We start from the raw sequence: 288,358 nt of genomic DNA, 5'->3' as shown, positions 1-288,358 counted from the left end.
AATGCAGTTTGGATTTATGCCAGGAAGAGGAACGACAGATGCGCTTTTCATTGTGAGGCAGTTGCAGGAGAAGTACATGGATAAGAGGAAGAAGTTGTTTTTTGGGTTTGTTGATCTGGAGAAAGCATTCGATAGGGTTCCACGCAAAGTATTGACATGGGCATTGAGGAAGTTAGGAGTGGAGGAATGGTTGATCAGAGTAGTGATGGCAATGTACAAAAGAGCACGCACAGCTGTAAGGACGAAGGACGGAAACAGTGGTGAGTTTGAGGTGAAGGTGGGAGTGCATCAGGGGTCGGTACTAAGTCCACTACTATTTGTAGCTGTGATGGAGGTGCTGGCTCAGAACGTAAAGGAGGGTTTACCGTGGGAGTTGTTGTATGCAGATGATCTGGTGTTGATTGCGGAAAGTATGGATGGACTGAAGGAAAAGATGAACAAGTGGAAGGAATGTATGGAGACAAAAGGTCTGAAGGTGAATATCGGAAAGACAAAGGTGATGGCAAGTGGTAAAGCATGTGGTGAGGTGGAAAGAACTGGGAAGTGGCCGTGTGCTGTGTGCAGGAAGGGTGTCGGAGTGAACTCCATTCAGTGTACAATGTGCGCTGAGTGGGTTCATCAAAAATGTAGTGGTCTGAGAGGGTCATTAACCAGTGTGGCAGCTACATTCAAATGTAAGGTGTGCGCAGAGGGAGCTGCAGATGGAGGAAATGTTGAGTTGGATCTTGGAGATGGCGTGAAGCTGGAAGGTGTGAAAACATTTTGCTACCTCGGAGACATGCTCAATGGAGAAGGTGGATCAGACTCGGCAACGGTTGCTCGAGTGAGATGTGCATGGAAGAAGTTTCGGGAACTGAGTGGCGTGCTGATGAGGAGGAGAGTGTCGCTGAAGCTGAAGGGAAAATGTGTATGCTACATGTGTGAGAAGTGTTATGATTTATGGGAGCGAGACATGGGTAATGAACGTAGAGCAGCAACGAAGGCTGGAAAGGGTGGAAATGCGAATGGTTCGATGGATGTGCGGAGTATCGTTGAGAGAGAGGAGGACAAATGATGAATTGCGAAAGATGATGGGAATATTGCCTGTGATTGATGCTGTGAAGAGGAACAGGTTGAGATGGTTTGGTCATGTGTTGAGGAAGGATGAAAGTGACTGGTTGAGAAGAGTGATGGAAGTTAATGTAGAAGGAAGTAGAGGACGTGGAAGACCGATAAAGACTTGGCTAAAGATGGTGGAAGAAGAAATGCGGGCAAGGGGGTTAACAAGGAGAGATGCAGAAAATAGGGCAAAATGGAGAAGATTGTCATGGGGACCGCAAGGCTAACCCCCGCTCTAGCAGGGAAAATTGCCTTAAAATGCATGTTGTTGTTGTTGTCTATGCACAGAACAAAAAGGGCTGGGACGGGTAAACTAGTCTTCTTTGAGACAACAGTGCCTCTACCCCCATTTTTGGAAGACTGCCAACCAAGGCTAACGAGCTCAACCCACCCGGGTTTGGGATCAGAGTTGTCCTTCTTCTAGGCAGATTGCCGGCCAAGGCTAACGAGTTCCACCTACCCGGAGCAAGCTTGGTTTTAAGATGCCAAACACCCGCCTTTCACACCTCCACATTTAGTTAAAACAGGGGTCGGCACGAGAAGCCATGCGGTAGGAGTTTGATCAGGAGAGGCTATTTGAGACGCAGACAATATGGGATATTTTATGGATGAGGAGTTGCTCAGTTCTCCACCACCATATTCAGTGAAATATCTTTCATTAATAATCAATTATTATTTTCTTAATAACTGAAATATCGTTCCGACCTGCTGTCTGAAGGTATGATCGCACACACATCACTCCACAAACACACACACTTTGATCGCAGAGGATATAAATGATACCAGGACAGACATGCACACCCACCTGAACATATGCATACTTCATAACAAGCCAGATCAACCACCTACACAACAACATAGCAATCCACAAAACCTCATATGTAACCACACTCCCACCAGAACAAATCTATGACTGTTGAGGAAACGCTGATCATTTGTGGCCACTTTGGTAAAATATCTTTCGTTAATTCTCAATTTTTGTTTTCCTGTGTCCATCACACAGAAGGTTGTGTCTGTGGAGCCCCAAGACATTCCCTGGTCTTTGTGTAAAACCATCCGTAACATCCTTCTACCCTCTTTTCTGAAGGTATGATCGCACACACATCACTCCAGAAACACACACATGATAATCCTGGAGGACGTAAATGATACCAAGGCAGACATGCACGAGCAACAAAGTGTGTCCACACTTTCAACAGACAAGAGCAACCACATATGTGACCACACTTCCACCTGCATAAATCTATGACTGTTGAGGAAATGAAACGCTTTCAGGCTCTCCAATTCAAAGGAATCGGAGGGGTCCGTTTGAACCATTACTTCTTGACTGCACCACCAATGGCCACTTGGGTTCATTGCACGCTTCCTAAAAGTTTTCAGTGTGCGCATTTGTGACCTGTGGACGTCACGGCGTTATGATGTAACGCACTCAAACTTGGCATTCTATAAATCTCATGGTGGTTCAACAGTCAATTCATCTCCTGCGCTTTGCGTGTTGTGAGGACTCAATCTCCATCCCAAGTTTGGGTGTTGTGAGGACGTTATTTAGGCTAAGAACATATTTATATATCTCACAGGATGAGTTGTTCATTGATGAAGTAAATTTACATCCTGCCAGTCCTCACATGTGGATTATTCCAAAAGAATACCACTCGTCCAATCCTACCCAGAACACCGGGAATCTCAAACCAAACGATTATTGACAAAATGCTCCTCTGAGTGCCTCCTTACCCTAAACATTTATCACCATTTCAGTGAAATATCTTTCATGAATCAATTCTTGTTCTCTTGTGTCCATCACACAGGAAACTGTTCCATCTGTTCCTCAGAAGAATAAAGGAGTTTTCAGCTATTTGTACAATGGCATTTATAACATCGTTCCGACCTCCTTTCTGAAGGTATGATCACACACACATCACTCCAGAAACGCACACACACTTTAATCCCAGAGGATAAAAATGATACCAAGGCAGACACCCACAGCCACCTGAACATGTACACACTTCATACCAGGCTAGGACAACCACATACGCATCAACATAGCAATCCAGAAAACCTCATATGCAACCACACTCCCACCAGAACAAATCTATGACTGTTGAGGAAACAAACACTTTCCAGGGTCTCCAGTTTAAAGGAATCGGAGGGGTCCGTTTGATCTGTCACTTCTTGACTGCACCAACAACGGCCACATTTGGCCTGTACAGTGGTCGTTGCACGCTTTCTGGAAGTTTTCATTGTGTGCTTTTGTGACCTGTGGATGTCATTGTGATATGACGTAATACACTCAAACTTGGCACCCTATGTCATGGTGGTTCAACAGTCAATTCATCTCCTGCGGTAGAACCTTCGAGCAGCTCAAGATCTGACATCCCGCGTTTGGTAGTTGTGAGGACGTTTTTAGGCTAAGAACAGGATTATTACCCTGCGCTCGTGAAGCAAAATGCGGGGTTAAGCATTCATACACGTACGTGTGTCGTGTGCCGTGTGCTGTACGTGTGTGTGTGCCGTTTTCCATACGTGTGTGTGCCGTGTGCCGTATGTGTGTGCCGTACGTGTCTGCATTAAAAAAAATTCATTTTCTCAGCAACTGTTCCGATTGACACGAAATTTTATCACAGAAGCTCCCCCGCCTGTATAATTTTTTTATTCATGATTATGACGTCATAGGTCACGTGGTACGGACGCCATCTTCGAAAAAGGTTACACTTCGAAATCTCCCAAACCGCTCAATGGAAAAAATTTAAACATGGCTCATTGTCAAGTACTCACCATGGGGAATAAGATATGTTGATGGTGATGTCATCGGTGCCTTAATTATGACGTCGTAATTCGACAAGTACAACGCTTGATCTGATCAAGATGAATAAAACAAAAATTCCTCTGCAACTGTTAGTCCGATGGACACGAAATTTTCAGAATATGTGCGGCGGCTCCTGTAGAATTTTTAAAATGATAATTGTAACGTCATAGGTCACGTGGTACAGACGCCATCTTGGGAAAAATCGAAAAAAGTTACACCTCTATCTCCGAAACCGCTCCATGGGAAAAATTGAAACATGGCTCATTGTCAAGCACTGCCCTTGGGGAATAAGATGTGTTAATGATGATGTCATCAGTGCCTTCGATATGATGTCATAATTCGACAAGTACAACACTTATCCAATCATTGTGAATTTTTTTTCTCAGCAACTGTTGGTCTGATGGGCACCAAATTTTCACCACAGCAGCACCTCCTCCTGTAGAATATTATAATGATAATCATGACATCATAGGTCATGTGGTACAGGCGCCATCTTGGAAAAACCGAAAAATGTTGCACCTCTATATCTCCAAAACCACTGCATGGAAAAAATGGAAACATGGCTCATTGTAAAGAACTCCATATGGGAAATAGGTGTTAACGATGACGTCATTGGTACCATAATTATGACATCATAATTCGACAGGGACAACGCTTAGTCTGATCAGTTTGAAATGTATTGAGCGTGATCTATGCAACAATTATATTGGAGAATATAAACTTATGATTTAATCGCTCACATGGTCTGGCAGCCCTATTGGATCTAACAAAAAAAATGTTCAAAAACAGAAGAGTTGGCTCGCAACAAGTTGACTGCGCAGGGTAAGTATTCTATGAATACCATCTAGTTTATTTCAGAGGATGAGTTGTTAATTTGTGAAGTAAATTTATAATAAAGTGTCCCACAAAAGGATAAATTTCGCGAACTGTTGTGCCAGAAAGTAAGAGTTCATCAATGGAGATCTTGGTGAAATTCTTTTGATCCAAGACCCTACTCCTCCCTGAACCGAATTGTGATCAGCACTTGTACTCTTTTGGGTCGGACCTGCATTCTCAACCTGACAAATGCATCACAGAAGGGATGATGAGTTTACCTTTCCTGGTGTTGTTGATACATCCTGCAGTGCTCGCGTGTGGGTTATTCCAAAAGAATACCACTCGTCCAATCCTACCCAGAACACCGGGAATCTCAAACCAAACGATTATTGACAAAATGCTCCTCTGAGTGCCTCCTTACCCTAAACATTTATCACCATTTCAGTGAAATATCTTTCATGAATCAATTCTTGTTCTCTTGTGTCCATCACACAGGAAACTGTTCCATCTGTTCCTCAGAAGAATAAAGGAGTTTTCAGCTATTTGTACAATGGCATTTATAACATCGTTCCGACCTCCTTTCTGAAGGTATGATCGCACACACATCACTCCAGAAACACACACACTTTAATCCCAGAGGATAAAAATGATACCAGGGCAGACACCCACAGCCACCTGAACATGTACACACTTCATACCAGGCTAGGACAACCACATACGCATCAACATAGCAATCCAGAAAACCTCATATGCAACCACACTCCCACCAGAACAAATATATGACTGTTGAGGAAACAAACACTTTCCAGGGTCTCCAGTTTAAAGGAATCGGAGGGGTCCGTTTGATCTGTTTCTTCTTGACTGCACCAACAACGGCCACATTTGGCCTGTACAGTGGTCGTTGCACGCTTTCTGGAAGTTTTCATTGTGCGCTTTTGTGACCTGTGGATGTCACGGTGATATGACGTAACACACTCAAACTTGGTGTGCTATGTCACGGTGTTTCAACAGACAATTCAACTCCTGCAGTAGAACCTTCGAGCAGCTCAAGGTCTGACTCAAGGTCCCCTTGACATTTGTACACAGTCTGACATCCCGTGTTTGGATGTTGTGAGGATGTTTTTCGGCAAAGAACAGATAGATTGTCATTTTCCCCAGATAGATTGTCAAATTTCAACTCGTTATTTTATCGTCCATGCGTTATTGTTTTGATTATAGTTACTTTTGGTTTGAATTTCCTGTAACTTGTAATTATTTAATCGTGTTCTGCTCCTCGTGTGTGGCCTTGTAGTTGTACCCCTGTCGGTGTTTGTTATCTTAATCGTGTTTTGCTTGGCTCTTAGTTTTTTTCCCTTCTACCCCGAACATAATACTCTGTCTAACGTTCTAAATCCCCACCTCCCCCCCAAAAAACCAAACAAACAAACAAACAAAAAAAAACATTTATTTTCCTTTCTCCACGTGTACTGTTGACTCATCCTGTATTTTCTGTCCAGGTGTGCTGTTCGCCCCGCCCCCATTAACTCCTTGCCATCCACCGTTTGCCCTTCACGTGACTCGTGGTGGTCCCTCTCGGCTCTCCCCCCGTTGGTATTTTTGTGCACATAAGGTTGTTCACGGTTCTGTTTAAATATTATTTAAATATGTATAACCTTTCCCCTTCAGTGTTTTACTCAGTGGTATTTTACAACACGCTGTTTTTCTTCCTATTTAAAAGGCTTTTCTCAATTTCCTCTCCAACTCATTCCACCTCAAAAAAAAGAAATTCAATATCTTATACGTCTCCCTCACTACATGGTCTAAATTCACATTAATTCCATCCCTCCTCCATCATTCTGAACCGGATTGCTAACTTGAAAATCACAACAAACCCAATTTGTTTTCAATGTTCGTCTTTCATTAATCATCCACTTTCTAAACTCCCCTCTTGCCCCTCCCATCCAAATCCCTCCCCTTGCTTGCACCTACACTCCTAAACTCCCCCCTTGCCCCGCCACTCTTAAACTCCCCCCCTACCCCTCCACTCCTGAACTCCCCCCTTGCCCTTCCACTCCTGAACTCCCCCCTTGCCCTTCCCCTCCTAAACTCCCCCCTCACTCCTCCCCTTCAAAACTCCCCCCCAACCCCTCCCATTCAAATCTCCCCCCATACCATTCCTCTCCAATTCTCCCTCCTCCTCAAAGCTGCCTCCTCCCCACTTCGTCTCCCTTCTATCTCATACCTCCACCCCCCCAACCTTCTTCTTTCCTCTGCCCCCCCTCAAACAACACCTCACTGTGCCTCATCCCTTCACCTTCAAACCTTTCATCCTCCTCATCCTTCCCTTTCTTGGAACTCTTCTGCAATCGCTGACACACTAACAACTGCTCTCCCTACCTCCCCCTCTCATCCTTCATCTTACCCTACTTCCTCCCCTCCCCTGTCCTGTACCCGATGCTCCCCCTCTCTCTTCATTAACGGTATGGACCTCAAACATCCGGGGCCTTCGCTCAAACCTGACTGATCTCTCCATACAGGTTGCTTCTGACAATCCAGACTTGATCTGCTTAACAGAGACTTTCCTCCTTCAAGATGTCTCTGATTCCTTAATATCTCTTCCTGGTTACTCCCTCCTCCGGTATGATAGACCTGAGCCTCGGCCTGGTGGTGGGGTGGCTATCTTTATCAAAAACTCTCTTCCTCACTCTCCTTGCACTGCCCTCTCTCCTCCTCACCCCCAGGAGTACCTCTGGCTACGGCTTCCTCTCCGCTCCCACCTTTTGTTCATATGTGTTCTGTACCGTCCCCCAAACAGTGATGACTCCATCTACATTTCACTGTCTGACAACATGGACCAACTTCTATCCACTCATCCCAACTCTCTCTTCCTCATATGTGGTGACTTCAATTGTCATCATGCCACCTGGTTGGGTGTGGGTTCCTCTCTCACCAGTCTAGGCCCCTCAGCAAAGGACTTCTGTGACTCACTGGGATTGACACAATCTGTCAATTTCCCGACCCGGATCTCAGCCAATGGAGTATCTTCTCTTCTAGACTTGGTTATGACTAACTTCCCTGCTAATGTCTGCTGCTCTTCTTCTGCTCCAATCGGTTCTTCTGATCATGTGCTTGTCAAAGTGGACATCTCTCTGGCCATTCTCAGAGAGCCTCCTCAGCGTCGACGAGTCTGGCATTTCACTCAGGCCAACTGGGACGGTCTTCAAGCAGCCATCAATCGTCTGGATTGGTCTCCCATCTCCACTGCCTCTGACATCAATTCTTCCTGGGAATTCTTCCAGGGCAAACTGATCTCTCTCATGCACAGATTCATCCCATCTCGCCTTCAGTTGTCTTACCCTTCCTCCCGTCCATGGTACACTGAATCTTGTGGTGAGGCAGTTGCCCTGAAACAACTTGCCTTTGCCTCTTGGAAGGCTAATCCAACTGAAGGAAATCTCAGTTCCTTCCACCAAGCTCGGAACAAGTGTGTGTCTACCCTCAGGAGTGCCAGGAAGCACTATCTCTCCTCACTCAAGAATGAACTCTCAAACCTGTCTCCTTCCTCCAAATCCTGGTGGCGTCTGGTCAAATCCGTTTCTGGTGTTTGTTCCCCCTCCATCCCCTCCCTTACCTCAAATGGCCACACAGTTGACATCGCACGTGACAAAGCCGAATGCCTCAACTCTGTGTTTGCCTCAAAATCCTTAGTCCCAAACCCAACTCTCTCTGTTCCCACCTTTCCCAGTCGAACCAAACTGCTCCTGGACTCTGTGACCTTCTCTCCTGACAAGGTGGAGGAGTTTTTGTCAAACCTCGACTCTGATTCTGCAACTGGACCAGATGGCATCAGCCCATGGGTCCTAAAATCCTGCTCTGCCACTCTATCTCACCCTCTCTCTGTTCTTTTCACCCTATCTTTTGCTCAAGGTCATCTGCCAGCATCCTGGAAATCAGCAAACATTACCGCTTTACACAAAAAAGGTGCAAAAACAGATCCTTGCAACTACAGACCAATCAGCCTGCTCCCAATTATCAGCAAAGTCATGGAATCCATCATTGCTTCGGATATGAAATCTTTCCTCTTCTCCAATGGCTTGATCTCTGATCATCAATTTGGTTTCAGACCAGGTCACTCTACTCTGGACATGCTGCTTCTGCTGTCTCAACAATGGATGGAGGTCCTCAATGCCAAACAGGAAATCAGAGCTGTCTCCCTTGACATATCACGTGCCTTCGATACGGTCTGGCACCCAGCTCTGCTCACCAAACTCTCCTCCTATGGTATCCATGGAAATCTCCATGCATGGCTTGCGGACTTCCTCTCTGGTCGTAGTCAACGTGTGGCCCTGAATGGATTTCTCTCATCTCCCCTTCCCGTTCAGGCTGGAGTTCCCCAAGGCAGTGTGCTGGGCCCTGTGCTTTTTCTGGTCTTTGTCAATGATCTCTCCGACTCTCTGGAAAATCCTCTGTATCTCTTTGCTGATGACTCCACTCTCTGCCGCTCCATTCCTCTTCCCTCAGATCGGCAGTCTGCAGCCTCCTCACTCTCTGAAGACCTGGACAAAATCACAGACTGGTCAAACATGTGGAACATGTCTTTCAATCCTGACAAATCTCACACTCTTACTATGTCTCTCCGAAAAGATCGACTGGACAACCCTCCCATCTACTTTCTCAACAATCCTCTCCAAGAAGTTCTGTCGCTCAAGCTTTTGGGTCTCACCATCTGCCATGATCTTTCTTGGGAAAACCACATTTCCAAGCTGGCCTCCAAAGCCAGTCGCCGACTGGGCATCCTCCGTCGTGCGAAGTCCTTCCTAGGCACACCTGAGCTCCTCACCACACACAAGGCTTTCATCCGCAGCTCAATGGAATACTGTTCTCCCCTATGGGCCGGTGCTCCTGCCTCACACCTGGCTCGGCTTCACGCTGTTGAATCCAAAGCTTTCAGAATCATTGGAATCTCCCGCGATGAAGCTATCTCTGAGGGCCTTTCACTCACTCACCGCAGGCAGGTAGGTGGTCTTTCTGTCTTCTACCGACTCCTCTCCGGCCTTGCTCCCCCAGCTCTCTCTGTGCTCTGTCCCCCAAATATTCCTACAGGTCGCACAAGATCTGCCAGCCACCCTCTGATGGTTAAACTGCCGAAATCTCGGCTCTCTGCTCACCTTCACTCTTTCATTCCTCTTTTCTCCCGCCTCTGGAACAAACTCCCACACTCACTTCAATCACACTCCTCCCTCCAGGTCTTCAAAACAGCTGTTCACCACCATCTCCTATCTTCCCCCATCCAAAACCTTGATCTTTTCTACCCCCACTAATTCACCCCAGATCCACCTTGTTTGAAATTCCAACTTCTTTCCTGGAAGTCTTGGCAGGGTCCATATGTTTTATACCTCTCCCACCCCCCCCCCCCCCCCCTTCCCATGCCTTCCCCCCAAAGCCCTCTCCCTCCCACAGTTCTCTCGGTCTCCATGTCTCTCAGTCCCTGCTCTCAAATGTTGTGTTTGTGTCCTTCCCCCTCTCTCCCCATCTTGTCTACCGCTCCCGATGTTACTTGTTTTGTGTGTCTGTTTGTCTTTCTGTGTGATTAATGTTCGCTCTTTCACGAGCCTCGATCTTGTATACAAAAAAAAAAAAAAAAAAAAAAAAAAAAAAAATAGTAATAATAATAATAATAACAGAATTATTTATTTCAAAGGATGAGTTGTTCATTTGTGAAGTAAATGTATCATGAAGTATTCCACGAAAGGATAAATTTCACGAACTGTTCTGCCAGAAAGTTGAAGTTCATCACTGGAGATCTTGGTGATAATCTTTCGATCCGAGACCCTACTCCTCCCTGAACCGGACTGTGATCAGCACTTGTACTCTTTTGGGTCGGACCTGCATTCTCAACCTGACAAATACATCACAGAAGGGATTATGAGTTTACCTTTCCTGGTGTTGTTGATACATCCTGCCAGTGCTCACGTGTGGACGATTCCAAAAGAATCCAACCACTCGTCCAATCCTACCAACAACACCAGGAATCTCATACCAAACGATTATCGATAAAATGTTCCTCTGAGTGACCCTTACCCTCAAATTTATCACCATTTCAGTGAAATATCTTTCACGAATCGTCACTTCTTCTTCTCTTGCATCCATCACACAGGAAGCTGTTCCATCTGTTCCGCAGAAGAATGAAGGAGTTTTCAGCTATTTGTACAAAGGAATTCAGAACATCGTTTCAACCTCCTTTCTGAAGGTATGATCGCACACGCACATCACTCCACAAACACACACACGATAATCCTGGAGGACATAAATGATACCACGACCAGTTGGTCATGCATGTCTGTCCATGATACCAGGGCAGACATGCACGACCAACAAAGGGGTCCACACTTTTCAACAGACGAGGGCAACCACATATGTAACCATGCTTCCACCCGCACAAATCTATGACTGTTGAGGAAACGAAACACTTTTCAGGCTCTCCAGTTTAAAGGAACCGGTGGGGTGCATTTGATCCGTTACTTCCTTGTTGCACCACCAATGGCCACTTAGATCCTGTGCGGTGGTCGTTGCATACTTGCTGAAAGTTTTCATTGTGCGCATTTGCGACCTGTGGATGTCACTGCGTTATGACGTAACACACCCAAACTTGGCGCCCGATCTCATGGTGGTGCAACAAACAATTAATCTCCTGCAGTAGAACCTTTGAGCAGCTCAATGTCTGACATTCCGCGTATGGGTGTTATGAGGACGTTTTTAGGCTAAGAACAGGATTATTTATTTCAGAGGATGAGTTGTTCATTTGTGAAGTAAATTTAAAATAAAGTGTTCCAGGAAAGGATAAATTTAGCGAACTGATCTGCCAGAAAGTTAAAGTTCATCAATGGACATCTTGGTGATATTCTTTCGATCCAACACCCTACTCCTCCCTGAATCAGACTGTGATCAGCACTTGCACCCTTTTGCGTCACACCTGCATTCTCAACCTGACAAATGCATCACAGAAGGGATTATGAGTTCACCTTTCCTGGTGTAGTTGATACATCCTGCCAGTCCTCATGTGTGGATGATTCCACTTGAATACCACTCGTCCGATCCTACCCAGAACACCAGGAATCTCATACCAAACGGTTATTGATAAAATGCTCCTCTGAGTGCCCCCTCACCCTCAACAACATTTATCACCATTTCAGTAAAATATCTTTCATTAATTCTCAATTCTTGTTCTCTTGTGTCCATCACACAGGAAACTGTTCCAGCTGTTCCTCAGAAGATTATATGGGATTTCAGGTATTTGTACAATGGAATTCATCACATCGTTCCAACCTCCTTTCTGAAGGTATGATCACACACACATCACACACACATCATTCCAGAAACATGCACACTTTAATGCCACAGGATATAATTTATACCAGGACAGACACGCACACCCACCTGAGCATGTAGACACTTCATAAAAGGCCAGGACAACCACATATGCAACAACATAGCAACTCGCAGAATCACATATGTACTGTTGTGGCCAAAAATATTGGCACCCGTGCACTTCTTTCAAACAATGCACCATTTCTTTCAGAAAATTGTTGAAATTCAAAAAAAAATGGTTTCTACAAATGTACGTCTTTGGTTTGCAATGGAACAAAACAAAAATAAACATATGTCACCCACAGGGTGAACCGTATCTTGCCAATTATATGTTTGGAAAGCACTCAACAAGGGCTTCAATTTGAGGTACTACTCGATATGGTAACTGAAACTTGAAAATTTTACCTTTTGGTCAAAATCGAATGACCTTCAAAATGACCTTGAAGGTCAAGGCCGATCGACACCAAAAACTAATCAACTGAGCGCCATACCACACCCTATATACCCACCAAGTTTGGAGATCATAAGATCAAAGTTACTCAAAAAATAAGGGTTTCGTAATTTGACCTTGGGGTCAATAATTTTCGACCTCCAGCGCTAACCATGAAGGTCAAGGCCGATCGCCACCAAAAACTAATCAGCTGAGCGCCGGACCATATACTAGATTCCCATGAAGTTTGGAGACGATCCGATCAAAGTTACTCAAAAAATAAGGGTTTCGTCGACCTCCATGATTGACCACAAAGTGACCTTGACCTTTGACCTTGACCTTCAAAATTTTGTGTGCTGAAGGGTATCTCTATAGGACTCTGATATGCGAAGTTACAGGAGTTTCCAATAATAACTGTGGTCTACAGAGTGATCTAAACGTGGAAAAAAAATGATTAACCACAAACAAAAAAACAAAAAAACAAAAAAATAAACATATGTCACCCACAGGGTGAACCGTATCTTGCCAATTATATGTTTGGAAAGCACTCAACAAGGGCTTCAATTTGAGGTACTACTCGATATGGTAACTGAAACTTGAAAATTTTACCTTTTGGTCAAAATTGAATGACCTTCAAAATGACCTTGAAGGTCAAGGCCGATCGACACCAAAAACTAATCAACTGAGCGCCATACCACACCCTATATACCCACCAAGTTTGGAGATCATAAGATCAAAGTTACTCAAAAAATAAGGGTTTCGTAATTTGACCTTGGGGTCAATAATTTTCGACCTCCAGCGCTAACCATGAAGGTCAAGGCCGATCGCCACCAAAAACTAATCAGCTGAGCGCCGGACCATATACTAGATTCCCATGAAGTTTGGAGACGATCCGATCAAAGTTACTCAAAAAATAAGGGTTTCGTCGACCTCCATGATTGACCACAAAGTGACCTTGACCTTTGACCTTGACCTTCAAAATTTTGTGTGCTGAAGGGTATCTCTATAGGACTCTGATATGCGAAGTTACAGGAGTTTCCAATAATAACTGTGGTCTACAGAGTGATCTAAACGTGGAAAAAAAATGATTAACCACAAACAAAAAAACAAAAAAACAAAAAAACAAACATACAAGCTGACTAATACATCTTGCAAAAACTTCGTTTTGGCAAGATAACAAACAAAAAAACAAACATACAAGCTGACTAATACATCTTGCAAAAACTTCGTTTTGGCAAGATAAAAAGCTTAAGATATTCCTAAATCTTAGCTTATTCCACACAAAAATCCTAAAATGGCCTGGACAATATTATTGGCACGTTTTAGAAGTTGTTAGAAATATTTGGATTTCGAGCAGGTGATTCTCCTTTACTTTGGAATTGAACTCACCTTTGGTGAGTTGCAGGTGCCTGCAATGTAAGAATCATGCATTCAACCAGTTTGAATGGAGAAAAGAAAGAAAACCAGAGAATTGTCTGAGGAGGTCAGACACAATATTGTAGCCAAGCATGGACAATCTCAAGGCTACAAGTCCATCTCCAGAGACCTTGATGTTCCTGTGTCCACCGTACGCAATGTTATCAGGAAGTTTGAGGCCCATGGCACTGCAGCCAACCTCTCTGGACGTGGCCACAAGAGAAAACTTGATCGAAGATTACAGCGAACGATTGATCGAATTATGGAGAAAGCATCTCAATCAACTGCCAAACAGATTCAAGCTGACCTTCAGACACAGAGGATATAAATTTCAACACAGTGAGTCAATTAAATCACAACACAGTATGACAATTTCAACTCGCACCATCCGTCGCCAACTTAATGAAATGGGGTTCTATGGTCGGAGACCCTTGAGGACTTCACTGCTGAGAGAGAGACAGAAGAAAGCATGACTGGAGTTTGGCAAAACACACCTGAACAAGCCAAAATCCTTCTGGGTGAATGTCCTATGGACAGATGAGACCAAATAAGAGCTTTTTGGTAAAGCACGTCATCTCTATGTTTACAGAAAACAAAATGAAGCATTCAAATAAAGGAACACCTTCCCTACAGTCAAACATGGAGGAGGTTCAGTGATGTTTTGGGGTTGCTGTGCTGCCTCTGGCACTGGGTGACTTGAATGTGTGCATGGCATCATGAAATCAAGAGATTACCAAGGCATTTTGGAGCGCAATGTTCAACCCAGTGTCAGAAATCTGGGTCTCCGTCGAAGGTCATTGGTCTTCCAGCCGGACAATGACCCCAAACACACTTCAAAAAGCACCCTGGAATGGTTCAAGACAAAATGCTGGACAGTCCTGAAGTGGCCAGCAATGAGTCCAGATCTAAATCCCATTGAACACCTGTGGGGAGATCTGAAAACAGCAGTTGGGAGAAGGCACCTTTCAAATCTGGCAAAACCGGAGCAGTTTGCACAAGAAGAGTGGGTCAAACTGCCAGTAGCGAGGTGTAGAAACTCATTAATGGCTATAGGAAGCGCTTGACTGCAGTTATTTTGTCCAAAGGCTGTGCTACCAAATATTAAGGATAGGGTGTCAATAATTTTATCAACAGCATTTCTTTTTATTTTATGACTTCAAAGGATATATTAAGTTCTGAATGAAAAACAATGGTTCTGTAAAATTAACAGTGAAATAGAGAATTGTGGAGGCCAAATACTTTTGTCCATTTGAACTTAGTTTTTGAGAAAATTGTGACTTATTTGAAAAAGGTGCGAGGGTGCCAAAATTTTTGGCTTTGGCTGTAACCTCACACCATCCAGAACATATCCCTGATTGTTGAGGGATCACTGATCATTTGTGGCCACTTTGGTGAAATATCTTTCGTTAATTCTCATTTCTTCTTCTCTTGTGTCCATCACACAGGAAACTGTTCCATCTGTTCCTCAGAAGATTATAGGGGTTTTCAGGTATTTGTACAATGGAATTCATCACATCGTTCCAACCTCCTTTCTGAAGGTATGATCACACACACATCACACACACATCATTCCAGAAACATGCACACTTTAATGCCACAGGATATAATTTATACCAGGACAGACACGCACACCCACCTGAGCATGTAGACACTTCATAAAACGCCAGGACAACCACATATGCAACAACATAGCAACTCGCAGAATCACATATGTACTGTTGTGGCCAAAAATATTGGCACCCGTGCACTTCTTTCAAACAATGCACCATTTCTTTCAGAAAATTGTTGAAATTCAAAAAAAATTGGTTTCTACAAATGTATGTCTTTGGTTTGCAGTGGAACAAAACAAAAAAAAGCTGAAGATATTCCTAAATCTTAGCTTATTCCACACAAAAATCCTAAAATGGCCTGGACAATATTATTGGCACGTTTTAGAAGTTGTTAGAAATATTTGGATTTCGAGCAGGTGATTCTCCTTTACTTTGGAATTGAACTCACCTTTGGTGAGTTGCAGGTGCCTGCAATGTAAGAATCATGCATTCAACCAGTTTGAATGGAGAAAAGAAAGAAAACCAGAGAATTGTCTGAGGAGGTCAGACACAATATTGTAGCCAAGCATGGACAATCTCAAGGCTACAAGTCCATCTCCAGAGACCTTGATGTTCCTGTGTCCACCGTACGCAATGTTATCAGGAAGTTTGAGGCCCATGGCACTGCAGCCAACCTCTCTGGACGTGGCCACAAGAGAAAACTTGATCGAAGATTACAGCGAACGATTGATCGAATTATGGAGAAAGCATCTCAATCAACTGCCAAACAGATTCAAGCTGACCTTCAGACACAGAGGATATAAATTTCAACACAGTGAGTCAATTAAATCACAACACAGTATGACAATTTCAACTCGCACCATCCGTCGCCAACTTAATGAAATGGGGTTCTATGGTCGGAGACCCTTGAGGACTTCACTGCTGAGAGAGAGACAGAAGAAAGCATGACTGGAGTTTGGCAAAACACACCTGAACAAGCCAAAATCCTTCTGGGTGAATGTCCTATGGACAGATGAGACCAAATAAGAGCTTTTTGGTAAAGCACGTCATCTCTATGTTTACAGAAAACAAAATGAAGCATTCAAATAAAGGAACACCTTCCCTACAGTCAAACATGGAGGAGGTTCAGTGATGTTTTGGGGTTGCTGTGCTGCCTCTGGCACTGGGTGACTTGAATGTGTGCATGGCATCATGAAATCAAGAGATTACCAAGGCATTTTGGAGCGCAATGTTCAACCCAGTGTCAGAAATCTGGGTCTCCGTCGAAGGTCATTGGTCTTCCAGCCGGACAATGACCCCAAACACACTTCAAAAAGCACCCTGGAATGGTTCAAGACAAAATGCTGGACAGTTCTGAAGTGGCCAGCAATGAGTCCAGATCTAAATCCCATTGAACACCTGTGGGGAGATCTGAAAACAGCAGTTGGGAGAAGGCACCTTTCAAATCTGGCAAAACCGGAGCAGTTTGCACAAGAAGAGTGGGTCAAACTGCCAGTAGCGAGGTGTAGAAACTCATTAATGGCTATAGGAAGCGCTTGACTGCAGTTATTTTGTCCAAAGGCTGTGCTACCAAATATTAAGGATAGGGTGTCAATAATTTTATCAACAGCATTTCTTTTTATTTTATGACTTCAAAGGATATATTAAGTTCTGAATGAAAAACAATGGTTCTGTAAAATTAACAGTGAAATAGAGAATTGTGGAGGCCAAATACTTTTGTCCATTTGAACTTAGTTTTTGAGAAAATTGTGAGTTATTTGAAAAAGGTGCGAGGGTGCCAAAATTTTTGGCTTCGGCTGTAACCTCACACCATCCAGAACATATCCCTGATTGTTGAGGGATCACTGATCATTTGTGGCCACTTTGGTGAAATATCTTTCGTTAATTCTCATTTCTTCTTCTCTTGTGTCCATCACACAGGAAACTGTTCCATCTGTTCCTCAGAAGATTATAGGGGTTTTCAGGTATTTGTACAATGGAATTCATAACATCGTTCCAACCTCCTTTCTGAAGGTATGATCACACACACATCATTCCAGAAACATGCACACTTTAATGCCACAGGATATAATTTATACCAGGACAGACATGCACACCCACCTGAGCATGTAGACACTTCATAAAAGGCCAGGACAACCACATACGCAACAACATAGCAACTCGCAGAATCACATATGTACTGTTGTGGCCAAAAATAATTGGCACCCTTGCACTGCTTTCAAACAATGCACCATTTCTTTCAGAAAATTGTTGAAATTAAAAAAAAAATTGGTTTCCACAAATGTATGTCTTTGGTTTGCAGTGGAACAAAACAAAAAAAAGCTGAAGATATTCGGAAATCTTAGCTTATTCCACACAAAAATCCTAAAATGGCCTGGACAATATTTTTGGCACGTTTTAGAAGTTGTTAGAAATAATTGGATTTCAAGCAGGTGATTCTCCTTTACTTTGGAATTGAACTCACCTTTGGTGAGTTGCAGGTGCCTGCAATGTAAGAATCACGCATTCAACCAGTTTGAATGGAGAAAAGAAAGAAAACCAGAGAATTGTCTGAGGAGGTCAGACACAATATTGTAGCCAAGCATGGACAATCTCAAGGCTACAAGTCCATCTCCAGAGACCTTGATGTTCCTGTGTCCACCGTACGCAATGTTATCAGGAAGTTTGAGGCCCATGGCACTGCAGCCAACCTCTCTGGATGTGGCCACAAGAGAAAACTTGATCGAAGATTACAGCGAACGATTGATCGAATTATGGAGAAAGCATCTCAATCAACTGCCAAACAGATTCAAGCTGACCTTCAGACACAGAGGATATAAATTTCAACACAGTGAGTCAATTAAATCACAACACAGTATGACAATTTCAACTCGCACCATCCGTCACCAACTTAATGAAATGGGGTTCTATGGTCGAAGACCCTTGAGGACTTCACTGCTGAGAGAGAGACAGAAGAAAGCATGACTGGAGTTTGGCAAAACACACCTGAACAAGCCAAAATCCTTCTGGGTGAATGTCCTATGGACAGATGAGACCAAATAAGAGCTTTTTGGTAAAGCACGTCATCTCTATGTTTACAGAAAACAAAATGAAGCATTCAAATAAAGGAACACCTTCCCTACAGTCAAACATGGAGGAGGTTCAGTGATGTTTTGGGGTTGCTGTGCTGCCTCTGGCACTGGGTGACTTGAATGTGTGCATGGCATCATGAAATCAAGAGATTACCAAGGCATTTTGGAGCGCAATGTTCAACCCAGTGTCAGAAATCTGGGTCTCCGTCGAAGGTCATTGGTCTTCCAGCAGGACAATGACCCCAAACACACTTCAAAAAGCACCCTGGAATGGTTCAAGACAAAATGCTGGACTGTTCTGAAGTGGCCAGCAATGAGTCCAGATCTAAATCCCATTGAACACTTGTGGGGAGATCTGAAAACAGCAGTTGGGAGAAGGCACCTTTCAAATCTGGCAAAACAGGAGCAGTTTGCACAAGAAGAGTGGGCCAAACTACCAGCAGAGAGGTGTAGGAAGCTCATTCATGGATATAGGAAGTGCTTGACTGCAGTTATTTTGTCCAAAGGCTGTGCTACCAAATATTAAGTAGAGGGTGTCAATAATTTTATCAACAGCATTTCTTTTTATTTTATGATTTCAAAGGATATATTAAGTTCTGAATGAAAAACAATGGTTTTGTAAAATTAACAGTGAAATAGAGAATTGTGGAGGCCAAATACTTTTGTCCATTTGAACTTAATTTTCGAGAAAATTGTGAGTTCTTTGAAAAAAAGTGCAAGGGTGCCAATATTTTTGGCTTCGGCTGTAACCTCACACCATCCAGAACCTATCCCTGACTGTTGAGGGATCACTGATCATTTGTGGCCACTTTGGTGAAATATCTTTCGTTAATTCTCAATTATTGTTTTCTTCTGTCCATCACACAGAAGGTTGTGTCTGTGGAGCCCCAAGACATTTCCAGGTCTTTGTGTGAAACAATCTGTAACATCGTTCCGTCCTCCTTTCTGAAGGTATGTTCGCATATATGTCACTCCAGAAACACACGTTTTAATGCCGGGGAATATAACTTATACCAGGGCAGACATGCTCGTCCAACAAAGTGTTTCCACGCTTTCCAAAAGACGAGGGCAGCCACATATGTAACCACGCTTCCACCCGCACAAATCTATGACTGTTGAGGAAATGAAACACTTTCAGGCTTTTCAGTTTAAAGGAATCGGAGGGGCCGTTTGATCCGTTACTTCTTGACTGCGCCACCAATGGCCACTTCGATCTTGTGCAGTGTTCATTGCACACTTCCTAAAAGTTTTCACTGTGCGCATTTGTTACCTGTGGACATCACGGCGTTTTGATGTAACACACTTAAATTTGGCATTCTATTTATCTCAAGGTGGTTCAATAGTCAATAATTAATCTCCTGCGATTTGGGTGTTGCGAGGACTCCATCTCCATCCCGAGTTTGGGTGTTGTGAAGACGTTACTCGGCTAAGAACATATTTATATATCTCAGAGGATGAGTTGTTCATTTATGAAGTAAATTTACAATAAAATGTTCAAATAAAGGTTACATTTAGTGATCCGATCTGCCAGGAACTTAATTTTCACGAATTGAGATTTTGGTGATGATTTTTCGATCCAAAACCCCACTCCCTGAACCAGACTTATCAGCACTTGTAGCCTTTTGGGTCGGACCTGCATTCTCAACCTGACAAATGCATCACAGAAGGGATTATGAATTTACCTTTCCTGGTGTTGTTGATACATCCTGTCAGTGCTCACGTGTGGATGATTCCAATAAGCATATCACTCGTCCAATCCGACCCAGAACACCACTAATCTCATACCAAACGAATATCGACAAAATGCTCCTCTGAGTGCCCCCTCACCCTCAACACTGATCACGATTTCAGTGAAATATCTGATTAATTCTCAATTCTTCTCTTGTGTCCATCACACAGGAAACTGTTCCATCTGTTCCTCGGAAGATTATAGGGGTTTTCAAGTATTTGTACAATGGAATTCATAACATCGTTCCGACCTCCTTTCTGAAGGTATGGTCACACACATCATTCCAGAAACACACACACTTTAATCCCAGAGGATATAAATACCACCATGACATACATGCAGAGCCAACTGAACATGTACACACTTCATAACAGGCCAGGACAACCACATACGCAGTGACATAGCCACTCGCAAAACCACATCTGTAACCACACACACCATGCAGAATATATCCCTGACTGTTGAGAGATAACTGATCATCTGTGGCCACTTTGTTGAAATATTTCATTAATTCTCAATTATTGTTTTCTTCTGTCCATCACACATTTTTTCATGTCCCTTTTCATGTCTCTCAGAAGTCCGAAGTTAACATCCTTCCGACCTCCTTTCTGAAGGTATGATCGCAAACACATCACTCAAACACACGCTTTAATCCCAGAGGGGACCTGACTTAACACACTCAAACATGGCGTCCTAGCTCAAGAGGGTTGAACGCACGGTTAGTTTCCTGCAGTAGAACCACCAAGCAACTCATGGGCCGAAATTACATGTGTGGGTTTTGCGAGATTGTGTGATGTCTAGAACAGGTTTACTTATTTCAGTGGATGAGTTGTTCATTTCTGAAGTAAATTAAAATTAAAATGTTCCCCCAGAGGTTAAATTTAGCGATCTGATCTGCCCGAAATTTATGGAGATCTTGGTGATGATTATTAGATCCAAGACCAGACTCGTCACCGGGGTGGTCCCTCATCATCACTTGTACCATTTAGAGTCAAACCTGCATTCTCAACCTCTTATAACGAAACAGAAGTAAAGCAGCAGAGGTTGTGAGTGCAGAGGACAATGTAAAAGATACAGGTGATGTGATGAAGATGGCTAATGGACATCAAAAGGCAAATTCGGAAAAGTATCACCGCTCAAAAAGAGCTTGAGCGAATGTAGAAAAATAAATGTTTTCCCGGTGTTACCAGTGTTGCTTCGTTTGGGTTGAAGTCGTGTGAACGGAAATGGACAGTTTGTGTCAATCACTTTGACGAGTATGGGTTAGTTTGGGTTGAAATGACGATTACGAGTATTGGTTAGTTTGGGTTAAAATCACTTTGACAGGTGTTATTAATTATAATAACTAGAACTGCCACTTTGTAACTGTTGGCAGTGATGGTCCGGTGCAAAGACGTCCCACTTTGATCAGACACGTGACCAATGAAATCCTCTTAAAAAAAAAAAAAACTCGATTCAGAATTTGATTTAAAAAATGAAATTTAAAGGAATTCAAACAATACTCAGATTCAAAATAATTTTTAATAATGGCTGCCAGAAATGCAACCGCCGATGTTTAAATTACCAAACTGTATTCCAAAATACTCGTTACTAATGTGTGTGAAGTTTCACATCATTCTTTTAAGCCGTACTGGAGTGTGAAAATAATTATTATTCTTCATCATAAAGGTTTCTTCTTCTTCACATATATATAATATTCTGGCTGCCAGACCATGTGATCTATCACATTTAAATTTTGTAAAGTTTGACTTCAACAGCATAAGCCGTTTCATGGAAAGTTATTTATTTATTTTACTTTGATCCAATATGGCTGCCCAACCACATGGCCTTTGAGATAAAAAAAAATGTCCGCCGCCTAGCATTGGGAAGGAGTTCATGTGTGTGATGTTTTGTGTTGATCGGATAAGGTTCGTTTTTTTTATCCAATATGGCTGACAAACAATGTGACCTATGACTTGATCGTTTTCAACATATATTTCCCAAGGCTGTTAGATCATATGTGTGGCGTTTCACATCGATCTAGTGAGCCGTTTTGGAGAAAGTTTGTATTTTCAAGCCAATATGGCTGCCGAATCATGCGACCAATGACATCATCAATACGAGAACGGCACTCAGTGGAGGGCATACCTCCGCCTGGTTGGCCATATCAATCAATGGTGAAGAATCCCTTAAAAAATTCTGCAAGCTGGATCGGATCTGGATCTTCACCAAAATTGAATCGATTCTTCTTTGTCTCACACAAACAACCTGTTCAACAAGTTTCGTCCAAATCCATCCATAAACTTTTGAGATATCCTGCTATGCATCGTTTTTGGCCCTATCTCCCAATGGTGAAGAATCACTTGAAAAAAATAAATAATTATCATATCCGAATCCATATTCAGATCTTCACCAAAATCCAATTGAATCGATCTTGTCAGACACCCAACCAATCCACAAAGTTTCGTCCAAATCCGTCCATAACTTTTTGAGATATCCAACTAAGGAATTGTTTAGGGCCCTATCTCCCAAAGGTGAAGAATCACTTAAAAATTCTAATAGCCGGATCCAAATCCGGATCTTCACCAAAATCTAATCATTTCGTCCTTGTCACATACGCTACATCTCTGACATATTTCGTCCGAATCCGTCCACAACTTTTCGAGATATTTTGTTCACAGACAAAAGGACAGACAAACAGACAGGGGTGAAAACATAACCTCCATCCACCTTTGGTGGCGGGGGTAATAATTCTCCCATACAATTTTTGCCTAGATTACGCTCAATACATTTCAAACTGATTGGATTAAGCATTGTACTTATGACCGGATTAAGTGTTGTATATGAAGGCACCGATGTCATGATCAACATATATTTTACTCCTCATGGGGAGTTCTTGACGATGTGTCAATTTTCAATTTTTTTCATGGAGCGTTTTCAGAGATACAGAGGTGCAAAGTTATTTTTTTATTTTTTTTTTCCAAAATGGCACCCGCACCTCGTGACCTATTATATCATTCTTATCATTTAAAAAAAATCTACTGCATTAGGTGCTCCTTTGGTGAAAATTCCGTGGCAATCGCTCAAGCGGGTTGCAGAGAAAATGAATTTAAAAGAAAATAAACGTGCAAAAACGGGAGAATAAAAAATATTAATAAACTTAACAAAAACAATTAGGTTCCAGTGTTCTGTCATTGTGTTAATTGAAACTGTCATTCTGGTGTTTCACAGGCAGGTTGTTTCATCAATGTATGTGTCGTCCTTCGGATGTCGGTAAACCTGGTCATCCCGTTTGTCGGCATTAGTTAATGGACATTAAATATCCCATGGTGTCATTCGCGAAGAGTTGGCAACCTATCACTGGCACCATGAACAAATTACAAATTTCTTATACAACTATTGCTGGGAAGGTAATGGCAAACCACCCAGTATAACCTTTACAAAAAAACTGCTTACATTTTTATTTTTATATATATATATATATATATATATATATATATATATATATATATATATATATATATATATATATATATATATATATACAGATATATATATAGATATATATATAGATATACACAGATATATATATAGATATATACAGATATATATATATAGATATATATAGATATATACAGATATATATAGATATATAGATATATAGATGTGTGTAAATGTGCATGTATTTGTATCATGTATAAGGGTAAGTGGGATCCATAGCTATAATGTATGAAGGATTTAATAATGCTTTGTCTAAATGCGTTGTGGGACTAAAACATTTTTCCTAAACTCAGTTTTCTGACTTTTTTTTTTAGATCGAACCTGACACCTGCCCATGGGAGCCCTCCATATGGAGCTCCCCAAAGTGCGCTCCAACACATTGGTTGACCCCAGCAACTGAGATCCCTGGAAATGAAACCACATGTCTGGATGATATGGATGTTCACCGTAAGTTGATTTTGATGCTGAATGTAAAATATGTTGAGAGAACAAGAAAATAGTAGTGATTCGTAAGTTGGGTGGACTGTTTCATTGCATTACCTTTTGTAATAATTTCTTCATTGCAGATATAACAACAGGTTGAGAATTACTTGTATAACTGTGATTTTTGTGATTTTAAATGATATTTGGCCTCGTTTTATTTTCACACTGAAATGTTGGAATCATAATTGATTATGATTTATTGATTAGGAACGGCTGATCTGCGTTTGTTTTGCTTAATTTGATTTCAAAGTCATCCAAGTAAAATTTTCTCTTTCTTTTGCTCATTGCAAACCCAAACCCTTCAGAATGTCTGGACTTCATTTCAAGGGAAGATCAGGAAGAAGAGATGGTGGAGATGAACATCTACGAAATCATCTTTCAAGTTGTGTACAATTCTTTGGCAATTCGCTGGATTCTTTTCTGTTTTACAAAGTGGATAAAGAGGCTGAAAAAGATGTACACCAATAAAATGCACCACAAAAAGAGGAAGAGGCGATGCACTTGCAAGCTTGAAAGCAAAGGACCAACCCTATGGCCAAGTTCCTGGGGTAAGGTGCTGCAGGATATGTGGGCAAGAAGCTGACCCAATCATGGAGCGTTACCATGATGCTCCCCTACAACGAGCAATCCTACAACGACAACGACACCCACACCCTACAACAATGACATGATGCTCCCCTACAACGAGCTGACCCAGTCATGGTGCTTTACCTCAATCTTGAGAGGGGTTGGATGACGTGATGCTTCCCTACAACGAGCTGCACAGAAACTTGCGGCAATGTTCCAGGCAGCCATGGTAGCCAATCCGCAAATGTAATAATACAAATGTAACTAATACATACAAATGTAACTAATACATACAAATGTGATGAATACATACAAATGTAACTAATACACACAAATGTAACAGTAATATATAAATATCATCGCAGTAATTTGTGTGGTTATTATGACATTAATACATACAAATGTAACAGTAATACATACAAATGTAACTGTAATACATACAAATGTCACAGTCATTAAATTTGGCCCACATACCAAGTATGACCCGGGGATTGTCCGAAGGGTATTTTAAGTGCTCCAATGGAACGGTTGATAAGGAACAGCTGGCTTCGCAAGTGACAAGTAATTCGGACTTGTGAAGATCAGGCATTCGAAGATGAGCACTTGGAGTTCACTCGTCCTGTCGTTGCTTTAATCATTGTAATCCTCCACAATCGTAATCCACAATCATTGAAATTGTAATCTATTGTAAATAACCCTGTATGTTTAAGGACTTTTAATAAACTGTAATCACTGTCCTTCAATAAACATTGTAAACAGTACCTGGTGTCATCGTTTTTTAATATTATTTAAGCATATTTTATGAAACTGTAACCATGTGCATTCATGGTCGCAGACATTTTTTTTAACTTTAAAAATTTTCCCCTATGCATCAGGAAATGCCGGGAACAAATCCCTCTCTTCCTCATTGAAACAATTCCCTGACATTTGCGGTGTCGACATTCGTGGGATTTTCCCCTATGAATCAGGAAATGCCGGGAACAAATCCCTCTCTTCCTCATTGAAACAATGCCCTGACATTTGCGGTGTCGACATTCGTGGGATTTTCCCCTATGAATCGGGAACCGCAGTTACCTATCCCTCGTTCCCCCCATTAAAACAACTAGGGCATTGCCCGTACGTGGGTGCCCGTTCCTTGCCAAAAAAAAAAAAAACGCTACCCGTACGCTCTACCCCGCCCGTACGCCCGTAAACAAAAAAAACAACGCTCTTCGCGTCCGCCCTTCGCTCTGACTGAATTGGGAGAAATAATGCGCATAAGAAATCGAATTACGTACCGTAATGGCGGTCAGCTCGTAATGCGCTCAGCTCCGCTCGTCTCACATCGGCCACGCCTACGCAACAAAGCGTTCTGTGATTGGCTGCCGGAAAGCGTGCTGCCGGACAGTCTTCACTGTCCGGAAGTTCGCAAATCGCAGTTACGATGAATCGTTTTAATTTAATCGCAGTTTGAATTCGTTTTAAAACATAGTTTAACGGCAACATAGTTTTCCAACGTGAAATAAATGAATACGCTGTCAAATGTGCCGTCCGAGGCAGAGTCTGATCGCCACGTTCGGCACACGTGATAGCTCGCTGCTCTCTGATTGGTTGAATCGTTTTTTGGACATAGCTCGGTAAGTAATTGTCCGATTAATATGAAACCTTGAAAAGGCACATCCTCGGGTCCCCAGCAATATACCTGGCAAGTTAAAAGTATATCGGACCCGTGGTTGTCGAGAAACAGCGGTCACAGACAAACGTACAAACGTACAGAGATTACTGGAATTATAGATAGATGCCCCGACATTTGCGGTGTCGACATTCATGGGATTTTCCGCGAATCAGGATCTGCAGAGAACCTGTGACCCACCCCCCTTTTCCCACTGAAACAATGCCCCCACATTTGTGAATTCGACATTTGCAGCATTTTCCAGGAACGTATCCACCACTAATGTCGGGGCCTGACTTTATATAAACTACAACGGCACTTGGAAGAGCACATACCTCTACCAGGCGGAACAGTTTATACTTTGTATGCCATTGACAGGCCGCATCTGGATCCCGATCTGAACCAAAATCCAATCACCTTTTTCTTGTCACCTAACCAACTCATCCAATAAGTTATCATAATCTGTCCATATATTTTTGAAAAATCATGCTGTATATCGTTTTTGGCCCCATCTCTCAATGGTGAATAATCAAATAAAAATGAAAAAGCTCTTGTGGCCGGATTCGGATCTTTATGGGAGATAGGGCCAAAAACGATACATAGCAGGATATCTCAAAAAGTTATGGACGGATTTGGACGAAACGTGGTTAACAGGTTGGGTGTGTGACAAAGACCGAAGGAGAAATCAAAAGGATCTGAATCAAATTCAAATTCAAATGGAGAATTCAAAGGATCTGAATTTAGATTCGGATACGAGAATTATTTAAAACTAGCCGAAACCCGTGGAACATCCACGGAAGGGAGGATGTGGTGTATGGATAGAGTGTACCACTATGGATGGCATAGGGGATTTGCTTGTCCGAGTAAGAGTTAGGAAGAAAGATGAGAATGAAGAGTGCGTATATGAACAACGTATTTATTGCAATCTACTTAAATGACAACGCTACGATATACTTTTGAAAAATGAATGGATTCATAATAGGAATCCGCATAGCACTGGCGCAGTGGTATGTGTCAATGGAAAGGAACAGCAGTAGAACCATAGACTTTAAAAAAATGAACGGATTAGTAAATCGACTGGAACAGATTTTTCGAGTATGGCTGTACGTGATAAACAAAGAGCGCGGTTGGAAGAAATTATGGTAAACCCACCTGATGAGGTTAGCGTACACCACGATCGATGACACCGGCACAAATGCATGCTCAGGATTGTCCACTCAGTGGACGGCTTGCTGTCGCCTTCGACTGTGCAATCAGCGGACGGCTTGCTTCGCCTTTACCCAGCAGACGCCAATAAGATGGCGTCGTATCGGCAGTTAATCGGATGCTTTTGGGCCCCAACGTCGGCTAATTCAGATTTTTCGAGTATGGCTGTACGTGATAAACAAAGAGCGCGGTTCGTAGATCGTAAATCCATTAGTGCCGTGGGCATCGGGTCACTGGGTGCGGCGTAAAAGGGATTACAAAGTCGAGTCCTTACGCTATTATTATATAGATTGTAAGTGATTCTTCACCATTGAGAGATCGGGTGAAAAGCGACAAACAACGTGATATTTGAAAAAGTTATGGACGAGTTATGACTAAACTTGGGATGAGTTGATTCGGTGACAAAAAAGCCGATTCGATTTTGGTTCAGGTCCGAATCCAAATCCGGCCTTTCAGTGGGATACAAAACGTACCTGGCGGAGGAATGCTCTCTACTGAGTGCCGTTCTAGTTATTACTTTTCTTGATGGTGCATCACAAACTTGGAAATGTCTTCTGAATTATCTTTGTGTCATGATCGTAGAATATCTAAGGAGAAATACTGCTCAACCACAAATGTCCAATTTGCCATTCCTGTGGATTCATTGGTTGTTTGTTTTTAATCTGCAGTTCATCTGATACAACCTGAAAGAAAACAATAATTACCTTGCATTATCATGGAATTATTCCACCCTGAAATCTGTCCCATATTTTTTTTACCACACCCTGTATAAGGAAAAGGTCATCAACTGCATCATGCACGTATTACTTGATTGGACCAATACCCTTGATGACCACAAGTACTAAAACGAAGAATAGACAAAAGAGTAGGGACACAAATCTAAAAAGACTACTACATGTCATGCCGCAAAGAGGTTTTAAAAAGGGAAACGTATGACCAGGTGTATATATGGATGAGGTGGCATTGGGATAAAAAGGACACATTTGTATCACCAGCAGCAGCTTCATAGACTGGATTATCTACACAGGATATATGGACCACTGTACAAAATGGGGGTTCAATACAATGATCACGTGATGCAAATGGCGTTCAGTGCTTGATGTGATCTTTAACACAACTGAATCCTTCCATCATTTGCTAACAGTCAGCATTTAAAAAAGGGCAGAGCCTGGACAAGCATAAAAAAACCATTGCGCAGCCTTGATGAAGGAATATTGTTTTGTATACAAAGTCAAGGCTCATAGAAAAGATAATGCACTGAACAGACCAGGACGTAACCGGACGAAAGTACAGTAGAGAGAGGGGGAAAGCGGGGGACGACACCAACTGCGGAGTTGAAGGACAAGATAGAGGGAGACTTGGACAAACAATCGGTGTGGGAAGGAATGGGGGACAGGAAAGGATGCATGGGGTGGACAAGATGAACACAGAAGGAAACTCTCAGGAAGGAATGGATCCATGGGTGGACAAAATGAATACAGAAACTGTAAGTTTGTAAGAAAGAAGGCTTGGGGGTGAGGGGAGAGGATAGAGGAGTTAATGAGGATAGAAAAGATCATGGTTTTGGATTGGGGATGATCAGACATTGGTGAACAGCTGTTTTGAAGACCTGGAGGGAGGAGTGGGATAGAAAAAAGTTTGGGAGTTTGTTCCAGAGACGGGAGAAAAGAGGAATGAAAGAGTGAAGGTGAGCAGAGTGCCTAGATTTTGGTCGTTTCAACAGAAGAGGGTTGCTGGTAGATCTTGTGTGTCCTGCAGGAATATTTGGGGGACAGAGCACAGAGAGAGCTGGGGGAGCAAAGCCAGAGAGGAGCAAGGTCGGTAGAAGACAGTGAGAACGCCAATTTAGGTGAGAAATGATCCTGGATTTAGGGAGTTTCACCAGAAAGGGGTTGATGGTGGACCGTGTGTGCCCTGCAGAAACCTGAGGGGGAAGGACAAAGCACAGAAAGAGCAGAGGGTGCAAGACCAGAAAGAAGATGGTAGAAGACAGAGAGACCACAGATCTGTCTGTGAAGGTGAAACGCTCATCTCTTCGACTCAGCTTCATCGTGTGAGATTCCATTGATCTTGAAGGTATTAGTTTCCACTGTGTCAAGCTGAACAAAGTGTGAGGCAAGGGACCAGCCCATAGCGAAGAGCAGTACTCCATCAAGCTGTGGATGAAGGCCTTGTTGGTGGATAGGAATTCAGGTGTACCAAAGAAGGACTTTGTACGACGGAGGATGCCCAGTCCGGCGACGAGCTTTAGAGGCCAACTTTTAAATGTGGTTTGCCTAAGAAAAATTGTGGCTGATAGTGAGAACAAAGGAGGTTGAATGACTGAACTTCCTCAAGAGGATTGTTAAGAAAGTAGATAGGAGGGTTTCACTCACGGTCCTTTTAGAGCGAGAGAATGAGAGTGGCATTTGTCTGGATTGAAAGACATATTCCATGTGTGATCAGCTTGTGAATTTGTCATGGCTGCTGCCTGCCTATTTGAAGGATGTGGAGTGGCAGATGGTGGAGTTATCGACAAATAGATAAAAGGGATTTTCCATAAAGTGAGAGAGATCATTAATGAAGATTTGTAATAAGACTGTGCCCAGAACACTCCCCTGGGGCACTCCAGCCTTGACAGGGAGAGAAGATGAAAGGATTCTGTTGAGAGCTACATATTGGTTATGAGTAGAGGAAGTCAGTGCACTGCCTGCACTGATGCACCATATGGACCACACGTTCTGTGGTCTGGCACCACTTATGGACCACACGTTCTGTGGCCTGGCACCTCTGCTGGGACCGACCATTGTTGCCAGCGGTGTCTGGCTTGTGGACCACGGTTTAAAGTGGCATCTATGCCCAGCAGTGGACCACCTGAGTTGGCCCTGCTGGCCACAAATAAAAAAGCGAACGCGGTTTGTGCCCTTTTATTAAATAACATCAAGCAAGAAGTTCAAGCCAAGATACATCGGCCCAGCAGATAAGCACAAGACAAGGCATCATTCATAACTTTGAAATGTTTTGGTGCATTTTCATGATGGTGCTTTTTGGTGCATTTTTTTATTATGGTGCATATTGGTGCATATGGGTATGGTGTATCGGTGCAGTGCATTGCAATGGCATTTTCCTCTTTTCAAAAACATCTTCCCTTTTCCCACAAAAGAAAGGTCCTGGGTTACAGTGTAAATAATTCGTAGTGTAATGTAAATAATGCTCCCCACCGGCTCGATGTGTAGTTTGAAGACCAATCCGTAATTCGGTTAATTGTGGGCATGAGTCAGTTAGGTAGGACGCAACGCAGCAGGTGGGACATATCTAGTGTTAAAACTGTCGCACTCAGGGTGAGGTTAAAAGTAGAGGGTGATCACACGTAAGTGTCACATTAATTTAAAAGATAGCCCTTTTGTTTCAGCTCGGTACGAGCCTGGAAAAAGGGGGGGTGCCATGTTGCGGTTTTAGAACCCACACTTTCTTGTAAATATCCCTTCATTAAAAGGTTAAAGGTTGCACCCCATATTTAGGCCACAAGCAACACGTAGGCCACCATAGGACTTCAATTATTTAATTAGTATGTGTTTAGATAAGGCCGTGTTTCCAATAGTTGAATCTGCGTTGTGCCAATTAAATAAGAGTAGGTCCCCAATCCATTCATTTTGCAACCCACCTCTCCAAGCGACGCCATTACGCGCCCTCCAGTCTGCCCTATGGCTCTCCCAATTTGATAGGCGCCTCTGCCAGCAGCGGCAGCCTTCGCTGCCCGTGCGCTCACTCAATGCTGCCATAAGACACGCGGTGAGGCCCGAGAAAGGGGGCACAACGCCAAGAAGAGGGTGTGGCCACATCATCCAGCCGTCAAAGGCGGAGCCGGTAAGCCCTCACCAGCCAACCAGGGCCGAAGGAACTTCGCCGACAGGCGTGGCTTTTGGGCTCGTTGAGCGTTTTGCTGGTCGAGATATATAAGCGAGCGCAAAGCCCTTTCAAGGACTGGTTGGAGGCGCGCACGTTGTAACAGGACTCTTTCTGGCGGAATGCGCTTGATTGCTTTGCGAAGCGACTTGACCGAGAGAGCGCACCTTTGGCTTACTTGATGAGATATACGGCGCGCTGAATAAGAGGACTTTGGAGAGGGGGCGTTTGGCACGAGAGTGCACATATTACGTACGCAGCGTGCCAGCTTCCCCCCGTTATATAAACTGTCCAGACGCGTTCCACTATACGCGGGCTGCCTGCCAGGTTTCGCCACTGGACCGAAGCCTGGACTGGAGCCGACCGGAGCCTGGACCGCATCGCCGGACCTTCCACCCAACCATCTACAATCCCCATGTGAGTGCGTATGTTTGTCCTGGGTACTAAGAATAAGACTGTTTTACGACTGCCCTGTGTAACTGCTTCTTCCTCTTCCTATCCTGTACATTCTTTCGTTTCCTCTTCTCCTTCTTGTCTTCTTCTTGTCTTCTTCTTGATCAACAAACCCAAGAAACAACTTCTTCCTCTTCTCCATGTGCAGGAGAAGTACATGGAGAAGAGGAAGAAGTTGTTTCTTGGGTTTGTTGATTTGGAGAAAGCATTTGACAGGGTTCCACGCAAAGTATTGACATGGGCATTGAGGAAGTTAGGAGTGGAGGAATGGTTGATCAGAGTAGTGATGGCAATGTATAAAAGAGCACGCACAGCTGTAAGGACGAAGGACAGGAACAGTGGTGAGTTTGAGGTGAAGATGGGAGTGTATCAGGGGTCGGTACTAGGTCCACTACTATTTGTAGCTGTGATGGAGGTGCTGGCTCAGAACGTAAAGGAGGGTTTACCGTGGGAGTTGTTGTATGCTGATGATCTGGTGTTGATTGCGGAAAGTATGGATGGACTGAAGGAAAAGATGAACAAGTGGAAGGAATGTATGGAGACAAAAGGTCTGAAGGTGAATATAGGAAAGACGAAGGTGATGGCAAGTGGTAAAGCATGTGGTGAGGTGGAAAGAACTGGGAAGTGGCAATGTGCTGTGTGCAGGAAGGGTGTCGGAGTGAACTCCATTCAATGTACAATGTGCGCTGAGTGGGGTCATCAAAAATGTAGTGGTCTGAGAGGGTCATTCACCAGTGTGGCAGCTACATTCAAATGTAAGGTGTGCACAGAGGGAGCTGCAGATGGAGGAAATGTTGAGTTGGATCTTGGAGACGGCGTGAAGCTGGAAGGTGTGAAAACATTTTACCACCTCGGAGATATGCTGAATGTAGAAGGTGGAACAGACTCGGCAACGGTTGCAAGAGTGAGATGTGCATGGAAGAAGTTTTGGGAACTGAGTGGCGTGCTGATGAGGAGGGGAGTGTCGTTGAAGCTGAACAGAAAGGTGTATGCTGCATGTGTGAGAAGTGTTATGATTTATGGGAGCGAGACATGGGTCATGAACGTAGAGCAGCAACGAAGGCTGGAAAGGGTGGAAATGCGAATGGTAGGGTGGAAATGCGAATGGTTCGGTGGATGTGCGGAGTATCTTTGAGAGAGAGGAAGACAAATGATGAATTGTGAAAGATGATGGGAATAGAGCCTGTGATTGATGCTGTGAAGAGGAACAGGTTGAGATGGTTTGGTCATGTGTTGAGGAAGGATGAAAATGACTGGTTGAGAAGAGTGATGGAAATGAATGTAGAAGGAAGTAGAGGACGGGGAAGTCCGAGAAAGACTTGGCTGAAGATGGTGGAAGAAGAAATGCGGGCAAGGGGGTTAACAAGGAGAGATGCAGAAAATAGGGCAAAATGGAGAAGATTGTCATGGGGACTGCAAGGCTAACCCCCGCTCTAGCAGGGAAAATGGCCTTAAAATGCATGTTGTTGTGTGTGTTGTTGTTCTCCTTCTTGTACATTGTGAATAAATTGCCCTGTTCTTTCTTGGTTTCCTCTTATCCGATCGCATCCGTCTTTTCTATCATTGGGTAAACGTGGCACGATAGGAACCGCTTATAATCGGGTTTAGTCCCATTGTTAACGGCTCGGATCACGGATTGCTATCCGCTCGGCATTTTCCATCATATCCATGGTTCGAGTGGGAGTTATTTCCCTGCTTCGCGGTCTGTGTTCGTAATTAGGTATTTGGGACTAAATTGACCAATAACCCTACCTAATACCGACCGGAAGGAGCGTATAACATCCAGGACTCGGGTCGGCCAGATAGAAAGACAAGGGGATTAACCCCCCCTTGTTAAGGGGAGAGCCGACGTCTGAGATCCGTAACAATACACTCGATTCGTGCTGGACTATTCAACGTGCCTGGGTCAACTTTACAGCCTGGCCTTGCCAGCACAGACATTGGGCAAGGTATGAACAGTCAGTGTTAGCGCTGGTGTCAGTCTTTCGACATTTTGGCGTGTTGATGTCGTTATTCAAAAAAGCTTCACGTCCGGTCGGCTTCAAGATGTCGGCCTCAAAGAAAAAGTGTCGTCAGTATTCCGGTGAATACATCAAGTATGGATTCATTCCATCTCCGACGTACAAACAGTTACCGATGTGTTTGTTGTGTGGTATCAAGCTGTCCAATGAAGCAATGAAACCATCTCGACTGAGCGAGCACCTGAGTAAAAAGCACAGTGATAAGGCTCGCGCAGAGGTCAGCTATTTCCAATCGCTGAAAGAGAAATTTGAGAAGCGATCCACGGTAAAGCCGATGTTCGAAGCCAGCCAAAAGCTCGTGGATAAAGGACTGGAAGATAAACCCGTTTCCATGCCCTCTTCTCAACAGTGGTCGAGTTTCTGTCGGAAATTGATACGGAGCTATCGGAGAAAGTGAATGCGATTGAGCATGATGTGGCTTACTGACATATTCAGGAGCCTGAATGATGTCAACAAACAACTCCAGGGTGACCATATGACGCTGATTAAAGCAAAGAAAGTGATTCGGCACGTTCTTAACCAATACTGTAGGCATATTTGTCATGAAAAAAAAATTCGTGTGTTTTTTTTGTTAAAAGCAAAAAGTCACTTGATTTTGTAAGAAGGTATCATAAGCTTTAAAAAAAATTTAGGGTGGCATTTTTTCTGAACATTCTAATGGCCTGAAATCCAAGATGGCCGCCACCGTAGCAAAACGCCCTAAATTTGACGCTAAAATTAACTTAATGTGGTTTAAATATTTTTGTTTTCAGCATTAGTCTAGTAGGAAGACTAGGTCCCCCTGCACCCCCCGGAGATATACTTCTAATCAGTGTTTCTAGATTGGAAAAAATGTGTAGAAAATGACTAGCTATGGCCCCAAGCTGAAAAAATGTCCCACATACCATTTTTATGCAAATTACTGCTGCCATTATCAAAAAAAGACTAGGTCCCCCTGCACCCCCTGGAGATATACTTCTAATCAGTGTTTCTAGATTGGAAAAAATGTGTAGAAAATGACTAGCTATGGCCCCAAGCTGAAAAAATGTCCCACATACCATTTTCATGCAAATTACTGCTGCCATTATCAAAAAAACGATTTTTGACATATCTCAGCCAATATTGCAGATAATTGAAAAATGAAGGTGTCTAGACCCATGTTTTGAAGGGCATAGATCATGATAGAACTATTCATAACATGATTACATGTGTCTATGGTATACTAGTATGCTAATTAGTGCTTTATTTACAAAATAATCACAGTTTTACGAAATAATAGACTCATATTAAGGTCCGTCTACACAGACGTTAACACAAAGTTTTATTTTTCTAAATACCCTGTGAAATTCACCGAATGCCCTGTGAAACCTGGGATTCTTCTCCAGCTTTTTCAAGGGCCCGACTTTTCCCTTCCCTTTGAAGGCACTGGTGCAGTCTTCTCCGCTGAACACATAGTACCCCAGGAGAGTGGCACAGTAGTCCTCTCCCAGGGATTCTGCCAGCTCAGAGACGTTGACAAGTTGGCGATGCTTCCCTGACCCTGTATCCAGGTACACCGTCAGCTTGATGTTGTGGGCATGGTGGAGCAGGATCAGGAGGATGTCTGTGTCCGGTGTTCTGACTACAGCGTTCTTGTATCCGATGGTAGCAGCATGATGGAGGTACAGAACCACCCTGGTATCAGTCTCTTCCTGGTTGCTGTAGATCGTGGGGAGTTCACGTACCTCGACCTGAAACACAAAAAGGCACCGCATTTCAATCACCAGTCACTGCCAGTTTCAGTATATCTCCGGGGGGTGCAGGGGGACCTAGTCTTTTTTTGATAATGGCAGCAGTAATTTGCATAAAAATGGTATGTGGGACATTTTTTCAGCTTGGGGCCATAGCTAGTCATTTTCTACACATTTTTTCCAATCTAGAAACACTGATTAGAAGTATATCTCCGGGGGGTGCAGGGGGACCTAGTCTTTTTTTGATAATGGCAGCAGTAATTTGCATAAAAATGGTATGTGGGACATTTTTTCAGCTTGGGGCCATAGCTAGTCATTTTCTACACATTTTTTCCAATCTAGAAACACTGATTAGAAGTATATCTCCGGGGGGTGCAGGGGGACCTAGTCTTTTTTTGATAATGGCAGCAGTAATTTGCATAAAAATGGTATGTGGGACATTTTTTCAGCTTGGGGCCATAGCTAGTCATTTTCTACACATTTTTTCCAATCTAGAAACACTGATTAGAAGTATATCTCCGGGGGGTGCAGGGGGACCTAGTCTTCCTACTAGACTACATGAACTGCTTGGAACTTGTATATAGAGGTGACTATAATAACAATAACTTCCACTTGACTACTAATCTTTTTATTTTGCACAATTTCAGACAGAGGCTGCCTTTTTTATTTCAACATGGCGGCCGGAAAATTGACGTTCGAATCCAGTCACCGGCAGCAGTTTGTTCGCTTTATAGTGTTAAGGTTCCACTTGTCCATTTTATGGTGTACTAACATATTCTTTTCTTCTTTTGCAGGTTGCAAGTACCCACAGCAACCATCACCCAGGATAACATAGCTTAGAGACCTTAGATTAACCAAAATGGCAGAGTCTTCATCTAACAAGAAGTCAAAAACGGTGGATTTTGAACTATGCTTTATTTGCCAGTTGAGCAGCAAGCAAACAGATTATACAAACTATGTGCTTCGTCCTTCTTTGCCTTCAGTAGAGAAAGTAATTACAACAACTGATGTTCGATGTTTATATGGGGAAACAGAATTCTCTACATTAAAGAATCGCATAAAAGGTTTGTCAAACTCAGTGCAGTATTTCACGAGCATGGAAACCCATTTGAATCCACTGATGAGGATGAGATCGACAACCTGCTCACCAAAGCAGTTATGAATGAAACTGCTACCAACGACATCCTTCGGCGTGATGAGATTGGGCAACAGATGTTTGAAGGTTTCGTCACTGAACGCCTAACGGAAGGAAAACTTTCTGTGTGGGACAAAATGACCAAAAAGAAACTGGGTACCTTCAAAAGTGCCAATGCAATGGCAGAAATCCGAATGGGAGACAAGGTGGTCAAAATCAAAGAAGAGCGAGGACTGTTGCAACGGTTCATTGTTATTTCAAGAAGTCGACCAGAGCTGAATCTCAAGGAATGCATCGGAACTTATGAGTTTGGTGTGGTGCCTCGATCACTATTTGCTTCAGATGGATCCCTCCTGCTGGCATACGATAAGGCATCAATACTTCATCATCTTGAGAAGCTGGACAGTAACACACAACATGTTCAAGCTGACAGAAATGAGGCAATCCAAGCAATCCAAGTACCCTTGCAGGTGGCAGACACAGCAGTGGAACATACAAATGTTGACCCAACAGATGAATCGTCAGCACACCGAGTGATCATTATTGATGGGATGGCTGTGGTAAATTCAGTTATCAAAACGTAACAAATGAAAACGTGCCAAGACTTTGCAGATGCCTTTCTCCAGATAATCTGTAACATGGCAGCACAATATGATGAGGTCAGATTGGTGTTCGACCGGTACATCAAAACATCGCTCAAGGAACAGATGAGGACAAAGAGGACCAAGGGAAAGTCAACATATTACCACGTGAAGGACAACACTTTAATCCAACATATTTCCCTGAAGGACTTCTTATCAGATATCCGCGCCAAAGGACAACTGACCGACTATTTGGCTGACAAAGTTGTATGTCACAGCAAGAGCTCCAACAACAGACTGAAACAACTTATGGTGACCTCAGGAACACAAACCAAGGGCAATGTTGATATCCCAGACTCGCTCCTCACTCACAGCCAAGAAGAGGCAGACACTTTGCTTGTACTGCATGCTCTAACTGTTCTCAATGAAGCAGAACTTGTTGTCAGTTCCCCAGACACAGACGTCTTTTTGTTGCTTGTCTACATGTATCCAAACTTACCAACGTCTACAACCTTCCTTACGGGAAAGGGCAGGCTGAAGAGGAACATTTCTGTGCGGAGCATATACAACAACTTAGGACCAAAGCGCGCTTCTGCACTGTTAGGTTTTCATGCTCTGACAGGTTCCGATATGTCTGGTATATTTGCTGGCAGAACCAAAGACTCGTGCTTCAAGGCATTTATGTCTTGTGATGATGAGATCCTGGATGCACTAGCAATGCTCGGGAATGATGACATTGATCTGCCCGCTGATGTATGCTCTCAGTTGGAACGCTTTGTCTGTATTTTGTATCGATCCAAAATCTACACAAAAGTGAATGAGCTCCGTTGGTTCCTCTACTCAAATCGTGCAGCCGAAGGAGAAAACCTACCACCAACTTCTGGTTCACTGGACTTACACATTCGTCGGGCACATTACATATCCATGATTTGGAGAAAAGCTTGTGAAACTCACCCGTGCCTCCCAGCACCACCTGCATTTGGTTGGACATTTGATGCAGTTTCAAGTCACTTCTCTCCAGTTCGCTGTTTGAATCCACCAGCTCCTGAAGCAGTATTGCACCTCATAAAGTGCGGGTGCAAACGTGGATGCGAAGGAAGGTGCAGCTGTCGCAAGAACAATATCCCATGTACGGAAGTTTGTGGATGCTGGGTTTTCAGCTGCAACAACAAAACTGTCAAACCAGCGATAAATGAAGATTGTGAAGATTGAGGTGTTACTTTCGATGACATTCACAAAATTATAATTCACTTGATATCCATTGTTAAAAATACTAAATGAAAGCCAGGCATTTAATCAGTATGACTTTTTGCATCTTCCTGTTTAAACGATTTAAGAGATTTTTTTTTTTTTTTTTTTTTTTTTTTTTGTATACAATATCGAGGCTCGTGAAAGAGCGAACATTAATCACACAGAAAGACAAACTGACACATAAAACATATAACATAGGGAGCGGTAGACAAGATGGGGAGAGAGGGAGAAGGACACAAACACAACATTTGAGAGCAGGGACCGAGAGACATGGAGACATCGAGAGATCTGAGAGAGGGCGAGGGCTTTGGGGGGGGGGGGGCGTGGGAAGGGGGCAGTGGGAGAGGTATAAAACATATGGACACTGCCAGGACTTCCAGGAAAGAAGTTGGAATTTCAAACAAGGTGGATCTGGGGTGAATTAGCGGGGGTAGAAAAGATCAAGGTTTTGGATGGGGGAAGATAAGAGATGGTGGTGAACAGCTGTTTTAAAGACCTGGAGGGAGGAGTGGGATTGAAGGGAGTGAGGGAGTTTGTTCCAGAGGCGGGAGAAAAGAGGAATGAAAGAGTGAAGGTGAGCGGAGAGCCGAGATTTCGGCAGTTTAACCATCAGAGGGTTGCTGGCAGATCTTGTGCGACCTGTAGGAATATTTGGGGGACAGAGCACAGAGAGAGCTGGGGGTGCAAGGCCGGAGAGGAGTCGGTAGAAGACAGAAAGACCACCTACCTGCCTGCGGTGAGTGAGTGAAAGGCCCTCAGAGATAGCTTCATCGCGGGAGATTCCAATAATTCTGAAAGCTTTGGTTTCAACAGCGTGAAGCCGAGCTAGGTGTGAGGCAGGAGCACCGGCCCATAGGGGAGAACAGTATTCCATTGAGCTGCGGATGAAAGCCTTGTATGTGGTGAGGAGCTCAGGTGTGCCGAGGAAGGACTTCGCACGACGGAGGATGCCCAGTCGGCGACTGGCTTTGGAGGCCAGCTTGGAAATGTGGTTTTCCCAAGATAGATCATGGCAGATAGTGAGACCCAAAATCTTGAGCGACAGAACTTCTTGGAGAGGATTGTTGAGAAAGTAGATGGGAGGGTTGTCCAGTCGATCTTTTCGGAGAGACATAGTAAGAGTGTGAGATTTGTCAGGATTGAAAGACATGTTCCACTTGTTTGACCAGTCTGTGATTTTGTCCAGGTCTTCAGAGAGTGAGGAGGCAGCAGACTGCCGATCTGAGGGAAGAGGAATGGAGCGGCAGAGAGTGGAGTCATCAGCAAAGAGATAGAGAGGGTTTTCGAGAGAGTCAGAGAGATCATTGATGAAGACCAGAAAAAGCATGGGGCCCAGAACACTGCCTTGGGGAACTCCAGCCTGAACAGGAAGAGGAGATGAGAGAAACCCATTCAGGGCCACACGTTGACGACGACTAGAGAGGAAGTCCGCCAGCCATGCGTGGAGATTTCCATGGATACCAAAGGAGGAGAGTTTGGTGAGCAGAGCGGGGTGCCAGACCGTGTCGAAGGCATGTGATATGTCGAGGGAGACAGCTCTAATTTCCTGTTTGGCATTGAGGACCTCCATCCATTGTTGAGACAGCAGAAGCAGCATGTCCAGAGTAGAGTGACCTGGTCTGAAACCAAATTGATGATCAGAGATCAAGCCATTGGAGAAGAGGAAAGATTTCATATCAGAAGCAATGATGGATTCCATGACTTTGCTGATAATTGGGAGAAGGCTGATTGGTCTGTAGTTGCTAGGATCTGTTTTTGCACCTTTTTTGTGCAAAGCGGTGATGTTGACTGATTTCCAAGCAGATGGCAGTTGACCTTGAGCAAAAGAGAGGGTGAAGAGAACAGAGAGAGGGTGAGATAGAGCAGCAGAGCAGGATTTTAGGACCCGTGGGCTGATGCCGTCGGGTCCAGTTGCAGAATCAGAGTCGAGGGTTGACAGAAACTTTTCCACCTTGTCAGGAGGAAAGGACACGGAGTCCAGGAGCAGCAGGGTACGACTGGGGATGGTGGGTACAGAGAGGGATGGGTTTGGGACACAAGATTTAGAGGCAAACACAGAGTTGAGGCATTCAGCTTTTTCACGTGCGGAGTCAGCTGTGTAGCCGTTTGAGGTAAGGGAGGGGATGGAGGGGGAACAAACACCAGAAACTGATTTGACCAGACGCCACCAGGATTTGGAAGAGGGAGACAGATAAGAGAGTTCGGTCTTGAGAACGGAGAGATATTGTTTCCTGGCTCTCCTGAGGGTGGACACACACTTGTTTCGGGCTTTGTGAAAGGAAATGAGATTTCCTTCCGTTGGATTTGCTTTCCAGGAGACGAAGGCAAGTTGTTTCTGGGCAACAGCCTCACCACAAGATTCCGTGTACCATGGACGGGAGGAAGGGTATGACAACTGAAGACGAGATGGGATAAATCTGTGCATGAGAGAGAGCAATTTACTTTGGAAGAATTCCCAGGATGAGTTGATGTCAGAGGTGGTAGAGATGGGAGACCAGTCCAGATGATTGATGGCTGCTTGAAGACCGTGCCAGTTGGCCTGAGTGAAATGCCAGACTCGTCGACGCTGAGCAGGCTCCCTGAGGATGGTCAGAGAGATGTCCACTTTAACAAGGACATGATCAGATGATCCGATCGGAGCAGAAGAAGAGCAGCAGACATTTTCAGGGAAGTTAGTCATAACCAAGTCCAGAAGAGAAGATGTTCCGTTGACTGAGATCCGGGTCGGGAAATTGACAGATTGTGTCAGTCCCAGTGAGTCGCAGAAGTCCTTTGCTGAGGAGCCATGGCTGGTGAGAGAGGTACCCACACCCAGCCAACTGGCATGATGACAGTTGAAATCACCACATATGAGGAAGAGAGAGTTGGGATGAATAGATAGAAGTTGGTCCATATCATCAGACAGCGAGATGTAGATGGAGTCATCACTGTTTGGTGGACGGTACAACACACATATGAACAAGAGGTGGGAGCGAAGGGGAAGCCGTAGCCAGAGGTATTCCTGGGGGTGAGGTGGAGAGAGTGCAGTGCAGGGCGAGTGAGGAAGAGAGTTTTTGATAAAGATAGCAACCCCGCCTCCAGGACGAGGCTCAGGTCTATCATACCGGAGGAGGGAGTAGCCCGGGAGAGATACTATGGAATCAGAGACATCATAAAGGAGGAAAGTTTCTGTTAAGCAGATCACGTCTGGTTTGACAGAAGCAACCTGTATGGAGAGATCAGTTAAGTTTGAACGAAGGCCCCGGATGTTTGAGGTCCATACCGTTAATGAAGAGGAAGGGGGAGCATCAGATACAGAACAGGGGGGAGGAGGGGTAGGGTAAGATGTGGAAGAGGTGGAAGAGGTAGGGAGAGCTGTTGAAGGTGTGTCAGAGATTTCAGAATAGCTCGGAGAAAGGGAAGGATGGGGCGGACAAAAGGTTTGATGGTGATTGGGTGAGCCACAATGAGGTGTTATTTGAGGAGGGGGAAGAGCGAGGCAGAAGGTTGGGGGAGATGGAGGTGAGAGTTTGAAGGGGGAAGAAGCGGGGAGGACGCTTTGAGGAGGGGGAGTGAGCGGGGGGAAATTGAGAAGCAATGAGGGTGGGGAGATTTGAAGGGGAGGGGTGAGGGGGGAGTTTGGGAGGGAAGGGACAAGGGGAGGGATTTGAAAGGGATGGGATATGGGGGAGATTTGGAGGGGAGGGGTGAGGCAGGAGTCTAGGAGGGGAGGGGCGAGGGGGCGTCTTGGCGGGGAGGGGTGAGGGAGTAGTTTAGGAGGGAGGGGGCAAGGGGGGAGATTTGAAAGGGATGGGTGATGGGGAAGATTTGGAGGGGAGGGGTGATGGGGAAGATTTGGAGGGGAGGGGTTATGGGGAAGATTTGGAGGGGAGGGGTGAGATTGGATTTTTGAAAGTGTACGATTTATGGGAAACGAACATTTATTGCAAAATGAGTTTCTTGTGACCTTCGAGTTAAAAATACGTTTAAGGACGCTGGATGGAGGATGGAGTGCAGGAGAGTTTAGGGAATGTAGAACAAAGGCACTATAGGAGATGGATATTTTTTTTGGGATGAATTGATTTGGTGAGCAAGTCGAAAGCAGCCTTTTAAAGAAGAAGAAGAAAAAGGTGTTATAAAATATGACGGAATACATAACTTGAGGGGAAAGTGTAAACATTGAAGGTTAATGAGTGAAAACTATCTGGGGAAATGGGGGAGAAACACGTGGTCGAAGAACGAACGAACGAATAAGAATGAATAAACGAATGAGAACAGAGAACGAATTTTTTTTTTTTTTTTTTTTGAGTTGAGATTTACACAAGGAAGTAGGCTATGGGTGAAAAGACTGGGAATACAGAGAACGAAAGTTATTGGATCACAAACGACGGACCACTGAGAGAAAAACAAAGCCTCAAGGTTGTACAGTGCACACTGTACAAGGCCTTGCTCGCGACACGGCAAACAGACGATCAATTTATGAAAGATAAACACCGAGAAACAACCAAAGTTGCACACAATAACTTCACACACCGAAAGATAAATACAGTTTCGACAAATTGAACAGTAAATGTTCAATTTTGAACAGTAAATCAAGTATTTCATTTTATTTAGATCTGTTTGTTGGCTTGTTAATTATGTATTCTTTGTGAAAAATACATGTCTTTAAAGAGATACTTTGTTTGTAATTACATGCGAAGGGAGAAGGTATAGTTTACATTGTGGGTGCGCGGTGGCCATTTTGGAATTTGGCATGTAGATCATACATATAACATAAATTTGATGATTCCATTCGATTCCTGGTCTCAGAAAACATATATTTAGACACTTTATTTGTAATTGTATCACATGTACTCGCGAAGATATCGCATTATTAGTGTTCGGCGGCCATTTTGGACGCCATCTTGGATTTCATAGTCTTAGAATGTTCAGAAAAAATGCCACCCTAATTTTTTATAAAGCTTATGATACCTTCTTACAAAATCAATTGAGTTTTTGCTTTTAACAAAAAAAATACACGAAATTCCAAATATGCCTATACTACAAGGCGACTCTGCACAGGGAAACCCTCGGCCGCAGAGATATGTCCCACTTTCCCCAGTTGGCAAAGGAACCTGCTGTTTCTGATGAAGAGCTGCTCGTTTATTGCAATCACCTTGAGAAGATTCGTGGAGATATGGAGCAGCATTTCGAGACATGCTAGAACTGTTGGTGCCAGCATGGGTGATCAACCCATTCAAATGCGACATTCAAGATGTGAAGCGCGAATTACAGGACAAAATTATCAACCTCCACAATGATGATGAGGCGAAGGCAAGATTCTCGCAGCATGAATACGGCAAATTCTGGATTCTCGAGCGGGGCGAATAACCTGCAATGTGGACAGAGGCAGAACTGCTGCTGATGGCGTTCCCCACATCATACCTCGTTGAAAGAGGGTTCAGCGCTGTGATGGTGCTGCTGACCAAGTATCGAAACCGCCTTGACATTACCAAGAGGGGCGATCTGCGTCTCTTCCTCACTGAGATGGAGCCAGACGTTCGTTATCTCGCAGCGAGTCAACAGGCCCACCCTTCACACTAACGGTATTTGGGCCTAAAGCGCGGCGTTACGCGCGCTGCTTGTGAGCAAGGAGGAAGCGGACAAGCGGTAACATATAAACGTCTTTATTGTAAGAGCACACTGTAACACTGAACTGCTCCGGGCTGGTCGCCCGGTGTATATCATGAGGCCACGCCTACCCCTCGGGCGTGGCCACCGCCCACTTGGTGCGTGGAATCATGTCACCACGCCAGTGGGCTTTTGTGTCCGCCACACGCGCCCCCCCAGAATTCCCGCGCACCTGGAGGGCCAGTTTGCGGGGCAGACGAATGACCCGGCCGAAGCGCCCCCTGGCGATCGGCGGCGTCCGGGGTGCAGGGATGCCAGGTGGGATGCCCCTGGCTGCCCCTGGGATGGGTGCAGGACCGGGGGGCGGCGTGGCTGGGCGGTGCCGGGGGTCGGCCCGCAGGAGGGCGGCCCCGACGTGGGGGTCGGGCCACTGGCGGTGGATGGTCCACATCGAGGTGGGCCGGCTTGAGGCGGTCTACCGAAACGCGGTCAGGAGTACCGCCGATGTCCAGGGTGAAGTGCTTCGCCCCGGTCTCCAGCACGCGGAAAGGCCCGTCGTACGGGGGCCGCAGTGGTGTCCGATGGGCATCGTGGCGGACGAAGACGTACTCCGCCGTGCGAAGCTCCGGGGCGACGTGCGTCGGTGGGTGCCCGTGGCATGCCGTTGGCACCGGGGCGAACCTCTGGGCGGTCTCTTGCAGAGCGGAGCGCTGCTGTGCCGCGGACCATGGTGCCGTGGAGTCGGGGAGGAACTCGCCCGGCACCCGCAGCGGTTGCCCGAAGACCAACTCCGCCGCGGATGCGCGCAGATCCTCCTTGGGCGCCGTCCGGAGGCCCAGCAGGACCCAGGGGAGCCTGTCAACCCAGCCGCCGTCGCGGAGGGTGGCCCGGAGCGCGGCCTTCAATGAGCGGTGAAATCGCTCACACAGGCCGTTAGCCTGGGGGTGGTAGGCCGTGGTTCGGTGCAGCCGGACCCCGAGCCCTTGCGCAACCGCCCCCCAGAGCTCCGAGGTGAACTGGGGGCCGCGGTCGGATGAGATGTCTGAGGGGGCGCCGAACCGGGCGACCCAGGTGGCGATGAAAGCCTGCGCGACATCGGCCGCCGTTGTCGACGCCAAGGGCACGGCCTCCGGCCACCGGGTGGTGCGGTCCACCATGGTGAGGACGTAGGTGAAACCCCGCGAGGGGGGCAGAGGTCCCACCAGGTCCACGTGGATGTGGTCAAACCGGCGTTCCGGCACCGTGAACGGGGCCAACGGGGCCTGGGTGTGCCGGTGCACCTTGGCGCGCTGGCACGCGAGGCACGTCCTGGCCCAGCCGCGGACGGCCTTCCGGAGGCCATGCCAGACGAACTTGTCGGCGATCAGCCTTTGGGAGGCCCTCGCGCCCAGGTGGGACAGGCCGTGGATGGCGTCAAACACCTGGCGCTGCCAGCCCGCGGGCACGATGGGGCGAGGACGCCCGAGGGAGACGTCGCACAAGAGGCCCGCGCCCGCGCCGTCAAACGGCACCTCGGTGACGCGGAGGCCCGTGATGGCGGTCCGCAAGGCCTGGATGTCGGGGTCAGCGGCCTGGTCCGCTGCCATCCGGGCATAGTCGATGCCGAGGTGGACTGCGTGGGCGACGGCCCGGGAAAGGCAATCCGCCACCGGGTTGTCCTTCCCCGCGACGTGCTCGATGTCCGTCGTGTACTCGGACACGGCCGAGAGGTGACGCTGCTGCCGGGCCGACCACGGCTCGGTGACCTTGCCCATCGCGAAGATCAGCGGCTTGTGGTCGACGAAGGCAGTGAACGCCCGGCCCTCGAGCAGATGGCGGAAGTGCCTGACCGCCAAGTGAAGTCCGAGCAACTCGCGGTCGAAGGTACTGTAACGGCGTTCGGGCGGGCGAAGCTGCCGGCTAAAGAACGCCAGCGGTTGCCAAGCTCCACGCACCCATTGCTCGTGCACCGCGCCCACCGCGTAGTCCGAGGCATCGGTGGTGAGGGCGATCAGTGCATCGGGCACCGGGTGCGCGAGCATGGTGGCGTTAGCCAAGGCGAGCTTCGCGCCCGTGAACGCCGTGTCCATCTGCTCGGTCCAGGTAACGTCGCCTTTGCCCGGCTTACCTCGGAGAGCTTCATGCAGGGGGCGCAGGAGCTGGGCGATACGGGGCAGGAACCGATGGTAAAAGTTCACCATGCCCAGGAACTCCTGCAGCCCTCTGATCGTGCGGGGGCGCGGAAACCCCTTCACCGCCTCCACCTTGGCCGGCAGGGGGACGGCTCCGTGCCTGGTGACACGGTGCCCCAGAAAATCGATTGTGGCGGCGCCGAACCGGCACTTTGCGGGGTTCACAATCAGACCATGCTGGCCAAGGCGTTCGAAGAGCGTGCGGAGGTGGCGTAGGTGCTCTTCGCGGGACGCGCTGGCGACGAGGATATCGTCCAGGTAGACGTAGACAAAATCCAAGTCGCGCAGGACGCTGTCCATCAGTCGCTGGAACGCCTGAGCCGCATTCTTCAGACCGAAGGGCATGCGCAGGAACACGAAGTCCGAATGGCGTGATGACCGCCGTCTTCGGGACGTCCTCCGGCCTGACGGGGACCTGATGGTAGCCGCGTATGAGGTCCACCTTCGAGAAGAAGGACCTGCCCGCCAAACGGGCGGAAAAGTCCTGAATGTGGGGGACGGGGTAGCGGTCGGGAGTCGTGGCGTCATTGAGACGGCGATAGTCCCCGCACGGTCGCCATCCCCCGCCGGGCTTCGGCACGATGTGCAGCGGCGACGCCCAAGCGCTCTCTGAGCGCCGAACGATGCCGAGTCGCTCCAGGGTAGCGAACTCCGCTTTTGTCACCGCCAGCTTCGTCGGCTCGAGGCGGCGTGCCCGGGCGTAGACCGGTGGCCCGACGGTGGGGATGTGATGGGCCACCCCGTGCTTGACGGCCCCCGCCGAGAAGGTGGGCCGCGTGAGGGCCGGGAAGCCGGCGAGGAGGCGGGTGAATGCGTCCGCTGCTGGAAGCGTACAGACCAACGTGGCCGGAACCGAATCGTTCGGCAAGCCGCTTGGCAAGCCGCTCGTTGAGCTGGGCAACGCACAAGCGAGCGAGCTGAACGTCTCGGCCTGGACAAGCCGTCTGCGCTTGACGTCGACCAGGAGCCCATTAGCGCACAGGAAGTCCGCACCAAGCAGTGCCATGGGCACGTCGGCGGTGACGAACGTCCATCGGAAAACCTGCCCTCCAAACCGCAGAGAGAGGCAGCGTTTTACGTACGTACGGATGGGCGTCCCGTTCGCGGCAAGCAGCGCGGGGCCCCCACCCGCGGCGTGCTTGTCTGACGTGCCGGCGGGAATGACACTCACCTGCGCTCCCGTGTCGCACAGGTAACGGCGCCCGGAGAAGGTGTCCGTTATGAACAGCAGGCTGCTCGAACGGCCGGCGCTCATCGCCACTATTGAGCGCCGGCCCGGGCGTTTCCCGACCCGTTGAAGGAGCACGGCGGATGACACCGCCGAGCTTCGTGGCCGAACTTGGCGTGGAACCAGCACCAGGTGGTGGAGCTGGAGGAGCGCGGCTGGCTCCGCCAAGCCGGTGGAGTTGGCGGGTTTCCCCGCGGTGGCGGTTTTCGCCGCGGCGGTGGGCGGGGCGTGGCGGCGTTCACGAGGTGCGTATCAGCATGCTGCTGAACATCAGCGTGCTGTAGAAGCTGATGCTGTGGAACATGCTGCTGAACATCAGCGTCGAGGGCCGTGACGGCCACGCCGACGCTCGCCCGCGTGTCCGAAGCGGCGAAGTACCTGTCCGCCTCGGCTGCCAATGCTCGGGGTTCCGTTAGCTCGGTCCCGGCCAACGCGAGGCGAACCTGCGCTGGAAGTTGGGGCCGGAAAAGCGCCCGGAATAGCGAACCGGGGGCTTCGTCGCCCAACAGTGACAGCATATGGTCCATTCGGACCGACGGGCGCGTCTCACCGAGCTCGGGGAGATCCAGGAGGCGGTCGGCCCATGCGTCGTCCGTGAGGCCGAACGTGGCTAGGAGTAGCCGCTTGAGTGCCTCGTACTTGTGGCCGTCCGGTGGGTGGCGAAGGACGGACACAACTCGAGCGGCCGTGCCGGGCCCGAGGGAGGCGACGACATGGCAGTAGCGCAGGTCGTCGTTGGTGAGGCGCCGAAGCTGAAATTGGGCTTCGGCTTGAACGAACCAGACTTCGGCCTGGGCCTCCCAAAATTCGGGAAGTTTAATCGCCATTGCCTTGTCGTTGGCCATTGCAATGGCGTCGTGTTCGGAAGGATCGCTACGGCAGATCCAACGTCGAGGGTCACCAGTAAAGCGCGGCGTTACGCGCGCTGCTTGTGAGCAAGGAGGAAGCGGACAAGCGGTAACATATAAACGTCTTTATTGTAAGAGCACACTGTAACACTGAACTGCTCCGGGCTGGTCGCCCGGTGTATATCATGAGGCCACGCCTACCCCTCGGGCGTGGCCACCGCCCACTTGGTGCGTGGAATGATGTCACCACGCCAGTGGGCTTTTGTGTCCGCCACAGGCCTGTGATAACAGATTCCCAGTTTGCCTCACCTGGACCTGTTCTGCTGAAACATTGTCGGTCGTGCGAAATAAAATAAAAAGTAAAGTAAAATAAAGTAAAATATTATTCAGAAAATATTTGGCTTCTGTTATTTTTGCTTCCTATCTGCATAAATTCTGGGTGTCCGACCATGAACGATAGGACAAGGGGGGCATTGGGCTGGTCCAAGAGGGCAGAAGGGGGCGGTCGTCCAAAAAAGTTTGAGAATGTCGGGACAGGCCCCGGGAAGGTTATTGGCTCGGTGGCTGGGCCTCGACCGGGCTGGGCCCATTTCGCAATGAAAAGCTGAGCTGAATTGTAGTAGTCAATCTTCTATGGTCACGAGTAAAAGCTGAATTATGGCAGTAAATTCATTCAAAAAGAACGAAAATGTCGGGACAGGCTCCGGGAAGGTTATTGGCTAGGTGGCGAGGCCGGTCAAGGCCGCATTGGCTGGGCTGGGCCCATTTTGTAATTAAAAGCTGAGCTGAATTATAGCGGTCAATCTTCTATGGCCGCGAGTAAAAGCTGAATTATAGTAGTAAATTCATTCAAAAATAACCCGGGCAACGCCGGGTGCTTTCAGCTAGTCTACGATATAAGAGAGTTGTCTGTCTGTCTGTCTGTCTGTCTGTCTGTGTCGCCATTTTTCTCAGAGATGGCTGAACGGATCTTGGTCAAACTTTCAGAGGTTCATCAGTGAGTGACTGGGAGTGTTTAGGCCAAAAAAAAAAACCAAAAAAAAAACATTGAGCAATAACAAGGTCGTTTTTTTTGGAGTCAGAAAAAAAATTTGTTCGATAGTGCCTAAGCTTTTTAAAATTAATGTCAGTTATATACAAGTACACATTCTAAAAAACAAAAAAAAACAATCACCAGGCATTTGAACACAAATAAATCAAACAATTCCGGAAGTGTACGAATTTGGTAGTATGGCTTCTTCGTCTTCCTGATCGGCATCACACTTAACTCAGAAACGTGATGAACGCCACATTCACCCACCAGCATATATATGACCCCCCTTCCTCTCCTGCCTCCCCCCCTCCCCTCCCCTCCCCATCCCCCCTCTCTCCCTTCTCCCCTCCTTCCCCCCCAGCCATCCTCATCCCCCCTCTCCCCCTTCCCCCTCCTCCTCCTCCCCTCCCTCCCCCTTCCCCCTCCCTTTCCCCTCCCCCCTACCCCCTCTCCCCGCCTCGTCCCCCCCTCCTCGTCCCCCCCTCCTCCTCCCCCTCTCCTACTCCCCCTCCCCTCCCTTTAATGACAGTTATATACAAGTACACATTCGCATAAATAAATACAAAACAATCACCAGACATATGAATACAAATAAATCAAAGAATTCCGGAAGTGTACGAAGTTGGGAGTACGGCTTCTTCTTCTTCCTGTCTGGCATTGTGGCGGGCACAAGGGACAAGAATTCCGCGCACCAGCAGGTGGCGCGAGCGTCCAGGCGGGGAACTGTAATGCATGCCCCGCCTATCGGCCGACCGGCCACGCCCGGGGGCAAGGCGTGGCCTCGGGACATATATGCGGGCTCTAAGCTCGAGCCCGCCCAGTGCTGAAGTGCGAGCTCTTAATAAAGACTCTTTGTTTGTACCAACGCGTTGTGGCCTACCTCGCTGGCAATCGAGTCGTGTGTGCACAGCACCACACTGGTGACCCCGATTGGTTCAGCCGTTGCTGACCCCCGAACGCGCCATGGCTACCAATGCCGTCGCATTCAAACTCCCGGAGTTTTGGGAAGCGCAAGCCGCGTTGGTTTTTGCAAGCCGAAGCTCAATTTGAACTCCGGGGCATCACGGCGGACGAGACCAGGTACTACCACGTGGTCGCTGCCCTCGGGCCCGGCACTGCCGCCCGAGTCGTGTCCATCCTTCGGCGACCACAAGTACGAGGCGCTCAAACGTCTCCTCCTCGCCACGTTCAGGCTCACAGAGATCGAACGTGCCGACCGCCTCCTGGACCTTCCCGCCCTCGGCGACACACGACCATCTGTCCGGATGGATTTCATGCTGTCCCTGCTTGGAGACCAGCCCCCGGATTTCTTATTCTGGGCGCTTTTCCTACGCCAGCTACCTGTACAGGTACGCCTCGCGCTGGCGGGTTCCAAAATAAAGGAACCCCGCGCCCTGGCTGGAGAGGCCAACAAGTATTTCGCGGCCTGCGGCACGCGGTCTGCGTACGGTGCTGCCGTAGTGGATCCCGGCGCGGAGGCTCCAGCGCCCCCGCTTCCCTCGTGGCCGCTGCTACGCCCCATCCACTACCGCCGTGGCCACCACCACCGCCGCCGGCACGGCCGCCGCGGGGGCCACCGCCGCAAACCTGGTGCTACTACCATGCCAGGTTCGGCCGCCAGGCTAAAACGTGCCGCCCGCCGTGTTCTTTTGATGGGTCGGGAAACGACCGGTGCTCACTTGCGGCCATGAGCATTGGCCATTCCGGCAGCCTCCTGTTCATCATGGACACCTTGTCCAGGCGCCGTTTCCTTTGCGACACAGGAGCGCAGGTAAGCGTCCTCCCCGCTTACGCGTCCGACAAGCAAGCCGCGGGCCGGGGCCCCGCTTTGCTTGCCGCCAACGGTACACCCATCCGTACATTCGGGAAGCGTTGCCTCTCACTGCGGTTCGGAGGGCAGCGCTTTCAATGGTCGTTCGTCACCGCCAGCGTGCCAATGGCCCTGCTCGGTGCGGACTTCCTATGTGCGCATGGCTTGTTGGTCGACGTTAAGCGCAGATGTCTCGCCAAGGCCGAAACCTTCAGCTCGCTCGCTTGTTCGCTGAGCGGCCCGTTGAGCGGCTCACTGAGCGGCTCACCGAGCGGCTTGCCAAGCGGCTTGCTGAAAGGTTCCGTCCCGGCGAGTTTAGTTTGCACGCTTCCGGCAGCGGACGTCTTTACCCACCTCCTAGCCAGTTTCCCGGCCCTCACGCGGCCCACCTTCTCAGCGGTGGCCGTTTGAACACGGGGTGGAGCACTACATACCCACGGTCGGGCCGCCGGTCTATGCCCGGGCACGCCGACTCGAACCCACGAAGCTCGCCGTGGCGAAGGTGGAGTTCGCCACGCTGGAACGGCTGGGTATCGTGCGGCGCTCAAACAGCGCTTGGGCCTCTCCGCTGCACATTGTGCCGAAGCCCGGCAGAGGATGGCGGCCGTGCGGTGACTACCGCCGGCTCAATGATGCCACCACCCCCGACCGCTACCCGGTCCCGCATATCCAGGACTTTTCCGCCCGGTTGGCAAACACGACCGTGTTTTCCAAGGTGGACCTCATCCGGGGCTACCACCACGTCCCCGTACAACCGGGCGATGTCCCGAAGACGGCCGTCATCACCCCTTTCGGCCTCTTCGAGTTCCTGCGAATGCCTTTCGGGTTGAAGAATGCGGCCCAGTCGTTCCAACGGCTTATGGGCAGCGTCTTGCGCGACTTACCTTTCATCTATGTCTACCTGGACGACATCCTAATCGCGAGCGCGTCCCGGGAGGAGCACCTGCTCCACCTCCGCACACTTTTCGAACGCCTGGGCCAGCATGGCCTAATCATCAACCCCGCAAAGTGCCGTTTCGGCGTCGCCACCATCGACTACTTGGGGCACCGCATCACCAGGCACGGGGCCGTCCCTTTACCGGCCAAGGTGGAGGGGGTCAGGGATTTCCCGCGACCCCGCACGATCAAGGGGCTCCAGGAGTTCCTGGGCATGGTAAATTTTTACCACCGATTCGTGCCCCATGTCGCCCAGCTCCTCCGCCCCCTGCACGAGGCCCTCCGGGGCAAGCCGGGCAAAGGTGACATCGCCTGATCGGAGCCGATGGCCGCGGCGTTTGCGGGTGCGAAGCTGGCCCTGGCCAACGCCACCATGCTGGCGCACCCAGCGCCCGATGCACCGATCGCCCTCACCACCGACGCGTCGGACTACGTGGTGGACGGGTGCACGAGCAGTGGGGGCGTGGTGCTTGGCATCCGCTGGCGTTTTTTAGCCGGCAGCTTTGCCCGCACGAACGCCGCTACAGCACCTTCGACCGTGAGCTGCTCGGGCTCCACCTGGTGGTCCGACACTTCCGCCATCTGCTGGAGGGCCGCCCGTTCACGGCTTTCGTCGACCACAAGCCCCTTGTGTTCGCGATGGCCAAGGTCGCCGAGCCATGGTCGGCACGGCAGCAGCGTCACCTCTCTGCCGTTTCGGAGTATACGACGGACATCCGTCACGTGGCGGGTAAAGACAACCCGGTGGCGGATTGCCTTTCCCGGTCCGTCGCACACGCGGTCCACCTCGCGATCGACTATGCCCGGATGGCGGAGGCTGTGCACACACGACTCGACTCGAGTCGTGTGTGCACAGCACCACAGCATCACACTTAACGCAGAAACGGGATGAACGCGACATTCACCAGCACATATTAAACGAAAAGGTGATGAACCCCCTTCCTCCCCTTCCTCTCCTGCCTCCACCCCCTCCCCCCTACCCCCCCCCCCTTCCATCACCCCTTTCCATCCCTGTCCCCCCAACACCCCCCTCCCCAGCCCAGCAACGCTGGGTACTTCTGCTAGTCATCTACCAAAAAAATCTCGTAGTTCTCTCTCTGCACCTAACATTTGTATCCCGTTATCACTCAGCAGGTATGCTGGTTGTCCTCCAATAAAAAAAATTGGCGTAATACTTGCACGAACTCCATGGTTGAACAGTCCACTGCTAGCTCGACATTAACTGCTCCCGTATTTACAGGTGAAGATGACCCCGTCGTGTTTGGTCATCTTATTATGTCCAACCTTCACAAGGTATGGACCAAAGTCATCACAGGATGTGTAGTGGGAAGGTGGAGTAAATGGTGCCGTGTGATGCCTTGGTAAGTTGGCCATCACCTGATATTCTTCTCGATGCTCCATTTCTCGGCAAAATACACATCTTAACCTGATAGACTTGGTGAGCTGTTCGTCTGGTCTTTGCTGCCATGGTTGCCACTCCATTGTACCCATACTGGTGCATCTGATGTGTAAACAAGAAAGATATCCGATTGCGATGTGGAAGTAGTGCTGGATGCTTTGACTCACAGGACATCATAGATTCATCTGCCCTACTGCCAACTCTGATGGCTCCCTCGTCATCCAAAAAGGGGCTCAGGGTCTTGAATTCACCTCTATCAAGGCTATGTCGAAGGGTCTTCTGGGCTTCTTTGATCCAGAAACTCCCAAGCTTTTGTAACTCAAGCGGTGTAAGAGGTCCCATTGTTTCAGTTGTGGCAATTTCTTCATTCAACTTCGTCCGACATTTAGCCTGTAGTTGGTCCCCACATCTCATTACCCTGCGCTCGCAAAGCGAAAAATGGGGTGAAGCATTCAGGTACGTACGTGTGCTGTGTGCTATATGTGTCTGCATTTTAAAAATTCATTTTCTCGGCAACCGTTGGTCCGATTGACATGAAATTTTCACCATGGGAGTGCTCTTCCTTTAGAATATTTTAATGATAATCATGACGTCATGTCATTTGGTACAGGCGCCATCTTGGAAAAAACCGAAAACCTTTGCACCTCTATCTCCAAAACCGATGAATGGAAAAAATTGAGACACAGCTCATTGTAAAGAACTCTCCATGGAGAATAACATATGTTAATGATGACGTCATTGGTGCCATAATTGTGACGTCATAATTCGACAGGTACAACACTTAGTCTGATCAGTTTAAAATGTATTGAGCGTGATGTCTGCAACAATTATATTAGAGAATTAGTGGGGCAGATATGTAACAAAAATTGCACGAGATGTTCACATCCGGCAGAAAGTTTGAAATTTTGCATACAGGGGTATTTTGACATGCTGAGTTCAAAAATTGGCGGATCCAAGAGGTCTGACCAATGGACAGGCCGCCATCTTGAATTCCAATATGGCTGCCAAGACGAAATGTTGATAATCCCTATCTTGGGTTCTAAATGACCTGTGGTGCTCAAATTTTGTACACAAGGGTATGTTGACATGCTGAGTTCAATAAGGCAATAATTTGAAATGTCTGACAAATGGTATGGCCGCCATTTTGAATTCCAATATGGCCGCCAAGACGAAATGTTGAAAATCCGGGGTTCTTTGCAAAAGCAATACCAATTCAATGGATCCTAGTTGACAAATCATATAACAAGTCAAAGAGCTCATTTCAAAGTATATTTCGTACCAGTTGGCAGCCGTAACATGCTGCAAGCTTTTTTCCATCCATTTTACTTCTCCTACTACTGCTCATCTCGGAAGCATTGTCCAGAGCAGAAACATAGTTCTGTGCATGGTAGATTAGCAGCAGGACATTTGCAATTTCCAGCACACCGTTTTTTACACTTGCACTTGATCAGCTCTCGGCACCCTTTTGACGCCTCTGGCATTACTGTCCAAAATGGATGCCAGACATCATCTGCATTTTTAGCCCATCCCCAATCTGCAGGTGAAGGCAGCTCTGGGTTAGCAATTTGGGACTGTCCCCAGATGTGACCGGCCTGAAAGACTGCCCTCTTCACATGTTGACGCAGTGCCTCTTTTGTCGGTGGAATATTTTCCGATTTCCCTGAGCAAACAGCTGCTTGTGTGCTTCGTTCACTTTCTTCAGAGGGGAAGTTCTACTGTACAGAACAACGAAGAACCTCTCTATGTTGTCCATGTCATCATCTGTTACTTCCGCTGGTGCATGTGAGAGATGATTGAAGACCTCCCCCAAGTTAGGCATGGAATTCCATATGCTCCACACAGTCTTTTTGCCAATCCCACATATGGCAGAAACAGTATCGCATCCGGAAACAGTATGCAGGAATAGAAGCCCCCATGAGCGTTCAGGGCCAATGTGAGTCGCAATAGTGTGAGCAGCAATGTGCCTGAAATAGTTTCCATGTCCAAATGCCAACCACATTGCACAACCGTCCATAATCCTTGCCATTGCGATAGCCAACACAACCACATCCGTGTCTGTTGCATGAATGACGATACTTCTGTACCCCTGCTGATATGCATGCCAAGCATGTAGCATCATTCGTGAATCAGCCTCTTCATGCGTACATGGTTGAATTTGAGAAACATCAGAAGGGGGCTTTGATTTAACCTCTTCTTCTAAGGTTGTAAGAAGTGTTTTTCCCTCTGGAATAGGCATCGTTTGCAGGGAATCAGCAAGGAAACTGAATAATGTCTTTTTGTTGGAATCTACACGAAGGAAGCTGCTCCAGTTTCGTGGCACGGATGTCTGTTCAGTCACATGGAGTGGTATGCCAGTGCCACGACCAAGCCTGGTGCCTTCTTTGAGACTGTACGTTCTGTAGGTGTCCCACACCACATCAACACGCATCACAGTCCCCTCATTTAACTTTCGGGCAATGTACGGAAGGACCTGTTTCTGTGCATAGTCACCAAATGTCCTGATCACACTGTTGCACTTCTTAGGCTCCAAATGATGGACTAAGGCAGCCCCATCGAAAATACGAACTTCTCCTTTGGGCGCATCACGAGGACGTTGTGCTAAAGCTTCCAAACAGGGCAAAAGATCAGCCTTGCCGGTTGGTGGCCGCATTGTATTGATACCTTCAGCCAATGCAGGTGGCCACCCATGACACTCATATTCATAAAATGTGTTAAGATCACCATCTCTAGTTTGGCAAGAAATGTACATTCGTGAGAAGAGCTCCACATTACTTTTCATACGTGTAATCTTCGCCTCAGACTTTCCAGGTGTTTTCTTGGGCTTCGATTTCAACAGTGGCAGATTGTTCTTTGAAATGCTATCATAGAAATTGTCAGAAGGATCCTTGATTCGCTGCCCCACAAATCCGTCAAATTGTGTTTTGCCAGTGTCCTCCATGGATCGCACTGCGGCTATCACTTCATCAGGCATGATGACCTTTGTGTCAAGCACATACAAGTCATTACTGTCTTCCGCAAACGGGTTTCCAAGTTTTTCAAAGGAACTGATTGCATTATTGAGATCTGATGCAAAGGATTTCTGGACACTAGGCAATTGTTCGTGGTGGCGGACATCAGTTTGCCTCTGTCTTTGAAACTGGTCCTCAAACTCATTCAGGATTCTGGCTATTTCTGCACCAGCTACCATCCACCGGCGAAGAGCCCCTTCATTCTCAGTAATTCCAATGACTCCACCATCACCTTTCACATAAGCGTTCTGCTGTTCGTGTATCTGATCGTGTGCCATAGCAGAGAACTTGTGTGATGACTTCTGAGTGACAAAGTTCCCCTTGACAAATTCACGATGGATATCCATGGAATCGTTTGAAAGTTCCTGAAGGTCTGTTACATGCACTGTCAACCATCTGGCGTAATGGTAATGGTCCATGGCAAACATCCACGGAATGATCGCCGTGAGAGTCTCCACATAGAGCGTGTAGTTGGCTTCCCGTTGTGATCTTATGAATGCCAAGAGAAGACACTCCAACTGCAGGACTTTATTCCAGTAGCAAAACTGGGGGTACTTTGTAGCCATCTTCTTGCTCCAAAGATCAAATGATTGTAAATCTTCAGTTTCACATGTTTTCCGGTAGTCATCGTATGCCTTTCGCTGCAGAGCGTACAACGCCGCTACTGTGACTTGGTGTGCCCATTGTGACCTCGATATTTGCAAACCTTTGTGAAGACTATCTGCTCTTCCCTCTGTTGTTACACCAGCACTGGTCATTACACTTGCCCAGCCACTCCCCTCCAGGAAGCTGCCGATCGCTTTCAACAAGGCCATCTCTACATGAAGTCCTCCCATCATCACAACAAACTTGTCTTCACCATATATACCTGGCCAAGTCCATTGAATCTTCTTTGCAATTGCATAGAGTGGTTGATCAACGGTCAGAACTGGAACTTGTCCGGGGTTTACTAGTTCTGTCGCCTGCTTGATTAAATTCATTCCATGCTTCACCATTGCCAATGTGTGAGCACTCTCGCGGAACAGAGGTAGCAGTCCTGTAATTGCAGGAGGCCGAGGAACTTCAACCTGCAGATTTGCCATGTATGCTGACCAGGAGATATTATCTTCACTCTCAAGACCTTCCTTCTCCTGCAGGCTTTGTACAAACGAAAGCCACTGACTTTCTTTGTCCTGTATTCCGGAGGACACACTTGGAGTGGATGGACCTTTTGGTTTTCTTGGAATGGGATTATTAGTTGGAAATGTTTCAGGAGGCACATCACTGTAAGATGCAGGAAGGGTGGCTATGGTTTTGGAGCGCTGTTTGTTCTCATTCTCAGTGACATTCTCATGATTTCGAATGCTGCCACTTTTGTCATGTGAAACATGTTGTGTCAGTGATAACGCGGTTCCATGAAATGAACTTTGTGCTGATGCTGATGATGGGTTGTGATCTATGTTGTCTAGGTTGCCTGTTGTGAATATTCCACTTCACAATTTTGTTGGACACACAACGCCGTCATGTTTGTATATTTCTATGACTCTGTTGGCCTCATCTGTGGATACCTCCAGTATGCGATCATTGGAAACACACAAACCATGTTGAAAAAGAACGTCAACGAGATCCCGTTTCCTTGTTTTGCTATGAATGAGAAGACCCAGGTAAAGTGGCAGTGATGTTTCACGTTTCAAATTGTGACGTACTGCTGTAGTTTCCAACCTTCCTCGTTTCATAGTGTTGAATGTTACAAGTTGAGTTAAGGATTGCACAGAGACGCCTCCCTTGTTGTTTGCGTTTTGTTTTTGTATGTTTGTACCAGCAAGAATCATTTCCATCAACGCTGCCAATGATGGTGGTGAGTTGTTATATGATTCGTTAACTAGGGATCCATTGAATTGGTATTGCTTTTGCAAAATATATTTGCGCACAATCTGGGCAGCTCTCATGAGAATGACCGCGTCGTTGTCAGAGCTTTGTCTACAAGCATGCAATAAAGCTTCACCAATGTCCTCTTTGAATGACAGTGCCACTTCATGGTTGCTCTTATGTGCCTCAAGTTGCGGAAGGTGTCTGAGCAGCTTGTCCTTAAGGTGAGTTGAATTAATCCTCTTTGAGATATCACCTCCCAGTTGTGCCAGACGTTCTGTATAAAGCTTTGTGAGATCGGCTAACTTGAAAGTGTAACTGTCATCTGTACACTTCATTTCTTCCAAATAGGCTATCAATTCGGCCAAAGCTACTGATTCTGGTGGCATATTTTCACTTGAACTGGCTTCCTCATTCTTTCTTACAAATGATCTGTATCGAGTGTGGAGAACAGTCATGCACTTCTTGTGATAAACAGCATCTGATGCTGTCATATCACCTACAGACAATCTAGCCAGGAGTTTTGTATCCCTCAATTCTGTTGCCATCAATCGAACATTGGAATCTACATTTTTTGTTGCCGCTCTGTGGACTATTTCTTCATCTATCTATAATTCCAGTAATCTCTGTGTGTATGTATGTCTGTATGTCTGTGTTTCTCGACAACCACGGGTCCGATATACTTTAAACTTGCCAGGTATATTGCTGGGGACCCGAGGATGTGCCTTTTCAAGGTTTCATATTAATCGGAGAAGTAGTTACCGAGCTATGTCCAAAAAACGATTCAACCAATCAGAGAGCAGCGAGCTATCACGTGTGCCGAACGTGGCGAACTGACTCTGCCTCGGACGGCACATTTGAGAGCGTATTCATTTATTTCACGTTGGCAAACTATGTTGCCGCTATGTTGGCGTTAAACTATGTTTTAAAACTAATTAAAACTAATTTGCGATTCTTTCGCTTTCCTGCGCATTTGTGCACGCTACGGCGATTTATTTACCAAACTCCGCAAGCCGTTCGCTTTGGACCAAACCATTTCATGTAAATAGAGGGGGGGGATTGTCACCGTACTCGCAAGCCGTTCGCTTTGGACCAAACCATTTCATGTATACACAAAGAATTAAGTTAAGCACCCCCTAATATATATTCTTTGTGTATATGTATACATTGGCATATATTCTAAGGTATGTGAGATCAAATAATGATTGGTATGACATTAGCAATTATCCATTGATGAAATGCAGATGAGTGCACTCATCTGTGACGCCCATCGCTCGTGCAGCACGTGTTATCATCCACGTGGTCGTGATTGACGCAAAGATCGCTAGAGGTCTTCTCAGAACAATGACTGTACGTTAGAAAACATAAACGTCATCCACACTGTCCGTGATGGACCTATAGCTCCATACTTAAATTGAGGTGAAAATATGCCTAAAATTCCCAAAAAATTTCACCTTAAATTATTCAGAATAAAATATTGAAAACGGCATGATTGTTATGTTTTTATGTGACCATAATATCACTTCTCCAGAAAATATAGCAATATCATGGGTATATTACACTGTTTTGACGACAACAAACTTGTAATGTGCGAGGTTGTAAAAAAACGGGGGGGGGGGGTGCTTAACTTAATTATTTGTGTATAAATAGAGGGGGGGGATTGTCACCGTACTTGCAAGCCGTTCGCTTTGGACCAAACCATTTCATGTAAATAGAGGGGGGGGGGGGATTGTCACCGTGCTCGCAAGCCGTTCGCTTTGGCTTTGCGAATGGACCAAACCATTTCATGTAAATAGAGGGGGGGGGGATATAATTTTAGATATATATATAGTACGGGCATGCCCTAGTTACTGATAATGCTATCACAAAAGAAACATGTGCTAGCAGTACTCTGTTCAACGGATGGAGATTTGAAACTTGTTCTGAGTCTTTTCTTAACAGGCGAGTAAGTTTCTTCACCAAGTTTAAGGTCTGAACTTTGCTTTCTTTCCCTTGATTCAGCCCTGGCCACACGAGAGCTGCTGCACTGCACATAACAGTTTTTGTGCCATTTGGCAGCATGCGCAGCTAGGGTTTCTGCAATACCGCAACCATCATCTAGTCGGGAAATGTTTATCCCGCAAGGCAAGGCACCTAAATCATTCAATGCCTTGAGATTTTGAGCAAGATTCTCGTAGACGTCTAGACACGACTGATTGCTGCCCTTACGTGCATCTCTTAGTGGTTCATTTTCAGAACGTTTCTGGCAAAGAGCGCAAATGTTCCAGTCTGTTGGCATTGGAATTGTTGACGATGTTTTCTTTGATTTCGACATTGGATCTGAAAGAGAAAAAACATTAACAAAATAAATTATTGGAATGTCATGTGAATGTTCAGTTCCGGCAGAAAGTGTTAAATTTCACATACAGGGGTATTTTGGGGCGCTGAATTTCCCAAATTTCTACTGCCTTCGACAAAATTACAAACCCATCAGTAGATTTGAGATGCAACAATTTTCCAGTTATCATAATAATGCTCAAATGATTTAACATTATGACATTACCGTACACTGTGCTATTAAAGCAATGAAAACATCGATGTTTGTCTTGGCGGCCATATTGGAATTTAAAATGGCGGCCATACCGTTTGTCAGACATTTCAAATTATTGCATTATTGAACTCAGCATGTCAACATACCCTTGTGTACCAAATTTCAGCGCCACAGGTCATTTAGAACCCAAGATAGGGAATTTCAACATTTCGTCTTGGCGGCCATATTGGAATTCAAGATGGCGGCCGGTCCATTGGTTAGATCTCTTGGATCCGCCAATTTTTGAAATCAGCGCCCCAAAATACCCCTGTATGCGAAATTTCACACTTTCTGCCGGAAATGAACATCTTTTTCACATATCTGCCCCACTAAATATAAATTTATGATGTCATCGCTCATGTGGTCTGGCAGCCATATTGGATCAAATAAAAAAATGTTCAAAAACAGAAGAGTTGCCTCGCAACAAGTTGACTGCGCAGGGTAAGTGTTCGATGAATACCATGTAGTTTTTCTCTGCAACTATTGATCTAATGGACACAAAATTTTCAACATGGGGGCATCTCCTCCCATTTGGAATGATTTTCGATTTTTTTGATTGCCAGAGAGACAGGCAGACTTAATTTTTTTTTTACCTTACTGCGCATGTGTGATTGGGACAAGATTCCATACACTTTGCCAAATTCAGAGCGAAATTACTGCTAAACTGCAGGTTCGTGTTCCGATTCATGTTCTATAGTGTTCAAAATTTAACATTCAATTGAAATTAAGGATCATAATAGATCATAGACTGACGTCTGTAGACAATATGAACCAATTGCTTAACCTCGCTATTCGCTTCGTGCGCAGAGTAAAAATAATGTCGAGAAAGATATTCTGGGGAAATGATGAGCGAGTGAACTGAACCAGCAACGTGGTAAAGTCTGGCCAAGACAGTCATGCACATCAAACTCTAGCCCAGTGAAGATAACATACACAGCACGATTAAATGCCACAGAACAAGTAAGGTACATTGTGAATAAAGGACAGTAATTAGCATTTACAGTAAACAAACCATTAAGCAGATTAGTAAGATCCTCAAATTGGAGAAACACTGTTTTGCTGTTCCAATGCAGGTTCGCATTCAAAGCTGTTTCGTTCATTTCACCTGCATTTGCAGCGCACTTGGGCAGTACGTGGGACGTTCTAAAATATAAAAGATCAACGAATGATATATCCACAGTCGAAAAACGAAATCCCACAGTCGTCCAAGACACACCAACAAGCATAATAGAATGAGTTGTAGCGGCTACCGCTGGGTTTACACAATCGCCTTGCACCTACCAAGGACGCGGAGCGATCACCATGCCGGGCTCGTCCAGGACGCCCGGGCAGGCCCGCGCTCAACTTGCCAGGCCTCGGCCGGGACGCCCGCTCGACTTGCCAGGCCGCGGCCAGGACCCCCGGCCACACCCCCTCTCGCCTTTCCCAGGCAAACGCTCCGGGATAATGTGTGTATATATATTGCTGCCCGATAAACGGGCTTTTCAGAGTACCCGAGTTGTTTTGTGACAATAAAGAAACTCGGACGAATTCCAGCTTTTTGTCGTGTCCATTCTTCCGACTACGTGGGAGCACAGCTCCTTCACCATCATATCTTTTCCTATGAGATGTGTTTCATATTTACACAGAAACACAATTTTAAAAAATAACAAAAAATAAATGAGCAGAGAGACTTGGTGAAGCATTAAATAGTCTGAAACCCCTCAGGTGGTTTAAGTCTGAGTTGAAGGAATTATATTCATAAAATACGTTTTTTATTTCCCTCATTTAATTGATTACCCACACACATATATACAGGGAACTCACGCCCCTCCCCTCCTCGTCCCCCCCCCCCCCACCCCCATGCTCCATGCCGCTCACTCACTCGGAACAACTCACGCCCCTCCCCTCCTCGCCCCCCCCCACCACTCCCCCCCCCCCCCCCCCATGGTCCATGCCGCTCACTCACTCGGAACAACTCACGGCCCTCCTTACACCGTTCACTCACTCGGAACATCTCACAGCCTTCTTTATCTATCTATAATTCCAGCAATCTCTGTGTGTGTGTGTGTCTGTGTGTTTGTCTGTGACCGCTGTTGCTCGACAACCACGGGTCCGATATACTTTAAACTTGCCAGGTATATTGCTGGGGACCCGAGGATGTGCCTTTTCAAGGTTTTAAATTAATCGGACAAGTACTTACCGAGCTATGTCCAAAAAACGCTTCAACCAATCAGAGAGCAGCGAGCTATCACGTGTGCCGAACGTGGCGATCAGACTCTACCTCGGACGGCACATTTGACAGCGTATTCATTTATTTCACGTTGGAAAACTATGTTGCCGTTAAACTATGTTTTAAAACGAATTCAAACTGCGATTAAATTAAAACGATTCATCGTAACTGCGACGATTTGCGAACTTCCGGACAGTGAAGACTTCACTTCCGGCAGCCAATCACAGAACGCTTTGTTGCGTAGGCGTGGCAATTTCTAGGCGTGGCGTGGCAAGGCGTAACAAGTAGTTACCGAGCTATGGCGATTTCTTTACCAAACACCGCAAGCCGTTCGCTTTGGACCAAACCATTTCATGTAAATAGAGGGGGGGGTTCTGTGGTCGTTGAGAATGGACCAAACCATTCATGTAAATAGAGGGGGGGGGGGGTTCTGTGGTCGTTACTGCCACGTGGTTTCAAAGTTTTTTTTTGTTGTTGTTGTTTGCACGCATGTTTTTTTGCACCCACGTACGGGCACGCCCTAGGATATTTACACACACACACCCCTACACAAATTTTTTTTTTTTTTTTTTTGGCAAGGAACGGGCACCCACGTACGGGCACGTCCTAGCTTATATATAGTACGGGCATGCCCTAGTCTATCTATAATTCCAGTAATCTCTGTGTGTGTGTGTGTGTGTGTGTGTGTATGCGACCGCTGTTTCTCGACAACTACCGGTCCGATATACTTGAAACTTGCCAGGTATATTGCTGGGGACCCGAGGATGTGCCTTTTCAAGGTTTTAAATTAATCGGACAAGTAGTTACCGAGCTATGGCGATTTCTTTACCAAACTCCGCAAGCCGTTCGCTTTGGACCAAACCATTTCATGTAAATAGAGGGGGGGGGGGGGATTGTCACCGTACTCGCAAGCCGTTCGCTTTGGACCAAACCATTTCATGTAAATAGAGGGGGGGGGGGATTGTCACCGGACTCGCAAGCCGTTCGCTTTGGACCAAACCATTTCATGTAAATAGAGGGGGGGGGGGGATTGTCACCGTACTCGCAAGCCGTCCGCTTTGGCTTTGCGAATGGACCAAACCATTTCATGTAAATAGAGGGGGGGGATATAATTTTAGATATATATATAGTACGGGCATGCCCTAGTACTGTTAATGCACACGGAAAATCACATTGTTCACACACCACTCACTCGCACAATTCACTCCACAGTTTTCCCTGCTCACTCCCTCATACCACGATATTTTGGTAAGAACAGAATAGATCACCAAATTTGGACCACGTCCAGACAGCTATTTTCATTTGTAAATGAGAAACTGCATAAAAACATTTTATTCACTCAATTTTTGGGCCGGTCAAGATCTGGGGTCGGAACAAATGCCCTATTTGCCCCCGTTATAATCCGCCATTGAGTCAGACAAGCCTGGTGTTGGCTTAGCGTTTAGGGTGCCGGCTTGGGATCCCAGGATCCTGAGTTTGAATCCCGGTCGATCGTTCAATTAATGCCAGGGGGGTTGACTCAGCCTGTCATCCTTCCGAGGTCGGCAAATTGAGTACCAGCTCTGGTAATTGGGGCACTGCATCAGTGGCACTGACGCGCTTCCAGAAAAATGATGCAATCAGCAGCCACAAGCTGCATACGAAATAACAACAACATTGACTCAGACCATAGCCTTTTCAAATAGATCAAACATGTTTGGAAATCAGCAGTTATTTGCATCGCTGATGCATGCCATTCATGCATGTGCAGACTGGGAAACTGCCATTATTTACAGTCTGTTGTGGATTGCAAGGTAACTGCAGTATGTGTAATTTACGAAGGAAAAGGGCTCAGAATAAACAGAAATATAACCCCACCCCACCCAAAAAAATTGGACCGCAGGTCCTGAAGCTCAGCTGGATCAGGAGCAACAGTCACTCAAACCCCCCACAGAGCTCCTTACACCCTGATGTTTTAATGCCGTGAACACACTTTGGTACATCATGGGCGATGAAGGTTGTGATCAAGTTTCATTGGAATTGTTTGTATAGTTTCGGAGAAGAGAGCAAATACCTATCTTGGGGTGGGCAAAAACACCCCTGTAGTTCCCCTTGATGAGCGCAGATTTTTATGCGGTCAATACACTTTCATGAGGCATCAGAAATGAAGCTTGTGGCCAAGTGAGGGGTGAAAAGGGGACTTGAGGGGGGGCACATCCCGATCTCCCGATGGACCGAGGACCGGCTGAGGATGTTGGACGAGTTACTGACGAAGAAGAAGAATGGCGTCGTGTGCTCTGAGAAAGCGTTGAGTTTAAATGAACAGTTTCGTGTCTATTTGCACTCCATGTTTAATGAAAGTTTATTGAAAATAAAGGATTCGTCACAGACTGACAGGTTCTGCTGCGACAAGTATTTTCACTGAATGGGATATTAAAAGCAGAGCAGAATCCGCAGGCGGGAATCCGCTCCTGTTTACCTCAATCCAAATCGATGTTCTGCGAACATTAATTATTATTATTACTACTAGCCGAAACCCGTGGAACATCCACGGAAGGGAGGATGTGGTGTATGGATAGAGTGTACCAATATGGATGGCATAGGGGATTTGCTTGTCCGAGTAAGAGTTAGGAAGAAAGATGAGAATGAAGAGTGCGTATATGAACAACGTATTTATTGCAATCTACTTAAATGACAACGCTACGATATACTTTTGAAAAATGAATGGATTCGTAATAGGAATCGGCATAGCACCACTCTGGCCATTTTTTATGAGACTATATGGTGTGGGTTGGATTTGTGTGAACAAACTCAAGAAAAAGGCGACACTTTGTAGAATCCTTTGTAGAAAACTTTGTAGAATCCAACTTACACTGTGTATAAAGTGTCACCTCCTGACTTTGTATTTTATATTGTTAGAGACAAAACAAACACTAAATAACATAGCCACATACCAAAAACGTGTATTTTCAATTTTCACTTGTGCAAAAATGCTACTCACAATTACATCGCCTGTGCGTCGGCCTGTGATTGAGCCAGAGAGTTGGCCTGTGAGTCAACTTCCTTTCCAATGTCTGCAAGAATTGAAATACTGATTGTGAATGTGTAAAATTATATGAAAGAAGAACATGCATATCAATAGACGATGCCATTGAAAAGGAGAGCAGCTGTCAATAGAAAAGGATGTCTGACTTATCAATTTGACATTATTGCACAGGAAATGACAAACAAAGAAAGTTCATTTCCATCGGGTAATATTACGATGAGAGATCAGCCGATACCTTTATTATGTCCATCAGCATCCATGGCACTTAGGAAAAAAAAAACGTGGCATCAGCCAGCCGCAGCCAACTATCACGTACCGTCTCGAAGTCAATGCCATCCTTTTATCTCTTCGTATACACCTCACTGATTTCTACCTTATCGTGAACAGGGTAAAGCCTACTTTGATAATCATGAACGGTGGCAGATGCAGGAGCGAAACGTAAGCGTAGGCCTCGGCCCTACCTATCCAGTTGTTGTTTCCGTTGTGTAAGGGGGGAAAAAAACAAACATTTTGGTCTCAGACCTTTGAGAGTACGTCGTTCCGTGAACTTTTTGAACGGGCCTCGTATGCCATGCTTCGTCAACGTTGGGTTGTTTTAAAATGATTTGAAGGATTAACTTAAGCACCGTGAATAGAGCAGCTACTGATGGGCTGCTGATCGGTTTCACTTCGTTGTTATATATGGAAGAAATTATGGTAAACCCACCTGATGAGGTTAGCGTGCACCGCCATCGATGACACCGGCACAAATGGCGGAACAGATGGATTCTTCTTCATCGCATTGCATCGCATTCTCTTCCTGTGAAACTGTTTCATAGAACTGTGTCGTTTATGTACATTTTTATTTTATTACATTCACGTCGTTTCACATTCTCGACTTCGTGGAGCTTCAATGTGGTTCAAAAAAATAAAATAAAGATGGATTCTTCTTCATCGCATCGCATTCTCTTCCTGTGAAACTGTTTCATAGAACTGTGTCGTTTATGTACATTTTTATTTTATTACATTCACGTAGTTTCACATTCTTGACTTCGTGGAGCTTCAATCTTTTGTGGTTCAAAAAAATAAAATAAATATGGATTCTTCTTCATCGCATCGCATTCTCTTCCTGTGAAACTGTTTCTCCATTTAACGTTTCCAAAATCAAAACTTCAAAAACTTCTTCACTTCGATTCGAAAAAACTTCAAACTTCAAAAAACGTTCCCAAAACGTCACTCCATTTAACTTTATTAAAATGACGATAAAGACCATTTGACCATCGCCTTCGCCCAGCAGACGCCAATACGATGGTGTCGTAAGATGGCGTCGTATCGGCCGATAATAATCGGATGCTTTTGGGTCCCAAAGTCGGCGAATTCAGATTTTTCGAGTATGGCTGTACGTGATAAACAAAGAGCGCGGTTCGTAGATGGAAAATGCATTAGTGCCGTGGGCATGGGGTCACTGGGTGCGGCGTAAAAGGGATAACAAAGTCGAGTCCTTACGGTATTATTATATAGATTACGCACGTTAAAATCACCTTATTTAAATTTCACGATGTGCAAGATAAACATTTCACAATTTACCTGGTAATTCTGATCACCCTGGGTCCTGGGACCAGTTTGTGCCCCAAGTCTTTCACGAACTAGGTGGTCATGACTGATGTTCGACTGAAGCTGGTAGAAACTTGGAAATTGATCTGGATCTCAGGGATAGGTCTCCTCACCTTCACAATGGACTCTTTAACATCCACCAACGAGGACGAGCAAACGGGATACCTAAGGGACGGCGGAACATTGGTGCAGGCCCTCCCCATTTATTTATGTTTTCGTGGAGCCCGCCATGTTATTTAAGCGGTGCCGAGCACTCCGTTCCGTTGCATGGGAGGTTTTAAATTTCAAATAAATGTTGTTTGAGCGGTTTTAAATTTCAAATAAATGTTGTTTGAGCGGTTTTAAATTTCAAATAAATGTTGTTTGAGCGGTTTTAAATTTCAAATAAATGTTGTTTGAGCGTTAGTTGCCGCTTGGTAACTGAACACACCTGCTCAGGTGTGCATGCTGTGGTGTTCTTGTGTGGATGTTTCCGAATTCCGACAACGTTCTTCAGGAAACATCATCTCAAGGAATGTCGAGTGAAGGAAATGAAACTGAAGATAATCTCCAGAGGTGAGCGCCTTGTATAAGTCCCGACTTCCCCGTTAAGTTTGACGTAAACGGCAAGAGTGACGTCATGCATTGCATTGGCAACAGGGTCGCAACAAAACTGTTACAGTTATCTGTTATTGTGACGTCACGTCGCTTAGGCAATCTGAGCAAACGGTGAGAAGACGTTTGATTTCGAGGAGAGTTAAGAAACATTCTTAATAGATCGAAATGTTTTTGACGGAGATCCTGAAAAGGCTCGAACGGGAGAGGATGGTGAGTTCCACATCGACATCAAATACTGTGCAGACCAAAGAGCTGCTGAATGTTCCATGTGCGGTTGTTTCTTCATTTAGTATGAATGGTCGATCACAGTATGTCAGCATCACGTGCCGTTATCCCGGTCAGAATCCGACACTTTTGTTGTGGGGACGTGTGACGCATTCGCAGCCCTGTGTGCGTGCCTTGCGCATGCGTGTCCGGGTCTCTTCACACAGAACACGTTCGGCATTCATTGCAAAGCACTCAGTGCATCTCTTCCGAAGTATGTTCCACAAGAACACCCTCAGCTTTATTTATTCGACCGAGCGAGGCTGTTTATTCCAGCTCCGTGAAACACCTGCGACCCATGCCAACAGAAAACAGACTTTGTGGAACACCGGTCGCATTTTACATCCAATCATGTAACTTCCTTCTTTTTTCTTTTCTTTTTTTTGCATACAAGATCGAGGCTCGTGTAAGAGCTAACATCAATCACAAAAAAAAACGGACACACAAAACAAAAAGGGAGCGGGAGACAAGATGGGTAGAGAGAGGGAAGCACACAAGTACAACAGCGGAGAGCAGGGACATTGGGAGATCTGTGGGAGGGAGAGTGCTTGCTCCCTGAAGCCTTCAATAATTCAAAAGAACCATGGGAACGTTCAATAATTCTCCCTGAGTAGGCGCTCCTACGTTGAAGCTTTCGTGTCGATTGCTCAAGCGGTTACGGAGACAACGAACGTACAAGACAAGAACCAGAAAATCATTTCGTCCTTGTCGCACAGCAAATCTCTCCGACAAATTTTGTTTGATTCTGTCCATAACTTTTTGAAATAACGTGATATATATCATTTTTGGCCCGATCTCTCAATGGTGAAGAATCGCTTAAAAATCTTGTCGGATCCGAATCCGGATTCAAATCTTCACCAAAATCTAATAATTTCGTACTTGTCACACACACAACCTGTCCAACAAATTTCATGTGAATCAGTCCATAACTTTTTGAGGTACACTATTCACAGACAGACATGGATGAAAACATAATCTCCCTCCCATAACATCCAGAGGAAAAAAGGTCAAAAAGTGAGGGCCAAAGCCGGCAATCCACAACATAGTCAAGGATGGTCGTGGACGCCTAATACTGGTTTATTACACTGCAATTGCTGCCACTATGGAGTGCTCTGTCGGAATCGGAATGAATCTTGAGCCTTTAACCTTGAATTATCCTGATTCCAGCCCTCAACGTTCTTGTTTCAGGGAACCCTGAGTCATCCATCCCTCCTGGGCAAGAAACCTGCAAATAACGGTAAATGTGTTCCTGCTCTGAATACAATTTTCTCTTTCACCTTGAGTCATGTCAAAGGCAAAGGTCATTCCTCTCTGGGGTACATCGATTACAGTAGATCAATGGTCAGGCCTCAAGAACATTGGGTGTGTGTTCATTTACCAAGTTTATTGTGGAGAGATCGCGAAGAGGTTTAAGCATTTGAGCATGCACTCCATTCAAAACCGTTAAGGAACGGCTGGCTAGGCAAGCGCTAGCGAGCTGCTTGGTAAAGGAGCACACCTCCAACTCTTGTGGGGTCTATAGATTACAGTAGATCTTCGCTCAGTTCTGGAAGTAAAACTTTACTTATGGATGTCTGGATTCCTCCAAATTTCTTTGTTTAATGTTGTAAACAGCATAAGCGACTGTTTAGAAAGCTAATCATGTGTGTTTGTGGTTTGTAATATTTTACAAGCCCGGCTTCGCCGCTGTTCGACTTGCAGACTGCGATGCAATTACAATCGTTGATGTTTAAAGTTTCTGTCACATCTGAGTTTAAAGACTGTTGGTTTTCATTGTTTTATCCTCTCCGATAATACGTGCAGATCCTGTTTATAGCTTCAGTCAGCTAAGACCATGCAGTTTTGGTATACCGTCCACCAATCCATGAACGAGCAATTTTTGCAGAGCAGCTGAGGCCATCTATTTTCCACATCCGTGTGGAGTGGGGCGAGAATTATAAGGTTACAATAAATAGGAGATGTACTGTTCATAAGGGAACATAAAGTAGGGGAGAGTGTGGAGGAGATGGGTATCTTCTCTGATATGCAGCACGTTGCTGCGGGTTACATCATTCCTGTAGGTTGGGACAGGCATTTGTAATTTGTTCAGGGTGCCGATGATAACGCAAACCTACTCTTCATTGTAGGACACCGTGGGATATTTGCTCAGCATGGCGTTTATATTTACAGCATGGCTCTTAGATGTTCTGATGTACATCAAAGATATTGCAAACAATGGGGTTCAAAAGTTAACTTCCTGATCTTTTCCTCCAACCTATCCCAAAGCGATGAAATGGTACCAGTGGCGGCGTCAGGAAAACGAGGTGAGATGTCCATCCGAACGACTCTGCCATAATTATCCCGTCCTCCAGGTAGCGGGAGATGGGTTTTGCGTGTGTGTGCAGGTTTGCTTGTGCCTCCTGGTTATGACTTTTTTGAAACCATAAGTTGAGCTTTTGTCATCAAATTTTCATAAAGCCTTTATTGTGAGATTATGGACAACACTCATTAAAAATAGGACCACGGGTCCTGAAACTCACATACATCAGCAGCAACTGTCAATGACGTCAAGTTTTGCTGCGGCTGCAATGCACTCTGCAGGTAAGGGCAGGTATTCTTTGCGTTTTAGGCCTGATTTCAACCAGTTAATGAGCGCAGAAGTTGATGCCGTCAATGCACCTTCGTTAAGCATCAGATATGAAGCATGTTGCCATGTATCTTCAAAATCATATGTTTGGTTCAACCGAAAATGACTGAAGTGTTTACAGACTCGCTGACTTTGGCTTTCACTCACTCTCTGGCTGACTGACATACCAATGGACACTGGTCAATCACATAAGCTCACCGGACTGAAGTCCAGGTGAGCTAATTTTGTTGCAGTTTTATTCCGTGGCATGAAGTGAAAGGTGGGGTTAAGCAATTTGGTCAGTTTGTCTGTCTGTCCACAACGTCAGTTTATGATCGAGGAACAAGTTAATCCCAATCGAACGTTATGTTTTGAACACGAGTTGCAACATGAATCAGAGACTGAACATGTAATTTAACAGTACTTTGGCCCCGAATTTGTCTTGATCGCTCATGTGCTGAGTGGAGTGAGATCATATTGTCACTCTGCCTGTCTGGCAGTCAAATAAAATTGAAAACAATTTAATCATCAAACTTACTGTTTTTGAGGATGTCAGAAAGGACACAAACAAGCACAAATAACTAATTAACGAAGAACATAACTAATATAATATAATAACTAATATATAATATAATAACTAATGATCATAATATTACTAATAATAACATATAATATAATAACTAATATAACTAATAACTAATAACAAATAACTAACGTGTGAACTAAGGTAGTGTGAAAGATGCTGCATCAACGGTGGTAAACTTTCAAAAAAATTCTACAACTTTTAAAATCGTTTTTATCTTTTTAAAAACTTTTACTTTGTTTCAATTAAAAATATATACTTGAACACTGGAGAACACAAAACGCCCTTTTGGCCACTTTCAAAAACCTTTCCTTTAGCATGAATTGGACAAAATATTACAGCATTTTACATCATCTTCACCAATCCAATTTACCGTTTGCAGCCCATGTCCATGTCCATTTTTCTCAAGAAAGCATGGCGAAAGTATTGTTGCGGTTTTGAGTTTTGGTAACAGTCAGTATAATAAAGGTTAAATTTCCCTCTCATAGTTAGTCACACAAACAACATGTAGCCTCGCGATAGTATAGTTATCTCTTAGTATTTGTGAGCTTAGTCCTTTTCCTATGTTAGTTCTGCGTTGAGTAGAGTAAGGAGAATAGGTCCTACTCCTACTTCCATTGCCTGATCCCGCCTCCCTGGCCTCACGCCTCTTTGTGCGGCCTTCAATCCTTTTGGCGCGAATTAACATGAGGCAGGCCTAGGGGGGTCGGGGCGGGACCGAATGAGGGCGGCAGAAGAGCTGACGGTAAGCGCGAGCCGCCAATCAGGGCTCAGAGGGTGTGGCGGCAGCACTGCGTCACAGGGCGTGGTTGGAAGGTTCGAGAAGGTTCGGGAAGGTTCGGGACGTATCAATATAAGCGGTTGCGCAAAGCTCCCAAGAGGACTGATGAGGAGGACTCGCGAGCACCTGCATTGAAGAGAGCAGTAAGAGGACTGGGTTGGCATTGAGTGGAGAAAGACGCACATGAACCAGGATACACGCTCACATGAAAGCAACGCTCTGTTGAGCTTGAAGCTGAGCCACGTACAGTGCATTGAGTTACGCGAGTGATAATGTGCTGTGTAACCGCCAGCCGCGCTGAGAGACGCGTATTTTCCTTCCTACCTCATCGGCTGCCTTTTGTTCGGGAGACGCTCTACGAGGATCCTTCCATCGCTTGCGTGCCTTCTTCGCGGGACGTGCTGGGACCGTGGAGAGCCGGACATGGCTGTTCCTGGACGACTAAGTCGGCGTGTTTGGCTGGAACATCAAACTGCCTGCAATTCCCTGTGTGGGTGTGATGGGCCCGAGTCTGGGGGTTCAGGATAAGACTGATTAAGTGCTTCTCTGTGTCTCTGCATACCGATCATTGTACATACGTGTGGGAATAATAATTAAACCTGTGTTCTTCCTTCCATTCGATCGTTCTTGTGATTTCCTCATTGGCTAAGCGTGGTACGAGTAGAACCGCTTTAATCGGGATCCAAAATGTAACGGTAAATGCACGGACCACGTGGTACTCAATCCGCTCATTGTACCAAAATCACACGTGGCACGTGCGAGGCTTGCTTCCCCGCTTCCGTGGCAGTGCAGGGATTTAGGTACGAGCGAGACTTGGTCCCAAAACCCTACCTTGCGTTCGCCCGGAAGAGGCATTTCAAGTCTCTCGGTTCCGCCAAGCCCAGAAAGAACAAGGGGCTTAATCCCCCCTCGGTAAGGGTAAGAAGGGCGGCGGAGAACCGTAACAGTATTCTATGAACTCTCCAGTTGTTTTTTAAGCTGTTACCAAGAAGGGTGTGCAATGTCGTAATTTGTGTGCGTGTCTCTGCAGTTGGTGCACAGCCCACCACCATTGGAAACAAATGCATCCTGTCTGCTGAGTACCCCAGCTCAACCAGGTATCGTATCGGGTTATTTGCATTCAGAAAAAAGGAAAAAAACAGCCATCAGGTTGTACTTTGAGTCATTTATTCCTTTAAAATAATCTCAAACACTTTTGAAGTTTTCTTTTGCAGGCCTAAAATTCTCTTTGTTTTCTCATTTCAACGCTTTCTCAAGATCGTATTGAAAATATGTTGATGAGGAAACATTGGCTCCAAAGACGAATGCATTTTTTAAGAGAACGTGTCTCTGGTCACTGTGCAATTTCCCGTCGATGAGATAGTTTTCTCCATTTTTGTTCAACCCCGTCCCAAAGACTGCAGCATCAGTGATAAGAACCACTCCACTCTGGCAAAACCCAACTTTGAACTTAAACCGGCAGCCCTGATTCACGACTGTTCATTTGAAGGTACCGTTCATTTCTTGCACCCACTCATACACTCTCTATTGGTTTTTATTCTTTGTTACGGGAATAACTTCTTCTTTTTTTTTTTTTTGTATACAAGATCGAGGCTTGGGTAAGAAACCAACAAAAATCACAAAAAAAACTGATACCGGTGTGTACCCTGGATAAGAATAGGTACACCGTATCCCTGCGTGTCGTAAGAGACGAATAAGAGGGTTGGCGTCAGGAAGGGCATCCGGCCATAAAAACATTGCCTCAAAAAGGGAACCATGACAATTACAACTACATATGGGCAGGGTACAGCCCGAAGTGGAGATCGGTTTCTGAGGTTTGGGACATGGAATGTAGGGACAATGACAGGGAGATCAGGAGAAGTGGTGGAAGTATTGGTCAGAAGAAGAGTGGACATATGTTGTGTGCAAGAGACGAGATGGAAGGGAAGTGGTGTGAGAATGGTGAAGGGTAGGCAGGGACAGAAATACAAGTTTGTGTGGCAAGGCTGCCCGGAGGGCGTGAATGGTGTTGGTGTCCTGTTTTCTGAGGAGTTTGTAGACAGTGTGGTGAGTGTGACTAGAGTGACGTCATCTCGGGATATGCTCCGCAGGTTGGTCGAAGCGATGAAGAAAAGGACAAGTTCTGGTGTGCGATAGAGAAGCTGATGGAAAACGTGAAAGATGAGGAAGTTGTTGTGGTAGGAGGAGACCTAAATGGACATGTGGGAAGGAGTATGGATGGTTTTGACGGAGTTCATGGGGGTTACGGATATGGTGTGAGAAATGGAGAAGGTGAAAGGATTTTGGAGTTTGCTGATGGAGCTGAATTGTTGATTTGTAATACTCAGTTCCAGAAAGAGGATAATAAGCTTGTTACATACACGTCAGGTGGGTCGACGACAACCGTTGACTACCTGATGGTGCGTAGGCGAGATAGGGGGCACCTCCGGGACACAAAGGTGATCCCGGGGGAGGAGGCTGTTTCACAGCACCACTTGGTTGTCTGCGACGTAAGGGTGAAAGGTGCGAGGAGAGCTCGGCGGGTGAAGTACCAACCGAGAATGAAGGTGTGGAGATTGAAAGAGGTGACAGTAAGGGAGGCATTAAAAGAGAGGCTGAGTAGGGTCGAGGATGATGTGGTTGAGCTTGAAAGTGGTTGGATGTCAATGAAAGCTTGTCTGTTGGGAGCCGTTGGTGAGGTATGTGGATGGACAAAAGGACCACCGAGGCACTCGGAAACATGGTGGTGGGATGATGAAGTTGGAAAGAGGATTGACGAGAAGAGGAAGAAGTTCAAGGAGTGGCAGAAGGCGAAGGGTACGGGAGCAGAAACAGCAGAGCATGAAAGTTATAAGGCAGCCAGGAAGGCTGCAAAGAAAGAGGTAGCAAAGGCGCAGGAGGCATGTAGGAAAATGTTCGGAGAACGCTTGGATTCGGAAGAGGGTCAGAAAGCAGTATTCAGGATTGCAAAGCACATAGCGAAAGAGAGGTGTGATGTGATGGGGGTGAGTTGCTTGAAGGATGAAGTGGGACAAATCGTTGTCGACCCAGATGTAATTAAAGGAAGATGGAAAAGATATATGGAAATGCTGTTGAATACAGAGAATGAATGGGATGGCAACATAGAGAGTAACCCTGTTTTAGGACCGGCAGAGAAGATAACTGAGAAGGAAGTTGAGGAAGCGATAAAAGCAATGAAGGGTAGAAAAGCGGGAGGGCCGACGGGAGTTGTGGGAGATATGTTGAAGGCAGCAGGAAGTTGGGGTGTGAAGAGAATAACAGAGATCTGTAATCTGGTGGTGAAAGAAGGCCGCATTCCAGTGGATTGGGAACTGAGTACCCTCATTCCTCTATACAAGGGGAAAGGTGACCCTCTGGAGTGTGGCTCGTACCGAGCGATAAAGTTATTGGAGCATGGAATGAAGGTATTGGAAAGGGTGTTGGAGAGGAGGATAAGGAAGAAAGTGAAGATCGACGAAATGCAGTTTGGATTCATGCCAGGAAGAGGAACGACAGACGCGCTTTTCATTGGGAGGCAGTTGCAGGAGAAGTACATGGAGAAGAGGAAGAAGTTGTTTCTTGGGTTTGTTGATCTGGAGAAAGCATTCGATAGGGTACCACGCAAAGTATTGACATGGGCATTGAGGAAGTTAGGAGTGGAGGAATGGTTGATCAGAGTAGTGATGGCAATGTACAAAAGAGCGCGCACAGCTGTAAGGACGAAGGACGGGAACAGTGGTGAGTTTGAGGTGAAGGTGGGAGTGCATCAGGGGTCGGTACTAAGTCCACTACTATTTGTAGCTGTGATGGAGGTGCTGGCTCAGAACGTAAAGGAAGGTTTACCTTGGGAGTTGTTGTATGCAGATGATCTGGTGTTGATTGCGGAAAGTATGGATGGACTGAAGGAAAAGATGAACACGTGTAAGGAATGTATGGAGACAAAAGGTCTGAAGGTGAATATCGGAAAGACGAAGGTGATGGCAAGTGGTAAAGCATGTGGTGATGTGGAAAGAACTGGGAAGTGGCCCTGTGCTGTGTGTAGGAAGGGTGTCGGATTGAACTCCATTCAATGTACAATGTGCGCTGAGTTGGTTCATCAAAAATGTAGTGGTCTGAGAGGGTCATTAACCAGTGTGGCAGCTACATTCAAATGTAAGGTGTGCACAGCGGGAGCTGCAGATGGCGGAAATGTTGAGTTGGATCTTGGAGACGGCGTGAAGCTGGAAGGTGTGAAAACATTTTGCTACCTCGGAGACATGCTGAATGGAGAAGGTGGATCAGACTCGGCAACGGTTGCTCGAGTGAGATGTGCATGGAAGAAGTTTCGGGAACTGGGTGGCGTGCTGATGATGAGGGGAGTGTCGTTGAAGCTGAAGGGAAAGGTGTATGCTGCATGTGTGAGAAGTGTTATGATTTATGGGAGCGAGACATGGGTAATGAACGTAGAGCAGCAACGAAGGTTGGAAAGGGTGGAAATGCGAATGGTTCGGTGGATGTGTGGAGTATCGTTGAGAGAGAGGAAGACAAATGATGAATTGCGAAAGATGATGGGAATAGAGCCTGTGATTGATGCTGTGAAGAGGAACAGGTTGAGATGGTTTGGTCATGTGTTGAGGAAGGATGAAAGTGACTGGTTGAGAAGAGTGATGGAAATGAATGTAGAAGGAAGCAGAGGACGGGGAAGACCGAAAAAGACTTGGCTAAAGATGGTGGAAGAAGAAATGCGGGCAAGGGGGTTAACAAGGAGAGATGCAGAAAATAGGGCAAAATGGAGAAGATTGTCATGGGGACCGCAAGGCTAACCCCCGCTCTAGCAGGGAAAATGGCCTTTAAAATGCATGTTGTTGTTGTTGTTGTTACGGGAATTACCTTTTTTTTTTTTTTTGTATACAAGATCGAGGCTCGGGTAAGAAACCAACAAAAATCACAAAAAAAACTGACACACAAAACATACAATAAAGGGAGCGGGAGACAAAATTGGCAGAAAGAGGGAAGCACAGAAGTACAACAGCAGAGAAAAGCGACAACGGAAGATCAACTCCGTCGGAGGGTGGGGGCTTGGGGGGGAGGAAGCATGGAAAGGTGGGGGTGGGGGGTGGGAAAGATATAAAACACATGGACACTGCTAGAACTTCCAGGAAAGAAAGAAGTCGGTATTTCAAAAAAAAGTGGATCTGGGGTGACTTGACGGGGGTAGAAGAGATCAAGGTTTTGGATGGGGGAAGATAAGAGAGGGTGGTGAACAGCTGTTTTAAAGACATGGAGGGAGGAGTGGAATTGAAGAGAGTGAGGGAGTTTGTTCCAGATGTGGGAGTAAAGAGGAATAAAGGAGTGAACGTGAGAAGAGAGTCTAGATTTTGGCAGTTTAACCATAAGAGGGTTGCTGGCAGATCTTGTGCGACCTGCAGGAATATTTGGGGGACAGAGCACAGAGAGAGCTGGGGGAGCAAGGCCAGATAGGAGTCGGCAGAAGACAGAAAGACCACCAACCTGCCTGCGGTGAGTGAATGAAAGGTCCTCGGAGTCAGCTTCATCGCGGGAGATTCCAATGATTCTGAAAGGTTTGGTTTCAACAGCGTGAAGCCGCGCTGAATGTGAGGCAGGAGCACCAGCCCAGAGGGGAGAACAGTATTCCATTGAGCTGCGGATGAAAGCGTTGTATGTGGTGAGGAGCTCAGGTGTGCCAAGGAAGGACTTCACACGATAAAAAGCTAATCATGTGTGTTTGTGGTTTTTAATATTTTACCAGCATGGCTCTGCCACTGTTAGACTTTGTCTCGTTTCACAGTAACTGCAGACTGCGATGCAATTACATACGTTGATGTTTAAAGTTTCTGTTACATCTTATGGTCAGATGTGTGAGCCACACATGGACAGATGGCAGATGTCAAATGTCAGATGTGTCAGATGATGTTAGATGTGTGATTAACGAGCTTTTTAAAAATACATCATTGATTCATATTTAGAGTGGAAAACATTTATTTCCCCATTTGCATCATCCTGAGTTTAAAGCCTGTTGGTTTTCATTGTTTTATCCTCTCCGATAATACGTGCATATCTTGTTTATAGCTTCAGTCAGCTAACACCATGCAGTTTTGGTATACCGTCCACCAATCCATTGACGAGCAATTTTTGCAGAGCAGCTGAGGCCATCTATTTTCCACATCCGTGTGGAGTGGGGCTAGAATTATGAGGTTGCAATAAATAGGAGATGTACTGTTCATAAGGGAACATAAGGTAGGGGAGAGTGTAGAGGAGATGGGTATCTTCTCTGATATGCAGCACGTTGCTGCGGGTTACATCATTCCTGTAGGTTGGGACAGGCATTTGTAATTTGTTCAGGGTGCCGATGATAACGCAAACCTACTCTTCATTGTAAGACACCGTGGGATATTTGCTCAGCATGGCTTTTATATTTACAGCGTGGCTCTTAGATGTTCTGATGTACATCAAAGATATTGCAAACAATGGGGTTCAAAAGTTAACTTCCTGATCTTTTCCTCCAACCTATCCCAAAGCGATGAAATGGTACCAGTGGCGGCGTCAGGAAAACGAGGTGAGATGTCCATCCGAACGACTCTGCCATAATTATCCCGTCCTCCAGGTAGCGGGAGATGGGTTTTGCGTGTGTGTGCAGGTTTGCTTGTGCCTCCTGGTTATAACTTTTTTGAAACCATAAATTGAGCTTTTGTCATCAAATTTTCAAAAAGCCTTTATTGTGAGATTATGGACAACACTCATTAAAAATAGGAGCACGGGTCCTGAAACTCACATCCATCAGCAGCAACTGTCAATGACGTCATCAAGTTTTGCTGCTGATGCAATGCCCTCTGAAGGTAAGGGCAGGTATTCTTTGCGTTTTAGGCCTGATTTCAACCAGTTAATGAGCGCAGAAGTTGATGCTGTCAATGCACCTTCGCTAAGCATCAGATATGAAGCATGTTGCCATGTTTCATCAAAATCATATCTTTGGTTCCCCGAAAATGACTGAAGTGTTTACAGACTCTCTGACTTTGGCTTTTGACTTTGGCTTTCACTCACTCTCTGGCTGACTGACTTACCAATGGACTCTGCTCAATCACATAAGCTCACCGGACTGAAGTCCAGGTGAGCTAATTATGTTGCAGTTTTCCTCCGTGGCATGAAGTGAAAAGTGGGGTTAAGCAATTTGTTCAGTTTGTCTGTCTGTCCACAACGTCAGTTTATGATCGAGGAACAAGTTAATCCCAATCGAACGTTATATTTTGAACACGAGTTGCAACATGAATAAGAAACTGAACATGTAATTTAACAGTACTTTGGCTCCGAATTTGTCTTGATCGCTCATGTGCTGAGTGGAGTGAGATCATATTGTCACTCTGCCTGTCTGGCAGTCAAATAGAATTGAAAACAATTTAATCATCAAACTTACTGTTTTTGAGGATGTCAGAAAGGACACAAACAAGCACAAATAACTTATTAACTCATGACATAACTAATATAATATAATAACTAATATATAATGTAATAACTAATGATCATAATATTACTCATAATAATATATAATATAATAACTAATATAACTAATAACAAATAACTAACGTGTTAACTAAGGTGGTGTGAAAGACGCTGCATCAACGGTGGTAAACTTCCAAAAAAATCTACAACTTTTAAAATCTTTTTTATCTTTTTAAAAACTTTTACTTTGTTTCAATTGAAAATATATATTTGAACACTGGAGAACACAAATCGCCCTTTTGGCCACTTTCAAAAACCTTTCCTTTAGCAGTAATTGGACAAAATATTACAGCATTTTACATCATCTTGACCAATCCAATTTGCCGCTTCCAGCCCATGTCCACGTCCTTTTTTCTCAAGAAAGCATGGCGAAAGTATTCTATGAACTCTCCAGTTGTTTTTTAAGCTGTTGTTTTCATATAGTTTCGTTCGAGTACAAATCAGATGCGGATGGGCTTTTCATTTTAAGATACATTTTTAGTTTTTTTCACTTTTATTGCTTGAGCTGTAACAAAATTAAGTTCGTCCTGTTAGCCAGTTCGTCTTGTTTGTTTCAGAATGTTTCATGTTCATTTCTATTGATCTTCACACCTTTTCACCGAAAGGACTATTGTAATCGATCTGGACGTCAGTGAGTGTGTCCACGCACAGATCTACCTTGATATAGATCGTTTACTCTCAGCCGTTCCTGAAGGGATGAGAGAGTCTATTGTCGTCTATCTGTCAGTCAGTGAGTGTAACTTCGTACAGAGATTTACTTTTGAAATAATAATTAATTATATCGTATAATTATCTAGTGGTTGGTGTTATCTATCGTATATTATGATATCGTATATTATCGATATCGTGTCGATAGAATTATCTATCGCATAATTATCTATAAGCCTGGTGTTGCCTTAGCGGTTCGGGTGCAGGCTTGGGATCATAGGATCCTGGATTCGAATCCCGATCTATCGCTGAATTAACGTCAGGGGGGTTGACTCAGCCTGTCATCCTTCCGAGGTCGGCAAATTGAGTACCAGCTTGCTGGGATGAATGATCACGGTGTGTACCCCGATTTAGAATAGGTACACCATATACCTGCGCATCATAAGAGGCGACTAAGGGTTGGCGTCAGGAAGGGCATCCTGCCATAAAAACATTGCCTCAAACAGGGAACCATGAGGTCATGGGGCCCGCAAGGCTAACCCCCGCTCTCGTGGGGAAAAATGGCGTCAAAACGATCATTCATTCATATTTCATTCAATTATCTATGATTATATGATATAACTAGCACAGCACCTGGTAGCGAGCATACCTCCGCCTGGTGAACAGTTTACGTTTTGTATCCCACTGATAGGCCGGATCTGGATTCGGACCTGAACCAAAATCTAGTCGGCTTGTTCTTGTCACTTAACCAACTCGTTCCTCCATGTTTATTCATAACTCGTCCATAACTTTTTTAAATATCAGGTTATATATCAGTTTTAACCCGATCTATCAATGGTGAAGCATCACTTAGAAAAATTAAATAATTCTCATATCCGAATCCATTTTCAGATATTCACCAAAATCGAATCCATTAGTCCTTGTCACACACACAACCTGTCTACCAAGGTTCATCCAAATCCGTCGATAACTTTTTGAGATATCCTGCTATGTATCATTTTTGGCCCAATCTCCCAATGGTGAAGAATCACATAAAAAATTGTAGTAGCCGGATCCGAATCTGGATCTTCACCAAAATCTAATCATTTCATCCTTGTCACATACGCTACCTCTCTGCCAGGTTTCGTCCGAATCCGGCCACAACGTTTTTTGAGATACTTGTTCACAAACAGACAGACAGACAGAGGTGAAAACATAACCTCCATCAACCTTTGGTCGCGGAGGTAATAATATTTCCCCGTCTCCCTCACCTCTTTTTGTCTGTTAGTTGCCGGTTAGTTTGTTCCTTTCCTGTTTCGTCCCCGCTTTTCCCCTTCCCATTCTAGCTGTGTTACATTCAGTTTGTTTACAAAATTGTACATACTTTTCTGCAAGTGCATGATGGTCTGTGGACCAATATACAATATAATCAATGTAGATTTTTTAAAAATAGGGGCAATACCCCCATGGCACTCACCTGGTAGAATAAGACAGTATTCTACACTGACTAAAGGTATTTTAAACAGTATCACAGTATTTTAAGCCAATTTCAATGGTTGCTTGGAGACAGGGCAGCATGTACAATCATATACTAAAGTAATCATAAGACTTTAAACAAGCAAACAAAAAAAATACCTATTTTAGGGGGTTAACCCTCCCTCCCCTCCTTCCCTCCATGACTACCTTAGGGCCTGATTTTTTTTTTAATTCCGTGAACAAGCTTTGATACATCACGGGTGATGAAGGTTGTGATCAAGTTTCATCGAAATAGTATGTGTAGTTTCAGAGGAAAAAGCAAATTCCTATTTTAGGGGATGGAGGGGTCAAACTTGGATCCACTTTGATCACGGTAGTCCCCCGAAGACCTCGACAAACTTGAGTTGCAGCATCCGAAATATCATTTGTGCCAAGTTTCGTCACAATCACAACAGCAGTTTTGGAGAAGAAGTTGCAAGTGTTTACGGACTGACGGATGGACGACGCGCCATCGCATAGGCTGACCGGAACTACGTTCCAGATGAGCTATAAAAAAAACATGCCAAGAAAGGTGTGCAGTGTCGTGATTTGTGTGCGTGTCTTTGCAGTTGGTGCACAGCCCACCACCTTTGGAAACGGATGCATCCTGTCTGCTGAGTACCGCAGCTCAACCAGGTATCGTATCGAGTTATTTGCATTCAGAAAAAAAGGAAAAAACAGCCATCAGGTTGCACTTTTTTATCATTTATTCCTTAAAAATAATCTCAAACCCTTTTGACGTTTTGTTTTGCAGGCATAAAATTTCTTTTTGTTTTATTATTTCAGTGCTTTCTCAAGATCGTGTTGAAAATATGTTGATGAGGAAACATTGGCTCCAAAGACGAATACATTTTTTAAGAGAATGTGTCTCCGGTCATTGTGCATTTTCCCGTCGATGAGATAGTTTTCTCCATTTTTGTTCAACCCCGTCCCAAAGACTGCAGCATCGGTGATAAGAACCACTCCACTCTGGCAAAACGCAACTTTGAACTAAAACCGGCAGCCCTGATTCACGACTGTTCATTTGAAGGTACCGTTCATTTCTTACACCCACTCGTACACTCTCTATTGGTTTTTATTCTTTGTTACGTGAATAACCTTCTTTGTTTTTTTTTTGGATACAAGATCGAGGCTCGGGTAAGAATCCAACAAAAATCACAAAAAAAAACTGACACAGAAAACATACAATAAAGGGAGCGGGAGACAAAATTGGCAGAAAGAGGGAAGCACAGAAGTACAACAGCAGAGAATAGGGACAACGGAAGATCAACTCCGTCGGACGGTGGGGGCTTGGGGGGGAGGAAGCATAGAAAGGTGGGGGGGGGGGGTGGTAAAGGTATAAAACACATGGACACTGCTAGAACTTCCAGGAAAGAAAGAAGTCGGTATTTCAAAAAAAAAGTGGATCTGGGGTGAATAGACGGGGGTAGAAGAGATCAAGGTTTTGGATGGGGCAAGATAAGAGAGGGTGGTGAACAGCTGTTTTAAAGACCTGGAGGGAGGAGTGGGATTGAAGAGAGTGAGGGAGTTTGTTCCAGGGATGGGAGTAACGAGGAATAAAGGAGTGAAGGTGAGAAGAGAGTCTAGATTTTGGCAGTTTAACCATAAGAGGGTTGCTGGCAGATCTTGTGCGACCTGCAGGAATATTTGGGGGACAGAGCACAGAGAGAGCTGGGGGAGCAAGGCCAGATAGGAGTCGGCAGAAGACAGAAAGACCACCAACCTGCCTGCGGTGAGTGACTGAAAGGTCCTCGGAGTCAGCTTCATCGCGGGAGATTCCAATGATTCTGAAAGCTTTGGTTTCAACAGCGTGAAGCCGAGCTAGGTGTGAGGCAGGAGCACCGGCCTAGAGGGGAGAACAGTTTTTCATTGAGCTGCGGATGAAAGCCTTGTATGTGGTGAGGAGCTCAGGTGTGACAAGGAAGAACTTCACACGATAAAAAGCTAATCATGTGTTTGTGGTTTATAATATTTTACAAGCCTGGCTACGCTGCTGTTAGAGTTTGTCTCGTTTTACAGTAACTGCAGACTGCGATGCAATTACATACGTTGATGTTTAAAGTTTCTGTTACATCTTATGGTCAGATGTGTGAGCCACACATGGACAGATGTCAGATGTGGTCAGATGTGTCAGATGTGTGATTATCGAGTTTTAAAAAAATACATCATTGATTCATATTTGGAGTGGAAAACATTTATTTCCCCATTTGCATCATCCTGAGTTTAAAGACTGTTGGTTTTCATTGTTTTATCCTCTCCGATAATACGTGCATATCTTGTTTATAGCTTCAGTCAGCTAACACCATGCAGTTTTGGTATACCGTCCACCAATCCATTGACGAGCAATTTTTGCAGAGCAACTGAGGCCATCTATTTTACACATACGTATGGATTGGGGCGAGAATGTATGGAGTGGGGCTAGAATTATAAGGTTGCAATAAATAGGAGATGTACTGTTCATAAGGGAACATAAGGTAGGGTAGAGGGTAGAGGAGAAGGGTATCTTCTCTGATATGCAGCACGTTGCTGCGGGTTACATCATTCCTGTAGGTTGGGACAGGGATTTGTATTTTGTTCAGGATGCCGATGATAACGCAAACCTACTCTTCATTGTAAGACACTGTGGGATATTTGCTCAGCATGGCTTTTATATTTACAGCGTGGCTCTTAGATGTTCTGATGTACATCAAAGATATTGCAAACAATGGGGTTCAAAAGTTAACTTCCTGATCTTCTCCTCCAACCTATCCCAAAGCGATGAAATGGTACCAGTGGCGTCGTCAGGAAAACGAGGTGAGATATCCATCCGAACGACTCTGCCATAATTATCCCGTCCTCCAGGTAGCGGGAGATGGGTTTTGCGTGTGTGTGCAGGTTTGCTTGTGCCTCCTGGTTATAACTTTTTTGAAACCATAAATTGAGCATTTGTCATCAAATTTTCAAAAAGCCTTTATTGTGAGATTATGGACAACACTCATTAAAAATAGGAGCACGGGTCCCGAAACTCACATACGTCAGCAGCAATCGCCAATGACGTCATCAAGTTTTGCTGCTGATGCAATGCCCTCTGACGGTAAGGGCAGGTATTTTTTTGCGTTTTCGGCCTGATTTCAACCAGTTAATGAGCGCAGATGTTGATGCTGTCAATGCACCTTCGTTAAGCATCAGATATGAAGGATGAGGTCAAGTTTCATCAAAATCATATGTTTGGTTCAACCGAAAATGACTGAAGTGTTTACAGACTCTGACTTTGGCTCTTGACTTTGGCTTTCACTCACTCTCTGGCTGACTGACTTACCAATGGACTCTGCTCAATCACATAAGCTCACTGGATTGAAGTCCAGGTGAGCTAATTATGTTACATTTTTATTCCGTGGCATGAAGTGAAAAGTGGGCTTAAGCAATTTGTTCAGTTTGTCTGTCTGTCCACAACGTCAGTTTATGATCGAGGAACAAGTTAATCCCAATCGAACGTTCTATTTTGAACACGAGTTGCAACATGAATCAGAAACTGAACATGTAATTTAACAGGACTTTGGCTCCGAATTTGTCTTGATCGCTCACGTGCTGAGTGGAGTGAGATCATATTGTCACTCTGCCTGTCTGGCAGTCAAATAGAATTGAAAAGAATTGAATCATCAAACTTACTGTTTTTGAGGATGTCAGAAAGGACACAAACAAGCACAAATAACTAATTAAGGAAGAACAGAACTAATATAATATAATAATTAATATATAATATAATAACTAATAACAATAATATTACTCATAATAATATATAATATAATAACTCATATAACTAATAACAAATAACTAACGTGTTAACTAATGTGGTGTGAAAGACGCTGCATCAACGGTGGTAAACTTCCCAAAAAATTCTTCAACTTTTAAAATATTTTTCATCATTTTTGAAAACTTTTACTTTGTTTCAATTGAAAATATATATTTGAACACTGGAGAATACAAATCGTCCTTTTTGCCACTTTCAAAAACCTTTCCTTTGGCAGTAATTGGACAAAATATTACAGCATTTTACATCATCTTGACCAATCCAATTTGCCGCTTACAGCCCATGTCCATGTCCTTTTTTCTCAAGAAAGCATGGCGAAAGTATTCTATGAACTCTCTAGTTGTTTTTAAAGCTGTTGCCAAGAAGGGTGTGCAATGTCGTAATTTGTGTGCGTGTCTCTGCAGTTGGTGCACAGCCCACCACCTTTGGAAACGGATGCATCCTGTCTGCTGAGTACCCCAGCTCAACCAGGTATGGTATCGAGTTATTTGCATTCAGAAAAAAAGGAAAAAACAGGCATCAGGTTGCACTTTGTGTCATTTATTCCTTAAAAATAATCTCAAACTCTTTTGAAGTTTTCTTTTGCAGGCCTAAAATTTCTCTGTTTTCTCATTTCAACGCTTTCTCAAGATCGTATTGAAAATATGTTGATGAGGAAACATTGGCTCCAAAGACGAATACATTTTTTAAGAGAATGTGTCTCTGGTCGCTGTGCAATTTCCCATCGATGACATAGTTTTCTCCATTTTTGTTCAACCCCGTCCCAAAGACTGCAACATCGGTGACATGAACCACTCCAATCTGGCAAAATCCAACTTGAAACTCAAAGCAGCAGCCCTGATTCACGACAGTGCAGCTGGAGGTACTGTTCATTTCTGACACCCACTCGTACACTCTCTATTGGTTTTTATTCTTTGTTACGTGCATGACTTTTTTTCTTCTTTTTTTTGTTTACAAGATTGTATTGAAAATATGTTGATGGATGAGGAAACATTGGCTCCAAAGACGAACACATTTTTTAAGAGAATGTGTCTCTGGTTGCTGTGCAATTTCCCATCGATGACATAGTTTTCTCCATTTTTGTTCAACCCCGTCCCAAAGACTGCAACATCGGTGTTATAAACCACTCCACTCCGGCAAAATCCAACTTTACACTCAAACCGGCAGCCCTGATCCACAACTGTTCCTCTGGAGGTACCGTTCATTTCTTACACCCACTTGTACACTCTCTATTGGTTTCTATTCTTTCTTTCGTGAATGACATTATCACAATTTTTATTGTTAATTTATCTAAGGCTTACATGGAGGAGTTCGTATGACACATATTTCACTGGTGTGCACACTCATTTTAAGCTGTCTAGCCTGGGTTTGAATTTTTTTCTTTCTTGGTATACAAGATTGAGGCTCGTGTAAGAGCTAACATTAATGACAAAAAAAACAAACGGACACATACAGTCACTTGAAAAATTAAGTACACCCCATGTACAGTTTTGGCTTTTTCAACATATTTCAACACACTGCTATTTGATCTTCATTTCAACAATATTGATAGATAAAGGTGATATAATATAACAAATATCATGAAACATTTCCATTTTGTCGTCCATTGTATAATTTAAATAAACATAAATGCAAATTTCGCATGTGGAAAAAGTAAGTACACCCTTGGCTCTAATAGGTGGTATTGCCCCCTTTGGCAGAAACAACCTCAAGTAGGCGTTTCTTATAACTGTCTACCAGTCTCTGACATCGACTCGGATAAATTTTTGCCCACTCCTCCATGCACAATTCTTTCAGCTGTGCGATGTTTGAGGGGTTTCTTGCATGCACAGCTCGTTTCAAATCCCCCCACAACATATCGATGGGATTTAGATCCGGGCTTTGACTTGGCCATTCCAGAACCCTCCATTTCTTTCTTTTCAGCCATTCCTTGGTGGATTTACTGGTATGCTTAGGGTCATTGTCATGTTGCAAGGTCCACCTTTGGTTGAGCTTCAACTCTCCAACAGATGGCCTCACATTATCCTCAGGCACCCTCTGGTACAATGAAGAATTCATAGTGGATTCTATTATGGTGAGCTGCCCAGGTCCTGATGCAGCAAAGCTGCTCCAAACCATAATATTTCCACCACCATGCTTTACAGTTGGTATCAGGTTCTTGTGGTCAAATGCTGTCTTTGGTTTTCGCCAAACATGTCTTCTGGTACTGTGGCCAAATAGCTCTACCTTTGACTCATCTGTCCAGAGCACATTGTTCCAGAAGTGCTGGTCTTTGCCTAGGTGTTCATTGGCAAACTTTAGTCTTGCCCTGATGTTCTTTCTGGACAGCAAAGGTTTCCTCCTGGCACACCTCCCATGTAGATCAAATTTGTGCAGCCTCTTTCTAATGGTAGACTCGTGCACTTTGACATCAACAGTGGCTAGAGCTACCTGTAGGTCCCGTGATGACATTCTGGGGGTTCTTAGAGACTTCTTTCAGCATCTTGCGGTCTGCTCTCGGGCTGAATTTGCTGGGGCGGCCTGGCCTGAACAAGTTGGCAGTTGTTTGGAATCTTCTCCACTTGTCGATGATCTTCCGGACAGTCGAACGATTGATTTCAAATTGTTTGGAGATCTTTTTAAATCCCTTCCCAGACTCGTAGGAATATATAACCTTCTTTCTGAAGGCCTCAGAGAGCTCTTTTGATCTAGGCATGGTGATGCCGCACACTTCAACAACAAAGAGCAAACCAAACTAAATGTCTGAGGTTTAAATAAGACAGGTTCCTCCAAGATCCTCTCTAACGATGTTCTAATCATTTGCACCTGAGCTGGTGCACCTGATTCTAATTTTAGGTATTTGAAGTCGTGATAAATGTAGGGGTGTACTTACTTTTTCCACATGCGAAATTTGCATTCATGTTTATTTAAATCATACAATGGACTACAAAATGTAAATGTTTCATGATATTTGTTATATTATATCACCTTTATCTATCAATATTGTAGAAATGAAGATCAAATAGCTGTATGTTGAAATGTGTTGAAAAAGTCAAAACTTTACATGGGGTCTACTTACTTTTTTATGTGACTGTAAGACGAAATAAAGGGAGTGGGAGACAAGATGGGGAAAGACGGGGAAGCACACAAGTACAACATTTGAGAGCAGGGACATCGGGAGATCTGTGGGAGGGAGAGGGCTTGGAGAGAGGAGGCATGGGAAGGGGGTGGAGTGTGAAACACACATGGACAGAGCTCGGACTTGCAGGAAAGAAGTTTGTATTTCATTAAAGTGGATCTGGGGTGAATTAACTGGGGTAGAAAAGATCAAGGTTTTGGATGGGGGAAGATAAGAGATGGTGGTGAACAGCTGTTTTGAAGACCTGGAGGGAGGAGTGGGATTGAAGAGAGTGAGAGAGTTTGTTCCAGAGGTGGGAGAAAAGAGCAATGAAAGAGTGAAGTTGAGCAGAGAGTCTTGATTTTGGCAGTTTCACCAGAAGAGGGTTGCTGGCAGATCTTGTGCGACCTGGAGGAGTATTTTGGGGGACAGAGCACAGACAGGGCTGGGGTGGGGGGGGGGGGGGGGCTCCGTGATTAGGTATTTGAAGTGATTGAAGTGGTAAAACTGTATATATTTGAAGTGGTAAAAACAACCCGTGATTGTCTTTAATAGTTAAAATAAATTAAAATCAAATCAAGTCGGAGAATGGAATTAAATTAAAGTAATAAACAAATATGCCCATAGACAGGATAACTATCCTGCGAACGCAAAGTGAAAAGTGGGGGTTAAGCAAATGCTTCAAGTCCGTCCGTCCGTCCGTCCGTCTTACCAGTTTATGATCATCAGTTTGTGATCGAGGAACAACTAACTCAAATCAAATGTTAAACTTTGAACACTAATCGGAAAATGAATAAGAAGACAAATAAGTCTGAACTGAACTTAAGAAGACAAAATGAATAAGTGCACACAAACACATGGTTATTTTTTTATGTATCTTCCCTTCGTCTGTGTTATCAGTCTGGTATGGGAGCGCTCCATGTGGGAACAATATTTTTTTATCATCGCGCTCTTCTTGTCCTGACCTCCATTGTAATAAATCTTCTCATTATTTTCTCTGTATATTTCTAAATCTGTGTTTGTGTGAGTTATTTTCTTTGCAGGCTTTGGAACTGCCGGCGATCGTGAAGGTAAACTCTTCAGCCTACTCCCCTCCTCTTTCTTTCTCCGTGCATATACATAAAATCTGCTATTTGAACTGAACGCCTTTGGAGTTAAAGCTGGCTTTCGCTGTGTGTGATTTCCCCGGGATTAACCGAGGGGAGTCACTCGACAATGTATATATATATTTAATTTTAATTTAGATTCAAAATAAAAGTTCATTTTTACTTCTGCTCCATGAACCAGCTTTGCTGATCGGTGCAAGACTTATACCATATTACATAGGGGAAAGAGTTAGACATTAATCATGTGCAGACTGAAGGAATCACGAGACTTAAAACTAAAGAATAGATTATATCATGAAATAATCACTGGCGGTTCCTGATCAAAAATGAATGATAAAATAATTATGTAAAAAATCAAGCAACCCCACTCCACACGTCATATCCCATCTATAATCTTTTTCCCTCTTCCTTTCCTCCCTGTGCGGAGAGTTTGCGATTGTCTCTGTGAACCAGTCTTTTTTCCTTAAACAGAAAATACTGTTATGTCGGGGGGAGAAAAGGAATATCTCGAGCCAGGTAGATCTGTATGGGTAACATGCTTTGACTGTCGCGATAGGGAATCTACCCCGTAATAAGTTATATGTTAGTCCGGTTTGTCGGGATAAGCTGTATTGGTGTCCCAGCTACGAGGGAGCAGGGCGTGCTAAATTGTGCAGGGATTATGGATGACCACTGGATGAGATTCCTTTGTTCGTCGTCGTCCCCTGTCACCAAACCTTTGTCCCTTATGGCAATGCATACTCATATAAACACTTATATAGGCCCTTAGTGCAACAGTAATTAAATTCCCTTCCCTTACAAAGACTGTGGAAGACAAGCAGGCAAGGGCCACGTACAACACCGGCGTGGGCGTCAGACATCGAGCAAGGCTGGGAGGCCACGCACAGGAGGACTGTTGATTGGCCAGGGGGAGGGGCGAGCAGCACCACAGTGCGGGAGGCACTCGGCCAATGACAGGGCACCAGCGAAAGAGAACATTGGAGAAGATTTGAGAGGTCGGGAAGCTACGAAGCTCCGGTTGGTGGCGCACCAAGGCTGACGTCACATGCGAGGCTACAAAAGAACAGGCAAAGTTATAAAAGGACGCGCTGGCTGACATTGGCTCACTTGGCGCTGCACGGTCTCTCTTTGCTCTTTGTCTTTTTGTCTCTCTTCGCGCTGGACCTCGTGTTGGAGATCGGCCCCTTCGGGTTGGAGATTGGCTTTGTGTGGGGATCGCTGGCCCTGCGTTGGACGCGTGGTGCTTTTGATTCCGCGTGGTGCTTTTGGTTCCTGGTGGTGCATTGATACTGGAGCGAGGGACCTCGTGGCGTGCCGCAGAGCGAGTCGCATCGAGGCCTGGCGTAGCGCATGAGCGAGGCGGACTGAGGGGGCCGCGTTGGACGACGGACGCACCACTACTGACAGATAGGGCCGCACCCCACATTTCACAAATACATAACGAACGTTTTATTTTCCTTAATTCATTTTCCCTTGTCTCGTATCCGAAATCAGTGTGTGGGGACGTCCCGATTTGGACATTTATTACCGGCGCGTATTTTCCTGTCCCGCTATCTTTGTAAATAAATCCTTGTATTATTTTCTGTATATACCTGAATGCAGTTTTCCGTGTGGTTTATTTAATTTGCAGCGGCATTGGAGACGCCCCGAGAACAGGTAAGACTGCAGGGGTCTTGCGCCGCCCCTCCACCCTGCGCAATTTTGTATAGCTTTCTGTCTTTGAGTCCGCCATTGAGTTTTTGCCTCGAGAGCTAAGGCCTTCGCAATCGGCTTCCGTGACCGCCTGATTTTCATCAGAGGCGGCCGCATGACAATACTAATGATATTAATTTGAGATCCCTTCCCACAGGTGAAATGGGGTAATTAACCAAATACCAAGTATGTCCGTGGGTGCATGTATATATATATATAATTATATATATTATATTCAAAGTCAAGCCTCATGGAAGGACAAATAATGGGTGTGGGGAGGAATGAGGGGTTGCATGGAATTTGACACGATATAGAAGCAAGCTCTCAGAAAGGAAAAACTGGAACTTTGTAAGGAGTTTGGCTTCGGCTATTGATTATATTTTGGGATGAAATGATGTATTTGATGTACAATAGACCCACTCCCTATAGTGGGGTGGCTAAAGTCCAAATTTAAGTGATATCGTGACACACTGGCCCAAAGGACCAAATTTGGCACAGTTCTACTTTAGGACCATACAAAACTTTTGAGAGGGGGCTGCCCGATTTTCGATCCCCAGGTCAAGGTCAGGTCAAGGTCAAATGTCAAATTATGTGTCTGTCATGTTTTTGCAATATCCAGCTTATAGATAACCTAAAAAACTTGGTCTTAGTCACATAACCAACATATTTAGTCAATGAATCCATTACTATTATGGGAAGTTCCACCAGGTGACGGCCATATAGGCTCAAAGCCACAACTCGAGAGAAACGAGGGAAAGGATTACGTAGAAAGGTATCCCGCAATACGAAGTTACCAAGTAACTTCGCTGGCTTTCTACAGGGTCCTACCAACAAGGAGGAGCTTTTCGCACTGCTGACGGAGGACGTAGTCAAACGCGACTATCCGCTTACCAAACAGGTTTACATTACATCTGGTCCACGAGTCCAATCGAATCAGGCTAACATCACAATGGGAGAGAGTGATCACGAAGAAACAGACAGTAGAATATGTCTTCATGTAAACGATGCCCTAAGGGAAGGGGCGACTACTGTTCTCATCAGAACCGTAGACACAGACGTGATTGTGATTCTGGTGGGAGTGTTTCATGATCTTGTGCAGCACCATCCAGGTATGCAACTATGGGTTGGCTTTGGTACTGGTCAACACTTCCGCTATTACCATGTCAACTCAATCTGCCAGGAACTTGGGGAAGACAAAGCTCGTGCTCTGACGTTTTTCCATGCATTCTCTGGCTCTGATGTAACATCCCAATTCAGTGGTAAAGGCAAAAAGTCAGCTTGGAAGGCATGGAAAGCTTACCCGACAGCCACAGAAGGATTCACCATTACGTCCCTGACTGCGTTTGTTCCACATGTGATTACATCTCCAGCATTCAATGTGATCGAGCGGTTTACCTGTATCATGTACGACAACACAACCCCACATGTCAATGTGAATGACCTTCGACAGGAGCTATTCCCAAGGAGAGTGAAGATGATGGAGAAGCTTCCTCCAACTCAGAACGCACTGCTCCAGCATGTAAATCGATGCCTGTACCAAGCCAGCATTTGGAGAGAGAGTCTGAAGCCCATCCTAGCTGCACCAAATCCAGATGGCTTTGGGTGGACCAAAGCAGATACCGGGTGGCGTCCAACCTGGACAACCCTGTCAGCTGCTGCTCTTAGTTGTAGAGAACTACTCAAGTGCGGATGTAAGGCGACACCCACTTGTTCAAAGAATTGCATGTGCAGGAACGCAGGACTGCCATGCACAGGACTGTGTCACTGTCGCGGAAATTGTGAAGCATAAGTCATGCAGGCCGCGACCTCCTCTGTATTGGCCAATCCAGTATCCTCCCTCAGCGTATCGATGTACGTCAAAAACACCGATGCAAAAATGACCAACACATAATTTGACCTTTGACCTTCACCTGACCTTGAAATACAATATGGCAGCACCTGAGGATATTTTCCATAATACAAATGGATTCCTTGTCCTTAAAAATGATTATTTAGAGTTTAGACACTGAGATAATGTTTCTATGACAGGTATAAGCTGGATATGGCAAAAACATGACAAACACATAATTTGACCTTTGACCTTGACCTGACCTTGACCTGGGCCTCGAAAATCGGGCAGCCCCCTCTCAAAAGTTTTGTATGGTCCTAAAGTATAACTGTGCCAAATTTAGTGCTTTGGGCCAGCGTGTCACGATCATTTCCATAAGCCACTCCACTACTATGGGAGCGACAGGCAAGGTCATGTTATTATCCTCTCTGGGGTATATAGATTACAGTAGATCTATAGGCTCTGGTCCATTGGTCTGTGGTGGACGTGATAAGCATAGAATTCCTCAAGGATGTCGGGATTCCTCCAAATTTTTCAGTTTTGTGTTAAACAGCAGCAGCGACGGTTTAAAAAGGTTATCATACATGTGTGTGGTTTATAATATTTTTTACTTCTGCTAGGCTTTACCTACGATAGGCCAAGATAATCTCTTTATACACGTTAACATAACAGTTGGCCAAAGAAGAAAAACTCCTTATGGAGAGGGGATATTATGAGTCCCCTACCAGTTTCACCAGAAGGGGTTATAGGTTTGCTCTCCATCTGTCTGTCTGTCCATCCCAGCTGTGGTTTTGCAGACCTGCCACCCTTCCATATTGAACTGAAACATATTGAACATATTCAACTTTAACATATTCAACTGAAACTTGGTGCATGGCTTTATTTTGACAAGTTACAGAACAAGTTTGGTTTTGGCACGTTTCCCCAATTTTCCACAGTTATGTACTTTATGGACATAGAGAACATCACATATTATACATGGGTCAGTTTTCGTTTTCAGCTGCCCTGACTCCACCCCACTGCTTTACACCCATTGGCTGGACAGCTGGTCTGACTCCACCCCAATTAAAATCATGTGCCACCATTCCATGAAGCAGCACAGATTGGCAGGCCTTAGGCTTTAGGCCTGGGTGACAGTCCATGGCCCAGTGTAATTGGAATGATTCCAGGTATTTAACCACGATGTATTTATATATTCTCATAAGCTGTATGCATGTTTGTGCTTCAGGTATGCGTATGTCCATCAGGTTATTTTTTATTATTGCCAGCACAGAAAGCGGCATTATACACTGGCCAAATTAAGGCATGATTACTCGGTAGGGGACATGTATTGCAAAGCATTTCTCCCTTTTGTTAGTATTAATATTGGTTTGCAACAACATTAATATTGTGTTCTTATAATGAGTTCTTATCATTATACACACAGAAATTACCTTTGTTATGAGAAGCGGCCTTGGAAAAATGCCAAAATTTGGCAACTTAACACGGATTTCGCCGAAGGTGGGAAATCCTCTTTGAGAGGAGGGAGGGGAAATGAAGTCACTACAACCTCCATCGTGCAACCTTTAGTTCTCCTGTCAAGTTTGGTTGCGATTGGATAAGTAACGATCGAATGTATCGCAGTCTTAGACACCAAATTGAGTATTTTGGTATGATTCGTTGGCAATGTTCCACATCCACAGGCAGAACATCCCCATCCAGGGCACCCTTATCATGGAACATTCCGCACAGCATTCCTACCAGACAACCCTGAGGGAGGCCATGTCCTGGGGTTGCTTCAGAGGGCTTTTAAACAGCGGCTCGTTTTCACCATTGGTACTTCCCGTACAACCGGCATGGACGACGTCGTCACTTGGAATGACATCTATCTATAATTCCAGCAATCTCTGTGTGTGTGTGTGTGTGTGTGTGTGTGTGTGTGTGTGTGTATGTGTGTATGTCTGTGTGTTTGTCTGTGACCGCTGTTTCTCGACAACTACCGGTCCGATATACTTGAAACTTGCCAGGTATATTGCTGGGGACCCGAGGATGTGCCTTTTCAAGGTTTCATATGTTACCGTTAAGTAGTTACCGAGCTATGTCCAAAAAACGATTCAACCAATCAGAGAGCAGCGAGCTATCACGTGTGCCGAACGTGGCGAACAGACTCTGCCTCGGACGGCACATTTGAGAGCGTATTCATTTATTTCACGTTGGAAAACTATGTTGCCGTTAAACTATGTTTTAAAACTAATTAAAACTAATTTGCGATTCATCGTAACTGCGATTTGCGACCTTCCGCACAGTGAAGACTTCACTTCCGGCAGCCAATCACAGAACGCTTTGTTGCGTAGGCGTGGCCGATGTGAGAGCGAGCGGAGCCGAGCGCGTGCGCCATTACGGTTCGTAATTCGATTTCTTCCGGAGAAAATAATAATTTCTCGATTTCTTATGCGCATTATTTCTCCCAATTCAGTCAGAGCGAAGGGCGGAAGCGAAGAGCGTTGTTTTTTTTGTTTACGGGCGTACGGGCGTACGGGCGGGGTAGAGCGTACGGGTAGCGTTTTTTTTTTTTTGGCAAGGAACGGGCACCCACGTACGGGCAATGCCCTAGTTCATCACAAAACCAGCATTCACGGTGGACCAATGCTGTAAGATTCCAAATCAGCATCTTTGGAATGCATTGTCGAGTTTTATTTTTTTAACGATGCCTAAATATATGACCTGTATTAGATAGATTATAGCTGGTAGTGAGGCACGGTAGCTCCAGAGATTATACACACAGAAATAAATTTGGAGATATGCATGCCAGTCCTTGTGGGGGAACAAAGTGAGAATTGAATATTTCCTGCAGAGCGACAGGGTGATGTTGTAGAATGATGTTACTTTAAGACTTGTACGCTTGAAGTTTCTTAATGAAGGCAGCGCATGGTGGAGAGTGTGGGCCACCAAGTTTGATTGGTTCTTACGATTATCAGACACTGAAGAAAGTTTAGTGTCACAGGATGATATCTCACTCCCGGAAAACAGCTCTTGACATTTTTCTTTGAAGGATGTGATAATAATCTGGGTGAGTTTACTTTCTATTGCTGGGCCTTTCTTTGGATTACATAAAATAGTTTGCATCTCGCCACAAGACTACCTGTACTCTTACAGCTGGTATAGATGTTGATTGTGGACACCCTCCCAACAAAGTACCAAAACTTACTGTTTCACTTGTTCAGAAATGATAAAAGGTGACATCTTATTACTGATGTCAGTGAAATAGATTGCAGATGTCATACTGGTATTTCAGACACCACTACCTGCACTTTTGAAGATGATTGCTAGCAATTCTACGATCTCTAGTGTAGAAGGGTGGGGAAGGAGGTAGGCATTCTTATGTACAGTACACCTTTGTGGTGTGATTAAACCGATTGACAGAATTGCTTGTATTGCATATAATTCATTCTGTATTTAACTTACAATGTGAATTGGCTCTGTTTTGCAGTTACGGATATCCAGATCCAGATTACCTGAAGCGTGTGCAAGAGGAATTGAGAGCAAAGGGAATTTTTAAAGCTGCTGATGTTGCATTGCGATTGCAGGAAGATAAGTGGTTTGAAGGGCGGTAAATAACTACAAAGGATAAATTAGCACAACATCCCAAAAATACTTTCTTGATTCTAAAAAAAGATGCTTTCTTTATTATTATTTTTTACCCAAAATTAATTTAGTCACTTGTATTTTATTTATGGAGGGAAATAAATAAATAAATAAATAACAACAATCATGTGTAGCACTTGTTACCTTCACCATCTGATGTACGGACATTATGTTTTCACCCCTGTCTGTCTCTTTGTGTGCAGGATATCTCAAAAAGTTGTAGATGGATTCGGATGAAATATGGTGGGCCGGTTGGGTGGGTGATGAGGACAAAATGATTAGATTTTGGTGAAGATCCGAATGTGGATCCAGATACATAAATTTTAAAAGTGATTCAGCTTTAGGGCTAAAAACGATATTTTATATATATATATATATATATATATATATATATATATATATATATATATATATATATATATATATATATATATATATATATATATATATGTATATATATATGTATATATATATGTATATATATATGTATATATATATGTATATATATATGTATATATATATGTATATATATATGTATATATATATGTATATATATATGTATATATATATGTATATATATATGTATATATATATGTATATATATATGTATATATATATGTATGTATATATATATATATATATATATATATATATATATATATATATATGTATATATGTATATGTATATATATTGTTACGGACACGACTTAGATGTTATGATGGGCCGAGCGGAATGGCCGCCGTGTTCGCACAAGTTACCCGATTATACTCGAACGTTGGCCGAGTCGCGCTACGCTAGATCAATTGAGGAAAGGACACAGCGGCTGGGTTAAAATGACACGACACCAGGGGTACGGTTCTCAAGACCTCCGGAGGAGGTTATAATATTGCGGAAGGTTAGATTACAAGGATGAGAGAGACAGCATAGAAAGATAGGCACTTAGACACACTTATCTTATTCCCGACAGACCACAGATAAACGGGACAAAACTGACTCATACGGGGATTGATGGCAAGGAGGGGCAGGTATTCGATGGCTCAAGGTGCACCTTGGCTCAGGGGCAAATCGACCCGGTCCGGTCCAAAGATGCGGGGAGGTCGCTCAGCGCTCGGAGGTCGCGACTTGTCTTTCCAAGCTGGGGGCGCATCTGACGTCACGTCCGGTCAGTCGCTGCGTATATCCGGCGGGGAGTGACACGCCCTCGGCTCGTTAGCTCCGCCCCAGATGGAATCGGCCCGCCGCTTCTTATTGGCTGCGGGGGGTTACCGGGCTCCGCCCTTGACGAGGAGCTGACAGCCAGCCCCTTCGTGGTAACCCCATAACCTGGAGCACATGGGCCATGGCGGCTAACCGAGCCGGAGTGAGGACGCCCACTCCCCGCACCGCGGCCGCGCCGCCCCCGCTGTGGTTGTAGTTGTTGTTGTTCCTTGAGATGATGGGTGGATGCGGAGATGATGTTGGGGGGAGGTATTGGGAGGTCCTAAACTCACTACTGGTGCCATACAATCACATTCTGGTGCAACGAAGAGTCAGAATTAATGGAAACGAGTCCTTAACTGACATAGACTAAGAATAACTAGCAAGATGTCCGAAAGTTGTCTACGTGGGATGCGGTGGACCTGGGCACGACATTTAATGGGGGAAGAAGGGGAAGGTCGGTTCTACAGAGTGTTGTTTACAGACAATGGGACTAGGGAATGGGGGATTGGGGATAGTTGGGGAGTATTGGGGAAATAGGGGAATATTTACAAGCGGATATGGAGGCCAAATCCCATATCCGCAACATTGCACCCTTCTCTACCCTCGGGGCGTCCCGACCCGATAAATTTTTACCTATTTTAGTGTGGCACTCAGATGTAGTTCCCTCTACTATTAACTCTACCCTGAGTGCGACAGTTTTACAGATATTCACAAATGAGTAAATATGTCCCCCTGCGACGTTGCACCCTTCTCCTCACAGAAACACACCCACAGGATAACCGAATCGCGGAAAGAATTCACAAACTAAACATACAGCCGGTAGGGAGCATTATTTACACAAGACTACGCTGTTATTTACACTACGATCCAGGACCTGTTTTTGGAGGAACACATGCAGATGTTATGCATAGAGAGAGCACGCATGCCAGCATCGATACACCAACCCACGAGTGCTCTGTGGCCTTACGGCCTTTAATAATGTGCAGAGCACCCCTTCCAAGCACCAAAAGCACCACCCCATCACACAGTCAGCACCATCCGGTGCACCAATAAAGTGTCTATAAATCATGGTGTGGTGTCGCAGCCGGCCGATGTTCTGCCGCTGGTCTTGCCTTCGTGTGGTGCACTTGGTGTTCTGGCTTCTTTAAAAATAAAGAAAGGCGCCAACCGCGTCCATTTCTTTATTGTGGCCGTCAGGGGGCCAACTATTAGTGGTTCACCTGTATGGCATAGGTGCCACGTTGACCCAGAGGTCCATCAATGGGTGGTGCTTGGCCGCAAAAGAACTGCGGTCCATTGTGGGTGGCCACCAAAATTGCGGTCCATATGGTGTATCGATCCAGGCAGCAAGCAGCGAAAGTGCAGGCCCACAACTGCGGAGCCAGCACCTCTCTCTCCTCTCTCTCTGCCCCAAAGCCAGATCCTCGGAGGTGGGAGACAAAAGAAGCAGACAAGTGAGTAAGGTGGTAAGGGCGCAAAAGTGCACGCAATGTAAGGTAATGCACACTGGGGGCACATGGGAACCAGGTGAGACAGGTACGTTCCTACCGTACGCCCCCCCCCCCCACCAGGTAACCTACATGGCCCCTCCCTTACCCCTTACTGTATCCACAAAACACAACACTACCCATAAACATCTACTTTACACATCAACAACGTCCCTACTGTCTTCCCCGTTCCTCCCATAAACCAAATTCGTCTTCTCTCCCTCCTAACCAATCAAATTTGCCATTTTCAACTCTCATCAAAATTTGCCATCTCCAACTCAACATCATAATTTGCCATCACCAATTCATCATCAGTCCCTCCTAAGGAGGGGGAGATGGAATCACCCTAATGTCTCATCCACGTCGTGATGCGTCTCACAAATCCAACAGCAATCCTTACTTCCTGCAACACAAAACAAAGAAAACACAGGTGTGGAGTCATCATCATCACCACAGGTAAGTGGCTGCGTATGGTGCGACAGGTTCATCAATCCTAACTATTTCCTAAATGACTTTAACAACTTTACATTACCCGGGGTCTTTCTCCTGCCAAACCATTGGCCCTCTTACACTATGGGTTCTAAAAACCAATTCCCATTGACCAAACTGTGGTGCCCCTCAATTTGGGGTCTCACTCCCCCGATTCATCTCTCGGTGCCCTCGCACAATTTCTGGGCTGCGACGTGTAGCTCTCCTAGCCGGTCTACCCACCTGCACACCTCCACCACTGCAGTTGCCTCCGAGCTTACCTGCTCCTTACCCTAACCTAACTACCTGGGGAAGGCCCTCTGGCGCTCTCCCCACTCGGTGCCCTCTCTGGCACTGGGCTACCCGGGTCCGTCCTCTGGATCCTCGGGCCCCACTGACACTAACGGCTCCCAGAGCCCACCTGCGGCCTCACCTGGCCGACATCCTCACAGTGGTGGAGTGCCCAACCAACTACACACACTAACAGGCTACACGCCCAGCCATTTCCACAACACTAATGCACCCATCCGCAATACCATTCTGCAACCGCACCACAAATGCCAATATCCAACCACAATTTACCTATACCCTCTACCTAACACTTACACTACCCGCCCCGGGTACTCGTGAAAGGGGTCCACTCTTCCCCCATCCACACCTTCGCACCATGCACACCACCCCGTACCACTTACTCCAACTCTCTCCACACCACTCATTCTCTGCTCCATATATTCCACACACCTGGTGCCACCTGCACCCTTCTCTCCCCAAGCGCTTCCGCGCTGATCCACAACACTCACTACTCATCCACTGCTCCACACACCTGTCCAGTTGCACACCTGTGCAATCACACCTGTTCAATCCTCACACAGCATCATCTCATCTAACTACTCCCCTCTGAAACTTGCGCTTCCCAGTCGTCCCTTTAAACTATTGCGCTCCCTCATCATTATCATCCACACTAATCTACCTGCGTCCCCACTACAGGTATCAGTCACTAACTAAACTTAACGTCACCTAATGTCATCTTCGCTAGATCCCTACCAATATCCTAACCCACCCGGGCTAGTTTTCACTGCCATACACCCCATAAGCTATTGCTCCTTTGCCCCCACCATGGGAAGGGTGGCAGGGATGCCACCCTTACCCACCGGGCCCATCGCTCATCAATCCCCCAGTCCTCTGGCACTAATAAGCCCCCCTTATTCAGAGGTACTGGGTCCCGCCTCGGCATCTAAAGCCGAGGCAATCCACGGGGGCGCCTGCTCGCCGGTGTAAGGTCTTATCCGGTCGGCGTGGACGATCCGAGGGAGGGCTCGTGGCCCCATTTTGATCTTAATGACCACGTCACAGATTTGCGACAGGACGACTCCTGGGCCTTGCCAGGGGGAGGTGAGCTTTGGGCACCTTCCCTTCCGCCTCCGGGGATTAAAGAACCAAATCTTCATCCCCGGAGCGTATTGACTCCCCTGGCTCCGGTCGTCGTACCTGCGCTTCATCTTTTCCCCCGCCAGATGGAGTTGGCGGCGGGCGAAGGCATGGACTAGCTCCATGCCTTCCTCTAGGTGACGTGCGTACCCCTCCCTCGGCGGGTTAACCACTGTGTCTGGCACGGGACCGCATAGCAAGTCGGCGGGAGCCCGTAACTCCCGCCCATACATAAGCAACGCTGGACTGCATGCGGTGGCCCCGTGCTGGCTGGTTCGGTAGGCCATAAGCAAATAAGGGAGATGTTCGTCCCAGTCATCCTGACGGGTGGCGGTGAACAGTGCCAGTTGTTGGATTAGAGTTCGGTTAAATCTTTCCACCATCCCGTCAGATTGAGGTCTTAAAGGCGTTGTTCTGGTTTTCCGAATTGACAGGAGACTGCACACATCTTTTAGCAATTTGCTCTCAAAATTTCGTCCCTGGTCGGTGTGCAACTCCTGTGGAATCCCATGCCGGCACACAAATCCTTCCACGAAGGCCTGCGCTACCACCCCTGCTTCTTGGTTGGGGAGGGCGTAGGCCTCCGGCCACTTGGTGAAGTAGTCCATCACAACGAGGATGTACTTATTACCTAGGCGGGTGCGGGGTAGTGGGCCTAGGATATCCATGGCCACCCGCTCTAGGGGGGCCCCCACTTGGTGTAATTGAAGGGGGGCCCTCATCCTCCGTGCTGGTCCCTTTTTGGCAGTACAGGCGTCGCATCTCCGACACCAGTCCTGTATGTCGCGCCCCATATTCACCCAATAAAACCTCCGGCGTACCCACGATATTGTCTTTGTCCTGCCCAAATGGCCGCCGGAGCGGGTACCATGCACCTGTTGCAATATGACGTTCTTGAATTTGTCAGGGACTATCACCAGCCAGGAAGTTCTATCAGAGGGAACCTCCACCCACTTGCGATACAAGATGTTATCCTTCAATTCCAGGGTCTGCCACTGAGCCCAATATGCCTTTGTTTGTGCCCCGAGGGGGGTGACCTCTTCCCCCTTTGGTCTTTGCCCCAATTTGACCCAATTGAACACTGGCCCCAGGACAGGATCCTCCTGCTGGGCCGTGCTCCATGCCAAAGTTCCGAATTCCTCATCTGCGGTTAGTGGCAAAATTGGCCCTCTCACCCGGGTTGCCCGGACAACGAGGGTCGGGTCCGAATCGCCCAATTGTTCCCTCTCCTCGTGTCTCGCACAAAATTTGCAGTTTTCCCCCAGACAAGGACGCCGAGAGAGTGCGTCCGCATTACCATGGGCCTTCCCGGCCCTATGGGCCACATCAAAATCGTACTGCTGCAACTTTTCCAACCACCTTGCAATTTGGCCCTCTGGTTCCTTGAACCGAAGGAGCCATTGCAAGGAGGAATGGTCAGTTCTAACCAAAAATTTCCGCCCGTACAAGTACGGGTGGAAATGGTTCATGGCAGCCAGCATAGCCAATAACTCTTTGCGAGTGACGCAATAATTTCTCTCGGGCCTACTTAAGGCCCGACTATAATAACCAATCACTCTCTCCACGCCCTCCTGTGTCTGAGACAAAACTGCGCCCAATCCTTCCTGGCTCGCATCCGTGTCCAGGGTAAATGCCCCGTTGCTAGTGGGGTACGCTAGAAGGGGTGCGGATGTCAGACACCCCTTCAATTTTTGGAAGGCCTCGTGGCACTCCCGTGTCCAATTAAATCGCGTCCCCTTCTCCGTAAGCCGGTGGAGGGGACGGGCCAACTCCGCAAATTTCGCCACAAAGCGCCGGTAGTAGGAGCAGAGTCCCAAAAATCCCCGCACCTCTTTGATGGTACGTGGTGCGGGCCACTCCTCTACCGCTTTAATTTTGTCTGGGTCCGTTTTTACCCCCTCGCGGCCGATCACGTGACCTAGATAGGCCACCTCTCTTGCAAACAAAGTGCACTTACTCGGGTTCAGCTTCAACCCTGCCTGTCTGAGGCACCCGAACACCTGGTCCAAATTAGCTACTGCCTGGGGGAACGTTTGGGCATGTACCAGGACGTCATCCAGGTACACCAGGCATGATTGCCATGGCATGCCGCCCAGTACATGCTCCATCAATCTTTCAAAGGTGGCGGGGGCGTTACACAAACCAAACGGCATCACAGTAAACTGATACAGTCCCTTACCTGTGGAAAATGCCGTTTTCTCCTTCCCTGCCCTATCCATCTCCACCTGCCAATACCCACTCTTGAGGTCCAAAGTTGAAAACCAATTTGAGCCCGCAACGGCATCGAGGGTGTCATCAATCCTTGGCAGGGGATATGAGTCCTTGAGTGTCACGTTGTTTAGCTGGCGATAGTCCACGCAGAACCGCGTGGTCCCATCCTTATTTTTGACCAGCACAACAGGTGACATCCAAGGACTTCCCGAGGGCTCGATCACGCCTGCGTCGAGCATTTTTTCAACCTGCTCGTCAGCTTCCGCCCTCTTGCTCCAAGGGAGCCGTCGGGCGGCCTGACGAATAGGCCGGGCCTCACCGGTGTGGATCTGATGTTTCACCAGGCCCGTACTTCCAATATCCTCGGTGGACAGGGAGAAGAGGTCCAAATGGGACCCAACCAGTTTGTGTAAGGCCTCCCTCTGGGTACCTCCCAACTCTACGCTACTACGATTTACCATCTCGCAAATGGGATCGGGCCAATTCCTACTTCTTATTGAAGGCTCCCCCCGGGGTCGGCTCGGCTGGACGTTCTCGCCCCTCACTGTCGCGACTTCCTCAACTGGGGTGCAGCCAGCTACCCTCGTGCCCCTTACTATAGTGTGTGGTTCTGTACTCATATTTATTACTCGGACGGCCACTACCGGTCCGTCCGTTTTTACAAGAGTGCGGCCCACGATTAAACCCGGTATGGACTGCGCTGCCACCGGTTCGACCAGGCCGCAGGACTCCTGCCATGTTGGGCGAGCTGCCCACCGGGCCGGCACTATCACCTCGGCCCTTGGGGGGATGGTCACGGCCTCGGAAGCCTCCAGCTCCGCTCTCTCGGCCGTGCTCACTCCCCCTAACGGCAGCTCTTCTACTCCCACCTGCAGGATCCCCCGGCACAAGTCGATTTTACAACCGCTGGCAGTCAACAAATCCAACCCTATTAAACATGGGTCGCACACCTCCGCTACCCAAACATCTATCTCCCTCCTTACCGACCCTAACTTGAGGGTCACAGAACCACGCCCTATGATCGGGGCCGTTACCCCGGTAGCAAGTTGCAAACTATAATTTTGCAGGCGCTGGATCTTATCCCAGCCACCTGCGCTCGAATCAAGGACCACAGGGCTGATGATCGTGGCGCTAGCTCCTGTGTCCACTACGGCGTCTACCCCCACGCCGGCAATTTTGCATCTGATTGTCAGGCTACCGGTTCCAATTTGGCCACAATAAATGACCTGTCACGTCAATGAGGGCTCTCCTCCATCCTCTTCTGCCGAACACCGCCCTACGTGCCCGACACCTTCTAGTTTCCCGGGGTCTGGCAGGGGGGTGTCTGGGGTCGGCTAACCCGCTCCCCCCTGGGCGGAGTTGAGGACCTCAACCGCCGGGGATCATCCCGGTGCGCGGCTCGACAGTGCCGCGCCAGGTGACCCAGACGGTTGCAGGTATAGCACCTCACCTGATAAGGTGCTTGCCTCCGGAATTCCAAATTCCCCCCCCTGTAGGTCCGAATTGGATTACCCGCTCGTGGTCCACCGCGGGCCACCTCCGGGGCCGCCTGCCATGGTCCAGGTCCCGCCAGGCGCTGGTCCACCAGCCTCCGGACCATGCCCGCCAGGTCAGGACCCACGTCGGGGGCGGGCCCCCTAAGGGGTCCGCCCTCCATCGGGGGTCCCACCTGGCGGACCGCCATTGCGAGACGCTCGCCCCCCCGGGCCAGGGGCCTCGCTGCTTCCCAACGGGCCGCAGCGTCAGCCGCCTGGCTCAGAGTCTGGTGGCGCCACATGGCGAGCTGTTGCCGGAGCTCAATATCCGGGAGGGCCTGGATAAAATGGTCCAGCGCCAGGCTTTCCCGGGAATCCGCTGCCATGCTAGCATGTGTGATCCCCACTGCGCGGCGAATGTCGTGGGCAAGCTCCCCGATGGCTTCCTGGGGCTTGCGCTTTCGCAGCGCGAGCTGAGCTTTAACAAGCTCGCTCTGCTGTTCAATGCCGAATCGATTAATTAGGGCGTCGCGGAGGGCTTGCAGGGTGAGAGCACCCGATGGTAATGCCGTCAGCACCTCCGCCGCCGCGCCGCGCAATGCGGCCACCAGGTGTACTCCACCTTCGTCCTCACCCCAACCGTTGCCCTTACACACACAGTCGAACTGCGCCAGGTACGCGCGTAGATCACTCTTGCCGTCATACGGCGCGAGTGGGACCTTGTGGGACCACCTCTTATGCGAGTCGTTGCCCGCCTGCCGGACCCCGTGCGTCGCCCCTTGCGGGGTCAGCGCGGGGCCGAACCGGCCGGGCCCCCACAGTACATTACCCCCAAGGGGCTCTCGTGCCTCCCCGGGCCCTCCAACAACTACCCCTGTTGGTGTCGATGCATGGGTCACACCTCCGCAACCCGCTACCCATTCCATACCACCACAACCTTGCTCACCCACACCTCGCACCTCTCGTTCCATACCCTCCGGACCAGCCATACACCTCACTCTTGGCCTCTCACGAACATCCGGGTCTATCTCGACCCCCAAGCTTATTAAATCACCTGGCGCATCATACGCACGACCATATTGGTCACCACTTACACCGGGTCCTCTTTCTCTTCGCTTCTCCTCCATCACCTGCGAATCCCTCATCCGGTTAATGAGCACATCATCACGATCCGAACACAGACTTTGGACCAATTCTTTTACTTCCTCCTTTATCTCTTTCTTATCCTCTCTCCGTCGCTTTTTAATTTCGCTCACCCCTTCTTCCACTTCTTCTAATTTCTGCTTCACCTCCTTCATCTCCTCGTGCGCCCCTTTAAGTTCTTCCTCTAACTCCACTTTATTTTTTTCGATGTGCTCCCGCACCTCCCGCTCTTTAACCTCCATCACCTCTACCACCTTGTCCATTTTCCTCGTCAGGTCCTCATGTACCGTCTGACACTCTTTTTTAATTACCCCTACGTCCTTTTTCATCTCCTTCTGTGTCGATTTTAAACCCTCTATTACCGCTGTGTTCTTCTTTACCTGGTCCCCCAACTCCTTTTGTCCCACTGTCAGTTGTTCTACTCCCAGCGTCAACTCCTCTATACCCCCTTGCAATTTTACAGTCCCCTTTCTCACCTCCTTCTCCATGCGCTCCTTACAGTGCCTCACCTCCTCGCGCACTCCTCCGACCTCCTCACTCACACCTCTTCTGATCTCCTCTCCCATCACTTGCATCTCCTGCCCAGATGCCACCCTCATCTGCTCCATTTCCTCCCTGTGAGCATCCAGTTTGGTTTCTACCCCCATTCTGACCCCTCTATCTGCTGCCCCATTTGTTTAACTTCCCTTTCCGCTTGGTCCCTCATGTCCCTCAATTTGCCTTCCATCCTGTTTTCTAACCCCTCTAACCCCTTTTGCATCCCTTCCATTTGATTCTCTTGAGCGGCCATTCTGTTTTCTACCCCCATTAACCCATTTTTCACCTCTTTTATTCCGTTGTCTAACCCCTCACCGGTACCCCTCGCTTCGTCCCTCATTGCCCCCATTTGGCCCTCCAATCGCTCACCCTGAGCATCCATCCGGTTCCCCATTACCCCCATTTGGTTTCCCATTACCCCCATTTGGCCCTCCAATCGCTCACTCAATCGCTCAATTTGGCTCCCCATACTCATCTGTACAGCTGCCTGTAGCTGCGCAATGAGGGCCTGCATGTCAATCGGCTGCATGTTAAAGCCCGTTGATACAGCGGGCTCGGCTACCGCGCGCTCTTGCGAGGCGCCATTTTGCGCGCCCGCAACGTCGGGCGCAACGACGCTATTTTGTGCGTCTGCTACCCTCACTGCTTCGCTCTCCTCTTGTCCCTCATTTTGGTCCTGGATCGACCCTGCCTCACTCTCCTCTACCGGACCCCAGCCGACTTGGTCTGCCATAGCGCGACTTTCAAAATTCGGGTTTTTATATTTTGTAAAACACAATCAAATTTCGCCGTTATAATTTCGAGCGCGTAAAACGCGCTCCGGATCGAATCTCACTCCTCGACACCAATTGTTACCCTAATGGTACAATTGGTGTTCCAAAATTTGGGCTAAATGAATTTAGTCCCAGGTCCGAATCCGACACTCCTGACACCAATTGTTACGGACACGACTTAGATGTTATGATGGGCCGAGCGGAATGGCCGCCGTGTTCGCACAAGTTACCCGATTATACTTGAACGTTGGCCGAGTCGCGCTACGCTAGATCAATTGAGGAAAGGACACAGCGGCTGGGTTAAAATGACACGACACCAGGGGTACGGTTCTCAAGACCTCCGGAGGAGGTTATAATATTGCGGAAGGTTAGATTACAAGGATGAGAGAGACAGCATAGAAAGATAGGCACTTAGACACACTTATCTTATTCCCGACAGACCACAGATAAACGGGACAAAACTGACTCACACGGGGATTGATGGCAAGGAGGGGCAGGTATTCGATGGCTCAAGGTGCACCTTGGCTCAGGGGCAAATCGACCCGGTCCGGTCCAAAGATGCGGGGAGGTCGCTCAGCGCTCGGAGGTCGCGACTTGTCTTTCCAAGCTGGGGGCGCATCTGACGTCACGTCCGGTCAGTCGCTGCGTATATCCGGCGGGGAGTGACACGCCCTCGGCTCGTTAGCTCCGCCCCAGATGGAATCGGCCCGCCGCTTCTTATTGGCTGCGGGGGGTTACCGGGCTCCGCCCTTGACGAGGAGCTGACAGCCAGCCCCTTCGTGGTAACCCCGTAACCTGGAGCACATGGGCCATGGCGGCTAACCGAGCCGAAGTGAGGACGCCCACTCCCCGCACCGCGGCCGCGCCGCCCCCGCTGTGGTTGTAGTTGTTGTTGTTCCTTGAGATGATGGGAGGATGCGGAGATGAGGTTGGGGGGAGGTATTGGGAGGTCCTAAACTCACTACTGGTGCCATACAATCACATTCTGGTGCAACGAAGAGTCAGAATTAATGGAAACGAGTCCTTAACTGACATAGACTAAGAATAACTAGCAAGATGTCCGAAAGTTGTCTACGTGGGATGCGGTGGACCTGGGCACGACATTTAATGGGGGAAGAAGGGGAAGGTCGGTTCTACAGAGTGTTGTTTACAGACAATGGGACTAGGGAATGGGGGATTGGGGATAGTTGGGGAGTATTGGGGAAATAGGGGAATATTTACAAGCGGATATGGAGGCCAAATCCCATATCCGCAACAATATATATATATATATATATATATATATATATATATGTTGGAACCCATCTGTGGATCGGTCCCATCGGCCGATGGGTCTGACCCATCTGTGGATGCACGAGAAATGACAATGCAGACCCATCGGCCGATGGGTCTGCGCCATCTGCGGATGTGTTGTTCACCTTGAAGGAATGTGTTGACAGAATGGTGCTCTTCAATCAGGTACACAGTCATTGGAATTACATGTGGTAGGAATTTAACAGAGATGATTTTTAAATGTTTAACAGATTAAACCACATGTCAGGGACTGCTTTATAAACATTTATGACATCAATTGCTTATTTTTAGGTTCAAATAAACATACTCATCCACCATTGATGCATAGGAAACACAGATGGGTTCACCTTCAAGGTGAACAACACATCCGCAGATGGCGCAGACCCATCGGCCGATGGGTCTGCATTGTCATTTCTCGTGCATCCACAGATGGGTCAGACCCATCGGCCGATGGGACCGATCCACAGATGGGTTCCAACATATATACTGAAACGCAAAAGAAACTTACCACCTTTGAAACCTTTAAATATCAACAATAACACTGCGTGTAGTAAATGTGTGAACTTATTTGTGGACAATAGTGTCCTCACTGTCAGACAAAACGGTCACGGATGGTCACTTGAACCTTCAATGGTCACTTCATAGCACAGCTGTTGAACAGCCGTTTTGACTGTCAGTGATTAGCCAAGGGGTACGGGATGATTTGAATGAGCTGCACGTGATGTCTTGATATTGGCTTTAAAAAGGCCAGTGCAAAATGGGCATTTCAATCAACATGCCACGATTGTCAAGGGATAAACGGCAGCGTGCCCTGGGCATGCTGCAAGGCGGACTGAGCTACCGTGAGGTGGCACGTCGCCTTGGCTGTTCACACCAGACGATATCGGCCCTGGTGGACAGAGACACCCTCCACAACTCTGCAGATGACAGACCTCGATCAGGGAGGCCAAGAGTCACCACTGCAAGGCAGGACAGGCAGATGGTCCGAAGTCACCTGCGGGATCGATTCCGTCCAGCATCCCGCACTGCGGCAGAAACTCCTGGGCATGCAAACCATGGATCTCCAATGATACTGCACGAAGACGACTGCATGACTATGGTCTGACTGCCAGAAGACCATACAGAGGCCCCGTGATGATGGCTGCCCATCGCCGCAACCGACAGAGATGGTGCCAGCAGCATCAGCCGTGGACCTTGGCGCAGTGGAACGAGGTCGCTTTCAGCGATGAGTCAAGGTTCTGTGTGGACAGTCCTGATGGGCGTGAGCGTGTCTGGAGAAGAACTGGCGAGCGATATGCCGATTGTTGCGTGCTTCAAGCCAACAGGTGGGGTGGCCCAAGTGTGATGGTGTGGGCCGCCATATCAGGCCGGTACAGGGCGCCACTGGTGGTTGTGGATGGGAATCTCAACACCCAGCGGTATGTGGATAACATCCTGCGACCTCATCTGCTGCCATTCCTGCTAGACCACCCAGAACTGAGAACCCTTCAGCATGACAACGCTCGTCCCCATGCTGCTCGCTTTACCACTGCATTTCTCCAAGGCGAGAACATCAACACCATGCAGTGGCCTGCGTTCTCCCCTGACCTGAATCCCATAGAGCACCTGTGGGATGAGCTTGGGAGACGCGTAGTTGGCAGGGCCAGGACATGGGCAGAGCTGCTTCAGACATTGAGGACTGAGTGGGACAGAATCCAGCAGCAATCCATCCAAAGACTGGTAGGCAGTATACGCCGACGATGCACTGCCTGTGTCCAAAACAATGGTGGCCACACACGCTATTGAAAGGGGACTGACATTGCACCCTGTGCTGTTCTGTACTGTAGAACAAACTGATGAGATGGTGTATCTTGGTCAAAAACTTGACATGTCATCAATAAAATGCCAATGTTTCAATTATCAATTGTTGGTTTGTTTTATTTTGAACTGTTACAATTTTATTACATTTCAAACAAGTGATGTTTCTTTTGCGTTTTCGGTCTTTTTGAAGTTGGTCAAAATGGTCAAATTTTTTGGTCAAAATGCCCATTTTGCACTGGCCTTTTTAAAGCCAATATCAAGACATCACGTGCAGCTCATTAAAATCATCCCGTACCCCTTGGCTAATCACTGACAGTCAAAACGGCTGTTCAACAGCTGTGCTATGAAGTGACCATTGAAGGTTCAAGTGACCATCCATGACCGTTTTGTCTGACAGTGAGGACACTATTGTCCACAAATAAGTTCACACATTTACTACACGCAGTGTTATTGTTGATATTTAAAGGTTTCAAAGGTGGTAAGTTTCTTTTGCGTTTCAGTATATATATATATATATATATATATATATATATATATATATATATATATATATATATATATATATATATATATATACATATATACATATATATATATATATATACATATATACATATATATATATATATATATATATATATATATATATATATATATATATATATATATATATATATATATATATAAGCAAAGATTTGCGGTTGGGAGTATATCCAAATGACTCCATGGTAAGATCTCCAACCTTTAATTGAACAAACAATGACTCAACGTTTCGATTAACAACATGTGAAGCCACACGCCTCCGTTAATCTTCCTCAAGAGTGATAAAATCATCTCAACATCCCCTTACATGCACAGTGGGCGTGGTATATGCAAAGTGGGGTGGGCAATGCTGGACAGCCAATGAAACCGTATCACACCGCTCTCGTGAACAGAGACGTTACCGACCAAATTAAAAAATCAACCGCATATTAACAGTTCAAAATAATCCTGTAAGCAATGCTGGATTATAACGCAAGTGTTGAGAAAATCCGGAACAATCATTACATTTAATCAAAAGTTAAACTTGCAAACAATTAAATTGTAAATTAAATTAAAACTGTAAATATATTAAAGCCAAAAATTTTTAAGACAAAATAAAATTGTCACATTATCAAGATCATCACATGTGGCCCTATGCGGTAAAGGTGAATGCGGGAAGGAGGTTGGTTTTAGGGGGGATAAAATGGGGGGGGGGGAACCAGAGGGGGTTGGAAGTGGATGGGGGGGGGGTGTGGGACAGGGGTGGTTTGGAGGGATTGGAGGTGGGAGGGGGCAATTGTCCGAATAAAAACCTTGTGTGATATATTATGTGGACTCGTTGTTCAAAGTACGGAATGCCTGCTTCGTTTACACAAGAGTGGGTCAAAAGCTCCCGGTAAGTCAACGACCTCTTGTGTGATCGAGGTAACAGTTTCTTCTGTGTGCCAAGCCTCCAAAACAAGTCTTCTGTTTCTGTTGGGTGTGGAGCCCAAAATATCAACCCTGTCCCATAAAGGTGTGTGGCCTTCCTTAAGGCCATGTTTGGCAATAGCAGATCTGCTAGGATAATTACATTCAAATGCTTTTTGGTGTTCAGTAATACATTGACCTAAGGTCCTCCCGGTTTCACCCACATACTCAGCTCCACAACCACAGGGCACCACGTATACCACCCCTGACCTATCCTTCCTCGGAAGCTTGTCCTTGACCCTCATAAGGGCTTGGCGAAGGGTGAAAACCGGTGTGAAACTCACCCTCACTCCTGCCGATTTCAAAATTCTGCCGACCCTCTGTGAAACCCCCGGTACAAAAGGGAGAACACACCAACCCTTTGGTTGTTCTCGCGGTCTCAACCTGTTGTGTGGGGAAGCCCTTATCGTTTTCCTGTTGGGTAGCAAGCTGTCAGGATAGCCATTTGCCCTTAACACATTTTGAAGATGGTCCACCTCACTCATCTTGTCTTCAAAGGTAGATGGTAAATCACGTGCTCTTTTTGAGAGGGTGTGCACCACCGATCTTTTGTGTTCCATTGGATGGCAAGACTTGAAATCAAGGTAGCGATCAGTGTGTGTAGGTTTTCTGTACACCGTTACCTTTAAGGCTCCTTTGGGATCCCTTGCTACGAGTGTATCCAGGAAGGGAAGGGCTCCATTTTTCTCCTCTTCAATGGTGAAATTAATGGAGGAAAAAGTTTTATTTATGGTCTCATGGATGATGCCCACCTCATCAGAATGACAGATGACAAATGTGTCATCCACGTACCGGAACCAAACACGTGGTTGCACTAACAGGGCTTGAATGGTGCGTTCCTCCAAATCCTCCATCACCATGTTGGCAATCACAGCCGATACCGGGGAACCCATGGCTGTGCCATAAACCTGCTTGTAATATACCTCATTAAATACAAAGTAGGTGGAAGAGAGGCAGGTAGAAAGCATGTCACAGACGTCCATCGGGCTTAAAGCTCCCGCAGTCTCTTTCCATCGATCATCCTCCATCAAACGCCGGTCTGCCACCTCAATCGCCAGGGCTATGGGCACGTTGGTAAATAAAGACACAACATCAAACGAAACCATGGTCTCGTGTGCCTCGATGGTGAGCTGCTTCACTCTTTCAGCAAATGCTGTGCTATTGTGTACGGTTCGCTCTGTCGTCCCCACCAAATGCTTCAAAATGTTTGCCAAAAACTTGGATAGCGCATATGATGGACCATTAATACAGGAAACGATTAACCGGAGCGGAAATCCCTCTTTGTGCACTTTCGGTAGCCCGTAGGCCCTGGGAGCCACGCCCTTACTGCTGTACAGACGTTTGTATGCCGCAGCTGATAATCTCCCAGTCGCTTTTAATCTGGCAAGCATTGAGTTTAACCTTCGTTCCTCCTTCTTCGTTGGATCTGCGGTTAACCGTTCATAAGTACTTTGGTCCGCCAACATATCCTGCATTTTGTTCGTGTATACAAGACGATCCATGAGCACCGTTGCCCGTCCTTTGTCCGCTGGTAAGAACACCACATCGTCCATGTTGCGTAACTCTCGTAAAGCTTGTTGTTCTTTCGGGTCCAAATTGAAATTGTTGCGTGAAAATTGCGGAGGGCGAAGTAAAACAGCAGCCACACGTGATCTGATTTCGTTCTTGGTGGTGTTATCAAGATTCATCATCGCAGATTCCACCCGTGATACAATGGTGTCTTTCGGAACAAATCGGGGAGTGATGGCAAAATTAAGGCCCTTCTGCAATAAGCTGGTTTGTGCCTCCGAGAGCTGCGTACTCGACCGGTTAACCACCCACCGGTTCCGAAGAATGTTCACGTCAACGACGGGAGTCATGCGATGTGTGGTTTCATCAACCAATGCTGTGAACTTTCGTTGATGTCGTTTCCCCATCGATGTCCGAGTGTGCTCCGCGAAAGTGTGAGCTCTCCGTTGTATTCGGTCCCATAACTCGACAGGTAGTCTTGGCGCAATAGTACGAGCCAACCGTTGCACCTGGTCATACCGTTTAGCGAGGCGATGGTGGCAGTTTGAAATGCGCAAACGAAGAAACCTCCGTCCTGTTGCCTCCTCATCCATGAGACCATAAATAAAACTTTTTCCTCCATTAATTTCACCAATGAAGACGAGAAAAATGGAGCCCTTCCTTTTCACTTTTCTTTGCTGGTGGAAGTCGATGAATTTTGAATGAACCTATGCAAGGTCACTAAATTTGATGCACATCAATACATCTGGACAAATTTACCACAGCTTTTACAACATTAGTATCCTGCAGCAAACGACATGAATAATATGCCCATAAGCACATAGTGGAAATCGACTTGCTGACCATCAAGAGCCTGTATATCGCACTTATTATGACAATGTGCAGGAGTGTATCCATATGGTCGGCGTGCCGTCGCACCTGCTCCGTGCCAACATTAAGTGGGTCTGCGACATAATGTGGTTTACATATTGCTCGTTTCCAATTTTGTTGTTGTTGCTGCATAAAGATGTTTGTTTTGCCAGTCATGAATAAGAAAAATATCACACCGGCATCAACGCTTCCATCAAATTAAAGTTAGGCTATTTTTTTTTTTTTCACGATGGATGTTTTAGAAGGATTTTAAAGATTTTTCTGGCCAAAGAAGGTAAGAAATTAGTACATGTGGAGGAGGCCAAGAGAAAGATATTGTGGCAAGGGCAAAAAACAAAGATGGTGATGGATAAGACATATTAGAAAGCAAGAAGGGACATTTGACTAAAGAAGCCATGTTTTGGACACCAATGGGGGAAAGGAGGAGGAAGAGACCAATAAAAACTTCGAGGGGGATTACTGAAAATGAACTTTGTTTAGAAAGGGGAATTGCCCTTAAGCTTAAAGGGGACACGATCATGAACTTTTTTTGAAGATATATGCTTTAGAGGATGCTATTCCTGACCCATTAGCACAAAACAAAAAAATGTCAAAATTTTTTTCGGGTGACACCGTCACAATTTCGGTCTTCGAGGCCGCGCCGATAGGCACGGTGTGACCGGAGAAGGGACGAGGTTCTCCTGACCACGTGGCCCTTGACTTGGTTTGTCCCGCACAATGTGGGCGCTTTCAGGATGAACTTTAGCCGGGCGGGGAGCGTTTGGGCGCCCCGGTCTGATACTGCCGCCCACGCGCATAACAACTTGTGAGTGCACGTGGGTCCCGGCGGTCCCACTGGCCTAGCGCTACCATGTTTAGACAGCGACCTCCGTCCCCGGGCACCACGTCTGACTCTCTTATTCAGGGAGCATGGCGACGTGGGCACGGTAGGACACCCGCGGAGCCCCGGCGGACCGGGGACGCGCGAGCCTACGCGTTAGCGTGCTACGGCGGAATCAACGGCTTCGGCCACGGCCGAGCCGATACTCGGCCCGGTCGCCCGGAAATGAACTGGTTCGACGCCCGCGCTAGAGAGGTCGCGGGCGACTGAGATGTATTAACAAATTAGTTAATTAATTTGAGACGTCCGATTTCTAGTGTTTGGAAATTTGGAAGAGCTTGACCCTAGCCTTTCCCTTGCGAGGGCAAGGAGGAACTTAACACTTGACACTTAAGCTTAGTTTGAAGTACACCCTGCCAGCGCTCCCGGTGGGACGGCAGGGCAACCAGAAGGGACGAGGTTCTCCTGACCACGTGGCCCTCGATCTGGGAAGCGAGAGGCGTTCCATTAGTGGACGCGCCCCTCACGCCCGACTTTTGGGCGGCCCCGGCAGGCCGTTTGTTTTGACGTTCCGTGACAGGCCCCGCACCCCCACCTCCGGGCCGACCGGGTGACCGGAATGAATCCCGGTGTCCCGATCCGAACCTTCAGAGCGGGCCGGCTGGGGAGTGCCAAGCACCCCGTACCTGCACTTTCCGTCCCTGCGGTCCCAAATACCGGAACCACCCGAATACCACTTTATTTGACAAAATGAGGTGCGGCCTACAGCCTTAGAAAACCAACCCTAAATAAGTCAATACCTCCAACGATACAGGCGCGCATTCGTGCCGCGTGACGTGGTGACGTCATCGCGCTTTCACCTTAAAAGACTTATTTGATATAAGTTAATATCTTGATATAATCCTTAGAAAACCAACCCTATAGAAGTCAAATGGTCCAATAAAGGGTGATGGGAGGGTGATGGGAGGGTGATGGCAGGGTGATGGGAGGGTGATGGCAGGGTGATGGGGGAGGGTGATGGGGGAGGGTGATGGGGCCTCCCTATAGAAGTCAGTACCTCCAACGACACACCCAGGCCCCGCTGGCACCTTTCACCGTGCCCGAACGACGTTTCGACCACGTCAACGTGGATCTGGTGGGCCCCCTCCCCCCGTCACGGGGGTTCACACACCTGCTCACCATGGTGGACAGGACCACCAGGTGGCCGGAGGCCGTTCCCCTCGTCTCCATCACCACCGCCGACATGGCGCAGGCTTTCACCACCTGGGTCGCCCGCTTCGGCGCACCAGCGGACATCTCGTCAGACCGCGGACCACAGTTCACCTCCGAGCTGTGGGGCGCAGTCGCCCGCAACCTGGGGGTCAAGCTCCACCGTACTACCACCCCCAAGCAAACGGGTTGTGCGAGCGATTCCTCCGCTCCATGAAGGCCGCGCTCATGGCCGGCCTTCAAGACAGCGGTTGGGCCGACCGGCTGCCGTGGGTCCTTTTGGGCCTCCGAACGGCCCTCAAGGAGGACCTCCAGGCATCCACCGCCGAGCTTGTCTACGGCCAGGCGCTACGCGTCCCGGGCGAATTCGTGCCCGACGCTACCAGTCCCTGGTCCGCAGCTCACCAGCGCTCGGACCTCCAGGAGGCCCGCCCGACGGTTTGCCCCCCCGTGCCAACATCCCACCACGGTGACCCCCAGTCCTACATCCCCCCAGCACTTCGCACAGCGGAGTATGTTTTTGTGTGTCACGACGCACATCGGGGGCCACTCCGGCCGCCGTACGACGGGCCCTTCCGGGTCCTGCGACGGGACGACAAGTCGTTCGTCATCGACATCGGCGGCAGGTCGACCGGATTGCGGTGGACCGCCTCAAGCCGACGCACCGTGGACGTCGACCAACCACCACGGGTGGCCCTTCCGCCGCGGCGAGGCCGCCCCCCGTCCACGGTGCCCCCCACTCGACCGCCCACCACCACACTGGACCCCCCCCCCCCCCACGACCCGCCAGGGGTCGCTTCGGCCGGGTCATCAGGACCCCCCTCAAATTGACCCTGCCGGTGCAAGTTGATTCTGGGGGGACGTGTGTAGCAGCTACCGCTGGGTTTTCACAATCGCCTTGCACCTATCAAGGACGCGGAGCGATCACCATGCCGGGCTCGTCCAGGACGCCCGGGCAGGCCCGCGCTCAACTTGCCAGGCCTCGGTCAGGACGCCCGAGCATGCCCGGGCAGGCTCGCCCTCAACTTGCCAGGCCGCAGCCAGGACGCTCGGCCACGCCCCCTCTCGCATTTCCTGGGCAAACGCTCCGGGATAATGTGTGTATATATATTGCTGCCCGATAAACGGGCTTTTCAGAGTACCTGAGTGTTTTGTTTGAATAAAGCAACTCGGACGAATTCCAGCTTTTGTCGCGTCCATTCTTCCGATCGACGTGGGAGCCCGAGCTCCTTCAATAGCCTATTTTACTCCAGGAGATCCCAGGATTACCCACCCAAAATATTGTTGCGATCGGTTCAGCCATTTATGCGGTACCTTCGAACGGACGGACAGATGGACGGACAGACAGACGGACGTCACTTCGTCCGTCTCATGCAGGAGCACGGGCTCCTTCAATATTAATATTATGCTGTGCGAGTCGTGTTTGTGCAAAAGTCAAACGCTGTATATGTCTTGGCTCCGGTCCTAATAGTAATACTATTGCATATGGTCCAATGAAGCACGAAAATAAAAATGGTAGTTTTGTAAAGTCGTTCCCCCAGAAATTATTGCTAAGCTGCCTAACTAGATCAATCACATGGGGGTTAAATGCATGTTACAAGTGAGCTCCAATCGGTGGAGGCGTCGTGGTACACCGGGCTAAGGCGGGCCACGATGACGTATCAACGATGAGACTCGAGAGCTGCAAACTGCAAAGGTTCGAATCCTCGAGCCTGGGCCCCCGCAAGTGTTGCGCTGCGGAAAATGAGCCTCAAGCTAAAGACGTCTGGACAGACGCCCCGGTCCACCCGGGCCTCCACCCTTTTGAATCTAAACCAATTAATCAATAACTAATCACTGAAAAGCGAATTAATGCATTTGAAATCGTCCACCGTTCGTTGTCGTGACGTCACATTCAACCGATCGTAAATCTAAATGTTGTCTTTTTTTTGAAGGATATTTATATAAAACTTTTCGGTTTATAATTATATATATAAAATCGATGGACATGACGCGGGGTAACATCATGAAAGAATAAAAGAAAATATAACTTTCCTTTCCAGGAACTTGACGCCAAGAAGAAGAAGAAGAAGAAGCAGACGAAGACGACGACGACGATTACGAGGAAGAAGAAGAATATAAAGCAACACCCTCCGGCTCCTCGGGCACACTGTAACTGTAAGTGGGTCGAAGCTCACAGTCACATAAATGTACAATTGCACAATAGAGTATCTGCTTTCTTACCACGATTCGTATAGTATACACTGAATTGCAAAAAAGATGTCGAACATGTCGTCACGTTTGTGGGCAAACGAAAGTCGGTCATTTCGGGAAATGTGTTGCATCGCCTCGTCAATGTCATACTCATAGTCAGGCAGATAGGTGTAACAATTGTGGGTTTATACGTACAAGCATGAAATTTGGCACAGTCATAGATAATAGTCTAATGAATAATTCCAGATATGGATCCACCGCGAAAACATCCTACGGTAGCCGTGGCGGCCATTTTACAAAATGGCCGCTTTTAGTCTAGTGGCTAGATACGGGTCTCGTGCACCCCCCAAAATATACTTCTCATTGGTGTCTATAGATAGGAAAAAATGTGTAGAAAATGATTTGCTATGTTAAATAGTTGAAAAAATGTCCCACGTATCATTTTTATGCAAATTAGTGCAAATTAGCAAATTAAATAAAGTGCAAATTAAATAAAGTTTTTATTTATTTATTGCAACTTGTTATCGTATCTTATCTTTTTTTTCAGTTGGTGTTTCGAACAGCGAAATGTCTAAGAGTTATCAGCTAGTGGATCCACTGCAACCTGGACAATCAAAGGCGCAGGTACAGACGGATTGGAACAAGTGCGTTTTGTGCCAAAAAATCACACGAGAAAGTTTGCAATGCCCAGCAGAATCAAAACGGCACGATGTTGGAGTTGGTTATTCTACCATTGCCTTCAACATCAGACGTTTCAATGAACTTCACGAATTACCGATGCCACTAGAATTAGGACGCCTTGATGACGGGAATGGCAGGCTGATACACGAATGATGATACATCTCGCGGATGCAGTCCGTGATGGATTTCAGAAAATTCTTCTGCGTACGGTGGATACAGATATAGTGGTATTGGCTGTGGCAGCAACAACCAAACTCAAATTCCAGGAGCTTTGGGTGGCCTTTGGGACAGGCCAGCACTTCAGGTATATTCCAGCACATGAAATTGCAGCATTCCTCGGACCAGATAAGTCACAGGCCCTCCCGATGTTCCATGCATACACAGGGTGTGACACAGTCTCGTCATTTAATACACAGGGCAAGAATACAGCCTGGGATAACTGGAAAGTATTTGACGAATTGACGCCAGCGTTAGTTCATCTCTCCACGGGGACAGCAGACATCTCTGATGACGTTGTGGCAGTGCTCGAGCGGTTCACCATTCTTCTCTACGATCGCACCAGCAATCTCGTCAACATAGACGAAGCTCGACAGGCACTCTTCACGAAGAAAGGACGAGCCATGCAAGCTATTCCCCCTACCAGAGGAGCCCTGGTACAACAAATCAAGAGGGCTGTGTACACGGGTGGCCACTGCTGGGGAAACATGCTCACGGTTGTTATGGATCTGCCCTCACCTGGGGATTGGGGATGGATCGATCCCCACAACTGGAAACCCCTGTGGTCCATGCTTCCTGAAGCCAGCATTTCATCAAGGGAGCTGATTTGTTGTAAATGCAAAAAGGGTTGCAAGGGACGATGCAAGTGCAAACAAGCTAGTTTGAAATGTACCGCTTTGTGCCAGTGTGGTGGAGAAAATTGTGACGTATAAACAAGATCAAACTGGAACTATCTAGTAATATAAGTTATCGTTACAGTGCTTGGTGGGTTAATTGACATTGCTGGCAACACAAATGCAAATTGTGGTCATTTGGAGAATACAATTATGGCATATATGTGTATCTAGAGTCATTTCATTAGAACATAAAGAAGCATTTGTGTCGTCCGGTAAAAAATAATCGCGGTAAAAACGGCCATTTTGTAAAATGGCCGCCATGGCTACCATAGGACGTTTTCGCGGTGGGTCCATATCTGGAATTATTCATTAGATTATTATCTATGACTGTGCCAAATTTCATGCTTGTACGTCTAAACCCACAATTCTTATGATGGATACACCTATCTGCCTGACTATCAATGACAATGACAATATTGACAATGTCAATGTCAGTTCGGCTGTGATTTGCCAAATACCAAATAGGACCTTTCTTTTGTTTATTTTTCCTTTTTCTTAAAGTCTACAGAACACCGACGCCCCTTTGCTGTTAATGTTATGAGGCCACGTGATGTTCATTGTTGGTGGTGTGCAGGTGTGGTGTTGCAAAAAAAAGGCAAATACCTGCACATCAAGGTAGAGGTAAGGCCTTGATGTGTACTGTCCCAGGCTTCAGGACTTGCTTATGTAAATTAGGACATGGAATTTGGTATAGGAGGCGGGTGAGAGTGATTGCATGGCCGGTGGGGTGAGGGTGGTGGGGGGGGGGGGGGGAGGGAGGGAGGGATCGAATGTGTGCCACAGAGTCTAGTGTGTGGCATTTGTTTATGTGCCGAGGTTTTGTGTTTTCATGTGGTCGTGAGGTTGGAAATTGAGAATGAGTGATTAATGTGTTTAGAAAAGTGGTTTTAAAATGTGAACGGGGATTTCACATAATGGCAGGCCATGGCAGCAACGTTTGGAAACATTTTTGTGACATCTTCTCTGGAAATATGTGGTTGAGAATTCAATGGCAGTGGGGAGGAAATGTTTTTGTGGATTTTGTGGGTGGGGAGGGCGTGCGTGTCCGCAGGTATGGATCAAGCTCTGGAGGAGCGATGACCGCGGTCCCCTCTGCGGTAATTACCCCTGGCAGCCAGTGGTGTCTGGAAATTGGAGCTCGTCGGTGGTGGGGGTCTGTTTGGGCGCCCTGGGGTATGGGACTTCCGGCGACCAGTGAGGCTGTATGGAAGCCTGAAGCGACAGAGCCTGGTGTGTGGAGACCCCCTCCGGCGGGACGACAGCATAAGGAGCTGTTTGGCTGTCACGAGGCCAAGAGGTGTACGGGGGGGGGGGGGGAGGTGGGGGGGGGGGGAAGTCGTAAGTCGGGCGACTTGTTTGTAGGACTGCCGGCACCACAGCCTGAAGCGCCCCCACCATCTTGCTTGTATGGTACCTCCCCGCTACCTAGTAAAAACGCACACACATGTGTATGACATCTATGCCATGATCCTGCAGTGGGGTGAAATACGTTCTTCCTATCCTGCAGGGGGGTGGGGGGGCTGGGGGAGGGGAAGGGGAGCCTGTGTTATGTTTGTGGGGGTAGTGATATGTAGAGTCAGGTAGCTTTGTGTAGATATCATGCTCCGATTGTTGTGTAGAAGAACCATTTAGATGTACAATAAGTAGAGGACCTGTGTAAACAGTGTTCGGATTAAGTTGTTATATTTGTCCCTGCCACCAGGAGGCGGGGCATGTTAACGAGCCTCAGGCATAAGGGTAGATTATCCCTGTTCGTCTTACCCTATGTGATTTATCCGTTGTCCCTTTTGGCACCACACCATAGACACTAGTTAGAATCCCACATTTAAATGCCCATTAATTAAACCAAATAAACAATAAAACCCAACCGGAAGTCAGGCATGGCAAGCACACACAGTTAAGCAGGCCGAAGACACGCCCCTGAGACTCGTGATTGGCTGGGGCGGAGCAAGAAGCGACTCGCTATTGGGTGGGAGTTGACCAATGGGAAGGATTGAGTAAGGAAGGACTCACGATTGGCCAAGGGCGGGGCAAGAAGCTTCCCGCGGATTGGTGGAAGGAAGGCCGAGAAGTAAGGAGTGCGCCGATTGGTGAAGACCACCGCTGATGTCAGAGGCAGACTGCATGCTGATAGGTGGATAACTGGACATGGTCGTGTTGGACTGCGCTGAGTGGAAGAGAAGCGCCGGTGACGTCCCTAGACGGCCGATAAAAGCACTCAAGCACTGACATTTTCTCTCTTCTTCTTGCCCTCCGCCCTTGCTCGCTTGCCCTCATCTATTGCCTTTGCTTTCGCCTTCCTCTCTCTTGTTCCATGCGTCCTTCCTTGCGCTCTCGTGCTTGGACCGACCATGTCGAGTACGCCACCGGGAAACCAGGAGAGGTAATGGGAACTGCAGTTCTCTGAGCGTACGACGTGTGGACGGGCGCGGCTTGCTGCAGCATGACGAGGCCTGATGCGAGCGCTGCGGCGCGAACGGGCGCAACAAGGCCTAGTTCCCGCCAACGCGCGCGTTTCGCGCGGTCACCCCGGCCGGACCCATTCACAGACCCTGTTGAGACACTGACGAAGCCCTCGAGCTATTCAGAGCTAAGTGCACACAAACACATGGTTATTTTTTTATGTATCTTCCCTTCGTCTGTGTTATCAGTCTGGTATGGGAGCGCTCCATGTGGGAACAATATTTTTTTATCATCGCGCTCTTCTTGTCCTGACCTCCATTGTAATAAATCTTCTCATTATTTTCTCTGTATATTTCTAAATCTGTGTTTGTGTGAGTTATTTTCTTTGCAGGCTTTGGAACTGCCGGCGATCGTGAAGGTAAACTCTTCAGCCTACTCCCCTCCTCTTTCTTTCTCCGTGCATATACATAAAATCTGCTATTTGAACTGAACGCCTTTGGAGTTAAAGCTGGCTTTCGCTGTGTGTGATTTCCCCGGGATTAACCGAGGGGAGTCACTCGACAATGTATATATATATTTAATTTTAATTTAGATTCAAAATAAAAGTTCATTTTTACTTCTGCTCCATGAACCAGCTTTGCTGATCGGTGCAAGACTTATACCATATTACATAGGGGAAAGAGTTAGACATTAATCATGTGCAGACTGAAGGAATCACGAGACTTAAAACTAAAGAATAGATTATATCATGAAATAATCACTGGCGGTTCCTGATCAAAAATGAATGATAAAATAATTATGTAAAAAATCAAGCAACCCCACTCCACACGTCATATCCCATCTATAATCTTTTTCCCTCTTCCTTTCCTCCCTGTGCGGAGAGTTTGCGATTGTCTCTGTGAACCAGTCTTTTTTCCTTAAACAGAAAATACTGTTATGTCGGGGGGAGAAAAGGAATATCTCGAGCCAGGTAGATCTGTATGGGTAACATGCTTTGACTGTCGCGATAGGGAATCTACCCCGTAATAAGTTATATGTTAGTCCGGTTTGTCGGGATAAGCTGTATTGGTGTCCCAGCTACGAGGGAGCAGGGCGTGCTAAATTGTGCAGGGATTATGGATGACCACTGGATGAGATTCCTTTGTTCGTCGTCGTCCCCTGTCACCAAACCTTTGTCCCTTATGGCAATGCATACTCATATAAACACTTATATAGGCCCTTAGTGCAACAGTAATTAAATTCCCTTCCCTTACAAAGACTGTGGAAGACAAGCAGGCAAGGGCCACGTACAACACCGGCGTGGGCGTCAGACATCGAGCAAGGCTGGGAGGCCACGCACAGGAGGACTGTTGATTGGCCAGGGGGAGGGGCGAGCAGCACCACAGTGCGGGAGGCACTCGGCCAATGACAGGGCACCAGCGAAAGAGAACATTGGAGAAGATTTGAGAGGTCGGGAAGCTACGAAGCTCCGGTTGGTGGCGCACCAAGGCTGACGTCACATGCGAGGCTACAAAAGAACAGGCAAAGTTATAAAAGGACGCGCTGGCTGACATTGGCTCACTTGGCGCTGCACGGTCTCTCTTTGCTCTTTGTCTTTTTGTCTCTCTTCGCGCTGGACCTCGTGTTGGAGATCGGCCCCTTCGGGTTGGAGATTGGCTTTGTGTGGGGATCGCTGGCCCTGCGTTGGACGCGTGGTGCTTTTGATTCCGCGTGGTGCTTTTGGTTCCTGGTGGTGCATTGATACTGGAGCGAGGGACCTCGTGGCGTGCCGCAGAGCGAGTCGCATCGAGGCCTGGCGTAGCGCATGAGCGAGGCGGACTGAGGGGGCCGCGTTGGACGACGGACGCACCACTACTGACAGATAGGGCCGCACCCCACATTTCACAAATACATAACGAACGTTTTATTTTCCTTAATTCATTTTCCCTTGTCTCGTATCCGAAATCAGTGTGTGGGGACGTCCCGATTTGGACATTTATTACCGGCGCGTATTTTCCTGTCCCGCTATCTTTGTAAATAAATCCTTGTATTATTTTCTGTATATACCTGAATGCAGTTTTCCGTGTGGTTTATTTAATTTGCAGCGGCATTGGAGACGCCCCGAGAACAGGTAAGACTGCAGGGGTCTTGCGCCGCCCCTCCACCCTGCGCAATTTTGTATAGCTTTCTGTCTTTGAGTCCGCCATTGAGTTTTTGCCTCGAGAGCTAAGGCCTTCGCAATCGGCTTCCGTGACCGCCTGATTTTCATCAGAGGCGGCCGCATGACAATACTAATGATATTAATTTGAGATCCCTTCCCACAGGTGAAATGGGGTAATTAACCAAATACCAAGTATGTCCGTGGGTGCATGTATATATATATATAATTATATATATTATATTCAAAGTCGAGCCTCATGGAAGGACAAATAATGGGTGTGGGGAGGAATGAGGGGTTGCATGGAATTTGACACGATATAGAAGCAAGCTCTCAGAAAGGAAAAACTGGAACTTTGTAAGGAGTTTGGCTTCGGCTATTGATTATATTTTGGGATGAAATGATGTATTTGATGTACAATAGACCCACTCCCTATAGTGGGGTGGCTAAAGTCCAAATTTAAGTGATATCGTGACACACTGGCCCAAAGGACCAAATTTGGCACAGTTCTACTTTAGGACCATACAAAACTTTTGAGAGGGGGCTGCCCGATTTTCGATCCCCAGGTCAAGGTCAGGTCAAGGTCAAATGTCAAATTATGTGTCTGTCATGTTTTTGCAATATCCAGCTTATAGATAACCTAAAAAACTTGGTCTTATAGTCCGGCAGATATGTGAAGAATTGTGGTAGAATTGTGCCTTTGATGATACAAGCATGAAACTTGGCACACAGTTAGGGCATACCCTTACAGTGAAATTTGGATGTAGGGGCATTCCAGATTTCTCCTTGGCCCAAAATGGCGGCTAAGAAGGACATATTTGCCTATTATTTCAGACTTGTCATTTGTGCTGCTATTGAAACACAATGTAATGAGCATATTATAAATTGTCATGTACATGCTATGCAATACCTTCATACTGGGTTCAAAATTGGAATCTACGGTGGCCTATAAGGGGCAGAACAAATGGTTTACCATTGCAATAGACAGGACTGGTCTAGCGGTTTAATTATTTAACTTTGCATGACTATCTGATTTCTCCTGGGTGTAATTTTGGTTCAATACCTTTATATGAACAACTTTGATGTAGCTTTATGAACTTTCCTATCATAGACTAGGTGACTATAAGGAACAATGCAAGGCTAGTGAAAAGTTACGAAAGCGAATTACTATATTTATGATAATAATGTATGTATTTCTTTTTCAGATGATAACTCGACTGCACTGCACCTTCGCTCATTGACTGTAGTAGCTACCTAGATTTGGTTCCCAATTTGTATATTGATTGGATGGTGGTGGTGGATAATGCTTAATTGACAATGGCCAACAAAAATTTCAAGCTATTAGACCCCCAAAGCCCTAGTACATCTGGAACAAACATGCCTTATCTGACAGATTGGGAGAAGTGTGTGTTATGTCAGGAGGTCACCGATGAGGCCCTTGCCTGTCCAGCTGATTCCAAGCGAACCACAGGGTCCGGATACCAAACTCTTGCAGATTATCTCCTCACCTTCAGCCAGATGGGCTGCCTGCCAAAATCTCTAGAACTGTCCCGCCTGGACGATGGTGAAGGTATCCAGTCAACATTCCAGAGCCACAAGGCTAAGTGGCATGATTCATGCAGACTGAAATACAACAAAACTGAACTGCATCGGGCACAAAAAAGAGAAACGTCTAGTGAAGAAACCGCAAGTGTCTCAAGAAAGTACACCCGTCACAGAGTACATGTAGACCACACACAGCCACAGCCTGAAAAGTGTTTCTTTTGTGACAAACCAGCGGGTACTAATTCTCTGCGAAAAGCTTCCACCTTCGACCTCGATAAACATGTCAGGACAGCTGCCCTGAAACTAGGAGATCAGGCACTTCTTGCTAAACTGAGTGCAGGTGACCTTATAGCACAAGATGCACAGTACCACGTGAAGTGTCTGGTGTCACTTTATAACAAAGCAAGGGCCACAAGCACAACACTGAATGAACAAGATGATATCAATCACGGTATAGCACTTGGAGAGCTAGTGTCCTACATCGATGATGCCCGCACAGATGCTCTTGTGACACCAGTGTTCAAGCTGGTAGACCTAGCAAGACTATACACCACCAGGCTGGAACAGCTTGGAACAGTCTTGACCAGGCGTGTCCACTCCACCAAACTCAAAGATCGAATCATGACATATTTTCCAGACCTAGAGGAGCACATGTCCGGTCGAGATATTCTGCTTGCTTTCAACCAGGATGTTGGCTCAGCCCTTCAGAAGGCATGTGATCACGACACTGACAGTGATGGAGTTTGTCTTGCTAGAGCCGCAAATATAGTTCGTAGAGACATGTTGAAAATGAACTCAACATTTAGTGGTTCATTTGAAGCCCACTGCCAAGAACATTCGGTACCTAATTCGCTTGTATCACTAGTTTCTATGATCTTGAATGGTCCTAACATCCAAGAGCAGTCAAGCCACTCGTCGGTATCAACACCTACTCTCACAATCTCACAACTCCTTATGTTCAACAGTTACTCACGCCGCAGAGAGAGTAGCAGTACTACCACGTCCACGAGGCACAGTCACAATCGGGAGACTCCCCTGCCTGTGTACCTGGGCACCCTTATCCACACAAAGACTCGAAAAAGAGACCTGGTTGATACTATGTTCAACCTGGGTCTCTCGATCTCCTATGACAGGGTGCTTAGCATCTCCACGGACTTGGGGAACAGAATCTGCCGTTTCTTCCAAAATGAGGGTACAGTTTGCCCCCCTGAGCTAAAAAGTGACCTCTTCACAACTGGGGCAGTGGATAACATTGATCATAACCCCAGTTCAACAAGTGCCCATGACTCCTTCCATGGCACTGGCATTTCACTTTTCCAGCACCCAAATAGCGATAGCCGTGGAGTTCAACGGGTAAACCCAGATGACACATCAACAACAGATGCACACCTGCCACAGTCATACACCATCGTACCTCCTGTTGTTCTCGGTAAGTGTGACCCACCTGTACCCAAGCTAGCGGGTCCCAACAAAAGCAACTGCCAACTCATCCCTGAAGCAATGCAGATTGAGTACAGGTAACTGATTATTGTGTTTGAACTGTGGACAGTTATATGTGTACCTAAATAACCAAGACTTGTTAACTTGTGTGGACTTGTTTGTTCTTAATTGTGTTCATTATCTTGCATTTTGACAGGTGGCTGGAGCAGATGGAGAAGACAGTGCTATCTGACACACCACTTAAGGGAGACGAGACAGTATCATGGGCTGGATACCATGCCAGCAAGCAGTCTATTCCAGAAGAACCAGAGTGTAGTGTGGCCTTAACTTCATTGCTGCCTCTCTTCTATGACCAGGCAAAATCTGTGGCAATGATTCGTCACTCCATGGATGTCATCAAGAAAGCAATCGATATTCTGAATCCAGGTCAGATCCCTGTAATCACACTTGATCAGCCACTGTACACACTTGCCAAACAGATCCAATGGAGATGGCCAGAAACACACGGAGAAGATCACTTCGTCATGGTCTTTGGTGGACTCCATATTGAGATGGCAGCATGGAAAACCCTCGGTGACCTTCTGGATAGCAGTGGGTGGACAGGCGTTCTGATGCTTGCAGGGGTTGCTACAAGTGGTACTGCTGATTCCTTCCTGAAAGTGACCCATGTGACACGCACACGACGAGCACACCAAGTCACAGCCAGTACTCTCTATCTTCTCCTGAAGGAAGCCTACAGCCAGTACACCAGTGGACTAGATGAGGGACAGGATACGATACCACTAGATGACTGGTGCGGTGAACAAGCCAATGCAAGTCCACAGTTTCAGTTCTGGTTCCTAATTATGCAGCTAGAACTGGCAGTCCTGATCTATGTGAGATCCGTCCGTGAAGGAAACTTCCAACTGTACACTGATGCTCTGACCAAGCTTGTACCATGGTTCTTCGCCTTGGGACATACAAACTATGCCAGGTGGATCCCAGTTCACTTGCGCGACATGGTGACACTTGCAACAAAGCATCCAACTGTATACGCACAGTTTCTGGCAGGAAACTTCACCATGAAGAAGACTACACTTGCATTCTCTGCCATAGCCTTAGACCAGGCACACGAGCAAAATAATGCATTGGTGAAAGGTGATGGAGGGGCTGTAGGTCTTACGGAGAATGCTGCAGCTTTGCGCCGATGGATGGTGTCTGGTCCAGAGATGGCCAAACTGATCTATAAGTTCGAGGCCACAACAGAAAAAAGAATTAGGAAAACTGAACTAAAACACCATGAACAGACAAAGCACACGCAGGTAGCCTTTGCTCGAGATGTGAGAGCACTCACCCGTGTCATAGGAGAGATGGGGAACCCATTCTGTGACGACAGCAAAGATCTCTTGGTGCTAGACAGCAGAGACCTGGCAGACCCAGCAGTCATCAACACCCTTTACCAGATCGAGAAGCTGGGAAAAGAACAGTATGACACATATGTGAACGAGAGGCTTGTACATCAGACAAAGCCTATCACTGACCCAATAAAAAGAAACAATCTCCCTCTCTTCAGCCGACCCCCAGTCAGAGAGAAGTCAAGAACAGAGTTGAAGGTGGTATCTCTGAAGAATGACTGCGTTCTGTTCTCCAGGCTGTTTATTGCATCCCAGACACGGAATGGAGATCTTGATGAATTCTTTGCACATGAAAACCAAGCTTGTCCCCCTGCATTGTCACAAATGGGCAAAATCCGGCTTGGAACCAAGTCTGATCTGGTTGGGTGCTTAGAAGATCTGATCACCTCACGGGAAAATGATGATGTAAGCCCCCCTGTTGAAGTCATGATCCTGGATGGAGCAGCCATCGTGAACATGCTGGCACCTCGTAATGCGAAGACCTTCTCTGAGTATGCATCACTAGTATTCTTGCCATACATCACATCTCAGATACAAAATAAGAGCAGGGTTGATATTATCTGGGATGAATATTTCCCAGACAGTTTGAAAGCCGACACCAGGAAGACGAGGGGTAAAGGCACCAGGAGACGAGTTGAGCCATCTAGTTCCATCCCTCGAAACTGGCAGGCCTTCCTTCGCATAGACGAGAACAAGGTGGAGTTGTTTGACTTTCTAGCAACGAGGATAGCAAACATTGAGACTGACAAGCAAATCGTCACCACAAACCACAAAGAAGTTTTTTGTACACAGCCACGAGATGTTACTGGTCTTTCCCCGTGTAGTCACGAGGAGGCAGATACAAGGATACTACTCCATGTCCAAGATGCAGTCAGACAGGGCTATACCAAGGTGTCAATCCGCACAGTGGACACAGATGTTTTGATCCTTGCAGTGGCAGCAACTGGATATCTTGACATCGATGAACTCTGGGTTGCTTTTGGCACAGGGAAGAATTTCAGGCACTTGGCAGCTCACGAGATGGCTGTGGCACGGGGACCAAACAAGTGCCGAGGGTTGCCATTCTTCCACGCCTTCACTGGGTGTGACACCGTGTCCTGCTTCGGCGGAAGGGGGAAGAAAACAGCATGGGAAACATGGAAAGCCTATGATGAGGTCACCTCAGCTTTCTGCGCACTGGCTGCCACACCAACCATTTCAACTGCAAATGACAACATGGATCCACTGGAGCGTTTTGTTGTTCTGCTCTACGATCGAACAAGCAGCCAGGAACATGTTAACGATGCCCGCAAGCATCTCTTCACCCAGACTGGTAGATCAATAGAGGCTATCCCACCAACGCAAGAAGCCCTCAGACAACACATCAAGAGAGCTGCCTACCAAGCCGGCTTTTGTTGGGGCCAGATGATGATTTGCGCACCTGAGCTCCCATCGCCAAGTGAATGGGGTTGGAAACAGAGTAATAACGGCTGGGGGATATATTGGACAACCCTCACAGAGGCAACTGAGGCATGCCGACAATTGATTAGATGTGGATGCAAGAAGGGTTGCAGGAAACAGTGCAAGTGTGTTAAGGCCGCACTCCAGTGCTCAGCTCTGTGTCACTGTGCAGGGGAGTGCACACGATAGTATACAGGAGGAATAACACACCTGTTACATATACACAAACATGTGGAAGACTGTTTTGTAGACTGTTTTATAGTGAAAGTCACTTCCACAGCGTTAATGTGGCATTTTCACTTCATTTCCATTGTGTTTCTGGAGTTTGCTCAAAATAGCTCAAAAAGTAATTATTTTTGTAAAGAATAAGGACCAAATAAATGTTATGTGAGTTTGTTGACATTTAATTATGATCTTACAACCTGTTTACGTGAAAAAAACATCATAGGTGTGCTTGAGCAATAAGTAAATCTAGTTTTATAGACATCGGTACTGTGTATCTTATTATCCGTAAACGGCCATTTTTAAAATGGCCGCCATTTTGTCCCTAGGAAAAGATTTGAATGCCCCTATATCCAAAAATCTTCCTAGTAGTATGCTCTATCAGTGTTCAAAATTTCATGCTTGTATCAACAAAAGCACAATTTTTTCACATATCTGCTGGGCTATTAGTCACATAACCAACATATTTAGTCAATGAATCCATTACTATTATGGGAAGTTCCACCAGGTGACGGCCATATAGGCTCAAAGCCACAACTCGAGAGAAACGAGGGAAAGGATTACGTAGAAAGGTATCCCGCAATACGAAGTTACCAAGTAACTTCGCTGGCTTTCTACAGGGTCCTACCAACAAGGAGGAGCTTTTCGCACTGCTGACGGAGGACGTAGTCAAACGCGACTATCCGCTTACCAAACAGGTTTACATTACATCTGGTCCACGAGTCCAATCGAATCAGGCTAACATCACAATGGGAGAGAGTGATCACGAAGAAACAGACAGTAGAATATGTCTTCATGTAAACGATGCCCTAAGGGAAGGGGCGACTACTGTTCTCATCAGAACCGTAGACACAGACGTGATTGTGATTCTGGTGGGAGTGTTTCATGATCTTGTGCAGCACCATCCAGGTATGCAACTATGGGTTGGCTTTGGTACTGGTCAACACTTCCGCTATTACCATGTCAACTCAATCTGCCAGGAACTTGGGGAAGACAAAGCTCGTGCTCTGACGTTTTTCCATGCATTCTCTGGCTCTGATGTAACATCCCAATTCAGTGGTAAAGGCAAAAAGTCAGCTTGGAAGGCATGGAAAGCTTACCCGACAGCCACAGAAGGATTCACCATTACGTCCCTGACTGCGTTTGTTCCACATGTGATTACATCTCCAGCATTCAATGTGATCGAGCGGTTTACCTGTATCATGTACGACAACACAACCCCACATGTCAATGTGAATGACCTTCGACAGGAGCTATTCCCAAGGAGAGTGAAGATGATGGAGAAGCTTCCTCCAACTCAGAACGCACTGCTCCAGCATGTAAATCGATGCCTGTACCAAGCCAGCATTTGGAGAGAGAGTCTGAAGCCCATCCTAGCTGCACCAAATCCAGATGGCTTTGGGTGGACCAAAGCAGATACCGGGTGGCGTCCAACCTGGACAACCCTGTCAGCTGCTGCTCTTAGTTGTAGAGAACTACTCAAGTGCGGATGTAAGGCGACACCCACTTGTTCAAAGAATTGCATGTGCAGGAACGCAGGACTGCCATGCACAGGACTGTGTCTCTGTCGCGGAAATTGTGAAGCATAAGTCATGCAGGCCGCGACCTCCTCTGTACTGGCCAATCCAGTATCCTCCCTCAGCGTATCGATGTACGTCAAAAACACCGATGCAAAAATGACCAACACATAATTTGACCTTTGACCTTCACCTGACCTTGAAATACAATATGGCAGCACCTGAGGATATTTTCCATAATACAAATGGATTCCTTGTCCTTAAAAATGATTATTTAGAGTTTAGACACTGAGATAATGTTTCTATGACAGGTATGAGCTGGATATGGCAAAAACATGACAAACACATAATTTGACCTTTGACCTTGACCTGACCTTGACCTGGGCCTCGAAAATCGGGCAGCCCCCTCTCAAAAGTTTTGTATGGTCCTAAAGTATAACTGTGCCAAATTTAGTGCTTTGGGCCAGCGTGTCACGATCATTTCCATAAGCCACTCCACTACTATGGGAGCGACAGGCAAGGTCATGTTATTATCCTCTCTGGGGTATATAGATTACAGTAGATCTATAGGCTCTGGTCCATTGGTCTGTGGTGGACGTGATAAGCATAGAATTCCTCAAGGATGTCGGGATTCCTCCAAATTTTTCAGTTTTGTGTTAAACAGCAGCAGCGACGGTTTAAAAAGGTTATCATACATGTGTGTGGTTTATAATATTTTTTACTTCTGCTAGGCTTTACCTACGATAGGCCAAGATAATCTCTTTATACACGTTAACATAACAGTTGGCCAAAGAAGAAAAACTCCTTATGGAGAGGGGATATTATGAGTCCCCTACCAGTTTCACCAGAAGGGGTTATAGGTTTGCTCTCCATCTGTCTGTCTGTCCATCCCAGCTGTGGTTTTGCAGACCTGCCACCCTTCCATATTGAACTGAAACATATTGAACATATTCAACTTTAACATATTCAACTGAAACTTGGTGCATGGCTTTATTTTGACAAGTTACAGAACAAGTTTGGTTTTGGCACGTTTCCCCAATTTTCCACAGTTATGTACTTTATGGACATAGAGAACATCACATATTATACATGGGTCAGTTTTCGTTTTCAGCTGCCCTGACTCCACCCCACTGCTTTACACCCATTGGCTGGACAGCTGGTCTGACTCCACCCCAATTAAAATAATGTGCCACCATTCCATGAAGCAGCACAGATTGGCAGGCCTTAGGCTTTAGGCCTGGGTGACAGTCCATGGCCCAGTGTAATTGGAATGATTCCAGGTATTTAACCACGATGTATTTATATATTCTCATAAGCTGTATGCATGTTTGTGCTTCAGGTATGCGTATGTCCATCAGGTTATTTTTTATTATTGCCAGCACAGAAAGCGGCATTATACACTGGCCAAATTAAGGCATGATTACTCGGTAGGGGACATATATTGCAAAGCATTTCTCCCTTTTGTTAGTATTAATATTGGTTTGCAACAACATTAATATTGTGTTCTTATAATGAGTTCTTATCATTATACACACAGAAATTACCTTTGTTATGAGAAGCGGCCTTGGAAAAATGCCAAAATTTGGCAACTTAACACGGATTTCGCCGAAGGTGGGAAATCCTCTTTGAGAGGAGGGAGGGGAAATGAAGTCACTACAACCTCCATCGTGCGACCTTTAGTTCTCCTGTCAAGTTTGGTTGCGATTGGATAAGTAACGATCGAATGTATCGCAGTCTTAGACACCAAATTGAGTATTTTGGTATGATTCGTTGGCAATGTTCCACATCCACAGGCAGAACATCCCCATCCAGGGCACCCTTATCATGGAACATTCCGCACAGCATTCCTACCAGACAACCCTGAGGGAGGCCATGTCCTGGGGTTGCTTCAGAGGGCTTTTAAACAGCGGCTCGTTTTCACCATTGGTACTTCCCGTACAACCGGCATGGACGACGTCGTCACTTGGAATGACATTCATCACAAAACCAGCATTCACGGTGGACCAATGCTGTAAGATTCCAAATCAGCATCTTTGGAATGCATTGTCGAGTTTTATTTTTTTAACGATGCCTAAATATATGACCTGTATTAGATAGATTATAGCTGGTAGTGAGGCACGGTAGCTCCAGAGATTATACACACAGAAATAAATTTGGAGATATGCATGCCAGTCCTTGTGGGGGAACAAAGTGAGAATTGAATATTTCCTGCAGAGCGACAGGGTGATGTTGTAGAATGATGTTACTTTAAGACTTGTACGCTTGAAGTTTCTTAATGAAGGCAGCGCATGGTGGAGAGTGTGGGCCACCAAGTTTGATTGGTTCTTACGATTATCAGACACTGAAGAAAGTTTAGTGTCACAGGATGATATCTCACTCCCGGAAAACAGCTCTTGACATTTTTCTTTGAAGGATGTGATAATAATCTGGGTGAGTTTACTTTCTATTGCTGGGCCTTTCTTTGGATTACATAAAATAGTTTGCATCTCGCCACAAGACTACCTGTACTCTTACAGCTGGTATAGATGTTGATTGTGGACACCCTCCCAACAAAGTACCAAAACTTACTGTTTCACTTGTTCAGAAATGATAAAAGGTGACATCTTATTACTGATGTCAGTGAAATAGATTGCAGATGTCATACTGGTATTTCAGACACCACTACCTGCACTTTTGAAGATGATTGCTAGCAATTCTACGATCTCTAGTGTAGAAGGGTGGGGAAGGAGGTAGGCATTCTTATGTACAGTACACCTTTGTGGTGTGATTAAACCGATTGACAGAATTGCTTGTATTGCATATAATTCATTCTGTATTTAACTTACAATGTGAATTGGCTCTGTTTTGCAGTTACGGATATCCAGATCCAGATTACCTGAAGCGTGTGCAAGAGGAATTGAGAGCAAAGGGAATTTTTAAAGCTGCTGATGTTGCATTGCGATTGCAGGAAGATAAGTGGTTTGAAGGGCGGTAAATAACTACAAAGGATAAATTAGCACAACATTCCAAAAATACTTTCTTGATTCTAAAAAAAGATGCTTTCTTTATTATTATTTTTTACCCAAAATTAATTTAGTCACTTGTATTTTATTTATGGAGGGAAATAAATAAATAAATAAATAACAACAATCATGTGTAGCACTTGTTACCTTCACCATCTGATGTACGGACATTATGTTTTCACCCCTGTCTGTCTCTTTGTGTGCAGGATATCTCAAAAAGTTGTAGATGGATTCGGATGAAATATGGTGGGCCGGTTGGGTGGGTGATGAGGACAAAATGATTAGATTTTGGTGAAGATCCGAATGTGGATCCAGATACATAAATTTTAAAAGTGATTCAGCTTTAGGGCTAAAAACGATATTTTATATATATATATATATATATATATATATATATATATATATATATATATGTATATATATATGTATATATATATGTATATATATATGTATATATATATGTATATATATATATATATATATATATATATATGTATATATATATATATATATATATATATATATATATATATATGTATATATATATATATATATATGTATATATATATATATATGTATGTATATATATATATATATATATATATATATATATATATGTATATATATATATATATGTATATATATATATATATGTATATATATATATATATATATATATATATATGTATATATATATATATATATATATATATATGTATATTGTTGCGAATATGGAATTTGGCCTCCATATCCGCTTGTAAATATTCCCCTATTTTCTCCAATACTCCCCAACTTTCCCCAATCCCCCATTCCCTAGTCCCATTGCATGTAAATAACAATCAGTAGAGCCGACCTTCCCCTTATTCCCCCATTAAATGTCGTGCCCAGGTCCACCGCACCACACGTAGCCAACTTTCGGACATCTTCCTAGTTATTCTTAATCTATGTCAGTTAAGGCCTCGTCTCCATTAATTATGACTCTTCGTTGCACCAGAATGTGATTATATGGCATCAGTAGTGAGTTTAGGACCTTTCCCATACCTCCTTCCATCTTCTTCCCCAACAATTACAACAACAACAGAGGAGATGGCGGCGGAGCGGGGGAGGATGCGTCCTCACACCGGCTCGATTAGCGCCATAGACCATGCGCTCCACGGGGTTACCACGAAGGGGCTCCTTGTCAGCTCCTCGTCAAGGGCGGAGCCTGGTAAACCCCCCGCACGCACCCAATGAGAAGCAACGTGCCGATTCCACGAGGCGGAGCTAACGAGCCGAGGGCGTGTCACTCCCCGCCGGATATACGCGGCCCCGCGCCGGATGTGACGTGAGATGCGCCCCTAGCTGGAGAAAGAACGTTGCCTACGACCGCTGAGAGGAAGAGAACCCGCCTGTGAAAGAACGTTACCACCTCGAGCGCTGTGCAACCTTCCGCATCTTTGGACCGGACCGGACCGTACTGTACCCTGCCCCGAGCCCAGGAGGACCTGGAGCCATCGATCCTGCCTTTCCTAGCCATCAAACCCCCGTGTGAGTCAGCCGTTGTCCCGTGTGTCTGTCGTCTGTCCGGGGTTAATATAAGAGTGTGTCTAAGTGCCTGTCTTCCTGTAATATACCTCTAGCCCCTGTAATCTAACCTTTTCCGTACGAATATACTTGAGAATTGAAACATTGGTGTCGTATTGTGTTATTGTAATCCAGCCGGGTGTCTTCTTTTCCTTATTGAGCCAGCATCGCGCGACTTCGTCAACGTCGAGTATAGTCGGGTAATTTGTGCGGACACGACGGCCATTCCGCTCGGCCCACTTTAACATCAAAGTCGTGTCTGTAACAATTGGTGTCAGGAGTGGGATTCGAGGCCCGACCAAATTTTGAAGAAAAAAAAAACGAATAGAGGAAAAAAAAAATTTGGTCAAAATTTGGAGCGGCCGAAATTTGTTTTGTTTTACGAAACTCGAATTTTGCAAGTCGCGCTATGGCGGATCAAGACGGCTGGGGTCCGGTAAAGGAGAGTGAGGTAGGGTCGATCCAGGACCAAATTGAGGGACAAGAGGAGAGCGAAGCAGTGAGGGCGGCAGGTTCGCAAAATAGCGCCGTCACGCACGAAGTAGCGGGCGCGCAAAAAGGCGCCTCGCACGAGCGTGCGGTAGCCGAGCCGGCTGTATCAGCGGGCTTTAACATGCAGCCGATTGACATGCAGGCCCTCATTGCGCAGTTACAGGCAGCTGTACAGATGAGTATGGGGAGCCAAATTGAGCGATTGGGTGAGCGGTTGGGGAACCGGATGGATGCTCAGGGTGAGCGATTGGAGGGCCAAATGGGGGTAATGGGAAACCAAATGGGGGTAATGAGGGACGAAGCGAGGGGTACCGGTGAGAAGTTAGACAATAATTTTGAGGAGTTAGACAAGAAAATTGGGAAGTTAGACAATAATTTTGAGGAGTTAGACAAGAAAATTGGGAAGTTAGACAATAATTTTGAGGGGTTAGACAACGGGATAAAAGAAGTGAAAAATGGGTTAACGGGGGTAGAAAACAGAATGGCCGCTCAAGAGAATCAAATAGAGGGAGTGAAAAATGGGTTAGAGGGGTTAGAAAACAGTATGGAAGGCAAATTGAGGGACATGAGGGACCAAGCGGAAAGGGAAGTTAAACAAATGGAGCAGCAGATAGAGGGGGTCAGAATGGGGGTAGAAACCAAACTGGATGCTCACAGGGAGGAAATGGAGCAGATGAGGGTGGCATCTGGGCAGGAGATGCAAGTGATGGGAGAGGAGATCAGAAGAGGAGTGAGTGAGGAGGTCGGAGGAGTGCGCGAGGAGGTGAGGCACTGTAAGGAGCGCATGGAGAAAGAGGTGAGAAAGGGGACTGTAAAATTGCAAGGTGGTATAGAGGAGTTGACGCTGGGAGTAGAACAACTGACAGTGGGACAAAAGGAGTTGGGGGACCAGGTAAAGAAGAACACAGCGGTAATAGAGGGTTTAAAATCGACACAGAAAGAGATGAAAAAGGACGTAGGGGTAATTAAAAAAGAGTGCCAGACGGTACATGAGGACCTGACGAGGAAAATGGACAAGGTGGTAGAGGTAATGGAGGTTAAAGAGCGGGAGGTGCGGGAGCACATAGAAAAAAATAAAGTGGAGTTAGAGGAAGAACTTAAAGGGGCGCACGAAGAGATGAAGGAGATGAAGCAAAAATTAGAAGAAGTGGAAGAAGGGGTGAGCGAAATTAAGAAGCGACGGAGAGGGGATAAGAAAGAGATAAAAGAGGAGATAAAAGAATTGGTCCAAAGTCTGTGGTTGGATCGTGATGATGTGCTCATTAACCGGATGAGGGATTCGCAGGTGATGGAGGAGAAGCGAAGAGGAAGAGGACCCGGTGTAAGTGGTGACCAATATGGTCGTGCGTATGATGCGCCAGGGGATTTAAGGAGCTTGGGGGTCGAGATGGACCCGGGTGTTCGTGAGAGGCCGTTGGTGAAGTGTGCGACAGGTCTGGTGTGCGAAAATGGAGGTGTGCAAGAAAGTCCGACTCTGGGGTGTGTGAGGAAAAAGTGCGTGCCAAGGAGTGAGGGTGCTGGCGAGAGTGAGTCGGTCGTAGCGCGGGTGCGAGGAAGCACATGGGAGCGCGGTGTGGTGAGTGTTACAGAGGGTGTGACGGGAGAGTGTGCGCAAGAGTGTGCGCGAGAAAGGTGTGTGACGGACAGGTGCATGAGGAAAGAGTGCGCTGTCAGAAGTAAGGAAGAGTGTCCACCTGTGGTGAGTGTTACAGAGGGTGTAACGGGAGAGTGTGCGCGAGAAAGGTGTGTGACGGACAGGTGCATGAGGAAAGAGTGCGCTGTCAGAAGTAAGGAAGAGTGTCCACCTGTGGTGAGGGTTACAGAGGGTGTAACGGGAGAGTGTGCGCGAGAAAGGTGTGTGACGGGCAGGTGCACGAGGAAAGAGTGCGCTGTCAAGAGTAAGGGTGAGTGCGCTGTCAGGAATGGAGGTGAAAGTAGTGAGAGTGACATGGAGCGTGAGTTAGTTGCGACAGGTGAGCGAGGATGTACACCTGGGATGGAAGGATGTACACCTGGAATGGTAGAGCGTGAGTGGGAATGCACGCTGGAGTTGGTGGTGAGGCACGTGGTTGGGTGTGCGAATGAGGGCACACCTGTGATTGTCACAGAGGAGGTGACCGAGGAGGGGGCGCGAAGCGGTGTATTGGTGAGGTGTGCGACCAACGAATGTGTGCCAAAGTGTTCGGTGGTCAGGTGTGTGACCAAGGCTGTGAGTGGAATGAGAGTACCGAGGTGTGTAAGGAAAGGTACGAGGAGCATGGGCACGGCTGGATGTGTGAGCAAGGAACGGGCTGCGGGGTGTAAGCGTCCAGGTGAAGCATCGACGTTACACGGGTTAGAGGTTAGAGCGACTTTTAGCCGAAGCAGGCCCTCGGTGCGTGCCAGGCCTCGCTGTGAACGGCCGCGTCCAGGCTCCACTAGGCGGAGCTGGCAGCCCGATAGGAAGGGTCGTTATGGCGACCACGTTTTGTTGAGACGTGCCGGCAGGTCGAGATCGGGACATTGGATGGCTCCACGCCGAGGTGGTGTGTGGGATCTCGGCACGGGTAAGCCCCCGTCCCTGCACCGAGTGCCGGACGTATCCAGCCGCTGGCACAAAACAACCAGCATCCATTGCTTGGCTTTACGCAGCCGGGCTTTGGACAGGGATTGGCGCACCGAGAGGTATTAGTGAGTAGACTGGGTGATGAGGTTAGTGTTTTGGACCCAAAATTAGAGAAAAACAAAATTTGATGATTGGCAAAGGATTGGCAGTAGTGATTGGCAGATGATGGGCAGTGATTGGCAAATTTTTGATTTGTTGAAATTTGATGTGCAAAATTGGTAGTGAGAGACCCCCGATGTGGTGGGATGGCATCCCTGCCACCCTTCCCATGAGTGGGGCAAAGGAGCTATAGCTTATGGGGTGTATGGCAGTGAAAACTAGCCCGGGTGGGTTAGGTTATATTGTAGGGATCTAGAAAGATGACATTAGGTAACGTTAAGTTTAGTTAGTGACTGATACCTGTAGTGGGGACGCAGGTAGATTAGTATGGATGATAATGACGTGGGAGCGCAATAGTTTAAAGGGACGACTGGGAAGCGCAAGTTTCAGAAGGGAGTAGTTAGCTGAGATGATGCCGTGTGTGTGAGGATGGAACAGGTGTGATTGCACAGGTGTGCAATTGGACAGGTGTGTGGAGCAGTGTATGAGTAGTGAGTGTGTGGATCAGCGCGAATGCGCTTGGGGAGAGAAGGGTGCAGGTGGCACCAGGTGTGAGAGCACAGGTGTGCAGGTACAGGTGTGTGGAGAGAGTTGGAGTAAGTGGTACGGAGTGGTGTGCATGGTGCGAAGGTGTGGATGGGGGAAGAGTGGACCCCCTTTCACGAGTACCCGGGGCGGGTAGTGTAAGTGTTAGGTAGAGGGTGCAGGTAAATTGTGGTTGGATATTGGCATTTGTGGTGCGGTTGCAGAATGGTGTTGTGAATGGGTGCATTAGTGTGGTGGAAATGGCTGGGCGTGTAGCCTGTTAGTGTGTGTAGTTGGTTGGGCACTCCACCACTGTGAGGATGTCGGCCAGGTGAGGCCGCAGGTGGGCTCTGGGAGCCGGTAGTTGTGAGTGGGTGCCTGAGGATCCCGGGTGTGGATCGGGCAGCCCAGTGCCAGAGAGGGCACGGAGTGGGGAGAGAGCCAGAGGGCCTTCCCCTGGTAGTTAGGTTAGGGTAAGGAGCAGGTAAGCTCGGAGGCAACTGCAGTGGTGGAGGTGTGCAGGTGGGTAGACCCACTGGGAGAGGTACACGTCGCAGCCCAGAAATTGTACGAGGGCACCGGGAGATGAATCGGGGGAGTGAGACCCCAAATTGAAGAGCACCACAGTTTGGCCAATGGGAATTGGTTTTTAGAACCCATAGTGTAAGAGGGCCAATGGTTTGGCCGGAGAAAGACCCCGGGTAGTGTAAAGTTGTTAAAGTCATTTAGGCGATAGTTAGGATTGATGAACCTGTCGCACCATACGCAGCCACTTACCTGTGGTGATGATGATGACTCCACACCTGTGTTTTCTTTGTTTTGTGCAGGAAATGAGATTGCTGTGAGGATTTGTGAGACGCATCACGACGTGGATGAGACATTGGGGTGATTCCATCTCTCCCTCCCTAGGAGGGACTGATGATGAATTGGTGATGGCAAATTTTGATGTTGAGTTGGAGATGGCAAATTTTGATGAGAGTTGAAAATGGCAAATTTGATTGGTTAGGAGGGAGAGAAGACGAATTTGGTATATGGGAGGAACGGGGAAGACAGTAGGGATGTTTGTTGATTTGTAAAGTAGATGTTTATGGGTAGTGTTGTGTTGTGTGGATACAGTAAGGGGTAAGGGAGGGGCCATGTAGGTTACCTGGTGGGGGGGGGGGGCGTACGATAGGAACGTACCTGTCTCACCTGGTTCCCATGTGCCCCCAGTGTGCATTACCTTATATTGCGTGCACTTTTGCGCCCTTACCACCTTACTCACTTGTTTCTTCTTTTGTCTCCCACCTCCGAGGATCTGGCTTTGGGGTAGAGAGAGAGGAGAGAGAGGTGCTGGCTGCGCAGTTGTGGGCCTGCACTTTCGCTGTTTGCTGCCGGGATCGATACACCAGATGGACCGCAATGTTTGTGGCCACCCACAATGGACCGCAGTTCGTTTGCGGCCAAGCACCACCCGGGGATGGACCTATGGGTCAACGTGGCACCTATTCCATACAGGTGAACCATTTTTAGTTAACACCAAGTGCGCCACACGAAGAGCAAGAGACACCTGCAGGGTTAGGGGTTGTCGCATTTATTTTTATTCCAATGAACAATGGTGACTGCACCGATTGGTGGTGGGGTGGTGCTTTTGATGCTGGGAAAGGGTGCTCTGCACGTTATTAAAGGCCGTCGGCCACAGAGCACTCGTGGGTTGGTGTATCGATGTTGGCAAGCGCGCTCTCTCTATGCATAACATCTGCATGTGTTCCTCCAAAAACAGGTCCTGGATCGTAGTGTAGATATCAGCGTAATCTTGTAAATAATGCTCCCTACCGGCTGTATGTTTAGTTTGAGAATTCTTTCCGGATTCGGTTATCCTGTGGGTGTGTTTCTGTGAGGAGAAGGGTGCAACGTCGCAGGGGGACATATTTACTCATTTGTGAATATCTGTAAAACTGTCGCACTCAGGGTAGAGTTAATAGTAGAGGGAACTACATTGCGTGCCACACTAAAGTAGGTAAAAATTTATCGGGTCGGGACGCCCCGAGGGTAGAGAAGGGTGCAATGTTGCGAATATGGAATTTGGCCTCCATATCCGCTTGTAAATATTCCCCTATTTTCTCCAATACTCCCCAACTTTCCCCAATCCCCCATTCCCTAGTCCCATTGCATGTAAATAACAATCAGTAGAGCCGACCTTCCCCTTATTCCCCCATTAAATGTCGTGCCCAGGTCCACCGCACCACACGTAGCCAACTTTCGGACATCTTCCTAGTTATTCTTAATCTATGTCAGTTAAGGCCTCGTCTCCATTAATTATGACTCTTCGTTGCACCAGAATGTGATTATATGGCATCAGTAGTGAGTTTAGGACCTTTCCCATACCTCCTTCCATCTTCTTCCCCAACAATTACAACAACAACAGAGGAGATGGCGGCGGAGCGGGGGAGGATGCGTCCTCACACCGGCTCGATTAGCGCCATAGACCATGCGCTCCACGGGGTTACCACGAAGGGGCTCCTTGTCAGCTCCTCGTCAAGGGCGGAGCCTGGTAAACCCCCCGCACGCACCCAATGAGAAGCAACGTGCCGATTCCACGAGGCGGAGCTAACGAGCCGAGGGCGTGTCACTCCCCGCCGGATATACGCGGCCCCGCGCCGGATGTGACGTGAGATGCGCCCCTAGCTGGAGAAAGAACGTTGCCTACGACCGCTGAGAGGAAGAGAACCCGCCTGTGAAAGAACGTTACCACCTCGAGCGCTGTGCAACCTTCCGCATCTTTGGACCGGACCGGACCGTACTGTACCCTGCCCCGAGCCCAGGAGGACCTGGAGCCATCGATCCTGCCTTTCCTAGCCATCAAACCCCCGTGTGAGTCAGCCGTTGTCCCGTGTGTCTGTCGTCTGTCCGGGGTTAATATAAGAGTGTGTCTAAGTGCCTGTCTTCCTGTAATATACCTCTAGCCCCTGTAATCTAACCTTTTCCGTACGAATATACTTGAGAATTGAAACATTGGTGTCGTATTGTGTTATTGTAATCCAGCCGGGTGTCTTCTTTTCCTTATTGAGCCAGCATCGCGCGACTTCGTCAACGTCGAGTATAGTCGGGTAATTTGTGCGGACACGACGGCCATTCCGCTCGGCCCACTTTAACATCAAAGTCGTGTCTGTAACAATATATATATATATATATATATATATGTATATATATATATATATATATATATATATATGTATATATATATATTGTTGCGAATATGGAATTTGGCCTCCATATCCGCTTGTAAATATTCCCCTATTTTCTCCAATACTCCCCAACTTTCCCCGATCCCCCATTCCCTAGTCCCATTGCATGTAAATAACAATCAGTAGAGCCGACCTTCCCCTTATTCCCCCATTAAATGTCGTGCCCAGGTCCACCGCACCACACGTAGACAACTTTCGGACATCTTCCTAGTTATTCTTATTCTATGTCAGTTAAGGCCTCGTCTCCATTAATTATGACTCTTCGTTGCACCAGAATGTGATTATATGGCATCAGTAGTGAGTTTAGGACCTTTCCCATACCTCCTTCCATCTTCTTCCCCAACAATTACAACAACAACAGAGGAGATGGCGGCGGAGCGGGGGAGGATGCGTCCTCACACCGGCTCGATTAGCGCCATAGACCATGCGCTCCACGGGGTTACCACGAAGGGGCTCCTTGTCAGCTCCTCGTCAAGGGCGGAGCCTGGTAAACCCCCCCGCACGCACCCAATGAGAAGCAACGTGCCGATTCCACGAGGCGGAGCTAACGAGCCGAGGGCGTGTCACTCCCCGCCGGATATACGCGGCCCCGCGCCGGATGTGAAGTCAGATGCGCACCCAGCTTGGAGAAGGAAAGCCACCTGCGAGCGCTGAGTCAGATGCGCCCCCAGCTTGAGCAGACAAGACGCCATCCGAGCGCTGCGACCTCCCCGCATCTCTGGACCGGACCGAGTCGATTCTGACCTTTGAGCCCAGGTGCACCTGGAGCCATCGCTACCCGCCTGTCCTTTTCATCAACCCCCGTGTGAGTCAGCCTTGTCCCGTTTGTCTGTCGTCTGTCCGGGGTTAATATAAGATTGTGTCTAAGTGCTTGTCTTTCTATGCTGTCCCTCTTGTAGTTGTAATCTAACCTTCCGCCTTAATATAACCTCCTCCGGAGGTCTTGAGAACTGAACCCCTGGTGTCGTATTGTGTTATTGTAATCCAGCCGGGTGTCTTCTTTTTCCTTCATTGGTCTAGCATAGCGCGATTAGTCAACGTTCGGGCACAATCGGGTAACTTGTGCAGACGTGGTCATACCATAAAACCGCTCGGTAAATAACATCCAAGCCACGTCTGTAACAATTGGTTGTCAGGAGTTGGATTCGAACCTGGGACTAAATTTATTTAGCCCAAATTTTGGACACCAATTGTGTTAGTACGGTAACAATTGGTGTCGAGGAGTGGAATTCGAACCCGGGACTAAATTAGTTAGGCCCAAATTTTGGGAGGGAAAATCGAGCCGGAGCGCGTACGGCGCTCGACCGAATCGATTCGGAGCGCGTTTCCCGCGCGAAATTATAACGGCGAAATTTGAATTTGTTTTACGAAAAAAAAAAAAAAAAACGAATTTTGAAAGTCGCGCTATGGCGGATCAAGACAGCTGGGGTCCGGTAAAGGAGAGTGAGGTAGGGTCGATCCAGGACCAAAATGAGGGACAGGAGGAGAGCGAAGCAGTGAGGGCGGCAGGTTCGCAAAATAGCGCCGTCACGCACGAAGAAGCGGGCGCGCAAAATGGCGCCTCGCTGATCACCGCGCCAGCGACCGTGGCAGCGCCCCCGATGGATTTGAACTCGTTTTGGATACAAATGAAGGCCCTTATGGCCCAGAATTGTGAGCAAATGAGGGCTGATAGAAAGCGATTGGGTGAGCGGTTGGGAAACCGGATGGATGCTCAGGGTGAGCGATTGGGAAACCAAATTGAAGAAATAACGAACCGAATGAGGGCTCGGAGTGAGCGATTGGAGGGCCAACTGGGGGTAATGAGGGACGAAGCGAGGGGTACCGGAGAGGGGTTAGACAACGGGATAAAGGAGGTGAAAAATGGGTTAATGGGGGTAGAAAATAGAATGGCTGCCCAGGAGAATCAGATAGAGGGAGTGAAAAATGGGGTAGAGGGAGAGGAGATTAGAAGAGGTGTGAGTGAGGAGGTCGGAGGAGTGCGCGAGGAGGTGAGGCACTGTAAGGAGCACATGGAGAAGGAGGTGAGAAAGGGGACTGTAAAGTTACAAGGGGGCATAGAGGACCTGACGCAGGAGGTGGAGCAGCTAACAGAGGGACAAAAAGAACTAACGGACCAGGTAAAGAGGAACACTGCGGTATTAGGAGGTTTAAAAGCGACACAAAACGACATAAAAAACGACTTAATAGCGACAAAGAGGGAATGTCAGATGGTACGTGAGGGACTGACAACGAGGCTGGACGAGGTGATAGAGGTAATGGAGACGAAGGACCGGCAGGTGAGGACGCACATGGAAACGGTCAAGGTAGCCTTAGAGGATGAGCTTGAGGAGACGTACCGGGGAATAAAAGAGGTGAAGCACAAATTAGAAGAAGTGGAAGAAGGGATGAGCGAAATTAAGAAGCGACGGAGAGGGGATAACAAAGAGATAAAAGAGGAGATAAAAGAATTGGTCCAAAGTCTGTGTTTGGATCGTGATGATGTGCTCATTAACCGGATGAGGGATTCGCAGGTGATGGAGGAGAAGCGAAGAGGAAGAGGACCCGGTGTAAGTGGTGACCAATATGGTCGTGCGTATGATGCGCCAGGGGATTTAAGGAGCTTGGGGGTCGAGATGGACCCGGGTGTTCGTGAGAGGCCGTGGGTGAAGTGTGCGACAGGTCTGGTGTGCGAAAATGGAGGTGTGCAAGAAAGTCCGACTCTGGGGTGTGTGAGGAAAAAGTGTGTACCAAGGAGTGAGTGTGCTGGCGAGAGTGAGTCGGTCGTAGCGTGTGTGCGAGGGAGCACATGGGAGCGCGGTGTGGTGAGTGTTACAGAGGGTGTGACGGGAGAGTGTGCGCGAGGAAGGTGTGTGACGGACAGGTGCATGGGGAAAGAGTGCGCTGTCAAAGGCAAGGAAGAATGCACACCTGTGGTGAGTGTTACAGAGGGTGTGACGGGAGAGTGTGCGCGAGAAAGGTGTGTGACGGACAGGTGCATGGGGAAAGAGTGCGCTGTCAAGAGTAAGGGTGAGTGCGCTATCAGGAATGGAGGTGAAAGTAGTGAGAGTGACATGGAGCGTGAGTTAGTTGTGACAGGTGAGCGAGGATGTACACCTGGGATGGAAGGATGCACACCTGGAATGGTAGAGCGTGAGTGGGAATGCACGCTGGAGTTGGTGGTGAGGCACGTGGTTGGGTGTGCGAATGAGAGCACACCTGTGATTGTCACAGAGGAGGTGACCGAGGAGGGGGCGCGAAGCGGTGTATTGGTGAGGTGTGCGAGCAACGAATGTGTGCCAAAGTGTTCGGTGGTCAGGTGTGTGACCAAGGCTGTGAGTGGAATGGGTGTACCTGGGTGTGTAAGGAAGGGTACGAGGAGCATGGGCACAGCTGGATGTGTGAGCAAGGAACGGGCTGCGGGGTGTAAGCAAGCAGGTGAAGCATCGACGGTGACCGGGTTAAAGGTTAGGTCGACTTTTAGCCGAAGCGGGCCCTCGGTGCGTGCCGGGTTTCGCGTGCCGCGAGAACCAGCGGGGATCCGAGCCACGGCGGGTTCGAAAGGACCGCCGTGCGCGATCCGTGCTGGGCCTCGCTTTGAACGTCCGTGCTCCACTAGGCGGAGCGGGCGGCCCGATAGAAAGAGTCGTCATGGCGACCACGTTTTGTTGAGGCATGCCGGCAGGTCGAGATCGGGACATTGGATGGCTCCACGCCGAGGTGATGCGTGGGATCTCGGCCCGGGTAAGCCCCCGTCCCTGCACCGAGTGCCGGACGTATCCAGCCGCTGGCACAAAACAACCAGCATCCATTGCTTGGCTTTACGAAGCCGGGCTTTGGACAGGGATTGGCGCACCGAGAGGTATTAGTGAGTAGACTGGGAGATGAGGTTAGTGTTTTGGACCCAAAATTAGAGAAAAACAAAATTTGATGATTGGCAAGGGATTGGCAGTAGTGATTGGCAGATGATGGGCAGTGATTGGCAAATTTTTAATTTGTTGAAATTTGATGTGCAAAATTGGTAGTGAGAGACCCCCGATGTGGTGGGATGGCAAATCCACCATCCCTCACAAGGGGGGCAAAGGAGCAATAGCTTATGGGGTGTATGGCAGTGAAAACTAGCCCGGGTGGGTTAGGATATTGTGTGTAGGGATCTAGAAGATGACATTAGGTGACGTTAAGATTAGTTAGTGACTGATACCTGTAGTGGGGACGCAGGTAGATTAGTATGGATGATAATGACGAGGGAGCGCAATAGTTTAAAGGGACGACTGGGAAGCGCAAGTTTCAGAAGGGAGTAGTTAGCTGAGATGATGCTGTGTGTGTGAGAATTGAACAGGTGTGATTGCACAGGTGTGCAACTGGACAGGTGTGTGGAGCAGTGTATGAGTAATGAGTGTGTGGATCAGCGCGAATGCGCTTGGGGAGAGAAGGGTGCAGGTGGCACCAGGTGTGAGAGCACAGGTGTGCAGGTACAGGTGTGTGGAGAGAGTTGGAGTGAGTGGTACGGAGTGGTGTGCATGGTGCGAAGGTGTGGATGGGGGAAGAGTGGACCCCTTTCACGAGCACCCGGGGCGGGTAGTGTAAGTGTTAGGTAGAGGGTGCAGGTAAATTGTGGTTGGATATTGGCATTTGTGGTGCGGTTGCAGAATGGTGTCGTGAATGGGTGCATTAGTGTTGTGGAAATGGCTGGGCGTGTAGCCTGTTAGTGTGTGTAGTTGGTTGGGCACTCCACCACTGTGAGGATGTCGGCCAGGTGAGGCCGCAGGTGGGCTCTGGGAGCCGGTAGTTGTGAGTGGGTGCCTGAGGATCCCGGGTGTGGATCGGGCAGCCCAGTGCCAGAGAGGGCACGGAGTGGGGAGAGAGCCAGAGGGCCTTCCCCAGGTAGTTAGGTTAGGGTGAGGAGCAGGTAAGCTCGGAGGCAACTGCAGTGGTGGAGGTGTGCAGGTGGGTAGACCCACTGGGAGAGGTACACGCCGCAGCCCAGAAATTGTGCGAGGGCACCGGGAGATGAATCGGGGGAGTGAGACCCCAAATTGAAGAGCACCACAGTTTGGCCAATGGGAATTGGTTTTTAGAACCCATAGTGTAAGAGGGCCAATGGTTTGGCCGGAGGAAGACCCCGGGTAGTGTAAAGTTGTTAAAGTCATTTAGGAAATAGTTAGGATTGATGAACCTGTCGCACCATACGCAGCCACTTGCCTGTGGTGATGATGATGACTCCACACCTGTGTTTTCTTTGTTTTGTGCAGGAAATGAGATTGCTGTGAGGATTTGTGAGACGCATCACGACGTGGATGAGACATTGGGGTGATTCCATCTCTCCCTCCCTAGGAGGGACTGATGATGAATTGGTGATGGCAAATTTTGATGTTGAGTTGGAGATGGCAAATTTTGATGAGAGTTGAAAATGGCAAATTTGATTGGTTAGGAGGGAGAGAAGACGAATTTGGTTTATGGGAGGAACGGGGAAGACAGTAGGGATGTTTGTTGATTTGTAAAGTAGATGTTTATGGGTAGTGTTGTGTTGTGTGGATACAGTAAGGGGTAAGGGAGGGGCCATGTAGGTTACCTGGTGGGGGGGGGGGGGGGCGTACGATAGGAACGTACCTGTCTCACCTGGTTCCCATGTGCCCCCAGTGTGCATCACCTTACATTGCGTGCACTTTTGCGCCCTTACCACCTTACTCACTTGTTTCTTCTTTTGTCTCCCACCTCCGAGGATCTGGCTTTGGGGTAGAGAGAGAGGAGAGAGAGGTGCTGGCTGCGCAGTTGTGGGCCTGCACTTTCGCTGTTTGCTGCCGGGATCGATACACCATATGGACCGCAATGTTTGTGGCCACCCACCATGGACCGCAGTTCGTTTGCGGCCAAGCACCACCCGGGGATGGACCTATGGATCAACGTGGCACCTATGCCATACAGGTGAACCACTAATAGTTAACACCACCAAGTGCACCACAAGAAGAGCAAGAGACACCTGCAGGGTTAGGGGTTGTCGAATTTATTTTTATTCCAATGAACAATGGTGACTGCACCGGATGGTGCTGACTGTGTGGTGGGGTGGTGCTTTTGATGCTGCGAAAGGGTGCTCTGCACGTTATTAAAGGCCGTCGGCCACAGAGCACTCGTGGGTTGGTGTATCGATGTTGGCAAGCGCGCTCTCTCTATGCATAACATCTGCATGTGTTCCTCCAAAAACAGGTCCTGGATCGTAGTGTAAATAGCAGCGTAGTCTTGTAAATAATGCTCCCTACCGGCTGTATGTTTAGTTTGAGAATTCTTTCCGGATTCGGTTATCCTGTGGGTGTGTTTCTGTGAGGAGAAGGGTGCAACGTCGCAGGGGGACATATTTACTCATTTGTGAATATCTGTAAAACTGTCGCACTCAGGGTAGAGTTAATAGTAGAGGGAACTACATTGCGTACCACACTAAAGTAGGTAAAAATTTATCGGGTCGGGACGCCCCGAGGGTAGAGAAGGGTGCAATGTTGCGAATATGGAATTTGGCCTCCATATCCGCTTGTAAATATTCCCCTATTTTCTCCAATACTCCCCAACTTTCCCCGATCCCCCATTCCCTAGTCCCATTGCATGTAAATAACAATCAGTAGAGCCGACCTTCCCCTTATTCCCCCATTAAATGTCGTGCCCAGGTCCACCGCACCACACGTAGACAACTTTCGGACATCTTCCTAGTTATTCTTATTCTATGTCAGTTAAGGCCTCGTCTCCATTAATTATGACTCTTCGTTGCACCAGAATGTGATTATATGGCATCAGTAGTGAGTTTAGGACCTTTCCCATACCTCCTTCCATCTTCTTCCCCAACAATTACAACAACAACAGAGGAGATGGCGGCGGAGCGGGGGAGGATGCGTCCTCACACCGGCTCGATTAGCGCCATAGACCATGCGCTCCACGGGGTTACCACGAAGGGGCTCCTTGTCAGCTCCTCGTCAAGGGCGGAGCCTGGTAAACCCCCCCGCACGCACCCAATGAGAAGCAACGTGCCGATTCCACGAGGCGGAGCTAACGAGCCGAGGGCGTGTCACTCCCCGCCGGATATACGCGGCCCCGCGCCGGATGTGAAGTCAGATGCGCACCCAGCTTGGAGAAGGAAAGCCACCTGCGAGCGCTGAGTCAGATGCGCCCCCAGCTTGAGCAGACAAGACGCCATCCGAGCGCTGCGACCTCCCCGCATCTCTGGACCGGACCGAGTCGATTTTGACCTTTGAGCCCAGGTGCACCTGGAGCCATCGCTACCCGCCTGTCCTTTTCATCAACCCCCGTGTGAGTCAGCCTTGTCCCGTTTGTCTGTCGTCTGTCCGGGGTTAATATAAGATTGTGTCTAAGTGCTTGTCTTTCTATGCTGTCCCTCTTGTAGTTGTAATCTAACCTTCCGCCTTAATATAACCTCCTCCGGAGGTCTTGAGAACTGAACCCCTGGTGTCGTATTGTGTTATTGTAATCCAGCCGGGTGTCTTCTTTTTCCTTCATTGGTCTAGCATAGCGCGATTAGTCAACGTTCGGGCACAATCGGGTAACTTGTGCAGACGTGGTCATACCATAAAACCGCTCGGTAAATAACATCCAAGCCACGTCTGTAACAATATATATATATATATATATGTATATATATATATATATATATATATATATATATATATATATATATATATATATATATGTATATATATATATATATATATTGTTACGGACACGACTTAGATGTTATGATGGGCCGAGCGGAATGGCCGCCGTGTTCGCACAAGTTACCCGATTATACTCGAACGTTGGCCGAGTCGCGCTACGCTAGATCAATTGAGGAAAGGACACAGCGGCTGGGTTAAAATGACACGACACCAGGGGTACGGTTCTCAAGACCTCCGGAGGAGGTTATAATATTGCGGAAGGTTAGATTACAAGGATGAGAGAGACAGCATAGAAAGATAGGCACTTAGACACACTTATCTTATTCCCGACAGACCACAGATAAACGGGACAAAACTGACTCACACGGGGATTGATGGCAAGGAGGGGCAGGTATTCGATGGCTCAAGGTGCACCTTGGCTCAGGGGCAAATCGACCCGGTCCGGTCCAAAGATGCGGGGAGGTCGCTCAGCGCTCGGAGGTCGCGACTTGTCTTTCCAAGCTGGGGGCGCATCTGACGTCACGTCCGGTCAGTCGCTGCGTATATCCGGCGGGGAGTGACACGCCCTCGGCTCGTTAGCTCCGCCCCAGATGGAATCGGCCCGCCGCTTCTTATTGGCTGCGGGGGGTTACCGGGCTCCGCCCTTGACGAGGAGCTGACAGCCAGCCCCTTCGTGGTAACCCCGTAACCTGGAGCACATGGGCCATGGCGGCTAACCGAGCCGGAGTGAGGACGCCCACTCCCCGCACCGCGGTCGCGCCGCCCCCGCTGTGGTTGTAGTTGTTGTTGTTCCTTGAGATGATGGGTGGATGCGGAGATGATGTTGGGGGGAGGTATTGGGAGGTCCTAAACTCACTACTGGTGCCATACAATCACATTCTGGTGCAACGAAGAGTCAGAATTAATGGAAACGAGTCCTTAACTGACATAGACTAAGAATAACTAGCAAGATGTCCGAAAGTTGTCTACGTGGGATGCGGTGGACCTGGGCACGACATTTAATGGGGGAAGAAGGGGAAGGTCGGTTCTACAGAGTGTTGTTTACAGACAATGGGACTAGGGAATGGGGGATTGGGGATAGTTGGGGAGTATTGGGGAAATAGGGGAATATTTACAAGCGGATATGGAGGCCAAATCCCATATCCGCAACATTGCACCCTTCTCTACCCTCGGGGCGTCCCGACCCGATAAATTTTTACCTATTTTAGTGTGGCACTCAGATGTAGTTCCCTCTACTATTAACTCTACCCTGAGTGCGACAGTTTTACAGATATTCACAAATGAGTAAATATGTCCCCCTGCGACGTTGCACCCTTCTCCTCACAGAAACACACCCACAGGATAACCGAATCGCGGAAAGAATTCGCAAACTAAACATACAGCCGGTAGGGAGCATTATTTACACAAGACTACGCTGTTATTTACACTACGATCCAGGACCTGTTTTTGGAGGAACACATGCAGATGTTATGCATAGAGAGAGCACGCATGCCAGCATCGATACACCAACCCACGAGTGCTCTGTGGCCTTACGGCCTTTAATAATGTGCAGAGCACCCCTTCCAAGCACCAAAAGCACCACCCCATCACACAGTCAGCACCATCCGGTGCACCAATAAAGTGTCTATAAATCATGGTGTGGTGTCGCAGCCGGCCGATGTTCTACCGCTGGTCTTGCCTTCGTGTGGTGCACTTGGTGTTCTGGCTTCTTTAAAAATAAAGAAAGGCGCCAACCGCGTCCATTTCTTTATTGTGGCCGTCAGGGGGCCAACTATTAGTGGTTCACCTGTATGGCATAGGTGCCACGTTGACCCAGATGTCCATCAATGGGTGGTGCTTGGCCGCAAAAGAACTGCGGTCCATTGTGGGTGGCCACCAAAATTGCGGTCCATATGGTGTATCGATCCAGGCAGCAAGCAGCGAAAGTGCAGGCCCACAACTGCGGAGCCAGCACCTCTCTCTCCTCTCTCTCTGCCCCAAAGCCAGATCCTCGGAGGTGGGAGACAAAAGAAGCAGACAAGTGAGTAAGGCGGTAAGGGCGCAAAAGTGCACACAATGTAAGGTAATGCACACTGGGGGCACATGGGAACCAGGTGAGACAGGTACGTTCCTACCGTACGCCCCCCCCCCCACCAGGTAACCTACATGGCCCCTCCCTTACCCCTTACTGTATCCACAAAACACAACACTACCCATAAACATCTACTTTACACATCAACAACGTCCCTACTGTCTTCCCCGTTCCTCCCATAAACCAAATTCGTCTTCTCTCCCCCCTAACCAATCAAATTTGCCATTTTCAACTCTCATCAAAATTTGCCATCTCCAACTCAACATCATAATTTGCCATCACCAATTCATCATCAGTCCCTCCTAAGGAGGGAGAGATGGAATCACCCCAATGTCTCATCCACGTCGTGATGCGTCTCACAAATCCAACAGCAATCCTTACTTCCTGCAACACAAAACAAAGAAAACACAGGTGTGGAGTCATCATCATCACCACAGGTAAGTGGCTGCGTATGGTGCGACAGGTTCATCAATCCTAACTATTTCCTAAATGACTTTAACAACTTTACATTACCCGGGGTCTTTCTCCTGCCAAACCATTGGCCCTCTTACACTATGGGTTCTAAAAACCAATTCCCATTGACCAAACTGTGGTGCCCCTCAATTTGGGGTCTCACTCCCCCGATTCATCTCTCGGTGCCCTCGCACAATTTCTGGGCTGCGACGTGTAGCTCTCCTAGCCGGTCTACCCACCTGCACACCTCCACCACTGCAGTTGCCTCCGAGCTTACCTGCTCCTTACCCTAACCTAACTACCTGGGGAAGGCCCTCTGGCGCTCTCCCCACTCGGTGCCCTCTCTGGCACTGGGCTACCCGGGTCCGTCCTCTGGATCCTCGGGCCCCACTGACACTAACGGCTCCCAGAGCCCACCTGCGGCCTCACCTGGCCGACATCCTCACAGTGGTGGAGTGCCCAACCAACTACACACACTAACAGGCTACACGCCCAGCCATTTCCACAACACTAATGCACCCATCCGCAATACCATTCTGCAACCGCACCACAAATGCCAATATCCAACCACAATTTACCTATACCCTCTACCTAACACTTACACTACCCGCCCCGGGTACTCGTGAAAGGGGTCCACTCTTCCCCCATCCACACCTTCGCACCATGCACACCACCCCGTACCACTTACTCCAACTCTCTCCACACCACTCATTCTCTGCTCCATATATTCCACACACCTGGTGCCACCTGCACCCTTCTCTCCCCAAGCGCTTCCGCGCTGATCCACAACACTCACTACTCATCCACTGCTCCACACACCTGTCCAGTTGCACACCTGTGCAATCACACCTGTTCAATCCTCACACAGCATCATCTCATCTAACTACTCCCCTCTGAAACTTGCGCTTCCCAGTCGTCCCTTTAAACTATTGCGCTCCCTCGTCATTATCATCCACACTAATCTACCTGCGTCCCCACTACAGGTATCAGTCACTAACTAAACTTAACGTCACCTAATGTCATCTTCGCTAGATCCCTACCAATATCCTAACCCACCCGGGCTAGTTTTCACTGCCATACACCCCATAAGCTATTGCTCCTTTGCCCCCACCATGGGAAGGGTGGCAGGGATGCCACCCTTACCCACCGGGCCCATCGCTCATCAATCCCCCAGTCCTCTGGCACTAATAAGCCCCCCTTATTCAGAGGTACTGGGTCCCGCCTCGGCATCTAAAGCCGAGGCAATCCACGGGGGCGCCTGCTCGCCGGTGTAAGGTCTTATCCGGTCGGCGTGGACGATCCGAGGGAGGGCTCGTGGCCCCATTTTGATCTTAATGACCACGTCACAGATTTGCGACAGGACGACTCCTGGGCCTTGCCAGGGGGAGGTGAGCTTTGGGCACCTTCCCTTCCGCCTCCGGGGATTAAAGAACCAAATCTTCAACCGACCCGGATCTCAGTCAACGGAGCATCTTCTCTTCTGGATTTGGTTATGACAAACTTCCCTGAAAATGTCTGCTGCTCTTCTTCTGCTCCAATCGGCTCATCTGATCATGTGCTTGTCAAAGTGGACATCTCTCTGACCATTCTCAGAGAGCCTCCTCAGCGTCGACGAGTCTGGCATTTCACTCAGGCCAACTGGCACGGTCTTCAAGCAGCCATCAATCATCTGGACTGGTCTCCCATCTCTACCGCCTCTGACATCAACTCATCCTGGGAATTCTTTCAAAGTAAATTGCTCTCTCTCATGCACAGATTTATACCATCTCGTCTTCAGTTGTCATACCCTTCCTCCCGTCCATGGTACACGGAATCTTGTGGTGAGGCTGTTGCCCTGAAACAACTTGCTTTCGTCTCCTGGAAAGCAAATCCAACGGAAGGAAATCTCATTTCCTTTCACAAAGCCCGAAACAAGTGTGTGTCCACCCTCAGGAGAGCCAGGAAACAATATCTCACCATTCTCAAGACCGAACTCTCTTATCTGTCTCCCTCTTCCAAATCCTGGTGGCGTCTGGTCAAATCTGTTTCTGGTGTTTGTTCCCCCTCCATCCCCTCCCTCACCTCAAACGGCTTAACGGCTGACTCCGCACGTGAAAAAGCTGAATGCCTCAACTCTGTGTTTGCCTCTAAATCTTGTGTCCCAAACCCATCCCTCTCTGTACCCACCGTACCCAGTCGTACCCAGCTGCTCCTGGACTCTGTGTCCTTTCCTCCTGACAAGGTGGAAAAGTTTCTGGCAACCCTCGACTCTGATTCTGCAACTGGTCCTGACGGCATCAGCCCACGGGTCCTAAAATCATGTTCTTCTGCACTTTCACTCCCTCTTTCTGTTCTCTTCACCCTCTCTTTTGCTCAAGGTCATCTGCCATCTGCTTGGAAATCAGCCAACATCACCGCTTTGCACAAAAAAGGTGCAAAAACAGATCCCAGCAACTACAGACCAATCAGCCTTCTCCCAATTATCAGCAAAGTCATGGAATCCATCATTGCTTCAGATATTAAATCTTTCCTCTTCTCCAATGGCTTGATCTCTGATCATCAATTTGGTTTCAGACCTGGTCACTCTACTCTGGACATGCTGCTTCTGCTTTCTCAACAATGGATGGAGGTCCTCAACGCCAAACAGGAAATTAGAGCTGTCTCCCTTGACATTTCACGTGCCTTCGATACGGTCTGGCACCCTGCTCTGCTCTCCAAACTCTCCTCCTTTGGTATCCATGGAAATCTCCACGCATGGCTGGCGGACTTCCTCTCTGGTCGTAGTCAACGTGTGGCCCTGAATGGGTTTCTCTCATCTCCTCTTCCTGTTCAGGCTGGAGTTCCCCAAGGTAGTGTTCTGGGCCCTGTGCTTTTTCTGGTCTTCATCAATGATCTCTCTGACTCTCTTGAAAATCCTCTCTATCTCTTTGCTGACGACTCTACTCTCTGTCGCTCCATTCCTCATCCCTCAGATCGGCAGTCTGCAGCCTCCTCACTCTCTGCAGACCTGGACAAAATCACAGACTGGTCAAACAAGTGGAACATGTCTTTCAATCCTGACAAATCTCACACTCTTACAATGTCTCTCCGAAAGGACCGACTGGACAACCCTCCCATCTACTTTCTCAACAATCCTCTCCAAGAAGTTCTGTCGCTCAAGCTTTTGGGTCTCACTATCTGCCATGATCTTTCTTGGGAAAACCACATTTCCAAGCTGGCCTCCAAAGCCAGTCGCCGACTGGGCATCCTCCGTCGTGCGAAGTCCTTCCTTGGCACACCTGAGCTCCTCACCACATACAAGGCTTTCATCCGCAGCTCAATGGAATACTGTTCCCCCCTCTGGGCTGGTGCTCCTGCCTCACACCTTGCTCGGCTTCACGCTGTTGAGGCCAAAGCTTTCAGAATCATTGGAATCTCCTGCGATGTAGTCAACGCCGAGGGCCTTTCACTCACTCACCGCAGGCAGGTTGGTGGTCTTTCTGTCTTCTACCGACTCCTCTCCGGCCTTGCTCCCCCAGCTCTCTCTGTGCTCTGTCCCCCCAATATTCCTTCAGGTCGCACAAGATCTGCCTGCAACCCTCTTCTGGTTAAACTGCCAAAGTCTAGGCTCTCTGCTCACCTTCACTCTTTCATTCCCCTTTTCTCCCGCCTCTGGAACAAACTCCCCCACTCCCTTCAATCCCACTCCTCCCTCCAGGTCTTTAAAACAGCTGTTCACCACCATCTCTTATCTTCCCCCATCGAAAACCTTGATCTTTTCTACCCCCGGTAATTCACCCCAGAGTCCTTGCAGTGTTCATATGTTTTAATCCTCTCCCACCTCCCCCCAAGTCCTCCCGATGTCCCTGTTCTCAAATGTTGTGTTTGTGTCCTTCCCCCTCTCTTTTGTGTCCTTCCCCCTCTCTCACCATCTTGTCTACCGCTCCCCTTGTGTTTTGTGTGTCGGTTTGTCTTTTTGTGTGATTAATGTTAGCTCTTTCACGAGCCTCGATCTTGTATACAAATAAATAAATAAATAAATAATAAATAAAAAAATCCCCGGAGCGTATTGACTCCCCTGGCTCCGGTCGTCGTACCTGCACTTCATCTTTTCCCCCGCCAGATGGAGTTGGCGGCGGGCGAAGGCATGGACTAGCTCCATGCCTTCCTCTAGGTGACGTGCGTACCCCTCCCTCGGCGGGTTAACCACTGTGTCTGGCACGGGACCGCATAGCAAGTCGGCGGGAGCCCGTAACTCCCGCCCATACATAAGCAACGCTGGACTGCATGCGGTGGCCCCGTGCTGGCTGGTTCGGTAGGCCATAAGCAAATAAGGGAGATGTTCGTCCCAGTCATACTGACGGGTGGCGGTGAACAGTGCCAGTTGTTGGATTAGAGTTCGGTTAAATCTTTCCACCATCCCGTCAGATTGAGGTCTTAAAGGCGTTGTTCTGGTTTTCCGAATTGACAGGAGACTGCACACATCTTTTAGCAATTTGCTCTCAAAATTTCGTCCCTGGTCGGTGTGCAACTCCTGTGGAATCCCATGCCGGCACACAAATCCTTCCACGAAGGCCTGCGCTACCACCCCTGCTTCTTGGTTGGGGAGGGCGTAGGCCTCCGGCCACTTGGTGAAGTAGTCCATCACAACGAGGATGTACTTATTACCTAGGCGGGTGCGGGGTAGTGGGCCTAGGATATCCATGGCCACCCGCTCTAGGGGGGCCCCCCACCTGGTGTAATTGAAGGGGGGCCCTCATCCTCCGTGCTGGTCCCTTTTTGGCAGTACAGGCGTCGCATCTCCGACACCAGTCCTGTATGTCGCGCCCCATATTCACCCAATAAAACCTCCAGCGTACCCACGATATTGTCTTTGTCCTGCCCAAATGGCCGCCGGAGCGGGTACCATGCACCTGTTGCAATATGACGTTCTTGAATTTGTCAGGGACTATCACCAGCCAGGAAGTTCTATCAGAGGGAACCTCCACCCACTTGCGATACAAGATGTTATCCTTCAATTCCAGGGTCTGCCACTGAGCCCAATATGCCTTTGTTTGTGCCCCGAGGGGGGTGACCTCTTCCCCCTTTGGTCTTTGCCCCAATTTGACCCAATTGAACACTGGCCCCAGGACAGGATCCTCCTGCTGGGCCGTGCTCCATGCCAAAGTTCCGAATTCCTCATCTGCGGTTAGTGGCAAAATTGGCCCTCTCACCCGGGTTGCCCGGACAACGAGGGTCGGGTCCGAATCGCCCAATTGTTCCCTCTCCTCGTGTCTCGCACAAAATTTGCAGTTTTCCCCCAGACAAGGACGCCGAGAGAGTGCGTCCGCATTACCATGGGCCTTCCCGGCCCTATGGGCCACATCAAAATCGTACTGCTGCAACTTTTCCAACCACCTTGCAATTTGGCCCTCTGGTTCCTTGAACCGAAGGAGCCATTGCAAGGAGGAATGGTCAGTTCTAACCAAAAATTTCCGCCCGTACAAGTACGGGTGGAAATGGTTCATGGCAGCCAGCATAGCCAATAACTCTTTGCGAGTGACGCAATAATTTCTCTCGGGCCTACTTAAGGCCCGACTATAATAACCAATCACTCTCTCCACGCCCTCCTGTGTCTGAGACAAAACTGCGCCCAATCCTTCCTGGCTCGCATCCGTGTCCAGGGTAAATGCCCCGTTGCTAGTGGGGTACGCTAGAAGGGGTGCGGATGTCAGACACCCCTTCAATTTTTGGAAGGCCTCGTGGCACTCCCGTGTCCAATTAAATCGCGTCCCCTTCTCCGTAAGCCGGTGGAGGGGACGGGCCAACTCCGCAAATTTCGCCACAAAGCGCCGGTAGTAGGAGCAGAGTCCCAAAAATCCCCGCACCTCTTTGATGGTACGTGGTGCGGGCCACTCCTCTACCGCTTTAATTTTGTCTGGGTCCGTTTTTACCCCCTCGCGGCCAATCACGTGACCTAGATAGGCCACCTCTCTTGCAAACAAAGTGCACTTACTCGGGTTCAGCTTCAACCCTGCCTGTCTGAGGCACCCGAACACCTGGTCCAAATTAGCTACTGCCTGGGGGAACGTTTGGGCATGTACCAGGACGTCATCCAGGTACACCAGGCATGATTGCCATGGCATGCCGCCCAGTACATGCTCCATCAATCTTTCAAAGGTGGCGGGGGCGTTACACAAACCAAACGGCATCACAGTAAACTGATACAGTCCCTTACCTGTGGAAAATGCCGTTTTCTCCTTCCCTGCCCTATCCATCTCCACCTGCCAATACCCACTCTTGAGGTCCAAAGTTGAAAACCAATTTGAGCCCGCAACGGCATCGAGGGTGTCATCAATCCTTGGCAGGGGATATGAGTCCTTGAGTGTCACGTTGTTTAGCTGGCGATAGTCCACGCAGAACCGCGTGGTCCCATCCTTCTTTTTGACCAGCACAACAGGTGACATCCAAGGACTTCCCGAGGGCTCGATCACGCCTGCGTCGAGCATTTTTTCAACCTGCTCGTCAGCTTCCGCCCTCTTGCTCCAAGGGAGCCGTCGGGCGGCCTGACGAATAGGCCGGGCCTCACCGGTGTGGATCTGATGTTTCACCAGGCCCGTACGTCCAATATCCTCGGTGGACAGGGAGAAGAGGTCCAAATGGGACCCAACCAGTTTGTGTAAGGCCTCCCTCTGGGTACCTCCCAACTCTACGCTACTACGATTTACCATCTCGCAAATGGGATCGGGCCAATTCCTACTTCTTATTGAAGGCTCCCCCCGGGGTCGGCTCGGCTGGACGTTCTCGCCCCTCACTGTCGCGACTTCCTCAACTGGGGTGCAGCCAGCTACCCTCGTGCCCCTTACTATAGTGCGTGGTTCTGTACTCATATTTATTACTCGGACGGCCACTACCGGTCCGTCCGTTTTTACAAGAGTGCGGCCCACGATTAAACCCGGTATGGACTGCGCTGCCACCGGTTCGACCAGGCCGCAGGACTCCTGCCATGTTGGGCGAGCTGCCCACCGGGCCGGCACTATCACCTCGGCCCTTGGGGGGATGGTCACGGCCTCGGAAGCCTCCAGCTCCGCTCTCTCGGCCGTGCTCACTCCCCCTAACGGCAGCTCTTCTACTCCCACCTGCAGGATCCCCCGGCACAAGTCGATTTTACAACCGCTGGCAGTCAACAAATCCAACCCTATTAAACATGGGTCGCACACCTCCGCTACCCAAACATCTATCTCCCTCCTTACCGACCCTAACTTGAGGGTCACAGAACCACGCCCTATGATCGGGGCCGTTACCCCGGTAGCAAGTTGCAAACTATAATTTTGCAGGCGCTGGATCTTATCCCAGCCACCTGCGCTCGAATCAAGGACCACAGGGCTGATGATCGTGGCGCTAGCTCCTGTGTCCACTACGGCGTCTACCCCCACGCCGGCAATTTTGCATCTGATTGTCAGGCTACCGGTTCCAATTTGGCCACAATAAATGACCTGTCGCGTCAATGAGGGCTCTCCTCCATCCTCTTCTGCCGAACACCGCCCTATGTGCCCGACACCTTCTAGTTTCCCGGGGTCTGGCGGGGGGGTGTCTGGGGTCGGCTAACCCGCTCCCCCCTGGGCAGAGTTGAGGACCTCAACCGCCGGGGATCATCCCGGCGCGCGGCTCGAGAGTGCCGCGCCAGGTGACCCAGACGGTTGCAGGTATAGCACCTCACCTGATAAGGTGCTTGCCTCCGGAATTCCAAATTTCCCCCCCTGTAGGTCCGAATTGGATTACCCGCTCGTGGTCCACCGCGGGCCACCTCCGGGGCCGCCTGCCATGGTCCAGGTCCCGCCAGGCGCTGGTCCACCAGCCTCCGGACCATGCCCGCCAGGTCAGGACCCACGTCGGGGGCGGGCCCCCTAAGGGGTCCGCCCTCCATCGGGGGTCCCACCTGGCGGACCGCCATTGCGAGACGCTCGCCCCCCCGGGCCAGGGGCCTCGCTGCTTCCCAATGGGCCGCAGCGTCAGCCGCCTGGCTCAGAGTCTGGTGGCGCCACATGGCGAGCTGTTGCCGGAGCTCAATATCCGGGAGGGCCTGGATAAAATGGTCCAGCGCCAGGCTTTCCCGGGAATCCGCTGCCATGCTAGCATGTGTGATCCCCACTGCGCGGCGAATGTCGTGGGCAAGCTCCCCGATGGCTTCCTGGGGCTTGCGCTTTCGCAGCGCGAGCTGAGCTTTAACAAGCTCGCTCTGCTGTTCAATGCCGAATCGATTAATTAGGGCGTCGCGGAGGGCTTGCAGGGTGAGAGCACCCGATGGTAATGCCGTCAGCACCTCCGCCGCCGCGCCGCGCAATGCGGCCACCAGGTGTACTCCACCTTCGTCCTCGCCCCAACCGTTGCCCTTACACACACAGTCGAACTGCGCCAGGTACGCGCGTAGATCACTCTTGCCGTCATACGGCGCGAGTGGGACCTTGTGGGACCACCTCGTATGCGAGTCGTTGCCCGCCTGCCGGACCCCGTGCGTCGCCCCTTGCGGGGTCAGCGCGGGGCCGAACCGGCCGGGCCCCCACAGTACATTACCCCCAAGGGGCTCTCGTGCCTCCCCGGTCCCTCCAACAACTACCCCTGTTGGTGTCGATGCATGGGTCACACCTCCGCAACCCGCTACCCATTCCATACCACCACAACCTTGCTCACCCACACCTCGCACCTCTCGTTCCATACCCTCCGGACCAGCCATACACCTCACTCTTGGCCTCTCACGAACATCCGGGTCTATCTCGACCCCCAAGCTTATTAAATCACCTGGCGCATCATACGCACGACCATATTGGTCACCACTTACACCGGGTCCTCTTTCTCTTCGCTTCTCCTCCATCACCTGCGAATCCCTCATCCGGTTAATGAGCACATCATCACGATCCGAACACAGACTTTGGACCAATTCTTTTACTTCCTCCTTTATCTCTTTCTTATCCTCTCTCCGTCGCTTTTTAATTTCGCTCACCCCTTCTTCCACTTCTTCTAATTTCTGCTTCACCTCCTTCATCTCCTCGTGCGCCCCTTTAAGTTCTTCCTCTAACTCCACTTTATTTTTTTCGATGTGCTCCCGCACCTCCCGCTCTTTAACCTCCATCACCTCTACCACCTTGTCCATTTTCCTCGTCAGGTCCTCATGTACCGTCTTACACTCTTTTTTAATTACCCCTACGTCCTTTTTCATCTCCTTCTGTGTCGATTTTAAACCCTCTATTACCGCTGTGTTCTTCTTTACCTGGTCCCCCAACTCCTTTTGTCCCACTGTCAGTTGTTCTACTCCCAGCGTCAACTCCTCTATACCCCCTTGCAATTTTACAGTCCCCTTTCTCACCTCCTTCTCCATGCGCTCCTTACAGTGCCTCACCTCCTCGCGCACTCCTCCGACCTCCTCACTCACACCTCTTCTGATCTCCTCTCCCATCACTTGCATCTCCTGCCCAGATGCCACCCTCATCTGCTCCATTTCCTCCCTGTGAGCATCCAGTTTGGTTTCTACCCCCATTCTGACCCCCTCTATCTGCTGCCCCATTTGTTTAACTTCCCTTTCCGCTTGGTCCCTCATGTCCCTCAATTTGCCTTCCATCCTGTTTTCTAACCCCTCTAACCCCTTTTGCATCCCTTCCATTTGATTCTCTTGAGCGGCCATTCTGTTTTCTACCCCCATTAACCCATTTTTCACCTCTTTTATTCCGTTGTCTAACCCCTCACCGGTACCCCTCGCTTCGTCCCTCATTGCCCCCATTTGGCCCTCCAATCGCTCACCCTGAGCATCCATCCGGTTCCCCATTACCCCCATTTGGTTTCCCATTACCCCCATTTGGCCCTCCAATCGCTCACTCAATCGCTCAATTTGGCTCCCCATACTCATCTGTACAGCTGCCTGTAGCTGCGCAATGAGGGCCTGCATGTCAATCGGCTGCATGTTAAAGCCCGTTGATACAGCGGGCTCGGCTACCGCGCGCTCTTGCGAGGCGCCATTTTGCGCGCCCGCAACGTCGGGCGCAACGACGCTATTTTGTGCGTCTGCTACCCTCACTGCTTCGCTCTCCTCTTGTCCCTCATTTTGGTCCTGGATCGACCCTGCCTCACTCTCCTCTACCGGACCCCAGCCGACTTGGTCTGCCATAGCGCGACTTTCAAAATTCGGGTTTTTATATTTTGTAAAACACAATCAAATTTCGCCGTTATAATTTCGAGCGCGTAAAACGCGCTCCGGATCGAATCTCACTCCTCGACACCAATTGTTACCCTAATGGTACAATTGGTGTTCCAAAATTTGGGCTAAATGAATTTAGTCCCAGGTCCGAATCCGACACTCCTGACACCAATTGTTACGGACACGACTTAGATGTTATGATGGGCCGAGCGGAATGGCCGCCGTGTTCGCACAAGTTACCCGATTATACTCGAACGTTGGCCGAGTCGCGCTACGCTAGATCAATTGAGGAAAGGACACAGCGGCTGGGTTAAAATGACACGACACCAGGGGTACGGTTCTCAAGACCTCCGGAGGAGGTTATAATATTGCGGAAGGTTAGATTACAAGGATGAGAGAGACAGCATAGAAAGATAGGCACTTAGACACACTTATCTTATTCCCGACAGACCACAGATAAACGGGACAAAACTGACTCACACGGGGATTGATGGCAAGGAGGGGCAGGTATTCGATGGCTCAAGGTGCACCTTGGCTCAGGGGCAAATCGACCCGGTCCGGTCCAAAGATGCGGGGAGGTCGCTCAGCGCTCGGAGGTCGCGACTTGTCTTTCCAAGCTGGGGGCGCATCTGACGTCACGTCCGGTCAGTCGCTGCGTATATCCGGCGGGGAGTGACACGCCCTCGGCTCGTTAGCTCCGCCCCAGATGGAATCGGCCCGCCGCTTCTTATTGGCTGCGGGGGGTTACCGGGCTCCGCCCTTGACGAGGAGCTGACAGCCAGCCCCTTCGTGGTAACCCCGTAACCTGGAGCACATGGGCCATGGCGGCTAACCGAGCCGGAGTGAGGACGCCCACTCCCCGCACCGCAGCCGCGCCGCCCCCGCTGTGGTTGAGGTTGTTGTTGTTCCTTGAGATGATGGGAGGATGCGGAGATGAGGTTGGGGGGAGGTATTGGGAGGTCCTAAACTCACTACTGGTGCCATACAATCACATTCTGGTGCAACGAAGAGTCAGAATTAATGGAAACGAGTCCTTAACTGACATAGACTAAGAATAACTAGCAAGATGTCCGAAAGTTGTCTACGTGGGATGCGGTGGACCTGGGCACGACATTTAATGGGGGAAGAAGGGGAAGGTCGGTTCTACAGAGTGTTGTTTACAGACAATGGGACTAGGGAATGGGGGATTGGGGATAGTTGGGGAGTATTGGGGAAATAGGGGAATATTTACAAGCGGATATGGAGGCCAAATCCCATATCCGCAACAATAATATATATATATATATATATATATATAATATATATATATATATATATATATATATATGTTGGAACCCATCTGTGGATCGGTCCCATCGGCCGATGGGTCTGACCCATCTGTGGATGCACGAGAAATGACAATGCAGACCCATCGGCCGATGGGTCTGCGCCATCTGCGGATGTGTTGTTCATCTTGAAGGAATGTGTTGACAGAATGGTGCTCTTCAATCAGGTACACAGTCATTGGAATTACATGTGGTAGGAATTTAACAGAGATGATTTTTAAATGTTTAACAGATTAAACCACATGTCAGGGACTGCTTTATAAACATTTATGACATCAATTGCTTATTTTTAGGTTCAAATAAACATACTCATCCACCATTGATGCATAGGAAACACAGATGGGTTCACCTTCAAGGTGAACAACACATCCGCAGATGGCGCAGACCCATCGGCCGATGGGACCGATCCACAGATGGGTTCCAACATATATACTGAAACGCAAAAGAAACTTACCACCTTTGAAACCTTTAAATATCAACAATAACACTGCGTGTAGTAAATGTGTGAACTTATTTGTGGACAATAGTGTCCTCACTGTCAGACAAAACGGTCACGGATGGTCACTTGAACCTTCAATGGTCACTTCATAGCACAGCTGTTGAACAGCCGTTTTGACTGTCAGTGATTAGCCAAGGGGTACGGGATGATTTTAATGAGCTGCACGTGATGTCTTGATATTGGCTTTAAAAAGGCCAGTGCAAAATGGGCATTTCAATCAACATGCCACGATTGTCAAGGGATAAACGGCAGCGTGCCCTGGGCATGCTGCAAGGCGGACTGAGCTACCGTGAGGTGGCACGTCGCCTTGGCTGTTCACACCAGACGATATCGGCCCTGGTGGACAGAGACACCCTCCACAACTCTGCAGATGACAGACCTCGATCAGGGAGGCCAAGAGTCACCACTGCAAGGCAGGACAGGCAGATGGTCCGAAGTCACCTGCGGGATCGATTCCGTCCAGCATCCCGCACTGCGGCAGAAACTCCGGGGCATGCAAACCATGGATCTCCAATGATACTGCACAAAGACGACTGCATGACTATGGTCTGACTGCCAGAAGACCATACAGAGGCCCCGTGATGATGGCTGCCCATCGCCGCAACCGACAGAGATGGTGCCAGCAGCATCAGCCGTGGACCTTGGCGCAGTGGAACGAGGTCGCTTTCAGCGATGAGTCAAGGTTCTGTGTGGACAGTCCTGATGGGCGTGAGCGTGTCTGGAGAAGAACTGGCGAGCGATATGCCGATTGTTGCGTGCTTCAAGCCAACAGGTGGGGTGGCCCAAGTGTGATGGTGTGGGCCGCCATATCAGGCCGGTACAGGACGCCACTGGTGGTTGTGGATGGGAATCTCAACACCCAGCGGTATGTGGATAACATCCTGCGACCTCATCTGCTGCCATTCCTGCTAGACCACCCAGAACTGAGAACCCTTCAGCATGACAACGCTCGTCCCCATGCTGCTCGCTTTACCACTGCATTTCTCCAAGGCGAGAACATCAACACCATGCAGTGGCCTGCGTTCTCCCCTGACCTGAATCCCATAGAGCACCTGTGGGATGAGCTTGGGAGACGCGTAGTTGGCAGGGCCAGGACATGGGCAGAGCTGCTTCAGACATTGAGGACTGAGTGGGACAGAATCCAGCAGCAATCCATCCAAAGACTGGTAGGCAGTATACGCCGACGATGCACTGCCTGTATCCAAAACAATGGTGGCCACACACGCTATTGAAAGGGGACTGACATTGCACCCTGTGCTGTTCTGTACTGTAGAACAAACTGATGAGATGGTGTATCTTGGTCAAAAACTTGACATGTCATCAATAAAATGCCAATGTTTCAATTATCAATTGTTGGTTTGTTTTATTTTGAACTGTTACAATTTTATTACATTTCAAACAAGTGATGTTTCTTTTGCGTTTTCGGTCTTTTTGAAGTTGGTCAAAATGGTCAAATTTTTTGGTCAAAATGCCCATTTTGCACTGGCCTTTTTAAAGCCAATATCAAGACATCACGTGCAGCTCATTAAAATCATCCCGTACCCCTTGGCTAATCACTGACAGTCAAAACGGCTGTTCAACAGCTGTGCTATGAAGTGACCATTGAAGGTTCAAGTGACCATCCATGACCGTTTTGTCTGACAGTGAGGACACTATTGTCCACAAATAAGTTCACACATTTACTACACGCAGTGTTATTGTTGATATTTAAAGGTTTCAAAGGTGGTAAGTTTCTTTTGCGTTTCAGTATATATATATATATATATATATATATATATATATATATATATATATATATATATATATATATATATAAGCAAAGATTTGCGGTTGGGAGTATATCCAAATGACTCCATGGTAAGATCTCCAACCTTTAATTGAACAAACAATGACTCAACGTTTCGATTAACAACATGTGAAGCCACACGCCTCCGTTAATCTTCCTCAAGAGTGATAAAATCATCTCAACATCCCCTTACATGCACAGTGGGCGTGGTATATGCAAAGTGGGGTGGGCAATGCTGGACAGCCAATGAAACCATATCACACCGCTCTCGTGAACAGAGACGTTACCGACCAAATTCAAAAATCAACCGCATATTAACAGTTCAAAATAATCCTGTAAGCAATGCTGGATTATAACGCAAGTGTTGAGAAAATCCGGAACAATCATTACATTTAATCAAAAGTTAAACTTGCAAACAATTAAATTGTAAATTAAATTAAAACTGTAAATATATTAAAGCCAAAAATTTTTAAGACAAAATAAAATTGTCACATTATCAAGATCATCACATGTGGCCCTATGCGGTAAAGGTGAATGCGGGAAGGAGGTTGGTTTTAGGGGGGATAAAATGGGGGGGGGGGGAACCAGAGGGGGTTGGAAGTGGATGGGGGGGGTGTGGGAGAGGGGTGGTTTGGAGGGATTGGAGGTGGGAGGGGGCAATTGTCCGAATAAAAACCTTGTGTGATATATTATGTGGACTCGTTGTTCAAAGTACGGAATGCCTGGATCTTCCGAATCTGGATCTTCACCAAAATCTAATCATTTCATCCTTGTCACATACGCTACCTCTCTGCCAGGTTTCGTCCGAATCCGGCCACAACGTTTTTTGAGATACTTGTTCACAAACAGACAGACAGACAGAGGTGAAAACATAACCTCCATCAACCTTTGGTCGCGGAGGTAATAATATTTCCCCGTCTCCCTCACCTCTTTTTGTCTGTTAGTTGCCGGTTAGTTTGTTCCTTTCCTGTTTAGTCCCCGCTTTTCCCCTTCCCATTCTAGCTGTGTTACATTCAGTTTGTCTACAAAATTGTACATACTTTTCTGCAAGTGCATGATGGTCTGTGGACCAATATACAATATAATCAATGTAGATTTTTTAAAAATAGGGGCAATACCCCCATGGCACTCACCTGGTAGAATAAGACAGTATTCTACACTGACTAAAGGTATTTTAAACAGTATCACAGTATTTTAAGCCAATTTCAATGGTTGCTTGGAGACAGGGCAGCATGTACAATCATATACTAAAGTAATCATAAGACTTTAAACAAGCAAACAAAAAAAATACCTATTTTAGGGGGTTAACCCTCCCTCCCCTCCTTCCCTCCATGACTACCTTAGGGCCTGATTTTTTTTTTTTAATTCCGTGAACAAGCTTTGATACATCACGGGTGATGAAGGTTGTGATCAAGTTTCATCGAAATAGTATGTGTAGTTTCAGAGGAAAAAGCAAATTCCTATTTTAGGGGATGGAGGGGTCAAACTTGGATCCACTTTGATCACGGTAGTCCCCCGAAGACCTCGACAAACTTGAGTTGCAGCATCCGAAATATCATTTGTGCCAAGTTTCGTCACAATCACAACAGCAGTTTTGGAGAAGAAGTTGCAAGTGTTTACGGACTGACGGATGGACGACGCGCCATCGCATAGGCTGACCGGAACTACGTTCCAGATGAGCTATAAAAAAAACATGCCAAGAAAGGTGTGCAGTGTCGTGATTTGTGTGCGTGTCTTTGCAGTTGGTGCACAGCCCACCACCTTTGGAAACGGATGCATCCTGTCTGCTGAGTACCGCAGCTCAACCAGGTATCGTATCGAGTTATTTGCATTCAGAAAAAAAGGAAAAAACAGCCATCAGGTTGCACTTTATATCATTTATTCCTTAAAAATAATCTCAAACCCTTTTGACGTTTTCTTTTGCAGGCATAAAATTTCTTTTTGTTTTATTATTTCAGCGCTTTCTCAAGATCGTGTTGAAAATATGTTGATGAGGAAACATTGGCTCCAAAGACGAATACATTTTTTAAGAGAATGTGTCTCCGGTCATTGTGCATTTTCCCGTCGATGAGATAGTTTTCTCCATTTTTGTTCAACCCCGTCCCAAAGACTGCAGCATCGGTGATAAGAACCACTCCACTCTGGCAAAACGCAACTTTGAACTAAAACCGGCAGCCCTGATTCACGACTGTTCATTTGAAGGTACCGTTCATTTCTTACACCCACTCGTACACTCTCTATTGGTTTTTATTCTTTGTTACGTGAATAACCTTCTTTGTTTTTTTTTTGGATACAAGATCGAGGCTCGGGTAAGAATCCAACAAAAATCACAAAAAAAAACTGACACAGAAAACATACAATAAAGGGAGCGGGAGACAAAATTGGCAGAAAGAGGGAAGCACAGAAGTACAACAGCAGAGAATAGGGACAACGGAAGATCAACTCCGTCGGACGGTGGGGGCTTGGGGGGGAGGAAGCATAGAAAGGTGGGGGGGGGGGGGTGGTAAAGGTATAAAACACATGGACACTGCTAGAACTTCCAGGAAAGAAAGAAGTCGGTATTTCAAAAAAAAAGTGGATCTGGGGTGAATAGACGGGGGTAGAAGAGATCAAGGTTTTGGATGGGGGAAGATAAGAGAGGGTGGTGAACAGCTGTTTTAAAGACCTGGAGGGAGGAGTGGGATTCAAGAGAGTGAGGGAGTTTGTTCCAGGGATGGGAGTAACGAGGAATAAAGGAGTGAAGGTGAGAAGAGAGTCTAGATTTTGGCAGTTTAACCATAAGAGGGTTGCTGGCAGATCTTGTGCGACCTGCAGGAATATTTGGGGGACAGAGCACAGAGAGAGCTGGGGGAGCAAGGCCAGATAGGAGTCGGCAGAAGACAGAAAGACCACCAACCTGCCTGCGGTGAGTGACTGAAAGGTCCTCGGAGTCAGCTTCATCGCGGGAGATTCCAATGATTCTGAAAGCTTTGGTTTCAACAGCGTGAAGCCGAGCTAGGTGTGAGGCAGGAGCACCGGCCTAGAGGGGAGAACAGTTTTTCATTGAGCTGCGGATGAAAGCCTTGTATGTGGTGAGGAGCTCAGGTGTGCCAAGGAAGGACTTCACACGATAAAAAGCTAATCATGTGTGTTTGTGGTTTATAATATTTTACAAGCCTGGCTACGCTGCTGTTAGAGTTTGTCTCGTTTTACAGTAACTGCAGACTGCGATGCAATTACATACGTTGATGTTTAAAGTTTCTGTTACATCTTATGGTCAGATGTGTGAGCCACACATGGACAGATGTCAGATGTGGTCAGATGTGTCAGATGTGTGATTATCGAGTTTTTAAAAAATACATCATTGATTCATATTTGGAGTGGAAAACATTTATTTTCCCATTTGCATCATCCTGAGTTTAAAGACTGTTGGTTTTCATTGTTTTATCCTCTCCGATAATACGTGCATATCTTGTTTATAGCTTCAGTCAGCTAACACCATGCAGTTTTGGTATACCGTCCACCAATCCATTGACGAGCAATTTTTGCAGAGCAACTGAGGCCATCTATTTTACACATACGTATGGATTGGGGCGAGAATGTATGGAGTGGGGCTAGAATTATAAGGTTGCAATAAATAGGAGATGTACTGTTCATAAGGGAACATAAGGTAGGGTAGAGGGTAGAGGAGAAGGGTATCTTCTCTGATATGCAGCACGTTGCTGCGGGTTACATCATTCCTGTAGGTTGGGACAGGGATTTGTATTTTGTTCAGGATGCCGATGATAACGCAAACCTACTCTTCATTGTAAGACACTGTGGGATATTTGCTCAGCATGGCTTTTATATTTACAGCGTGGCTCTTAGATGTTCTGATGTACATCAAAGATATTGCAAACAATGGGGTTCAAAAGTTAACTTCCTGATCTTCTCCTCCAACCTATCCCAAAGCGATGAAATGGTACCAGTGGCGTCGTCAGGAAAACGAGGTGAGATATCCATCCGAACGACTCTGCCATAATTATCCCGTCCTCCAGGTAGCGGGAGATGGGTTTTGCGTGTGTGTGCAGGTTTGCTTGTGCCTCCTGGTTATAACTTTTTTGAAACCATAAATTGAGCATTTGTCATCAAATTTTCAAAAAGCCTTTATTGTGAGATTATGGACAACACTCATTAAAAATAGGAGCACGGGTCCCGAAACTCACATACGTCAGCAGCAATCGCCAATGACGTCATCAAGTTTTGCTGCTGATGCAATGCCCTCTGTCGGTAAGGGCAGGTATTTTTTTGCGTTTTCGGCCTGATTTCAACCAGTTAATGAGCGCAGATGTTGATGCTGTCAATGCACCTTCGTTAAGCATCAGATATGAAGGATGAGGTCAAGTTTCATCAAAATCATATGTTTGGTTCAACCGAAAATGACTGAAGTGTTTACAGACTCTGACTTTGGCTTTTGACTTTGGCTTTCACTCACTCTCTGGCTGACTGACTTACCAATGGACTCTGCTCAATCACATAAGCTCACTGGATTGAAGTCCAGGTGAGCTAATTATGTTACATTTTTATTCCGTGGCATGAAGTGAAAAGTGGGCTTAAGCAATTTGTTCAGTTTGTCTGTCTGTCCACAACGTCAGTTTATGATCGAGGAACAAGTTAATCCCAATCGAACGTTATATTTTGAACACGAGTTGCAACATGAATCAGAAACTGAACATGTAATTTAACAGGACTTTGGCTCCGAATTTGTCTTGATCGCTCATGTGCTGAGTGGAGTGAGATCATATTGTCACTCTGCCTGTCTGGCAGTCAAATAGAATTGAAAAGAATTGAATCATCAAACTTACTGTTTTTGAGGATGTCAGAAAGGACACAAACAAGCACAAATAACTAATTAAGGAAGAACATAACTAATATAATATAATAATTAATATATAATATAATAACTAATAACAATAATATTACTCATAATAATATATAATATAATAACTCATATAACTAATAACAAATAACTAACGTGTTAACTAATGTGGTGTGAAAGACGCTGCATCAACGGTGGTAAACTTCCCAAAAAATTCTTCAACTTTTAAAATATTTTTCATCATTTTTGAAAACTTTTACTTTGTTTCAATTGAAAATATATATTTGAACACTGGAGAATACAAATCGTCCTTTTTGCCACTTTCAAAAACCTTTCCTTTGGCAGTAATTGGACAAAATATTACAGCATTTTACATCATCTTGACCAATCCAATTTGCCGCTTACAGCCCATGTCCATGTCCTTTTTTCTCAAGAAAGCATGGCGAAAGTATTCTATGAACTCTCTAGTTGTTTTTAAAGCTGTTGCCAAGAAGGGTGTGCAATGTCGTAATTTGTGTGCGTGTCTCTGCAGTTGGTGCACAGCCCACCACCTTTGGAAACGGATGCATCCTGTCTGCTGAGTACCCCAGCTCAACCAGGTATGGTATCGAGTTATTTGCATTCAGAAAAAAAGGAAAAAACAGCCATCAGGTTGCACTTTATATCATTTATTCCTTAAAAATAATCTCAAACCCTTTTGACGTTTTCTTTTGCAGGCCTAAAATTTCTTTTTGTTTTATTATTTCAGTGCTTTCTCAAGATCGTGTTGAAAATATGTTGATGAGGAAACATTGGCTCCAAAGACGAATACATTTTTTAAGAGAATGTGTCTCCGGTCATTGTGCATTTTCCCGTCGATGAGATAGTTTTCTCCATTTTTGTTCAACCCCGTCCCAAAGACTGCAGCATCGGTGATAAGAACCACTCCACTCTGGCAAAACGCAACTTTGAACTAAAACCGGCAGCCCTGATTCACGACTGTTCATTTGAAGGTACCGTTCATTTCTTACACCCACTCGTACACTCTCTATTGGTTTTTATTCTTTGTTACGTGAATAACCTTCTTTGTTTTTTTTTTGGATACAAGATCGAGGCTCGGGTAAGAATCCAACAAAAATCACAAAAAAAAACTGACACAGAAAACATACAATAAAGGGAGCGGGAGACAAAATTGGCAGAAAGAGGGAAGCACAGAAGTACAACAGCAGAGAATAGGGACAACGGAAGATCAACTCCGTCGGACGGTGGGGGCTTGGGGGGGAGGAAGCATAGAAAGGTGGGGGGGGGGGGGTGGTAAAGGTATAAAACACATGGACACTGCTAGAACTTCCAGGAAAGAAAGAAGTCGGTATTTCAAAAAAAAAGTGGATCTGGGGTGAATAGACGGGGGTAGAAGAGATCAAGGTTTTGGATGGGGGAAGATAAGAGAGGGTGGTGAACAGCTGTTTTAAAGACCTGGAGGGAGGAGTGGGATTCAAGAGAGTGAGGGAGTTTGTTCCAGGGATGGGAGTAACGAGGAATAAAGGAGTGAAGGTGAGAAGAGAGTCTAGATTTTGGCAGTTTAACCATAAGAGGGTTGCTGGCAGATCTTGTGCGACCTGCAGGAATATTTGGGGGACAGAGCACAGAGAGAGCTGGGGGAGCAAGGCCAGATAGGAGTCGGCAGAAGACAGAAAGACCACCAACCTGCCTGCGGTGAGTGACTGAAAGGTCCTCGGAGTCAGCTTCATCGCGGGAGATTCCAATGATTCTGAAAGCTTTGGTTTCAACAGCGTGAAGCCGAGCTAGGTGTGAGGCAGGAGCACCGGCCTAGAGGGGAGAACAGTTTTTCATTGAGCTGCGGATGAAAGCCTTGTATGTGGTGAGGAGCTCAGGTGTGCCAAGGAAGGACTTCACACGATAAAAAGCTAATCATGTGTGTTTGTGGTTTATAATATTTTACAAGCCTGGCTACGCTGCTGTTAGAGTTTGTCTCGTTTTACAGTAACTGCAGACTGCGATGCAATTACATACGTTGATGTTTAAAGTTTCTGTTACATCTTATGGTCAGATGTGTGAGCCACACATGGACAGATGTCAGATGTGGTCAGATGTGTCAGATGTGTGATTATCGAGTTTTTAAAAAATACATCATTGATTCATATTTGGAGTGGAAAACATTTATTTCCCCATTTGCATCATCCTGAGTTTAAAGCCTGTTGGTTTTCATTGTTTTATCCTCTCCGATAATACGTGCATATCTTGTTTATAGCTTCAGTCAGCTAACACCATGCAGTTTTGGTATACCGTCCACCAATCCATTGACGAGCAATTTTTGCAGAGCAACTGAGGCCATCTATTTTACACATACGTATGGATTGGGGCGAGAATGTATGGAGTGGGGCTAGAATTATAAGGTTGCAATAAATAGGAGATGTACTGTTCATAAGGGAACATAAGGTAGGGTAGAGGGTAGAGGAGAAGGGTATCTTCTCTGATATGCAGCACGTTGCTGCGGGTTACATCATTCCTGTAGGTTGGGACAGGGATTTGTATTTTGTTCAGGATGCCGATGATAACGCAAACCTACTCTTCATTGTAAGACACTGTGGGATATTTGCTCAGCATGGCTTTTATATTTACAGCGTGGCTCTTAGATGTTCTGATGTACATCAAAGATATTGCAAACAATGGGGTTCAAAAGTTAACTTCCTGATCTTCTCCTCCAACCTATCCCAAAGCGATGAAATGGTACCAGTGGCGTCGTCAGGAAAACGAGGTGAGATATCCATCCGAACGACTCTGCCATAATTATCCCGTCCTCCAGGTCGCGGGAGATGGGTTTTGCGTGTGTGTGCAGGTTTGCTTGTGCCTCCTGGTTATAACTTTTTTGAAACCATAAATTGAGCATTTGTCATCAAATTTTCAAAAAGCCTTTATTGTGAGATTATGGACAACACTCATTAAAAATAGGAGCACGGGTCCCGAAACTCACATACGTCAGCAGCAATCGCCAATGACGTCATCAAGTTTTGCTGCTGATGCAATGCCCTCTGTCGGTAAGGGCAGGTATTTTTTTGCGTTTTCGGCCTGATTTCAACCAGTTAATGAGCGCAGATGTTGATGCTGTCAATGCACCTTCGTTAAGCATCAGATATGAAGGATGAGGTCAAGTTTCATCAAAATCATATGTTTGGTTCAACCGAAAATGACTGAAGTGTTTACAGACTCTGACTTTGGCTTTTGACTTTGGCTTTCACTCACTCTCTGGCTGACTGACTTACCAATGGACTCTGCTCAATCACATAAGCTCACTGGATTGAAGTCCAGGTGAGCTAATTATGTTACATTTTTATTCCGTGGCATGAAGTGAAAAGTGGGCTTAAGCAATTTGTTCAGTTTGTCTGTCTGTCCACAACGTCAGTTTATGATCGAGGAACAAGTTAATCCCAATCGAACGTTATATTTTGAACACGAGTTGCAACATGAATCAGAAACTGAACATGTAATTTAACAGGACTTTGGCTCCGAATTTGTCTTGATCGCTCATGTGCTGAGTGGAGTGAGATCATATTGTCACTCTGCCTGTCTGGCAGTCAAATAGAATTGAAAAGAATTGAATCATCAAACTTACTGTTTTTGAGGATGTCAGAAAGGACACAAACAAGCACAAATAACTAATTAAGGAAGAACATAACTAATATAATATAATAATTAATATATAATATAATAACTAATAACAATAATATTACTCATAATAATATATAATATAATAACTCATATAACTAATAACAAATAACTAACGTGTTAACTAATGTGGTGTGAAAGACGCTGCATCAACGGTGGTAAACTTCCCAAAAAATTCTTCAACTTTTAAAATATTTTTCATCATTTTTGAAAACTTTTACTTTGTTTCAATTGAAAATATATATTTGAACACTGGAGAATACAAATCGCCCTTTTTGCCACTTTCAAAAACCTTTCCTTTGGCAGTAATTGGACAAAATATTACAGCATTTTACATCATCTTGACCAATCCAATTTGCCGCTTACAGCCCATGTCCATGTCCTTTTTTCTCAAGAAAGCATGGCGAAAGTATTCTATGAACTCTCTAGTTGTTTTTAAAGCTGTTGCCAAGAAGGGTGTGCAATGTCGTAATTTGTGTGCGTGTCTCTGCAGTTGGTGCACAGCCCACCACCTTTGGAAACGGATGCATCCTGTCTGCTGAGTACCCCAGCTCAACCAGGTATGGTATCGAGTTATTTGCATTCAGAAAAAAAAGGAAAAAACAGGCATCAGGTTGCACTTTGTGTCATTTATTCCTTAAAAATAATCTCAAACTCTTTTGAAGTTTTCTTTTGCAGGCCTAAAATTTCTCTGTTTTCTCATTTCAACGCTTTCTCAAGATCGTATTGAAAATATGTTGATGAGGAAACATTGGATCCAAAGACGAATACATTTTTTAAGAGAATGTGTCTCTGGTCGCTGTGCAATTTCCCGTCGATGACATAGTTTTCTCCATTTTTGTTCAACCCCGTCCCAAAGACTGCAACATCGGTGACATGAACCACTCCAATCTGGCAAAATCCAACTTGAAACTCAAAGCAGCAGCCCTGATTCACGACAGTTCAGCTGGAGGTACTGTTCATTTCTGACACCCACTCGTACACTCTCTATTGGTTTTTATTCTTTGTTACGTGCATTACTTTTTTTCTTCTTTTTTTTGTTTACAAGATTGTATTGAAAATATGTTGATGGATGAGGAAACATTGGCTCCAAAGGCGAACACATTTTTTGAGAGAATGTGTCTCTGGTCGCTGTGCAATTTCCCGTCGATGACATAGTTTTCTCCATTTTTGTTCAACCCCGTCCCAAAGACTGCAACATCGGTGTTATAAACCACTCCACTCCGGCAAAATCCAACTTTACACTCAAACCGGCAGCCCTGATCCACAACTGTTCCTCTGGAGGTACCGTTCATTTCTTACACCCACTTGTACACTCTCTATTGGTTTCTATTCTTTCTTTCGTGAATGACATTATCACAATTTTTATTGTTAATTTATCTAAGGCTTACATGGAGGAGTTCGTATTACACATATTTCACTGGTGTGCACACTCATTTTAAGCTGTCTAGCCTGGGTTTGAATTTTTTTCTTTCTTGGTATACAAGATTGAGGCTCGTGTAAGAGCTAACATTAATGACAAAAAAAACAAACGGACACATACAGTCACTTGAAAAATTAAGTACACCCCATGTACAGTTTTGGCTTTTTCAACATATTTCAACACACTGCTATTTGATCTTCATTTCAACAATATTGATAGATAAAGGTGATATAATATAACAAATATCATGAAACATTTCCATTTTGTCGTCCATTGTATAATTTAAATAAACATAAATGCAAATTTCGCATGTGGAAAAAGTAAGTACACCCTTGGCTCTAATAGGTGGTATTGCCCCCTTTGGCAGAAACAACCTCAAGTAGGCGTTTCTTATAACTGTCTACCAGTCTCTGACATCGACTCGGATAAATTTTTGCCCACTCCTCCATGCACAATTCTTTCAGCTGTGCGATGTTTGAGGGGTTTCTTGCATGCACAGCTCGTTTCAAATCCCCCCACAACATATCGATGGGATTTAGATCCGGGCTTTGACTTGGCCATTCCAGAACCCTCCATTTCTTTCTTTTCAGCCATTCCTTGGTGGATTTACTGGTATGCTTAGGGTCATTGTCATGTTGCAAGGTCCACCTTTGGTTGAGCTTCAACTCTCCAACAGATGGCCTCACATTATCCTCAGGCACCCTCTGGTACAATGAAGAATTCATAGTGGATTCTATTATGGTGAGCTGCCCAGGCCCTGATGCAGCAAAGCTGCTCCAAACCATAATATTTCCACCACCATGCTTTACAGTTGGTATCAGGTTCTTGTGGTCAAATGCTGTCTTTGGTTTTCGCCAAACATGTCTTCTGGTACTGTGGCCAAATAGCTCTACCTTTGACTCATCTGTCCAGAGCACATTGTTCCAGAAGTGCTGGTCTTTGCCTAGGTGTTCATTGGCAAACTTTAGTCTTGCCCTGATGTTCTTTCTGGACAGCAAAGGTTTCCTCCTGGCACACCTCCCATGTAGATCAAATTTGTGCAGCCTCTTTCTAATGGTAGAATCGTGCACTTTGACATCAACAGTGGCAAGAGCTACCTGTAGGTCCCGTGATGACATTCTGGGGGTTCTTAGAGACTTCTTTCAGCATCTTGCGGTCTGCTCTCGGGCTGAATTTGCTGGGGCGGCCTGGCCTGAACAAGTTGGCAGTTGTTTGGAATCTTCTCCACTTGTCGATGATCTTCCGGACAGTCGAACGATTGATTTCAAATTGTTTGGAGATCTTTTTAAATCCCTTCCCAGACTCGTAGGAATATATAACCTTCTTTCTGAAGGCCTCAGAGAGCTCTTTTGATCTAGGCATGGTGATGCCGCACACTTCAACAACAAAGAGCAAACCAAACTAAATGTCTGAGGTTTAAATAAGACAGGTTCCTCCAAGATCCTCTCTAACGATGTTCTAATCATTTGCACCTGAGCTGGTGCACCTGATTCTAATTTTAGGTATTTGAAGTCGTGATAAATGTAGGGGTGTACTTACTTTTTCCACATGCGAAATTTGCATTCATGTTTATTTAAATCATACAATGGACTACAAAATGTAAATGTTTCATGATATTTGTTATATTATATCACCTTTATCTATCAATATTGTAGAAATGAAGATCAAATAGCTGTATGTTGAAATGTGTTGAAAAAGTCAAAACTTTACATGGGGTCTACTTACTTTTTTATGTGACTGTAAGACGAAATAAAGGGAGTGGGAGACAAGATGGGGAAAGACGGGGAAGCACACAAGTACAACATTTGAGAGCAGGGACATCGGGAGATCTGTGGGAGGGAGAGGGCTTGGAGAGAGGAGGCATGGGAAGGGGGTGGAGTGTGAAACACACATGGACAGAGCTCGGACTTGCAGGAAAGAAGTTTGTATTTCATTAAAGTGGATCTGGGGTGAATTAACTGGGGTAGAAAAGATCAAGGTTTTGGATGGGGGAAGATAAGAGATGGTGGTGAACAGCTGTTTTGAAGACCTGGAGGGAGGAGTGGGATTGAAGAGAGTGAGAGAGTTTGTTCCAGAGGTGGGAGAAAAGAGCAATGAAAGAGTGAAGTTGAGCAGAGAGTCTTGATTTTGGCAGTTTCACCAGAAGAGGGTTGCTGGCAGATCTTGTGCGACCTGGAGGAGTATTTTGGGGGACAGAGCACAGACAGGGCTGGGGTGGGGGGGGGGGGCTCGGCCAGATAGGAGTCGGTAGAAGACAGAAAGACCACCAATTTCGACCCAGCTATGAAATGGCATTTTGGCGTTTCATGGGCAGGACGATACATCAATGTGTGTGCCGGCCCTTGGATGGACATTGAACTGGCATCACATCTGCCACCATTTATTGGTTGACATTGAAGATCCCGCAGTGTCCTTCGCGAAGAGTAGGCGAGCTATTGCACCCTCAGGCAATGATGCTGCCCTGCAGCCTTGGGTTGCATACAAACGAAGATCACTGGGAGGATGGAGAGATCGGTGTTTTTGCCTTGGATGACATTACAGGGGTGAGTGTGAAAAATAAAAAATGCATTTGGGATTTGGCCCCCCGCTCAAAGGATCACGAGCGATGTTCTTGGATGGGAACACCACACACATCGGTTTATCTGGATTATTTTGAACATTATGCTATTCGGCAAGTCACAATGTGTGCTGAAAGGGTTGTCTGCTTTTTGAGTTGTTCCACTCATACATACATAATTAGATCACATGACTGTGTGTAGATGACCTCATAAGGGACATTTGCACAATTCTTTACAGAATATTTCACCTTTAAAACACTGGAATGCAGATAAATGTTTTTTTTCTTAAAGCAAAACATTGTCTGATTTTTGCATTACAAATGTGTTGTTTAGTCATGCGGTGCATGCCCGTCTGCTAGACAAGATATAGCTGGCTGTTGCTCTTCTTTTAAGTGGTTATTTTACCTCAACTCACCCCTGCAAACAGGTGGTCGTCATCCGATGAGAGCAAATAAAAACATCCAGCAAGATGACTCTGGGTCCATCATGCCTGTGCCACTAAAGTTGGTGGATTACTTTGTACGTACTTACATCATCTTTGCCATCCACTTTGCCTTCACTCATTACATACCTGCCTGACTCAAAGGAACCAAGCAAACCGATTACTGTGCAAACCAGACCGCTCTACGTACATACACTGCATTCTTATATTTATGATGTACATGATGGTGATTTTTTTTTACTAATCCAAACTCTGATCTCCATCCATCATTATTTCCACCATGATCCCCACAACCTCTAAAGGCACATCCATCCTCCATCTACATGCAGCGCGTATCATCTTTGACCTTTCCTAGAAGCCCATGGTATTCACTGATCCAACGCTCACGACAGCAAGTGATGCTGCCAACGTGGCTGTTTCTGTACCAACTGTGACGTCCGACCGCAGAACTACATCACATCATGTCTTTCGCCGACTTCTACTCCACTTTCCTTGCATTATTTGGTCTGTGACACTTACTAGGTTCTCCTCCTTCATCATCACACATGCCCACACGGCCACATCACCTCAACCTTTTCCTCATCCCTTCTATCATTCATTGTAAAATAGGGAAAGATGATATGATTGATGGTTGGGATTACTCAAAGATAATCACTGCTATGATTTCTGGAGGAATGTAGACTCTACACTTTTTTGATACCTCACCAAACTGGCATACAGTTCCTCTGCACTGGCAGCTGTAATCATAAGGTTATCTGCAAACAACAATTCCAATGGCAAGCCTCTTCTTGCATGTGCATACAGTACATGGATTACTTCAATAAAGAGTACAGCAGATAGATGACAAAATTGTGCCTTTGATGATAAAACCAAGCCACTTGGCATGATGTAAGGAATATTAAATATATCCCGAGGGAATATTGTTGGCTATTGGGCCATTGCACATTTGTCCTGTGGCAGCCATTGTGGTGAAACTGATTGAAACCATAAACATAATGACACAAGCAATCCTGCTTCAAACTGTATACATCACGTTCATTCGATCTGAAAAATACCAAACAAAAAAGGCATTTTACATTAGGTCATGAAACATTAGGTGATGAAACTTCTATTGACGTTGGGTCATGAAACATATATCTTGACGATCATCATGACTTCGACAAATCATTAATTGCACAAATCGATCATCCATCTTACTATAATTCACCAAATGTCCGTCCGTCTGTCTGTCTGTCCGTCCGCTCCCAGGTACCGCAAAAACGGCTGAACCGATCGCAACGATACACCTCCATGCCCGTGGGATTCCCACGTGTGACCCCACTAGTATTCATAATACAATGTCCAACACAGTACAACGTTCATTATAAGAAACAACATTGATGCACAATGTCCACCATTTGTCCATAAAAGCATCACTTTTCCATTCATAAACTCACTTCTTTGGAAGGATGCTGGTAGGCCTATCTCTCGGTTTAGCAAACAAAAGCAGTTTAAGATGAACACTCTCTAAACTACATGGTCCAATTTCCTTCAAACTCTGCAAGCACCGTCTCCACAGATGACATATTTTTCTGGTCTACCCACCGAGTTAGAGACATCACGACTTTGAGATTGTTCCACACTCGTGTACACGTGGTCACATGACGTTGTTTGCATCGACCTCACAAAGTGTGTCACAAAAAACATTATTCCCAAATATCATCCATTTTGATTTCCTCCATGAAACATCTTCCCCCCGATGGGGAATACACCTCATCTAGTCAGCTAGTTACCTTCTGCTGGATATATAACAGCTATCTTCGTGATTGGTCGCCGATACTCAGTTGACCATTCTGTGCCTTACTTTGACATTCCTGATTTTTTTCCGTCAGAACCAGGATACACCTGGACAACACTCCACATATTCCACTTTCTACTGACAGCATTTGCGTCAAAAACCATGACCACATCGTCTTCATGAACATTTAGTCTCTCCACATTCCACATTTTTGTGGCACCAACAATGGGAACATGTTTCTGGTCCAGCGTCTCCAAAGCGAATCGACTACCTTTTACACACACTCGACTCGATGCCTCGGATTGCGTGTCTCTCTGAAGGGTCCTTGAGGGACTTCACTCGATGCTCATCTGAGCAGCATATCGTTTGGGCACAGATACACTCCACCATCTGGGTAATTGGGAACATGGCCAATGGCACATTGGTTGGCTAGGTTTGCTACATTCAGGCATGTGTATCGTTCAAAGGGCGTTAAAACCTGATCTCCGATGGCCTTTCTCAGTGCAAACTTACAGCCTTTCACCAGGGATTCCGCAGAGCCATTCTGGTGTGACGCTGCTGGGGTGATAAACCTCCAATCCATACCTCGTTCTGCACAAAACTCTCAAAGTTGATCATCACTCCATCCCTTTATCTCTCTACATTATAAAAGAAAGTTTTTGTTTGTTTGTCTGCGCAAGCTAATCTCCTGAACGGTGAAAGATAGAAGGAAACCTCTCATATATAGGTTCTCAAAGTGGTCCCTACACGTGATCCAAACTCTGATCTCCATCCATCATTATTTCCACCATTATTACCCCCCAGTGGGCACTGGGAACTTTCAGGGGGGCGCTCGAGAGTCCACGGGTGGTAGGGGGGCACTGGCAATGATTTGGGGGGCACTGGCGATTTAGAGGAGCAGCGGTGATTTGGAGCACTCATTGGGCTTCCTGCAGTCTGAACAGGTTACCCAGCGCCATTCGGCAAATTGGCCATCCAATCAACGACCACATTCTTTCCCCCTTCGCATGGTTTTTATGATCCCATATTCGCTGATGTCGTGTCGGTATTTTCTTGTCCATACATGCTCATGCAACAAACATGATAGTGTGTGACACCAGTGAAATACTATTGCTTGCCACAACACTAATTTTTATCACGTGGTGCCATTTCAACCAATCGGCTTGCAAGAATCTTTTTATGCAGGATATAATACTGTTGCAGTTTTAGAACCCACACTTTCTTTTAAATATCCCATCATTAAAAGGTTAAAGGTTGCACCCCAGAGTTAGGCCACAAGCAACACATAGGCCACCATAGGACTTCAGTTATTTCATTAGTATGTGTTTAGATAAGGCCGTGTTTCCAATAGTTGAATCTGCGTTGTGCCAATTAAATAAGAGTAGGTCCCCAATCCATTCATTTTGCAATCTCCCTCTCCAAGCGACGCCATTACACGCCCTCCAGTCTGCCCTATGGCTCGCCCAATTTGATACGCGCCTCTGCCAGCAGCGGCAGCCTTCGCTGCCCGTGCGCTCGCTCAACGCCGCCATAAGACACGCGGTGAGGCCCGAGAAAGGGAGCGGAACGCCAAGAAGAGGGTGTGGCCACATCATCCAGCCGTCAAAGGCGGAGCCGGTAAGCCCTCACCAGCCAACCAGGGCTGAAGGAACTTCTCCGACAGGCTTGGCTTTTGGGCTCTTTTGAGCGTTTTGCTGGTCGAGATATATAAGCGAGCGCAAAGCCCTTTCAAGGACTGGTTGGAGGCGTGCGCGTTGTAACAGGACTCTTTCTGGACGAATGCGTTTTAATTGCTTTGCGAAGGGACTTTACCGGGAGAGCGCACCTTTGGCTTACTTCATGAGATATACGGCGCGCTGATTAAGAGGACTTTGGAGAGGGGGCGTTTGGCACGAGAGAGCACATATTACGTATGCAGCGTACCAGCTTCCCCCCGTTATATACATTGTCCGGACGCGTTCCACTATACGCGGAGCTGCCTGCCAGGTTTCGCCGCTGGACCAAAGCCTGGACTGGAGCCGACCGGAGCCTGGACCCCATCGCCGGACCTTCCACCCAACCATCTACAATCCCCGTGTGAGTGTGTATGTTTGTCCTGGGTACTAAGAATAAGACTGTTTTAAGACTGCCCTGTGTAACTGCTTCTTCCTCTTCCTATCCTGTACATTCTTTCGTTTCCTCTTCTCCTTCTTGTACATTGTGAATAAATTGCCCTGTTCTTTCTTGGTTTCCTCTTATCCGATCGCATCCTTCTTTTCTATCATTGGGTAAATGTGGCATGATAGTTACCGCTTATAATCGGGTTTAGTCCCATTGTTAACGGCTCGGATCGCGGATTGCTACCTGCTCGGCATTTTCCATCATATCCGTGGTTCGAGCGGGAGTTATTTCCCTGCTTTACGGTCGGGTTAGTAAGTAGGTATTTGTGACTACTTTGACCAATAACCCTACCTAATACCGACCGGAAGGAGCGTATAACTTCCAGGACTCGGGTCGGCAGGACTCGGGTCGGCCAGATAGAAAGACAAGGGGATTAACTCCCTCCCCCTCCCCCCCCCCCCACCCCTCATAAGGGGAGAGCGCTGATGTCCGAGATCCGTAACAATTGGTAGTCAGGAGTTGGGATTTTGAACCTGGGACTAAATTTGTTTGACAAAATTTTGGACACCAATTGTGCTATTGGCCGCAACAATTGGTGTCGGGGAGTGGGATTTGGACCCGAACCAAATTTTTTATATTTTGAAAAAATTTGGTCAATTACGAGCGGCCGAAATTTTATATAACATCTAAATTTTGAATCATGCCATGGATAACCATGGCGATCGGATGTGGGGGGAAATGAGGGGGTAGAGGAAGGGTTAGAATTAACCCAGGACCCCAGGGAAGAACAATTGGGAGAGATGGAGGAGGAAAATGAAGAAGGTGCGGTAGTGGGGGTTGCAGGCGCACAAAATGGCGGCGCCTCACACGTGGCGACGAGGGCCGCGCCCTCTGCGCAAGTGGGATGGACGGATATGCAAGCTCTCATGGCGCAGATTCAGGCAGCCATACAAATGGCGGGGGACAGGACGCAGGAACAAATTGGGGGATTGAGTAAGGAGATGGGAGAAATGAGGGCCGATAGTAAGCAATTGGGAAATCAAATTGGGGGATTGAAAGAGGGGTTAAGTAATTTGGAAAACAGAATGGGGGAGCAATTGGGAAGTCAAATTGGCGGGATTAGAAAGCAAATTGGGGGGATTCGAGAACAAATTAGGGGGCCATTTGAAGGTCGTGGGTGGCCAAGCCCAGGAAATAAATGAGGGGTTAGCGAGGGAGAAAGCCAGATATGAGATAAAACAGATGGGGGAAGGACAGAGACAGCAGATCAAGCGGAAAGGTTGCGGGGGTATGCGACGGGGTAGCGCGGCTTGAGAAGCGCGGGGAAAGCGAGGCTGAGCAAGGCATGGTTACGTGGACCGGGGTAGAAATCACGACTCAGGGGATAGAGAAGCCGATGACCGCAGAATTAGAAAATTTGATTTTATAAGCGCCAGCGGTCGTCGAGCTTAATAAAGAAAAAGAATTAATTCAAATTGAAAAAGAAATAACTGAAATTGGGATTGGAGAGACGGCAGGCATAGGGGCATTATCGGAGATGGAGATGGAATGCGCGCAAAGTTTGGATTCGCATCATGATGCCGTACTTCTTAACCAAATGGAAAGTTTGCAGGTGGTGGAGGAGCGAAGAAGAGGAAGCGCCAAGGTGAGTAGGGTGGTGTATGGCGCGAAGAGGTTTGGCGCGAGAGGATTTTTCGCGCGCTTGGGATCCCGGCATAACCCGGGCGCTCATAGAAGGTCTGTGGTGCGCTGTGGGAATGGAAATGGCACGCGTGTGCGAATGGCGCCGGAGCGCGAGTATGAAACCGAGAGCGAGGGAGAATGCACAAGGGAGTGTATGTGTGAGAGTGAGTGTGATACAGAGAGTGAGATGGATGGAGAGAGTGTGTGAGAATGCACACCTGGGATGGATGAGCGTGTGCGAGGAAGCACACCTGAGTTGGTTGTGGAGAGTGTGTGGGGATGCACATCAGAGCACGTGATTAGGTGTGTGACAGGAGATTGCCCACCCGTGGGTAGGTGTGCACTGAGTGGGTGTGCAGCAAAAGAGTGCACACACAGGGGTGTTACAGAGGATGTAACCAGAGAGTGTGCAAGTGGTATGGGTGCGCCAGGATGTGTGCGAGAGAGGTGTGTAACAGAGTGTGCGAATAGAATGAGTGTGCCTCGGTGGTGTGCACCTGAGTGTGGAGCGAAAGAGAATGCACGAGCGAGTGCAATGACGGAGTGTATGGGATGTACGAGAGGCGTTAGAGCGCAGAGTTTTGCGAGAGAGAAAAGGAACGCGTGGTGTGAGCATGTGAGTCAGGCATCGACGCTGACCGGGGCAGCGCTTAGGCCGACGTATAGCCGACGCGAGCTCTCGGGGCATGGTGTTCTTTGTGTGCTGCGGGGGCCGGCGGGCATCGTTGCCGCGGCGCTTCTGCAAGGAGCGCCGTGCACGATTCGGGCCGGGTCGCGCCCTGTATGGTCGGTGCCGCGTCGTAGCGGCGACCGACACGATTCCGGGGGAGAAAGGCCAGGTCGGACCTTCGCCCCCTGGCGGGCGCGGTGTTCCGACCGGGGGAGGTTGGGTCATCGGGCCGGAGACCGAAAGGGTCCGCGCCAGGATGGACCTTGGAACCTTGGCCCGAGTATGCCTCCTCCCCAGAGTCGAAAATGCCGGACGGACCCAACCTACAGGAGACAGAGCATCCGCACGCATTGCTCGGTTTATCGAAGCCGAGCAGTAAGATTGTACTCCCGCACCAAGAGGCTCAGAGTAGTGGACGAGTAGTAATGGCGATAGTGATGTAGAGGGAGGGTAGCTCTACCATCCCTCACATCCTTGGGGCAAAGGAGCTGTAGTTTTATGGGGTTTGGCGGTATGAACTAGCCAGGGAGGGTTATGATAATGTTTAGGATCTAGAAATGACTATAGGTGACCAAGAGTTAAGTCGTGACATTGTACGAGTAGTGGGGACGTAGGTAGATTTGATGGTTGATAATGATGAGGGATGTGCGTAGTATAAGGGATGACGGGGAAGCATGAGTTTTAGGGGGAAACCAGTTAGCTAGATGATGCTGTGTGTGTGAGAAATAGTGTTGAGACAAGTGGAATTGTGGTTGAGGTGTGTGAGCACAAAAGGTGTGCCAGAAAAGAGGTGGGTGGAATAAATGGTGTGGAGTGAGTGGAGTGTGGAATGAGTAGTGTGGGTTACGTGGCATGGAGTGTATGGTGTGAAGGAGTGGATGGGGGAAGGATGGACCCCCTTCACGAATACCCGGTGGAGGGTAGTTTAACGTTAGGTAGACGGAGTACGAAAAATTGGTTGGATATTGATATCTGTGGTGCGGAAAGTAGCAGAGTACTGCTTGGATGGGTGCATTAGTGTGTGTAATGGCTGGGCGTGTGGCCTGTTAGTGCATATGGTTGGTTGAGCACTCCGCCACTGTGAGGATGTTGGCCAGGTGAGGCCGCAGGTGGGCTCTGGGAGCCGGTAGTTGTGAGTGGGTGCCTGAGGATCCCGGGTGTGGATCGGGCAGCCCAGTGCCAGAGAGGGCACCGAGTGGGGAGAGCGCCAGAGGGCCTTCCCCAGGTAGTTAGGTTAGGGCAGGGAGCAGGTAAGCTCGGAGGCAACTGCAGTGGTGGAGGTGTGCAGGTGGGTAGACCCACTGGGAGAGGTACACGCCACAGCCCAGAAATTGTGCGAGGGCACCGGGAGATGAATCGGGGGAGTGAGACCCCAAATTGAAAAGCACCACAGTTTGGCCAATGGGAATTGGTTTTTAGAACCCATAGTGTAAGAGGGCCAATGGTTTGGCCGGAGAAAGACCCCGGGTAGTGTAAAGTTGTTAGTCATTTAGGAAATAGTTAGGATTGATGAACCTGTCGCACCATACGCAGCCACTTACCTGTGGTGATGATGATGACTCCACACCTGTGTTTTCTTTGTTCTGTGTGCAGGAAATGAGAATTGCTGTGAGGATTTGTGAGACGCATCACGACGTGGATGAGACATTGGGGTGATTCCATCTCTCCCTCCTTAGGAGGGACTGATGATGAATTGGTAATGGCAAATTTTGATGTTCAGTTGGAGATGGCAAATTTTGATGAGAGTTGAAAATGGCAAATTTGATTGGTTAGGAGGGAGAGAAGACGAATTTGGTATATGGGAGGAACGGGGAAGACAGTAGGGATGTTTGTTGATTTGTAAAGTAGATGTTTATGGGTAGTGTTGTGTTTTGTGGATAAAGTAAGGGGTAAGGGAGGGGCCATGTAGGTTACCTGGTGGGGGGGGGGGGCGCGTACGGTAGGAACGTACCTGTCTCACCTGGTTCCCATGTGCCCCTAGTGTGCATTACCTAATGTTGCGTGCACTTTTGCGCCCTTACCAACTTACTCACTTGTCTGCTTCTTTTGTCTCCCACCTCCGAGGATCTGGCTTTGGGGCAGAGAGAGAGGAGAGAGAGGTGCTGGCTCCGCAGTTGTGGGCCTGCACTTTCGCTGCTTGCTGCCGGGATCGATACACCATATGGACCGCAATTTTTGTGGCCACCCACAATGGACCGCAGTTCTTTTGCGGCCAAGCACCACCCGTGAATGGACCTATGGGTCAACGTGGCACCTATGCCATACAAGGTGAACCACTTTTAGTTGACACCACTGAAGGCCACAATAAAGAAATGGACGCGGTTGGCGCCTTTCTTTATTTTTGAAAGAAGCCAGAAGGCCAAGTGCACCACATGAAGAGCAAGAGACACCTGCAGGGTTAGGGGTTGTTGAATTTATTTTTATTCATTGAACAATGGTGACTGCACCGATTGGTGCTGGGGTGGTGCTTTTGGTGCTGGGAAGGGGTGCTCTGCACATTATTAAAGGCCGTAGGCCACAGAGCACTCGTGGGTTGGTGTATCGATGCTGGCATGCGTGCTCTCTCTATGCATAACATCTGCATGTGTTCCTCCAAAAACAGGTCCTGGATCGTAGTGTAAATAGCAGCGTAGTCTTGTAAATAATGCTCCCCACCGGCTGTATGTTTAGTTTGCGAATTCTTTCCGCAATTCGGTTATCCTGTGGGTGTGTTTCTGTGAGGAGAAGGGTGCAACGTCGCAGGGGGACATATTTACTCATTTGTGAATATCTGTAAAACTGTCGCACTCAGGGTAGAGTTAATAGTAGAGGGAACTACATCTGAGTGCCACACTAAAATAGGTAAAAATTTATCGGGTCGGGACGCCCCGAGGGTAGAGAAGGGTGCAATGTTGCGGATATGGGACTTGGCTTCAATATCCGCTTGTAAATACTCCCCTATTTCCCCAATACTCCCCAACTATCCCCAATCCCCCATTCCCTAGTCCCATTGCCTGTAAACAACACTCTGTAGAACCGACCTTCCCCTTTTTCCCCATTAAATGTCGTGCCCAGGTCCACCGCATCTCACGTAGACAACTTTCGGACATCTTGCTAGTTATTCTTAGTCTATGTCAGTTAAGGACTCGTTTCCATTAATTCTGACTCTTCGTTGCACCAGAATGTGATTATATGGCACCAGTAGTGAGTTTAGGACCTTCCCATACCTCCTCCCATCTTCTTTCCCAAACAACAACTACAACAACAACTACAACAACTACAACAACGGCGCGCGCGGGGAGTGTGCGTCCTCACTCCGGCTCGGTTAGCCGCCATTACCCATGCGCTCCACGGGGTTACCACGAAGGGGCTGGCTGTCAGCTCCTCGTCAAGGGCGGAGCCTGGTAACCCCCCCGCACCCAATAAGAAGGGCGGACCGATTCCATCTGGGGCGGAGCTAACGAGCCGAGGGCGTGTCACTCCCCGCCGGATATACGCAGCGACTGACCGGATGTGACGTCAGATGCGCCCCCAGCTTGGAGAAAGAACGTCACCTTCCAGCGCTGAGAGAGAGACCTCCCGCATCTCTGGACCGGACCGGGTCGATTCTGTCCTTGAGCCAAGAGTGCACCTTGAGCCATCGATACCCGCTTTCCTTGCCATCAATCCCCGTGTGAGTCAGCCTTTGTCCCGTTTATCTGTCGTCTGTCGGGGTTAATATAAGAGTGTGTCTAAGTGCCTATCTTACTATGCTGTACCTCTCGTCTCTGTAGTCTAACCTTCCGCCCTAATATAACCTCCTCCGGAGGTCTTGAGAACTGAACCCCTGGTGTCGTGTCATTTTAATCCCAGCCGTTGTGTCCTTTTCCTTCATTGAGCTAGCGTAGCGCGACTTCTTCAACGTTCGAGTATAATCGGGTAACTTGTGCGGACACGGCGGCCATTCCGCTCGGCCCACCATAACATCAGAGTCGTGTCTGTAACAATATATATATATATATATATATATATATATATATATATATATATATATATATTACTATATGTACATGTATATAGATTACTATATGTAGATGTATGTAGATTGCTATATGTAGATGTATGTAGATTACTGTATGTAGCTGTATGTAGATTACTGTATGTACTTATATACAGATTACTATATGTAAATGTATGTAGATGACGATATGTAGATATATGTAGATTGCTATATGTAGATGTATGTAGATTACTATATGTAGCTGTATGTAGATTACTATATGTAGCTGTATGTAGATTACTGTATGTAGTTGTATCTAGATTACTGTATGTACTTATATACAGATTACTATATGTAAATGTATGTAGATGACGATATGTAGATATATGTAGATTGCTATATTTAGATGTTTGAAGATTACTCTATGTAGATGTTTGTAGATTACTATATGTAGATGTAGGTAGATTACTGTATTTGATGTATGTTGATTGAAGAACAAAATGTTTTGATGTATTGGTGTATTGATGTATTGAACAAATGTATTGATTGATGTATGTTGATTGAAGCTGAAGGGAAAGGTGTATGCTGCATGTGTGAGAAGTGTTATGATTTATGGGAGCGAGACATGGGTAATGAACGTAGAGCAGCAACGAAGGCTGGAAAGGGTGGAAATGCGAATGGTTCGATGGATGTGAGGAGTATCGTTGAGAGAGAGGAAGACAAATGATGAATTGCGAAAGATGATGGGAATAGAGCCTGTGACTGATGCTGTGAAGAGGAACAGGTTGAGATGGTTTGGTCATGTGTTGAGGAAGGATGAAAGTGACTGGTTGAGAAGAGTGATGGAAATGAATGTAGAAGGAAGTAGAGGACGGGGAAGACCGAGAAAGACTTGGCTAAAGATGGTGGAAGAAGAAATGCGGGCAAGGGGGTTAACAAGGAGAGATGCAGAAAATAGGGCAAAATGGAGAAGATTGTCATGGGGACCGCAAGGCTAACCCCCGCTCTAGCAGGGAAAATGGCCTTAAAATGCATGTTGTTGTTGTTGTTGTTGATGTATGTTGATTACTATATGTAGATATATACAGATTACGATGTCGAGATGTACAAACATTGGAAAGCGATAGCAAGCCGCTTGGTAATGGAACACACTCCTGTTTATTTGTTTTTGTTCTGGGGTTATTTACAGATTTAATGGTTGAAAAACATCAGGAATGCAATTCGAATCAATGCACATCTGTTGCCATGGGGATGAACGGACGACGGAATGAATAATTAGCTCCATTCGTTCAATTGAAGGATATACTTTGAAAATTAAAATATTTAAATGACCGTTTATTATTAAAAGTGTTCATCTAGTAAATGTTAATTGTTTTAATTTTGAATTATCTTCTCTTAATGTTTAGTTATTTATCATTAAACTGTTCCGATTTCGTCATCCAATGACGTCATTGTCGCCGTCACAATGGTTCTCGGTGTTGTATAATTGACCCACAAACGCTGTTCCACTCATTGTTCGTGAGAAGAGAAGCATGAAGTGTGTATCTCTGATCATTGTGCTATTTTTGTTTGTACTGTCGACCATTACCATCTCTCACCCCATTTTCCACCATGGACGCGGTGACGTCATCAAAGAGGTAAGTTTTCAACTGAGTTTCTTTATGGAATTCTCCCGACATTTATCGACCGAGTTCTCTGTCCAATGTTGTAGATTAGATTAATATAGTGTTGATGTAACGGCGGCTTGCTGGGCCGAATGACTTCCTCCTCCTCCTGCGTCAAAGTTCCTGTCGTGTCCTTCATGTGTTCAAGTACCGAGAAGGTTCGCTCGTTCGACACGTTCGTGCCCCTTTTCCACAATAATGTCGACCCCGTGCGGTGGGCGTGGGCGTTGTGCGTTTCCGGGATGTTTTCTCTGTCCGCGTTTGCGACGTATCGACGTCATGCCGTACTTGGCGCCCTTCTGCAGAGGTTTGAACGGACGGTTCGTCTCCTGTTGTGGAACCTTCGAGCAGCTCGCAGTCGGACATCCCGCGTTTTCGTGTTGTGGGGACGTCGTGAGGTGAAGAACAGGTTTATTTATTTCAGTGGATCAGTTGTTCACTGACGGAGTAAACTTATAATAAAATGTTCTTTGAAAGGTTAAATTTAGTGATCCGATCTGACGTAAATTTAAATCCCTTGGTGATTATGTTTTTAATGTTTCCGCCGACAAAGTCTCCGGAGGCATTACGTGTTCGGGTTGTCCGTCCATTCGGGATAAACCGCGTTTTTCTCAGCAACCATATGTCCGATTGAGACAACTTTCAAGGTGGGAGTGACACCCATGCACAATGTCTTCATGATAATTGTGACGTCATAGGTTACGTTGTATGGCAACCATCTTGGATTAAAAGCAAATAATTTAAAAATTATTTATCGGAAACTGCTGAATGGAAAAATTTGAAACGGCACATTGTCACGTACTCCCAATGGAGAACAAAAGCATGACAATGATGACATCATCGGTGAAGTGGTATACCAGCCAAAAATGTTTCAATCGAATTCCTTGTCCTAAAAATCTGAAATTGCATGCCTATGATATATGACCCATTTGTATTGAAATATTAAATTTATGACATCATAGGTCACATGGTTTGACAGCCATATTGGATTGAAGGAAAATATTAAATAATTATATCTCCGAAACCGCTCACCCTATCAATGCGGGATTTTACAAATATCACATAACAGCACTGTTGCATATAGTTTGAAAATGATGATGTTGTAGGTCACGTGCTTGGGCAGCCATCTTGGATAGAAAAACGAACCTTATCCGATCAACACGAATCCTCACAAACGTGATGGTGTGGCAGCCATATTAGCTTTAAAGCCGATATTTAAACAAAATCCCTTCTCTGAAACTGCTTCACCGATCAATGTGAAACCTGTCATGTGATACTTGAGAACAGCTGAAGGGATTGAAATCAAACCTCTATTTTTTGGACAGTGAACCAGGGCATCTACCCCTTGTGGGACTATTGGCGACAGTCGCATTCTTCGAGTTTTTTTTATGGGATATGGCCCACCACAAAGCCTATAGGGCCACTCGAGGTGGGGGCTACACAAAGAAAACAAAAGCAGAACAACCAGCCCCTTGGATTGAAACAAGACAAATGAAGAAAGTTGTCTGTCGAAACTTTTTGGTTTTATTAAACCAAAATTGGTTGCTTTTTTTGGTTGCAACCAAAAGAATTGGTTGTCGGTTTGGGTTATTTCCTTCGCTGTATTGCTTGTTTCTTTTATTTTGTTTTCTCCCCCTCACCTCACCTCCCGAGACAAAGAATTATATATTGATTATTTCTCTCCTCCCGGACACGTGCTTGTTCGCTCTCCTCCTCATCTCGGCTTGTGCCCCGCCCCCTGTATCTCGTTTTCTTCCGCCTCTGCTCCTTCCTTCTCAAATCCACGTTCTTGCTTGGAGACTTTTCCCGGATTGTTTTTGTTTTTTTTTCATGGTTCTGTTTGGATATTGTTGGAATATGTTTAAACCGCAGCCGTGATGCTGACGCCCCCCCCCCCCCCCCCAGAATTAACATGTTTTAAACGTTTCCCAGTGTGTACCCTGGTCAGAATAGGTACACCGTATCCCTGCGTGTCGTAAGAGACGACTAAGAGGGTTGGCGTCAGGAAGGGCATCCGGCCATAAAAACATTGCCTCAAAAAGAGAACCATGACAATCACAAGTACATATGGGCAGGGTACAGCCCGAAGTGGAGATCGGTTTCTGAGGTTTGGGACATGGAATGTAGGGACAATGACAGGGAGATCAGGAGAAGTGGTGGAAGTATTGGTCAGAAGAAGAGTGGACATATGTTGTGTGCAAGAGACGAGATGGAAGGGAAGTGGTGTGAGAATGGTGAAGGGTAGGCAGGCACAGAAATACAAGTTTGTGTGGCAAGGGTGCCCGGAGGGCGTGAATGGTGTTGGTGTCCTGTTTTCTGAGGAGTTTGTAGACAGTGTGGTGAGTGTGACTAGAGTGAGTGATAGGTTGATGATGGTGAAAATGATGATTGGAAAGCTCTTGGTGAACGTCATCTCGGGATATGCTCCGCAGGTTGGTCGAAGCGATGAAGATAAGGACAAGTTCTGGTGTGCGATAGAGAAGCTGATGGAAAACGTGAAAGATGAGGAAGTTGTTGTGGTGGGAGGAGACCTAAATGGACATGTGGGAAGGAGTATGGACGGTTTTGAGGGAGTTCATGGGGGTTACGGATATGGTGTGAGAAATGGAGAAGGTGAAAGGATTTTGGAGTTTGCTGATGGAGCTGATTTGTTGATTTGTAATACTCAGTTCCAGAAAGAGGACAATAAGCTTGTTACATACACGTCAGGTGGGTCGACGACAACCGTTGACTACCTGATGGTGCGTAGGCGAGATAGGGGGCACCTCCGGGACACAAAGGTGATCCCGGGGGAGGAGGCTGTTTCACAGCACCACTTGGTTGTCTGCGACATAAGGGTGAAAGGTGCGAGGAGAGCTCGGCGGGTGAAGTACCAACCGAGAATGAAGGTGTGGAGGTTGAAAGAGGTGACAGTAAGGGAGGCATTAAAAGAGAGGCTGAGTAGGGTAGAGGATGATGTGGTTGAGCTTGAAAGTGGTTGGATGTCAATGAAAGCTAGTCTGTTGGGAGCCGTTGGTGAGGTATGTGGATGGACAAAAGGATCACCGAGGCACTCGGAAACATGGTGGTGGGATGTTGAAGTTGGAAAGAGGATTGACGAGAAGAGGAAGAAGTTCAAAGAGTGGCAGAAGGCGAAGGGTACGGGAGCAGAAACAGCAGAGCATGAAAGTTATAAGGCAGCCAGGAAGGCTGCAAAGAAAGAGGTAGCAAAGGCGCAGGAGGCATGTAGGAAAATGTTCGGAGAACGCTTGGATTCGGAAGAGGGTCAGAAAGCAGTATTCAGGATTGCAAAGCACATAGCGAAAGAGAGGTGTGATGTGATGGGGGTGAGTTGCTTGAAGGATGAAGTGGGACAAATCGTTGTCGACCCAGATGGAATTAAAGGAAGATGGAAAAGATATATGGAAATGCTGTTGAATACAGAGAATGAATGGGATGACAACATAGAGAGTAACCCAGTTTTAGGACCGGCAGAGAAGATAACTGAGAAGGAAGTTGAGGAAGCGATAAAAGCAATGAAGAGTGGAAAAGCGGGAGGGCCGACGGGAGTTGTGGGAGATATGTTGAAGGCAGCAGGAAGTTGGGGTGTGAAGAGAATGACAGAGATCTGTAATCTGGTGGTGAAAGAAGGCCGCATTCCAGTGGATTGGGAACTGAGTACCCTCGTCCCTCTATACAAGGGGAAAGGTGACCCTCTGGAGTGTGGCTCGTACCGAGCGATAAAGTTATTGGAGCATGGAATGAAGGTATTGGAAAGGGTGTTGGAAAGGAGGATAAGGAAGAAAGTGAAGATCGACGAAATGCAGTTTGGATTTATGCCAGGAAGAGGAACGACAGATGCGCTTTTCATTGTGAGGCAGTTGCAGGAGAAGTACATGGATAAGAGGAAGAAGTTGTTTTTTGGGTTTGTTGATCTGGAGAAAGCATTCGATAGGGTTCCACGCAAAGTATTGACATGGGCATTGAGGAAGTTAGGAGTGGAGGAATGGTTGATCAGAGTAGTGATGGCAATGTACAAAAGAGCACGCACAGCTGTAAGGACGAAGGACGGAAACAGTGGTGAGTTTGAGGTGAAGGTGGGAGTGCATCAGGGGTCGGTACTAAGTCCACTACTATTTGTAGCTGTGATGGAGGTGCTGGCTCAGAACGTAAAGGAGGGTTTACCGTGGGAGTTGTTGTATGCAGATGATCTGGTGTTGATTGCGGAAAGTATGGATGGACTGAAGGAAAAGATGAACAAGTGGAAGGAATGTATGGAGACAAAAGGTCTGAAGGTGAATATCGGAAAGACAAACGTGATGGCAAGTGGTAAAGCATGTGGTGAGGTGGAAAGAACTGGGAAGTGGCCGTGTGCTGTGTGCAGGAAGGGTGTCGGAGTGAACTCCATTCAGTGTACAATGTGCGCTGAGTGGGTTCATCAAAAATGTAGTGGTCTGAGAGGGTCATTAACCAGTGTGGCAGCTACATTCAAATGTAAGGTGTGCGCAGAGGGAGCTGCAGATGGAGGAAATGTTGAGTTGGATCTTGGAGATGGCGTGAAGCTGGAAGGTGTGAAAACATTTTGCTACCTCGGAGACATGCTCAATGGAGAAGGTGGATCAGACTCGGCAACGGTTGCTCGAGTGAGATGTGCATGGAAGAAGTTTCGGGAACTGAGTGGCGTGCTGATGAGGAGGAGAGTGTCGCTGAAGCTGAAGGGAAAATGTGTATGCTACATGTGTGAGAAGTGTTATGATTTATGGGAGCGAGACATGGGTAATGAACGTAGAGCAGCAACGAAGGCTGGAAAGGGTGGAAATGCGAATGGTTCGATGGATGTGCGGAGTATCGTTGAGAGAGAGGAGGACAAATGATGAATTGCGAAAGATGATGGGAATATTGCCTGTGATTGATGCTGTGAAGAGGAACAGGTTGAGATGGTTTGGTCATGTGTTGAGGAAGGATGAAAGTGACTGGTTGAGAAGAGTGATGGAAGTTAATGTAGAAGGAAGTAGAGGACGTGGAAGACCGAGAAAGACTTGGCTAAAGATGGTGGAAGAAGAAATGCGGGCAAGGGGGTTAACAAGGAGAGATGCAGAAAATAGGGCAAAATGGAGAAGATTGTCATGGGGACCGCAAGGCTAACCCCCGCTCTAGCAGGGAAAATTGCCTTAAAATGCATGTTGTTGTTGTTGTCTATGCACAGAACAAAAAGGGCTGGGACGGGTAAACTAGTCTTCTTTGAGACAACAGTGCCTCTACCCCCATTTTTGGAAGACTGCCAACCAAGGCTAACGAGCTCAACCCACCCGGGTTTGGGATCAGAGTTGTCCTTCTTCTAGGCAGATTGCCGGCCAAGGCTAACGAGTTCCACCTACCCGGAGCAAGCTTGGTTTTAAGATGCCAAACACCCGCCTTTCACACCTCCACATTTAGTTAAAACAGGGGTCGGCACGAGAAGCCATGCGGTAGGAGTTTGATCAGGAGAGGCTATTTGAGACGCAGACAATATGGGATATTTTATGGATGAGGAGTTGCTCAGTTCTCCACCACCATATTCAGTGAAATATCTTTCATTAATAATCAATTATTATTTTCTTAATAACTGAAATATCGTTCCGACCTGCTGTCTGAAGGTATGATCGCACACACATCACTCCACAAACACACACACTTTGATCGCAGAGGATATAAATGATACCAGGACAGACATGCACACCCACCTGAACATATACATACTTCATAACAAGCCAGATCAACCACCTACACAACAACATAGCAATCCACAAAACCTCATATGTAACCACACTCCCACCAGAACAAATCTATGACTGTTGAGGAAACGCTGATCATTTGTGGCCACTTTGGTAAAATATCTTTCGTTAATTCTCAATTTTTGTTTTCCTGTGTCCATCACACAGAAGGTTGTGTCTGTGGAGCCCCAAGACATTCCCTGGTCTTTGTGTAAAACCATCCGTAACATCCTTCTACCCTCTTTTCTGAAGGTATGATCGCACACACATCACTCCAGAAACACACACATGATAATCCTGGAGGACGTAAATGATACCAAGGCAGACATGCACGAGCAACAAAGTGTGTCCACACTTTCAACAGACAAGAGCAACCACATATGTGACCACACTTCCACCTGCATAAATCTATGACTGTTGAGGAAATGAAACGCTTTCAGGCTCTCCAATTCAAAGGAATCGGAGGGGTCCGTTTGAACCATTACTTCTTGACTGCACCACCAATGGCCACTTGGGTTCATTGCACGCTTCCTAAAAGTTTTCAGTGTGCGCATTTGTGACCTGTGGACGTCACGGCGTTATGATGTAACGCACTCAAACTTGGCATTCTATAAATCTCATGGTGGTTCAACAGTCAATTCATCTCCTGCGCTTTGCGTGTTGTGAGGACTCAATCTCCATCCCAAGTTTGGGTGTTGTGAGGACGTTATTTAGGCTAAGAACATATTTATATATCTCACAGGATGAGTTGTTCATTGATGAAGTAAATTTACATCCTGCCAGTCCTCACATGTGGATTATTCCAAAAGAATACCACTCGTCCAATCCTACCCAGAACACCGGGAATCTCAAACCAAACGATTATATTGACAAAATGCTCCTCTGAGTGCCTCCTTACCCTAAACATTTATCACCATTTCAGTGAAATATCTTTCATGAATCAATTCTTCTTCTCTTGTGTCCATCACACAGGAAACTGTTCCATCTGTTCCTCAGAAGAATAAAGGAGTTTTCAGCTATTTGTACAATGGCATTTATAACATCGTTCCGACCTCCTTTCTGAAGGTATGATCGCACACACATCACTCCAGAAACACACACACTTTAATCCCAGAGGATAAAAATGATACCAGGGCAGACACCCACAGCCACCTGAACATGTACACACTTCATACCAGGCTAGGACAACCACATACGCATCAACATAGCAATCCACAAAACCTCATATGCAACCACACTCCCACCAGAACAAATATATGACTGTTGAGGAAACAAACACTTTCCAGGGTCTCCAGTTTAAAGGAATCGGAGGGGTCCGTTTGATCTGTCTCTTCTTGACTGCACCAACAACGGCCACATTTGGCCTGTACAGTGGTCGTTGCACGCTTTCTGGAAGTTTTCATTGTGTGCTTTTGTGACCTGTGGATGTCATTGTGATATGACGTAATACACTCAAACTTGGCACCCTATGTCATGGTGGTTCAACAGTCAATTCATCTCCTGCGGTAGAACCTTCGAGCAGCTCAAGATCTGACATCCCGCGTTTGGTAGTTGTGAGGACGTTTTTAGGCTAAGAACAGGATTATTACCCTGCGCTCGTGAAGCAAAATGCGGGGTTAAGCATTCATACGCGTACGTGTGTCGTGTGCCGTGTGCTGTACGTGTGTGTGTGCCGTTTTCCATACGTGTGTGTGCCGTGTGCCGTATGTGTGTGCCGTACGTGTCTGCATTAAAAAAAATTCATTTTCTCGGCAACTGTTCCGATTGACACGAAATTTTATCACAGAAGCTCCCCCGCCTGTATAATTTTTTTATTCATGATTATGACGTCATAGGTCACGTGGTACGGACGCCATCTTCGAAAAAGGTTACACTTCGAAATCTCCCAAACCGCTCAATGGAAAAAATTTAAACATGGCTCATTGTCAAGTACTCACCATGGGGAATAAGATATGTTGATGGTGATGTCATCGGTGCCTTAATTATGACGTCGTAATTCGACAAGTACAACGCTTGATCTGATCAAGATGAATAAAACAAAAATTCCTCTGCAACTGTTAGTCCGATGGACACGAAATTTTCAGAATATGTGCGGCGGCTCCTGTAGAATTTTTAAAATGATAATTGTAACGTCATAGGTCACGTGGTACAGACGCCATCTTGGGAAAAATCGAAAAAAGTTACACCTCTATCTCCGAAACCGCTCCATGGGAAAAATTGAAACATGGCTCATTGTCAAGCACTGCCCTTGGGGAATAAGATGTGTTAATGATGATGTCATCAGTGCCTTCGATATGATGTCATAATTCGACAAGTACAACACTTATCCAATCATTGTGAATTTTTTTTCTCAGCAACTGTTGGTCTGATGGGCACCAAATTTTCACCACAGCAGCACCTCCTCCTGTAGAATATTATAATGATAATCATGACATCATAGGTCATGTGGTACAGGCGCCATCTTGGAAAAACCGAAAAATGTTGCACCTCTATATCTCCAAAACCACTGCATGGAAAAAATGGAAACATGGCTCATTGTAAAGAACTCCATATGGGAAATAGGTGTTAACGATGACGTCATTGGTACCATAATTATGACCATAATTCGACAGGGACAACGCTTAGTCTGATCAGTTTGAAATGTATTGAGCGTGATCTATGCAACAATTATATTGGAGAATATAAACTTATGATTTAATCGCTCACATGGTCTGGCAGCCCTATTGGATCTAACAAAAAAAAATGTTCAAAAACAGAAGAGTTGGCTCGCAACAAGTTGACTGCGCAGGGTAAGTATTCTATGAATACCATCTAGTTTATTTCAGAGGATGAGTTGTTAATTTGTGAAGTAAATTTATAATAAAGTGTCCCACAAAAGGATAAATTTCGCGAACTGTTGTGCCAGAAAGTAAGAGTTCATCAATGGAGATCTTGGTGAAATTCTTTTGATCCAAGACCCTACTCCTCCCTGAACCGAATTGTGATCAGCACTTGTACTCTTTTGGGTCGGACCTGCATTCTCAACCTGACAAATGCATCACAGAAGGGATGATGAGTTTACCTTTCCTGGTGTTGTTGATACATCCTGCAGTGCTCGCGTGTGGGTTATTCCAAAAGAATACCACTCGTCCAATCCTACCCAGAACACCGGGAATCTCAAACCAAACGATTATTGACAAAATGCTCCTCTGAGTGCCTCCTTACCCTAAACATTTATCACCATTTCAGTGAAATATCTTTCATGAATCAATTCTTGTTCTCTTGTGTCCATCACACAGGAAACTGTTCCATCTGTTCCTCAGAAGAATAAAGGAGTTTTCAGCTATTTGTACAATGGCATTTATAACATCGTTCCGAGCTCCTTTCTGAAGGTATGATCGCACACACATCACTCCAGAAACACACACACTTTAATCCCAGAGGATAAAAATGATACCAGGGCAGACACCCACAGCCACCTGAACATGTACACACTTCATACCAGGCTAGGACAACCACATACGCATCAACATAGCAATCCAGAAAACCTCATATGCAACCACACTCCCACCAGAACAAATATATGACTGTTGAGGAAACAAACACTTTCCAGGGTCTCCAGTTTAAAGGAATCGGAGGGGTCCGTTTGATCTGTTTCTTCTTGACTGCACCAACAACGGCCACATTTGGCCTGTACAGTGGTCGTTGCACGCTTTCTGGAAGTTTTCATTGTGCGCTTTTGTGACCTGTGGATGTCACGGTGATATGACGTAACACACTCAAACTTGGTGTGCTATGTCACGGTGTTTCAACAGACAATTCAACTCCTGCAGTAGAACCTTCGAGCAGCTCAAGGTCTGACTCAAGGTCCCCTTGACATTTGTACACAGTCTGACATCCCGCGTTTGGATGTTGTGAGGATGTTTTTCGGCAAAGAACAGATAGATTGTCATTTTCCCCAGATAGATTGTCAAATTTCAACTCGTTATTTTATCGTCCATGCGTTATTGTTTTGATTATAGTTACTTTTGGTTTGAATTTCCTGTAACTTGTAATTATTTAATCGTGTTCTGCTCCTCGTGTGTGGCCTTGTAGTTGTACCCCTGTCGGTGTTTGTTATCTTAATCGTGTTTTGCTTGGCTCTTAGTTTTTTTCCCTTCTACCCCGAACATAATACTCTGTCTAACGTTCTAAATCCCCACCTCCCCCCCCAAAAACCAAACAAACAAACAAACAAAAAAAAACATTTATTTTCCTTTCTCCACGTGTACTGTTGACTCATCCTGTATTTTCTGTCCAGGTGTGCTGTTCGCCCCGCCCCCATTAACTCCTTGCCATCCACCGTTTGCCCTTCACGTGACTCGTGGTGGTCCCTCTCGGCTCTCCCCCCGTTGGTATTTTTGTGCACATAAGGTTGTTCACGGTTCTGTTTAAATATTATTTAAATATGTATAACCTTTCCCCTTCAGTGTTTTACTCAGTGGTATTTTACAACACGCTGTTTTTCTTCCTATTTAAAAGGCTTTTCTCAATTTCCTCTCCAACTCATTCCACCTCAAAAAAAAGAAATTCAATATCTTATACGTCTCCCTCACTACATGGTCTAAATTCACATTAATTCCATCCCTCCTCCATCATTCTGAACCGGATTGCTAACTTGAAAATCACAACAAACCCAATTTGTTTTCAATGTTCGTCTTTCATTAATCATCCACTTTCTAAACTCCCCTCTTGCCCCTCCCATCCAAATCCCTCCCCTTGCTTGCACCTACACTCCTAAACTCCCCCCTTGCCCCGCCACTCTTAAACTCCCCCCCTACCCCTCCACTCCTGAACTCCCCCCTTGCCCTTCCACTCCTGAACTCCCCCCTTGCCCTTCCCCTCCTAAACTCCCCCCTCACTCCTCCCCTTCAAAACTCCCCCCCAACCCCTCCCATTCAAATCTCCCCCCATACCATTCCTCTCCAATTCTCCCTCCTCCTCAAAGCTGCCTCCTCCCCACTTCGTCTCCCTTCTATCTCATACCTCCACCCCCCCAACCTTCTTCTTTCCTCTGCCCCCCCTCAAACAACACCTCACTGTGCCTCATCCCTTCACCTTCAAACCTTTCATCCTCCTCATCCTTCCCTTTCTTGGAACTCTTCTGCAATCGCTGACACACTAACAACTGCTCTCCCTACCTCCCCCTCTCATCCTTCATCTTACCCTACTCCTCCCCTCCCCTGTCCTGTACCCGATGCTCCCCCTCTCTCTTCATTAACGGTATGGACCTCAAACATCCGGGGCCTTCGCTCAAACCTGACTGATCTCTCCATACAGGTTGCTTCTGACAATCCAGACTTGATCTGCTTAACAGAGACTTTCCTCCTTCAAGATGTCTCTGATTCCTTAATATCTCTTCCTGGTTACTCCCTCCTCCGGTATGATAGACCTGAGCCTCGGCCTGGTGGTGGGGTGGCTATCTTTATCAAAAACTCTCTTCCTCACTCTCCTTGCACTGCCCTCTCTCCTCCTCACCCCCAGGAGTACCTCTGGCTACGGCTTCCTCTCCGCTCCCACCTTTTGTTCATATGTGTTCTGTACCGTCCCCCAAACAGTGATGACTCCATCTACATTTCACTGTCTGACAACATGGACCAACTTCTATCCACTCATCCCAACTCTCTCTTCCTCATATGTGGTGACTTCAATTGTCATCATGCCACCTGGTTGGGTGTGGGTTCCTCTCTCACCAGTCTAGGCCCCTCAGCAAAGGACTTCTGTGACTCACTGGGATTGACACAATCTGTCAATTTCCCGACCCGGATCTCAGCCAATGGAGTATCTTCTCTTCTAGACTTGGTTATGACTAACTTCCCTGCTAATGTCTGCTGCTCTTCTTCTGCTCCAATCGGTTCTTCTGATCATGTGCTTGTCAAAGTGGACATCTCTCTGGCCATTCTCAGAGAGCCTCCTCAGCGTCGACGAGTCTGGCATTTCACTCAGGCCAACTGGGACGGTCTTCAAGCAGCCATCAATCGTCTGGATTGGTCTCCCATCTCCACTGCCTCTGACATCAATTCTTCCTGGGAATTCTTCCAGGGCAAACTGATCTCTCTCATGCACAGATTTATCCCATCTCGCCTTCAGTTGTCTTACCCTTCCTCCCGTCCATGGTACACTGAATCTTGTGGTGAGGCAGTTGCCCTGAAACAACTTGCCTTTGCCTCTTGGAAGGCTAATCCAACTGAAGGAAATCTCAGTTCCTTCCACCAAGCTCGGAACAAGTGTGTGTCTACCCTCAGGAGTGCCAGGAAGCACTATCTCTCCTCACTCAAGAATGAACTCTCAAACCTGTCTCCTGCCTCCAAATCCTGGTGGCGTCTGGTCAAATCCGTTTCTGGTGTTTGTTCCCCCTCCATCCCCTCCCTTACCTCAAATGGCCACACAGTTGACATCGCACGTGACAAAGCCGAATGCCTCAACTCTGTGTTTGCCTCAAAATCCTTAGTCCCAAACCCAACTCTCTCTGTTCCCACCTTTCCCAGTCGAACCAAACTGCTCCTGGACTCTGTGACCTTCTCTCCTGACAAGGTGGAGGAGTTTTTGTCAAACCTCGACTCTGATTCTGCAACTGGACCAGATGGCATCAGCCCACGGGTCCTAAAATCCTGCTCTGCCACTCTATCTCACCCTCTCTCTGTTCTTTTCACCCTATCTTTTGCTCAAGGTCATCTGCCAGCATCCTGGAAATCAGCAAACATTACCGCTTTACACAAAAAAGGTGCAAAAACAGATCCTTGCAACTACAGACCAATCAGCCTGCTCCCAATTATCAGCAAAGTCATGGAATCCATCATTGCTTCGGATATGAAATCTTTCCTCTTCTCCAATGGCTTGATCTCTGATCATCAATTTGGTTTCAGACCAGGTCACTCTACTCTGGACATGCTGCTTCTGCTGTCTCAACAATGGATGGAGGTCCTCAATGCCAAACAGGAAATCAGAGCTGTCTCCCTTGACATATCACGTGCCTTCGATACGGTCTGGCACCCAGCTCTGCTCACCAAACTCTCCTCCTATGGTATCCATGGAAATCTCCATGCATGGCTTGCGGACTTCCTCTCTGGTCGTAGTCAACGTGTGGCCCTGAATGGATTTCTCTCATCTCCCCTTCCCGTTCAGGCTGGAGTTCCCCAAGGCAGTGTGCTGGGCCCTGTGCTTTTTCTGGTCTTTGTCAATGATCTCTCCGACTCTCTGGAAAATCCTCTGTATCTCTTTGCTGATGACTCCACTCTCTGCCGCTCCATTCCTCTTCCCTCAGATCGGCAGTCTGCAGCCTCCTCACTCTCTGAAGACCTGGACAAAATCACAGACTGGTCAAACATGTGGAACATGTCTTTCAATCCTGACAAATCTCACACTCTTACTATGTCTCTCCGAAAAGATCGACTGGACAACCCTCCCATCTACTTTCTCAACAATCCTCTCCAAGAAGTTCTGTCGCTCAAGCTTTTGGGTCTCACCATCTGCCATGATCTTTCTTGGGAAAACCACATTTCCAAGCTGGCCTCCAAAGCCAGTCGCCGACTGGGCATCCTCCGTCGTGCGAAGTCCTTCCTAGGCACACCTGAGCTCCTCACCACACACAAGGCTTTCATCCGCAGCTCAATGGAATACTGTTCTCCCCTATGGGCCGGTGCTCCTGCCTCACACCTGGCTCGGCTTCACGCTGTTGAATCCAAAGCTTTCAGAATCATTGGAATCTCCCGCGATGAAGCTATCTCTGAGGGCCTTTCACTCACTCACCGCAGGCAGGTAGGTGGTCTTTCTGTCTTCTACCGACTCCTCTCCGGCCTTGCTCCCCCAGCTCTCTCTGTGCTCTGTCCCCCAAATATTCCTACAGGTCGCACAAGATCTGCCAGCCACCCTCTGATGGTTAAACTGCCGAAATCTCGGCTTTCTGCTCACCTTCACTCTTTCATTCCTCTTTTCTCCCGCCTCTGGAACAAACTCCCACACTCACTTCAATCACACTCCTCCCTCCAGGTCTTCAAAACAGCTGTTCACCACCATCTCCTATCTTCCCCCATCCAAAACCTTGATCTTTTCTACCCCCACTAATTCACCCCAGATCCACCTTGTTTGAAATTCCAACTTCTTTCCTGGAAGTCTTGGCAGGGTCCATATGTTTTATACCTCTCCCACCCCCCCCCCCTTCCCATGCCTTCCCCCCAAAGCCCTCTCCCTCCCACAGTTCTCTCGGTCTCCATGTCTCTCAGTCCCTGCTCTCAAATGTTGTGTTTGTGTCCTTCCCCCTCTCTCCCCATCTTGTCTACCGCTCCCGATGTTACTTGTTTTGTGTGTCTGTTTGTCTTTCTGTGTGATTAATGTTCGCTCTTTCACGAGCCTCGATCTTGTATACAAAAAAAAAAATAAAAAAAAAAAAAAAAAATAATAGTAATAATAATAATAATAACAGAATTATTTATTTCAAAGGATGAGTTGTTCATTTGTGAAGTAAATGTATCATGAAGTATTCCACGAAAGGATAAATTTCACGAACTGTTCTGCCAGAAAGTTGAAGTTCATCACTGGAGATCTTGGTGATAATCTTTCGATCCGAGACCCTACTCCTCCCTGAACCGGACTGTGATCAGCACTTGTACTCTTTTGGGTCGGACCTGCATTCTCAACCTGACAAATACATCACAGAAGGGATTATGAGTTTACCTTTCCTGGTGTTGTTGATACATCCTGCCAGTGCTCACGTGTGGACGATTCCAAAAGAATCCAACCACTCGTCCAATCCTACCAACAACACCAGGAATCTCATACCAAACGATTATATCGATAAAATGTTCCTCTGAGTGACCCTTACCCTCAAATTTATCACCATTTCAGTGAAATATCTTTCACGAATCGTCACTTCTTCTTCTCTTGCATCCATCACACAGGAAGCTGTTCCATCTGTTCCTCAGAAGAATGAAGGAGTTTTCAGCTATTTGTACAAAGGAATTCAGAACATCGTTTCAACCTCCTTTCTGAAGGTATGATCGCACACGCACATCACTCCACAAACACACACACGATAATCCTGGAGGACATAAATGATACCACGACCAGTTGGTCATGCATGTCTGTCCATGATACCAGGGCAGACATGCACGACCAACAAAGGGGTCCACACTTTTCAACAGACGAGGGCAACCACATATGTAACCATGCTTCCACCCGCACAAATCTATGACTGTTGAGGAAACGAAACACTTTTCAGGCTCTCCAGTTTAAAGGAACCAGTGGGGTGCATTTGATCCGTTACTTCCTTGTTGCACCACCAATGGCCACTTAGATCCTGTGCGGTGGTCGTTGCATACTTGCTGAAAGTTTTCATTGTGCGCATTTGCGACCTGTGGATGTCACTGCGTTATGACGTAACACACCCAAACTTGGCGCCCGATCTCATGGTGGTGCAACAAACAATTAATCTCCTGCAGTAGAACCTTTGAGCAGCTCAATGTCTGACATTCCGCGTATGGGTGTTATGAGGACGTTTTTAGGCTAAGAACAGGATTATTTATTTCAGAGGATGAGTTGTTCATTTGTGAAGTAAATTTAAAATAAAGTGTTCCAGGAAAGGATAAATTTAGCGAACTGATCTGCCAGAAAGTTAAAGTTCATCAATGGACATCTTGGTGATATTCTTTCGATCCAACACCCTACTCCTCCCTGAATCAGACTGTGATCAGCACTTGCACCCTTTTGCGTCACACCTGCATTCTCAACCTGACAAATGCATCACAGAAGGGATTATGAGTTCACCTTTCCTGGTGTAGTTGATACATCCTGCCAGTCCTCATGTGTGGATGATTCCACTTGAATACCACTCGTCCGATCCTACCCAGAACACCAGGAATCTCATACCAAACGGTTATTGATAAAATGCTCCTCTGAGTGCCCCCTCACCCTCAACAACATTTATCACCATTTCAGTAAAATATCTTTCATTAATTCTCAATTCTTGTTCTCTTGTGTCCATCACACAGGAAACTGTTCCAGCTGTTCCTCAGAAGATTATATGGGATTTCAGGTATTTGTACAATGGAATTCATCACATCGTTCCAACCTCCTTTCTGAAGGTATGATCACACACACATCACACACACATCATTCCAGAAACATGCACACTTTAATGCCACAGGATATAATTTATACCAGGACAGACACGCACACCCACCTGAGCATGTAGACACTTCATAAAAGGCCAGGACAACCACATATGCAACAACATAGCAACTCGCAGAATCACATATGTACTGTTGTGGCCAAAAATATTGGCACCCGTGCACTTCTTTCAAACAATGCACCATTTCTTTCAGAAAATTGTTGAAATTCAAAAAAAAATGGTTTCTACAAATGTACGTCTTTGGTTTGCAATGGAACAAAACAAAAAAAAGCTGAAGATATTCCTAAATCTTAGCTTATTCCACACAAAAATCCTAAAATGGCCTGGACAATATTATTGGCACGTTTTAGAAGTTGTTAGAAATATTTGGATTTCGAGCAGGTGATTCTCCTTTACTTTGGAATTGAACTCACCTTTGGTGAGTTGCAGGTGCCTGCAATGTAAGAATCATGCATTCAACCAGTTTGAATGGAGAAAAGAAAGAAAACCAGAGAATTGTCTGAGGAGGTCAGACACAATATTGTAGCCAAGCATGGACAATCTCAAGGCTACAAGTCCATCTCCAGAGACCTTGATGTTCCTGTGTCCACCGTACGCAATGTTATCAGGAAGTTTGAGGCCCATGGCACTGCAGCCAACCTCTCTGGACGTGGCCACAAGAGAAAACTTGATCGAAGATTACAGCGAACGATTGATCGAATTATGGAGAAAGCATCTCAATCAACTGCCAAACAGATTCAAGCTGACCTTCAGACACAGAGGATATAAATTTCAACACAGTGAGTCAATTAAATCGCAACACAGTATGACAATTTCAACTCGCACCATCCGTCGCCAACTTAATGAAATGGGGTTCTATGGTCGGAGACCCTTGAGGACTTCACTGCTGAGAGAGAGACAGAAGAAAGCATGACTGGAGTTTGGCAAAACACACCTGAACAAGCCAAAATCCTTCTGGGTGAATGTCCTATGGACAGATGAGACCAAATAAGAGCTTTTTGGTAAAGCACGTCATCTCTATGTTTACAGAAAACAAAATGAAGCATTCAAATAAAGGAACACCTTCCCTACAGTCAAACATGGAGGAGGTTCAGTGATGTTTTGGGGTTGCTGTGCTGCCTCTGGCATTGGGTGACTTGAATGTGTGCATGGCATCATGAAATCAAGAGATTACCAAGGCATTTTGGAGCGCAATGTTCAACCCAGTGTCAGAAATCTGGGTCTCCGTCGAAGGTCATTGGTCTTCCAGCCGGACAATGACCCCAAACACACTTCAAAAAGCACCCTGGAATGGTTCAAGACAAAATGCTGGACAGTCCTGAAGTGGCCAGCAATGAGTCCAGATCTAAATCCCATTGAACACCTGTGGGGAGATCTGAAAACAGCAGTTGGGAGAAGGCACCTTTCAAATCTGGCAAAACCGGAGCAGTTTGCACAAGAAGAGTGGGTCAAACTGCCAGTAGCGAGGTGTAGAAACTCATTAATGGCTATAGGAAGCGCTTGACTGCAGTTATTTTGTCCAAAGGCTGTGCTACCAAATATTAAGGATAGGGTGTCAATAATTTTATCAAAAGCATTTCTTTTTATTTTATGACTTCAAAGGATATATTAAGTTCTGAATGAAAAACAATGGTTCTGTAAAATTAACAGTGAAATAGAGAATTGTGGAGGCCAAATACTTTTGTCCATTTGAACTTAGTTTTTGAGAAAATTGTGAGTTATTTGAAAAAGGTGCGAGGGTGCCAAAATTTTTGGCTTTGGCTGTAACCTCACACCATCCAGAACATATCCCTGATTGTTGAGGGATCACTGATCATTTGTGGCCACTTTGGTGAAATATCTTTCGTTAATTCTCATTTCTTCTTCTCTTGTGTCCATCACACAGGAAACTGTTCCATCTGTTCCTCAGAAGATTATAGGGGTTTTCAGGTATTTGTACAATGGAATTCATCACATCGTTCCAACCTCCTTTCTGAAGGTATGATCACACACACATCATTCCAGAAACATGCACACTTTAATGCCACAGGATATAATTTATACCAGGACAGACACGCACACCCACCTGAGCATGTAGACACTTCATAAAACGCCAGGACAACCACATATGCAACAACATAGCAACTCGCAGAATCACATATGTACTGTTGTGGCCAAAAATATTGGCACCCGTGCACTTCTTTCAAACAATGCACCATTTCTTTCAGAAAATTGTTGAAATTCAAAAAAAATTGGTTTCTACAAATGTACGTCTTTGGTTTGCAATGGAACAAAACAAAAAAAAGCTGAAGATACTCCTAAATCTTAGCTTATTCCACACAAAAATCCTAAAATGGCCTGGACAATATTATTGGCACGTTTTAGAAGTTGTTAGAAATATTTGGATTTCGAGCAGGTGATTCTCCTTTACTTTGGAATTGAACTCACCTTTGGTGAGTTGCAGGTGCCTGCAATGTAAGAATCATGCATTCAACCAGTTTGAATGGAGAAAAGAAAGAAAACCAGAGAATTGTCTGAGGAGGTCAGACACAATATTGTAGCCAAGCATGGACAATCTCAAGGCTACAAGTCCATCTCCAGAGACCTTGATGTTCCTGTGTCCACCGTACGCAATGTTATCAGGAAGTTTGAGGCCCATGGCACTGCAGCCAACCTCTCTGGACGTGGCCACAAGAGAAAACTTGATCGAAGATTACAGCGAACGATTGATCGAATTATGGAGAAAGCATCTCAATCAACTGCCAAACAGATTCAAGCTGACCTTCAGACACAGAGGATATAAATTTCAACACAGTGAGTCAATTAAATCACAACACAGTATGACAATTTCAACTCGCACCATCCGTCGCCAACTTAATGAAATGGGGTTCTATGGTCGGAGACCCTTGAGGACTTCACTGCTGAGAGAGAGACAGAAGAAAGCATGACTGGAGTTTGGCAAAACACACCTGAACAAGCCAAAATCCTTCTGGGTGAATGTCCTATGGACAGATGAGACCAAATAAGAGCTTTTTGGTAAAGCACGTCATCTCTATGTTTACAGAAAACAAAATGAAGCATTCAAATAAAGGAACACCTTCCCTACAGTCAAACATGGAGGAGGTTCAGTGATGTTTTGGGGTTGCTGTGCTGCCTCTGGCACTGGGTGACTTGAATGTGTGCATGGCATCATGAAATCAAGAGATTACCAAGGCATTTTGGAGCGCAATGTTCAACCCAGTGTCAGAAATCTGGGTCTCCGTCGAAGGTCATTGGTCTTCCAGCCGGACAATGACCCCAAACACACTTCAAAAAGCACCCTGGAATGGTTCAAGACAAAATGCTGGACAGTTCTGAAGTGGCCAGCAATGAGTCCAGATCTAAATCCCATTGAACACCTGTGGGGAGATCTGAAAACAGCAGTTGGGAGAAGGCACCTTTCAAATCTGGCAAAACCGGAGCAGTTTGCACAAGAAGAGTGGGTCAAACTGCCAGTAGCGAGGTGTAGAAACTCATTAATGGCTATAGGAAGCGCTTGACTGCAGTTATTTTGTCCAAAGGCTGTGCTACCAAATATTAAGGATAGGGTGTCAATAATTTTATCAACAGCATTTCTTTTTATTTTATGACTTCAAAGGATATATTAAGTTCTGAATGAAAAACAATGGTTCTGTAAAATTAACAGTGAAATAGAGAATTGTGGAGGCCAAATACTTTTGTCCATTTGAACTTAGTTTTTGAGAAAATTGTGAGTTATTTGAAAAAGGTGCGAGGGTGCCAAAATTTTTGGCTTCGGCTGTAACCTCACACCATCCAGAACATATCCCTGATTGTTGAGGGATCACTGATCATTTGTGGCCACTTTGGTGAAATATCTTTCGTTAATTCTCATTTCTTCTTCTCTTGTGTCCATCACACAGGAAACTGTTCCATCTGTTCCTCAGAAGATTATAGGGGTTTTCAGGTATTTGTACAATGGAATTCATAACATCGTTCCAACCTCCTTTCTGAAGGTATGATCACACACACATCATTCCAGAAACATGCACACTTTAATGCCACAGGATATAATTTATACCAGGACAGACATGCACACCCACCTGAGCATGTAGACACTTCATAAAAGGCCAGGACAACCACATACGCAACAACATAGCAACTCGCAGAATCACATATGTACTGTTGTGGCCAAAAATAATTGGCACCCTTGCACTGCTTTCAAACAATGCACCATTTCTTTCAGAAAATTGTTGAAATTTAAAAAAAAATTGGTTTCCACAAATGTATGTCTTTGGTTTGCAGTGGAACAAAACAAAAAAAAGCTGAAGATATTCGGAAATCTTAGCTTATTCCACACAAAAATCCTAAAATGGCCTGGACAATATTTTTGGCACGTTTTAGAAGTTGTTAGAAATAATTGGATTTCAAGCAGGTGATTCTCCTTTACTTTGGAATTGAACTCACCTTTGGTGAGTTGCAGGTGCCTGCAATGTAAGAATCACACATTCAACCAGTTTGAATGGAGAAAAGAAAGAAAACCAGAGAATTGTCTGAGGAGGTCAGACACAATATTGTAGCCAAGCATGGACAATCTCAAGGCTACAAGTCCATCTCCAGAGACCTTGATGTTCCTGTGTCCACCGTACGCAATGTTATCAGGAAGTTTGAGGCCCATGGCACTGCAGCCAACCTCTCTGGATGTGGCCACAAGAGAAAACTTGATCGAAGATTATAGCGAACGATTGATCGAATTATGGAGAAAGCATCTCAATCAACTGCCAAACAGATTCAAGCTGACCTTCAGACACAGAGGATATAAATTTCAACACAGTGAGTCAATTAAATCACAACACAGTATGACAATTTCAACTCGCACCATCCGTCGCCAACTTAATGAAATGGGGTTCTATGGTCGAAGACCCTTGAGGACTTCACTGCTGAGAGAGAGACAGAAGAAAGCATGACTGGAGTTTGGCAAAACACACCTGAACAAGCCAAAATCCTTCTGGGTGAATGTCCTATGGACAGATGAGACCAAATAAGAGCTTTTTGGTAAAGCACGTCATCTCTATGTTTACAGAAAACAAAATGAAGCATTCAAATAAAGGAACACCTTCCCTACAGTCAAACATGGAGGAGGTTCAGTGATGTTTTGGGGTTGCTGTGCTGCCTCTGGCACTGGGTGACTTGAATGTGTGCATGGCATCATGAAATCAAGAGATTACCAAGGCATTTTGGAGTGCAATGTTCAACCCAGTGTCAGAAATCTGGGTCTCCGTCGAAGGTCATTGGTCTTCCAGCAGGACAATGACCCCAAACACACTTCAAAAAGCACCCTGGAATGGTTCAAGACAAAATGCTGGACTGTTCTGAAGTGGCCAGCAATGAGTCCAGATCTAAATCCCATTGAACACTTGTGGGGAGATCTGAAAACAGCAGTTGGGAGAAGGCACCTTTCAAATCTGGCAAAACAGGAGCAGTTTGCACAAGAAGAGTGGGCCAAACTACCAGTAGAGAGGTGTAGGAAGCTCATTCATGGATATAGGAAGTGCTTGACTGCAGTTATTTTGTCCAAAGGCTGTGCTACCAAATATTAAGTAGAGGGTGTCAATAATTTTATCAACAGCATTTCTTTTTATTTTATGATTTCAAAGGATATATTAAGTTCTGAATGAAAAACAATGGTTTTGTAAAATTAACAGTGAAATAGAGAATTGTGGAGGCCAAATACTTTTGTCCATTTGAACTTAGTTTTCGAGAAAATTGTGAGTTCTTTGAAAAAAAGTGCAAGGGTGCCAATATTTTTGGCTTCGGCTGTAACCTCACACCATCCAGAACCTATCCCTGACTGTTGAGGGATCACTGATCATTTGTGGCCACTTTGGTGAAATATCTTTCGTTAATTCTCAATTATTGTTTTCTTCTGTCCATCACACAGAAGGTTGTGTCTGTGGAGCCCCAAGACATTTCCAGGTCTTTGTGTGAAACAATCTGTAACATCGTTCCGTCCTCCTTTCTGAAGGTATGTTCGCATATATGTCACTCCAGAAACACACGTTTTAATGCCGGGGAATATAACTTATACCAGGGCAGACATGCTCGTCCAACAAAGTGTTTCCACGCTTTCCAAAAGACGAGGGCAGCCACATATGTAACCACGCTTCCACCCGCACAAATCTATGACTGTTGAGGAAATGAAACACTTTCAGGCTTTTCAGTTTAAAGGAATCGGAGGGGCCGTTTGATCCGTTACTTCTTGACTGCGCCACCAATGGCCACTTCGATCTTGTGCGGTGTTCATTGCACACTTCCTAAAAGTTTTCACTGTGCGCATTTGTTACCTGTGGACATCACGGCGTTTTGATGTAACACACTTAAATTTGGCATTCTATTTATCTCAAGGTGGTTCAATAGTCAATAATTAATCTCCTGCGATTTGGGTGTTGCGAGGACTCCATCTCCATCCCGAGTTTGGGTGTTGTGAAGACGTTACTCGGCTAAGAACATATTTATATATCTCAGAGGATGAGTTGTTCATTTATGAAGTAAATTTACAATAAAATGTTCAAATAAAGGTTACATTTAGTGATCCGATCTGCCAGGAACTTAATTTTCACGAATTGAGATTTTGGTGATGATTTTTCGATCCAAAACCCCACTCCCTGAACCAGACTTATCAGCACTTGTAGCCTTTTGGGTCGGACCTGCATTCTCAACCTGACAAATGCATCACAGAAGGGATTATGAATTTACCTTTCCTGGTGTTGTTGATACATCCTGTCAGTGCTCACGTGTGGATGATTCCAATAAGCATATCACTCGTCCAATCCGACCCAGAACACCACTAATCTCATACCAAACGAATATCGACAAAATGCTCCTCTGAGTGCCCCCTCACCCTCAACACTGATCACGATTTCAGTGAAATATCTTTGATTAATTCTCAATTCTTCTTCTCTTGTGTCCATCACACAGGAAACTGTTCCATCTGTTCCTCGGAGGATTATAGGGGTTTTCAAGTATTTGTACAATGGAATTCATAACATCGTTCCGACCTCCTTTCTGAAGGTATGGTCACACACATCATTCCAGAAACACACACACTTTAATCCCAGAGGATATAAATACCACCATGACATACATGCAGAGCCAACTGAACATGTACACACTTCATAACAGGCCAGGACAACCACATACGCAGTGACATAGCCACTCGCAAAACCACATCTGTAACCACACACACCATGCAGAATATATCCCTGACTGTTGAGAGATAACTGATCATCTGTGGCCACTTTGTTGAAATATTTCATTAATTCTCAATTATTGTTTTCTTCTGTCCATCACACATTTTTTCATGTCCCTTTTCATGTCTCTCAGAAGTCCGAAGTTAACATCCTTCCGACCTCCTTTCTGAAGGTATGATCGCAAACACATCACTCAAACACACGCTTTAATCCCAGAGGGGACCTGACTTAACACACTCAAACATGGCGTCCTAGCTCAAGAGGGTTGAACGCACGGTTAGTTTCCTGCAGTAGAACCACCAAGCAACTCATGGGCCGAAATTACATGTGTGGGTTTTGCGAGATTGTGTGATGTCTAGAACAGGTTTACTTATTTCAGTGGATGAGTTGTTCATTTCTGAAGTAAATTAAAATTAAAATGTTCCTCCAGAGGTTAAATTTAGCGATCTGATCTGCCCGAAATTTATGGAGATCTTGGTGATGATTATTAGATCCAAGACCAGACTCGTCACCGGGGTGGTCCCTCATCATCACTTGTATTTTGAGTCAAACCTGCATTCTCAACCTCTTATAACGAAACAGAAGTAAAGCAGCAGAGGTTGTGAGTGCAGAGGACAATGTAAAAGATACAGGTGATGTGATGAAGATGGCTAATGGACATCAAAAGGCAAATTCGGAAAAGTATCACCGCTCAAAAAGAGCTTGAGCGAATGTAGAAAAATAAATGTTTTCCCGGTGTTACCAGTGTTGCTTCGTTTGGGTTGAAGTCGTGTGAACGGAAATGGACAGTTTGTGTCAATCACTTTGACGAGTATGGGTTAGTTTGGGTTGAAATGACGATTACGAGTATTGGTTAGTTTGGGTTAAAATCACTTTGACAGGTGTTATTAATTATAATAACTAGAACTGCCACTTTGTAACTGTTGGCAGTGATGGTCCGGTGCAAAGACGTCCCACTTTGATCAGACACGTGACCAATGAAATCCTCTTAAAAAAAAAAAAAACTCGATTCAGAATTTGATTTAAAAAATGAAATTTAAAGGAATTCAAACAATACTCAGATTCAAAATAATTTTTAATAATGGCTGCCAGAAATGCAACCGCCGATGTTTAAATTACCAAACTGTATTCCAAAATACTCGTTACTAATGTGTGTGAAGTTTCACATCATTCTTTTAAGCCGTACTGGAGTGTGAAAATAATTATTATTCTTCATCATAAAGGTTTCTTCTTCTTCACATATATATAATATTCTGGCTGCCAGACCATGTGATCTATCACATTTAAATTTTGTAAAGTTTGACTTCAACAGCATAAGCCGTTTCATGGAAAGTTATTTATTTATTTTACTTTGATCCAATATGGCTGCCCAACCACATGGCCTTTGAGATAAAAAAAAATGTCCGCCGCCTAGCATTGGGAAGGAGTTCATGTGTGTGATGTTTTGTGTTGATCGGATAAGGTTCGTTTTTTTTATCCAATATGGCTGACAAACAATGTGACCTATGACTTGATCGTTTTCAACATATATTTCCCAAGGCTGTTAGATCATATGTGTGGCGTTTCACATCGATCTAGTGAGCCGTTTTGGAGAAAGTTTGTATTTTCAAGCCAATATGGCTGCCGAATCATGCGACCAATGACATCATCAATACGAGAACGGCACTCAGTGGAGGGCATACCTCCGCCTGGTTGGCCATATCAATCAATGGTGAAGAATCCCTTAAAAAATTCTGCAAGCTGGATCGGATCTGGATCTTCACCAAAATTGAATCGATTCTTCTTTGTCTCACACAAACAACCTGTTCAACAAGTTTCGTCCAAATCCATCCATAAACTTTTGAGATATCCTGCTATGCATCGTTTTTGGCCCTATCTCCCAATGGTGAAGAATCACTTGAAAAAAATAAATAATTATCATATCCGAATCCATATTCAGATCTTCACCAAAATCCAATTGAATCGATCTTGTCAGACACCCAACCAATCCACAAAGTTTCGTCCAAATCCGTCCATAACTTTTTGAGATATCCAACTAAGGAATTGTTTAGGGCCCTATCTCCCAAAGGTGAATAATCACTTAAAAATTCTAATAGCCGGATCCAAATCCGGATCTTCACCAAAATCTAATCATTTCGTCCTTGTCACATACGCTACATCTCTGACATATTTCGTCCGAATCCGTCCACAACTTTTCGAGATATTTTGTTCACAGACAAAAGGACAGACAAACAGACAGGGGTGAAAACATAACCTCCATCCACCTTTGGTGGCGGGGGTAATAATTCTCCCATACAATTTTTGCCTAGATTACGCTCAATACATTTCAAACTGATTGGATTAAGCATTGTACTTATGACCGGATTAAGTGTTGTATATGAAGGCACCGATGTCATGATCAACATATATTTTACTCCTCATGGGGAGTTCTTGACGATGTGTCAATTTTCAATTTTTTTCATGGAGCGTTTTCAGAGATACAGAGGTGCAAAGTTATTTTTTTTTTTTTTTTTTCCAAAATGGCACCCGCACCTCGTGACCTATTATATCATTCTTATCATTTAAAAAAAATCTACTGCATTAGGTGCTCCTTTGGTGAAAATTCCGTGGCAATCGCTCAAGCAGGTTGCAGAGAAAATGAATTTAAAAGAAAATAAACGTGCAAAAACGGGAGAATAAAAAATATTAATAAACTTAACAAAAACAATTAGGTTCCAGTGTTCTGTCATTGTGTTAATTGAAACTGTCATTCTGGTGTTTCACAGGCAGGTTGTTTCATCAATGTATGTGTCGTCCTTCGGATGTCGGTAAACCTGGTCATCCCGTTTGTCGGCATTAGTTAATGGACATTAAATATCCCATGGTGTCATTCGCGAAGAGTTGGCAACCTATCACTGGCACCATGAACAAATTACAAATTTCTTATACAACTATTGCTGGGAAGGTAATGGCAAACCACCCAGTATAACCTTTACAAAAAAACTGCTTACATTTTTATTTTTATATATATATATATATATATATATATATATATATATATATATATATATATATATATATAGATATATATATAGATATACACAGATATATATATAGATATATACAGATATATATATATAGATATATATAGATATATACAGATATATATAGATATATAGATATATAGATGTGTGTAAATGTGCATGTATTTGTATCATGTATAAGGGTAAGTGGGATCCATAGCTATAATGTATGAAGGATTTAATAATGCTTTGTCTAAATGCGTTGTGGGACTAAAACATTTTTCCTAAACTCAGTTTTCTGACTTTTTTTTTTAGATCGAACCTGACACCTGCCCATGGGAGCCCTCCATATGGAGCTCCCCAAAGTGCGCTCCAACACATTGGTTGACCCCAGCAACTGAGATCCCTGGAAATGAAACCACATGTCTGGATGATATGGATGTTCACCGTAAGTTGATTTTGATGCTGAATGTAAAATATGTTGAGAGAACAAGAAAATAGTAGTGATTCGTAAGTTGGGTGGACTGTTTCATTGCATTACCTTTTGTAATAATTTATTCATTGCAGATATAACAACAGGTTGAGAATTACTTGTATAACTGTGATTTTTGTGATTTTAAATGATATTTGGCCTCGTTTTATTTTCACACTGAAATGTTGGAATCATAATTGATTATGATTTATTGATTAGGAACGGCTGATCTGCGTTTGTTTTGCTTAATTTGATTTCAAAGTCATCCAAGTAAAATTTTCTCTTTCTTTTGCTCATTGCAAACCCAAACCCTTCAGAATGTCTGGACTTCATTTCAAGGGAAGATCAGGAAGAAGAGATGGTGGAGATGAACATCTACGAAATCATCTTTCAAGTTGTGTACAATTCTTTGGCAATTCGCTGGATTCTTTTCTGTTTTACAAAGTGGATAAAGAGGCTGAAAAAGATGTACACCAATAAAATGCACCACAAAAAGAGGAAGAGGCGATGCACTTGCAAGCTTGAAAGCAAAGGACCAACCCTATGGCCAAGTTCCTGGGGTAAGGTGCTGCAGGATATGTGGGCAAGAAGCTGACCCAATCATGGAGCGTTACCATGATGCTCCCCTACAATGAGCAATCCTACAACGACAACGACACCCACACCCTACAACAATGACATGATGCTCCCCTACAACGAGCTGACCCAGTCATGGTGCTTTACCTCAATCTTGAGAGGGGTTGGATGACGTGATGCTTCCCTACAACGAGCTGCACAGAAACTTGCGGCAATGTTCCAGGCAGCCATGGTAGCCAATCCGCAAATGTAATAATACAAATGTAACTAATACATACAAATGTAACTAATACATACAAATGTAACTAATACATACAAATGTGATGAATACATACAAATGTAACTAATACACACAAATGTAACAGTAATATATAAATATCATCGCAGTAATTTGTGTGGTTATTATGACATTAATACATACAAATGTAACAGTAATACATACAAATGTAACTGTAATACATACAAATGTCACAGTCATTAAATTTGGCCCACATACCAAGTATGACCCGGGGATTGTCCGAAGGGTATTTTAAGTGCTCCAATGGAACGGTTGATAAGGAACAGCTGGCTTCGCAAGTGACAAGTAATTCGGACTTGTGAAGATCAGGCATTCGAAGATGAGCACTTGGAGTTCACTCGTCCTGTCGTTGCTTTAATCATTGTAATCCTCCACAATCGTAATCCACAATCATTGAAATTGTAATCTATTGTAAATAACCCTGTATGTTTAAGGACTTTTAATAAACTGTAATCACTGTCCTTCAATAAACATTGTAAACAGTACCTGGTGTCATCGTTTTTTAATATTATTTAAGCATATTTTATGAAACTGTAACCATGTGCATTCATGGTCGCAGACATTTTTTTTAACTTTAAAAATTTTCCCCTATGCATCAGGAAATGCCGGGAACAAATCCCTCTCTTCCTCAATGAAACAATTCCCTGACATTTGCGGTGTCGACATTCGTGGGATTTTCCCCTATGAATCAGGAAATGCCGGGAACAAATCCCTCTCTTCCTCATTGAAACAATGCCCTGACATTTGCGGTGTCGACTTTCGTGGGATTTTCCCCTATGAATCGGGAACCGCAGTTACCTATCCCTCGTTCCCCCCATTAAAACAATGCCCCGACATTTGCGGTGTCGACATTCATGGGATTTTCCGCGAATCAGGATCTGCAGAGAACCTGTGACCCACCCCCCTTTTCCCACTGAAACAATGCCCCCACATTTGTGAATTCGACATTTGCAGCATTTTCCAGGAACGTATCCACCACTAATGTCGGGGCCTGACTTTATATAAACTACAACGGCACTTGGAAGAGCACATACCTCTACCAGGCGGAACAGTTTATACTTTGTATGCCATTGACAGGCCGCATCTGGATCCCGATCTGAACCAAAATCCAATCACCTTTTTCTTGTCACCTAACCAACTCATCCAATAAGTTATCATAATCTGTCCATATATTTTTGAAAAATCATGCTGTATATCGTTTTTGGCCCCATCTCTCAATGGTGAATAATCAAATAAAAATGAAAAAGCTCTTGTGGCCGGATTCGGATCTTTATGGGAGATAGGGCCAAAAACGATACATAGCAGGATATCTCAAAAAGTTATGGACGGATTTGGACGAAACGTGGTTAACAGGTTGGGTGTGTGACAAAGACCGAAGGAGAAATCAAAAGGATCTGAATCAAATTCAAATTCAAATGGAGAATTCAAAGGATCTGAATTTAGATTCGGATACGAGAATTATTTAAAACTAGCCGAAACCCGTGGAACATCCACGGAAGGGAGGATGTGGTGTATGGATAGAGTGTACCACTATGGATGGCATAGGGGATTTGCTTGTCCGAGTAAGAGTTAGGAAGAAAGATGAGAATGAAGAGTGCGTATATGAACAACGTATTTATTGCAATCTACTTAAATGACAACGCTACGATATATACACAAAGAATTAAGTTAAGCACCCCCTACACAAAGAATTAAGTTAAGCACCCCCTAATATATATTCTTTGTGTATATGTATACATTGGCATATATTCTAAGGTATGTGAGATCAAATAATGATTGGTATGACATTAGCAATTATCCATTGATGAAATGCAGATGAGTGCACTCATCTGTGACGCCCATCGCTCGTGCAGCACGTGTTATCATCCACGTGGTCGTGATTGACGCAAAGATCGCTAGAGGTCTTCTCAGAACAATGACTGTACGTTAGAAAACATAAACATCATCCACACTGTCCGTGACGGACCTATAGCTCCATACTTAAATTGAGGTGAAAATATGCCTAAAATTCCCAAAAATTTTCACCTTAAATTATTCAGAATAAAATATTGAAAACGGCATGATTGTTATGTTTTTATGTGACCATAATATCACTTCTCCAGAAAATATAGCAATATCATGGGTATATTACACTGTTTTGACGACAACAAACTTGTAATGTGCGAGGTTGTAAAAAAACGGGGGGGGTGCTTAACTTAATTCTTTGTGTATACTTTTGAAAAATGAATGGATTCATAATAGGAATCCGCATAGCACTGGCGCAGTGGTATGTGTCAATGGAAAGGAACAGCAGTAGAACCATAGACTTTAAAAAAATGAACGGATTAGTAAATCGACTGGAACAGATTTTTCGAGTATGGCTGTACGTGATAAACAAAGAGCGCGGTTGGAAGAAATTATGGTAAACCCACCTGATGAGGTTAGCGTACACCACGATCGATGACACCGGCACAAATGCATGCTCAGGATTGTCCACTCAGTGGACGGCTTGCTGTCGCCTTCGACTGTGCAATCAGCGGACGGCTTGCTTCGCCTTTACCCAGCAGACGCCAATAAGATGGCGTCGTATCGGCAGTTAATCGGATGCTTTTGGGCCCCAACGTCGGCTAATTCAGATTTTTCGAGTATGGCTGTACGTGATAAACAAAGAGCGCGGTTCGTAGATCGTAAATCCATTAGTGCCGTGGGCATCGGGTCACTGGGTGCGGCGTAAAAGGGATTACAAAGTCGAGTCCTTACGCTATTATTATATAGATTGTAAGTGATTCTTCACCATTGAGAGATCGGGTGAAAAGCGACAAACAACGTGATATTTGAAAAAGTTATGGACGAGTTATGACTAAACTTGGGATGAGTTGATTCGGTGACAAAAAAGCCGATTCGATTTTGGTTCAGGTCCGAATCCAAATCCGGCCTTTCAGTGGGATACAAAACGTACCTGGCGGAGGAATGCTCTCTACTGAGTGCCGTTCTAGTTATTACTTTTCTTGATGGTGCATCACAAACTTGGAAATGTCTTCTGAATTATCTTTGTGTCATGATCGTAGAATATCTAAGGAGAAATACTGCTCAACCACAAATGTCCAATTTGCCATTCCTGTGGATTCATTGGTTGTTTGTTTTTAATCTGCAGTTCATCTGATACAACCTGAAAGAAAACAATAATTACCTTGCATTATCATGGAATTATTCCACCCTGAAATCTGTCCCATATTTTTTTTACCACACCCTGTATAAGGAAAAGGTCATCAACTGCATCATGCACGTATTACTTGATTGGACCAATACCCTTGATGACCACAAGTACTAAAACGAAGAATAGACAAAAGAGTAGGGACACAAATCTCAAAAGACTACTACATGTCATGCCGCAAAGAGGTTTTAAAAAGGGAAACGTATGACCAGGTGTATATATGGATGAGGTGGCATTGGGATAAAAAGGACACATTTGTATCACCAGCAGCAGCTTCATAGACTGGATTATCTACACAGGATATATGGACCACTGTACAAAATGGGGGTTCAATACAATGATCACGTGATGCAAATGGCGTTCAGTGCTTGATGTGATCTTTAACACAACTGAATCCTTCCATCATTTGCTAACAGTCAGCATTTAAAAAAGGGCAGAGCCTGGACAAGCATAAAAAAACCATTGCGCAGCCTTGATGAAGGAATATTGTTTTGTATACAAAGTCAAGGCTCATAGAAAAGATAATGCACTGAACAGACCAGGACGTAACCGGACGAAAGTACAGTAGAGAGAGGGGGAAAGCGGGGGACGACACCAACTGCGGAGTTGAAGGACAAGATAGAGGGAGACTTGGACAAACAATCGGTGTGGGAAGGAATGGGGGACAGGAAAGGATGCATGGGGTGGACAAGATGAACACAGAAGGAAACTCTCAGGAAGGAATGGATCCATGGGTGGACAAAATGAATACAGAAACTGTAAGTTTGTAAGAAAGAAGGCTTGGGGGTGAGGGGAGAGGATAGAGGAGTTAATGAGGATAGAAAAGATCATGGTTTTGGATTGGGGATGATCAGACATTGGTGAACAGCTGTTTTGAAGACCTGGAGGGAGGAGTGGGATAGAAAAAAGTTTGGGAGTTTGTTCCAGAGACGGGAGAAAAGAGGAATGAAAGAGTGAAGGTGAGCAGAGTGCCTAGATTTTGGTCGTTTCAACAGAAGAGGGTTGCTGGCAGATCTTGTGTGTCCTGCAGGAATATTTGGGGGACAGAGCACAGAGAGAGCTGGGGGAGCAAAGCCAGAGAGGAGCAAGGTCGGTAGAAGACAGTGAGAACGCCAATTTAGGTGAGAAATGATCCTGGATTTAGGGAGTTTCACCAGAAAGGGGTTGATGGTGGACCGTGTGTGCCCTGCAGAAACCTGAGGGGGAAGGACAAAGCACAGAAAGAGCAGAGGGTGCAAGACCAGAAAGAAGATGGTAGAAGACAGAGAGACCACAGATCTGTCTGTGAAGGTGAAACGCTCATCTCTTCGACTCAGCTTCATCGTGTGAGATTCCATTGATCTTGAAGGTATTAGTTTCCACTGTGTCAAGCTGAACAAAGTGTGAGGCAAGGGACCAGCCCATAGCGAAGAGCAGTACTCCATCAAGCTGTGGATGAAGGCCTTGTTGGTGGATAGGAATTCAGGTGTACCAAAGAAGGACTTTGTACGACGGAGGATGCCCAGTCCGGCGACGAGCTTTAGAGGCCAACTTTTAAATGTGGTTTGCCTAAGAAAAATTGTGGCTGATAGTGAGAACAAAGGAGGTTGAATGACTGAACTTCCTCAAGAGGATTGTTAAGAAAGTAGATAGGAGGGTTTCACTCACGGTCCTTTTAGAGCGAGAGAATGAGAGTGGCATTTGTCTGGATTGAAAGACATATTCCATGTGTGATCAGCTTGTGAATTTGTCATGGCTGCTGCCTGCCTATTTGAAGGATGTGGAGTGGCAGATGGTGGAGTTATCGACAAATAGATAAAAGGGATTTTCCATAAAGTGAGAGAGATCATTAATGAAGATTTGTAATAAGACTGTGCCCAGAACACTCCCCTGGGGCACTCCAGCCTTGACAGGGAGAGAAGATGAAAGGATTCTGTTGAGAGCTACATATTGGTTATGAGTAGAGGAAGTCAGTGCACTGCCTGCACTGATGCACCATATGGACCACACGTTCTGTGGTCTGGCACCACTTATGGACCACACGTTCTGTGGCCTGGCACCTCTGCTGGGACCGACCATTGTTGCCAGCGGTGTCTGGCTTGTGGACCACGGTTTAAAGTGGCATCTATGCCCAGCAGTGGACCACCTGAGTTGGCCCTGCTGGCCACAAATAAAAAAGCGAACGCGGTTTGTGCCCTTTTATTAAATAACATCAAGCAAGAAGTTCAAGCCAAGATACATCGGCCCAGCAGATAAGCACAAGACAAGGCATCATTCATAACTTTGAAATGTTTTGGTGCATTTTCATGATGGTGCTTTTTGGTGCATTTTTTTATTATGGTGCATATTGGTGCATATGGGTATGGTGTATCGGTGCAGTGCATTGCAATGGCATTTTCCTCTTTTCAAAAACATCTTCCCTTTTCCCACAAAAGAAAGGTCCTGGGTTACAGTGTAAATAATTCGTAGTGTAATGTAAATAATGCTCCCCACCGGCTCGATGTGTAGTTTGAAGACCAATCCGTAATTCGGTTAATTGTGGGCATGAGTCAGTTAGGTAGGACGCAACGCAGCAGGTGGGACATATCTAGTGTTAAAACTGTCGCACTCAGGGTGAGGTTAAAAGTAGAGGGTGATCACACGTAAGTGTCACATTAATTTAAAAGATAGCCCTTTTGTTTCAGCTCGGTACGAGCCTGGAAAAAGGGGGGGTGCCATGTTGCGGTTTTAGAACCCACACTTTCTTGTAAATATCCCTTCATTAAAAGGTTAAAGGTTGCACCCCATATTTAGGCCACAAGCAACACGTAGGCCACCATAGGACTTCAATTATTTAATTAGTATGTGTTTAGATAAGGCCGTGTTTCCAATAGTTGAATCTGCGTTGTGCCAATTAAATAAGAGTAGGTCCCCAATCCATTCATTTTGCAACCCACCTCTCCAAGCGACGCCATTACGCGCCCTCCAGTCTGCCCTATGGCTCTCCCAATTTGATAGGCGCCTCTGCCAGCAGCGGCAGCCTTCGCTGCCCGTGCGCTCACTCAATGCTGCCAGAAGACACGCGGTGAGGCCCGAGAAAGGGGGCACAACGCCAAGAAGAGGGTGTGGCCACATCATCCAGCCGTCAAAGGCGGAGCCGGTAAGCCCTCACCAGCCAACCAGGGCCGAAGGAACTTCGCCGACAGGCGTGGCTTTTGGGCTCGTTGAGCGTTTTGCTGGTCGAGATATATAAGCGAGCGCAAAGCCCTTTCAAGGACTGGTTGGAGGCGCGCACGTTGTAACAGGACTCTTTCTGGCGGAATGCGCTTGATTGCTTTGCGAAGCGACTTGACCGAGAGAGCGCACCTTTGGCTTACTTGATGAGATATACGGCGCGCTGAATAAGAGGACTTTGGAGAGGGGGCGTTTGGCACGAGAGTGCACATATTACGTACGCAGCGTGCCAGCTTCCCCCCGTTATATAAACTGTCCAGACGCGTTCCACTATACGCGGGCTGCCTGCCAGGTTTCGCCACTGGACCGAAGCCTGGACTGGAGCCGACCGGAGCCTGGACCGCATCGCCGGACCTTCCACCCAACTATCTACAATCCCCATGTGAGTGCGTATGTTTGTCCTGGGTACTAAGAATAAGACTGTTTTAAGACTGCCCTGTGTAACTGCTTCTTCCTCTTCCTATCCTGTACATTCTTTCGTTTCCTCTTCTCCTTCTTGTCTTCTTCTTGATCAACAAACCCAAGAAACAACTTCTTCCTCTTCTCCATGTGCAGGAGAAGTACATGGAGAAGAGGAAGAAGTTGTTTCTTGGGTTTGTTGATTTGGAGAAAGCATTCGACAGGGTTCCACGCAAAGTATTGACATGGGCATTGAGGAAGTTAGGAGTGGAGGAATGGTTGATCAGAGTAGTGATGGCAATGTATAAAAGAGCACGCACAGCTGTAAGGACGAAGGACAGGAACAGTGGTGAGTTTGAGGTGAAGATGGGAGTGTATCAGGGGTCGGTACTAGGTCCACTACTATTTGTAGCTGTGATGGAGGTGCTGGCTCAGAACGTAAAGGAGGGTTTACCGTGGGAGTTGTTGTATGCTGATGATCTGGTGTTGATTGCGGAAAGTATGGATGGACTGAAGGAAAAGATGAACAAGTGGAAGGAATGTATGGAGACAAAAGGTCTGAAGGTGAATATAGGAAAGACGAAGGTGATGGCAAGTGGTAAAGCATGTGGTGAGGTGGAAAGAACTGGGAAGTGGCAATGTGCTGTGTGCAGGAAGGGTGTCGGAGTGAACTCCATTCAATGTACAATGTGCGCTGAGTGGGGTCATCAAAAATGTAGTGGTCTGAGAGGGTCATTCACCAGTGTGGCAGCTACATTCAAATGTAAGGTGTGCACAGAGGGAGCTGCAGATGGAGGAAATGTTGAGTTGGATCTTGGAGACGGCGTGAAGCTGGAAGGTGTGAAAACATTTTACCACCTCGGAGATATGCTGAATGTAGAAGGTGGAACAGACTCGGCAACGGTTGCAAGAGTGAGATGTGCATGGAAGAAGTTTTGGGAACTGAGTGGCGTGCTGATGAGGAGGGGAGTGTCGTTGAAGCTGAACAGAAAGGTGTATGCTGCATGTGTGAGAAGTGTTATGATTTATGGGAGCGAGACATGGGTCATGAACGTAGAGCAGCAACGAAGGCTGGAAAGGGTGGAAATGCGAATGGTAGGGTGGAAATGCGAATGGTTCGGTGGATGTGCGGAGTATCTTTGAGAGAGAGGAAGACAAATGATGAATTGTGAAAGATGATGGGAATAGAGCCTGTGATTGATGCTGTGAAGAGGAACAGGTTGAGATGGTTTGGTCATGTGTTGAGGAAGGATGAAAATGACTGGTTGAGAAGAGTGATGGAAATGAATGTAGAAGGAAGTAGAGGACGGGGAAGTCCGAGAAAGACTTGGCTGAAGATGGTGGAAGAAGAAATGCGGGCAAGGGGGTTAACAAGGAGAGATGCAGAAAATAGGGCAAAATGGAGAAGATTGTCATGGGGACCGCAAGGCTAACCCCTGCTCTAGCAGGGAAAATGGCCTTAAAATGCATGTTGTTGTGTGTGTTGTTGTTCTCCTTCTTGTACATTGTGAATAAATTGCCCTGTTCTTTCTTGGTTTCCTCTTATCCGATCGCATCCGTCTTTTCTATCATTGGGTAAACGTGGCACGATAGGAACCGCTTATAATCGGGTTTAGTCCCATTGTTAACGGCTCGGATCACGGATTGCTATCCGCTCGGCATTTTCCATCATATCCATGGTTCGAGTGGGAGTTATTTCCCTGCTTCGCGGTCTGTGTTCGTAATTAGGTATTTGGGACTAAATTGACCAATAACCCTGCCTAATACCGACCGGAAGGAGCGTATAACATCCAGGACTCGGGTCGGCCAGATAGAAAGACAAGGGGATTAACCCCCCCTTGTTAAGGGGAGAGCCGACGTCTGAGATCCGTAACAATACACTCGATTCGTGCTGGACTATTCAACGTGCCTGGGTCAACTTTACAGCCTGGCCTTGCCAGCACAGACATTGGGCAAGGTATGAACAGTCAGTGTTAGCGCTGGTGTCAGTCTTTCGACATTTTGGCGTGTTGATGTCGTTATTCAAAAAAGCTTCACGTCCGGTCGGCTTCAAGATGTCGGCCTCAAAGAAAAAGTGTCGTCAGTATTCCGGTGAATACATCAAGTATGGATTCATTCCATCTCCGACGTACAAACAGTTACCGATGTGTTTGTTGTGTGGTATCAAGCTGTCCAATGAAGCAATGAAACCATCTCGACTGAGCGAGCACCTGAGTAAAAAGCACAGTGATAAGGCTCGCGCAGAGGTCAGCTATTTCCAATCGCTGAAAGAGAAATTTGAGAAGCGATCCACGGTAAAGCCGATGTTCGAAGCCAGCCAAAAGCTCGTGGATAAAGGACTGGAAGATAAACCCGTTTCCATGCCCTCTTCTCAACAGTGGTCGAGTTTCTGTCGGAAATTGATACGGAGCTATCGGAGAAAGTGAATGCGATTGAGCATGATGTGGCTTACTGACATATTCAGGAGCCTGAATGATGTCAACAAACAACTCCAGGGTGACCATATGACGCTGATTAAAGCAAAGAAAGTGATTTGGCACGTTCTTAACCAATACTGTAGGCATATTTGTCATGAAAAAAAAATTCGTGTGTTTTTTTTGTTAAAAGCAAAAAGTCACTTGATTTTGTAAGAAGGTATCATAAGCTTTAAAAAAAATTTAGGGTGGCATTTTTTCTGAACATTCTAATGGCCTGAAATCCAAGATGGCCGCCACCGTAGCAAAACGCCCTAAATTTGACGCTAAAATTAACTTAATGTGGTTTAAATATTTTTGTTTTCAGCATGAACTGCTTGGAACTTGTATATAGAGGTGACTATAATAACAATAACTTCCACTTGACTACTAATCTTTTTATTTTGCACAATTTCAGACAGAGGCTGCCTTTTTTATTTCAACATGGCGGCCGGAAAATTGACGTTCGAATCCAGTCACCGGCAGCAGTTTGTTCGCTTTATAGTGTTAAGGTTCCACTTGTCCATTTTATGGTGTACTAACATATTCTTTTCTTCTTTTGCAGGTTGCAAGTACCCACAGCAACCATCACCCAGGATAACATAGCTTAGAGACCTTAGATTAACCAAAATGGCAGAGTCTTCATCTAACAAGAAGTCAAAAACGGTGGATTTTGAACTATGCTTTATTTGCCAGTTGAGCAGCAAGCAAACAGATTATACAAACTATGTGCTTCGTCCTTCTTTGCCTTCAGTAGAGAAAGTAATTACAACAACTGATGTTCGATGTTTATATGGGGAAACAGAATTCTCTACATTAAAGAATCGCATAAAAGGTTTGTCAAACTCAGTGCAGTATTTCACGAGCATGGAAACCCATTTGAATCCACTGATGAGGATGAGATCGACAACCTGCTCACCAAAGCAGTTATGAATGAAACTGCTACCAACGACATCCTTCGGCGTGATGAGATTGGGCAACAGATGTTTGAAGGTTTCGTCACTGAACGCCTAACAGAAGGAAAACTTTCTGTGTGGGACAAAATGACCAAAAAGAAACTGGGTACCTTCAAAAGTGCCAATGCAATGGCAGAAATCCGAATGGGAGACAAGGTGGTCAAAATCAAAGAAGAGCGAGGACTGTTGCAACGGTTCATTGTTATTTCAAGAAGTCGACCAGAGCTGAATCTCAAGGAATGCATCGGAACTTATGAGTTTGGTGTGGTGCCTCGATCACTATTTGCTTCAGATGGATCCCTCCTGCTGGCATACGATAAGGCATCAATACTTCATCATCTTGAGAAGCTGGACAGTAACACACAACATGTTCAAGCTGACAGAAATGAGGCAATCCAAGCAATCCAAGTACCCTTGCAGGTGGCAGACACAGCAGTGGAACATACAAATGTTGACCCAACAGATGAATCGTCAGCACACCGAGTGATCATTATTGATGGGATGGCTGTGGTAAATTCAGTTATCAAAACGTAACAAATGAAAACGTGCCAAGACTTTGCAGATGCCTTTCTCCAGATAATCTGTAACATGGCAGCACAATATGATGAGGTCAGATTGGTGTTCGACCGGTACATCAAAACATCGCTCAAGGAACAGATGAGGACAAAGAGGACCAAGGGAAAGTCAACATATTACCACGTGAAGGACAACACTTTAATCCAACATATTTCCCTGAAGGACTTCTTATCAGATATCCGCGCCAAAGGACAACTGACCGACTATTTGGCTGACAAAGTTGTATGTCACAGCAAGAGCTCCAACAACAGACTGAAACAACTTATGGTGACCTCAGGAACACAAACCAAGGGCAATGTTGATATCCCAGACTCGCTCCTCACTCACAGCCAAGAAGAGGCAGACACTTTGCTTGTACTGCATGCTCTAACTGTTCTCAATGAAGCAGAACTTGTTGTCAGTTCCCCAGACACAGACGTCTTTTTGTTGCTTGTCTACATGTATCCAAACTTACCAACGTCTACAACCTTCCTTACGGGAAAGGGCAGGCTGAAGAGGAACATTTCTGTGCGGAGCATATACAACAACTTAGGACCAAAGCGCGCTTCTGCACTGTTAGGTTTTCATGCTCTGACAGGTTCCGATATGTCTGGTATATTTGCTGGCAGAACCAAAGACTCGTGCTTCAAGGCATTTATGTCTTGTGATGATGAGATCCTGGATGCACTAGCAATGCTCGGGAATGATGACATTGATCTGCCCGCTGATGTATGCTCTCAGTTGGAACGCTTTGTCTGTATTTTGTATCGATCCAAAATCTACACAAAAGTGAATGAGCTCCGTTGGTTCCTCTACTCAAATCGTGCAGCCGAAGGAGAAAACCTACCACCAACTTCTGGTTCACTGGACTTACACATTCGTCGGGCACATTACATATCCATGATTTGGAGAAAAGCTTGTGAAACTCACCCGTGCCTCCCAGCACCACCTGCATTTGGTTGGACATTTGATGCAGTTTCAAGTCACTTCTCTCCAGTTCGCTGTTTGAATCCACCAGCTCCTGAAGCAGTATTGCACCTCATAAAGTGCGGGTGCAAACGTGGATGCGAAGGAAGGTGCAGCTGTCGCAAGAACAATATCCCATGTACGGAAGTTTGTGGATGCTGGGTTTTCAGCTGCAACAACAAAACTGTCCAACCAGGGATAAATGAAGATTGTGAAGATTGAGGTGTTACTTTCGATGACATTCACAAAATTATAATTCACTTGATATCCATTGTTAAAAATACTAAATGAAAGCCAGGCATTTAATCAGTATGACTTTTTGCATCTTCCTGTTTAAACGATTTAAGAGATTGAACAGTAAATCAAGTATTTCATTTTATTTAGATCTGTTTGTTGGCTTGATTAATTATGTATTCTTTGTGAAAAATACATGTCTTTAAATAGATACTTTGTTTGTAATTACATGCGAAGGGAGAAGGTATAGTTTACATTGTGGGTGCGCGGTGGCCATTTTGGAATTTGGCATGTAGATCATACATATAACATAAATTTGATGATTCCATTCGATTCCTGGTCTCAGAAAACATATATTTAGACACTTTATTTGTAATTGTATCACATGTACTCGCGAAGATATCGCATTATTAGTGTTCGGCGGCCATTTTGGACGCCATCTTGGATTTCATAGTCTTAGAATGTTCAGAAAAAATGCCACCCTAATTTTTTTTAAAGCTTATGATACCTTCTTACAAAATCAATTGAGTTTTTGCTTTTAACAAAAAAAATACACGAAATTCCAAATATGCCTATACTACAAGGCGACTCTGCACAGGGAAACCCTCGGCCGCAGAGATATGTCCCACTTTCCCCAGTTGGCAAAGGAACCTGCTGTTTCTGATGAAGAGCTGCTCGTTTATTGCAATCACCTTGAGAAGATTCGTGGAGATATGGAGCAGCATTTCGAGACATGCTAGAACTGTCGGTGCCAGCATGGGTGATCAACCCATTCAAATGCGACATTCAAGATGTGAAGCGCGAATTACAGGACAAAATTATCAACCTCCACAATGATGATGAGGCGAAGGCAAGATTCTCGCAGCATGAATACGGCAAATTCTGGATTCTGGAGCGGGGCGAATAACCTGCAATGTGGACAGAGGCAGAACTGCTGCTGATGGCGTTCCCCACATCATACCTCGTTGAAAGAGGGTTCAGCGCCGTGATGGTGCTGCTGACCAAGTATCGAAACCGCCTTGACATTACCAAGAGGGGCGATCTGCGTCTCTTCCTCACCGAGATGGAGCCAGACGTTCGTAATCTCGCAGCGAGTCAACAGGCCCACCCTTCACACTAACGGTATTTGGGCCTGTGATAACAGAGTCCCAGTTTGCCTCACCTGGACCTGTTCTGCTGAAACATTGTCGGTCGTGCAAAATAAAATAAAAAGTAAAGTAAAATAAAGTAAAATATTATTCAGAAAATATTTGGCTTCTGTTATTTTTGCTTCCTATCTGCATAAATTCTGGGTGTCCGACCATGAACGATAGGACAAGGGGGGCATTGGGCTGGTCCAAGAGGGCAGAAGGGGGCGGTCGTCCAAAAAAGTTTGAGAATGTCGGGACAGGCCCCGGGAAGGTTATTGGCTCGGTGGCTGGGCCTCGACCGGGCTGGGCCCATTTCGCAATGAAAAGCTGAGCTGAATTGTAGTAGTCAATCTTCTATGGTCACGAGTAAAAGCTGAATTATGGCAGTAAATTCATTCAAAAAGAACCAAAATGTCGGGACAGGCTCTGGGAAGGTTATTGGCTAGGTGGCGAGGCCGGTCAAGGCCGCATTGGCTGGGCTGGGCCCATTTTGCAATTAAAAGCTGAGCTGAATTATAGCGGTCAATCTTCTATGGCCGCGAGTAAAAGCTGAATTATCTATCTATAATGCCAGTAATCTCTGTGTGTTTGTCTGTTTGTTTGTCTGTGACCGCTGTTTCTCGACAACTACCGGTCCGATATACTTGAAACTTGCCAGGTATATTGCTAGGGACCCGAGGACGTGCCTTTTCAAGGTTTTAAATTAATCGGAGAAGTACTTACCAAGCTATGTCCAAAAAACGCTTCAACCAATCAGAGAGCAGCGAGCTATCGCGTGTGCCGAACGTGGCGAACACACTCTGCCTCGGACGGCACATTTGACAGCGTATTCATTTATTTCACGTTGGAAAACTATGTTGCCGCTATGTTGGCGTTAAACTATGTTTTAAAACTAATGAAAACCATTTGGGATTTGGGGTGGATTGTCACTGTACTCGCAAGCCGTTCGCCGTTCGCTTTGGCGTTGCGAATGAACCAAAACATTTCATGGACCAAACCATTTCATGTAAAGCGTTCGCCGTTCGCTTTGGCGTTGCGAATGGACCAAAACATTTCATGAACCAAACCATTTCATGTAAATAGAGGGGGGGGGGGGATATAATTTTAGATATATATATAGTACGGGCATTGGCAAGGAACGGGCACCCACGTACGGGCAATGCCCTAGTAGTAGTAAATTCATTCAAAAATAACCCGGGCAACGCCGGGTGCTTTCAGCTAGGCTACTATATAAGAGAGTTGTCTGTCTGTCTGTCTGTCTGTCTGTCTGTGTCGCCATTTTTCTCAGAGATGGCTGAACGGATCTTGGTCAAACTTTCAGAGGTTCATCAGTGAGTGACTGGGAGTGTTTAGGCCAAAAAAAAAAACCAAAAAAAAAACATTGAGCAATAACAAGGTCGGTTTTTTTGGAGTCAGAAAAAAAATTTGCTCGATAGTGCCTAAGCTTTTTAAAATTAATGTCAGTTATATACAAGTACACATTCGAAAAAACAAAAAAAAACAATCACCAGGCATTTGAACACAAATAAATCAAACAATTCCGGAAGTGTACGAATTTGGTAGTATGGCTTCGTCTTCCTGATCGGCATCACACTTAACTCAGATTAATCATCACACTTAATTCACCCACCAGCATATATATGACCCCCCTTCCTCTCCTGCCTCCCCCCCTCCCCTCCCCTTCCACCCTCCCGTCCCCATCCCCCCTCTCCCTTCTCCCCTCCTTCCCCCCCAGCCATCCTCATCCCCCCTCTCCCCCTTCCCCCCTCCTCCTCCTCCCCTCCCTCCCCCTCCCCCTCCCTTTCCCCCTCCCCCTACCCCCTCTCCCCGCCTCGTCCCCCCCTCCTCGTCCCCCCCTCCTACTCCCCCTCCCCTCCCTTTAATGACAGTTATATACAAGTACACATTCACATAAATAAATACAAAACAATCACCAGACATTTGAATACAAATAAATCAAAGAATTCCGGAAGTGTACGAAGTTGGGAGTACGGCTTCTTCTTCTTCCTGTCTGGCATTGTGGCGGGCACAAGGGACAAGAATTCCGCACACCAGCAGGTGGCGCGAGCGTCCAGGCGGGGAACTGTAATGCATGCCCCGCCTATCGGCCGACCGGCCACGCCCGGGGGCAAGGCGTGGCCTCGGGACATATATGCGGGCTCTAAGCTCGAGCCCGCCCAGTGCTGAAGTGCGAGCTCTTAATAAAGACTCTTTGTTTGTACCAACGCGTTGTGGCCTACCTCTCTGGCAATCGAGTCGTGTGTGCACAGCACCACACTGGTGACCCCGATTGGTTCAGCCGTTGCTGACCCCCGAACGCGCCATGGCTACCAACGCCGTCACATTCAAACTCCCGGAGCTTTGGGAAGCGCAAGCCGACGTTTGGTTTTTGCAAGCCGAAGCTCAATTTGAACTCCGGGGCATCACGGCGGACGAGACCAGGTACTACCACATGGTCGCTGCCCTCGGGCCCGGCACTGCCGCCCGAGTCGTGTCCATCCTTCGGCGACCACAAGTACGAGGCGCTCAAACGTCTCCTCCTCGCCACATTCAGGCTCACAGAGATCGAACGTGCCGACCGCCTCCTCGACCTTCCCGCCCTCGGCGACACACGACCATCTGTCCGGATGGATTTCATGCTGTCCCTGCTTGGAGACCAGCCCCCGGATTTCTTATTCCGGGCGCTTTTCCTACGCCAGCTACCTGTACAGGTACGCCTCGCGCTGGCCGGTTCCAAAATAAAGGAACCCCGCGCCCTGGCTGGAGAGGCCGACAAGTATTTCGCGGCCTGCGGCACGCGGTCGGCGTACGGTGCTGCCGTAGTGGATCCCGGCACGGCGGCTCCAGCGCCCCCGCTTCCCTCGTGGCCGCTGCTACGCCCCATCCACTACCGCCGCGGCCACCACCACCGCCGCCGGCACGGCCGCCGCGGGGGCCACCGCCGCAAACCTGGTGCTACTACCATGCCAGGTTCGGCCGCCAGGCTAAAACGTGCCGCCCGCCGTGTTCTTTTGATGGGTCGGGAAACGACCGGCGCTCACTTGCGGCCATGAGCATTGGCCATTCCGGCAGCCTCCTGTTCATCACGGACACCTTGTCCAGGCGCCGTTTCCTTTGCGACACAGGAGCGCAGGTAAGCGTCCTCCCCGCTTACGCGTCCGACAAGCAAGCCGCGGGCCGGGGCCCCGCTTTGCTTGCCACCAACGGTACACCCATCCGTACATTCAGGAAGCGTTGCCTCTCACTGCGGTTCGGAGGGCAGCGCTTTCAATGGTCGTTCGTCACCGCCAGCGTGCCAATGGCCTTGCTCGGTGCGGACTTCCTATGTGCGCATTCAGCGCTTGTTGGTCGACGTTAAGCGCAGACGTCTCGCCAAGGCCGAAACCTTCAGCTCGCTCGCTTGTTCGCTGAGCGGCCCGTTGAGCGGCTCACTGAGCGGCTCACCGAGCGGCTCACCGAGCGGCTTGCCAAGCGGCTTGCTGAAAGGTTCCGTCCCGGCGAGTTTAGTTTGCACGCTTCCGGCAGCGGACGACTTTACCCACCTCCTAGCCAGTTTCCCGGCCCTCACGCGGCCCACCTTCTCAGCGGTGGCCGTTTGAACATGGGGTGGAGCACTACATACCCACGGTCGGGCCGCCGGTCTACGCCTGGGCACGCCGACTCGAACCCACGAAGCTCGCCGTGGCGAAGGCGGAGTTCGCCACGCTGGAACGGCTGGGTATCGTGCGGCGCTCAAACAGCGCTTGGGCCTCTCCGCTGCACATTGTGCCGAAGCCCGGCGGAGGATGGCGGCCGTGCGGTGACTACCGCCGGCTCAATGATGCCACCACCCCCGACCGCTACCCGGTCCCGCATATCCAGGACTTTTCCGCCCGGTTGGCGAACACGACCGTGTTTTCCAAGGTGGACCTCATCCGGGGCTACCACCACGTCCCCGTACAACCGGGCGATGTCCCGAAGACGGCCGTCATCACCCATTTCGGCCTCTTCGAGTTCCTGTGAATGCCTTTCGGGTTGAAGAATGCGGCCCAGGCGTTCCAACGGCTTATGGACAGCATCTTGCGCGACTTACCTTTCATCTATGTCTACCTGGACGACATCCTAGTCGCGAGCGCGTCCCGGGAGGAGCACCTGCTCCACCTCCGCACGCTTTTCGAACGCCTGGGCCAGCATGGCCTAATCATCAACCCCGCAAAGTGCCGTTTTGGCGTCGCCACCATCGACTACTTGGGGCACCGCATCACCAGGCACGGGGCCGTCCCTTTACCGGCCAAGGTGGAGGGGGTCAGGGATTTCCCGCGACCCCGCACGATCAAGGGGCTCCAGGAGTTCCTGGGCATGGTAAATTTTTACCACCGATTCGTGCCCCATGTCGCCCAGCTCCTCCGCCCCCTGCACGAGGCCCTCCGGGGCAAGCCGGGCAAAGGTGACATCGCCTGATCGGAGCCGATGGCCGCGGCGTTTGCGGGCGCGAAGCTGGCCCTGGCCAACGCCACCATGCTGGCGCACCCAGCGCCCGATGCACCGATCGCCCTCACCACCGACGCGTCGGACTACGTGGTGGGCGGGTGCACGAGCAGTGGGTGCGTGGTGCTTGGCAGCCGCTGGCGTTTTTTAGCCGGCAGCTTTGCCCGCACGAACGCCGCTACAGCACCTTCGACCGTGAGCTGCTCGGGCTCCACCTGGTGGTCCGACACTTCCGCCATCTGCTGGAGGGCAACCCGTTCACGGCTTTCGTCGACCACAAGCCCCTTGTGTTCGCGATGGCCAAGGTCGCCGAGCCATGGTCGGCACGGCAGCAGCGTCACCTCTCTGCCGTGTCGGAGTATACGACGGACATCCGTCACGTGGCGGGTAAAGACAACCCGGTGGCGGATTGCCTTTCCCGGTCCGTCGCGCACGCGGTCCACCTCGCGATCGACTATGCCCGGATGGCGGAGGCTGTGCACACACGACTCGACTCGAGTCGTGTGTGCACAGCACCACAGCATCACACTTAACGCAGAAACGGGATGAACGCGACATTCACCAGCACATATTAAACGAAAAGGTGATGAACCCCCTTCCTCCCCTTCCTCTCCTGCCTCCACCCCCTCCTCCCTACCCCCCCTTCCATCACCCCTTTCCCCCCTGTCCCCCCAACACTACTTCTGCTAGTCATCTACCAAAAAAATCTCGTAGTTCTCTCTCTGCACCTAACATTTGTATCCCGTTATCACTCAGCAGGTATGCTGGTTGTCCTCCAATACAAAAAATTGGTGTAATACTTGCACGAACTCCATGGTTGAACAGTCCACTGCTAGCTCGACATTAACTGCTCCCGTATTTACAGGTGAAGATGACCCCGTCGTGTTTGGTCATCTTATTATGTCCAACCTTCACAAGGTATGGACCAAAGTCATCACAGGATGTGTAGTGGGAAGGTGGAGTAAATGGTGCCGTGTGATGCCTTGGTAAGTTGGCCATCACCTGATATTCTTCTCGATGCTCCATTTCTCGGCAAAATACACATCTTAACCTGATAGACTTGGTGAGCTGTTCGTCTGGTCTTTGCTGCCATGGTTGCCACTCCATTGTACCCATACTGGTGCATCTGATGTGTAAACAAGAAAGATATCCGATTGCGATGTGGAAGTAGTGCTGGATGCTTTGACTTACAGGACATCATAGATTCATCTGCCCTACTGCCAACTCTGATGGCTCCCTCGTCATCCAAAAAGGGGCTCAGGGTCTTGAATTCACCTCTATCAAGGCTATGTCGAAGGGTCTTCTGGGTTTCTTTGATCCAGAAACTCCCAAGCGTTTGTAACTCATGCGGTGTAAGAGGTCCCTTTGTTTCAGTTGTGGCAATTTCTTCATTCAACTTCGTCCGACATTTAGCCTGTAGTTGGTCCCCACATCTCATTACCCTGCGCTCGCAAAGCGAAAAACGGGGTGAAGCATTCAGGTACGTACGTGTGCTGTGTGCCATATGTGTCTGCATTTTAAAAATTCATTTTCTCGGCAACCGTTGGTCCGATTGACATGAAATTTTCACCATGGGAGTGCTCTTCCTTTAGAATATTTTAATGATAATCATGACGTCATGTCATTTGGTACAGGCGCCATCTTGGGAAAAACCGAAAACCTTTGCACCTCTATATCTCCAAAACCGATGAATGGAAAAAATTGAGACACAGCTCATTGTAAAGAACTCTCCATGGAGAATAACATATGTTAATGATGACGTCATTGGTGCCATAATTGTGACGTCATAATTCGACAGGGACAACACTTAGTCTGATCAGTTTAAAATGTATTGAGCGTGATGTCTGCAACAATTATATTAGAGAATTAGTGGGGCAGATATGTAACAAAAATTGCACGAGATGTTCACATCCGGCAGAAAGTTTGAAATTTTGCATACAGGGGTATTTTGACATGCTGAGTTCAAAAATTGGCGGATCCAAGAGGTCTGACCAATGGACAGGCCGCCATCTTGAATTCCAATATGGCTGCCAAGACGAAATGTTGATAATCCCTATCTTGGGTTCTAAATGACCTGTGGTGCTCAAATTTTGTACACAAGGGTATGTTGACATGCTGAGTTCAATAAGGCAATAATTTGAAATGTCTGACAAATGGTATGGCCGCCATTTTGAATTCCAATATGGCCGCCAAGACGAAATGTTGAAAATCCGGGGTTCTTTGCAAAAGCAATACCAATTCAATGGATCCTAGTTGACAAATCATATAACAAGTCAAAGAGCTCATTTCAAAGTATATTTCGTACCAGTTGGCAGCCGTAACATGCTGCAAGCTTTTTTCCATCCATTTTACTTCTCCTACTACTGCTCATCTCGGAAGCATTGTCCAGAGCAGAAACATAGTTCTGTGCATGGTAGATTAGCAGCAGGACATTTGCAATTTCCAGCACACCGTTTTTTACACTTGCACTTGATCAGCTCTCGGCACCCTTTTGACGCCTCTGGCATTACTGTCCAAAATGGATGCCAGACATCATCTGCATTTTTAGCCCATCCCCAATCTGCAGGTGAAGGCAGCTCTGGGTTAGCAATTTGGGACTGTCCCCAGATGTGACCGGCCTGAAAGACTGCCCTCTTCACATGTTGACGCAGTGCCTCTTTTGTCGGTGGAATATTTTCCGATTTCCCTGAGCAAACAGCTGCTTGTGTGCTTCGTTCACTTTCTTCAGAGGGGAAGTTCTACTGTACAGAACAACGAAGAACCTCTCTATGTTGTCCATGTCATCATCTGTTACTTCCGCTGGTGCATGTGAGAGATGATTGAAGACCTCCCCCAAGTTTGGCATGGAATTCCATATGCTCCACACAGTCTTTTTGCCAATCCCACATATGGCAGAAACAGTATCGCATCCGGAAACAGTATGCAGGAATAGAAGCCCCCATGAGCGTTCAGGGCCAATGTGAGTAGCAATAGTGTGAGCAGCAATGTGCCTGAAATAGTTTCCATGTCCAAATGCCAACCACATTGCACAACCGTCCATAATCCTTGCCATTGCGATAGCCAACACAACCACATCCGTGTCTGTTGCATGAATGACGATACTTCTGTACCCCTGCTGATATGCATGCCAAGCATGTAGCATCATTCGTGAATCAGCCTCTTCATGCGTACATGGTTGAATTTGAGAAACATCAGAAGGGGGCTTTGATTTAACCTCTTCTTCTAAGGTTGTAAGAAGTGTTTTTCCCTCTGGAATAGGCATCGTTTGCAGGGAATCAGCAAGGAAACTGAATAATGTCTTTTTGTTGGAATCTACACGAAGGAAGCTGCTCCAGTTTCGTGGCACGGATGTCTGTTCAGTCACATGGAGTGGTATGCCAGTGCCACGACCAAGCCTGGTGCCTTCTTTGAGACTGTACGTTCTGTAGGTGTCCCACACCACATCAACACGCATCACAGTCCCCTCATTTAACTTTCGGGCAATGTACGGAAGGACCTGTTTCTGTGCATAGTCACCAAATGTCCTGATCACACTGTTGCACTTCTTAGGCTCCAAATGATGGACTAAGGCAGCCCCATCGAAAATACGAACTTCTCCTTTGGGCGCATCACGAGGACGTTGTGCTAAAGCTTCCAAACAGGGCAAAAGATCAGCCTTGCCGGTTGGTGGCCGCATTGTATTGATACCTTCAGCCAATGCAGGTGGCCACCCATGACACTCATATTCATAAAATGTGTTAAGATCACCATCTCTAGTTTGGCAAGAAATGTACATTCGTGAGAAGAGCTCCACATTACTTTTCATACGTGTAATCTTCGCCTCAGACTTTCCAGGTGTTTTCTTGGGCTTCGATTTCAACAGTGGCAGATTGTTCTTTGAAATGCTATCATAGAAATTGTCAGAAGGATCCTTGATTCGCTGCCCCACAAATCCGTCAAATTGTGTTTTGCCAGTGTCCTCCATGGATCGCACTGCGGCTATCACTTCATCAGGCATGATGACCTTTGTGTCAAGCACATACAAGTCATTACTGTCTTCCGCAAACGGGTTTCCAAGTTTTTCAAAGGAACTGATTGCATTATTGAGATCTGATGCAAAGGATTTCTGGACACTAGGCAATTGTTCGTGGTGGCGGACATCAGTTTGCCTCTGTCTTTGAAACTGGTCCTCAAACTCATTCAGGATTCTGGCTATTTCTGCACCAGCTACCATCCACCGGCGAAGAGCCCCTTCATTCTCAGTAATTCCAATGACTCCACCATCACCTTTCACATAAGCGTTCTGCTGTTCGTGTATCTGATCGTGTGCCATAGCAGAGAACTTGTGTGATGACTTCTGAGTGACAAAGTTCCCCTTGACAAATTCACGATGGATATCCATGGAATCGTTTGAAAGTTCCTGAAGGTCTGTTACATGCACTGTCAACCATCTGGCGTAATGGTAATGGTCCATGGCAAACATCCACAGAATGATCGCCGTGAGAGTCTCCACATAGAGCGTGTAGTTGGCTTCCCGTTGTGATCTTATGAATGCCAAGAGAAGACACTCCAACTGCAGGACTTTATTCCAGTAGCAAAACTGGGGGTACTTTGTAGCCATCTTCTTGCTCCAAAGATCAAATGATTGTAAATCTTCAGTTTCACATGTTTTCCGGTAGTCATCGTATGCCTTTCGCTGCAGAGCGTACAACGCCGCTACTGTGACTTGGTGTGCCCATTGTGACCTCGATATTTGCAAACCTTTGTGAAGACTATCTGCTCTTCCCTCTGTTGTTACACCAGCACTGGTCATTACACTTGCCCAGCCACTCCCCTCCAGGAAGCTGCCGATCGCTTTCAACAAGGCCATCTCTACATGAAGTCCTCCCATCATCACAACAAACTTGTCTTCACCATATATACCTGGCCAAGTCCATTGAATCTTCTTTGCAATTGCATAGAGTGGTTGATCAACGGTCAGAACTGGAACTTGTCCGGGGTTTACTAGTTCTGTCGCCTGCTTGATTAAATTCATTCCATGCTTCACCATTGCCAATGTGTGAGCACTCTCGCGGAACAGAGGTAGCAGTCCTGTAATTGCAGGAGGCCGAGGAACTTCAACCTGCAGATTTGCCATGTATGCTGACCAGGAGATATTATCTTCACTCTCAAGACCTTCCTTCTCCTGCAGGCTTTGTACAAACGAAAGCCACTGACTTTCTTTGTCCTGTATTCCGGAGGACACACTTGGAGTGGATGGACCTTTTGGTTTTCTTGGAATGGGATTATTAGTTGGAAATGTTTCAGGAGGCACATCACTGTAAGATGCAGGAAGGGCGGCTATGGTTTTGGAGCGCTGTTTGTTCTCATTCTCAGTGACATTCTCATGATTTCGAATGCTGCCACTTTTGTCATGTGAAACATGTTGTGTCAGTGATAACGCGGTTCCATGAAATGAACTTTGTGCTGATGCTGATGATGGGTTGTGATCTATGTTGTCTAGGTTGCCTGTTGTGAATATTCCACTTCACAATTTTGTTGGACACACAACGCCGTCATGTTTGTATATTTCTATGACTCTGTTGGCCTCATCTGTGGATACCTCCAGTATGCGATCATAGGAAACACACAAACCATGTTGAAAAAGAACGTCAACGAGATCCCGTTTCCTTGTTTTGCTATGAATGAGAAGACCCAGGTAAAGTGGCAGTGATGTTTCACGTTTCAAATTGTGACGTACTGCTGTAGTTTCCAACCTTCCTCGTTTCATAGTGTTGAATGTTACAAGTTGAGTTAAGGATTGCACAGAGACGCCTCCCTTGTTGTTTGCGTTTTGTTTTTGTATGTTTGTACCAGCAAGAATCATTTCCATCAACGCTGCCAATGATGGTGGTGAGTTGTTATATGATTCGTTAACTAGGGATCCATTGAATTGGTATTGCTTTTGCAAAATATCTTTGCGCACAATCTGGGCAGCTCTCATGAGAATGACCGCGTCGTTGTCAGAGCTTTGTCTACAAGCATGCAATAAAGCTTCACCAATGTCCTCTTTGAATGACAGTGCCACTTCATGGTTGCTCTTATGTGCCTCAAGTTGCGGAAGGTGTCTGAGCAGCTTGTCCTTAAGGTGAGTTGAATTAATCCTCTTTGAGATATCACCTCCCAGTTGTGCCAGACGTTCTGTATAAAGCTTTGTGAGATCGGCTAACTTGAAAGTGTAACTGTCATCTGTACACTTCATTTCTTCCAAATAGGCTATCAATTCGGCCAAAGCTACTGATTCTGGTGGCATATTTTCACTTGAACTGGCTTCCTCATTCTTTCTTACAAATGATCTGTATCGAGTGTGGAGAACAGTCATGCACTTCTTGTGATAAACAGCATCTGATGCTGTCATATCACCTACAGACAATCTAGCCAGGAGTTTTGTATCCCTCAATTCTGTTGCCATCAATCGAACATTGGAATCTACATTTTTTGTTGCCGCTCTGTGGACTATTTCTTCATCTATCTATAATTCCAGTAATCTCTGTGTGTATGTATGTCTGTATGTCTGTGTTTCTCGACAACCACGGGTCCGATATACTTTAAACTTGCCAGGTATATTGCTGGGGACCCGAGGATGTGCCTTTTCAAGGTTTCATATTAATCGGAGAAGTAGTTACCGAGCTATGTCCAAAAAACGATTCAACCAATCAGAGAGCAGCGAGCTATCACGTGTGCCGAACGTGGCGAACAGACTCTGCCTCGGACGGCACATTTGAGAGCGTATTCATTTATTTCACGTTGGCAAACTATGTTGCCGCTATGTTGGCGTTAAACTATGTTTTAAAACTAATTAAAACTAATTTGCGATTCTTTCGCTTTCCTGCGCATTTGTGCACGCTATGGCGATTTCTTTACCAAACTCCGCAAGCCGTTCGCTTTGGACCAAACCATTTCATGTAAATAGAGGGGGGGGATTGTTACCGTACTCGCAAGCCGTTCGCTTTGGACCAAACCATTTCATGTAAATAGAGGGGGGGGGGGGATTGTCACCGTACTTGCAAGCCGTTCGCTTTGGACCAAACCATTTCATGTAAATAGAGGGGGGGGATTGTCACCGTACTCGCAAGCCGTTCGCTTTGGCTTTGCGAATCACCCAAACCATTTCATGTAAATAGAGGGGGGGGGGGGGGGATATAATTTTAGATATATATATAGTACGGGCATGCCCTAGTTACTGATAATGCTATCACAAAAGAAACATGTGCTAGCAGTACTCTGTTCAACGGATGGAGATTTGAAACTTGTTCTGAGTCTTTTCTTAACAGGCGAGTAAGTTTCTTCACCAAGTTTAAGGTCTGAACTTTGCTTTCTTTCCCTTGATTCAGCCCTGGCCACACGAGAGCTGCTGCACTGCACATAACAGTTTTTGTGCCATTTGGCAGCATGCGCAGCTAGGGTTTCTGCAATACCGCAACCATCATCTAGTCGGGAAATGTTTATCCCGCAAGGCAAGGCACCTAAATCATTCAATGCCTTGAGATTTTGAGCAAGATTCTCGTAGACGTCTAGACACGACTGATTGCTGCCCTTACGTGCATCTCTTAGTGGTTCATTTTCAGAACGTTTCTGGCAAAGAGCGCAAATGTTCCAGTCTGTTGGCATTGGAATTGTTGACGATGTTTTCTTTGATTTCGACATTGGATCTGAAAGACAAAAAACATTAACAAAATAAATTATTGGAATGTCATGTGAATGTTCAGTTCCGGCAGAAAGTGTTAAATTTCACATACAGGGGTATTTTGGGGCGCTGAATTTCCCAAATTTCTACTGCCTTCGACAAAATTACAAACCCATCAGTAGATTTGAGATGCAACAATTTTCCAGTTATCATAATAATGCTCAAATGATTTAACATTATGACATTACCGTACACTGTGCTATTAAAGCAATGAAAACATCGATGTTTGTCTTGGCGGCCATATTGGAATTTAAAATGGCGGCCATACCGTTTGTCAGACATTTCAAATTATTGCATTATTGAACTCAGCATGTCAACATACCCTTGTGTACCAAATTTCAGCGCCACAGGTCATTTAGAACCCAAGATAGGGAATTTCAACATTTCGTCTTGGCGGCCATATTGGAATTCAAGATGGCGGCCGGTCCATTGGTTAGATCTCTTGGATCCGCCAATTTTTGAAATCAGCGCCCCAAAATACCCCTGTATGCGAAATTTCACACTTTCTGCCGGAAATGAACATCTTTTTCACATATCTGCCCCACTAAATATAAATTTATGATGTCATCGCTCATGTGGTCTGGCAGCCATATTGGATCAAATAAAAAAATGTTCAAAAACAGAAGAGTTGCCTCGCAACAAGTTGACTGCGCAGGGTAAGTGTTCGATGAATACCATGTAGTTTTTCTCTGCAACTATTGATCTAATGGACACAAAATTTTCAACATGGGGGCATCTCCTCCCATTTGGAATGATTTTCGATTTTTTTGATTGCCAGAGAGACAGGCAGACTTAATTTTTTTTTTACCTTACTGCGCATGTGTGATTGGGACAAGATTCCATACACTTTGCCAAATTCAGAGCGAAATTACTGCTAAACTGCAGGTTCGTGTTCCGATTCATGTTCTATAGTGTTCAAAATTTAACATTCAATTGAAATTAAGGATCATAATAGATCATAGACTGACGTCTGTAGACAATATGAACCAATTGCTTAACCTCGCTATTCGCTTCGTGCGCAGAGTAAAAATAATGTCGAGAAAGATATTCTGGGGAAATGATGAGCGAGTGAACTGAACCAGCAACGTGGTAAAGTCTGGCCAAGACAGTCATGCACATCAAACTCTAGCCCAGTGAAGATAACATACACAGCACGATTAAATGCCACAGAACAAGTAAGGTACATTGTGAATAAAGGACAGTAATTAGCATTTACAGTAAACAAACCATTAAGCAGATTAGTAAGATCCTCAAATTGGAGAAACACTGTTTTGCTGTTCCAATGCAGGTTCGCATTCAAAGCTGTTTCGTTCATTTCACCTGCATTTGCAGCGCACTTGGGCAGTACGTGGGACGTTCTAAAATATAAAAGATCAACGAATGATATATCCACAGTCGACAAACGAAATCCCACAGTCGTCCAAGACACACCAACAAGCATAATAGAATGAGTTGTAGCGGCTACCGCTGGGTTTACACAATCGCCTTGCACCTACCAAGGACGCGGAGCGATCACCATGCCGGGCTCGTCCAGGACGCCCGGGCAGGCCCGCGCTCAACTTGCCAGGCCTCGGCCGGGACGCCCGGGCATGCCCGGGCATGCCCGGCCACGCCCGCTCGACTTGCCAGGCCGCGTCCTGGACGCCCGGGCATGCCCAGGCATACCCGCCCTCGACTTGCCAGGCCGCGGCCAGGACCCCCGGCCACACCCCCTCTCGCCTTTCCCAGGCAAACGCTCCGGGATAATGTGTGTATATATATTGCTGCCCGATAAACGGGCTTTTCAGAGTACCCGAGTTGTTTTGTGACAATAAAGAAACTCGGACGAATTCCAGCTTTTTGTCGTGTCCATTCTTCCGACTACGTGGGAGCACAGCTCCTTCACCATCATATCTTTTCCTATGAGATGTGTTTCATATTTACACAGAAACACAATTTTAAAAAATAACAAAAAATAAATGAGCAGAGAGACTTGGTGAAGCATTAAATAGTCTGAAACCCCTCAGGTGGTTTAAGTCTGAGTTGAAGGAATTATATTCATAAAATACGTTTTTTATTTCCCTCATTTAATTGATTACCCACACACATATATACAGGGAACTCACGCCCCTCCCCTCCTCGTCCCCCCCCCCCCACCCCCATGCTCCATGCCGCTCACTCACTCGGAACAACTCACGCCCCTCCCCTCCTCGCCTCCCCCCCACCACTCCCCCCCCCCCCCCATGGTCCATGCCGCTCACTCACTCGGAACAACTCACGGCCCTCCTTACACCGTTCACTCACTCGGAACATCGCACAGCCTTCTTTATACTGTTAATGCACACGGAAAATCACATTGTTCACACACCACTCACTCGCACAATTCACTCCACAGTTTTCCCTGCTCACTCCCTCATACCACGATATTTTGGTAAGAACAGAATAGATCACCAAATTTGGACCACGTCCAGACAGCTATTTTCATTTGTAAATGAGAAACTGCATAAAAACATTTTATTCACTCAATTTTTGGGCCGGTCAAGATCTGGGGTCGGAACAAATGCCCTATTTGCCCCCGTTATAATCCGCCATTGAGTCAGACAAGCCTGGTGTTGGCTTAGCGTTTAGGGTGCCGGCTTGGGATCCCAGGATCCTGAGTTTGAATCCCGGTCGATCGTTCAATTAATGCCAGGGGGGTTGACTCAGCCTGTCATCCTTCCGAGGTCGGCAAATTGAGTACCAGCTCTGGTAATTGGGGCACTGCATCAGTGGCACTGACGCGCTTCCAGAAAAATGATGCAATCAGCAGCCACAAGCTGCATACGAAATAACAACAACATTGACTCAGACCATAGCCTTTTCAAATAGATCAAACATGTTTGGAAATCAGCAGTTATTTGCATCGCTGATGCATGCCATTCATGCATGTGCAGACTGGGAAACTGCCATTATTTACAGTCTGTTGTGGATTTCAAGGTAACTGCAGTATGTGTAATTTACGAAGGAAAAGGGCCCAGAATAAACAGAAATATAACCCCACCCCACCAAAAAAAATTGGACCGCAGGTCCTGAAGCTCAGCTGGATCAGGAGCAACAGTCACTCAAACCCCCCACAGAGCTCCTTACACCCTGATGTTTTAATGCCGTGAACACACTTTGGTACATCATGGGCGATGAAGGTTGTGATCAAGTTTCATTGGAATTGTTTGTATAGTTTCGGAGAAGAGAGCAAATACCTATCTTGGGGTGGGCAAAAACACCCCTGTAGTTCCCCTTGATGAGCGCAGATTTTTATGCGGTCAATACACTTTCATGAGGCATCAGAAATGAAGCTTGTGGCCAAGTGAGGGGTGGAAAGGGGACTTGAGGGGGGGCACATCCCGATCTCCCGATGGACCGAGGACCGGCTGAGGATGTTGGACGAGTTACTGACGAAGAAGAAGAATGGCGTCGTGTGCTCTGAGAAAGCGTTGAGTTTAAATGAACAGTTTCGTGTCTATTTGCACTCCATGTTTGATGAAAGTTTATTGAAAATAAAGGATTCGTCACAGACTGACAGGTTCTGCTGCGACAAGTATTTTCACTGAATGGGATATTAAAAGCAGAGCAGAATCCGCAGGCGGGAATCCGCTCCTGTTTACCTCAATCCAAATCGATGTTCTGCGAACATTAATTATTATTATTATTACTACTAGCCGAAACCCGTGGAACATCCACGGAAGGGAGGATGTGGTGTATGGATAGAGTGTACCAATATGGATGGCATAGGGGATTTGCTTGTCCGAGTAAGAGTTAGGAAGAAAGATGAGAATGAAGAGTGCGTATATGAACAACGTATTTATTGCAATCTACTTAAATGACAACGCTACGATATACTTTTGAAAAATGAATGGATTCGTAATAGGAATCGGCATAGCACCACTCTGGCCATTTTTTATGAGACTATATGGTGTGGGTTGGATTTGTGTGAACAAAATCAAGAAAAAGGCGACACTTTGTAGAATCCTTTGTAGAAAACTTTGTAGAATCCAACTTACACTGTGTATAAAGTGTCACCTCCTGACTTTGTATTTTATATTGTTAGAGACAAAACAAACACTAAATAACATAGCCACATACCAAAAACGTGTATTTTCAATTTTCACTTGTGCAAAAATGCTACTCACAATTACATCGCCTGTGCGTCGGCCTGTGATTGAGCCAGAGAGTTGGCCTGTGAGTCAACTTCCTTTCCAATGTCTGCAAGAATTGAAATACTGATTGTGAATGTGTAAAATTATATGAAAGAAGAACATGCATATCAATAGACGATGCCATTGAAAAGGAGAGCAGCTGTCAATAGAAAAGGCTGTCTGACTTATCAATTTGACATTATTGCACAGGAAATGACAAACAAAGAAACAGTTCATTTCCATCGGGTAATATTACGATGAGAGATCAGCCGATACCTTTATTATGTCCATCAGCATCCATGGCACTTAGGAAAAAAAAAAACGTGGCATCAGCCAGCCGCAGCCAACTATCACGTACCGTCTCGAAGTCAATGCCATCCTTTTATCTCTTCGTATACACCTCACTGATTTCTACCTTATCGTGAACAGGGTAAAGCCTACTTTGATAATCATGAACGGTGGCAGATGCAGGAGCGAAACGTAAGCGTAGGCCTCCGCCCTACCTATCCAGTTGTTGTTTCCGTTGTGTAAGGGGGGAAAAAAACAAACATTTTGGTCTCAGACCTTTGAGAGTACGTCGTTCCGTGAACTTTTTGAACGGGCCTCGTATGCCATGCTTCGTCAACGTTGGGTTGTTTTAAAATGATTTGAAGGATTAACTTAAGCACCGTGAATAGAGCAGATACTGATGGGCTGCTGATCGGTTTCACTTCGTTGTTATATATGGAAGAAATTATGGTAAACCCACCTGATGAGGTTAGCGTGCACCGCCATCGATGACACCGGCACAAATGGCGGAACAGATGGATTCTTCTTCATCGCATTGCATCGCATTCTCTTCCTGTGAAACTGTTTCATAGAACTGTGTCGTTTATGTACATTTTTTATTTTATTACATTCACGTCGTTTCACATTCTCGACTTCGTGGAGCTTCAATGTGGTTCAAAAAAATAAAATAAAGATGGATTCTTCTTCATCGCATCGCATTCTCTTCCTGTGAAACTGTTTCATAGAACTGTGTCGTTTATGTACATTTTTATTTTATTACATTCACGTAGTTTCACATTCTTGACTTCGTGGAGCTTCAATCTTTTGTGGTTCAAAAAAATAAAATAAATATGGATTCTTCTTCATCGCATCGCATTCTCTTCCTGTGAAACTGTTTCTCCATTTAACGTTTCCAAAATCAAAACTTCAAAAACTTCTTCACTTCGATTCGAAAAAACTTCAAACTTCAAAAAACGTTCCCAAAACGTCACTCCATTTAACTTTATTAAAATGACGATAAAGACCATTTGACCATCGCCTTCGCCCAGCAGACGCCAATACGATGGTGTCGTAAGATGGCGTCGTATCGGCCGATAATCGGATGCTTTTGGGTCCCAAAGTCGGCGAATTCAGATTTTTCGAGTATGGCTGTACGTGATAAACAAAGAGCGCGGTTCGTAGATGGAAAATGCATTAGTGCCGTGGGCATGGGGTCACTGGGTGCGGCGTAAAAGGGATAACAAAGTCGAGTCCTTACGGTATTATTATATAGATTACGCACGTTAAAATCACCTTATTTAAATTTCACGATGTGCAAGATAAACATTTCACAATTTACCTGGTAATTCTGATCACCCTGGGTCCTGGGACCAGTTTGTGCCCCAAGTCTTTCACGAACTAGGTGGTCATGACTGATGTTCGACTGAAGCTGGTAGAAACTTGGAAATTGATCTGGATCTCAGGGATAGGTCTCCTCACCTTCACAATGGACTCTTTAACATCCACCAACGAGGACGAGCAAACGGGATACCTAAGGGACGGCGGAACATTGGTGCAGGCCCTCCCCATTTATTTATGTTTTCGTGGAGCCCGCCATGTTATTTAAGCGGTGCCGAGCACTCCGTTCCGTTGCATGGGCGGTTTTAAATTTCAAATAAATGTTGTTTGAGCGGTTTTAAATTTCAAATAAATGTTGTTTGAGCGTTAGTTGCCGCTTGGTAACTGAACACACCTGCTCAGGTGTGCATGCTGTGGTGTTCTTGTGTGGATGTTTCCGAATTCCGACAACGTTCTTCAGGAAACATCATCTCAAGGAATGTCGAGTGAAGGAAATGAAACTGAAGATAATCTCCAGAGGTGAGCGCCTTGTATAAGTCCCGACTTCCCCGTTAAGTTTGACGTAAACGGCAAGAGTGACGTCATGCATTGCATTGGCAACAGGGTCGCAACAAAACTTACAGTTATCTGTTATTGTGACGTCACGTCGCTTAGGCAATCTGAGCAAACGGTGAGAAGACGTTTGATTTCGAGGAGAGTTAAGAAACATTCTTAATAGATCGAAATGTTTTTGACGGAGATCCTGAAAAGGCTCGAACGGGAGAGGATGGTGAGTTCCACATCGACATCAAATACTGTGCAGACCAAAGAGCTGCTGAATGTTCCATGTGCGGTTGTTTCTTCATTTAGTATGAATGGTCGATCACAGTATGTCAGCATCACGTGCCGTTATCCCGGTCAGAATCCGACACTTTTGTTGTGGGGACGTGTGACGCATTCGCAGCCCTGTGTGCGTGCCTTGCGCATGCGTGTCCGGGTCTCTTCACACAGAACACGTTCGGCATTCATTGCAAAGCACTCAGTGCATCTCTTCCGAAGTATGTTCCACAAGAACACCCTCAGCTTTATTTATTCGACCGAGCGAGGCTGTTTATTCCAGCTCCGTGAAACACCTGCGACCCATGCCAACAGAAAACAGACTTTGTGGAACACCGGTCGCATTTTACATCCAATCATGTAACTTCCTTCTTTTTTCTTTTCTTTTTTTTGCATACAAGATCGAGGCTCGTGTAAGAGCTAACATCAATCACAAAAAAAAACGGACACACAAAACAAAAAGGGAGCGGGAGACAAGATGGGTAGAGAGAGGGAAGCACACAAGTACAACAGCGGAGAGCAGGGACATTGGGAGATCTGTGGGAGGGAGAGTGCTTGCTCCCTGAAGCCTTCAATAATTCAAAAGAACCATGGGAACGTTCAATAATTCTCCCTGAGTAGGCGCTCCTACGTTGAAGCTTTCGTGTCGATTGCTCAAGCGGTTACGGAGACAACGAACGTACAAGACAAGAACCAGAAAATCATTTCGTCCTTGTCGCACAGCAAATCTCTCCGACAAATTTCGTTTGATTCTGTCCATAACTTTTTGAAATAACGTGATATATATCATTTTTGGCCCGATCTCTCAATGGTGAAGAATCGCTTAAAAATCTTGTCGGATCCGAATCCGGATTCAAATCTTCACCAAAATCTAATAATTTCGTACTTGTCACACACACAACCTGTCCAACAAATTTCATGTGAATCAGTCCATAACTTTTTGAGGTACACTATTCACAGACAGACATGGATGAAAACATAATCTCCCTCCCATAACATCCAGAGGAAAAAAGGTCAAAAAGTGAGGGCCAAAGCCGGCAATCCACAACATAGTCAAGGATGGTCGTGGACGCCTAATACTGGTTTATTACACTGCAATTGCTGCCACTATGGAGTGCTCTGTCGGAATCGGAATGAATCTTGAGCCTTTAACCTTGAATTATCCTGATTCCAGCCCTCAACGTTCTTGTTTCAGGGAACCCTGAGTCATCCATCCCTCCTGGGCAAGAAACCTGCAAATAACGGTAAATGTGTTCCTGCTCTGAATACAATTTTCTCTTTCACCTTGAGTCATGTCAAAGGCAAAGGTCATTCCTCTCTGGGGTACATCGATTACAGTAGATCAATGGTCAGGCCTCAAGAACATTGGGTGTGTGTTCATTTACCAAGTTTATTGTGGAGAGATCGCGAAGAGGTTTAAGCATTTGAGCATGCACTCCATTCAAAACCGTTAAGGAACGGCTGGCTAGGCAAGCGCTAGCGAGCTGCTTGGTAAAGGAGCACACCTCCAACTCTTGTGGGGTCTATAGATTACAGTAGATCTTCGCTCAGTTCTGGAAGTAAAACTTTACTTATGGATGTCTGGATTCCTCCAAATTTCTTTGTTTAATGTTGTAAACAGCATAAGCGACTGTTTAGAAAGCTAATCATGTGTGTTTGTGGTTTGTAATATTTTACAAGCCCGGCTTCGCCGCTGTTCGACTTGCAGACTGCGATGCAATTACAATCGTTGATGTTTAAAGTTTCTGTCACATCTGAGTTTAAAGACTGTTGGTTTTCATTGTTTTATCCACTCCGATAATACGTGCAGATCCTGTTTATAGCTTCAGTCAGCTAACACCATGCAGTTTTGGTATACCGTCCACCAATCCATGAACGAGCAATTTTTGCAGAGCAGCTGAGGCCATCTATTTTCCACATCCGTGTGGAGTGGGGCGAGAATTATAAGGTTACAATAAATAGGAGATGTACTGTTCATAAGGGAACATAAGGTAGGGGAGAGTGTGGAGGAGATGGGTATCTTCTCTGATATGCAGCACGTTGCTGCGGGTTACATCATTCCTGTAGGTTGGGACAGGCATTTGTAATTTGTTCAGGGTGCCGATGATAACGCAAACCTACTCTTCATTGTAAGACACCGTGGGATATTTGCTCAGCATGGCGTTTATATTTACAGCGTGGCTCTTAGATGTTCTGATGTACATCAAAGATATTGCAAACAATGTGGTTCAAAAGTTAACTTCCTGATCTTTTCCTCCAACCTATCCCAAAGCGATGAAATGGTACCAGTGGCGGCGTCAGGAAAACGAGGTGAGATGTCCATCCGAACGACTCTGCCATAATTATCCCGCCCTCCAGGTAGCGGGAGATGGGTTTTGCGTGTGTGTGCAGGTTTGCTTGTGCCTCCTGGTTATGACTTTTTTGAAACCATAAGTTGAGCTTTTGTCATCAAATTTTCATAAAGCCTTTATTGTGAGATTATGGACAACACTCATTAAAAATAGGACCACGGGTCCTGAAACTCACATACATCAGCAGCAACTGTCAATGACGTCAAGTTTTGCTGCGGCTGCAATGCACTCTGCAGGTAAGGGCAGGTATTCTTTGCGTTTTAGGCCTGATTTCAACCAGTTAATGAGCGCAGAAGTTGATGCCGTCAATGCACCTTCGTTAAGCATCAGATATGAAGCATGTTGCCATGTATCTTCAAAATCATATGTTTGGTTCAACCGAAAATGACTGAAGTGTTTACAGACTCTGACTTTGGCTTTTGACTTTGGCTTTCACTCACTCTCTGGCTGACTGACTTACCAATGGACTCTGCTCAATCACATAAGCTCACTGGATTGAAGTCCAGGTGAGCTAATTATGTTACATTTTTATTCCGTGGCATGAAGTGAAAAGTGGGCTTAAGCAATTTGTTCAGTTTGTCTGTCTGTCCACAACGTCAGTTTATGATCGAGGAACAAGTTAATCCCAATCGAACGTTATATTTTGAACACGAGTTGCAACATGAATCAGAAACTGAACATGTAATTTAACAGGACTTTGGCTCCGAATTTGTCTTGATCGCTCATGTGCTGAGTGGAGTGAGATCATATTGTCACTCTGCCTGTCTGGCAGTCAAATAGAATTGAAAACAATTTAATCATCAAACTTACTGTTTTTGAGGATGTCAGAAAGGACACAAACAAGCACAAATAACTAATTAACGAAGAACATAACTAATATAATATAATAACTAATATATAATATAATAACTAATAACAATAATATTACTCATAATAATATATAATATAATAACTCATATAACTAATAACAAATAACTAACGTGTTAACTAATGTGGTGTGAAAGACGCTGCATCAACGGTGGTAAACTTCCCAAAAAATTCTTCAACTTTTAAAATATTTTTCATCATTTTTGAAAACTTTTACTTTGTTTCAATTGAAAATATATATTTGAACACTGGAGAATACAAATCGCCCTTTTTGCCACTTTCAAAAACCTTTCCTTTGGCAGTAATTGGACAAAATATTACAGCATTTTACATCATCTTGACCAATCCAATTTGCCGCTTACAGCCCATGTCCATGTCCTTTTTTCTCAAGAAAGCATGGCGAAAGTATTCTATGAACTCTCTAGTTGTTTTTAAAGCTGTTGCCAAGAAGGGTGTGCAATGTCGTAATTTGTGTGCGTGTCTCTGCAGTTGGTGCACAGCCCACCACCTTTGGAAACGGATGCATCCTGTCTACTGAGTACCCCAGCTCAACCAGGTATGGTATCGAGTTATTTGCATTCAGAAAAAAAGGAAAAAACAGGCATCAGGTTGCACTTTGTGTCATTTATTCCTTTAAAATAATCTCAAACTCTTTTGAAGTTTTCTTTTGCAGGCCTAAAATTTCTCTGTTTTCTCATTTCAACGCTTTCTCAAGATCGTATTGAAAATATGTTGATGAGGAAACATTGGCTCCAAAGACGAATACATTTTTTAAGAGAATGTGTCTCTGGTCGCTGTGCAATTTCCCGTCGATGACATAGTTTTCTCCATTTTTGTTCAACCCCGTCCCAAAGACTGCAACATCGGTGACATGAACCACTCCAATCTGGCAAAATCCAACTTGAAACTCAAAGCAGCAGCCCTGATTCACGACAGTTCAGCTGGAGGTACTGTTCATTTCTGACACCCACTCGTACACTCTCTATTGGTTTTTATTCTTTGTTACGTGCATTACTTTTTTTCTTCTTTTTTTTGTTTACAAGATTGTATTGAAAATATGTTGATGGATGAGGAAACATTGGCTCCAAAGACGAACACATTTTTTAAGAGAATGTGTCTCTGGTCACTGTGCAATTTCCCGTCGATGACATAGTTTTCTCCATTTTTGTTCAACCCCGTCCCAAAGACTGCAACATCGGTGTTATAAACCACTCCACTCCGGCAAAATCCAACTTTACACTCAAACCGGCAGCCCTGATCCACAACTGTTCCTCTGGAGGTACCGTTCATTTCTTACACCCACTTGTACACTCTCTATTGGTTTCTATTCTTTCTTTCGTGAATGACATTATCACAATTTTTATTGTTAATTTATCTAAGGCTTACATGGAGGAGTTCGTATTACACATATTTCACTGGTGTGCACACTCATTTTAAGCTGTCTAGCCTGGGTTTGAATTTTTTTCTTTCTTGGTATACAAGATTGAGGCTCGTGTAAGAGCTAACATTAATGACAAAAAAAACAAACGGACACATACAGTCACTTGAAAAATTAAGTACACCCCATGTACAGTTTTGGCTTTTTCAACATATTTCAACACACTGCTATTTGATCTTCATTTCAACAATATTGATAGATAAAGGTGATATAATATAACAAATATCATGAAACATTTCCATTTTGTCGTCCATTGTATAATTTAAATAAACATAAATGCAAATTTCGCATGTGGAAAAAGTAAGTACACCCTTGGCTCTAATAGGTGGTATTGCCCCCTTTGGCAGAAACAACCTCAAGTAGGCGTTTCTTATAACTGTCTACCAGTCTCTGACATCGACTCGGATAAATTTTTGCCCACTCCTCCATGCACAATTCTTTCAGCTGTGCGATGTTTGAGGGGTTTCTTGCATGCACAGCTCGTTTCAAATCCCCCCACAACATATCGATGGGATTTAGATCCGGGCTTTGACTTGGCCATTCCAGAACCCTCCATTTCTTTCTTTTCAGCCATTCCTTGGTGGATTTACTGGTATGCTTAGGGTCATTGTCATGTTGCAAGGTCCACCTTTGGTTGAGCTTCAACTCTCCAACAGATGGCCTCACATTATCCTCAGGCACCCTCTGGTACAATGAAGAATTCATAGTGGATTCTATTATGGTGAGCTGCCCAGGCCCTGATGCAGCAAAGCTGCTCCAAACCATAATATTTCCACCACCATGCTTTACAGTTGGTATCAGGTTCTTGTGGTCAAATGCTGTCTTTGGTTTTCGCCAAACATGTCTTCTGGTACTGTGGCCAAATAGCTCTACCTTTGACTCATCTGTCCAGAGCACATTGTTCCAGAAGTGCTGGTCTTTGCCTAGGTGTTCATTGGCAAACTTTAGTCTTGCCCTGATGTTCTTTCTGGACAGCAAAGGTTTCCTCCTGGCACACCTCCCATGTAGATCAAATTTGTGCAGCCTCTTTCTAATGGTAGACTCGTGCACTTTGACATCAACAGTGGCTAGAGCTACCTGTAGGTCCCGTGATGACATTCTGGGGGTTCTTAGAGACTTCTTTCAGCATCTTGCGGTCTGCTCTCGGGCTGAATTTGCTGGGGCGGCCTGGCCTGAACAAGTTGGCAGTTGTTTGGAATCTTCTCCACTTGTCGATGATCTTCCGGACAGTCGAACGATTGATTTCAAATTGTTTGGAGATCTTTTTAAATCCCTTCCCAGACTCGTAGGAATATATAACCTTCTTTCTGAAGGCCTCAGAGAGCTCTTTTGATCTAGGCATGGTGATGCCGCACACTTCAACAACAAAGAGCAAACCAAACTAAATGTCTGAGGTTTAAATAAGACAGGTTCCTCCAAGATCCTCTCTAACGATGTTCTAATCATTTGCACCTGAGCTGGTGCACCTGATTCTAATTTTAGGTATTTGAAGTCGTGATAAATGTAGGGGTGTACTTACTTTTTCCACATGCGAAATTTGCATTCATGTTTATTTAAATCATACAATGGACTACAAAATGTAAATGTTTCATGATATTTGTTATATTATATCACCTTTATCTATCAATATTGTAGAAACTAGGGCATGCCCGTACTATATCTATATCTAAAATTATATCCCCCCCCTCTATTTACATGAAATGGTTTGGTCCAAAGCGAACGGCTTGCGAGTGGTGACAATCCCCCCCCTCTATTTACATGCAATGGTTTGGTCCAAAGCGAACGGCTTCCGGAGTTTGGTAAAGAAATCGCCATCGCGTGCACAAACGCGCAGGAAAGCGAATGAATCGCAAATTCGTTTTTATTAGTTGTAAAACATAGTTTAACGCCAACATAGTTTGCAAACGTGAAATAAATGAATACGCTCTCAAATGTGCCATCCGAGGCAGAGTGTGCCCGCCACGTTCGGCACACGCGATCGTTCGCTGCTCTCTGATTGGTTGAATCGTTTTTTGGACATAGCTCGGTAAGTAATTGTCCGATTAATATGAAACCTTGAAAAGGCACATCCTCGGGTCCCCAGCAATATACCTGGCAAGTTAAAAGTATATCGGACCCGTGGTTGTCGAGAAACAGCGGTCACAGACAAACGTACAGACAGAGATTACTGGAATTATAGATAGACTAGGGCATGCCCGTACTATATCTATATCTAAAATTATATCCCCCCCCTCTATTTACATGAAATGGTTTGGTCCAAAGCGAACGGCTTGCGAGTGGTGACAATCCCCCCCCTCTATTTACATGCAATGGTTTGGTCCAAAGCGAACGGCTTCCGGAGTTTGGTAAAGAAATCGCCATCGCGTGCACAAACGCGCAGGAAAGCGAATGAATCGCAAATTCGTTTTTATTAGTTGTAAAACATAGTTTAACGCCAACATAGTTTGCAAACGTGAAATAAATGAATACGCTCTCAAATGTGCCATCCGAGGCAGAGTGTGCCCGCCACGTTCGGCACACGCGATCGTTCGCTGCTCTCTGATTGGTTGAATCGTTTTTTGGACATAGCTCGGTAAGTAATTGTCCGATTAATATGAAACCTTGAAAAGGCACATCCTCGGGTCCCCAGCAATATACCTGGCAAGTTAAAAGTATATCGGACCCGTGGTTGTCGAGAAACAGCGGTCACAGACAAACGTACAAACGTACAAACGTACAGACAGAGATTACTGGAATTATAGATAGATGAAGATCAAATAGCTGTATGTTGAAATGTGTTGAAAAAGTCAAAACTTTACATGGGGTCTACTTACTTTTTTATGTGACTGTAAGACGAAATAAAGGGAGTGGGAGACAAGATGGGGAAAGACGGGGAAGCACACAAGTACAACATTTGAGAGCAGGGACATCGGGAGATCTGTGGGAGGGAGAGGGCTTGGAGAGAGGAGGCATGGGAAGGGGGTGGAGTGTGAAACACACATGGACAGAGCTCGGACTTGCAGGAAAGAAGTTTGTATTTCATTAAAGTGGATCTGGGGTGAATTAACTGGGGTAGAAAAGATCAAGGTTTTGGATGGGGGAAGATAAGAGATGGTGGTGAACAGCTGTTTTGAAGACCTGGAGGGAGGAGTGGGATTGAAGAGAGTGAGAGAGTTTGTTCCAGAGGTGGGAGAAAAGAGCAATGAAAGAGTGAAGTTGAGCAGAGAGTCTTGATTTTGGCAGTTTCACCAGAAGAGGGTTGCTGGCAGATCTTGTGCGACCTGGAGGAGTATTTTGGGGGACAGAGCACAGACAGGGCTGGGGTGGGGGGGGGGGGGGGCTCGGCCAGATAGAAGTCGGTAGAAGACAGAAAGACCACCAATTTCGACCCAGCTATGAAATGGCATTTTGGCGTTTCATGGGCAGGACGATACATCAATGTGTGTGCCGGCCCTTGGATGGACATTGAACTGGCATCACATCTGCCACCATTTATTGGTTGACATTGAAGATCCCGCAGTGTCCTTCGCGAAGAGTAGGCGAGCTATTGCACCCTCAGGCAATGATGCTGCCCTGCAGCCTTGGGTTGCATACAAACGAAGATCACTGGGAGGATGGAAAGATCGGTGTTTTTGCCTTGGATGACATTACAGGGGTGAGTGTGAAAAATAAAAAATGCATTTGGGATTTGGCCCCCCGCTCAAAGGATCACGAGCGATGTTCTTGGATGGGAACACCACACACATCGGTTTATTTGGATTATTTTGAACATTATGCTATTCGGCAAGTCACAATGTGTGCTGAAAGGGTTGTCTGCTTTTTGAGTTGTTCCACTCATACATACATAATTAGATCACATGACTGTGTGTAGATGACCTCATAAGGGACATTTGCACAATTCTTTACAGAATATTTCACCTTTAAAACACTGGAATGCAGATAAATGTTTTTTTTCTTAAAGCAAAACATTGTCTGATTTTTGCATTACAAATGTGTTGTTTAGTCATGCGGTGCATGCCCGTCTGCTAGACAAGATATAGCTGGCTGTTGCTCTTCTTTTAAGTGGTTATTTTACCTCAACTCACCCCTGCAAACAGGTGGTCGTCATCCGATGAGAGCAAATAAAAACATCCAGCAAGATGACTCTGGGTCCATCATGCCTGTGCCACTAAAGTTGGTGGATTACTTTGTACGTACTTACATCATCTTTGCCATCCACTTTGCCTTCACTCATTACATACCTGCCTGACTCAAAGGAACCAAGCAAACCGATTACTGTGCAAACCAGACCGCTCTACGTACATACACTGCATTCTTATATTTATGATGTACATGATGGTGATTTTTTTTTACTAATCCAAACTCTGATCTCCATCCATCATTATTTCCACCATGATCCCCACAACCTCTAAAGGCACATCCATCCTCCATCTACATGCAGCGCGTATCATCTTTGACCTTTCCTAGAAGCCCATGGTATTCACTGATCCAACGCTCACGACAGCAAGTGATGCTGCCAACGTGGCTGTTTCTGTACCAACTGTGACGTCCGACCGCAGAACTACATCACATCATGTCTTTCGCCGACTTCTACTCCACTTTCCTTGCATTATTTGGTCTGTGACACTTACTAGGTTCTCCTCCTTCATCATCACACATGCCCACACGGCCACATCACCTCAACCTTTTCCTCATCCCTTCTATCATTCATTGTAAAATAGGGAAAGATGATATTATTGATGGTTGGGATTACTCAAAGATAATCACTGCTATGATTTCTGGAGGAATGTAGACTCTACACTTTTTTGATACCTCACCAAACTGGCATACAGTTCCTCTGCACTGGCAGCTGTAATCATAAGGTTATCTGCAAACAACAATTCCAATGGCAAGCCTCTTCTTGCATGTGCATACAGTACATGGATTACTTCAATAAAGAGTACAGCAGACAGATGACAAAATTGTGCCTTTGATGATAAAACCAAGCCACTTGGCATGATGTAAGGAATATTAAATATATCCCGAGGGAATATTGTTGGCTATTGGGCCATTGCACATTTGTCCTGTGGCAGCCATTGCGGTGAAACTGATTGAAACCATAAACATAATGACACAAGCAATCCTGCTTCAAACTGTATACATCACGTTCATTCGATCTGAAAAATACCAAACAAAAAAGGCATTTTACATTAGGTCATGAAACATTAGGTGATGAAACTTCTATTGACGTTGGGTCATGAAACATATATCTTGACGATCATCATGACTTCGACAAATCATTAATTGCACAAATCGATCATCCATCTTACTATAATTCACCAAATGTCCGTCCGTCTGTCTGTCTGTCCGTCCGCTCCCAGGTACCGCAAAAACGGCTGAACCGATCGCAACGATACACCTCCATGCCCGTGGGATTCCCACGTGTGACCCCACTAGTATTCATAATACAATGTCCAACACAGTACAACGTTCATTATAAGAAACAACATTGATGCACAATGTCCACCATTTGTCCATAAAAGCATCACTTTTCCATTCATAAACTCACTTCTTTGGAAGGATGCTGGTAGGCCTATCTCTCGGTTTAGCAAACAAAAGCAGTTTAAGATGAACACTCTCTAAACTACATGGTCCAATTTCCTTCAAACTCTGCAAGCACCGTCTCCACAGATGACATATTTTTCTGGTCTACCCACCGAGTTAGAGACATCACGACTTTGAGATTGTTCCACACTCGTGTACACGTGGTCACATGACGTTGTTTGCATCGACCTCACAAAGTGTGTCACAAAAAAACATTATTCCCAAATATCATCCATTTTGATTTCCTCCATGAAACATCTTCCCCCCGATGGGGAATACACCTCATCTAGTCAGCTAGTTACCTTCTGCTGGATATATAACAGCAATCTTCGTGATTGGTCGCCGATACTCAGTTGACCATTCTGTGCCTTACTTTGACATTCCTGATTTTTTTCCGTCAGAACCAGGATACACCTGGACAACACTCCACATATTCCACTTTCTTCTGACAGCATTTGCGTCAAAAAGCATGACCACATCCTCTTCATGAACATTTAGTCTCTCCACATTCCTCATTTTTGTGGCACCAACAATGGGAACATGTTTCTGGTCCAGCGTCTCCAAAGCGAATCGACTACCTTTTACACACACTCGACTCGATGCCTCGGATTGCGTGTCTCTCTGAAGGGTCCTTGAGGGACTTCACTCGATGCTCATCTGAGCAGCATATCGTTTGGTCACAGATACACTCCACCATCTGGGTAATTGGGAACATGGCCAATGGCACATTGGTTGGCTAGGTTTGCTACATTCAGGCATGTGTATAGCTCAAAGGGCGTTAAAACCTGATCTCCGATGGCCTTTCTCAGTGCAAACTTACAGCCTTTCACCAGGGATTCCGCAGAGCCATTCTGGTGTGACGCTGCTGGGGTGATAAACCTCCAATCCATACCTCGTTCTGCACAAAACTCTCAAAGTTGATCATCACTCCATCCCTTTATCTCTCTACATTATAAAAGAAAGTTTTTGTTTGTTTGTCTGCGCAAGCTAATCTCCTGAACGGTGAAAGATAGAAGGAAACCTCTCATATATAGGTTCTCAAAGTGGTCCCTACACGTGATCCAAACTCTGATCTCCATCCATCATTATTTCCACCATTATTACCCCCCAGTGGGCACTGGGAACTTTCAGGGGGGCGCTCGAGAGTCCACGGGTGGTAGGGGGGCACTGGCAATGATTTGGGGGGCACTGGCGATTTAGAGGAGCAGCGGTGATTTGGAGCACTCATTGGGCTTCCTGCAGTCTGAACAGGTTACCCAGCGCCATTCGGCAAATTGGCCATCCAATCAACGACCACATTCTTTCCCCCTTCGCATGGTTTTTATGATCCCATATTCGCTGATGTCGTGTCGGTATTTTCTTGTCCATACATGCTCATGCAACAAACATGATAGTGTGTGACACCAGCGAAATACTATTGCTTGCCACAACACTAATTTTTGTCACGTGGTGCCATTTCAACCAATCGGCTTGCAAGAATCTTTTTATGCAGGATATAATACTGTTGCAGTTTTAGAACCCACACTTTCTTTTAAATATCCCATCATTAAAAGGTTAAAGGTTGCACCCCAGAGTTAGGCCACAAGCAACACATAGGCCACCATAGGACTTCAGTTATTTCATTAGTATGTGTTTAGATAAGGCCGTGTTTCCAATAGTTGAATCTGCGTTGTGCCAATTAAATAAGAGTAGGTCCCCAATCCATTCATTTTGCAATCTCCCTCTCCAAGCGACGCCATTACACGCCCTCCAGTCTGCCCTATGGTTCGCCCAATTTGATACGCGCCTCTGCCAGCAGCGGCAGCCTTCGCTGCCTGTGCGCTCGCTCAACGCCGCCATAAGACACGCGGTGAGGCCCGAGAAAGGGAGCGGAACGCCAAGAAGAGGGTGTGGCCACATCATCCAGCCGTCAAAGGCGGAGCCGGTAAGCCCTCACCAGCCAACCAGGGCTGAAGGAACTTCTCCGACAGGCTTGGCTTTTGGGCTCGTGGAGCGTTTTGCTGGTCGAGATATATAAGCGAGCGCAAAGCCCTTTCAAGGACTGGTTGGAGGCGTGCGCGTTGTAACAGGACTCTTTCTGGACGAATGCGTTTTAATTGCTTTGCGAAGGGACTTTACCGGGAGAGCGCACCTTTGGCTTACTTCATGAGATATACGGCGCGCTGATTAAGAGGACTTTGGAGAGGGGGCGTTTGGCACGAGAGCACATATTACGTATGCAGCGTACCAGCTTCCCCCCGTTATATACATTGTCCGGACGCGTTCCACTATACGCGGAGCTGCCTGCCAGGTTTCGCCGCTGGACCAAAGCCTGGACTGGGGCCGACCGGAGCCTGGACCCAATCGCCGGACCTTCCACCCAACCATCTACAATCCCCGTGTGAGTGTGTATGTTTGTCCTGGGTACTAAGAATAAGACTGTTTTAAGACTGCCCTGTGTAACTGCTTCTTCCTCTTCCTATCCTGTACATTCTTTCGTTTCCTCTTCTCCTTCTTGTACATTGTGAATAAATTGCCCTGTTCTTTCTTGGTTTCCTCTTATCCGATCGCATCCTTCTTTTCTATCATTGGGTAAATGTGGCATGATAGTAACCGCTTATAATCGGGTTTAGTCCCATTGTTAACGGCTCGGATCGCGGATTGCTATCTGCTCGGCATTTTCCATCATATCCGTGGTTCGAGCGGGAGTTATTTCCCTGCTTTACGGTCGGGTTAGTAAGTAGGTATTTGTGACTACTTTGACCAATAACCCTACCTAATACCGACCGGAAGGAGCGTATAACTTCCAGGACTCGGGTCGGCAGGACTCGGGTCGGCCAGATAGAAAGACAAGGGGATTAACTCCCCCCCCCCCACCCCTCATAAGGGGAGAGCGCTGATGTCCGAGATCCGTAACAATTGGTAGTCAGGAGTTGGGATTTTGAACCTGGGACTAAATTTGCTTGACAAAATTTTGGACACCAATTGTGCTATTGGCCGCAACAATTGGTGTCGGGGAGTGGGATTTGGACCCGAACCAAATATTTTATATTTTGAAAAAATTTGGTCAATTACGAGCGGCCGAAATTTTATATAACATCTAAATTTTGAATCATGCCATGGATAACCATTGCGATCGGATGTGGGGGGAAATGAGGGGGTAGAGGAAGGGTTAGAATTAACCCAGGACCCCAGGGAAGAACAATTGGGAGAGATGGAGGAGGAAAATGAAGAAGGTGCGGTAGTGGGGGTTGCAGGCGCACAAAATGGCGGCGCCTCGCACGTGGCGACGAGGGCCGTGCCCTCTGCGCAAGTGGGATGGACGGATATGCAAGCTCTCATGGCGCAGATTCAGGCAGCCATACAAATGGCGGGGGACAGGACGCAGGAACAAATTGGGGGATTGAGTAAGGAGATGGGAGAAATGAGGGCCGATAGTAAGCAATTGGGAAATCAAATTGGGGGATTGAAAGAGGGGTTAAGTAATTTGGAAAACAGAATGGGGGAGCAATTGGGAAGTCAAATTGGCGGGATTAGAAAGCAAATTGGGGGGATTCGAGAACAAATTAGGGGGCCATTTGAAGGTCGTGGGTGGCCAAGCCCAGGAAATAAATGAGGGGTTAGCGAGGGAGAAAGCCAGATATGAGATAAAACAGATGGGGAAGGACAGAGACAGCAGATCAAGCGGAAAGGTTGCGGGGGTATGCGATGGGGTAGCGCGGCTTGAGAAGCGCGGGGAAAGCGAGGCTGAGCAAGGCATGGTTACGTGGACCGGGGTAGAAATCACGACTCGGGGGATAGAGAAGCCGATGACCGCAGAATTAGAAAATTTGATTTTATAAGCGCCAGCGGTCGTCGAGCTTAATAAAGAAAAAGAATTAATTCAAATTGAAAAAGAAATAACCGAAATTGGGATTGGAGAGACGGCAGGCATAGGGGCATTATCGGAGATGGAGATGGAATGCGCGCAAAGTTTGGAGCGCGGGGAGCGACCTTGCGGGGTCAGCGTGGGGCCGAACCGGCCGGGCCCCCACAGTACATTACCCCCAAGGGGCTCTCATGCCTCCCCGGTCCCTCCAACAACTACCCCTGTTGGTGTCGATGCATGGGTCACACCTCCGCAACCCGCTACCCATTCCATACCACCACAACCTTGCTCACCCACACCTCGCACCTCTCGTTCCATACCCTCCGGACCAGCCATACACCTCACTCTTGGCCTCTCACGAACATCCGGGTCTATCTCGACCCCCAAGCTTATTAAATCACCTGGCGCATCATACGCACGACCATATTGGTCACCACTTACACCGGGTCCTCTTTCTCTTCGCTTCTCCTCCATCACCTGCGAATCCCTCATCCGGTTAATGAGCACATCATCACGATCCGAACACAGACTTTGGACCAATTCTTTTACTTCCTCCTTTATCTCTTTCTTATCCTCTCTCCGTCGCTTTTTAATTTCGCTCACCCCTTCTTCCACTTCTTCTAATTTCTGCTTCACCTCCTTCATCTCCTCGTGCGCCCCTTTAAGTTCTTCCTCTAACTCCATTTTTATTTTTTTCGATGTGCTCCCGCACCTCCCGCTCTTTAACCTCCATCACCTCTACCACCTTGTCCATTTTCCTCGTCAGGTCCTCATGTACCGTCTGACACTCTTTTTTAATTACCCCTACGTCCTTTTTCATCTCCTTCTGTGTCGATTTTAAACCCTCTATTACCGCTGTGTTCTTCTTTACCTGGTCCCCCAACTCCTTTTGTCCCACTGTCAGTTGTTCTACTCCCAGCGTCAACTCCTCTATACCCCCTTGCAATTTTACAGTCCCCTTTCTCACCTCCTTCTCCATGCGCTCCTTACAGTGCCTCACCTCCTCGCGCACTCCTCCGACCTCCTCACTCACACCTCTTCTGATCTCCTCTCCCATCACTTGCATCTCCTGCCCAGATGCCACCCTCATCTGCTCCATTTCCTCCCTGTGAGCATCCAGTTTGGTTTCTACCCCCATTCTGACCCCCTCTATCTGCTGCCCCATTTGTTTAACTTCCCTTTCCGCTTGGCCCCTCATGTCCCTCAATTTGCCTTCCATCCTGTTTTCTAACCCCTCTAACCCCTTTTGCATCCCTTCCATTTGATTCTCTTGAGCGGCCATTCTGTTTTCTACCCCCATTAACCCATTTTTCACCTCTTTTATTCCGTTGTCTAACCCCTCACCGGTACCCCTCGCTTCGTCCCTCATTGCCCCCATTTGGCCCTCCAATCGCTCACCCTGAGCATCCATCCGGTTCCCCATTACCCCCATTTGGTTTCCCATTACCCCCATTTGGCCCTCCAATCGCTCACTCAATCGCTCAATTTGGCTCCCCATACTCATCTGTACAGCTGCCTGTAGCTGCGCAATGAGGGCCTGCATGTCAATCGGCTGCATGTTAAAGCCCGTTGATACAGCGGGCTCGGCTACCGCGCGCTCTTGCGAGGCGCCATTTTGCGCGCCCGCAACGTCGGGCGCAACGACGCTATTTTGTGCGTCTGCTACCCTCACTGCTTCGCTCTCCTCTTGTCCCTCATTTTGGTCCTGGATCGACCCTGCCTCACTCTCCTCTACCGGACCCCAGCCGACTTGGTCTGCCATAGCGCGACTTTCAAAATTCGGGTTTTTATATTTTGTAAAACACAATCAAATTTCGCCGTTATAATTTCGAGCGCGTAAAACGCGCTCCGGATCGAATCTCACTCCTCGACACCAATTGTTACCCTAATGGTACAATTGGTGTTCCAAAATTTGGGCTAAATGAATTTAGTCCCAGGTCCGAATCCGACACTCCTGACACCAATTGTTACGGACACGACTTAGATGTTATGATGGGCCGAGCGGAATGGCCGCCGTGTTCGCACAAGTTACCCGATTATACTCGAACGTTGGCCGAGTCGCGCTACGCTAGATCAATTGAGGAAAGGACACAGCGGCTGGGTTAAAATGACACGACACCAGGGGTACGGTTCTCAAGACCTCCGGAGGAGGTTATAATATTGCGGAAGGTTAGATTACAAGGATGAGAGAGACAGCATAGAAAGATAGGCACTTAGACACACTTATCTTATTCTCGACAGACCACAGATAAACGGGACAAAACTGACTCACACGGGGATTGATGGCAAGGAGGGGCAGGTATTCGATGGCTCAAGGTGCACCTTGGCTCAGGGGCAAATCGACCCGGTCCGGTCCAAAGATGCGGGGAGGTCGCTCAGCGCTCGGAGGTCGCGACTTGTCTTTCCAAGCTGGGGGCGCATCTGACTTCACGTCCGGTCAGTCGCTGCGTATATCCGGCGGGGAGTGACACGCCCTCGGCTCGTTAGCTCCGCCCCAGATGGAATCGGCCCGCCGCTTCTTATTGGCTGCGGGGGTTTACCGGGCTCCGCCCTTGACGAGGAGCTGACAGCCAGCCCCTTCGTGGTAACCCCGTAACCTGGAGCACATGGGCCATGGCGGCTAACCGAGCCGGAGTGAGGACGCCCACTCCCCGCACCGCGGCCGCGCCGCCCCCGCTGTGGTTGTGGTTGTTGTTGTTCGTTGAGATGATGGGAGGATGCGGAGATGAGGTTGGGGGGAGGTATTGGGAGGTCCTAAACTCACTACTGGTGCCATACAATCACATTCTGGTGCAACGAAGAGTCAGAATTAATGGAAACGAGTCGTTAACTGACATAGACTAAGAATAACTAGCAAGATGTCCGAAAGTTGTCTACGTGGGATGCGGTGGACCTGGGCACGACATTTAATGGGGGAAGAAGGGGAAGGTCGGTTCTACAGAGTGTTGTTTACAGACAATGGGACTAGGGAATGGGGGATTGGGGATAGTTGGGGAGTATTGGGGAAATAGGGGAATATTTACAAGTGGATATGGAGGCCAAATCCCATATCCGCAACAATATATATATATATATATATATGTTGGAACCCATCTGTGGATCGGTCCCATCGGCCGATGGGTCTGACCCATCTGTGGATGCACGAGTAATGACAATGCAGACCCATCGGCCGATGGGTCTGCGCCATCTGCGGATGTGTTGTTCACCTTGAAGGAATGTGTTGACAGAATGGTGCTCTTCAATCAGGTACACAGTCATTGGAATTACATGTGGTAGGAATTTAACAGAGATGATTTTTAAATGTTTAACAGATTAAACCACATGTCAGGGACTGCTTTATAAACATTTATGACATCAATTGCTTATTTTTAGGTTCAAATAAACATACTCATCCACCATTGATGCATAGGAAACACAGATGGGTTCACCTTCAAGGTGAACAACACATCCGCAGATGGCGCAGACCCATCGGCCGATGGGTCTGCATTGTCATTTCTCGTGCATCCACAGATGGGTCAGACCCATCGGCCGATGGGACCGATCCACAGATGGGTTCCAACATATATACTGAAACGCAAAAGAAACTTACCACCTTTGAAACCTTTAAATATCAACAATAACACTGCGTGTAGTAAATGTGTGAACTTATTTGTGGACAATAGTGTCCTCACTGTCAGACAAAACGGTCACGGATGGTCACTTGAACCTTCAATGGTCACTTCATAGCACAGCTGTTGAACAGCCGTTTTGACTGTCAGTGATTAGCCAAGGGGTACGGGATGATTTTAATGAGCTGCACGTGATGTCTTGATATTGGCTTTAAAAAGGCCAGTGCAAAATGGGCATTTCAATCAACATGCCACGATTGTCAAGGGATAAACGGCAGCGTGCCCTGGGCATGCTGCAAGGCGGACTGAGCTACCGTGAGGTGGCACGTCGCCTTGGCTGTTCACACCAGACGATATCGGCCCTGGTGGACAGAGACACCCTCCACAACTCTGCAGATGACAGACCTCGATCAGGGAGGCCAAGAGTCACCACTGCAAGGCAGGACAGGCAGATGGTCCGAAGTCACCTGCGGGATCGATTCCGTCCAGCATCCCGCACTGCGGCAGAAACTCCGGGGCATGCAAACCATGGATCTCCAATGATACTGCACGAAGACGACTGCATGACTATGGTCTGACTGCCAGAAGACCATACAGAGGCCCCGTGATGATGGCTGCCCATCGCCGCAACCGACAGAGATGGTGCCAGCAGCATCAGCCGTGGACCTTGGCGCAGTGGAACGAGGTCGCTTTCAGCGATGAGTCAAGGTTCTGTGTGGACAGTCCTGATGGGCGTGAGCGTGTCTGGAGAAGAACTGGCGAGCGATATGCCGATTGTTGCGTGCTTCAAGCCAACAGGTGGGGTGGCCCAAGTGTGATGGTGTGGGCCGCCATATCAGGCCGGTACAGGACGCCACTGGTGGTTGTGGATGGGAATCTCAACACCCAGCGGTATGTGGATAACATCCTGCGACCTCATCTGCTGCCATTCCTGCTAGACCACCCAGAACTGAGAACCCTTCAGCATGACAACGCTCGTCCCCATGCTGCTCGCTTTACCACTGCATTTCTCCAAGGCGAGAACATCAACACCATGCAGTGGCCTGCGTTCTCCCCTGACCTGAATCCCATAGAGCACCTGTGGGATGAGCTTGGGAGACGCGTAGTTGGCAGGGCCAGGACATGGGCAGAGCTGCTTCAGACATTGAGGACTGAGTGGGACAGAATCCAGCAGCAATCCATCCAAAGACTGGTAGGCAGTATACGCCGACGATGCACTGCCTGTATCCAAAACAATGGTGGCCACACACGCTATTGAAAGGGGACTGACATTGCACCCTGTGCTGTTCTGTACTGTAGAACAAACTGATGAGATGGTGTATCTTGGTCAAAAACTTGACATGTCATCAATAAAATGCCAATGTTTCAATTATCAATTGTTGGTTTGTTTTATTTTGAACTGTTACAATTTTATTACATTTCAAACAAGTGATGTTTCTTTTGCGTTTTCGGTCTTTTTGAAGTTGGTCAAAATGGTCAAATTTTTTGGTCAAAATGCCCATTTTGCACTGGCCTTTTTAAAGCCAATATCAAGACATCACGTGCAGCTCATTAAAATCATCCCGTACCCCTTGGCTAATCACTGACAGTCAAAACGGCTGTTCAACAGCTGTGCTATGAAGTGACCATTGAAGGTTCAAGTGACCATCCATGACCGTTTTGTCTGACAGTGAGGACACTATTGTCCACAAATAAGTTCACACATTTACTACACGCAGTGTTATTGTTGATATTTAAAGGTTTCAAAGGTGGTAAGTTTCTTTTGCGTTTCAGTATATATATATATATATATATATATATATATATATATATATATATATATATATATATATATATATATATATATATATATATATATATATATATATATATAAGCAAAGATTTGCGGTTGGGAGTATATCCAAATGACTCCATGGTAAGATCTCCAACCTTTAATTGAACAAACAATGACTCAACGTTTCGATTAACAACATGTGAAGCCACACGCCTCCGTTAATCTTCCTCAAGAGTGATAAAATCATCTCAACATCCCCTTACATGCACAGTGGGCGTGGTATATGCAAAGTGGGGTGGGCAATGCTGGACAGCCAATGAAACCGTATCACACCGCTCTCGTGAATGGAGACGTTACCGACCAAATTCAAAAATCAACGGCATATTAACAGTTCAAAATAATCCTGTAAGCAATGCTGGATTATAACGCAAGTGTTGAGAAAATCCGGAACAATCATTACATTTAATCAAAAGTTAAACTTGCAAACAATTAAATTGTAAATTAAATTAAAACTGTAAATATATTAAAGCCAAAAATTTTTAAGACAAAATAAAATTGTCACATTATCAAGATCATCACATGTGGCCCTATGCGGTAAAGGTGAATGCGGGAAGGAGGTTGGTTTTAGGGGGGATAAAATGGGGGAGGGGGGGAACCAGAGGGGGTTGGAAGTGGATGGGGGGGGTGTGGGAGAGGGGTGGTTTGGAGGGATTGGAGGTGGGAGGGGGCAATTGTCCGAATAAAAACCTTGTGTGATATATTATGTGGACTCGTTGTTCAAAGTACGGAATGCCTGCTTCGTTTACACAAGAGTGGGTCAAAAGCTCCCGGTAAGTCAACGACCTCTTGTGTGATCGAGGTAACAGTTTCTTCTGTGTGCCAAGCCTCCAAAACAAGTCTTCTGTTTCTGTTGGGTGTGGAGCCCAAAATATCAACCCTGTCCCATAAAGGTGTGTGGCCTTCCTTAAGGCCATGTTTGGCAATAGCAGATCTGCTAGGATAATTACATTCAAATGCTTTTTGGTGTTCAGTAATACATTGACCTAAGGTCCTCCCGGTTTCACCCACATACTCAGCTCCACAACCACAGGGCACCACGTATACCACCCCTGACCTATCCTTCCTCGGAAGCTTGTCCTTGACCCTCATAAGGGCTTGGCGAAGGGTGAAAACCGGTGTGAAACTCACCCTCACTCCTGCCGATTTCAAAATTCTGCCGACCCTCTGTGAAACCCCCGGTACAAAAGGGAGAACACACCAACCCTTTGGTTGTTCTCGCGGTCTCAACCTGTTGTGTGGGGAAGCCCTTATCGTTTTCCTGTTGGGTAGCAAGCTGTCAGGATAGCCATTTGCCCTTAACACATTTTGAAGATGGTCCACCTCACTCATCTTGTCTTCAAAGGTAGATGGTAAATCACGTGCTCTTTTTGAGAGGGTGTGCACCACCGATCTTTTGTGTTCCATTGGATGGCAAGACTTGAAATCAAGGTAGCGATCAGTGTGTGTAGGTTTTCTGTACACCGTTACCTTTAAGGCTCCTTTGGGATCCCTTGCTACGAGTGTATCCAGGAAGGGAAGGGCTCCATTTTTCTCCTCTTCAATGGTGAAATTAATGGAGGAAAAAGTTTTATTTATGGTCTCATGGATGATGCCCACCTCATCAGAATGACAGATGACAAATGTGTCATCCACGTACCGGAACCAAACACGTGGTTGCACTAACAGGGCTGGAATGGTGCGTTCCTCCAAATCCTCCATCACCATGTTGGCAATCACAGCCGATACCGGGGAACCCATGGCTGTGCCATAAACCTGCTTGTAATATACCTCATTAAATACAAAGTAGGTGGAAGAGAGGCAGGTAGAAAGCATGTCACAGACGTCCATCGAGCTTAAAGCTCCCGCAGTCTCTTTCCATCGATCATCCTCCATCAAACGCCGGTCTGCCACCTCAATCGCCAGGGCTATGGGCACGTTGGTAAATAAAGACACAACATCAAACGAAACCATGGTCTCGTGTGCCTCGATGGTGAGCTGCTTCACTCTTTCAGCAAATGCTGTGCTATTGTGTACGGTTCGCTCTGTCGTCCCCACCAAATGCTTCAAAATGTTTGCCAAAAACTTGGATAGCGCATATGATGGACCATTAATACAGGAAACGATTAACCGGAGCGGAAATCCCTCTTTGTGCACTTTCGGTAGCCCGTAGGCCCTGGGAGCCACGCCCTTACTGCTGTACAGACGTTTGTATGCCGCAGCTGATAATCTCCCAGTCGCTTTTAATCTGGCAAGCATTGAGTTTAACCTTCGTTCCTCCTTCTTCGTTGGATCTGCGGTTAACCGTTCATAAGTACTTTGGTCCGCCAACATATCCTGCATTTTGTTCGTGTATACAAGACGATCCATGAGCACCGTTGCCCGTCCTTTGTCCGCTGGTAAGAACACCACATCGTCCATGTTGCGTAACTCTCGTAAAGCTTGTTGTTCTTTCGGGTCCAAATTGAAATTGTTGCGTGAAAATTGCGGAGGGCGAAGTAAAACAGCAGCCACACGTGATCTGATTTCGTTCTTGGTGGTGTTATCAAGATTCATCATCGCAGATTCCACCCGTGATACAATGGTGTCTTTCGGAACAAATCGGGGAGTGATGGCAAAATTAAGGCCCTTCTGCAATAAGCTGGTTTGTGCCTCCGAGAGCTGCGTACTCGACCGGTTAACCACCCACCGGTTCCGAAGAATGTTCACGTCAACGACGGGAGTCATGCGATGTGTGGTTTCATCAACCAATGCTGTGAACTTTCGTTGATGTCGTTTCCCCATCGATGTCCGAGTGTGCTCCGCGAAAGTGTGAGCTCTCCGTTGTATTCGGTCCCATAACTCGACAGGTAGTCTTGGCGCAATAGTACGAGCCAACCGTTGCACCTGGTCATACCGTTTAGCGAGGCGATGGTGGCAGTTTGAAATGCGCAAACGAAGAAACCTCCGTCCTGTTGCCTCCTCATCCATGAGACCATAAATAAAACTTTTTCCTCCATTAATTTCACCAATGAAGACGAGAAAAATGGAGCCCTTCCTTTTCACTTTTCTTTGCTGGTGGAAGTCGATGAATTTTGAATGAACCTATGCAAGGTCACTAAATTTGATGCACATCAATACATCTGGACAAATTTACCACAGCTTTTACAACATTAGTATCCTGCAGCAAACGACATGAATAATATGCCCATAAGCACATAGTGGAAATCGACTTGCTGACCATCAAGAGCCTGTATATCGCACTTATTATGACAATGTGCAGGAGTGTATCCATATGGTCGGCGTGCCGTCGCACCTGCTCCGTGCCAACATTAAGTGGGTCTGCGACATAATGTGGTTTACATATTACTCGTTTCCAATTTTGTTGTTGTTGCTGCATAAAGATGTTTGTTTTGCCAGTCATGAATAAGAAAAATATCACACCGGCATCAACGCTTCCATCAAATTAAAGTTAGGCTATTTTTTTTTTTTTCACGATGGATGTTTTAGAAGGATTTTAAAGATTTTTCTGGCCAAAGAAGGTAAGAAATTAGTACATGTGGAGGAGGCCAAGAGAAAGATATTGTGGCAAGGGCAAAAAACAAAGATGGTGATGGATAAGACATATTAGAAAGCAAGAGGGACATTTGACTAAAGAAGCCATGTTTTGGACACCAATGGGGGAAAGGAGGAGGAAGAGACCAATAAAAACTTCGAGGGGGATTACTGAAAATGAACTTTGTTTAGAAAGGGGAATTGCCCTTAAGCTTAAAGGGACACGATCATGAACTTTTTTTGAAGATATATGCTTTAGAGGATGCTATTCCTGACCCATTAGCACAAAACAAAAAAATGTCAAAATTTTTTTCGGGTGACACCGTCACAATTTCGGTCTTCGAGGCCGGCCGATAGGCACGGTGTGACCGGAAGGGACGAGGTTCTCCTGACCACGTGGCCCTTGACTTGGTTTGTCCGCACAATGTGGGCGCTTTCAGGATGAACTTTAGCCGGGGAGCGTTTGGGCGCCCCGGTCTGATACTGCCGCCCACGCGCATAACAACTTGTGAGTGCACGTGGGTCCCGGCGGTCCCACTGGCCTAGCGCTACCATGTTTAGACAGCGACCTCCGTCCCCGGGCACCACGTCTGACTCTCTTATTCAGGGAGCATGGCGACGTGGGCACGGTAGGACACCCGCGGAGCCCCGGCGGACCGGGGACGCGCGAGCCTACGCGTTAGCGTGCTACGGCGGAATCAACGGCTTCGGCCACGGCCGAGCCGATACTCGGCCCGGTCGCCCGGAAATGAACTGGTTCGACGCCCGCGCTAGAGAGGTCGCGGGCGACTGAGATGTATTAACAAATTAGTTAATTAATTTGAGACGTCCGATTTCTAGTGTTTGGAAATTTGGAAGAGCTTGACCCTAGCCTTTCCCTTGCGAGGGCAAGGAGGAACTTAACACTTGACACTTAAGCTTAGTTTGAAGTACACCCTGCCAGCGCTCCCGGTGGGACGGCAGGGCAACCAGAAGGGACGAGGTTCTCCTGACCACGTGGCCCTCGATCTGGGAAGCGAGAGGCGTTCCATTAGTGGACGCGCCCCTCACGCCCGACTTTTGGGCGGCCCCGGCAGGCCGTTTGTTTTGACGTTCCGTGACAGGCCCCGCACCCCCACCTCCGGGCCGACCGGGTGACCGGAATGAATCCCGGTGTCCCGATCCGAACCTTCAGAGCGGGCCGGCTGGGGAGTGCCAAGCACCCCGTACCTGCACTTTCCGTCCCTGCGGTCCCAAATACCGGAACCACCCGAATACCACTTTATTTGACAAAATGAGGTGCGGCCTACAGCCTTAGAAAACCAACCCTAAATAAGTCAATACCTCCAACGATACAGGCGCGCATTCGTGCCGCGTGACGTGGTGACGTCATCGCGCTTTCACCTTAAAAGACTTATTTGATATAAGTTAATATCTTGATATAATCCTTAGAAAACCAACCCTATAGAAGTCAAATGGTCCAATAAAGGGTGATGGGAGGGTGATGGGAGGGTGATGGCAGGGTGATGGGAGGGTGATGGCAGGGTGATGGGGGAGGGTGATGGGGGAGGGTGATGGGGCCTCCCTATAGAAGTCAGTACCTCCAACGACACACCCAGGCCCCGCTGGCACCTTTCACCGTGCCCGAACGACGTTTCGACCACGTCAACGTGGATCTGGTGGGCCCCCTCCCCCCGTCACGGGGGTTCACACACCTGCTCACCATGGTGGACAGGACCACCAGGTGGCCGGAGGCCGTTCCCCTCGTCTCCATCACCACCGCCGACATGGCGCAGGCTTTCATCGCCACCTGGGTCGCCCGCTTCGGCGCACCGGCGGACATCTCGTCAGACCGCGGACCACAGTTCACCTCCGAGCTGTGGGGCGCAGTCGCCCGCAACCTGGGGGTCAAGCTCCACCGTACTACCACCCCCAAGCAAACGGGTTGTGCGAGCGATTCCTCCGCTCCATGAAGGCCGCGCTCATGGCCGGCCTTCAAGACAGCGGTTGGGCCGACCGGCTGCCGTGGGTCCTTTTGGGCCTCCGAACGGCCCTCAAGGAGGACCTCCAGGCATCCACCGCCGAGCTTGTCTACGGCCAGGCGCTACGCGTCCCGGGCGAATTCGTGCCCGACGCTACCAGTCCCTGGTCCGCAGCTCACCAGCGCTCGGACCTCCAGGAGGCCGCCCGACGGTTTGCCCCCGTGCCAACATCCCACCACGGTGACCCCCAGTCCTACATCCCCCCAGCACTTCGCACAGCGGAGTATGTTTTTGTGTGTCACGACGCACATCGGGGGCCACTCCGGCCGCCGTACGACGGGCCCTTCCGGGTCCTGCGACGGGACGACAAGTCGTTCGTCATCGACATCGGCGGCAGGTCGGACCGGATTGCGGTGGACCGCCTCAAGCCGACGCACGTGGACGTCGACCAACCACCACGGGTAGCCCTTCCACCGCGGCGAGGCCGCCCCCCGTCCACGGTGCCCCCCACTCGACCGCCCACCACCACACTGGACCCCCCCCCCCACGACCCGCCAGGGGTCGCTTCGGCCGGGTCATCAGGACCCCCCTCAAATTGACCCTGCCGGTGCAAGTTGATTCTGGGGGGACGTGTGTAGCAGCTACCGCTGGGTTTTCACAATCGCCTTGCACCTATCAAGGACGCGGAGCGATCACCATGCCGGGCTCGTCCAGGACGCCCGGGCAGGCCCGCGCTCAACTTGCCAGGCCTCGGTCGGGACGCCCGAGCATGCCCGGGCAGGCTCGCCCTCAACTTGCCAGGCCGCAGCCAGGACGCTCGGCCACGCCCCCTCTCGCATTTCCTGGGCAAACGCTCCGGGATAATGTGTGTATATATATTGCTGCCCGATAAACGGGCTTTTCAGAGTACCTGAGTGTTTTGTTTGAATAAAGCAACTCGGACGAATTCCAGCTTTTGTCGCGTCCATTCTTCCGATCGACGTGGGAGCCCGAGCTCCTTCAATAGCCTATTTTACTCCAGGAGATCCCAGGATTACCCACCCAAAATATTGTTGCGATCGGTTCAGCCATTTATGCGGTACCTTCGAACGGACGGACAGATGGACGGACAGACAGACGGACGTCACTTCGTCCGTCTCATGCAGGAGCACGGGCTCCTTCAATATTAATATTATGCTGTGCGAGTCGTGTTTGTGCAAAAGTCAAACGCTGTATATGTCTTGGCTCCGGTCCTAATAGTAATACTATTGCATATGGTCCAATGAAGCACGAAAATAAAAATGGTACTTTTGTAAAGTCGTTCCCCCAGAAATTATTGCTAAGCTGCCTAACTAGATCAATCACATGGGGGTTAAATGCATGTTACAAGTGAGCTCCAATCGGTGGAGGCGTGGTGGTACACCGGGCTAAGGCGGGCCACGATGACGTATCAACGATGAGACTCGAGAGCTGCAAACTGCAAAGGCTCGAATCCTCGAGCCTGGGCCCCCGCAAGTGTTGCGCTGCGGAAAATGAGCCTCAAGCTAAAGACGTCTGGACAGACGCCCCGGTCCACCCGGGCCTCCACCCTTTTGAATCTAAACCAATTAATCAATAACTAATCACTGAAAAGCGAATTAATGCATTTGAAATCGTCCACCGTTCGTTGTCGTGACGTCACATTCAACCGATCGTAAATCTAAATGTTGTCTTTTTTTTGAAGGATATTTATATAAAACTTTTCGGTTTATAATTATATATATAAAATCGATGGACATGACGCGGGGTAACATCATGAAAGAATAAAAGAAAATATAACTTTCCTTTCCAGGAACTTGACGCCAAGAAGAAGAAGAAGAAGAAGCAGACGAAGACGACGACGACGATTACGAGGAAGAAGAAGAATATAAAGCAACACCCTCCGGCTCCTCGGGCACACTGTAACTGTAAGTGGGTCGAAGCTCACAGTCACATAAATGTACAATTGCACAATAGAGTATCTGCTTTCTTACCACGATTCGTATAGTATACACTGAATTGCAAAAAAGATGTCGAACATGTCGTCACGTTTGTGGGCAAACGAAAGTCGGTCATTTCGGGAAATGTGTTGCATCGCCTCGTCAATGTCATACTCATAGTCAGGCAGATAGGTGTAACAATTGTGGGTTTATACGTACAAGCATGAAATTTGGCACAGTCATAGATAATAGTCTAATGAATAATTCCAGATATGGATCCACCGCGAAAACATCCTACGGTAGCCGTGGCGGCCATTTTACAAAATGGCCGCTTTTAGTCTAGTGGCTAGATACGGGTCTCGTGCACCCCCCAAAATATACTTCTCATTGGTGTCTATAGATAGGAAAAAATGTGTAGAAAATGATTTGCTATGTTAAATAGTTGAAAAAATGTCCCACGTATCATTTTTATGCAAATTAGTGCAAATTAGCAAATTAAATAAAGTGCAAATTAAATAAAGTTTTTATTTATTTATTGCAACTTGTTATCGTATCTTATCTTTTTTTTCAGTTGGTGTTTCGAACAGCGAAATGTCTAAGAGTTATCAGCTAGTGGATCCACTGCAACCTGGACAATCAAAGGCGCAGGTACAGACGGATTGGAACAAGTGCGTTTTGTGCCAAAAAATCACACGAGAAAGTTTGCAATGCCCAGCAGAATCAAAACGGCACGATGTTGGAGTTGGTTATTCTACCATTGCCTTCAACATCAGACGTTTCAATGAACTTCACGAATTACCGATGCCACTAGAATTAGGACGCCTTGATGACGGGAATGGCAGGCTGATACACGAATGATGATACATCTCGCGGATGCAGTCCGTGATGGATTTCAGAAAATTCTTCTGCGTACGGTGGATACAGATATAGTGGTATTGGCTGTGGCAGCAACAACCAAACTCAAATTCCAGGAGCTTTGGGTGGCCTTTGGGACAGGCCAGCACTTCAGGTATATTCCAGCACATGAAATTGCAGCATTCCTCGGACCAGATAAGTCACAGGCCCTCCCGATGTTCCATGCATACACAGGGTGTGACACAGTCTCGTCATTTAATACACAGGGCAAGAATACAGCCTGGGATAACTAGAAAGTATTTGACGAATTGACGCCAGCGTTAGTTCATCTCTCCACGGGGACAGCAGACATCTCTGATGACGTTGTGGCAGTGCTCGAGCGGTTCACCATTCTTCTCTACGATCGCACCAGCAATCTCGTCAACATAGACGAAGCTCGACAGGCACTCTTCACGAAGAAAGGACGAGCCATGCAAGCTATTCCCCCTACCAGAGGAGCCCTGGTACAACAAATCAAGAGGGCTGTGTACACGGGTGGCCACTGCTGGGGAAACATGCTCACGGTTGTTATGGATCTGCCCTCACCTGGGGATTGGGGATGGATCGATCCCCACAACTGGAAACCCCTGTGGTCCATGCTTCCTGAAGCCAGCATTTCATCAAGGGAGCTGATTTGTTGTAAATGCAAAAAGGGTTGCAAGGGACGATGCAAGTGCAAACAAGCTAGTTTGAAATGTACCGCTTTGTGCCAGTGTGGTGGAGAAAATTGTGACGTATAAACAAGATCAAACTGGAACTATCTAGTAATATAAGTTATCGTTACAGTGCTTGGTGGGTTAATTGACATTGCTGGCAACACAAATGCAAATTGTGGTCATTTGGAGAATACAATTATGGCATATATGTGTATCTAGAGTCATTTCATTAGAACATAAAGAAGCATTTGTGTCGTCCGGTAAAAAATAATCGCGGTAAAAACGGCCATTTTGTAAAATGGCCGCCATGGCTACCATAGGACGTTTTCGCGGTGAGTCCATATCTGGAATTATTCATTAGATTATTATCTATGACTGTGCCAAATTTCATGCTTGTACGTCTAAACCCACAATTCTTATGATGGATACACCTATCTGCCTGACTATCAATGACAATGACAATATTGACAATGTCAATGTCAGTTCGGCTGTGATTTGCCAAATACCAAATAGGACCTTTCTTTTGTTTATTTTTCCTTTTTCTTAAAGTCTACAGAACACCGACGCCCCTTTGCTGTTGATGTTATGAGGCCACGTGATGTTCATTGTTGGTGGTGTGCAGGTGTGGTGTTGCAAAAAAAAGGCAAATACCTGCACATCAAGGTAGAGGTAAGGCCTTGATGTGTACTGTCCCAGGCTTCAGGACTTGCTTATGTAAATTAGGACATGGAATTTGGTATAGGAGGCGGGTGAGAGTGATTGCATGGCCGGTGGGGTGAGGGTGGTGGGGGGGGGGGGGGGAGGGAGGGAGGGATCGAATGTGTGCCACAGAGTCTAGTGTGTGGCATTTGTTTATGTGCCGAGGTTTTGTGTTTTCATGTGGTCGTGAGGTTGGAAATTGAGAATGAGTGATTAATGTGTTTAGAAAAGTGGTTTTAAAATGTGAACGGGGATTTCACATAATGGCAGGCCATGGCAGCAACGTTTGGAAACATTTTTGTGACATCTTCTCTGGAAATATGTGGTTGAGAATTCAATGGCAGTGGGGAGGAAATGTTTTTGTGGATTTTGTGGGTGGGGAGGGCGTGCGTGTCCGCAGGTATGGATCAAGCTCTGGAGGAGCGATGACCGCGGTCCCCTCTGCGGTAATTACCCCTGGCAGCCAGTGGTGTCTGGAAATTGGAGCTCGTCGGTGGTGGGGGTCTGTTTGGGCGCCCTGGGGTATGGGACTTCCGGCGACCAGTGAGGCTGTATGGAAGCCTGAAGCGACAGAGCCTGGTGTGTGGAGACCCCCTCCGGCGGGACGACAGCATAAGGAGCTGTTTGGCTGTCACGAGGCCAAGAGGTGTACGGGGGGGGGGGGGGGAGGTGGGGGGGGGGGAAGTCGTAAGTCGGGCGACTTGTTTGTAGGACTGCCGGCACCACAGCCTGAAGCGCCCCCACCATCTTGCTTGTATGGTACCTCCCCGCTACCTAGTAAAAACGCACACACATGTGTATGACATCTATGCCATGATCCTGCAGTGGGGTGAAATACGTTCTTCCTATCCTGCAGGGGGGTGGGGGGGCTGGGGGAGGGGAAGGGGAGCCTGTGTTATGTTTGTGGGGGTAGTGATATGTAGAGTCAGGTAGCTTTGTGTAGATATCATGCTCCGATTGTTGTGTAGAAGAACCATTTAGATGTACAATAAGTAGAGGACCTGTGTAAACAGTGTTCGGATTAAGTTGTTATATTTGTCCCTGCCACCAGGAGGCGGGGCATGTTAACGAGCCTCAGGCATAAGGGTAGATTATCCCTGTTCGTCTTACCCTATGTGATTTATCCGTTGTCCCTTTTGGCACCACACCATAGACACTAGTTAGAATCCCACATTTAAATGCCCATTAATTAAACCAAATAAACAATAAAACCCAACCGGAAGTCAGGCATGGCAAGCACACACAGTTAAGCAGGCCGAAGACACGCCCCTGAGACTCGTGATTGGCTGGGGCGGAGCAAGAAGTGACTCGCTATTGGGTGGGAGTTGACCAATGGGAAGGATTGAGTAAGGAAGGACTCACGATTGGCCAAGGGCGGGGCAAGAAGCTTCCCGCGGATTGGTGGAAGGAAGGCCGAGAAGTAAGGAGTGCGCCGATTGGTGAAGACCACCGCTGATGTCAGAGGCAGACTGCATGCTGATAGGTGGATAACTGGACATGGTCGTGTTGGACTGCGCTGAGTGGAAGAGAAGCGCCGGTGACGTCCCTAGACGGCCGATAAAAGCACTCAAGCACTGACATTTTCTCTCTTCTTCTTGCCCTCCGCCCTTGCTCGCTTGCCCTCATCTATTGCCTTTGCTTTCGCCTTCCTCTCTCTTGTTCCTTTGTCCTTCCTTGCGCTCTCGTGCTTGGACCGACCATGTCGAGTACGCCACCGGGAAACCAGGAGAGGTAATGGGAACTGCAGTTCTCTGAGCGTACGACGTGTGGACGGGCGCGGCTTGCTGCAGCATGACGAGGCCTGATGCGAGCGCTGCGGCGCGAACGGGCGCAACAAGGCCTAGTTCCCGCCAACGCGCGCGTTTCGCGCGGTCACCCCGGCCGGACCCATTCACAGACCATGTTGAGACACTGACGAAGCCCTCGAGCTATTCAGAGCTAAGTGCACACAAACACATGGTTATTTTTTTATGTATCTTCCCTTCGTCTGTGTTATCAGTCTGGTATGGGAGCGCTCCATGTGGGAACAATATTTTTTTATCATCGCGCTCTTCTTGTCCTGACCTCCATTGTAATAAATCTTCTCATTATTTTCTCTGTATATTTCTAAATCTGTGTTTGTGTGAGTTATTTTCTTTGCAGGCTTTGGAACTGCCGGCGATCGTGAAGGTAAACTCTTCAGCCTACTCCCCTCCTCTTTCTTTCTCCGTGCATATACATAAAATCTGCTATTTGAACTGAACGCCTTTGGAGTTAAAGCTGGCTTTCGCTGTGTGTGATTTCCCCGGGATTAACCGAGGGGAGTCACTTGACAATGTATATATATATTTAATTTTAATTTAGATTCAAAATAAAAGTTCATTTTTACTTCTGCTCCATGAACCAGCTTTGCTGATCGGTGCAAGACTTATACCATATTACATAGGGGAAAGAGTTAGACATTAATCATGTGCAGACTGAAGGAATCACGAGACTTAAAACTAAAGAATAGATTATATCATGAAATAATCACTGGCGGTTCCTGATCAAAAATGAATGATAAAATAATTATGTAAAAAATCAAGCAACCCCACTCCACACGTCATATCCCATCTATAATCTTTTTCCCTCTTCCTTTCCTCCCTGTGCGGAGAGTTTGCGATTGTCTCTGTGAACCAGTCTTTTTTCCTTAAACAGAAAATACTGTTATGTCGGGGGGAGAAAAGGAATATCTCGAGCCAGGTAGATCTGTATGGGTAACATGCTTTGACTGTCGCGATAGGGAATCTACCCCGTAATAAGTTATATGTTAGTCCGGTTTGTCGGGATAAGCTGTATTGGTGTCCCAGCTACGAGGGAGCAGGGCGTGCTAAATTGTGCAGGGATTATGGATGACCACTGGATGAGATTCCTTTGTTCGTCGTCGTCCCCTGTCACCAAACCTTTGTCCCTTATGGCAATGCATACTCATATAAACACTTATATAGGCCCTTAGTGCAACAGTAATTAAATTCCCTTCCCTTACAAAGACTGTGGAAGACAAGCAGGCAAGGGCCACGTACAACACCGGCGTGGGCGTCAGACATCGAGCAAGGCTGGGAGGCCACGCACAGGAGGACTGTTGATTGGCCAGGGGGAGGGGCGAGCAGCACCACAGTGCGGGAGGCACTCGGCCAATGACAGGGCACCAGCGAAAGAGAACATTGGAGAAGATTTGAGAGGTCGGGAAGCTACGAAGCTCCGGTTGGTGGCGCACCAAGGCTGACGTCACATGCGAGGCTACAAAAGAACAGGCAAAGTTATAAAAGGACGCGCTGGCTGACATTGGCTCACTTGGCGCTGCACGGTCTCTCTTTGCTCTTTGTCTTTTTGTCTCTCTTCACGCTGGACCTCGTGTTGGAGATCGGCCCCTTCGGGTTGGAGATTGGCTTTGTGTGGGGATCGCTGGCCCTGCGTTGGACGCGTGGTGCTTTTGATTCCGCGTGGTGCTTTTGGTTCCTGGTGGTGCATTGATACTGGAGCGAGGGACCTCGTGGCGTGCCGCAGAGCGAGTCGCATCGAGGCCTGGCGTAGCGCATGAGCGAGGCGGACTGAGGGGGCCGCGTTGGACGACGGACGCACCACTACTGACAGATAGGACCGCACCCCACATTTCACAAATACATAACGAACGTTTTATTTTCCTTAATTCATTTTCCCTTGTCTCGTATCCGAAATCAGTGTGTGGGGACGTCCCGATTTGGACATTTATTACCGGCGCGTATTTTCCTGTCCCGCTATCTTTGTAAATAAATCCTTGTATTATTTTCTGTATATACCTGAATGCAGTTTTCCGTGTGGTTTATTTAATTTGCAGCGGCATTGGAGACGCCCCGAGAACAGGTAAGACTGCAGGGGTCTTGCGCCGCCCCTCCACCCTGCGCAATTTTGTATAGCTTTCTGTCTTTGAGTCCGCCATTGAGTTTTTGCCTCGAGAGCTAAGGCCTTCGCAATCGGCTTCCGTGACCGCCTGATTTTCATCAGAGGCGGCCGCATGACAATACTAATGATATTAATTTGAGATCCCTTCCCACAGGTGAAATGGGGTAATTAACCAAATACCAAGTATGTCCGTGGGTGCATGTATATATATATATAATTATATATATTATATTCAAAGTCAAGCCTCATGGAAGGACAAATAATGGGTGTGGGGAGGAATGAGGGGTTGCATGGAATTTGACACGATATAGAAGCAAGCTCTCAGAAAGGAAAAACTGGAACTTTGTAAGGAGTTTGGCTTCGGCTATTGATTATATTTTGGGATGAAATGATGTATTTGATGTACAATAGACCCACTCCCTATAGTGGGGTGGCTAAAGTCCAAATTTAAGTGATATCGTGACACACTGGCCCAAAGGACCAAATTTGGCACAGTTCTACTTTAGGACCATACAAAACTTTTGAGAGGGGGCTGCCCGATTTTCGATCCCCAGGTCAAGGTCAGGTCAAGGTCAAATGTCAAATTATGTGTCTGTCATGTTTTTGCAATATCCAGCTTATAGATAACCTAAAAAACTTGGTCTTAGTCACATAACCAACATATTTAGTCAATGAATCCATTACTATTATGGGAAGTTCCACCAGGTGACGGCCATATAGGCTCAAAGCCACAACTCGAGAGAAACGAGGGAAAGGATTACGTAGAAAGGTATCCTGCAATACGAAGTTACCAAGTAACTTCGCTGGCTTTCTACAGGGTCCTACCAACAAGGAGGAGCTTTTCGCACTGCTGACGGAGGACGTAGTCAAACGCGACTATCCGCTTACCAAACAGGTTTACATTACATCTGGTCCACGAGTCCAATCGAATCAGGCTAACATCACAATGGGAGAGAGTGATCACGAAGAAACAGACAGTAGAATATGTCTTCATGTAAACGATGCCCTAAGGGAAGGGGCGACTACTGTTCTCATCAGAACCGTAGACACAGACGTGATTGTGATTCTGGTGGGAGTGTTTCATGATCTTGTGCAGCACCATCCAGGTATGCAACTATGGGTTGGCTTTGGTACTGGTCAACACTTCCGCTATTACCATGTCAACTCAATCTGCCAGGAACTTGGGGAAGACAAAGCTCGTGCTCTGACGTTTTTCCATGCATTCTCTGGCTCTGATGTAACATCCCAATTCAGTGGTAAAGGCAAAAAGTCAGCTTGGAAGGCATGGAAAGCTTACCCGACAGCCACAGAAGGATTCACCATTACGTCCCTGACTGCGTTTGTTCCACATGTGATTACATCTCCAGCATTCAATGTGATCGAGCGGTTTACCTGTATCATGTACGACAACACAACCCCACATGTCAATGTGAATGACCTTCGACAGGAGCTATTCCCAAGGAGAGTGAAGATGATGGAGAAGCTTCCTCCAACTCAGAACGCACTGCTCCAGCATGTAAATCGATGCCTGTACCAAGCCAGCATTTGGAGAGAGAGTCTGAAGCCCATCCTAGCTGCACCAAATCCAGATGGCTTTGGGTGGACCAAAGCAGATACCGGGTGGCGTCCAACCTGGACAACCCTGTCAGCTGCTGCTCTTAGTTGTAGAGAACTACTCAAGTGCGGATGTAAGGCGACACCCACTTGTTCAAAGAATTGCATGTGCAGGAACGCAGGACTGCCATGCACAGGACTGTGTCTCTGTCGCGGAAATTGTGAAGCATAAGTCATGCAGGCCGCGACCTCCTCTGTACTGGCCAATCCAGTATCCTCCCTCAGCGTATCGATGTACGTCAAAAACACCGATGCAAAAATGACCAACACATAATTTGACCTTTGACCTTCACCTGACCTTGAAATACAATATGGCAGCACCTGAGGATATTTTCCATAATACAAATGGATTCCTTGTCCTTAAAAATGATTATTTAGAGTTTAGACACTGAGATAATGTTTCTATGACAGGTATGAGCTGGATATGGCAAAAACATGACAAACACATAATTTGACCTTTGACCTTGACCTGACCTTGACCTGGGCCTCGAAAATCGGGCAGCCCCCTCTCAAAAGTTTTGTATGGTCCTAAAGTATAACTGTGCCAAATTTAGTGCTTTGGGCCAGCGTGTCACGATCATTTCCATAAGCCACTCCACTACTATGGGAACGACAGGCAAGGTCATGTTATTATCCTCTCTGGGGTATATAGATTACAGTAGATCTATAGGCTCTGGTCCATTGGTCTGTGGTGGACGTGATAAGCATAGAATTCCTCAAGGATGTCGGGATTCCTCCAAATTTTTCAGTTTTGTGTTAAACAGCAGCAGCGACGGTTTAAAAAGGTTATCATACATGTGTGTGGTTTATAATATTTTTTACTTCTGCTAGGCTTTACCTACGATAGGCCAAGATAATCTCTTTATACACGTTAACATAACAGTTGGCCAAAGAAGAAAAACTCCTTATGGAGAGGGGATATTATGAGTCCCCTACCAGTTTCACCAGAAGGGGTTATAGGTTTGCTCTCCATCTGTCTGTCTGTCCATCCCAGCTGTGGTTTTGCAGACCTGCCACCCTTCCATATTGAACTGAAACATATTGAACATATTCAACTTTAACATATTCAACTGAAACTTGGTGCATGGCTTTATTTTGACAAGTTAC

At 46.5% G+C, this 288,358-nt stretch overlaps 1 protein-coding gene across 1 annotated transcript; it reads left to right on the top strand.

Annotated features, from left to right (window-relative positions):
- The first annotated feature begins 73,817 nt into the window (after nt 1-73,817).
- LOC144893229 (uncharacterized) lies at nt 73,818-181,953 on the top strand. The gene is made up of 10 exons (XM_078782981.1): nt 73,818-73,878; nt 74,178-74,270; nt 79,279-79,316; nt 82,969-83,035; nt 83,337-83,429; nt 85,155-85,192; nt 86,594-86,660; nt 87,291-87,383; nt 181,435-181,526; nt 181,752-181,953. The coding sequence occupies exons 3-10, from the start codon at nt 79,281-79,283 to the stop codon at nt 181,881-181,883; spliced, it is 618 nt and encodes a 205-aa protein (XP_078639107.1). The 5' UTR covers nt 73,818-73,878; nt 74,178-74,270; nt 79,279-79,280; the 3' UTR covers nt 181,884-181,953.
- The last annotated feature ends 106,405 nt before the right edge of the window (nt 181,954-288,358 follow it).

Source organism: Myxine glutinosa, chromosome 8 (genome assembly GCF_964187855.1).
Source record: "Myxine glutinosa chromosome 8, kmMyxGlut1.1, whole genome shotgun sequence".
In the NCBI taxonomy this organism is placed as follows: Eukaryota; Metazoa; Chordata; class Myxini; order Myxiniformes; family Myxinidae; genus Myxine; species Myxine glutinosa.
Note: the sequence above shows the minus strand (reverse complement) of the source record. Positions and strands in the feature narration are given on the sequence as shown.

Bases quoted from the DNA above. Each gene is read 5' to 3' on its own strand.
- LOC144893229 (XM_078782981.1), top strand. From the start codon at position 79,281: ATGAAATGGTACCAGTGGCGGCGTCAGGAAAACGAG. The intron at 83,036-83,336 runs GTATCGTATCGA...CCCGTCCCAAAG, and splicing joins GAGTACCGCAGCTCAACCAG to ACTGCAGCATCGGTGATAAG. The intron at 87,384-181,434 runs GTACCGTTCATT...CCCTGCAAACAG, and splicing joins CCACAACTGTTCCTCTGGAG to GTGGTCGTCATCCGATGAGA.